Source organism: Schistosoma haematobium, chromosome ZW (assembly GCF_000699445.3).
Source record: "Schistosoma haematobium chromosome ZW, whole genome shotgun sequence".
NCBI classification, from domain to species: Eukaryota; Metazoa; Platyhelminthes; class Trematoda; order Strigeidida; family Schistosomatidae; genus Schistosoma; species Schistosoma haematobium.
Window position 1 is genome coordinate 40,974,873 of NC_067195.1, and position 288,358 is coordinate 41,263,230.

Below are 288,358 nucleotides of genomic sequence, written 5' to 3' on the forward strand. Positions count from 1 at the left end.
AAACTTGAAGAACTACTACAACTATCATCATAAAGGTACAAGTATTTACAAACAATTTTCTACGCAAGATACTCAATGTCCATTATTGGTCGGATACCATCAGCAACAGTCTACTGTGGGAGAGAACAAACCAACATCCAGCTGAGGAGGAAATTATGAAAAGACTTTGGAAGTGGATAGAACATACATTACGGGAAACATCAATCTGCATCACGAGGCATGCCCTAACTTGGAATGCTGAAGGAAAACAGAAAAGTGGAAAACCAAAGAACACATTGTGTTAGAAATTGAAAGCGGATATCAAATGAATGAATAACAATTGGAAAGAACTGGAAAGGATTGCCGAGAACAGAGTTAGAGGGAGAATGCTTATAGGCTGCCTAACTTCCTAAATGAGGGGTAATATGCGTAAGTAAGTAATACTGAAAACATAGGGTTTTTATTATTATATAAAGCTAAATATTCAGTAATTTGTTTTAAATGACCGGCTAGTTTAATATCAGTTATCTCATACACCTGTAGGAAACTGAATGTCAAGAGTTTAGACCATTTACCTGCAATTTATCACGAAGTCAGAACGGTCGGTAGCACGGTTATTTTAGGTTTTCTCTAGTGGTTGGATGTTTTCAATGTAGCTAACTACACGCATCAAATAACAGGATAAAGTTTCATGATACATTTAGGAGTTATTTTTTCTGATAGAATGTTTAGCAATATAACCTGTATTCACAACACAAGCTGATATAAGTTTTTGACTTTATTCACTTTTATATCAAAAGTATCTTCGACATACTCTCAAACTATTATCAAGGACCACATGCTTTGCTTAAAACTTTATGGGTGCTGAAAAGATATCTTCTCATATTTATCGAATATCTGTATTCAGTGATTCCAATGCGATATCTTAAAAATTGACATAAGACGGTCTGTAGCAGAGTGGAGGGTCACACGCTTTTTAAAATGTGTTCATATATAGGAATTATTGCTTATTCTTTGGTCCATACTAGAATCATTTGTATTCAGACGACATCAAGCTTTGAAGAAGCCACCTTCAATAGTATCGAAAATCAGTGTATTCAAGTATATTAAATAACATTAATAACATAATGGATTCCACTAATCATACAACATGAAAGCATATATTAATTGTCATTTTTAAGGTCACCGAATCATTTGCTCAAATCCTCATCAATATTTCATCCTGTAGGTCAAAATAAAAATTGTTTGCTGTCAAAATTAGTAGATAAATAAGAGTTGAAACTCGCGATCGATTGAGATAGTCACTATAATATCAGTGATAATGATGTCGTTTAAAGATAATAATTTTCAAACAATAATGAAAAAATTTGATGAGTTCATATGAAAGGTTATTATCAGAATAATGGTAGTGCCAGTTTTTGTTAAATGGTTGTTGCTTCACTTTAAGTGTTTGATCTCATATGTCTACAGAAATTATAAATTATGATTGATAATTCTTGACTCTGTAGTAAATACGGTAGTATGTATGTTGGTAATATTATGAAGTAATCTGAGTTGAAATTAATATAGATTACATTTTCATTTCTAAAGATACTTATTACTGAATTTCTCGCTTGTGGGTAATTAATTTTGTTGCTTATGTAAGGTTTTTGTTTTTTACACAAAAGAAAGGGATAAAGTGACAAAACTACTTATGGATTCCGTAAAACAATAAGTTTCAAAATTGGTTTCTTTAGTAAATAATTGAAAAAGTACTTTTCCTAATTACGTAATAGCACAGAGTTCTGTTGGCAATAAAATAAATATAAAAGGGAAATCAAGTTCACATTGAATTGTATTCTGCATACATTGCAGTATTAACTTAAAAGAAAGCATTTTAGGAAAGAATACAGCGTACAACATTATCGAGGTTACTTAAACACTTATCTACATGTTTGAATTTTAATGTTTTTCTGAATATTTTTGCAATAATACTAACAGTTAGCGTTTTCCTCAAATATAAACTGATGTACTGGAGATTATTAACGTTACTAGGTCAGTTAAACAAAATATTAATGTCCAAGGATAATAAAAATTCATGAATTCATCATCGTCTTGTCTATCAGAAAATATATCATATGTGTTCATCATACTTAGACTCGATTAGATATGTATTTTTCCGAAGATTGAACAGAAGTTCTTTAACTGATCGCATTAAATGAACTATAGATCTACATCTGTAATTACCTACATTTTTGTATCTAATTAAATATATCCGTATATCAGAACATGGAAATTTTTTAAATGAACAAGCAAAAGGGTGCACAACGTCGAAGGAAGACACAAAACAAAACTAATAACGTAAACGTGTTACTAAGCTTCATTGCAATCAACAAATCACTTGAGGCTATGAATGTCTAACCAATATAAAACCAACCAATCATACATTAACTTAGCGATTAAATGATATCATTCATTACATTTTCCCCTTTAAGCAAGTTATATTTATATGCTGTATAGAATATACAGGAAAACATTCCAATGATAAAGAAGTAACTGAATTATACCTATTTTAAATTAAATCAAGATAATGTGGTTTGTTTGGGACAGGGTCATGTGAACTCATCACTATTGAATTAACTCCAGTTGAATCGATGAAAACACATTTTTTCAACAAATACTGGAGAATATAACATGGAGAATATAATTTTACTATTTCACACCCGACCGATTGTTCCAAGAGTACAAATCGCTTTCTTCTCATAAAAATAATATTCCTACCCATTATAATGATATAGGACTAGACGCACTAATTTAAATCACATACCAGATCCACCTTCACAAGTGATCCTACTATGGATACCCACTTTTTTGCTGGACTTACAAAATTTAAACTAGATGCAGGAAAGTTACGTCGTGATGATGATTTTTCAGACAGGTTTAGTCATACGTTTACTTCTTTATTATTGATTATTTTTACACTTATCATATCGGCTCGTCAGTATATTGGTAAACCAATCGCCTGTTGGGTGCCAACGGAATTTACACGCGCTCAAGAAGAATATGCTGAATCAGTATGTTGGGTAACAAGCACATATTTTATATCTACTCAGGATATTAATATTCCCGAAAATATATCAGAACGTGAAAATAGAAAAATTCATTATTATCAATGGGTTCCATTTATTCTAATGATACAAGCATTTTTATTTAATTTGCCATGTTTAATATGGAGATTATTTAATTGGCAGTCTGGAATTCATGTAAGTAATCGTCTTGTCTGGTAAAAGTATCTTTTCATATTGAAATTTCCATCAGAAAATGTTAAGATTACAGAGATCTGAATTTGCATTAATTTACAAATGAAGTGTTAACGTATAACTTGTTACTTAAAGCTAAAAAAATGTTCTGTTAATATAAACACTTTGACACTTCTTAACAAATCGCTAAAATAGCAAGTCATTACATACGAAACAGATATCTCTAATAGTTGGTTAGTGTGTAGATCAAGCCATTAAATAAAATAGCTGTATAGTATCCGCTGATTTTTATTTGTTTTACTACCAATGTAATAGTTTGTTTTTTCGAATGAGACAATGGTGAAACGTTTACTCGATAATCCGCCGTTGGTATTTTTGCAATATCTATTGATAACTCAAGTTAGTACTTGGTGTTTTTGCGAAATATCTAATTTGACAAAAGAAAGATAATAATGATTTTCGTAATACAGATTATGATTAACATGTCACATAAAAACATGCCAATGTTTCTTATACTCCAGCAATCACTTACTAGGATGAGCTGAAATACTAATGAGCTGTTTTTTGAGTACCTGAGTCAGACAGTTTTAAAAATACTTATGAGATTTAATTGTAGATGAAAACATAATCATTTCAAAATTACTTTGTTTTTATCTAAAATGGAACAAATTCTTAAGAAAATCAGGTTCATGTAACCAAAATGTTGTAAGCATATAAGGAGTTTCTGAAAATGAAATGTTATCCATAAAACTTAGTTGGTGAAACGAAGTTAACAAAACTCGTTACATATAAAGTGATAACCCAACAAAGCAACGTTTTGTTACCATTTAAATACTGAGCTGTTAGGTACGAGGTTCTTTACAAAGAATGTTCATTGCTCTTCAAAATTTCAAGTGGTAATGTTCGAATAGTAGTTTCGACCAATACACATCAGCACAGAAATCAATTCCTGAAACTAATGAAAATTTCAAAACTGTTTACAGCTTTGTGTTTGTTTTATTTCTACAATTTTTACCTCATCATTATTCCAGCAGCTCAGTAAAATGGCGGTTTCATTGTTGTTCTTGAATTTGTGAACTTAGGGGAGACTAACAGATTACAGAAAACAAACTTGCTTATTGAAAACTATCTTAAATATTTATATAAATTATTCTCGTGGTAGAATATTGATTCAGAATTGTTAATTGATCAGAAAGACCTAGTTCAAACTAAAAACATATGTAGTTAAGCTGAAGCTAATAATAATGTCTCCGATGAGTCAGTCGACAAAGGGAGCTCAACAAATAATGAACTAACTGTATAATAGTAAGATATATATATATGCATTTTTGCATTTTTGAGCACTGAATCAACAATGCCTGTCATTTAGCCTGTAGTCATTATGAACTGTATACCATAGGTATTTTGTTTGTAATGATACAAAGGGTAAATATTTGGCTTTGTTTTATTGTTTTCTGATCGTCCAACCACGAAATCTTCGAGCTATGAGGTTGAATCCGATCACCTTTCTGTTTGTCTGACCATAATATTTCTCATGAAATACGCAACTTTCATTCATATTCTTGATTAGGAAAGAAGACGTTAATAAGTCTTCAAAACTTTCAAAGCATATAATTAACAAGATATTAGGATATTAAGATATTTATAGTTGAAGATGTTGTGAATACCCCTAGAAAAAGGATCAGAATGCTAGAGAGGTCCGTTTACATTGCTATTATACCTTAATATACCTCGATTAGTTATATTTATGTCGCAAGTAGTAAGTTGACTATCAGAGGACTTGTAGTTGAAATAATCTCATCACTTATATTTAGTGGTCTTGGAGAGTTCTGCAAAATAAGGAAATAGATTTATTTAGCTCAAAAAACAAATGTGTATTCTAGCTCCTATTTATTTTACGTAAACATAGGTAGACTAGATGACTGAAATATGGTATGTTCTTTTCAAAAGCAATATCAGTTCGGCTTAAAAAATAAAGATCACAGAATAACGAATTTTAAAGTCTTAAAATTTCTGCTTAGAAGGCTGAATAACTTCGCAATATTATGTAGCGGTAAGTTGTAATAAAGGTTATTTTTAAGGAGAATTACCGGGTGTCATGAATTCAGATGAGAGTTTCATAGACAAAGATATAACCCCTGGCAGAATTCTGTGGATTGGGGTCATTCAATATTCATAATGAATAGCCTCTGTTGCACATAAGACCATGAAACCATTGCTGTCGATAACTTTCCTTTTTCGGTTTGAAAACGAAATCCCTTCACAGCTCATTATAGAGTAACGTTTTAAGATTTTTCTGTTTCATTGTTATTCTATACGCTTAGTTCTTATTCAACGTTTCTCGGAGTTCTGTTTCGTAGACAACATTCGTCCTCACTTGACCAGGTTAACACATTTTCGTTTGATAAAATTACGGATTTACTTTCCTAATTACAAAACAATCCTATAAATGTTGATGGCATATTTTAGAAACTAAGTGATTTGTTTGAATTTTTATTCTATGCACATATGCTTAACAAACTCAGTCGAAATGTTGGTAAACCAATATATTCTAAAGCTAATACTAATAAAAGTGTCATTTTTAGATATTTCGATGAGACGGATACTTATATAGGTGAAATACATGCTTGATGAAATATTTAAACCTGCGTGTTACCATATTTTATTATCTTTATTTTCATGAGTATTGACGAAATCCTTTTAACATCTAAGGTATTTCAGTATGAAGAAAATTTTGAGATATGCTGAATATCAAGACTATCTAATTAATCTTAGTGTATATCTACATATACTTACTTCATTACAAGAACAAATACCTAATGCAGTAGTAAATATCAAATCTGACATACAATTTTAAATGACGCCGTTGACATTATAGCATAAATACACAGGAGTATTGTTTCCTTTTTTTCATGAATAATTAATGTTGCTTGACAGTTTAAATGAAATAACACTGATTTTATTCCATGTTCTATAATTATGAAAATTAAACTTTTCGTGAAGTTACTTCAAGGAGAAACCAACGAAACAATTGTAATAAAATAAGTTATATGTTATCAGGATAATCCAATATTATTATCATCAGATTATTTCACCATTTCATATAGACGTACATAGACCTAGTTTCTAAGCAATAAATGAGACGAATATGAATCAGTTTTGTTTAAAAAAACCATTTCAACAAGTTGATGAGGTTAGTAGAATAACATTTACTTAAAAGGTTGCTTTAAAAGTTAATCAATTAATTTCATCTTATAGCTATATTAGTCAATAATATATGCAACATAGGTTCTTGTAGAAGTTTTATGTTGTTTTAAAGATCATATTAAGCTAAAAGAATCTCTCAGAAAAAATGTTAATTGCAAGTAGCTTAATCTCTGCCAGAAATACACGTAAAAATACTAAGGAAAGTCAATTAACGGTATTGTATGTAAAGAGAAACATGAATTCTTTATTATTATAACATAGTATAATGAAATACAACTACTATTTGTTTCTTTATATAATAGAAGGAATAAACAAGATATTTTTTGTTGTTCTTTCCATTCTTATTCTTAATTATAGTGTATAAATAAAAAAGGTTATCGAAAGCTGTGATCTTTAGATAATACAAATTGATAATATCCAACAACAAATGGAATTCAAATATTTTTATGTTCACCTTTTTGAAATTTATTTAAGCTGTTTTAATACTTGGATTCAATGTAGACTTATGTTGAAATTTGGTTTTCTAGATATTCACTCATTTATAGATGTGATTGTGAGCCAGTTATTAACTGGTACCACATGATGTGAATAAAAGATTACGATGAAATGTAAATTATAACAAATGCTTACTTCTAAAAATAAGTATCTATGCATGAGTGGTGAAAGATTCACTTTGTACTGTTAGCGTCGCCTCATTAGTCTAATGAGGAATTATGTATTAAATGAAAAATCTATGAAACTGTATATTGGTATGCCGCTATTCAAAATTATGAAGAGACCGGTAACTGTGCGTAATTTCTTTTTCTTTTGAAAACTTCAGCTTGCTTTTCTAATAATTCTGAATTTCAGAATGGGTTTTGTGGAGAGTTTTAGAAATTTCACAGGTTGAAATCATGAGTCAGTTGAAGCTATTTCACCATTTGAATAGTCAAATCTATCAAAATCAGATATTATAAATAGAAAAGATAATTTACCGTATCTATGCGAGCCATGTGAATGTGGTAGATAAATGGATGGTTCCATCAATGTCCTCATTTGCCAAGGGATTTTATTTACACTAAACCGTTAGTATTTTATTCAATATATATTAATAGTTCATTCTCTAATACACAGTAACCAACTCAAAATATAATATTATGGCTAGTAACATATTTCAAACTTATCAAATTTTCCCAGATTTTTAGACAAATAAAATAAAGTCAGTTTTATCAGTGGAAAACTATTTGAGAAACGTTAAGCTTTTTTAGTTTTGAAGTTTTTTTTGTTCGGATTGAATAACCTTTAGATTTATATCGATATTAAGCCAAATAAAACTTTTCTACATAAAACGGAAACATCAATACATGCACATATATATACACAAAATCAAGGGTACGGTATTAAACATACAAACAAGTAAAGTAAAAAAAATATGGAGATAAAACATGACATGTTCTATCTTTTAACCTAAATTTTGATCTGGTTGTTACTGTACTGTGGTAATACTTTCAAGGTTGATGATACTTCATGGAGAGCTTCTTTAAGGATATGCCCATCCATATAAACTTTGGAATATTTTTTCTTAGTATGAATAATTCAGTTTTAAGACTGTTAGGTCAAGGTTTTTTTTTACTAGAATTAACAACGTGTTTGAGTGACATAACCTTATAACAAATACCACGCTTGTTAATTTCAGGCTTCAGAAATGGAGTGTATGAATAAAACTACTTTAACGTTAAATTACCAATATAATATACACTTTTCATATTATTGGCATGATTTCATAGATATGATTGGGTGTGTCGATCAAAAGTTAGACTACGAAACTTAATTTCAAATCATGTCTTTGAATTCCATCCAGATCAAAATAACTAATATTGTAGGTGCACTGATTATGTACACTATTCGTTGGTTATGTAGAGATCCATTTCACGTTATTTGGTTCCAAATAATGACCGAATTCTAACAAGTCAATTTAATAGCCTATCCGATAAACTTAGTAATACGGTAATTTTATATACTATGTTGTGGTTAGAAATCTCTAAGAAGGCTTTTCTTGACTGTTGTTACCAATCTAGGATGATGAACACTCAATTTAGACTAAAATGCTTATGATTAACAGGTAGGATGCCATAATGTAGTGAATTTATGCCAAGGACACTATGTATTTCAATACTACACTTGTTTTAATAAAGTGTTGTGTGAAATCGTTAGTACTAAGCAGAAGAACAAAATACGAATTTATTTTTCAGTCCTGTTGGCTGGTTGATTATATTTTATCAATGGAATGAAACCATAGGTTCCGTAATCGTTCTGTATGTCTATTTCTCCAGATTAGGGAAACTTTCATACATCAGAAAGTGTTCTGGCTTTTCTTTGAAGTAAGTTTTCGAAGAGAGCTCATTCGAACTACTTCATTAACGATCAAATCTCTCCTGTAAACTTTCCATATAAGTACAGCTATAAATCGTTTGAAAAAACAGCAGGTTTGGTAAATTTTTGACTTTCAGTTAGCTAAATGTATAACAGTAAGAATTTATTCATCATATTATAACAAACTTATGATAATGATGTTTACAACTTAGTTATAAGTAGCTGTCGTTCTTTTATGATAAATGTTTTGATAATAAATAACATCTCGTTTTTTACTTCATTAATAACTTGATAATTGTTTAGAATATCTGATGTTGAGCTACCACTCAAATATAAATGAACCAATGACTTCACCTTCTAACAAGTCCGTTTAGTTTTATTTGTCACCTTTCCTTTTGTGAAGCTGATTTTGATCAATTTGAAAGTTTGAGCTCCATGTTGTAATCGGTTGATGCTTATTGCTAACAGTTCTGAAATGGAGACAATGGTCAGTGCTCTTTAGTTTTTCAACGACTAAGTATCTTACGACCTCTTGATGGAATCTGTCCAGCTTTGTCGATGATTGTTTGGTGGTTAAGTATGGCTTAGTCAGTCATCCTAGTTTAAAATTCTGAAATATTTCAATACCACAACTTCAAAAATACATAAATTGATTTTAGATGGTGAACTTACATTAGATAAATACCTAATCCAATAATTTTTAATTCTCCTGATAATTGTTAAATAAGAGTCGTGTTTAAACGGTTAGCTTATTCATGCAATTACGTCATCTTATGATTTTAAGTAACAATCTCATGTAGTTGCATCAAATCCAGTCGTGAGGTAACAAAATATAGACCTCCGGAAAAATTACTAAACGAGACTACACCCTTGATGTTTTCGCCTCGTACTTTTGTAGTTACTTGAAAATCGTTGTTTAGGGAAAGGATATTTTTAAGAAACATTGTGCAAATTATGGTTGAATTAACTGACTGAATTGGCAAACGAACAAAATTTATTATTTTTAATTCAAGTGACAAATTGACATTAGGACTTAGGTAATACAGATAAAACTTTGTCTTTATATTTTGTGATGTCGTGAGTAAAACTGAAAATACCGCTTTAAAAATCCACCATCATTTACCTAGAAATAATGAAAAAGCTATGTGAATAAACAGATTCTTAGCGTAAATTTAAAAAAAGGATGTGGTGTAAAGAATAAAAATGTTAAAAACGGCTAAAGAATTGAATAAGTCATCATTTGTCCATTCGAAGAAATAAGTTATCAAATGTGTTTGAATTGCATGACTCAGTTTAATCATAACAGTATGTATTTAGTTTATCATATTTCTTACATTATTCATAGAACTACAAGTGATTTACTTGTTAAGATGTTTTCACAAAAAAGTAATTCATTTGGTATTGTTTACTTGAACTTTACCATTGATATTTAGGAATGCAATTGACGAGTCTCTTATTGGCACATGTACAGACTGTGCGTATTGTCTCCATATTGCTTTAATTCACAAGCATTATATGCACAAATAGATGATGGCTAGCAGTGGAATCCAGGGCGCACGCTTCGTCCTATTTGGCACTCGTCAGCTGGATGTACTTACATCGCAGAGTTGACGTTTATTCTAGGACTCGAATGCTAGTGCACTAAGGCAGTATCAAAGAAATCCGCACAGGATGCACGCATGCTAATGAGGGACTGATCGATTGCAGTTTTAGACATCGATGAAAAGATTTAAGTAAACATTGCAAAATCAATTGGCTATCACGACTCAGTAGCTAAGTGGATAAAGTGATGAACATCAACTCTTGGATTCAGGTGCATCCAGCTTATGAGTCCCAAATAGGACGAAACTCACGTCCTGGATTCCACCGCTAATCACTATCCATCTTTGGTTAAAAAATAATTGACAGAAACAACACACCGAATGAATAACAAACAACTTCATTGATTGCTAATGAAGACATACTCCTTCTGTTGCAACTTACTTACTTACGCCTGTTACTCCTAATGGAACATAGGCCGCCGACCAGCATTCTTCAGCCCACTCTGTCCTGGGCCTTCTTTTCTAGTTCCATCCAATTCTTGTTCATTTTTCTCATGTCTGTCTCCATTTCCCGGCGTAATGTGTTCTTTGGTCTTCCGCTCTTCCTTCGGCCTTGGAGATTACAAGTGAGGGCTCGATTTGTAACGCAGTTGGGTGCTTTCCTCAATGTGTGTCCTATCCACTTCCAGCGCTTCTTCCTAATTCCTTCCTCAACTGGGGTCTGGTTTGTTCTTTCCCACAGTTGGTTGCTGCTAATAGTGTCCGGCCAACGGATCCGAAGTATTTTGCATAGACAACTGTTTATAAACACTTGTATCTCACGAATGATGGCTTACGTAGTTCTCCAGGTTTCCACTCCATACAGTAGAACTGTCCTGACATTTGTGTTGGAAATTCTGACTGTGGTGTTAGTTGACAACTATTTTGAGTTCCAGATGTTCTTCAGTTGTAAATATCCTGCTCTTGCTTTGCCGATCCGCGCCTCCACATCTGCATCAGATCCACGCTGTTTATCAATGATGCTGACCAGATATATAAAGCTTTTTACATCTTCCAAATCTTCGTCAATTGTGACTGGATTGGTGGATGCTGTGTTGTATCGGAGAATCTTGCTTTTCCCTTTGTGTATATTGAGACCTACTGCTGCTGAGGCTGCTGCTATACTGGTCGTCTTCTCCTGCATTTGTTGTTGGGATTGCGATAGGAGGGCCAGATAATCTGCGAAGTCTAGATCGTCCAGCTGCATCCTAGATGTCCACTGTATCCCGCGTTTCCCTTCACATGTTGACGTCTTCATGATACAGTCGATCACCAGGAGAAAGAGAAAGGGTGAGAGTAAGCAACCTTGCCTAACACCGGTCTTCTCTTCGAACGACTTTGTCAACTGTCCTCCATGCGCAATTTTTCAGTTTAATCCATCATAGGAATTCTGTATGATATTGACTATCTTCTGGGGCACGCCGTAGTATCGAAGATACTTCCATAGTGTTGTTCTGTTCACGCTATCAAATGCTTTTTCGTAGTCAATGAAGTCGATGTAGAGTGATGAATTCCATTCAATTGATTGTTCCACAATGATCCGTAGGGTTGCGATTTGGTCTGTACACGATCTATCCTTACGGAATCCTGCCTGTTGGTCTCGAAGTTGGGCGTCTACACAGTCCTTCATCCTGTTTAACAATACCCCGTTGAAGACTTTTCCCGGTATTGAGAGAAGAGTGATGCCCCTGTAGTTATCACTCTTGCTTAGATAGTCTTTCTTCGGTATTTTGATCAGAAGTCCTTCTTTCCAGTCTGTTAGTACTTGTTCCTCATCCCAAATCTTATTGAAGAGAATATGGAGTATCCTTGCAGTTACCGCTACGTCTGCTTTTAGTGCCTCCGCTGGGATGTTGTCTGGCCCTGCTGCTTTGCCACTCTTGATTTGTCTGATGGCCATGCTGATTTCTTCAATTGTTGGTGGGCCAACATTGATTGGGAGGTCTGTGGGTGCTGCTTCGATGTTGGGTGGGTTCAGTGGAGATGGTCGATTCAAGAGTTGTTTGAAGTGTTCTACCTACCTGTCTTGTTGCTCTTCAATGTTGGTGATTACCTTGCCTTCCTTGCTTTTCACTGGTCGTTCTGGTTTGCGGCGATTTCCAGAGAGTTTCTTTGTTATGTCATACATTTGTCTCATGTCTCCTTCTCTTGCAGCCTTTTCCGCCGTCATTGCTAAATCTTCCACATATTTACGTTTGTCAGTTCTGATGCTCCTCTTCACTTGCTTGTTTACTTCTGTGTATTCAGCTTGTGCCTTGGCTTTTTCTGCTCTTGTTCGACTGGTACTGATTGCTGCCTTCTTGTTCCTCCTTTCTTGAATCTTATCCAATGTATCAACAGTGACCCATTCCTTGTGGTGGTGCTTCTTGTGACCCAGAACCTCATGACATGTTGAAGTGATTGCCTCTTTGATCCCCTTCCAGTTGCTCTCCATAGTAGTTCCTTCTCCATCGAGCAGATCATGAAAGGCCTGAAACTTATTGCTGAGGACTATCTTGAATTTGTTGAGTTTGTCAGTGTCCTGAAGAAAGGCCGTATTGAACATTTGTGATATTGTCCGCCCCACTGTCCAGTGCTTCTTGAGTTTCAATTTCATCTTGGCGACCAGCAAGTGATGATCTGATGCTCCTCTCTTGGTTCGCACGTCCTCCATTGTCCTCCTGAACTTGTTGTTGATGAAAATATGGTCGATTTGGTTTTGCGTGGTGTTATCCGGTGAAGTCCATGTGATTTTTCGAACGCGTTCATGTGGGAATATGGTGCCGCCTATGACCAGTTTATTGAAGGCACATAGGTTTGCAAATCTCTCACCATTTTCGTTACTTTCTCTCAGTCCGTGTCGTCCCATGATGTCTTCATATCCAGTGTTGTTCGTTCCAACCTTGTCGTTGAAATCTCCCATCAGAATGGTCAGGTCCTTTGTTGGGGACTTCTCGACTATTGACTGCAGCTTATTGTAGAATTGATCTTTAGCGTCTTCATTGTAGTCGTTGGTAGGCTCATAGCATTGGATGATGTTCATTGAAATGCCCTCTCTTCATGTTTTGTAGGAGGCTTTGATGATCCTCGGTCCATGAGATTCCCATCCTATAAGTGCATTTTGTGCTTGTCTGGACAGCATCAATGGAACTCCTTGTGTATGTGGTGCATTTTCTTCTTCATGGCCGGAGTATAACAGGAGCTCTCCTGAAGTTAATCGTTGTTGTCCAACTTGCGTCCAATATGTTTCACTCATCCCAAGCACCTCCAGATTGTATCACCTCATTTCTGCAGCAATTTGGAAGGCTCTCCCGGTGTCCCACATTGTACGAACATTCCATGTACCTAAATAAATGTTTGCTCTGGTTGTCAGAAGGGGCATCGGCCTCGTGACTACCGAAGGAACTAGTCTTTCATCATGTGGCGTCATAGTTCTTCTAAATGAAGACCTTCTGACTCCCAGGGCAGAGTTTAAAAGGTTTGAATAATTTTTTCTGGTTAGCGTTTTTTTAGCGAGTTAGTTTTCTACGAGATGGGGTCGCTAACCCCATGCCCAACTCTCATTCTTTATCCGGGCTTGGAACCTGCAGTAGCCCCTTTGGAGGGACTCCAGGCGGAGTTTTCTGTTGCAAGTTAAGTGGAAATCAATTAATAAGCATCTGATATGTTTTATAGAATTTTAAAAATATAACTCTCGACCAATACTCGGATGTTTAAGACCAGTGTTTTTAGGCTGAGTAATTAAGAAGCATCATTAAGACGAAATAGTACTGAATTCTATGTTAAATGAAATCTTGAAGTAGATCTGATAATAAACATACGGATGTTTTCCTTATAAAGTTTCCTTTAGGTTTATGACCTAACACGCGTTCATGTATTGCTGTCTAAACTCGTCTATAAGAAACGCTATAAATATGTTATGTTTCTTCCCAACTATTTACGAGTTGAACTACTATAAATCTTCTGGTAGCTGAGTGTGTAATGTGTTTATATCATTCATAGAATTTAATAATCATTTTTATTAAAACAAAAAATAAGCTCTTAAAGAGTAATATATTTCGAGCTCACAAATTCATTACATATTTATTAATGGAAATAAAATGAATAGATGATATTTTTGTGGCAAATCAATATCTAGTTGCCAAGTCATTAATTTACTTATTGTTTCAATAAAGTTTTACATAGCCTTAAAGTAAAAATGAATTAGAATTTTAAAATTTAATAAATGTTTATTATGGTTGCCGCTGATTAACCAAATCAAATCATTGTTGAATTAACATCATTCACCTTAATCAATCACTTAGGATATCAGCTACTATTAAAAATGACTAAAACTTCTATTTATAATTACGAAGTTGACTAAATGAATATTGAATAATTTAGTTAAAGCTTTTTATAGACAAGTAAATCAAAAGAATAACTGATTAATTTATTAATGTATAATTAGTTTGTTACTTGTCTTTGATTCATTTTATTTCATGGGGTTTGTCATGATTTTAATAAGTTATTATGAAAACCTAATCAATTTGTTATTTCTATGTAGATCTTTGTTACAGGAGGAAAAAAAATAATTTCCTGTTTACCTCATTTTACAATCAAAATATTGTTTAATATGATTAATCTGATCAACAATAATCAACGAGTTTTATCTATATCTACTTGTCTATGGGTACGTTATTAATTTGAAGCTATCTAATGTTAAGCAAAGAAACTAATAAATTATACATTTGACAGTCATAATATTAATAATAATAATAATAATAAATAATTAACTGATAATAAGATTTTATAGAATTCCCAAGAGTTGTGTTGCTTAATCAAAACAGTGTAAAGTTGAATTAAATAAAAGTTTCCTTTATGTGAATTCGTCAAACTTAGTAACTAAAAATATGTTGTGATTCAATCAAACTGATCCGTTAATATGTAACAACTGAAAGACAAAAGTGATTAGTAAACTATGATAAGAATTCTGTGTGTATAGTTAATATTGATGCGTATCTGTGGAAATGTATTGTACTGAACATTTATCATGTTTCCCCACTTACACTCCAATGCTTAATGAACAATTATACAAACATTTTTAAGTATTCAAATTACTGATATCGATGTATTTAAGTTAATGTAAAATTATACATTTATGTATTCAGGGATTCGAACTGTAAGTTCACTGATACTTCATAACCAAATGAGAGAAAAAAAACGCTCAGTTATCAAATGAATTACATATCAAGAAGTACGTTAGATTTTGTTGCTTACTGATGAAGGACATTTAAAGCTTCCGTTGTATGCAAGATTTTAATCATCAATCATTGGAAGTAGGTTAAAATTAGAATATATCGTTTAAATGTTTCATAGTATGTTCCTTTTTCAGTAATTAGTTACACATTGATTTATGTTCAACATAGGCTTTGAACTGTCATTTGGTTAAGATGTTCAGTAGAAGTTCCTGACGAATCTAATTGTCGAGATCCCCTTGTTTTGCCAGAAAATATGTCATATGCATCGAATAAAAATTAAGAACCTGGTGCAGTTTTGTTGGACGCTCATAAACATAGTGATCCACTACCTACTAGTGATGTTCCCCATAAATTTGATCACAAGACATAACACACAGAACATGTTGAACTTATGCACTTCACTTGAAAGATTACCTACCGATAATAATAATAAAACACTTGATACATGGAAGAGTAAATATATGTTTCCATGGCTTAATGGGATTATTTTAACAGAATCATCAACATAAATTGTATAGAGTTTTTAATGTAAAGTTTATCGTCTTCAAATGGTTATAATTTATCAGTTATGTAACTATCTTAATCAAACTAATTGATGCAATGAAATATACAGACAATTAACCAAAGTGTATAGCAAGATATTTGAATTGTAATACAACCATGTTTAATTATTTGATTATATGACATTCTGTTTCATTTAAGTAGTATATTTATAAAGATTATTAACCATGTAATCTTTGCTATTTACATAATCCTTGTTCATGTCTCCTATTAAGCAGTATGTCTGAAATTAACCGGTTTGTTTTTGAATGCATAAACGCAATGTTGTTCATATTTTTGCTTGTAAATCTACAATTTATGTTTGAACAGATTAACATTTTACTTGATTTTAACTGAAGAAAATCTTGTCATATGATTAACATGATCTTGTTTTTCCCATAAGAACGTTACATCAACACCAAGTTAAAAACTGGATGATGATTCACTTAGCATTTCATGTTAAATTTTCTACTAACGTTTTGTTATTAACGGCAATGAAGCTCACACATATGGGTAACTTTGGGACAAATTTGAGGAATGTGAATTATATTAAAATGTATGTTAATTAATGCTTGTTAAACAAAGAATATAGAAAGAGAAAGATAGTAAACGTTTGTGTTTAATCAGTTTTATCGTCAACAGACATTGAAATGTCAAACATTTAAAAACCGAATACAACAGAAGTGTAATAAGTCGTAGTCTGCTAATTTTAATTAATGAAAGTGTTATAAGACATTTTAAATATATCTTCGTTATTTGTAACTAAGTGCTTACTTCATGTGCTCTAAATAAATAAGTCCATTTCCAAAATAGCAAAATGATCATATTTTTATTGACAAATTAGTTAACTGTAATTATTTTCTAGACCGGATGTTTTCCAATCCTTAAACTATTTACTAAGTTTTTCAAGTCACTCCATTTTAAACTGCCATGATTGGATTTGTATAGGCACATTCAGACTTAAATATAGAATTAGAAATAATTTTCTATATAGGAATCACTTTCTGTATTTTTGAAAGCTCCACATTTTTATATTTCAATGGAATTGGAAATGTTCAGTGAGTTCCTTATTCGCCAATTTTAAATAGATAGTGAAGAGGTTTTTAAAATGGAGCCTTGATGAATTTAACGAAATAATTATGAACCTGTGTCTAAACAACAAATCTAAAATGCCTTTATACATAACTAATGATTGCTCAAAGTTTCGGTTTTACATTTCTTCCACTCAGAATGTGTTGAATACATCATCACATAGTTTGTCTCATTGTTTATTTGCCACTGTTCGACAGTAAGTTGGGGATACATTTATATCTGAGGCATTGTTGCTATGCGGATTTCCATGTCCTTGGTAATTGTGAGTGCCTATAATCTTACAAGCTGAAACTAAATATAGTTGATCATGCGAAATAGCAACTGAAAATTATTTGCTCTAATAAATCCGTTACTGTTTCTCCCCTTCGGGAGAACATCAATCTAGGTTTACAAGTTACAACTAGGACTGACAATACTATTTGCTGTATACCAAGATACATTATATCGATTGTTGTCACTTTTCTTCTTGAAGTACCTACTATTTGAGTACCATAGTCAAAAGAGATTCTAAAATAGCGATCAAGAATTATGAAATCTGTATCTCTGACCGATTATCATCCAATTAGATTTGAACTGAAATATTGAAAACTTTTATCAGTAAGAACATTCCTTTTAACTATTGTACGACAATTTCGTAAGGAAACCACATCATACATTATAACTAATTAATATATATGAAATATCATTGATAGGGAAATAATTTATTTCAAAAGTTTGATACACTGATTGTGACAGTATGGGTTAGACTTTTCAGTAGGGAAGTTGAGTTCTATACTTCATGTTATGTCGAAAAGTAAACCTCTTACCTAAACAGTAAAAAAAGGTATATAATAAATTAAACGGTAACATTAATTTTGCGGAAACATCGATTAATGTGATAGCTACGAACAATCATTAAAAAAAGAGCTCTGTGAAAACATTATGCATACAAAAGCAAAGAAAAAACAGTTACCACCTACATTATATATCAATTTCATAAATTCTAACTTCCATACATGGGCAAATTACGAAAGCGTATTTAATCAATATTAATTCGTAGCAGGTATCTAAACTTGTTAAATAAACTACTGGATAAAATAAACGTTCCTTTGAAGTATGTTTATCATTTAAATTTTAATTTAAGCATGTAACTGATATATCTGGTCATCCTTCTATTTTTATCGAAATACTATTCAACTTTCTGCATGAATAATTCACTTGTGACAAGATGTCTATTAATATCAACCAAAAATACGTCCCATAATCGTCTGAATTGTATTGTGTGAGGCCTGAACAACAACAAAACATTCATCCCACTTGTATAATAATTGATGATTTCCTCAAAATGATGTGTTAATTTTGTGAATGAAAACATTGACGCTCATGAATTTGAAGTGCCTATTTTAAAATTGATCTGCCTAGTAATAATTCTTCATTAACAAGAAAATGACAAATACATGAATAAGAAGAAGAACAATTCAAAGTGAATTCGTAAAACAAAATCAATAAGATTGTTTTTCTCACTTTTATTTCTGTTTTTCTTTTCTTTTACCAGAATTTTCTTTCCTGACTTGATATACATGAAATTGTATTGTTTTATTTATTGGATAATTTAATTATCTGGAGCAAAACAGAAAATAAAGTTGTTTTATTATTATTACATTAATTCATTACATTTATAATATCTATTAATTGTACTGATTTAGATCTCAAACGGATGAGAAATTTAGAAATGTATCAAAGAGATTCAATATTTTCAGTTTATCGACTGGAATAACATATTTTATAAAATGAGCTTAGACAGTGAATTGTTGAAACTATTCTGAAATACAATATTCTTTCTAATCCAAGAAAAGTTCTTTTCTTTAATTCATTTTTCTCAATATACTGTACTTTACGACGTGCATTTAGTTTGAACTTTCAATACTGTTATTTATCATTTATGAGTAGTTTAATATAGGTCAAAATATAATCTTCATTTGTCCTCGATTCATATAATTTTAAGATACTTGTGGTATTTATACTATAGGAAACTTATCAGATGGGTACGAATATGCTAATGAAGATTTTTTAAATATTAGTAGCCCGTTTCTTACATTTTGTCCTAGCATGTTGTGGAAATTACCTTGTGAATCAAGGCGAAGAAATTACATGCGGTTTTATTTAATAGCTTTTAACTGCACTGTTCTATCAACGCCGTTAATATCGACGACACCAAGTTTTCATCCAGGCTTTCATCTCGTAATATAAACTTCACTTATCCATTTCGTCCTTCTGTAGTGTCTTAATGATGCAAAAGTGTACAATTTTGTTTACTTGATGGTTGGTATGAGTCGTTAATGATATTATAATATTACTATGTAAATCAACAGAGTGAACCAATTGCTTTTTAGAAAGGGTTAGTTTGTTATTTGTTCTAATAAATGCCAATATTAAAGTTCTTATTACGATAAGTATAGATCTTTACATTTTGCCGTCTTGTTAGCATCTAGCAAAATGAATGGTTCGTGGAGATTATTGTAACGAATTTCTTATTCTACATATGTGGAGAATTAATTGAACTTTGGACTTATTTGAGACATTTACTGTTCCATTTAACGTAAAAATTAAAATTTTATTATATTAATGAATGGCTTTTTGATAAAAGCAAAATATACCTTCCTTTGTACGTTTAACAATAAGGGTACTTTAAAATGCATATAATTCACAACCTCAAAAAGTAATACTATTCTAGACAGATTTTCCTAAATACTAAACTCAAGTGTACTTGTATTTTATAATGCAAAGTAAGTCCCTTAGGAAAGTTTTATTGACTTGGTATTAAAATTCAAATAATAAAGAAATAATTTGAAGATAATTTGCTAGAACTTCGTAAATGTGGATATTCTTGTGTATTCAACAAATATGTTAGGCTAATCAAAAGAACATTTGTACAGTAGCTCCCGCTAAATATCGTCTCGTAAGTGAACAATAAGTTCCACGATTACGCGTTTTAGTGAAAAAAAGTAACATTTGATCAGTATCAAGATGACACTAAATGTAAAAGACTGGTCTTTAAACTGACCATAATGTAATAAATGGTTATATGAAGGTTAACAAATTTCTTGCTTAATACACATTAAGTTAAACGAAAATCATAGGTTCTGTACACAAACTTCAGTTTTAATCACGTTATACTGATACACTAAAACGTACATTTATTTATGTAGTTAATTCAAGTTTAATAATGTGTATCAATATTTAATGTTTTACTCAAAGTTGGTTTGGTTACGCTTCTGAAAACGTTTTAAGTTGATGAAAATATTGCCAGGATTTGGCAACAATGTTATGTTTCACCTTATTACAAGAAGTTACAGAGCTTATTAACAAATGGATTAGGGCACTTGAACAAAACATTTTGTTCTCCTGTAACTTCATTTACTGGACTTCTTGAGTTCCAGGATTTCAAAGCTCAGAATTTACTATTTGTATGTTCATTTTGCTTCGTTGACACTTGCAAATGAACTTGATTTGATTGCAATATAAAGTTGTTGAAAATTAATTATCTCACAGAATGTTTTTACTGCTATTTATCATTTCTCATCCAATAAATAGGCATATATCTAAGATTTTTACATCAAGCGTGCTATTATGACCTTCAAAGATAGCAATTTTAACGAAAATCGATGCTGTAAATTGAAGGTATTTTAAAAGATCAAAAATACCGACTTTTTATCACCAAGTTAGTTACATACGAAACAGAATAATTCACCACCTTTCGAACCAACGTTCGTAAATCATCTAATTTTCGGCAAAACTAAGTTGCTGTTACAAAATTAAGGATAAATAAGGAAGTTGAAGAAATACCTGTATTAATAAAATTAATCGTCCAAAGTAAAACAAGAACGCGCTCATTTTGACTAAAATATGAAATACATCAAGAGGTACACCACAGACATATCGAATAATCAAGACAACGAGAGATATCATTGCGAAAGTGATTTTAATCTTTGTCTTCTGGAAAGATATTCGAGAAGCAATCAATATTTAAATACTTTCACACTTAGTGACTTTAAAATTTATTTGCCTAAAGTGGTTAAAAGCTAATATGCTTTTCTATGTTTCCAAATGTATGGGAATACTAAGGCCACAAAACTTCTCTCACTCTGACTGAGAACTAATGCGTCGTACTATTGCATACTCAATGATCTTAGCATTTAGTCGTTTAGTAAGTAATAGGCTACATATGCGTTTTAGTGTTGCATTTAAAAGTTAAGCTTCTGTATTATCGCAAAAATAGCATTGGTGTAGCAACTAACGTGCAATTGAGCTTGTTCCCACTTCACTCAGTCAAGCCCTTTTGTTAACTTATTTAGCGGACAACGTCATCCGTACAATAACAGCTTATTGTACCTTTATTATTGTTGTGCTTGTGTGAAATATGTATGCTTGAACATTGCTTACCGCCTACGCATATATTCATTCGGCTAGCTTCATTAATAACTGATTAATTGATTCGATGATTCATTCATTTTTCTACATATATACATGTAATTTAACACACTACACTATAGGTTTGCTGACTCAAACACCGACTCAAACAACCGGTAACGGTTACGAGGGTGAATGGTCAACGAAGCACAGCCACTACATAGACAAATAAAATACATTTTTCATTCAACAATTTCTAATACTGAGAATGGTATATGATATTTCGATAACCACGAATAATGTATCTAATCAATTTTTTAATACTTACACAAGATTTTAAATATCTTTGCATCATACTGAAATAAAATAATCAGCAAAAATATGTTTCCATTAGTTTAATTTATTCAGTTTATCGTTAAGAGTATGATGTTTTGTAATGTAAATGTTAACTTACGGACATAAAGTTAAACAGACGTTTACAGTAGATTACACATAAAGCTACAAGTTTCCAAAAGTATTGCGTAGCACTTAATTTATATTGATAAAAAGAAATTTTATAAAGTAAAATAAAATTAACTTTATATCTTGATCATGAATGTTCTAATCATATTTGGATAATTTGACCTGTTATTCCGGAAGATCAAATATTATTTGAACGTAAGTGAATCTGATGAAGGAGGCATTAACAGGTGTAAGTGTTGTTAGTTCTTACACAATAACTTAATAACTAATGTTAATGTCATTTGCTTACCTTAACATCTAGCAAAATATTCTGCGTCACTGAAGTAGTTTGTATGTGTTTATTTTAGTGTTGATAACTTATTTTCAAGAGATCAGGTCAGTGGTATATCTACTTATTTGGGTTATCACTGCGTGCAATTTTACACAGTTAACAAACTTCAAATTTCATTTCTTTACTGCATTCATATTATTCAATACTTTTATAGGTTAATAATTTTCTGACATTTTTTAAGATGTTGATTTCTCTTCGTTTATCCTATATCCTGACCCGAATTGATAAAATCAATGTTATTTCTTCAAGAGATATTTCCATTTTAACCATTTGTTATTACCTAAATAAGTTATCATAGATTTGCCCATAAAAAGGTGATTATTTGCTTATGTTTTTAACAATGTATATTATTAATTTCATAGATTCCTTCTGAAAAGCTATTATAACCATACAGTACGGTTTCGGTAAAAAAAATCTTCCATCCTAAAAGAAAATAAGAAAATCCAGGAGTGAATTGTCATTAAGTTACACATTTACATAAATGTAATGCAATTGGTAAACTATAGTATTATTGCACATTAGGATAAATTTATTGAAAAATAAGTTAATTTGAAACAAAAAAGATAAGTCACTTGATGTCATTGCACAATTCAGTAGCTATCAGGCCTCAGTGGCCAAGTGAGTAACGTGATGGCGTTTGAAGCGTATGGTACTGGGTTCGTGTCCCGAAATGAACATCAACTCTTAGATGCAGATACACCCAGCTGACGAATCCCAAGTAGGTCCCAAGTAGATTCCACTGCTAGTCATTATCCATCTTTGCTTAAAAAAGGATAATATTTCTGCTCCGTTACAAAGATATCTTGATAGTTGATTAAAATCGGATTCGGAAAGCTTGTTTGGCTTTTGCCAACTTACGTCACCTATGGCGAAGGCGAGATATCCGTCTATCAATAAAAGGACGAGTATACTGCGCGGCAGTCCGTTCCGTCTTACTTTACGGCTGCGAAACATGGCCTTTAAGAGTAGAAGACACTTGTAAGCTATTAGCATTTGACCACAGATGCCTTAGAAATATTGCTGGCGTCTGCTGTGATCACCGGGTAAGTAATAGTGAGGTTAGACGCAGGGTATTAGGATATGATGGTAAATCAGTCGATGAGGTTATGAATCTTCATCGACTGAGATGGTTGGGTCACATGTTGCGTATGCCTGAACACCGATTACCACGACGTGCAATGCTATCCGGTATTGGAAATGGTTGGAAGAAAGTTAGGGGCGGCCAAACCAAAACGTGGAATCAGTGCTTGGAATCACTAACTTCTAGTCTGAGCCATGTTGGTAGATGCAGACTACTTGGTTGGGGTCCGCGTGACTATCGTAACCAATGGTTGGAGACTCTTGGTGACATGGCTCAGAATCGATCACAATGGCGTAGGTGTATATACTCTTTGTCTTTCCTTAAAATATGAGATTAAAATCGCTTCATACTTTTCTTCCTACGAAGTAATTCTTTCTTCCTGTACTATATCCTTATATGCAATCTTTCTTTTATATATTACTACCGTTGAATTGACTACTATGAATTTGGTGTTCATCTTGTTGTGCTAATGAGGTATGGCAACTTGGACCGATGCATATGTGTGCCTGGTTCTATGTTGTAGCTGACTGACTGAGTTGGTTAAAATGTAGTTGTGTTTGAATTGCTAAAAGATTTAGTGGAAATTATTTTAGTGAAATTAAATCATACTTTGTCAGATAACATAACATAAATCAGTGTAGCTGAATATAGATTTTGCAAGAATAAAATACCACAACTTGTCTATTACTATTATATATATTACAGATGTTACGTAAAGGTATAAATCAAATATCAGTTCACATTTGATTTTATTTAGTTATACATGTATACATACAAAACTTGCGGGTATTATTAACACTCATTTTTTACACTTTGGTTTATATGTTTCAATTAAGTGGTGACAAATATGATTCGCTAAACAATAGCAAATATTAGGAATTATGTTTACTGAACGTGATCTAATTGAAAACACTTTATCATAGTTATCTATGTTTCAAAAACGGAATTAACTTGAAACGTTACTCATAATGATTTCCTTTTGTCTATCAATGTAAATTAGCGAAAAAAAACTTTTAGCCTCATTCATCATCATAGTTACGAACATTAATTCATGGACATATACAAATGTATCAAACGTTGACTGCATGCACAGTTTAATAATTATATTTTTTCAGTAGATGATTGTCAGTAGTAAGTAGTTAAATTTTCATCTTTCAAAATAATTTAGTCTGATTTCTGTCAAATCAAGATGTTTCTATTAATTAATTATATAAGCTTTCTAAAAATAATTGAATGGAAACTATGTTGCGTAATTAATATTGCACGTCAACGTGATATATGATTATTATGAAGATATATATATATATATATATATATATATATATATATATATATGAGAGAATAAAATATAATATAATTAAGTAGTCTCAGGAATATCCATCAGTTGACGTTTTAAATATAAGCTTACACAATGTTCAGTTGAATAAATGTAAACGACATTCTTATTCACTTTCTCATAGGATCGTTCAGCGTTTCAACTTTTTTGTTTGTATATATTCTGATCTGTCGACAAAAAGTCTGCATCTCAAATATAAAATATTTTCACTACAATGTAAAGTCATTCAATATATATAAATCATTGGTGGTTAAATATTAAGTACACTGTGAAATGCACGATTTATTCCATTCCATTATATGACGATCAATATCTATTTCAATACGAAGATCTCTGATATTTGAATACCTTTATTAGAGCAAATGTCCATAAATGTTTTCATTCGTATTGATCATTATCAATAAATTTTCGGACGATATTCATTATCGGTTTTTGACAGGTGAAAATGTGTTTTTCATCTATCATTAGAAAGTTAATGTTCATGAGTCAGTTGTAGCTTTGCAACCGAATTATATTCTTGGAGTGATAATTTTTCCAAAATTACTATGTTAATAACTAACTACGATTTTACATATCACTGAAAACGATTCATTTCTTTGATTTGTTCTTCAATAAAATTAATTAATAATAATCATAACTTATTTTATCCTCAATTGAACTGGAAATCATTTGAATTTAATTTATAATGATGTACGAAAAATAAGAAATAATAAAACTGAAACACATAAACTCCATATTGCATACAGAAGCATAGTAGACTAAATGATAATTAGAAGTTATAAGAAAATCCTTTGCTTTCGAAATATGATTTTCCTGTTACATTTAGGTTTAAAAAGTGAGAAATTTATTTAGGCGAAATAATTAAATGTTTTAGATAGAGGTTATGTAATCCTTTCTTTTTGAAGCTGTGTTTATTCTATGATAATATTGTGTTGAAATTAGCTGCGAATTTCAATAGTTTGAAAATTCGTACTTTATTGGATCATCTAGCGACATCTAGAATACAGTACTTATTTCCAATAGGATGGATATACATCTATATCTGGTGTTCGAGTAAATGGTCTAAGATCTGATTTTCATTAAGAGACAAAATTTATCCTCATTTTCGTATAACGTAATAAATATTTAAGGTTATCAGTTCTAATAAATGTTTCATCAAAAGTCCATTTTAAAATCAATATGAGACCAGTTCAAGGAAATGAGTATATTCAAGATTACATAGGGTATGATTTCACCGGATGAGAAATTTTTCAAAAAATTTTCTCCTTAATCTATATCCAACAAAAATTTGAGACACAAATAAACAATCACTTAGGGGGAAAAGTGAATAAAATGGCAATTTTAATATGTAAAACGTTTTACTATCACATCATTGTAAATTTTACTGGAGTATGAGATTTCAGATTTTGGGTGGATTCGTTTATTAATTCCTCTGAACTGCTTTTTTTAAAAATTCAATCATTCTAGAAACAACTACTTCCAAAATCAAAATTATAATGTTAATTATTTGTCAAGCAGAAGTTATTAGTTTTATATATTCTTTCTTATCTACCAAACATTTACATTGTTTAATATGAAAAATGGAACAAAACATTGCATTAATTGATAAGTTTAGTGAATTAAATGTATCATTGATAATCAATTTCTTGGGCTTAAATTTCCTCTTTTCTTCAAACTGAGTAGTATATATGCTTTGAACTTATGAGTATCACATAGTGTCTTGATCAGAAGATTACTAACAAATATCACATAATATGCCTTACCTGTCACCTTCGTTTACATAGCACATTGTTGTTCTTAGAAATAAGTATTGACCTTTAAAACAATCATGTGGGGAAAAGTTTACTGCAAAATATCAGTTTTGTTATGTTTTGCATAACTTCAAATATTTTTCTTATCTAGCATTTTATCCGAAAAAGCCTGGTCAATACTTTTTCTGTTGTAATCCGGATGTTTTGATCGCCTGGGTTCGAATCCCGCGCACAGAGTCACGAGTACTCACGGATGAGGAGTTCTATACTAGTATTTCCATGTCTTCAATGGTCTTCTACATTGATTGGTTCATGATTTCAATTGTATTCAAAAAAGCCTTACCTAACTCATCACTGAACCATTACAAAATTACGCAGATATTTTCAAGCGCCAGTAGTAACACATCTAGAAAAGAATTATTTCTATCAACAAGTAAAGGTATATCCCATGTGACGATTTATCACCGCCTAAATGGCCAAGAACACCTACAAAACTATCTAAGAAAAGAAATATGCAATCGTTTCATGTTTGAGCAAAATAAAAGATAAACAGTCGAAATGGAATATATATATATATATATATATAATTTGTTGTGTAGTCCTCTCGATTTCTGAAACTAGGTTTCATTTAAGTCATATTAAGTTTTTGCATCCTGACTGAATAAAATGATTTGGAGTTTATTTAACGTTTCATATTATCTATTACTCATAAAATTATACATGTTTACCAAAATAGCTAATCATTCCGTTAACACAGCTTCATTAATCCTCTCAATATCAAACATTTCATTGGTCGTCAGAGTTAGTATATTCATATTAGATTAATAAAACACAGTGATTTAGTGAAATTATTGACAAAAATGAAATAATCAAACGGTATTTATTTTTTAAGACAAACAGTTACAGAAAAAGTAGAACAGACGTCTTCAGCTATCAACGTAGATTGAGTAAACTCCGGGCAACTTGAATAGAAATAGGTATGGGCAAAAGTTCCTAATTGAAATAACAAAGGCCAGAATTTTTTTACAAGTTTGATTGAGTTCTGAATTATAATGAACCTGGTATCTGCGAAAAAATAATCAAGCGCTTGAACGTTATCATTATAGATTTTACCCATTCATGTCTTGCAGTATTATTGTGCAATTTATAGCTAATAGTCAATTTATCTAAGTAAATGAAGTTGATTTTTCCGTAAGCTTATCATTTGTCTTTTTTCTTTCATTAAAAATACAGGCAACTAATTTGCGATTATTGTTTAACATACCCAATATCCTTAGTGATGAGACAAGACCGCTCACCCTTCAAAAAGGGTTGTGCATTGATTTTCGTAAAGGCAAGTTAGTAAACGCATTAATGTATTTACTGTTAAATGTTTATGTCTTAGACATAATTACAGTTTGATGTCAATATTTAAAGATTATTCGACAAATTGTTAAAAATAAAATTATTATTCTTATTGAAGATGCATGTAAAGAGGCAGTATCATCTACATAGAAATGTGAACCCGACAGATCTATCTGACAATGTTTTCCAAACCAAATAGATTAAAAAAGTGCAGAACAAAGACGCTGGTTACACAGCGCAAATCGTTTTAAGTTCCTTAAACCAAACTTTACATTTGTTAAATGGTTAATGAATGCCAAAACCCGCGATTATACCATCAGAATCCCAACCCTGGTTTGTCTGATAGGGATACTAGAGTGACTTGAATAAAAAATCTTGTCAAATTCTTGTAACATACGAAAATGTTCATCTATGTGAATTGTAACTAGGGCACTCAAAATATCTTTACTATGACACTGAAAATCTTCCTGATTACTAAGAATTTACCGAAAAGTACCCGAAATGTAAGTAGTTAAGCATTTACTGATTTATTCTTGATTTATTATATTTAACATATTTGGTTTTTGAAGCATTGACATTATTATATTATTCGGTAGTGAACTTTTATAAACGTTAGTAAAATTGAACAGGGTGTTTTGACTAATATATGTCAAGAGTAATGGAACTTTAAAGTATTTAACTTTGTTTTTAGTGTTAGTTCATATGACATTCTAGTTTGGTAATGTACAGTAAATTCTGAAACACATAACTAATTAAAGCAACAAAATATTTTTTCATGGTCATTTGTTTCATCTTAAGTTCTAATGATAACTTGATGAAATATATCCTTCTAATTCAATGTATCACGTAAGATGGTAAATGATAGAAAGGTTAACAATTTAAACTAAGTATAATTTATTTGTGTTATCGTTTACTTTTTTTTTGAATTTTAATTCAGACTTTGACCAAATTTTTTTTTGAAAAAAATTAAAACCTTCAAGTAAATAGTTTCGAAATTAAAGATCAGATTTGGACACAATGTGATTAGATAGAATCAGTGATCATTTTACTCGTTAATGTTTAGATTGTTGACTTTATTTCTTAGTTTAATTATAAAGTTTTCATTCTGAACATATTGAAAGGTTGCTGTAGTATTTTTTTCGAAATTATACCCACTCAGTATCTAGATGTTATTTTCTTGAATAAGTATTCTTATTGCATGGACGTTGATTAGTTAGCTGTGACAAACATTTTGAAAATGTCAATATATTCGAACTTAAATAAAACGAACTTTCTATGTGTTTCGTTTCATGTTGAATTTATACATAGTCAATTACACTTAAAGAATCTGTATTAAAAACTACCTTCTTTTCAGTCAATTACATAGATTTACAAGGCACTTTTTAAAAGATACTTATATTACTGATCCAAAGTAAATTAAGAATACAATCTTTCAGTATGAAGTGTTTTAACTTCAATAGTTTTTATAGTTGTGAAGTAGAACATCCATCAACACTTATAAATCGCAAATAGTTGATCTAAGCTGCTAACCAATCTTTCACTAATGACTCCCTAAATTGATGTAAACTTCAATCTCAAAAGAACATATATCGTTTAACTAATCCGACAAGTGAAAATTAGATGAATGAGTTGTAGAATATTGATAAATTTGAAAATATAACTTAAAAGGAACTTACTACAATCAAATAAATTTATTCAAAAATAAACATTCAGTTGAATGACCCAATTGTCTTATAAAAAGTAGAATAATATACATAAAGAACTACTTCAGGTTGTTCAAGCGACAGTAATAATCAGCGTATATATTTCAATTTAAATTATGAAATAAATAAATGAATATTGTTTTAATGTGAAGTGAACCGTTTTATAGCATTAAACAGCTTGATATGATTTCAAGTCCTTAGATGAGTCTATTCTACTACTGATTTGTTATAAAGTCTTAATCTTAGTTATGTACAAGTGGCTATTTTATCTGATAAATATAATACGGATAACAGTTAATATAACCTGATTAATTAACTTATCGAAAATAAAGTCGACTAGTTTAAGGTATTACATAAGTGAAGTATTATGTCAAGAATTCATTTGTGAATATGGTTATCTATCAAAATATTTATTAAGGGATCAAATGTAGCAAATTTCATTCGATCATTTTGTTTTCTAACATTCAAATCTTGATGATATTTTCATTACAAATAAGATTCCTAAGTAATAACTTATTATGTTTAAAATATCATATGCATTAGATATTTAAGTTTAAGATTACGGTATTTTGATAAGTGTTTCTTTTACAACTACGAAAATGATGCTAAAAAGTAGGGAGGATGCAGGAATATATCACTGATGATCACTATCACTTACATAATTAGACAGTTAAAAAAAATTTATATTAAGCTAAATGTATAAATAATATTTTAATTAGAAGTATATGCTGGCTGATATTCAGGTTAGAATGTTCACGCGAAATTCCTTTACTAGTCAATGCATAGGTCACTCTGAATAGTTAGTTAGAAAATTGATAAATAAAACTTTATTTTATGTGTTGGGGTTTGTGGAGATTGTAGTATTTTAACAAATGAATTCACGAGTCGATCTAAGCTAGACCTTCACTGAAAACCTGGAAGCACTGTGTAGCCGTTCGGTTTTAATATGGGACTCCTCAACAGTGCGCATCCACGATGCCGCATATGAGGCTCCATCTCGGGCGCGAACGATTAACCTCTAGACCACTGGGCCAGCATTGAATGAATGTCTAGCTTAGATGAACTCGTGAACCCAACTATTTCATATCTATTTAAATTTTTGTCGAGGAGTTATATATATATATATAATCGGTTTTCCGTGCCTGAAATAATTTAGAATTTACTTTTTGTAAATTTGTAAAAAGTTTTGGTTTTAACTAAAGTACTACTTCCACTGCTTCTCTGCATCTTAAAGGAACTTCTGACTTTTTGTTGATGTGTCAGACGATTTGTAATTACCAATCCCTATGAATAAGTACCACTTCAATCTTTTGGTCTTTTAATATTTCCAAACCAATTTGAATTCTACTATTCACCTGCCTCTTATTTCTTGATTAGCATACGGGCATGCCACTGCATTGAATACAGTGTCTGAGATACATGCAAGCTTCTTGTTCAATTATCTGGTCATGATGGTTTCTCTCTGTCTAGGGATATAATATATACTAACCACGACTAATCTAATTTTAGTCGAAATATCAACACTTGTATAATCCAATCAATTTTATGTTGAATTAAAGTCATTCTATGTTTTTAGCGACAAAAGTAATAACAAAACCATTGATAATCCTTCAGGATATATTGAATAAGGTTAAGCGCATTTTTATGTTTACCACGAATGATAAAAAAACTTCTATTGTAAAAATAATGCAAGTAAACTAAGAAGACAAGCGATCTGAGTCTACAATGATAATAAGCTACGTTTTATGGGAACTAGATATTTTGAAAGATGGGCTTTAAGATAACAATCATCAGAGCAATGCAGGATTGAAAGTTATAGTATATTAATTATAATAAATATTTAACAATAAAAATGTTAAACCGAAGATCTCTGTTTGTAACTTTATTCGGTTCATGGTACAAAGCAGATTCTGTTCTTATGTTAAATTTTGGGTATCATCCTACAATCGAATTATTTGATCTCAGAGCCGGTCTTTGACAAGCATAATAATATAAGGAGTTTTCTATTAGAAGATCATTTGCACCATTGACTGAAAAGACTCAAATCAGATCAAAACGATTATCTGATCCTCTATGCTTTCAAAACATTATATAGCCGACTTCAATCTATGGTCATATTCAGTAATTTTTTTAATTACCGACTGAATCAAGAATATTCAGTTTTTCTAAGTAAATATGATTCAGGTATAATCAGAATTTTAATTTATTATATTGAAAATATAAGCTGGAATTTATCGTGACAAAATAAAGATCATATTGATATTAAAATCTCTAATTACTGTTCATCAACCAGACTTTCAGTCGAACATATAAACTGACTGTACATTTATTGTTGCCTTTGAAAAAATGATAAAGTTTAATCATGCGATAAGAACGCTAGATTTCTTTGTTTATAACTCTTTGAGATATATATTTCAGTACTGTTTAACATCTTATAGATGTACAACAAGAAATAAACGAAAGGGGAAGTTATTTTAACATCCAAAATCAATTCTAGATTATAAAAAAATAGCAAACATAAATTAAAAAACTAATTTTTGAACGAAGAATATACTTTTCGATAAATTCTCTTCAGGTTCTATAATTATATATCCAGATTAATAATGCAAAAAGTGGCCAGGTTAAGGGTAAAGTGCATCATTTAAAGTTATAGTATGTGAATTTATGATAGGGCAGTACACATACTTCCTTAGCTTTTTACCTCTATAGTACAAAAAAACCTGGTCAAAACTCTTATTTACGGAATGAAGATATAGTTGAGGAAGAGTTAAACGCCTTATGTAGTATTGTTAGAGAGATCAGATACCTTGGAATGTTTATAAACAAATATATGATCATGAAGGTAAGAATAGGCAAAATATGGCGAATAAGTAATCCCTGTTCTTGCACCTACAATTCAGAGGGGATGCTACTGAAGAAATGCTAATTCAGAGATTACACAGAACAATCCAAAAATCATTCAACGCAAGAGAGAACTACAATTAAGGTTTCCTCCGCGCGCAATTGTCAAAAGATGAATTTCCTAAAATGACCACCTGATTTTGTATTCATCACTTTGACTGATTTTATGGAATATGTTATATTGTTGGAGGTTCTAGGAATTTACATTTCCATGCTCGCGAACACCTAGCATTTAGTGCAAACTCGTCATATTGCCAATATAAACCAATCCTTCTAAATTACTTATCGGGTCAGTAATATTTTGCCAAAGCTTGACAGACTTAAAGTCCTTCAGACGGCTGAAGCAGTAGCCATTCACATTGAGAAACCGGAGCTATGTGCACAAAAAAATATCTTCAACCGCTTCTCATTCCCTGGCCAACTTCAAGGCTAATTAATCAATGGTAATCTTAGCTATTATATGATCTAATTTGACCATTGTACTTACAACCATTCGTAGTCGAATGTAATTGCTTCAGTTATCTTCATTCATATATCTTTGTTATTATTATTATTGGCTGAACACAATTAATAATCTCTCTAATACGTGATTCATTCGCATCGCATTAACCCCACCTTATTATGTCTCACTAATAATTTTTTACACAATATAGTCTTCCACTAAGCATTTGATTGAATTGTAATGGCACTATTATATCTCTCACCCTATCTGACCCATATTTATTCTGATCATGGATCTTAAATTTTCACTTAACCTGTAAGCTGATTCAAGTTAAAATTCCATATGATCATTTGCTAGTTTTTGTTTAACAATTCTAAATTCACATACTATAACTTTAAACGACGCAATTCGCCCTAAACCTGGGCATTTATAGGATTGTTAATTTAGGCAAATAATTGTAGAACATGAAGAGAATTTCTTAAAAATAAATGATAAGGATTTTAAACAATTAAAATGTGAATTCATAAGAACGTCAGAATAGTTATTTGACTATACTTTCATTAGTCTATATAATTTTCGTCCAATAATACAGTTTGCATTTTATGATTTATTGTTCATACATTAAGCTTCTGAATACTATGTTCCTTATTATTTCAACTTATCTTTAAACAGAATGAAAACATTACAACTTTATCCATTGATAAACTTTAATTCTAAATGAAATATTTAGGTTGTTAACAGTGTTTTCAGCTCTCAATAGTTCATGTGTCCAATGTTAGTAATTATTAAGTTATATTATTTTGAATGAGAATGTTTAGGGCGTAATTGATTTAGACAGAAATACAATTTGTTTTTATATAAGACCTCGGAAGACTTTAATTGACAGTCACTTGTCCTATCAAATAAAATATACATACAATAGTTGTTTTTCTTCAAGACAATGCACTGAAATGGGAAGAACTGCTTGATATTTAAATTGAATGAATTATTATTGATTTTCTGCCAAAAATTTACTTACATTTTTTTCTTCTAAAGACTTGATAATTAAAATAAAAAATGGCAGATAAGGGTTCTGTTTACTTCTACAAAACAAAAATAAATAAATAAATTAATTAATTAATTATAAATTGGTCTCATCATACTTGAAATCGATGAGCAATATATTGTCCTCTAAAATCAACACTGCATAAGTCTAAATTCAATTGAAAATCAAATATACAGTTTCATTCAGTTTTATAAGAGAAATAAGGTTTCAACAAACATTTGATGAATTCAGTTGTATTCAGACAATACTATTATGCGAGTTTTTTGAATATTTTTTTTTCAGATCATACTGCATCTAGATTATAAGACGATCGCAGAATATGACTAGATTTGCTTGCACTGATGATGTATACAAAAGATACTACTAATGTCTTATAAACCATAAGATATTGCCAGTGAATTATTAGATGCCCGTTGACTGCATTTTCGATGAAGTTGTTACGAATTGAGATTTCGCACGTATCTCCTGACAAAAACCTCAGAAAGTTTGAGTTTATTTTGACGATTAGTATTGATCTTACTGTACGTTTATAAACACAAGTTGAATCCGATTGAGTTTTCGTGAGACTTTATCATTTACTAACCATTCAAACGAAATTTCAATTGTTATTTTGAAGTTTTATATTTTGCTCCAGATTGCTTATTAGTACTTATACGATTTAGCTAAATTGTCAGAATTAGTAATGACTTTTTCTGCTTTTTCTTGTTTTGATTAAAGTTTCCCCAACTACGAGTCGCACACATGTTTTATGTGTACTTTTAAATCAAAAAACCTCCTAAATGATAATCGATGACCAGAAACGGTATTTTTTCAAGGTTTTTAGTATTTATTGATGATTATCTGTTTGATTCCTTATATTGTAACATAATCAATAATTGAATAAGTTTGCGACACATAGGCAAATATTTAATTATTTGTTTCTTAACTTCCCAAATCCTCTCAAATAATAAACAAAGCGATAACAGAAAAACTTGCACAAACCCTATAAGCACTGAAACAAATTCCTATTGGTATTACTTGAACGAATTTCAAACATGACATACAATGTTGGCCTAATTTAGTCTATAGCGAAATTAAGGGCATTTGGATATTAATAGAACAAGTACTTGGTTCAACAGATGCTGCAGAAACTATTTATATTATCAAATATTTACTACAGCTAATTTGACTATCGTCATATATATTTGAAGAACATAAATAAACATTATAGGTTTTTAAGCTTGATAACTATATTTTTCCACATCCATATATTATTACAAGCACTACTTGTTATTAATGACAGTTACTTTCTACAAGTGTATAACATTTGTATTCATGAAGGCTTTTTGGTAAGAGTCGAATTGTAGTAATTAAAGGCTTCCGGCATAAAATTAGGACACCTTATAGTTGAACAATAATAAGTTGGAATGGGGTGTTGAACATGGTTTTCTTTTTGTAAATAATATCGTCACACTGAGTAACGGAAACTATTCATTTTGTACTCATTTTAAAAATTATACCTTGTTTATTTACTTTATTTATAAGAGGGTTTGAAAGGAACGGATAAATCATGAGGATAAGACACTTGTCTACCTTCGATTTCCGGTGCCCATGCACCTCGCGTTCATTCAATGAAAGAAAGCTACATATAAAAGCATGACTTTCATCGGAGATTTTATTACAATCTCAGATTTTCACATTATTTGCTTTGGCAAACCGACTAGTTCGTATACACTACAGTAGTTAGTTAATAGAAGCCACGTTCAGATAGCTTCGAATTACTAGAATACAATCCCTAGGGAAAATAAAATCCTTACATTCATCCCTTATCCGCTGAATTAACGGAAACGTGCTCAGAAATGTTGGATATTTCACCTTTATTGAATAAGTAAAAAAGTAATTATTCTTAAATGGAATCATATTCAGTCTGGAAAGTTTCCCACAAATTGTATTATTACAATATCCTAGATATTCCTTAGAGGAATAAAATGTACCGATAATTTCTGGCAACGTCGATAGGCAATAACAATAAGCAAATTTATATAGAATCAATTAATAAAAGTACAGCATGAATAATTAAGTATTCATGACATATCAAAGTCATACATTTGAGAACCGTATTGGTTACATAATTCGATGAAAAACAATCTTTGATCACAGGTACTAATCTTTTAGCTTATAGATAAATTTTGAACTTGGAAACTAAGTAGTATTGTTTTCAAACTTTCTGGAACAAGAATAAAAGCTTTACAGTTAAGTAAGCTTAGGTATACAAAAATGAAAAAAGAACATATATTAAGAACACACTAACATCAGCTTAAAACTAAGTATTTGATAATCTCAGTCTTATAGAAAAAATAGGACACCCATCATGAAACACCACGATTAATAGACGTTACTGAATTCAAAACCAACTATGTGGAACTACAGTGTCATACTGTCACTTTTCCAAATATAAGTGCTATTAATAAATGTAATAAAGTGAATTAGACATTTAAATTCATTGCATGAACTAATGAAGTCGGTAAAACAATAAAGAAATATTATCAGTATGTTTTCACATCATTATAATACACTGGACAATTTTTTAACAAATAACATGGATTATTATCAGTTGAAGATATGAAACATTTGTTGTTCCGGAAATAACATAAACTTATGGTGTTTAAGCTTGCATTTATGCTCAAACAATTATCATCTTTGTCACTGTTGTCTGTAAACTAAATTACCATTTAAAGCTAACGGAAAATGATGTCAAATATCGGAACAGTATATTATAATAAGAAAAGATGGATAGTGGCTAGCAGTGGGATCCAGGACGCACGCTTCGTTCTATTTGAGACTTGTCAGCTGGAGTGAAGATCAACTTTGGGATTCAGGCACATCTTTATAGCTGACGAGTCCCAAATGCGATGAAACACTCATCCTGGATTCCAGTGCTAGCCACTGTCCATCTTTGCTTATAAAGCTTGTGACAAAATCGAGGTGCACATATGCCAACAAGAGAATGATCTATTACAGTCCCGAGAATCAATGGGAAGATACAAGCAAACAACACCAAGTGAGTATATTATAATGTTCAGAAACTTTAGATAAATCAAAAACCAGTTATTTCACAGTACTTTATATACGTTACTCACTTATACCAATAATATACCAATAATAATAATCTTGATATTTGTATATTTTTATGGACGAAGTTAATTGTCTATGCAATAGATTTCAAGACATTTCTTATTTATTTGATGGAGAATGTGTAGCAGAATTACTGCAAGTACCTTGAGAATTTCATTAACTTCATACTAAATGTAAATTTTATGAGTTTTGTTTATCTATGTCACGAACTGACCGATAATGATCCTTATATTTCCTTTAGTCTTCGTACCGAATGCGTTAGTTCCGAATTTTATGCTTCATTTTGCTAAGAATATAACTAATTCAAAACAAACTTTCAATCAACATTTTACTTTCATTTCAATTGTATTTTAAACAAATATTTGAAAAAACATCTCAAAAATGAGAGTAGTGATAACATGTACTATTGCTGTAATGATAAAAAGCGATTGTTCGTATTCAATTATTGATCACTAGTCGTATCAATTTGATCTATTAAAAGAATTTTTCAATTTTTTATCACAAAATTCACAGTAAATGGCATCCGACACACGTTTCATTTCCTAATAGCCTAGTTTGAGAACTTTAGTAGTTCAGCTGTTATTTGCTAATTTGATCTATGTTTATATTGTTTGTATGTATGCCACTTCAAGATTTGTACTAATCGTCAAAACTGTGAAAAGAAAATGGAAACAATAAATAGTTAGTTTACAGTAGCTAAAGAAATCCTCCGTTGAAATGTGTAGATTGAATTATGTAGCTATGAAAAAAACTAAAATGTATGTAGTATCGGAAAGGATTTTGTGGGTATTATAGTAATTTAATAGTTGAAATCATGAGTCACTTGAAGCTAGACCACCATGGAAAACGTGGATGCGCTGAACGGCCGTTTCGTCCTATTGTGGGACTCCTCGGCGTTGAGAATCCACGATTCCGCCCCACAGGATTCAGACTCAGGACCTATTGGTCTCGTGTGCGAACGCTTAACCTCTCACGAGGTGAGAACAGAACGTGTCTGTAAACTGCTGAAAAGTCCTACAATAGGACAAAACGGCCGTCCAATACTTCGAGGTTTTCCATGATGATTTAGCTTCAATCAACTCATGATCTCAACTATTAAATTGTATTTACTGTTTGGATGCTAAAAAATATCTCAAAATAATGGAACTGTGGTAAATCGAATTAAATAAATTCTTTAAATACATTTATGTGAATTTCAATCATAAATTTAATTGAAGTTTAGACATATTTGTTTGGTTTTACAGTTTGCTTAAATGTAAATAAATTGTTTACATTACTAGTGTATACAGAACTGTTTATTTCTCTCTACTAATTTATGATTTGTTGGACAACTGTTCAAATTTTCTTAAAATATAGAAATAGATTTAAGTTATTGTTTAAGAATAAATGACAATTTAATGAGACAGAAGTGATCTTCAAAAAAAATCCAGTGTTTCATGGAATGATAAATGTATAATGTTTATTATTTGTTATCTAAGTTGTGTATATAAATTTTGATGTACAGCTTTGTAGAGAGTGACATATTTTTACAAGCTCTTAGTTACACTACTGTTATGATTCATAATCACGATTTATTTAAGGAGATTAATATTTATAATTTTACTTACTACTAGGTAACTTAAATAAGTAATTATCAAGAGATTCTGACAACTGGTAGAATAATATTCTAGGTAATTGATTTTTTGTCGACTAAATGTATATATGTTTTGTTACAGAGCAAAAACAAAACCAAACATCAGATTTTTAAAATAATGTCAGTGTTCATAAGGGAACTAGTTCATTTAATGGAAAATTATATTGTTTTGTCTTTTGTAAAATAACTATAAAATTATATTTGGACTTTGTTATAACAGAAATATAAAACAGTTATTTGTTGATACTTCCATCGATTAAAGAACTAGTCTGTAGAAGGTAGTTAGATATTACTATATTTTGTGACAGGATATAGAAACTCTAGATCTAGATCCATGTTTGTATAAGTTTGAGAATGAACGTATTTTCACTACGTTATAAAAGATATAATATTAATTAATGTCATTTTTCTTAAATTTAAAATTTTATTCTACTGATCAATCGTTCTGGTTGACAACTCCTCAAAACTGACATGAACTAACTCAATGTGTTTTTAAATCTAAGTAAATAGAAATATCAAAATGAAAGTTCCGTACAATTTTTGAACAAAAACGTTTCTATATTCTTTCAGCTGTAATATCAATATCGAACAGTAATAAATGCCAATTAGTCTTTTAATCAAATTCAATAATAAATCATTAGGCAATTCCCAATGTACAGAATAAATAAAAATAAGCCGTTCGCAGAAACACCACATAGGGTCTATAATATTAAAATCACTATCTTTTTTTCCTTCCCTATGAGAAAACATTGAATACAAGTTAGAATTGTCAGTAATTCCCAACAACGGTGGTTTCGCTCTATTCATTCTTTAAAAGAACACAACGTTGGATGAACAATTATTAGATGGGTAGCAGTTAAATAACCCTCAGAGAAAATGCATATTAGACCAAACGTGAAAGGACTATTAATAAAACTATGTACAGTAAAAGAAATATTGAGTATTTATCTAGAAATGCAGATAAAATGTTTAAATTACATCTTGTCATGAGATTGCCTTAAATATTACTGATCAAAAGATTTTACTTTTCTGTCTATTGGCTTAATTTAATTTTATCAGTGATGTTTGTTGACATTTTTTCATTTACATTCGGAATCTTTATTTTTTACACTCCATTAATACAAAATCATTTTTGAATTAGTAATCATCCCCCCGAAGAAAAACATTATTTGTGGCCTATTAAAACAGATCACTGACTTTTTAGATTAACGAAATATATTATAACGATGAATGCAAATCTTTCAGATTGTAGACGGATAACTATGTAGGAAATCGGATTTTTCCATTACTCTATGTCTATGTTTAGCAAAGATCGAAAAAGATTACGTAAACTAATTGTATGGTGTTCAACAATAAAGAAATGATTTAAGACTATATTTCAAATCACAACACATAGTCTAAATGAAAACATGATTAGAAGAATTTCTTTTCTGTAGCTCTTCTAGAGTTACTGCCGGTCCCAAGCCCGGGTAAAGGAGGAGGGTTGGGCATGAGGTTAGCGTCCCCATCCCGTAGAAAAATAACTCGCTAAAGAACGCTAACCAGAAACAAATAATTCATTCCATTTAAACTCTGCCCTGAAAGTTAGAAGGTCTTCATTTAGAAGAACTATGACGCTTCATGGTGAAAGCCGAGTTCCTTCGGAAGCCACGAGGCCGATGCCTCTTCTAACAACCAGAGCAACAATTTTTATAGGTACATGGAACGTCCGAACAATGTGGGAGACCGGGAAGACCAGTCAGATAGCAACAACTTAGCAGTACTGAGAATCAGCGAAACCCACTGGACCCAAGCTGGACAACAAAGGCTAAATACGGGAGAGATGCTACTATACTCCGGTCATGAAGAGGGAAATGTTCCACACACTCAGGGAGTCGCTCTTATGCTGTCCAAAGTAGCACGAAATGCACTTGTAGGATGGGAATCCCACGGATCCAGAATCATCAAAGCATCATTCAAAACAAAGAAGGAGAGGATCACAATGAATATTATCCAATGTTATGCACCCACCAATGATACCAACGACGACATTAAAGATCAATTCTACGAGCGGCTGCAGTCAATCGTAGAGAAATGCCCAAGAAAGGACCTCACCATTCTAATGGGGGATCTAAATGCCAAAGCTGGAATAGACAACACTGGATATGAAGAGATCATGGGACGACATGGACTGGGTGAGAGAAACGAAAATGGGGAATGATTTGCAAATCTATGTGCATTCAACAAATTGGTCATAGGGTGAACAATATTTCCACACAAGCGTATACACAAGGCTACGTGGATCTCACCGGACCACACTACAGAGAACCAGATAGATCATATTTACATCAACAAAAAATTCCGAAGGACAAAGGAAGATGTGAGAACCAGGAGAGATGCTGACGTAGCTGCAGATCACCACCTAGTTGTGGCCAATTTAAAACTGAAGTTAAAAAAGAACTGGACAAGTGGACAAACAGTACTACAAAGGTTCAATACAGCCTTCCTTCGAGATACTGACAGACTCAATGAATTCAAGATAGCTCTCAACAACAGGTTCCAAGCCTTACAAGATCTACTGAAGGAAGAAGAAACTAGTATGGAGGACAACTGGAAAGGCATCAAAGAAGCATTAACTTCAACGTGTCAAGAGGTTCTGGGCCTAAAGAAACACCATCATAAGGCGTGAATCTCTAAAGAAACTCTGGACAAGATCAAAGAAAGGAAGAACAAGAAGGCAGCAATTAACAACAACCGAACACGAGCAGAGAAAGTCCAAGCACAAGCTGAATACATAGAAGCAAACAAGCAAGTGAAGAGGAGCACTAGAGCCGACAAGAAGAAATACGTAAAGACGGTGGAAAAAGCTGCTAGAGAAGGAAATATGAAACAGCTTTACGATACAACGAAGAAACTATCAGGGAAATACAGTAAACCAGAGAGACCGGTTAAGGAGAAAGAAGGCAAGCCAATCACTGAAATTCAACAACAGAGGAACAGATGGGTAGAATACTTCGAGGAACTACTGAATAGGCCGGCTCCAATTAATCCACCGGACATCGAAGCAGCACACACAGATCGTCCTATAGATGTCAATCCACCAACGACGGGATAAATCAAAATTGCCATCATACGAATCAAGAGCGGGAAAGCAGCAGGATTCGACAACATACCAGCTGAAGCACTGAAGTCAGACATGAAAGTAACTACAAACATGCTTTACCTTCTATTAAGAAAGATTTGGGAGGAGGAGCAAGTGCCGATGGACTGGAAAGAAGGACACCTCATCAAGATTCCAAAGAATGGAGATCTGAGCAAATGTGAAAACTACAGAGGCATTACACTACTGTCAATACCAGGGAAGGTCTTTAACAGAGTGTTGCTGAACCGGATGAAAGACGCAGTAGACGCTCAACTTCGAGATCAACAAGCTGGATTCCGTAAGGATCGATCGTGCACAGATCAAATTGCAACACTACGGATCATCGTCGAACAATCAGTTGAGTGGAACACATCACTATACATCAACTTCATTGATTATGAAAAGGCATTCGACAGTGTAGATAGGAGGACATTATGGAAACTTCTTCGACACTACGGAGTTCCTGAGAAGATTGTCAATCTTATCCGGAACTCAAACGGTGGACTACAATGCAAGGTCGTGCATGAAGGACAGCTGACAGATGCATTTTAAGTAAGGGCCGCAGTCAGACAAGGCTGTTTACTCTCTCCCTTCCTTTTTCTTCTGGTGGTCGACTGGATTATGAGGACCTCGACATCTAAGGAAAATCACGGAATACAATGGACAGCTCAGAATCAATTAGACGATTCGGACTTCGCAGATGACCTAGCCCTCCTATCACATACACACGAACAGATGAAGATGAAGACAGCCAGTGTAGCAGCAGTCTCTGCATCAGTAGGCCTCAGCATACTCAAAGGGAAACCCAAGGTCCTCAAATTCAAAGCGGAGAACAGCAATCCAATCACTCTCGATGGCGAAACTCTGGAAGATGTAGAATCCTTCACATACCTGGGAAGCATCATCGATGAACAAGAAGGCTCAGATGCAGACGTAAAGGCAAGGATTGGCAAAGCAAGGGTCACATTCCTTCAGTTGAAATACATATGGAACTCAAAACAACTTTCAACCAACATCAAAGCCAAAATCTTCAATACCAACGTCAAGGCAGTTCTACTGTATGAAGCAGAAACTTGGAGAACTACAAGAACAACCATCAAGAAGGTACATTATTTATAAAAAGCTGTCTTTTCAAGATACTCAACATCCATTGGCCGGATACCATCAGCAACAGCCGTTTTGTGGGAGAGAACAAATCAGCTTCCAGCTGAAGAGGGAATTAGGAAAGGACGATGGAAATGGATAGGACATACACTACGCAAATCGTCAAACTGCATCACGAGACAAGCCGTAACTTGGGATCCTGTAGGGGAGCGGTAAAGAGGAAGGCCAAAGAACACATTACGTCGGATAATAGAAGCAGATATGAAAAGGATGAATAACAAATGGAGAGCTGGAAAGGATTGCCCAGGACAGGGTTGGATGGCGAATGCTGGTGAGCGGCCTATGCTCCTTCACGAGGAGTAACAGGCGTAAGTAAGTAAGAAATAACTAAAACAATTAACAATTTGCATTGTATGCTTGTAGATACATTCACCACTAAAATGTGTCGAAATTCAGATATAGTCTCTTTAAATACTTCATTTTCACAACTCTTAATGTTGCTTTCCAATCTGTGCTAATTTTATAAGTTATTCATATTTGAAATTTGTACTATATTTCATAATATATCTTATAACTCCAACCAATCCACGGAATTGCGTCACCGTACACCATTGTCTTCAGTGAGCTGTTATCTCGCAACAGACCTGGTTGAACTCCATTTGTAACAGCCTCTCATTAGAACTCCAGGAAATGCCTCTTGAAGTCAGTCACTAATGAGCAGATGATTATTATCAGAAAAAGTTTTATGGAGATTTTAACTTCAACTAACTCATGATTTCAACAAATGAAACTTCTAAAATCTCCACAAAGCCCCGTCCGATATCTTATAACTAACAGATTCTTGTTTAAAACCCTGTTTAGAAAAAAACACCTGTACTCTTCAAATTATCAGAACATGAAATATAATATTAACATAGCTGACTACTATGTAATTGTGATATCACAACAGTAAATAGCTTACAAGTATAAATCATTTCAATATTTAGCTCTTCAAACGTTTGTTGTTTTTCTTCTCTTATTGAATTATTTCATGTTTTGTATACATATACATAATATCAAACAGTAAATATTAATGTGAATGTCATCAATGTAAAATATAAATAACGATATTCAAGATCTTTAGATAGAATAATAAAAGTTATGAAAGCGTTGATGATTTAACGTAACTCCTATCTCGCACGTCAGTGTTTCTTTTTTCCTCGTAAATATTTCTTTTATTTATTGATTTGTCAACAAATTCTTTTTCTAAATTTTCACTGAAAATATTCAAGTTCAATCATAATAAACCAGATGATTGCGTGATTAGTTAGTGGTAATTAAAAAACAAGTGATATGTCAAGTAATATCTTACATTCATGCTACGAGAGTGTAGACAAGTGTGCTTTATACACAAACATTTATTCTTATTGGCATCTGCCAATGTGTAGGAAATCATTTAATAAGATATATTTTTTTCTTTTTAAAAATAATCTCCATTTAGTGGCCTTAATTCAATGCAAGGCTAATTGAATTAATAAGACTGAATATTATATTGAATTATCGTCTTTCGTCGTAGTTTCAGATAGCATCCACTTAAACGTGAAAACTATTTTCAACTTATTGAAACATACAGTTGTACTTCCTGATTAGTTATGCAACGTATTCAATTTGAAATAAAAGAAACATTTAATTTGTTGTCAGATGAATTCTGAATGCTAAAATAAACATTAGGTTTTAGAACACTTGTTAATAAAAATGTCTCTTCAACTTTCAGAATATATATGAATGATATATACATTACCAACACTTGATAAGTGAACCAATCCAATAATCCATTTTTAAGTAATTTGGACAACACTACTTTCACTTATCAGTGTTGGAAGATGTAATGTTGCTATCAATAGTGATTAAACGACATATTTTGTGAAATGGTTATGATTAAAATACAATTTAGATGTATAGAAGAATTACTGGCTTACCTGAGTGTAATATGCAGTGTATGCTTATGAAAATGATAATAATGCGGTTTATACAAATTTTGAAGACGGTGTTTATTATGAACAAAATGTTTCCATATTTTGAGTTTAATATAACTTTCAACTCTCAAACCCTTTCTTTGATACAGTAGCATATTAAAATATTTCCACACCTGATAATAAATGTCTTAAATCAGTGAAAAACCACAGTATTAGGTAAGTGGATGGCCATCACTTGAATACTTTGACATATCAACTTCTGTCAGGAATCTATCTTGTTAACTAGAACAACATATATAATAGGATAATATTGTTTTTAATTACATCTTCCTCAGGATAATATAAAATAACATTCATGTATACATATTTATGACATATTTTCAAACACTCAACGCAGTTCATGAGTTCGCAACGAAATCTCTAACAAAACAAATCACAACAATTAAGAAGTGGAAATTAATTTCAAAATATTAGGTCCACAGCATAGGAATTATGTCAAAAGCTGACACAATAAGCTTGTTTAAATAGTCCGTCTACCCAGGAAACTTTGATAAAAAATGTGACAGATGTGGCATTTCAAATGTATTCAGGTTTATTTGAGCTAATGGCATAGTTGTCAACACAATCCTTTTCACAATATTCATTAGGATTCTACTGCGAAAAATGACTGACTATCAGCACTAAAAATGATTTTCATTTCAATAAATGTATAAAATAGAAAAAAAATGACCAGTCTTTGGGATCTCTATTTCAATATCTATAATATTGTCATAAACTAAATATTTTGTTTAACAATAAGTAAGACTCTATTACTCGTAATTGATTCATGTATATCCTGAAGTGCTAAAATTAAATGATTCCTTTTTTCGTATAATCCATATTAGTCTGATTTATAACTAAAAAGAAATAAACTTTTCCTGAGCACTAAAAAAAGAAAAAGAAAAACACAAACAAAATCGATCAATAGAAAAGAGAGAGGGAAAGCGAGAGAGGAGAACAAGTGCAATAAACTTATTGTGTTTGTTTCTTTCGGTCAATTAACTTTTTTAATTACTTAAGTTAATTAGACCGCAAAAGTTTCAAATAAATTTCATATAACGATAATAATAATAATAAGTAAATAAAATCCATTGCATTCTTCTGTACATAACGACTATTACTGACTTCTGTTGTTTGTTTTTTGTTTTTCAATATAAAAGAGGGATAAAGAAACTAGTTAACTACTGCATGGTTAAATAAGATAAACTGTATAGTGTTTTTACTTATTATTTTGAATGTCATATAGACAATTAACTTCTTAGTTGTATAAGGTAGATATAATTGAAATCGTTACTTGATATATTATCTGTGAGTAATAGCTAATTGTAAACAAAATAGATTTCTTTTTTTCATTACTTGAATTACCCATTATTCACGTATTGAACAATTGAATGTCACCATCCTTACGTAATTTATTATCCTCCAACATCTGTAATCCAACCTATAAAATAACTGAACAATTTATTTCTTTGTTTAATTCACTATAGTGTTTTAAGATACCTTTTTAAGGTTGTCTTTTTACAGTTTAATACAATTTTCATTAATGAGAGGGATAATCAATAAGTGAAAAACTTGAATAATTTTACAGAAAATAAATTTGATAATTTGTTATCTACCATTTTCTAAGTGAACAATACCGATGGTGATTCCATGGTTCATTTAGTTGAGGTTCAAAGTATCACAGGTATATATGTTCACTCAATAGACCAAATGAGTTTCAACTTATTTTGGTATTTATCTTCACTACATACAATATATACTAATAATAGTCTTTATTATACAGACAATAGTAAACCATAGTTGTTTAGTGTATGTTATTTTGATCATATTTGAGATTTATCAACATGAATACACATATCTGCTCTTATAATACAAAGAGATAATAGCAAATTTTCTGTTGGCTATCTTACAAACGTAAAACTTATGGAAAGTGACTTGTACCAATGAATAAGAAAATCAAATACACAGGTGATCTGGTGGAACAGCATAATGTGTAATTGACCGCCAGGAATTATGTATCACATTTCAAAACCATATTTTATACAAATTCCTAATCATCCCTATCAAAAAGAAAGATGGTTTCGGTTGTTGAATATGGTACGTTTTACAATTCGATTATCACTCTCATAGACACATAACATATGTCAGTTGAAAAGTAAAGAAAAATGTGACCAACAAGTGCATCTGGAGTACTGGATTGCCAAACCTAATTGGTCTTTGTACATGTTCTGATAATTTAAATGAACCTGACCCCACTATAATTCATGACAAATAACATGTTTTATTACTGCTGAGTGTATTTAAACTTATTAGATTTATTTCCTCTGATAATTCAGTATGCACGAACAGTTATAAATCTCAAATAATTGAAAAAAAGATTTTTCAGCCTCAGGTAGTTTGTTTTACGTTATGGTCAGCTACAGTTTATGTAACGTAAAAAACATAATGTATATTAGTAATGCACTAGTGTTTTAAAGCTTGCTGTATTGGATGAAATAATTACTTTTCCCACTTTTTAAGACTTTACCACATCAAATTCAATACTTGAAACCTGATTAAGCTTGAACTTTACTTGCCATAATAACGTTGATAGAACGAATTGTTCATTTCAATACAATAAAGTTATTCCTGTAAAACTAAATCTGTCTAATCGACAAGTGCTCACTCTACGACTGTGCTACAGAATATATCGTACTGATTAAACGACTCCTTTACATGTTTAACTAGGAAATATATATGAATTAAAATGAAATTAAAACCATCATTATGGCAATATAATAATATTAGATGAGAGTAATGGTGATCCTATTGAAGAAGTTCAATGCTACATCTTCCCCTCCCTCGCAGTATGAAGTATTTTACACAACCCTCAATCGCCTATCACAATTTATAAAACCAAGCAATTAGGAAATATTTAGTCAGTAGTATAGAAAGACTATATTGTTATTTTTGCAAAACATTATCAAGCAACCTTTTTCCATATTTTATTGTTGTGCTTACTTTTATCGTTACCTTTAGAACACCGTTACATAGATCCACACAGAGGAAATGTACAAACAGAATACCGACGAACTTTGATATCTCATGTCAAATTTGACCTTGGTAAAATAACTAAAATAAGGATTCAGTGCAGTCTTTTTTTCACAGAATGAATTATCTTGGCATTACTGTAGTAATATTTCAAGTAACCATACTTTTGTGATTTGCACATTAATTATCATCGTTATCATTATGAAGTAATATGCTTCTACGTTCACACAGTTGTCAAAATACCAGTTGATTGAGATGTAGTCTACGGTATATCCAATCTTGTAAATCAATAATCTGATATATATATATAACAAAACAATAATATTAGCATATTAAAAGCTTTAGATTAGAAAAAACTAGTATCCCCAAATGGTCACATAAAACTTGTCACAATTGCTCTTCCAAAATTTTGTTTTATTTAAATGAACAAAATAATAAATAAGATAAACCACAATAACCTTAGTGTAAAACAGCTAATGATATTTCATTCAGTACATTTTAATTGTCTAGGGAGTAGTTAATATGCATATATAACTTGCAAACATTTATGATAATCGTTATAAAAATAAAATACAACAACAATCTCTAATCAGTCAATTTAAGCCAATTTAATCTGTTAGAATGTACCATTAGGTCAGCTTTATTTGGAATGTTTCTGAGAAATTTTATTATTATTATCATTATATATGAGAATATGGAAATAAATGAATTCTGTGTATATGACTTATTTGTATTTTCTTTTGAGAGAAGATTTGATTCTGACAAGTTCATTTTTAGGATAGTTTAGTTTAATATTTCTTTCCTCTAAGTTAATCAACTTATGTACTTATATAGGTCATTAGAAATTAGGGATTAATTATTCTTATAAACGTAATGGATTTATCTATTTTAAATGGTTTTTTTGTTTTAGCAAGTAAGAATAACTATAATTATTAATATGGAAGGTATATAATTTATATCTCATAGAAACAAAGGACAATTCACTTAGAAATAAGTTTTCTTAAACACTATTTATCGCATCAATAAAATAAGAAACAATTTCTCCTTTCTAATCTAACTGTTTCCTGTGATTTTATGTTCATTTAGAGAGTTAAAAAAAAGCAGCTTAAACATTAATGTTAATGTGATTTGTATATTTCTGATTTCTTCTTTTTATCCTGTTGTTGAGTATGAAAATATCAGTGATCTAACATTATTTACTTAAATATTTACTTCAAGGACACATCGGCACTGTTGCATCTTAAAACTCTTTACGGTGTACAATATTATTTTAAGAAGCAAACGATTTTAAATATTATCCCATAATAATATATACGAAATTGATAAATGTAAGAATCCTCCACATATAAGCGATACATAACTTTTTTTATTGATATTGCGCATGAAGTCATATACGACTTTTGAATAATGAGTTTATTCCATGTGTTTATGACCTCAAGAAGATACTGTGATAGGTTTCCTAGATTACGAACTTACTTTTACACTAAAAGCTTATAATTGACTTTAAATTTTTAATATATTGTCTTATATGTATATTCTTGAAGACCGTTGTGTAAATACCGTCGAACAATCTCCACAAAATTGCAATAATATCCAAAATACTTGTTCACAATACTTTTTGGGATTTCTTCCTCCCTCTTATTTAACGTTTTGTTTAGCATTTAACAGTACGTTAGGTATGATAACTGAGAATTACTTATAGAATATTGATAGGTGTCCGAAGTGACATCATTTTCATGTTACTTGTTTCAATGTTGGACTCACATTTATCATAACAAACAAACATTCCAGTGTCAGAATGTGATCACCTAGCTGACAGGTAAAAAGATACGGTTATCGAACACAAAAAAGATGGTAAAAGCAGGTACTAATCCAGAGCAATAAATTATCAAATTATCTTTTAATTTTGACACTGGTATTGATTAAGTTTTGGTCATGCGATGACTTGAAAGTAATAAAAGCAGTCTTTAGTCCTCCTAGACTATTTACTCAGAGTGAGAATAAAGTTACTCATATCAAAATTTTCAAAATTATTTTGACAAGAAAACAATGATTTTAAAAAGTGGTGAATTAAGTGTTCTATCTTCTTCACTGGGTAAAACAGATTTTAAGTTTGTAAAGAAAATTACCAATCACTTCAATTGTTGGTTTAGGAATTATATTTTTTTCTTATATTGAACATCGGTTACTTGTCAGTTAAAATCTGTAGATCTCTGTACACTGACTGGATGTTTCGATTTTACAACAAATAATTAAATTCAAATACTTCAATAATTAAACAATCAACAAACTGAAAATATTCTAGCGATGTTGATCATAGTCTTAGTAATCAGATTATGGTTGAATTTATATGAACAGATTAGGGTTACATTTAAATCACTCATGTGACAAAAACCAACAGCATATGGAGGAGCACCCAATTTAAAGGCCAGGAATTAAAAATGACTAACTGTCATGAGAAATGAATAACAACAGCTAGGAAAAAATCACAGCATGGAGTAAAGTGGTAAGCTAGAATGCCGCTGGACGATCTAGACTTTCCAGATGATCTGGCTCTTCTATCGCACATACAACAAATGCAGGAGAAGACGACCAGTGTAGCAGCAGCCTCAGCAGCAGGAGATCTCAACATACACAAAGAGAAAAGCGAAATTCTCCGAAACAACACAGCATGCAACAACAGCATTATACTTGACGGAGAAGATATGGAAGATGTAAAAACCTTTACATATCTGGGCAGCATCATTGATGAACACGGTCGATCTGATGCAGATGTGAAGGCGCGGATCGGAAAAGCAAGAGTAGCATATTTACAACTGACGAACATCTGGAACTCAAAACAACTGTCAACTAACACCGAATTCAGGAACCTGGATAACTATGAAAGCCATCATCCGTGTTTATTAACAGTTGTCTACGCAAAATACTTCGGATCCGTTGGCCAGACACTATTAGCAACAACCTACTGTGGGAGAGAACAAACCAGATCCCAGCGGAAGAAGAAATCAGGAAGAAGTGCTGGAAGTGGATAGGACACACATTGAGGAAAGCACCCAACTGCGTCACAAGGCAAGCACTCACATGGAATCCTCAAGGCCAAAGGAGGAGAGGAAGACCAAAGAACACATTACGCCGGGAAATGGAGACAGACATGAGAAAAATGAATAAGAATTGAATAGAACTAGAAAAGAAGGCCCAGGACAGAGTGGGTTGGAGAATGTTGGTCGGCGGCCTATGATCCATTAAGAGTAACAGGTTTAAATAAAAATTAAGTAAATAAGAAAAAAATCAAATTTTGTCCAGAAAGCAAACGTTTGACTGTAATTTTCTATAATCTGGTTATTATAGTAGTTCATAGCACATTGAATGTCCACTAAAAATTAATAATAGATGTCTTCCCGGTGTACAAATAATCTGTTCATCAATAATTTTACTAGAAATTAGAGACCAATGACTGTTTAAATTTTTTGTAACAACGAAAGTTCGAAAGTATTTTACTGGTTAAAATATAAGTAGTTCGTTATAGCTACATTTATACAGAAGTATTTGAAATTCTTTAATTTAGATCCTTTTGATATAATTGTAATCAACACTCCGTGAAGATAGTAGTATCCCTATCGTTCTTTGGCGGTTTTCACCGGTGCACTGAGCTCATAAACATATTTTATCTGACAGACTATCATAATTACCATTTAGATTATGCTTTTGTCCTCACTCGGTTGACATAAACCTTCATATTATGTATTATAACTGCTTCGGTATTCGATATATTTACTCAAATTAACCAGTGACACCATGTGGGTTTCAACTGATAAGCAGATGACTATTAGGACGTAAATCACTGTTACAATATATATCATCAATTATTTTTGTAGGACGTACGCATTTAGTTTGATTGATATTGTATGATGCGACCAAGCTGTACGTTTTAGGCGTCCACGACATGATCAAGAACCCTAACTACAAAAGGATAAGATATAGAAAAGCAATAGTTGCTCACATCTATATTTTTTAAAGGACAAATATTTTTGAAAATAATCAAGTATTTCTCGAAAACATCCTATACATCTAGATGAACAACATATAAATATATTAGAAAAATTATATCACACAGAGTCGGAACATTTTGGACTAATGAATAGATTGGGCTCCATATCATACGAAGAAAAAGATTGTTTATTAGTATAGGAACTTGTGGAGATTGTTACAAAAATGATGTGCTCAATAGTAACAAGCTTTAAAATGGTATTCCCAGGGTACTATTGAGAATCCGTGACCAGTTGAGTCTATTCCATGTCGGATGTGAGACAGTTATCCACCTCAGACAACGGGCGAAAGGTTGTGCAAGATCACTGACCGATTGAAGTTACACATTAACACCGTTGGATGTCGGCTCAGAGGTCTAGGGATAAGCATTCGCGCGTGAAACCGATGATTTTGGGTTTGAGTCCGGGTGAGTTGTCGTGGACGCGCACTGCTGAGGAGTCCCATACTAGGACGGAACGGCCGTCCAGTGCTTCCAGGTTTTCAATGGTGGCATAGAATAGTTTATTACTATTATCTTTTTAGATTTTGTTAGGTATAAAACCCATACTATCCCATAGCTCATTACATAAAAGGATAAAAGAGATGAATCTGATCTTTCTACAAGAAATGATTTATAGATAAGAAAATGTATGATGGAACGATAAACAGAAGATTTAATATACCTTGCCTTAAAATATTGAATATCACAAGAACAATAGACTAAATTAATAAAACGATTGTTTTATCAGCTATTCAATACGTTGTAATCAAAAATGAAATTTGTCAGAATGGAATTACAAAATTGCTACATTGTAAGTCAGCTAACATTATATGATCATCAGTTTATGATGAATAGTGGGGCGACTAAACTCTGTGATAATAACCTCAAACCCATAAATTAAATTATTCTTATAGTAAGTAAAGTTTTCATATCGATCGACATATGGAAAATTTTATGTGGAAGTTACATGTTCAAATAAAAGTCATTTGGTCAAATACGTGATTCTCCATATAAGGGCTAATTTTACCTGAGTATGTACATAACTATTACTTATTCACTCTAAGTTTGCATTTTATCCCCTGGTAAGTGTTTCAATAGTTCAGAGTATCAAGAACATTATTTTTGTCGATCGACTAAATAAAATTTTGTGGGCGGTATCTTTATTATTAGATCACCTAAATACATTTTTAATATGTTTTTTACAGAATAAAGTTTGAATAAATCATTTGGTTATAACTCACTCATCGGTATATATTTTAATTAATATAAATTATTAATTTATAACTTAATAAGTTAGCAAAAAGTAAAGTCACTCAATAGGAATAGGATTTTAATAAGTTGTTAAACATAAGTTAATAGTTTCTTTTGCAGAATTAAGTTCTCTTTAACATCACCAGCTATTAAGCATCAACTAAAAGGTCTCCTTACGGATAAAATTACTCAATCGTGAAGGTGGTTCATATGGTAACAGTAATTTCCTGTAATATTCAGCTTATAAAGACAACATATTCAATGCTGCTCTTATTTAACAGTAAGAAAAGATTAAAAAACATCACGACGTTATATTTAACACAAGTAACATAACACTGTAAAAGAAAGAAGCTGCTGAATTATGGATAGAAAAATCAAACATTTTAGTATTCTGTGCCTACTTCGTATAAGTTGATAGTTGGGAGGTGACACATCATCAGTAAATCGTGTTATTTTGAATGCTACAATGCTTATATAGATATTTTTGATTGACTAACTAACTACAGGTCAAGACCTAATAGTCCAATAATCAACATCTCAGAACTCAGGAAACATACAAATTTACTAGTTTGTATCTATTTAGGATATATAATGAAAACTATGGCAAAATGGAGACAAGGGAATTTTTGTATCTCTATTTTGTCGGTAAATCAATATATATATATATAATTTATTAATATGGATTAGGGTCGTGTTACTAAGCGGAATAACGTTTGCTTACATAATCATTGAATTAACGAAATGTAAATTATATGTCATTGGTTTATTTTAGTTGTTGCTTGTTAAAGATGGCTTTTTTTAGATACAAGTAGTAGAAAATGACTAATGATTTATCATTATTTCGTTCGCTGGTTTACTATTAATACGACTGATGAGTTATATCAAAGTGTTAACGTTATAACGAATACTTTTTTCGTGCTGAAAATAAAGTATTGTAACTTAACTAAGCATAGTTAGGTCCAGGAACTGAGTAGTATTATTTTTAAATATTTACCTTCCTTTTAAGCTACTATCTGTAGTTGATTGTACGTTTTATTTAACTACTTAGTACACACTCAACACTTACATACAATATCGAATTTTAAAATCAAATCTAAATAACTCTCGTTTGTTTTTGTGGATTGCATGTGTGTTTAAAATCAAATAATATAAATAATGTCACAAAAATTATTATAAGGACCCTAAGTCCTCAGAACAGTGGTATATTTACTAAAAATTAAGTTAATATTATCAATATGCCAGCAAACACATTATCTAATTTTAAAATGCTTGAACAGTCTTATCTGTGACGATCTCTTAGTTGTGCTTTAATGTTAAAATAAAACCAATAAACGATTGTTTTTAGGTACAGCATATCACAAGTAACATAAGATCAATGTGTATGCATACATAACATATCTGTATGATATTAAAGCGTTTGTTTATAGTAATTATTTTGTTTACGTTAAATATTTTCTAAACATTTAATTATTTGATACGAAACAATCTGTTTATCTAAAGTTTTCGTTTTATACAATATAAAAACCTGTTTAACAAACAATACACTTTCGAAATGAAACTAAATTCTTTTCTCAACTTAGCATATCATGCATCTTGTTAAATAATAATCACACCATATTTACTTTGTTTTAAAGGCTTGTAAAACATTTGGAGATTACACTTTGTCATATTACTTTAAGCTCTAAACATAAGTTAAGAAGAAAGAGTATATTTGTAATATCTCAGCGAATGAATTCGAAGTAAATCTAACGTTTAAGCATTTTAAAGGAAATATTCCCTTGGAAAAGCCCGATGTCTCAAATCAACTCGGTGCCTAAATACTATAAAACTATTCATTCAAATTTAAACGAAAATTCTTATATTTTATAAATATGACGTCTTTCGTAGATTTAGCGAAGTCTGACATTATTAGTTCCCAAACCATTTCACCTATATCATATTAGACTTTAATACTGATAGATAGGTCTTATAAATACAAGTCAAATGAGAATCCTATCCACGTTTGTTTGTATCAATAACACTTTGTACGTTTTAGATTATAAGTTTAAGTAAATCATACTTAAAACATTTTGAATGAACGATAACAACAAAATTCTTCAATTCATCGTTTGATTACAATTTATCAAAGCGAGAAAAGACTTAGATACAACTTCACAATTATTATTATTATTATTATTATTATTATTATTAATATTAGGATATTTTTGATAATTAATTTTTTTATTATTAATCAGTATATTCACGTTAAGTAAATAAACTATAAAGGAATATCCAGTTTTTAGAACAGTTTCAAATAAAAGTCAATTTCGGTACATTTATCTTTTATGGTTACTGGTAGATAAAATAAAAATGGACATTATTCATTGAAAACCAATAGTAATTGCTTTTGTTTTTGTTTTTGTATTTTTTATCCGAGACAAAATTAATGTAACACATTCTAGTTTATGGATTAACACCTCTTTTTTTCTTTTATATTATCATAAATAACATAAATAATAGTGACAGATAATATCATTGTACTACTGAAATATTCATTAGTTTAGTTGGCAAATTAAAAACATTCTTAATGAAAGCAAATAAATAAGTCTAGAATATAATCTTATTTTGATCATAAATTTTATCACTTAATGTAATTAATAGCAAAGGTATTTTATTATCAAAGTTACACTTGAAACTGTCCGCATATAAGTTAACATATATATATATATATATATATATATATAATTAAGGGACAAAAATGAGAAAATATATATCGTAAACCAACAGATGGACTTGCCTGTCGCACACAACTGTTGAATAGAACATGATACTTTCTCTTAACTCAAACCAATAAATAACATAAACTATTACGTTTTAATAATGTTATGCAGATACAATGAGGCATAACAGTTATCCCTCCGAATGTTTTGTATTTAGTAGTTGCTTTTCAGAACATATAGATTCAGTTTATCGATTAAATTGGTGGTAACCCATTACACCATCCGTTCCCAGTAAAAATGACAAAAAATGAGTGGTAAAGTCGCGTCCGCATTTCAAATATTTGAGTCAACATATATTATATGATTTGAAACTTTTAAGGTAGATAACATTGTTAGTAGCACATCTGACTTTTGCCACCTTCAAGGCTATAAGTTAGACAATATAATAATGATCGGTAAGCTTGAAAACCTCTTTTGAATCTTTTTTTGTGTACCAGGATCTAAATTTCGGTTACCATAATATAATTGATATTATATAATTCATGAACACAAGAACTATTTACATGTAAAGCATAATACATATTTATTTGGAATAATGTATTGAAACATGTTTTAATTCCCAAAGAAAATTAATAAAACCCTCCATTTCACATCATACATAAACATAAAGTACACACTTTCTTTTATACCAACCAACTAAAAAGAAATTTGAAATTTAAACTGATGAACATTTAAATATTAAGTGAACTGAATGATTTGCTTCCATCTAGTAAACAAAAGTAAGCATGATTAATCTTATAATAACAAACGACTAGATTCATATTTCTTATTATTAAATATCTACATGTAAATGTGAAGTGGATTATGAACATGTTACATAATAAATCACATTAAACGTTTATTTATAATTCGTGTCGTAGATAATGTGTAATTCAATAAGTCAAGAATACAACATGTAAATTTTGGTGCTTGTATTTCCTTCATTCCCAGAATAATCATTAAAATCTGTGTAGTCCTTTTTAATACATAATGAGTGAAGTATAAAACTACATTTCAAAATGTTTACATTTCATTTATTTACTTTCCTTACCCATCATAATTGTTTATAAATTCAAGTTCAGCAGATCAAACTAATAATGACTTATTCCGTTGTGTTCTTCCTTTGCACCATAATCCTGACACACAAAATCTTTTCCTGAAAGTATATTTAAATTAGTTTAATTTGTGTTAAGTTTAAGAAAGTGCATTTTACGATAAGGAAATATTTTCAGAAGAAAAAAAAAGGGAAAAAGAAAAACTATTTGCCGCAGAAGAAAGTCCCACTTTGAAAAGGATTAAGATGAAATGGCTTTAATAAAAATGAATTATTTTCATTAGCTTCTAGGGTTATGTATTATTGGAGCTAAACAATTTTAAGTAGATGAAATCTGTAACAACATTAATAGACAGAGTGTTTATTTATAATTTATATGTAGCTAGGGATAAATGTACACTGTATTTAGCATTTGATGTTAATTTGAAAACAGTTAAGGTTTGTTCTTCGGTTTTTATACTACCTAAGAAATATCTAGATCAACATGTCTACATATTTACAAACTGAGAATAACTATTGTAACTATTCTAATATAAATTTATAAACTGTACATCTTTAGTGTAAAAAAATTACTCAACCTACAAAACTTGTGTCATTACTGGGACCCCAAACCATTGAGTTGACAGTCATTTATTATTTAATCAAAATTCCAAAAAACCTTTGCCAGTAAATTCAACTATAATAGTTCAATTACAAAGAAATTTAATTGGACATTATAATAATTTACAAAATCTAAACACTATAAGAGGAATTATTGCTTGATGTGACTTGCAACCTATAGGTATTTGTGACACTAAAGAAAGTTAACTTTTAAAAATGTAAATAATAGCGGCAGAAGTGTGAAATATTTAGGCAGTAGCTCTTCTAGAGTTACTGCTGGTCCGGTAAAGGAGGATGATTGAGCTTGTGGTCGCCAACACCATCGCGTAGAAAAAAATCTTCCTAAAAAAACGACAATCAGATTGAACAAATTAAATCATCTAAACCCTGCCCTGGGAGTTGAAGGGAGGATTATCACACCTCAGGATGAGAGCTGAGATTTTTCAGATGTCAAGAAGCTGATGCCTCTTCTAAAAACTGGTAGGGAAATGTAGAAAACCTAAGAGACCGGTAAAGTACAAAGAAGACAAGACAATCACTGAGATTCAAGAACAGAGTAACAGTAGGTAGAATTCTTTGAAAAACTCCCAAATAAATCAGCTCCATTGAATCTACAGTACGTCGACGCGGCACGTACAGGTATTCTGATAGACATTGATTACTTGGATGTAAACCGATGAAAAAAATGACTTGTGAAAGACAATTATTCAGTTCATCACACTTCGCAATAATTCTCTTACTGATATCATTTTTAGCTAACAGTTATTTCAAGCATACCATTTTCCACGAAAACATAACACGAAATAGCGATAGAATCTTCTTTTATTTTCTCTGAAGCTTCCGCTGATCAAGACTCAATTTCGATTTTGACACAAGTAATTTGAATAAATAAAACTGTTTCAAATTTGTATTTTTAGTTTTTTTTCCTTTGAATTGTTCTTATCACTCGGAGATTATACTATAGGAAAAAAGAAATGAGATTATAAGAAAAAAACCGTTCTTCCATTGACTTCAAAAACAAAATGAAATTGGGAACTACTAGTTTTCTTCTCTTCCTTGCTGTTTTCCATTATCTTTATCGACAGATTTTGTTGTTTCCTTTCTTTTCTATAATTTAGTATATTTTCAATTTTGTATATATATATATATATATATATATATATATATATATATATATAGGACTAGTAAATATATAATGTTGGTTGTTAGAACACTGCTGTAAATGAATTGGATATTATTTCTCCTCATATTACCATTATTCTTATTTTCCCGGCTTCTATAACAATAAAAGCAAGAATATAAAATGAGGGTTTTTACAAAATATATATTTCAACTAGCTTTGTCACTTTTGTTAGAGAGTTATTATCAGTACTCGGTTTGATATTCAAATGAAAGCAAATAAAAGTAATCTTCTTGTATCTTTGGTTATTATATATTTATGCGATATTGTTTTTATTAATATCGATCTGCAGTTTTTTCTCGTCTATCTTCTTCAGTAACAGTTCATTAGTTTAATTACAAAATCCCAAATAAAAACTAATTTCGAATTATTACAAAAATGTTGTTTTGATAAATATAAATAAAAACTTAATTAGGTCCCCTATGTATTTCTACCATGTATATATTAAACGTGACTTATCAATAGTAAACAGTTAAAAGCCAAAAGCTTTAACTTTTTTTAGCTTGAAATGTTCAAGATGTTTATTATAGGTTACGATCACCCCTAAACGAGTAAGGTTCACCAAGAACTAACTTCTAATGAGATATTGAAAGTTCTTAAAAAAGCCACGATCCATTTAGTTTTATCATGACAACAGTAAGACAGAAGTAATATATAATATTGAGTAAGGGTCATACTATATTATGAATCAAATTAAATTTGAAACGTGGACTATATTTTAAGGCAGACTTCTAATAACATTGTGCTCGTCAAGCGACCAAACGTCCTACTTTGTGGTGAACGCTGTTGCATAACACAAATCTCGACAAAACAACTGTTTAGTTCTCATCGGTATTCAATGAATCATCAGCTGACTGCTTTCACGGTGAAAACTGTCCAAACAGAACAGGATCGTCTATTCACATAAAAGGTATAAGGTCAGGTAAAAGTATTAGGTTGTTACTGAACGTATTACAAAAAATCATTCGATAATATTCATAGCAAAAAGTCGCTAATTTGCAATAAGTATCCACTATGTGCATTAATAGTATAATATGAACACATATTTGATAGCATTTAATGTAAGCGAATGCAGAAAAACATAACTTCAAAAACTTACAGTGTCTTCGTAAGATTGGTCAAGAGGGTTTTTAAAACAATGTTGTATTTTCAAAACCCCTGTTTCCTTCAGTAGAAAACACAATAAAATATGAAATAAATATTTCACTCCTCACGTTAGACCATGCATTAAAAATAGAACTTAACACTATACACATAAAATGACAAGTTAAACTACAGTAGGAGCAAAAATCGATACATATAGACAACTGTTCCCCGCATTATTTCTTTACTGTAATGTTAATCAGTTACTCGTGAAGAATGAAAACAACTCATTACGGAACCTTATTCGACTGTTAGAAGTTTTATTTATGAAGACAGTTTTCATCACAGGATCACTGATGATCTGAGCATAATGCTGAGTTACGTTTAGTTTAAAAGTAGCTGCCAACAGCGCCAACTATCAAATGGGAAACCATTCAAATTAAGAGTATGTCAATCTGAGTTTTGATTTAATAGCCTAAACGTCGTGTTTCTGCTAGACTCATGGACCCTGTGTCCGGTTGTGTCTGAAATACTGAATATGGACTGCTTAAAAGCTTCTCATTTTCATCATTTCATCTCCTAATCAGTAGTTTACTTCCTTGAATACACTGCATTTTCTTGACATCTGGAGTGATCTCTATTGTTTTATTTATAACTTAGAAATTTATAATTATTTGTTTACCCAACTGTTTATTTTTGTCTGTATGTTAATTCCAGTGTCCTTCTATGTCTTCTTTTGCAGTTATCTAGTATAATGGAAGTAGCTTGTGAAATTGAAATGATTAAAGATCCCGAAACAAGAAAATCAAATATCACATATGTGGCAAGACACATTGAGGATGCCTTGAGTTCACAACGTGAATATCGATCCGGTTGTGGTGTGCGCTTTAAACATTGTTTAGCCAAAAGTTGCTGCTTATGGTTCGGTAAACGTTACGGAAATTATTTAATATGCTTATATCTAATTACAAAATCACTGTACATATTCAATGTGGTTGGGCAGTTTTTTTTAATGAACAAAATTTTGGGCACGAATTACACATTTTATGGTTTGGATTTACTTCGTGATATAAGTGAGGGTTATGTGTGGCAGGAATCAGGCAATTTTCCACGTATTACGCTTTGTGATTTTGAAGTACGCAAGGTGGCCAATAAACATAGGCATACTGTACAGTGTGTACTACCCATCAACATGTTTAACGAGAAAATCTTTATATTTCTATGGTTCTGGTTTATATTGGTAGCGGCTGTGAATACAAGTAGTTTTCTATATTGGTCATACAAATCAAGCTTTCGTGGAACAAGAATTCAGTTCATTAGAAAATTTTTGAAATTACGTGGAGCGCTAGAACCAGGTGATAAGAAAAGAACATTAACATTTGTTGATTCATATTTAAGACAAGACGGTGTGTTTATTTTGAGACTGACAGCACAAAACGCTGGTGAACTAGTTGCCTCTGAAATAATTGAAAAATTATGGAATATGTACAGAGCGCATCAAAATATAAGCACAACTTCAACATCTCAGCCACTTTCTTACACTTTGCCGCAACAACCTCAGCTGCCACAACATCAACCGTCACACCGATCATCACATCACCACCATCATCACCGTTCCAGTACAGCCTCAAGCACTAATAGACGTGCAAGCCGATCGCTTACTCCAGTAAGTCCTTCAGATTCATCAGAAATAAGAAGAAAACCACCTCCGAGCTATCCGGCTTACCATTTACGACCACCACCAGCTAGTCCGGCAGGAAGTCAACTTCCTCCTCCTCTTCCTCCATCCCTAAGGCCATCAGCACCACCACCTCTTCCTCCAATACTAGGAAAAACAACTAGTAGTAGCTTAGATGGTACAAGTAGCTCTATAACAAGTCATAGTCAGCCATCCACAGTAACTGAAAACACTGATCAGTTTGTAAGAATGAGATCTGTTATTTCAGGTAGTATAGGGTTTGAAACATTAAGACCAACTGAAAGTCAGTCAACAGATTTATGTACTAACACCGATATAAAGAAGAGATTACCCACTACTGGGAATAGCTCTCTCCTGGGTGTAGTTAGTGTTAGATCTATTAACTCCACACAACAACATCAGGCAAATAATCAAAGTTCACAGATCCGTAGTCAATCAGAAGAAGATCCTGGAGAATTTGTCTAATGATACATTATTTTTCCATTCATTGCTGGTATAACAAAAGACAGTAAATATTCCTTCCTAAGAATCTTTTAAACTGTGATTTATAAATACTTCTCACTGCTTCTATTCTTTTTGTACATTCAATACCTTCCATTTGCCTGTATCAACCAGCATTTACCATCAATAAAATTACTTAAAAATTGATTTTCTTAAAGACATTATCTCCACTCTGAACATTTCAACTTTCTTGCTGTTAAAAGCGCCACTGCGATCTATTTTCAAAGTCTATTCATCTTTATTCAAACATTTATCTTTACAATGCTTAGATTATTTTCGGAGTAACAATTATATAAATGGATTTAGAGTACATCTTTTCAAATTGAGACAATAGACTGAAATGTGCTTAAATTGAAAATAGAACATTTAAATTAATAAAAATATGCACCATTTGTACATGTATGTCCTTGTATATATCAATGAATATATATATAACTTTTGTAATACTCTAGTCCACTATGCCTTGCTTGAAGTAATATTATGAAAGCCTTACATTAGCACATGCATAAAATAACCAAATACGTTAGTAATCTTTTCATTTCCCTTTCTCTAAACAATATCACAATAATCAAAACTCCTAAATTCAATTAACTTAACATACATCTTTAAAATTGTGTATTATAAGTTTATTTTCGTTTTTAGTTTTAAATGAAAAGATGTTTGTGTACAGAAATGTATGAAATAAATGATAATAAATAAAATAACAATGACAGACATTCCAAAATGAAAAGAAGCGTCTGTCTCATGGTTTTTCAACCAAATTTTTCAAATCTTCTTTTGAAAATATTTAGGTTCTCGGTACTTGATCTAGACAATTAAGAATGAAGATATCTTGGTGTATTTTGTATTGTCCCCAATGTTTAAACTACTTGAAAGAAAGAAAACTGTTATGAAATAAATTTTTATATGGTCTGAATTAAAATGTATCAACTCGAACGACATTCATTCTTCGTTGATTTACACAATTAAAATGGCGTAACCATCTCATTCCGTAGACAGCTGTCAAGGATATTTTTTAAAAAGTATTTACCAATTCTAGCTCATTCGAAATCCTAACCTGTATTTACAATGAGGTTAGACATGATATACATCGAGTTGTGTAGGGATAACTTGAAAACAAGGGAGAAATAACTATTTTAGTAATATTGACCAAGGTATATCAAGTGACTGGCAAGAATATGTGCTATTTTTGACTAACTCGTATTCATTAACCACAACACAAAACAGCATTCTGATCTATGAGTTAAGTATCAAAGTAATTTGAAATTAAAACTACAGATTTTTGGCCATATTCACATAAACCACTGCCTAATGTCCCCAACTTTATTTGCCGTCGAACTCTTGCTACACTCCATATAGTACTCAAATTAACACCAGGTTGATAGATGGAATAAGAACTTACGAAATATATTTACTTGAGTTCATAAGCGAGAAAATATAGTCTGAAATTCCTATGGATTTATTCTACTAGTTTGGAAACAGTATGAGATATTTTATTACTTAAGGGGGGGAAAATAATCATCCAGTCATACTAATGTTCCTGAATTTGTCTATTTTCATAACTATTAAAATAAATTTCATCTAATCATCAGTTTGGTGAAAAAGTTAAACCTTAGAAACTGTTGGATTTTACATGAAAATTTACATAAGTTTTTTGCTCTTTATGTGACAGTTATTTCTAACTCAACGATGCGAAACTGAGTAGTGTCATTATTATTGAGGGTAGAAAGCTTATGATTTTCGATTTAACTGATGTCGCTGACTTATGCACGAAATTCGATTATTATGTTACTATGGTGTTCCGAAGCATGTCTTAAAAAGCAAATATAAAGTTGTTATGTATGTATCAAATAGTACTTAAAATGTACACATATCAATTTCAGGCTTTAAACGAAGGTCAATGTAATTAAAATTTTGAAAGAGCACGTTTGTTAGACATTTCCATAATCTGCCAAAAAAATCATAAAAATAGTTTCGTTAGTGTAATAAGAACATTTATATATTAAAATAAAAGATCAGTTAGACTACATATAACTTTTTTAACAAGTTTATGTGTGATCAGATTGTTCGAAGTGTATTGCACTAATATATCATCACATAGCTCTGATAATCTTTGTCTTCATATTACACTGTCGAAATTTATCAAAGCGACTAATTGCTCTAAAAATAGTTATTTCAGCATTGATTACAGTAGAACTGACCGTACATCAACTTACGTTTATTTAAGAAATTATTATTAGTTCGGATCCTTAACATTGTAAAGAGCAATATTTGCTTCTGTAATTGTATATATTTTGTTCGTTACTAACAATATTTACAATCGTAAAAAGGAAATAAATCATATTTCATAACCATACATTTTATCACACATTTTCCAGAAAGGAATTTCTTTTTTGAAGAAATCTTTACCCCTTGTTCGAATAAATGGAGGGTTGAACTAGGCTAAAAATGAACAAATAAAAAGATATTAGCATGTAAGAATGATTAACTTGTTCATTTATTTATATTCAATGGTGAATTGCTCATCGAAATCATTAGGTTAGTTGTTGCTGAAAAGTATTTCATAATGTAATGAGAAGACAACTATTATCGGGACTAAGTGAAATATAAGCTCAAAACACTTCAAACAGTCTGATTGCATACATAACTGAAAAGACATTTATATCCAACTCTGCTTTTCCTTTGTAAATGTTGAGATGTACTGTAATTAAGACCACCGCTAAATTAGCCGCATTTGTTTACATTTGTTTCTGTGTATGCGAAAGCGGAGAACAAATCATCCAATTATATTCAAGGTTTCTACTGTATACCATGGTTTTCTGATGTGAAGTTCTTTGTAACCCAATCAACAGAAATAGAAAGAGTAGGGTTATTTAGATTTTCCTGACTCAAGTCTTTTCAAAAAATGCATTTTGAGCTACCTCTTATAAGAGAATTTGCAGTTTATTCCGTTGTAGAAATTCCCCATGATAGTGGAAATCTTCTCAGATACTCCGTAGTGCAACACGATCGGATTCTTTCACAAAATCACCAAAGTTGGTGTATAGAGATCATTTTGAGCGCTATGAGTCTTCCATTCTATAAGTGCTTATTTGTAGGTCATCAATCGAAATTATCGTGGATATAAGGCATTTTCTTCCTTCTGATCAAAATGCAACATCATCTTTCCTGAAGTTAACCTTTTTCTAGGGTTACAGTCATAACAAAATTTAACTTTTTAAATTATTCTCTACTTAACATTTACAAGTTGAAAATAAATACTTCATTTGAAATTTCTTCTGAGTGTTCATCTTGTTGAAATGACTTTGCTACACATACTGAGCTTCTCCCACAGATAAATCCTTAACTTTCATTAAGCTAACGCTACATCTCTCATAATTAATACTTTATAATTAGATGGCAGTTATAAATCTTAATAAAAAATGTAAGGCAAGACAATATTTTGATAAGTTCAGCGTGGGAAGTGTCTTTTCGAATGTCATTTACTAAAGCTGCTTTATCCTCTGTATAGTTATTTTACGTATGGTACTCTACAGTAAAATAGAAAATTACTAAAACATTAACAAAGATAAAAAAATTTATTAAAACTTTAGTGTTGAAGTAAGGATAATAAAAGGGATACCACACAAATGAAGATGTAAAGGATAATTCTTCATTTAAAAAGTATAAACAAGCAACGAACGCGTGTTAATAAAAAACTAGAAAAATTCGAAATGAGCGCTAAGATCATAGCAAAATAAGGCTTAAACATTTGGCTAAGCGAAAACGTGTCATTTAAACTTCTGCTAGGTCCAGTTCGTTTGACTTAGTGAATCATTTGGAATGAAAAATTTAGTGGACATTCATGGTTTGAAATTCAATAATCGAACTCTTGACTGATTTGTACTCAACTTTCCATAACCGTAATGAGTAATCCTACAATATATGTTAGGAAAAAAAAACACTGTATGGAAAGGATTTTGTCGTAAATTACTGTGTACGAATGAAAAATATAAATACGATTGTATAAGTTTGACAAATGATAGTAGAAAAGAAACGCTTCTTAATTGAATTGTCTTCACTTTGGTAAACATCTATAGTGCAGGTGAATGTCAACAAGAAAGGTTAAGAACAGTACATTCTTCTTATTTCTATATAACACAAGGTATAACGTGTTTATATAAATATTGACTGATAAAGTGCGTTAGTTACTCAACGCCCAAACTTTTCGTTTCACTAATATTCAAGCCTAATTTATATTGTTATTACACCAAAGTATGAAAGTATGATTCATGACATGGAACTGTTGTTTACTATTAAAGAATAGAAAAACGCCTAATTTTTTTTTGAGAATACAGATTATCATAGTGGGTGCAGAATCTAAGCCAACTTTCTTAATGACCAAGCCACAATAGAGCAATTTTTTGCATTTTCATAAGCCAGGGTAAATGTATAACTGATAAACCTGACTTGTCATTGTTATATTCATCCATCAATCGAGAGTGAGTATAGATGGAAACTATATTGTAGTTTAATTACTGCTGTTATTGCCATAACCCATAATATAACTTAGAAAAAATAATCCTTAAACTGAAGACGTCTTAAGACAAACATAAAACTGATGAATTACCATTCTGATAGTTTATTCGCTTATATTCCACACAAGAATATGAAACCAGTAACATCCTTCATCTACGTAAAAGTAAAAGAGACTGGGTTTTCTGTACGTTAGTTACGCAGCCACTAGAGATCACGAAGATTTAAATATAAAGCATTTCCAACTTTTAAGGAAATCACTTCAAAATGAAACGTATTGCTCAGTTCTTTTTCTATATTCCATTAATCGACACACGTCACTGACGGACTTTTTTGAACAACCCCGGAAAACACTAATTTTTAGAAATACAACTGATTTTTTCCTTCACAGACTGTTAATGTTTTTAGATAGACGTTACCAGTCATTCATCAAACATACAGAAATCGAAAGTGTACAACTATAGAATGTTGCAATTTTATATTTCTTCATTACGTCCTACAACTCATACAATGGCTTTAATACAATAGAAAATAATGTATCCACAAATAGACTTAATGTATTAGTTTTGACAGGATATACCGATGACTAGTTAACATAAATCGGTCATCAGGTACTGAAACAAATGTTGATATTGTTAAAAGGGCAAGACATTTACGTAAAGCTGATGTTTTATATCAAAGACACTATAAAATGTATTTCCAGTTCTCCATGGCATCCTTCAAGATAAACTTTTCGCTGTCACAACGAGATTCATACTCCTAATGAATGGGATAAATGATCAACTATTGCTAAGAAAAACATAAATGGAATATTGCAGTAATACTTTGGGTTCGCATTTTAAGTACATGATACTACTTATTTTAACTGCAGATAAATTAAATGCAAAAACCTAAATGAGGTATATTGCTAAAAGGACGTGAGAATCAAGCAAACGCTTTGAGTTCCAATTGAAATCGACAGCTGATTTGTAGTTAGGTCTTTCATTTAATGTGTTAGATTACAGCCAATTTAGCTGGTTAGCTATTGGTTTAAATCATAAAACTACCAAATATCTTTTTGATACTGGTAATCATCAAATAATCTTAATTTTTAGAACTATAATTAAATCATTATGTACCTCTCCTAATTGTTGCAGTTTTGTTGTTTTTCTTTTTCAAGAAAACTACAAGAAAATGACATGCGTTACACATCAATAATTTGAGATTTTTCTATTCTTATAATGCTCAATATTTCGGTCGCCCAAAGTATATACGACCTCTGGGAATCATAAAGCAGACAGTATAAGAGATTTACAAAAGGTAATTTGATTTATTCATGAAAATGTATGCAGGTAGTACTAAGAAAAGTCATTTGAATGAAGTTGATTCATATTTGGCCAAATACATATCATTTATGTTCAATGTATATCAGATAATACAACTAAATATGTTACATTGAATCAATCTAAAACACTTAAATATTCGTGTCAATTATTCTTAATCTTTTAATTCTGTGAACTGGATTACCTGAATAATTATCTAAAAATGTAAGAATCGGGGTACAAAATGTTGTAGTGAAGAATAAAACATAACTGTTTAACAAGAAATCGAGCTTTATTTATTTTAAAGAGGTTTCATTACACTTTTGAGTAGATAGTGATTCGAATTCAAGGGATCATTTATATATTTCAAGTGTGTTAATGTTCTTTAAGCAGTTGTTGAATTCACTTTAAATAAAATTTATCTTTTGAAAGTGTTTATGCCTTATCTATATTTATCAATTTAGATATTAGTAGTCACACAACTGTTACTTTATTTTTGTTTTAGTAACAGGATTTGGCTGCATAGTAAATTTACAATCCAGAAATTCTAACATTTCATTAGACCTCTTAATCTGTCAAGATGAATGATTACTTAATAAGTAAACTGATGGAAAAATAAACTAGAATATCACTGTGAGTGGATTTATTCTAGAAAACCAATACCGATTCAAATGAACTAAAGTATAGATTATGTAAAGCGTTAGTAACAATGAAAGACAGGTGAACAGTTTCAAGCATGAAACAAAAACTAATGTGTAAATGTAAATACAAAATGTTCCATGATTTTTCTGTTTATCTTATCTAACGCTGATAAATAAAATATTGTATCCTCTAATGTCTTGAATATTCCTTATATCATAATGACAATGAATCCCGTGATGTCTTGTTTTTAAATCAACATGTCCTGAATTATTACTGTATGCTCCATCTTAAACTTCTGATTTCCATTGTTTATTTAAGAATCTGCTCTAATCGTTTGTTATGAAATCCTCATGGTGGACGAATAACACTTTTTCTTTCAATACTTATTTCATTCAGGCAATGGAATATAAAACATTACTCTGTGAGATTAGAGATTTTCAATTAATTTATGATATCAAAGAGCACATGACGATATTCTTCAAGAAAGAACAGTTATAGGACTTTATGTTGTTTTCTTTTTGAGTATTGAGAGTATAAAGGCAGTGCATGATAATCAGAAGTAAATTAACATTCGTCAGTTTACCAAATGGTGCTAACATGCTTTAAAATCAATGCACTGGTTATTAGAGTGAATTTGACAGAAACAAGATCAACTTATTTAAACAATGGTAAACTATGGGTGAATTATTAGACATTAGAAAACATAATCCACATAATAATACAATACGAGTGATATATTAATGCAACACAACATTGATCGGACGTGATCATTCCACAGAAAAGCTAGTCACTTGGTTTGGAGATAGTTGATTAGTTATGGTTTCAATGGGTATAAGGATATATATATATATACAGCGCTTAAATATGTTACCATACATTGTTACCGGTAAATATATCACCTAAAATAGGTCGCTAATTTTTTATAGAGGCTGTGAAGATGATATCTACTTCTACACAGAAACGCTAATACTGTTCATCAGTGACCACGTGACTAGTTAAAGCAAGTTGGGATGCAAGAAACAAGAATTATAAGCAATTGGTAAATCCAATAAACTCGAAAAAAATCCATATGGTCACACGAAGTGAACAGGAAATGTTTTGATTATATTTCCTCCTTATAGTATTTCTTTTAATTTATGATTAAGATACCAACAGCAAGCCTTCAAAAGATTGATAGAAAAATTTGTTATTATTAGTTGACGACTCGATTTTGGCAAGATAAATTACCTCTTAAACAAATAAACTATGAGTATGAATGTATAAAGCTTTTACTTTCCAATCAACAAATGTGATATTATTTACTGAGTATCAGATTTCAATGTTCAACGTTTGGTTCATTTTTTTGCAAAAAAAATTATGTGCACCAGGATTTTGGCATTCTCACCACAAATATTAGGCGAATAATGAGAAAAAACTGTCATTCCACAAGCTTTTTTTTCATTAGAAAAGAAGAAAAACTTAAAAACAATCAATCTTGCTTTTATTTCTACTGTTTAAAACATTAATGTCAACAGTTATATTTCAGTTTTTCTTTTTCCATATTTGAACCACAATAAAATGAAAGAACCATTTTGATTAATGATAGCTTATTTAATGTCATTGACGAAAATGTTTTAGCAGCATGGTTAAACTCAAGTTAGAAAAATAAGCTATCTGAATTCGAGTTATTCATCAACATTAAACAAATAAAGGCTGTAAGCATTTGGTTCATTCTTTTTTCTTTCTATTGTCAACGTTTTATGTTTCTCCTCTAAATTAATCAGTATAGAAACAAAGCTCATATAAATCGCAGCTAACAAGGTTCACCAGTTAGAAGTCATTTAGCATCTTAGAATTACTGTGTTTTATCTGTTCATACAAATAATTCTAAACGTTTTCTTGTTCTGAAAACAGGAAAATTCAGTGAATACACGAACGAAAATATCGAGCTTAAATAAACTAACTAGAGAAAAGTGTGATTGAAAACTAAGTTTCGCAAATATTGATTAGTGATCGGAAAATATTGAGGTCATGGATGGATCTAAGTTGAACAATCGTTGAAAACGTGTAAGCATTGTACGGCCGTTTCGTTCTAATGTGTTACTTTTCATTACGCATCCACGACCACACATAGTAGAAATTTTATATCCACCTTTCTTCAGTTCTGTAATATGGAGAAATTCATGTACTTGGACATCGATAATCAACTGTGTTGGTGGTTTAATTTCATTGGTGTTGCCTAGTGTTCGACTACTTAGACTTGAATGAACAATGAAAGATATTTGGCTACGGGGATGGAATTCAAACTCACCTGGAGAAACACCAATGGTTTAGTAAAATTCTACTATCTTTGAAGTGATTACGAATTCACCTAGTCTGCGAACGGAACAAAGACTCTGTCACCGAAGACAAATAAGCTAGCTATTCTGATGCGTCCCAACCCCGCTAACTAGAGAGAGAAGCCCAAGTTCGAAACGGGGAAATATATTCTACAAGAAGCCAGAAGCAAGCGCAATCCCAACAAGTCTAATCGGAAATACACTCATTTATATATTGGTTTGTACACCCATTTTCGATTAATAATCAGAATAAACCACATATATGAAAAATAATTCATACAAGAATACCGTATGATACACAGAATAAATTGTCATAGGGGAAAACAAAACAAATACTACACTGAGTGATTATCAAATTTAATTAAACGGAATTAATGTTGAATAAAAATCCTAATGAGTGAATCAATCTAATTTTGACTTTTCATTCCATCATAACAAGTTCTTAGGTATGAAGATCCTGAAAAAGTAATTACTTCACTTTATTACTCAGTTCTACCTAATTTTTCTGTACAATAAATCACGAAATCATAAATGGAACGCTGCACTCTAGTTCACTACAGAACCAAGTTTTATCATTTCCTCAATATTTGATGCAGTAGAGCATAGAGCTATGGTTCCATTTAGTATTTTAAAGCACCATCAGAAATTAAGCCAGGTTCTGGTATATTATTTAGTTCACCTTACTCCCCCCCCCACAAACATGTTTTTTTTTAATTAAATAGTCTGTTTTAATGAGGTTTCTTGGATAAAGTAATAGTAATCTAAATAATCCATCCATTCACGGCATAAAAACAAACATATTTTATTCCTTATGTACATGATCGAATAGGTGCTAATTGACAGCAATTTTTCCAAGAAACTGATACGTACATTACTTATGTCTTGTTTGCCAAATATGTTAAACTCCTGATGTACTTATTTAATACTCATGACAGGTTTAAATACTACTGATCGTGAGAAAGTGTTCTAATGGAAAGATCTGCTTCTGAATTGCGTTTCTTTAGATCAACCATTGAGAAATTATTTACCCTTAATTTACTATGGTCTAATTAATCTCATTCTTGTAAATACTTCATTAGGACTTTAGTTTTTCCAAATTTCATTTGCGCTTTGAGCTTAAGATCAACAACAACTGTTGTTTTAGTTCTCAAGTACAGAAGAGTAATTTCAAAGCATTACCAATTGATTGCAGCTTTTTATTACGAATAGTTTCAGTTATTATAAAGCACTATTAATTAGCCCATCTTATACAAGCCATAATCATTTAACAAATTTTCCTAAGCTCAGAGTAACCAACTTTAATGGCTGCTAGTGTTCATCAGCTAAGCAGACAATAAACTAGAATAGAAAGATGGCAAACACCACTTTTGATGTGTTTGTTCAATTACTGATTTTCAAATTTTTATACTAATATTTCAAAAACGAGGCTAAAATCTGTTAGTGGTTCACTTCAATTTTGTTCTAAAGATGTACACTAGCTGTTCGGAAGAAAACGTTTTTATTGTGGTTAGTAAAGTTTTCAGATACGATTTCCAACGGGATCTTGGGTGAGTAGTTGTTACGAGTCTCCAGGTAAAAATAAATTAGCTGTTTAGAACCTTTAATTTCTCAACGTTTCTGCACCTGATTCAGGAATAAACTCCACTCTAAAATTCGTTTTCTTGATCGGGACTAGTATATAAAGATTTCTTACCGTTAATTTAAGTGCGTTTATTTACTGAAACTATTTGTTTTCCACTATTAGACTTAATTTATTATGTAAATGCCAATATATAAATGAACAAATTGACAACCTGAAACAACTACTTCACCGCATATGACGAAATAAGTTGAATATTTTACTTGCCAAAATTATTCTGTCTAAATATTTATGATGAAACCAATGAAACTAGTTACTAACTTATGACCATTCGAGCATGAACTAAGAGGATTAAGTTAGGAAATAATTTCTAACAACATCTCTGTGTAATATTGGTAGTTCATTTTAAACAAATTAAAATATAAGTAATCCCAGAATTGATCAACTTTGTATAGATGAATTAAAAAGAAGAGAAAAACAACTGATGGAAAAATATATCAACAAATAATGCTCAATCAACTCACATAAACAAGTGACAGTTTAATAGAATAAGAATATTTTTTATATAATCACAGTGTAAGTGCCAACAAACCTACTTTAAAACTGTTTATTAATCTATGAAGTAAACGAAATATACCTAGTGAGACATAAAATAAGAAAGAGTGATTTAGTGAAGAGTTCCCTTTTTTGGTGAATTCATTTTCAAAACTGTACAATCACAAACGTATATATATATACTCATATTTTTTCAGGATGATAATGATTACATTAATAGTGATAATAAAATTTTGTTAAACATGGTAACAGTGAGGTAGAATAAACAAAGGTAATAAAAAAAATCATTTTTTTGGTCATGGAAACTAATAATAGTTTTGTTGTTAAGTGCTTAAATATTGATCATGAAAACAAATAGGGAAGTTATAATTGAGAACGGATGGCTCAGCATTATAAGATAACATGTTGCAAATGAAATGAAATGTAATTAGGAGGATCATAGAAACAGAAGTACATCAGTTGGAAGTTGAAGGTCTATAGATAGGATGGAAGGGGAAGCAGATGGTTGTTAAGGAAGAAAAGTACGAAGAAGAAAGGAAATAATGAGACATTAGGACCATAGTAGAAGAAGAGGTTGTACCAAGTTTTTTGGACACACAATTCTGATTTTTCCAGATGTATAGCTATTGCTTCGATAAAGTTGAGAAGATACAATATAACTGCCTTTGTTAGCCATCTACTTGAATTGTAAATGACTTTAAAAGCAGAAACCGCTTTGATTGAGTTCGTATGGTGTTAGATTATTGAGCTTGTATCTCCAATAAAGTTGTAATTTCTTAAATTTTGAAACATTAATATTCAAATTATCGAACAAAGGTGTAACTATATTTTCAAATAAACGTTTTTGTTATTGAAATAAATATAAATTAAAGACAAAGTATTGTGCAAGTATGTTCCATTTGTTTACCTACTATAATAAGTAGATATTTTTTTAAACACTTCTTATCAAAATGCATTGGGTTATTTTTTATTGTTTTTAGAAATTTACGCATAAATCATGTTTATCACAGCAATATACGTTATGAGTGAATGATCTAATCATCAATGGATTGCCCTAATACAAAGTTAAGTATATAGAACTCTTACAAAGAAATAATCGTATTAATACTGTGCTACGTCATAAAAACTAGAATAAATGAAAAGGTTTATAAGACTTAAAATGTACCGTGACACAGTGATAATTCATCTAAGACATATTTAGCTTTTTCTTTCAAATTTCTGGTAGAAATATCCCTACTGACAGTCAATTATCTGAAAGTTAAACTTTTGGTTATTTCATTCATCCCTATCTTTGGATTTTGCATAGACAAAAACTCTGAGTATCAACTGATTTATATAGACAATTTTGTGTCCCTTAGATTTTCAATCGTCATCGAGTAACCCGATTAAAATCAATTACTACTAAAAACACGCATTTTAACAAAGTGAAATATCAGAAGTAAAATAAATAAAATTATTTAAACTGTATTTGAGCAGTATATATCATGAAATGACAATGTAAATAATGTGTGTAAAGTGGAGATGATAAATTCTCAACTCAGTACTAAACAGTTAAACATGCACAAACAACCGTACTGAAAGGTTACATCGATCAATTTTGTTCTATAGTGATTACGTCCATTTAGGCGTCAAATAAATCTTGTTAGTTAAGATCATTTATTGGTAAATATAATGATGAAAAGTATTACTTATAGAATCAGTTAACATGTCCTTTCCGTTTAAGTATTAATTAAAACGCGGACGTCTCTCGATAAACTCTTTGAAGTATGTATATATTACTTTCCATATAAGAATCTCTTATTGCATATATATATTTTAAAGAAAGTTAACCGGTTGTCATAGTTACTAAAATTGAGAATAATGTGTCTAATTTGACCAAATACAACTTGATTAAGTAATTAGATATTTTTAAAAGGCGAAACTGCGCAAAACCTAGTCATATTTGTATAAATAATCATATAACGTTAGACAAAATGTTTATGAGAATATCCTAAAATGAAAATCGTGGGTAAAGTAAGAATATTTAAGCGCTTGCTTATATTATGTGGAAGGAAACCCGTAAAATGTTTTGAGGTAACTACTGTTGTTTCATAGAGCTAAATATACTACGTTTATGAAATCTCTGTCCTTATTTGAAGTGATTTACCTTTAGTGGTATTATAATTATTAAATCTCTACCAATTGATTTTCTGCACCTTCAAAAATCACTAAAGAGAAATTTTCACTATTAAACCGACCATTCGCACAGAGAAAATTTAATGAAAGATATAGATTTGTGACTGGAGGAACCTAAGTACTGGATGCGAAGTTCTATGGAAAGTGGCAAATTTTAGAGAGTATTGAAAGACAACAAGTTTTCCATAAACTTTGTCAACACATGGTTTCTATCATTGGAAATAATTTATAGCTTTGGTTTTCAACTGAACTATTACTACATGTTACCATATCAAAGCGGTGTTATAACTACTGGTAGAAAAACTTCAATGTTGAGGATAGTAAACTTACTAAAATAATGTAGGCTGTTTGTTTCAAACCTCTAACTATATTATAATAGTAATGATATTATGTTAGTTTACCCTCAGACATAATAGTCAATAACCGTTTGTTGCGATTATACTATTTTACTATTTCCATAACTTCTATAAATAGATTGGATAGCCTGTTAAACCATAACTTCAGATTTTAGTTCATAAGATGTTTTGAACAAATGTTAATTGTGAAACATTGGTAACCAAAGACATTATAAAAATACGATTACTTTTGTTAGGTTAAAATATTAATATTCAGATTAACGTAATATTTTAAACTTCAACTGTTGAGATCATGAGTCGATTGAAGCTAGACCAAATGTTCAACATGAATGCACACTTGTAAATGGACGTCAGTTCATTGAGTAGCATACCTTAAAATCAAAATAATCTTCACTAGTCACCTGTTTTAATGATAATAGCTCACTGATTAGTGAATAACATTGAGATGGACATAGTAAAGTTGTGTTAATAAACTAGGACTAGTTAATGTCAACTCCTGATGAAACCTGTCATTAGCCATTAAAATATAATTAGTCCATGCAAGTCAATATTATGAATTCATCTTCATAGTTAGAATGAATTTAACGTTATACAACAAATTAAAACATCACCATGTCAAGCACTAAGTAATGTATAAGTTGATTTTTATGACATTAACCTTAGGTTATGGGTTCTTTTGTTTCCTTAATTTAGTACCTCAGGTGATAACGGTGTAAAGAGTTAACTTTAAGTCATTATTGTTATTCTCATCTTTAAAAAACAACTGTTTGTTTTAAAAATCCTTGTCAATAACTCAGTAACGCTGCTGTCGTCAAGCCAACCATTATTTTATATTCTAGATATTTTTTTTGTATCAAACAAAATATACTCTAATGCGTCATTAAAAACGCTAAATGAGAACTAGCACTGAATATCAAGATACAAAGTTTAAATTCTCGGTCCACGGATTATTGCAACAAGCAGGATTTTCATCAGACAAAAGGACATATTGATTACCTTATTATCTAGGCTCCCTTAAGGTGTTTATAAACTGGTAAAATATTTGAAGAAATTTTACGGTAAACAAAGCTAGTTTATATGACAGGTAAATTTTATTTCGCAAATCCCAATTTTTTATAGCTAAATTATAGTATTGCCGAAAATTGAAAATTCTATGTTTTCTTTGTAAATCCAATTGACTAAATAAGAATAAATAACTCAATTTATAAATATTGATCGATAGCTTATGACAAATCGGTCTCATAGTGCAGTTCATATATTGAGTTTCTAAAGGTCATGAGTTAGGTTACCGGAGAGGTCACTGATTTGAGTTATTCGAGACCGGTACAAAACAGCTGTCCAATGCCCCTTAGTCCCCAGAGGTTGTTTAAGTAAAGCATTTCATGAATAATACGTTGTCGACTGAGTTACTGATCACACTTCATTCACTATCTTTCCAGATTGTTTACAAATAATTGCGCAAGCAAACAAGAAACAAGGAACTCTTATTTGGGGTTTTATAATAATCCCTGAATAAGCTCTTAATCTTTTATTCACTGAATTAGAAATCGTAATTCCTATCATTAAATAATTCATAAAATGATGGTTTATCATATGTGACAATCTCAATATTTATGGAAGTTGAGATTAAACTAAATAAATATGGAGACAACATGATATTTACATGAGTGGCTTTAAATGAACATGATTGTTAGTTTTAGTTGTCTAAAGTAAAGTCCAAACTACTGGCTTATCATTACCACCCTAGTGCTGTACACGCTGTTGTTCAAGATTCGACTGTTATTCAACTTTCACATAGATCAATAAAATTCCCTACCCATCTTATGGCGCATAAAAAAGACTGACTTATTGGTCAGTGCTATGAAACATAAAAGTTCGTTTATTTCCTTTTACCTAGCAGCATGATTGAACATTTGTTGAACGAAGTGGTGCAGAAACACTGTTACTATTCTAAAGTTGTAGTTTATTTCATTGTAAACTGTACGGTTTATGTGAGAGATGATTTTCAATCTTACAGCCATCCACGTTTCTTCACAACTTCAGACGTCATCTGATCCTTGAACATGTTTTAAAAAAAAGACAAATGAACAAACGTTCTTTCGGTTAAATCGCATCATTTAATACTACATTACGATATCTGGAAGTATTGTTCTACGTTTTTTATCACAAAATAGAGATACATTCATGAACAACTTGGATTCCTTAGGAATTAAAGATGAAATTCAAAATATTCCAGTAAGTAATACAAAATCGACTTTATCGCTGTTTGTTATTTAATCAACTTATATATAAAGCTGATGATAAAACGTAAGATTCTGCTATGAATCAAGTAAACTGAGCTACAATAATTATATTTACATAAAATTACTTTTGTATATCCACATTTTTGACATCAACACCTGAAGGTTTTAAATATGATACAGAAGTTGAATTATTATTTACAATATGAATAGAACAACTCGAACATCAACTACTCATTTGAATTCATAACGAAACAAAGGCTTCTGAAATAATCATCATACATATAGGATGTTCATTAATAAGAGCGCGAGTAGACACGTGAATTGTGAAACTTCAAGATGAAAAGAGAGCGGTCAGACAGGAAATATCAGTAAGGACGAGCATTATCAAGACTATCAAAAGGGCAAAAATCGAAAAGGCACTCATCGATAAATGCTATTATCAAAAGGAGAATAAAATTACTGTGTGTTTAATTTGTCCGATTTACCCTGTCCGCTTACCTCTACAAACTATCAGAAGATTACTTTTCAACGTCTAATGTAGTGTACTTTTAACAAATACAGTAAATTTTTGAGTTTAGTAATAACTTATTAATGTTATTATCCTGGTCTTTTGTTGGCTTTTTATCTCAGCATGTTTTGATCTTCCTGTTACAGTAACAAGCTCTCTGGTAGAAAGTATATAGTTAATATTTTTTTCTGGTACATTACCTACATAGAACATTTAGATTAACGTTATTATCAAAATAGGTTACCTGTTAAGAATAAGAGCCTAGAAAATGCTCCAATACTCCAGATGTTATTATCTATATATCATGCCAAAAGTGACTTCTTTTGTGACCGACAATGTTGAGATCAAACGTACTCAACACATGCCTCTCGTTGACTCAGAATCTAATGTACTTACGAGTTCTATATCAAGATGCTATAGCATTGATAATATAATGAGTGAATTAGACAGTATTTATTAACAGATAAACAATATGGGTTCAAAAGTGGAGTCACATGTAGGTTCCTCATCAATACTTGATGAGCTTAAGGAAGAAATAAAGGCTTTATTAGACTTTAAGCTACTATTGTCGAAGGACGTGGTTCCTGATGATCTTGAAGACGAAGCACCATCTGTTATCGACTTTATTGCTTGGGGAGTTCGTGAACGAATAATCCTTAGAAATAATGTGATTATCAATAACATACCTTACTAAATCGCTCTGAATTAAGTATATATTCAATACCGAGAGTGGCAAACCTTCGGTGTAGCTTGTGCTAATATATACGCTTTAACAAAGAGCACCAGAAATTCTCGTGTACTATCTTGCTTAGATTCAATTCACAGTTAGCATCTGGTCATCTGAAGGAATGCGAATGGTTAATCTGTGAACTTAAAAAGTTAATGCCAGTAACATCACAGATAAAACAACCAATTTAAGGCTTACGCAAAAGCGTACCTCAAATGAAAATAATAATGTAGGAACTACAATGAATCCTGGACCTCATCAACTGGACCCCTTCGTGCGAACAACATATCGCCTTTCGGCCAATACTATGATTTATCAATGCGGAATGCTAGATTGCCACTTGAGCATGTAGCAAACTCAGATAATGAGTGTTTACCTAACGTAAATATAGATCTTGTGCCTTCTGATCTGATATCTCCCAATATAACGGTTAGAGCATATACTCAAACGTCTAGTCTTAACGTTAAATCTCTTCGAAACTGCTTAGATTAAAAAGTCGAAACCATATGAGAAGAAAGTATATACAGAAGTATCTGATCCCAAAACCAGTATCAGAAAAATTATAAAGGCTTAACAAAAGTATGCACCTCAATACCGGGTTTGATCCCACTGGTTATGAAGTGGATATATGGACATACAGATTAAGACTGATCGGCCAACCATTGCGTAATCTCAGTCAAACCAACAAGCAATAGGTGACTTGCAAAAATCCCATTTTCTAAAATAACGAAAGATCCTGACGTTCTAATTAGCCATGACAACTTTAATGTAACCAGACCTAATATTAGATAGACTGCAAGAATAAGACGTATCCCATGGCTGCACCCAAAAAATTTATAAACTGAATCTGCAAGATATAGCTTTCCATATGGCATTCCCGATGGACAAGATGGACTACTAAGTTACGCACCATTAACTCGACCTAAACAAGCAGGTGACTTGCCTAACTTTCCACCATGTGAATTTCAGCAAATAAGTTCACCTTACCAAAATAATGATATTTTGGCTTTTGGAAACCCCTGTTCCCACTTTCACTACAAATTTCTCAAACCATAAGCCATATGATAACAAAACCAAAATATTTTCCGGTAATCTCTAAAATACATAAAATCGATAGGGACGTTCTCGGTTGTTTTACATTTTATGATTCCTTCTTTTAACTAATCGCTTATCAATGCACGTTCAATTCTAAATAAAATGTCCGCCTTAAGAACTGTAGCTTCACTGAACAAACCTTTTTTCATACTTGTAACTGAAACATGGTGTTCTTGAACAGTGTTTGATCGAGAATTAAATATTCAGAACTACCCGCTCTGTAGTTATAACTGATATACTAAACGTGGTGGTGGATGTCTTATATATGCTTTGGATTCCCCAACAACCAATAAAGTTGTAGAAAGTGTCCTGTGTAGTTTACGTGAAACCGTCTGGATGTCAGTCAACACCCTGAATCAAAGCCTGCTTCTGAGATGTATATACTGAGCTTCCAATAGTTCGGATAATGTGGATACTTTTATTATTAATGAACTTATACATGCATCTGCTCTAAATTCTAATGAGAAGTTTATAGTAGGAAACTTCAATTATACTGGAATAAACTGGAATGCTGGTAGTGATCAGTCATTCTTAGCAGTAACTAACATGCACTTCTAGCCACAGTAGGTTCGTCCAACAACAAGGCATGATAATATACTTGATCTAATATTCTAATATTCATCCCACTGTCTAAAAATGGGAACTGGAGCTCAACACGGCTAGATGTGGGTGGATATGGTTTGGTAACACTTGGTTCAACCTACACCTAACCATGAATGGTAAGGTGTTATACAAAGTGGACTCGGACTCATGTTTTGCCACAATTTTTGCTTCTTAGAACAGGTCTCGAAACAAACCTTCAAGTTTCAAAGTTTTCTTGGTTGCATAATTTATATATTCTCCAGCAATGAATTACTAATTTTAATGTACAAAGTATGTTTCCGTCCACTTTTAAAATACTCCATGTTTATTCTTAGTGTTGTTCATATGAAGGATGAATTAATGTCAGAATCCGTTCAGAGATCATATACACTTCGGATTCTGGGGAGTGATTGTACCATAAACTATAAATCCATATGCACTATACTTGAACTTGATTCTTTATGGAAGAGAAGACTTAAACTAAATCTGATTTTTTTTCAGAAATATTTAATAAATTATCTTTTGCATCAAACGAAGTAATTCAATATACAGAAGCTCCGAGTTATACAATCCATAACTCTTTGTCATTAAAAAACAATTCCATTCTGAATCTTCAATTATATTACCAGTAAATTTTTGAGACCCTGGAACAGTTTACCTCAATCTCATCCTTTGTTAACTGAACCGATGCTTACTTCTCGTAAAATGCATCAAACATGCCTACACCTGTAAATATATCTCGTTCCATAAGTGAAATGTTTAACAGTTTTCATCACTAAGCACATTAATTAAACCTCCTTACCTTCAGGTACCGTACACTAACACCGTCCCTGGTAACCTTAACTTTAACTATATCTAACCCGAACAGCATATCATAAAATAACCTGGACAATGTATTATGGTAGAACTGATTGATTTATGGTAGTAATTATTACTTTTGTTGTTCCACGCTCTCTGTTTCCGTTTTATTTTCTGTAGTTGTAAATGGTAATCATCAATCCGTTATGGCACTTGATCTGACCTCAGATACACCATTCACACACTAACAGGATGTCCACTTAAAAAGAATTAATTGTTCCTTGTTAACACCTTTCATCGATGTACTACATGTCTGGACTAATACACCTCGAATAATCTAGTATCACATATTTCCTCTACATTTTTAGAAGATATATATATCCCATCTATTTTGAAAAGTGAGGCTAAAAATCTAGTTGACCTGCTTCATAATTGATATGGCGTTTCATGCAATTTACATCTTTTCACTTACTATTGAATGTCATTTTGACATGACATTCGTAATCTGCTCATATTAAGCAATTGATCTATAAACGACGGCACAGGCTTTTTAAATTATGATAATCATGCCTGACATGACATTCATATTTTCGTTAACAAGTAGGAAATACATCAGTTGTTAATATTAGTATTTTTCTAAGAATAGAACAATGGTAACAAATGATTTTGTGAATATTCATTCCATACCTGTGGAATCTGTTAATTTGTACTTACATTTGACTGACTATTATAATGAAAAACAAGGATTAAGATAAAGTACAAAAATTGCTCCAACATAGTTTATTCTTATGATGTCATACTCTAGTCTGGAATACATGTAAATAAAAAATCTTCAGAGTAACGTTTATTCTAAATGAGACATTATTTTGAGCAATAATCTGTAATTTCATTTTTTATTGTTAGTTTAGGTGTGAGATGATCATACCTACCACTATGAGATAACAACTTACATAATAGAACTTATTTAGTTAAGTTTAGTTGTGATACCCTCACGTGGTATGACAGATAAGGTATTATCAAAAAGAATTTCCCAATCACCAAGTAGCGTCATAATTTAGTCTGTTTCAAAGGTGTCTGACAAATGTGCGGCGAATTTAACATTGAATGAGAATTAATTTCTAACAACAGCAATCAGTTTTAGAATTAAAAAGGTCATACGGGACATTCTTTATTAGATGTAATCATAGAAACACTGTCATGTATTTTGCAGGAAAACTAAATTAACCTGGTCCTGATAGAACAAACAAGCATTATGGTGCCGCACAGTTTGTCAGTGGTGTTCAAATAGAAATTCTCATTTTGTCGTTCATTAGAATGTAGACCAGGAAATAATTCTTGCTGGATTTCAAACAAAGGCACATAGGTTCATCAAGATACTAATGAGTGCACTGCTTCAACGATTCCGGATTAGGAGTTATAGGAAATATTGAAATCCTTTTCTCAGCAGCTCTAGTATCATGTAGAAGGAAATTCTCTCCTATTACAGCTATCTTATATTCAGGCAGTGGGTTTGCTATATTCAGTGAACTATGATTGGGTAAAAACTATGAAAAATGAATTGATGCTTTATGTGACAAACCAATTTGTTATGGAAATTAAAGACAAAAAGATTCGCTAACTGCTCATTGATTTAATTATAAAAATGAAATCATTTGACAATTTGTATGTTGTTTTATTTAAAATAGTTCTGACAACTTTAGATTCGAAAGAAAATTACTTGTGAATAACAACTACAGCACCATTTTCATATAGTTTCAACTTATCCTATCTTATAGTATTTACAACTCTCTCTTTCTTAATCGACAATCATGAATTTGGAGTAATAACACATTAAAAATAAACTTATTTTTATTTATTTTAATGTTTTCATAGTGCTTACCCTTTTAGAAAACAAATGAGTAAACTAGATAATAGGCAATATTGCAACAGGTTGTCTTTAGCACCAATGGATAAATTAATTGAATTCACCAGTCAACTACACCTTTATAAAACTGAAACGTATACCGTATCGTCGATGAACAAAAATTAGTTCCCGATTTCCCTGAAATCTTTCACACATTTGACATTGATGAAAAAGGAAACTTTTTTTTTTTAAAATACAGCAACTAAAATAATAAAGTAAGCTGAATAGGTGTGGTTGGATTTTTTAAAAGTATGTAGAAAAGGTTGTTTAGAATATCCAAGCTACAATTAATAAAGTGAGTAATGACTCATTCAACTACTAAAATATCCAGATTCTCTGACTCTAATAAACGGTATCCACAGTCATCAACTTTTTAACCACATTCTGTGTTTTCAACTTGAATGTCAAATAACTCAAGTACAAGCAAATTTACGATTAATTGCGAAGCAAGATTCATCCCTATATTTTTTGTGATGAACAACGGTCCTATCCTCGTCTGAAACGTTTGGAAAGTCGATTGAATTAGGACTTTTCCATTACTGGGACAGACATTCGTTAGGTTACTTCAGATGATAACATAGACTATTCATTTTATCAGTATTAGTGTTACCAAAGTCAGTCAGTAAAAATGCATCTAATCTACCGATATGTTATTGAAATACTAGATCAAACGGAAGTAATGTCACGTTTTTATTATTTTGTTGTTATTTTCAGATTTGTACCTAATAATTATCCATAGATTCACGAATTCCCCATTTTCTTACTGAATAATAACTATTAACTATATGAGTGGTGGGATTCAGGGTAAAATAATTTAGTTGACGGGACATAGACATTAGCACAAGGAGGCACAATATATATATGCGACTTACAATGAAAACGAGGTTGTGAAGAGATAAAGGAAAGTGAGTATAATAAAAGAGAACAATAGAAGTAAGTGTGAAAATGAGATGATAGTAATGACAATGATAGTAATAACAATAATAATAATGGGAGAAACAGTTCGGTTAGCAAAAATATAATCAGGGAAAATTCTTTCAGTTAAGGAAGTTACATTCTTCTTTTATGAAGAAAATAAAAGAAAATTACAGCAGGACAGCCACTGGATTTTATTCCGAGCCATATCTGATGACGTCTCTAGCCACTGTGTTGCACCATCTCTAGGACCCAAGCCAGGGTATCGTTAAGTACTAACAGATGCCAGTCCTGTACAACCTTCTATCACACCACGACACTATGTCATGCACTTACCATCTCTTCATTTTTCCAACCAGTCACAGAGTAGGCAAATAGATCACGATATATAATTCCTTGGGACGTCATTCGTGGGATGCGTCCAAACCACTGAAGTCGGCGCTTCAACATGATGACATCCTCTGAATTATCTTTGCTCTCCCCGAGCAAACGCCGTCAAACAACCGCATCGCTTACATGATGTCACTGGAAGTCACCAATTTTCCGAAGACAATGATGATCAGACAGAGAGAGTCACTTAAAATCATGAAATCGAAGAGGCTAGGTTTCATAAGCAAAAAAACAAGTCGGTCCCATCAACGCACTGAAAATCTGATTGTTTGAGGTCAGACTAACATCACGAAGGTGTCAAACATGACGCAGATTGTCATAAGCCACTCTGGCTTTCACTATATATGAATTGATCTCGTTAAAGATGCTACCACCAGCAATTACACAGTCCTGTCGTAAAAATTGAATGAGCCCTGATTTCGGGATACACAACGATTGTTGGCCTGAAATAAATATGACTGTTCTAGCATTCGGCGTAGGTTGAAGACATGATCAAAACATCCTCGACCAGAACAAAAGCTAGCCTGAACTTAACGAGATAATTTTTCCTGGTGTTTGAAAAATCTGTGAAGTATAACGGAAACCGATAGCTTGAACGCTATCGGAAGTAGAATTAACTCCGATATTTGTTGCACAGGTGACGTAAAGCTTCTCTAAAAACAGGGACGAATAATGTTCCGCTAGACGATGTTGAAACACTCTGATTGCCAGAACTTTGTAAACGACTGAGTCGGTTCCTTATTCGGGAGATCGTCATCATTATAAGAAAAGGCTGAAGGTAAGTCATCTGGACCTGGTTATTTGTATCTCACTAAGAATTGGAGTTATTTGAAGATTCCCATCTCGTTTGGTGGATCAGCCGTCACGCGTCATGTGGAGTAGGACAGTCTGATCGATGTCGCTAGGACAAAAAACCGGTTGAACTGTTTCTCGAAATACTCTGTCCAGTGCTCAAGATGTCAGTAGATGTAAATGACTGGTGCCCCGTCAGCTTCATGGATTGTTGCACTCATACCAGACTTCTAGCTGCCAGTACTTGGATGACTTAAAAGAGCCTCCAGCAGTTACCGAATGCAGCTGCTGCTCCCAACTCGTTAACATGTCACGACCACCAAGCTTGTCGGTCCCTATGCGAGCTTGCCACAGTTTCATCGCGATGCTGCAAACGACTTTGCTAGCCATTTTCATGATGTTATGCAATTGCAACCGAAGCTCATCTTTACATTTTAGTGAGTTGAAAGCTAGACTTGAACCTAGCTTGATTTGATATTTAGTTGTAACGGAAGCTAAACCAGTTTGTTGACATCCATCCGTTTATGGAGATGATCTTGTTGGCCACTGAAACGTGAGATAAGATGAGCGCAAACAAGAGTCTTGACAATTAATCCAAAAGGAGTGGCAATTTTGTACACAACCGCGTCAGCTGTAACTGGCCGCAATGTGATCAGTCTGAGTCTAGGCTTAAAATGCAGATGATGGATCAAGGTAGTACACCAGCGATAAATGTGGCAATGTTTAGTGCTAGGCAGAAATAGGTTGTAGTCTAAGAAAATTTATCAGATATGCAACGAACAAGTCCCCATCTGCCACTCAAACGACTCATCTATGTGCCTAGATGACCGACATGTGCATCCGATTCTTTGACTGGCGCTACAGTATCTGTCAGACGTTGATTCTGGTGATCGCTCAACTGGTAGCACAACTCACTCATGGTTGAATCTCAGCTGCAGTCTTCATGGGGTGGTCAGAGATTAAGATAAAGCATCGTTTCTCACACTTATTTCTTCTCATTTTGATAGAGCTTTCTAATCTGACAGCACATAACCGACTGTTAATGGAGATCCAATTGATTAGTGCTACCTCGACTCTAGTGCTTGGTGCGACAGTATCGCCAGAAAAACAAGACGAAGACGGCACAGGGTTTTTGGATGAGCGCACACGATACAAGATTTTTGAAGCGACAAATGGTCAGCGATTTTATAGTACCTCACCAAAGTCTTAGATACAGGTCTTGGATAGACAAGAGACATCAATATTGAGATTTTATGAAGATATGAACGACCATCTCTGTTGCCAGATATGTATTAGTGTGAGAACGTTGAAGGAGACCAGTTTGAATGTCATATGTGGTTCCAGAAACGCTGGTTCGAAATTTAGTAGAAGCACTCAACTTTCGACCAGTCAAAAACTTGAGATCGTTTAGATACGACAGGGTTTCCACCACAGATCAGCTGCTGTAAAGCCGAATAATAAGGCAATATACAGAATCGGGATAAGGGAATATACAAGTGACGCAATGTAATATAAGAACGAGTATTACTAAGTAGTTTTGAGTATAATTTGCGAGAACGAGAATCAAAGCGAGAATGGTTTTTGTAACTGTAGTCATCATTTAGTTTGTTCGAAGACTGGGTTACTGCTCGGGTGCCAAAACCCTATCAAGTGGTTCTCTTAGGGGATCACTTCTCGAGCCTTTGAAGTAGAGGTTCAATCCACAAAGCAATGGATAAACGTTAAGTGATGTAGTCTAATTGAAACCGGTGGCCAACAATAGGTTCATTCTCAATTTACTCCCTCGGGATCCTGGAGCATATGGTTTGGAATCAATGTTTTCCAATCATACCCGGTGGATCCTTTATATACACTAAACTGGGTAAAACGCTTTTCGGCCTCTCAATTTCGTTAACAACACGTTTACCGCGGGAAGAAGGACTTGCCTATCAGTGGTTTAGGGTTTTGAAATATAAGTGAAGTTATCACGTATAATCCTGGTGGTGTTTGTAAATAATTTACTCTTTGGTTATACACAGTTTATGTAATAACGAAGTAAAAGCTAGGAAATCCGAATAGTTATATATTCAAAATAATCGTTATTTATCCGACAAGAAACAAGATCAGATTACCAAATGAGCATTCGTTATAAGACATCGGTTAATTTCTTGAATGATTGAAAATGTTATTGTAGACACCTTAAATAAAAGTGAAAAACTCGGAATTTGTTATGCATTTTTGTAAGCAAGCAAATGTTGCCATTTCCATATCTGTTATTAATGTGTTTTTTTCTTGAATAATCAACCATTCCGAACAATCGAGATTCGGTTGTTGCTATTTGTCAAAAAAACAGTCACGAAAACCATAAAGAAAATAATTTTTGTCTTTCTTGAAGATTAATCACTGATTTAGTCCAGTTATTCATCCCACAAATAACCTTGCATCGTTACATAAATTGATATTAGCATTTTATTAACTTAGATGTTGGTCAGTTTTCTGTAAACTGAATTTATTACTTAATAATATAACAAATTTAAACAAGAACTAGAAATGAATGTCTGACCAAAAGTATATACAATATAATTAGGATTTTTGACGTGGACGGTTTTTGTATAAATTTGATTGTATTTTACTTGAGCAACTTAAGATTATTCTTACATGTGCCTCTGAAAGGTTGTATTAATTAACTATATCACTCTTGAATCAAGCGATCTAATCTGCACAAGTAACAAGATGTTTTGCCGGTGGAATGATGAGACGTCTACGCACGACGATGAATAAACACGTCCTCAGCCACTAATGTATAGCCCAAGCCTTGTACTCGGCAACAGAGTGGTGTCGATAACGTAAACATATCCTACCGCCTATCACTCACACACTACAATTCAAAGAAATATTGTAGATGAACCATACGCGCTTCTCCTTCACTCGCTTTGAACTAATGGAGAGAGGATATCCTGAGGTAACATTAAAAGATGAACTAATAACACTGATAGTAAGTTTTAGTTATGGGATTTTCCCTTCATTGATGAGGTTTATGCAAATTTTACCATATTCTGATAATGTTTCCCTATTTAAGCTTGGATTTGTGAGAATGGATCGTTAATTTTTATACTACACATCGATTAAACTGAACAAATTAAAAGGTATCATTGATTTAAATAACAAACATATCATTACTTTATCTTCGGAGAAACGACTGATATTGTTCATTATCCCTTGATTGAATTTAACTGACAAGCTTATATGAAAGATTCAGTAACGAAGAAAATAGATATGTATTTTTATTCTGTATTGCATCTTCAAATACCTATTTATTCCTTATATAGAAACACCACTAGTTTTATGTGACTTATTCAACTATCACGTGAATAAATATGAGAACGAACTGGTTATATCCATTGGTTTTTCAGTTTATAACCAAAATTTATACCGGATTTATCCTGCATGAAACATGAACATGATTATAGTGACTTCATTTACCCATTGTTCATACATAACAATGACATATAAAAAATAAACTGGATAAATAGGATGTGATAAGATATAGAATGAATTCGATCATAAACTTATTTAGATGTAACCACAATTCGGAATGATTAACATGTTTTGGTTCAGGAGATCAATTAAATTTTATTTATAGTTGATTATTCGAAGTGACGTTATAATGAAATTCTATTCATATGAATCAAAACAATTGACTTTTTGGCTTATAAATTCATTCCTCATGAATAATTGGCATTTGGAAACTACCGGTTGATAAAATCATAAAACAATAGAGCTTTTTCCATTAGTGACATGAAATGCAGAAAATTAAATGTGTATCAGAATACTTATAGTCATACACAGCATAGAACCTAACAAATAAGTGGATCGGTTCAAGTTGTCATACATCATTAGCACAGTGCGACAGATTTAAAGAAGCCGAAGTTGAAATAGCATTACTAGTATTAGAAAAAATCGGTGAGACTATAATTTTTGGACGACCTTTGAGTGATGTTACAGTGACCCAAACCCACAGTTTGCATTTATTAACATTTCTCAATTTAGTTATCAATGACTTTATGCACTGGTGCTACCCCATGATCTGACCATCCCTAGCATCTTTCCAAATTACTCCTAAACCAGGGATGTAGTCAAAAAGCATATTCGCTAAATAAATGTTTAAATTGATTGCAAATTATGTCAAGATTAGTGGTAACTATATATTTGACCACTAAAAGTCATATGATTCGGATAATACAAGTTTATACCGCAGACTTGTGGATTAACTAATACGATGTAATATTATGTAACCTAACAATTCCCTTAACAGTAGTAATGAAAAAAACGAGACTAAAAGAAGAATGATTTATAGTGTAGACAGAATGCAACATAGTCTGACAAAATAGTTCTCTTGTACAAAATGATTACATTGGTATTTGATATTCTTACAAAACGGATGGTCACTTTCGCTCATACTGTCAAACCAGAGAAGTGAAACACGCAATTAAAGCAAATAACGGACAGCGTTTGAAAATTATCTATCATAAAATTACCTTGTCTCAAAATTGTGTTGTAGGAATAATTTAAAAGCTTCCACTCCTTGCACGAGTTTCTGAGAAAAAAATTCCAAGTATTTATGAACAAGGATCTTATAGCGCAAGTGAGACGGTAACACGGATACAAATGGAATGACATACCAGCAGAGTGAAATCCTCATGTATTGGTGAGTTATCAAGAGATACGATTAAAAAAATAGTTCACGTGGTAAAAGTTTCTTAAAATTCTAAATCTGTCATTAGAAACGATACATAAAAGCAGATTTCGAAGTTAAGATTGATAAAATATTCTGAAGTAAGTCAAATAAATTCATGTTTTAGAGACAAAATACAATTGAACGCATTCGGAAGACTTGGTAAGATATCATTGATATATAATAAGAGCGGTAGTCTAAGTGTGATAATATGATTTCTCATTTATAAGCTAATGAGATTGAGGCGGAAAATTACCGAAAAAATAGGACACCTAAATGTTAAATATTTAGGCAGCAATTGATATAGGATTCAGTACTTTCATTACGGAAGTAAGGAACTCGCAAGCAATTTAAAAAATAAACTAAATATCTCAACATTCGGTACTCAATGCAATAAGCTTTGATTTCTTTTGGTACATGATGTGACGAATAATTAAAGCATCACTATAACTGTTACACCATCAGTTACAAATTTACTATAAATATTTGCAAATGAGAATAGAGTTCAAAAACTTGCATATCCAATAGTTTGACTGTAGTATCGTACATTAGTATACGACATCACTTTGGAAACATGTCCATTATTGAATGGTTTCAAACGCAAATTACTCATCATATCATAATTGGTTAGTTGACAAAACACTTCAGGTGTCAAAAATCTTATTACAAACCTTGTAACTTGAAGATATTCTATGTGTTGGTGAATAAGTTCATCAACGCTTATAAATTCCTCGTTAAATGAGAAAACTGGGAATTGGAAGAGCATAGGTATTTTATTGCTTTCGATAATGCAGAAAAGAAAAAAACAAATGAATGGAGAAAAAATTTTAATATTATAAGTAGTGTTTATATGTCGTTAAAACCTACAAAATGCATTCAAAATACGCCATAATCCTAACAATCTTTCTACTTGTTTCCCGTCAATGTTAGTAAAATGAGCATGATAACATTCTTGTACAACAATAACGAAATGAAACTAATGTTTAAGAATCCATTTTAACAGAGGACAATTTTCGAAAAAAGATGAAGTACCTAAAGGCGCATTTCGGTTCGGATGAAAAATGTTACAGTGAAAATAAGCATATAGAGTGAGTATCAACAATCTTTTCAGCAGTAAAATATAAAAGAAATCACATGGTTATGCTATAACTTATATACGCATAATTTCATCGAAAGTAAATATTAAGAGGAGAATACAGGATGTAAAAACTTTGTAATAGCATAAACCCAACATAAAAGAGTATATATATATATATATATATATATATATATATATATATATATATATATATATATATATATAAGTTAAAGAAGACCCCGCTACTGAAACCTAATTCACTATTAACAAAATATATTATGAAGTCGACAGTTATCAAGGAAATAAAGGAATTTACTTATTGAACCAACATAATACTATTTAAACGAAATAAAAATAGAATGAAGAGCAACTATTAGTATTTCTAATGGAGTGAATAAGAGAAGCATTTCATTCATAGAGGCAAAAAACCATAGACTGAGATATAAAGAATAAAAGAGAAGTCACAACAGCGAAAAATACGGGCGAAAGAGAACAAGGAGAGAGAACTGAATTTACATGAAAGTAGTGAGAACAAAAATGGAAAGTATTAAAAGGCAACAACAGTAATAAGGAATCTTGGAAAAAAACGAAAGTGTAAATATGTTGATTCCCAATAATATATCATGTTCAGAAAAACAGCACATATGAAAAATAAACAAGATGTAAAGGATATAAAGTAACTATATTTTGGGCTAAATAAAAGAGTTGAACTGCTAATTGGATAAACTATATAAACGATAATAATAACAGTAGGAATGAACAGTTAGCTGTTACATACTCATGATGACACAAACAATCATAATTTCGAGCCGCATAGTCCTGGCTACGAATATGGATATTAATTTCTTTGAAAGTTGTATTCACGTAAATAGTATAAATAAATATATGCTAAAAAATCACTTCAAAGGAGAACATATGTAAGAAAACGAGAAACCCAGATCACTGGTCAATTCAGAACAATTTGATCACAGTTTTCAAAGTGTTATGCTCATCATCCACACATTCCTCATCATCAACATTATCCATTTCAAAAATCTTAATTTGATCATTCAGTACGGTTGAATCCGATTCAATCTGACTGATGTCTTTTGTATCATGTTGTTCATTGTTATCGTAATAAATATTTGAACTGAAATTTGAGTTATTTTCTTCAATTGATTGTATGTCTTGATCTTGAAGTAAGAGGTGACTGCTGGATTTACTAGTTCCAAACATTCCATTAATAATCACAGTTTCAGCTGGGCTGGAATCAAAAAACATATTCGAATTACCAACTGGACTACATGCACATTCTGTAGCTGGGATTTTTAGTACTTCATGTGATTCAAGTTGAATAGATTTTGATTGCACTGACTGAATACATGGCAATGGATCAATAGTGAAGGATAATGACTGTCTAGGATTCGACAACCGTGAACTTGTTAAACCAAACGAAGAACAATCATCAATAATTTCACTTTCCAATTGACTCTATATAAAATAATTAGTAGGCAAAACGTAAGTACTAAAGCGGGTTACACTGAAAATATAACACCACTAATCATAATCGTTTTCTGCACGTAAGAAATAACATGTATTTTAATTATGAAAATAAAAAGATAGTTTTTGGTTGAGATCATGAATTAATTGATGTTAGACCACCGTTGGAAACCTGGAAGCACTGGACGGCCGTTTCGTCCTAGTATGGGACTCCTCAGCAGTGCGCATCCACTTAACCATTAGGCCACTGAGCCGGCATCCAATGGTGTTAGTGTCTAACATCAACCAATCCACGAAATTGCGCGGGGTGCGGGATCGTGGATGCGCACTGCTGAGGAGTCCCATACTAGGACGAAACGGCCGTCCAGTGCTTCCAGGTTTCCAACGGTGGTCTAACATCAATTAATTCATGATCTCAACCAAAAACTTAACAATCTCCACAACCCCCATACTGATAAAAAGATAGTTGTTTATTATTTTTATGACTGTAATCATAAACGGTGAACAACAGAAATTTCTTAAGTATCCTGTAAAAACTAAATATTATGAGGTAACGGCAAAACATCTAGTAGATGTTTTGAAATGCTAGTTTGCAAGTTCAAGCACTTGAGTGCGTTGTATGCTTAAACCCTGCTAAACCTAGTTAGTTTTAGGAAGTTGAATAGTAGTAGTGTTGTGCATGGCACTTACGTCTGTCTACAAAAGTAGTATGTAACACAAATCGAATGTGGAATGCCCGGCAGCAAAAGGTTGAGAAGATCGAACCGAAGAGATCGGGAAATGAAGTAACAACTAAGTCCGAAACAAATGATGGACATTTTGCGAATGAAGTACTGAACGTATGGTAATCATATTTTACCAATTAGCTCTGTAGCTTTGTATCCAAATACATTTGGTTGTTCCCACTTGTGTTGTCATTCATTATAGTAGTAGGAGTAGTAGATATCAAACAACAAAATCATAACTTAAAATCCAGGTATATTGTTCTGTACCTGATAATTAGTAAGAGTAGATTATGTATATTACTTAGGAAGCAATCATCACCAAATATCGGAAACTCTATTCTCGAATAGAATTAAGATAGTTTACAATAACACGGATAAACTTCGAAAGTGGAAACTAATGAGAACAGGTACAAAATAACTGACCAGATCCAGAGTAGGAAAGAACGGATTAAGACAGTCTATTCTTAGTTTTTTGACACTTCTACTTAACTTTATTTCAAAATCCCAGGAATCACCCAATATCATACATTTGAATCATGTAAGTATAAGTCTACAAGATTAATACTGAAAATATATGGTATTATAAACACAGATTTAAACGGAATCGCGTAATTATGGTACTGATTTCTCGACAAACTGAGCAATTTAAAACGTTAGTTGAAACAGAAAACCTCTGATAAATGTTTGACCAACTTACTAATCAATTATGTGACGCAATGAACATCAGAATGTACAACAGAAGGAAGTAGGAGCAACAGAAATCTTTATTGAGAAAAGTACCAGAAAATCGAATAATTCTACCTTGAGTTAGTTTATTTACTAAATGAGTAACCGTATGTAACTTGTCAATTATAACTAATACAGAAATATTCATCAATCAGGAACCCAGTAAAAAAATAGTACCAACAAATCATTCATTGTGCACTAGTAAACTTAAATGAAATGTTGGATGATGAGAGGCTGATGTGGTTTCATGTTAAAAAGCAATATTTTCCCACTAAATAATACAAATTACCAAAGGTATTTAATTAACTGACGTTTTAATGCATAAATAGCGGTATTCGTATCACTTATTTAAGTAATCATGGTAAATCCAATGATCGACAAAATTGGATATGAAATACGAACAAAATTATTAAATTGTTTAGCAATATACGTAAACCGTGAAAATAACTCACTTGAGTATCTCCACTACCGGCCGTAGTTGCTGATATTGTTAATAATTCTGGTATAGCTAAAGGTAAACGCAATGGACGAGTAGCAGTTGGATTGCTGATGTCATTTATAATGTCTTGTTCCTGTGTAGTTATATTAAGCAAATTATCAACTAATTCAGAATGATGTACACTGCTTGACATGGATAGGATATCTTCAGTCTCGTCTAAATCATCTGTTGTAGCTGCATCTTCAGTGCCATATAAACTAGGTGTTGGTGTACCACCTGAAAAATCTTTATCCTCATGATTATTCGTTGGAATCTCAAGACCAGACCAAAAGCATTTTGAATTTCGATAGCTATAAGCATTTAGTAAGTTATTATCATTAATAACAGTGATCTGATTGTCATAATTATTATTACTTTTCTTAGCCATTTCGTTCATAGGAATAAAATATTGTTGTGAATGTGCAAAATCATAGATTCCTTCATGTGATGAGTGATTTTTTGACCAGTTTGGCTGAAAATGCAACGACTGATTCATAACATTATTAATACAACCATTATTACTGATATTAGTAAAATGAGGGTTAGTAAAACTAACATTTACATTAGAATACCATCTATAATGAGCGGTTGAATCAGGATGATGTATCAGTCCACTAGTAGAGATCGGTGACTTGAGAAATTGTTGAGAGTGTTTTGGTTGTTTAAAATAAGGCAAAATATCATTTGATGCATTATTCATGGTATCTAATGACATACTATTCATATTGGAACCATCATTTCTACGTAAACAACCGTACTGTCCATCAGATTTATGAGATGAAGAATCCAAATAACCAGTTAAATCACTCACGACAATGTTTTCGTGAGCATGAATTTTTTTAATTAACTTCATTTGTGCTTTTGGTCTAGTGATTTGATGGATCAGTTTGTGAATCAATGGATGATTCACATCGAGTACAGTGTTTTCACGATCTCTGGTAAAACAAAATCAAAAGAGATGAATTATTGTTTGTTCCAAAAACAGACAGCTTATGAAGTGTAAAACAGTTAGTTAATCTGTGGATACAATCAGTGTAGAAAAGAGATATTCATAACCGATGGAAACAAACATAAACGATAAGTATGTGACTATTGTTACTAAATCTAGACTAACTATTAGACTTTATCCGAAAGTAATGAAACAACTAATGAGTACTTTTATTTGGCGAAATACCATTCACGTTATTGAAGTATAACTCAATTATGAATTAGAGTTGCATCATTTTACATCCATCTAGTTATGAGTTTAAGTCCGGTCACTTGTGGATTGCGCTACGTAGTCGCCTAAGCACGAATTAATGATAACCAAACCAATGGTTTTATCACAAGGGATGGTATTATTTGATTAGCATGGGTATTTAAATTAGTACTGGATTGCGATTCGGCAAAAAACTCTAAGTATCGACATTTAACACATTTTTGGCAACATCTATCAGTATTTACAATTTGCCATTCCACTAAAACATGAAAAAGAACAAAAATATTGGAATATACAAGCTAAGTAATACACTACAATATATTACAGTTAGGAGCAAAAAAATCATCCAGAAATGGTATGATTCTTTGTGTATCCACTTACTGCGACACATTAAGGAAAGGTAAGGTGAGTAGCTAATAGACCTATAGAAAAAACCCAGATGGGATCAAAAATTAAGGTAGTCGTTTTTAAAAAGCATGTTAAATGAAATACAGCAAAAGAATTGTGTACAATAAATCTGATTATACCAACAACCACTTTTAATACAGTTGGACAAAAAAATAAGTTCATTATACATTTATCATTCCACTTACTGTTTAGGAAAAATAATATTATTCAAGATATGAGCGAAAATTCTTAATTATTTTGTTTAATAAAGCATGCACTAGACAACCATGAAGAAATTTACACGAACATATTTTTTAAATATAGATATTCAAAACAGAAAAAATATATATTTTTAGTTCAGTCCAACTAATGGACTTCCCTAACCAGTTAACAGGGTTTTTTGTTTCCACATAAGTATACATACCTCCCCCCAACTTATTTGTATGTACAGAAAATAGTTCAGTTTCTTTTGACATTAGAACTGCATCTTGTAGGTAGATGTTGTACAAATATGCTGAAGAAACCGTTAAAAAAATAGGTCTACATTTTTTAGTGAATCAATTCATATATGCGTATTTTGACAAAGTAAACTATGGCCTTTGATAATATGTATTTAAAGCTGAAATCGCAAGTCAAATAATTCTTATAAACCATCTAAAACTATTTAGAACACTAAACATTCCTTCAAAGTAGTAACTAAATTTCTGTGGTTCAATCAATGATGGAATTGTATTCTGCGATAGCTTTTATGAAATCAAATCACCCAATTCTTAATCATAATTGCTGGTGGACAATTTACTGTAAATAACAATCAACAAAACTAGATGTCTGGATAACTTGGAGAAACGAATTCATTAGGAAGGCAAACTACAACTACCAAAAGCAACAACTATACTGTTGTTTTTGCCTCACTTAACAACTATGATTCAGTGTATGAAAATAAGCACAAAATGTTGTGAGATATGGAAAACTCAATATCAAACAGGTAATAAAATACATGAATTTAACATTTCTATAAAAACTTAACTATATAATGTAATACGTACAGAAAACATAGAAAATACAAACTGTTGAGTTAGTAAAAACAATTGTATTAAGAAAACATAATATTGACGATAACTTCAAATTTCTCCTAGGCGTGAGCTTTGCAAATATGGTTGTCAAGTATATATGTTAATATTATTGAATAACAATTATTGTGGTATGCAGGTAAAATTTAATAAACGCATAACTGAATGGCAGGAAAACGACCATTTTTTCTAACATTAGTTGTATCAACATTTTCCCGACATTTCTTCTGCCTAATATTTTGAAACATTAACCTTTCAGATGATAATAATTATCAACATAAATATTCTCAGTATACTGGGATGATGAAAATACTGGTTTATTACAGTGAAGAAAATGTGAAGGGGTTGCACATGATATATATATATATATATATATATATATATATATATATATATATATACTGCTTTGTAAAATAGATATGTAACTTCACATTTAAAGTGGGCTAAAATGTAAGTCTTTATTCAGTTTACATGGCACATATAAAACATTCCATGAAGGTATTTAATAAAACAAGTAACTCAATCAGAAAGGTTGCAATTAATGAACCGTCGACTGAAAAGGAAACTGATGGGCTGAGAAAAATTCTGAAAAATCCGTAAAGCATTTATACATGAAACCTGCGATTTATTTACTCTAAACACATTTACGGTGTAAATACTCAGTTGCCTTTCATACCTTTTGACTTGTTTATTATTTAAAAACTACAGATCAGCATGACATTAGAAACGGACTAAGCAGTGATGTAACTGATCTCTCTACCAAATATTGATAGGTAAATAAATTTGATCTATCCACATTTCAATAGTATCCCGGTCACCATAGAAATCAGACTTCATATAAAGCAAAGTGAACAAGAAAAGACAATAAATGAAAGACTAGTCAAGCACAAAGTCGCTGATAAAATTAAGGTTTTATTTATAATGTATAGCAAATTGTTTGTCTGTCAGTACTATACAGAATAACTCGTATGCAAAGTAAAATTTTGCGTTAACTTTGAAAAATGTTTGCTTTGTAAATGTCCCGCTGAATTTAACCATTATTTGTCACAGAACTTATTTGATACGTTCGGCGTATACTATTATACGAGTTTTGAGTTATGATTGAATAAAGTACAATAGAAAATTTATGTTTTCTATGTTTGTCTCCTGATCGGACACTGAGTTAGAATGAGCTAGGCGATTGAAGTGCGTTAAGGTCTTGGCTATGGTCATTGGTCGATGTGTCATTCGATAGATAATAGGTCACCGGTCCTACTGGGAACTATAAATGAGCTAATCAGTAATCACAGTAGAAAGACAAAGAGAACAAATAACTCCTCCCAGCCAGATCATACGAGCCCCAATACAATTCAAGAATACAAGTTCATCTCTACAAAGAGTATCATTATTTAAGATTAATGAATTTTGTCATGTTTCCTAATCTTCAAAAACTAAAAGGAGTGTAAGCTGGAAACGGCAACCACTGAGAATTTTTTTTGGATTTAAACCATAGAGAATATTGAATATCATTAGATCTTATGTAGAAAATCCATCACTATGAATCTACATCCGCAAACAACACGTAAACTTAAAAGTGAACACGTGTAACATAAAGCAAAAATATGAATACCACGTACCTTGAATGCATTAGCAGTGTGATAATACATGGATGATAAACTCGTGCCATATGCTGAATAACGTTCTGAAATGCAAAAATAGACTTGTCAATATTAGACATGGTAGCCGAATTCCTTGTAGACAAATGGTCACAGCAATAACACCATTGATTTTCTTCATTTCCAAGTCTTAACAAAGAACGAATTTTATCATGTAATTCCTGGTTTTCATCTTTATCGCATGTATTGGTACTAATATCGTCCACATTAGTAACATTGTCGCCTGAAGTCAATATTGTCCAACTGGATAACAGACGTTTAGCCGCTGAATACTTATGATAATGAGACTGCATTGCTCCTTTGTGCTGCATTAATGGATCAGACTCTAAGGAGTTTAGTTCATCAAACGATTGATCAGACCATGTTTCAGCTAGATATTTATGAAAATCACTCTCCAAATAGGTTTTTGTTAATGATATACAAGAACACTGACTTGATGTGTTATGATTGCGAGTACTTTTCTCAACAGATGGGACGTTTTGTCTAGAACAAGATCTAAGGATCCCATTTATATTAACATGAAAAAGAAAACAAATTCGGGTCAAAGATAAATCATGATGGCAAACAACAAATATATCATGAAAAATTTATATATTATTTGAAAAATGTGAGTGTCCAGTAATCATATCAGTTACATAACAAAGACCGTATGCTAATGAGAAATGAATTCAAGTTAGTGATTAAATGGAAAGAATCCCATGAATATCAACAATTTATTTTTCATTCATTGTAAATTTGATTGTTGGGCAAGTGTTTGTTAGCAAAATATGAAAATTACTTAAAATCAATATTGATTTTAACACGGACGGATATCAGATGTATTCTGGATCATTAATGAACATATGAAACCTCTAGAATTTTCACCCCGCTTTTGAAATCCATATTCGTCAGTAAGCAGTAAACATGAGAACTCATCATTTTGTCAAGTTTATTTTAATTTAGGAAAGAGAGAGTAACCATGTGATTCTATTTCAAGTCTTGGACAAAAAATATCCTTAAACGTTCAGACAATCGAATTCCAATACTGTGAAGTGAGGATTTTAAAAAGAGAGAAAGAAGTTAGGGCATAAAAGGGAAAACAATTTCAACCATTTGGAGATTATTGAAATTATATCAGTTTGAAAAAATGTAATCTACACAATAAATTAAAACATGATCTACTGGCACGCAAAATCTTTGTAAATATTAATTTAATTTTTATGTTGAAGGTTATTTCAAAAGATATTCGTTATTCATTATCACTGAATAACCTTCAGCTCATTTTCTTGATTAAATGACCTTAATTCATTTATATATGACGTTTTGAAAAATTAATGTTTGATCATTACTTTTCTATACCAAATGTTTAGAGTGAAGTTTGAGTTAATATTAAAACTTTACTCTCTCTCTCTCTCTCTACAAATAATGAATATGTTTAGATCAAATAATAAAACTGGTTTAGCCTGTCACTTATTTCCTGCCTCTAATAAAAACTAGTTCTACGTATTGATCTCACAACAACGCTACTTATCAATCAGTTTGTAATTTTAATAGACCAATATTTTAATAAATATGCAAATGCTCGATTACAGGTAGTAGAAAGGCGGTAAACGGTTGTAGTGAGTCAATCTTCTTCAATATTATTCTGGCCTATGCTTGTCCAACTAGATCACAAGATATATCATCAGTTAATTAAGACCGATCAATAAATGAGATTACAACTTGTTTTAAAAAGAAAATTTGGTTGAGCTCATGAATGACTTGATTACTAGTCCAAATTGTAGAAATTTGAAATACTAAAGACTGTTTATCATAGAAATGACGCTTATTTCTAAAATGACACCGATTTCGTTGGCAGTTAATAACATGACCTATAAGTGCGACATTTGTTGAGAATACATTAAATTGAGAACTGATAAGAATCAGAAACAAAATATAATATATTGAAACGAACAATTTGCTCAGAAATCAGATATAGCAAATCTCATTGTTTTACATCATTATCATAAGACGATATCCCATAAAAAGTATTCTTTCCGCACTAGTAATCCACTTTCACCACCTCACCTATGATAACTATTATAAATATATTACTTACTGCTTCCTATACCGGAATGTTGAAAATATGTTAAGTAAATGAGTGTGATACAACTTCAGGTATTCTGCACATCAATAATGGAGTGAGAATATAAGCAATATGAAAATAAATACGGTAGCCTTACTTCAGAGGAGATGGAAGAGTTCGAACTGTTCTTGGTGCAAAAACTGATAGAGGAAAATTTGGTAAATCAATGTGAATAAGAGACATCGGATCAATAATTGAAGGCTTCATCAGATTGGGTTCGTATCCTCCTGAATGCACAGTGCTGTGTACGATAGGCGAAACATAAACACTATTTGGATCACAAGATGTTTCAGTAACTGAATTATGAGAATCGACTGGGAAATTTGAACTGGAAACCACATTATTACAATTACTTATATTATTGTCACTATGTTCCTGCTTGCTCGAAACAGCTATGACTGTACAACGTTGTGATAATCTTTCCCGTTTAGAGGCGCAACTATCACTTCCTAATGAAAGAGATTCATCTTCATTATCTAATTCAATGAGATCACAGGATTCTTCTTCCAAATGGTTAACAGATTCTACAGTAACTGACTGAACCTCGTTTCCATGTACTGAATGCGCTGAAGAACCACAAATTTGTTTGCTTAAATTCGAAAGTATCAATTCACGGAATCGGTGACCAAGACTAGCATCACGAGTCTAGACACAATAGCAGAGGAAAAATAAAGACAAAAAACTAAGGATTGTGGTACACATATTTTAATTGATCAGTTTCTAACCTTTTCATTCATATTAAGATCATAGCGACAGTAGAAATACAAACCCTTATAGATAATAATAAGTGAATTGGTAAATAACATCATATGGTTTTATTTAGACGTTTTAGATAAAACACAATACTAATCTCGATATAACAATGAGAAGACGGAATTGATCTGAAAACTGTGATATATTTGCGCTATGAATTTCGAAAGATCTGGACATATATATTTGAAAATTACTAAAAAGTCGATTAAATGAAAGGTCAAGTAAACAAAATGAGGAGGAGTCCCATACTGGGACGAAACGGCCGTCCAGTGCTTTCAGGTTTTCAATGGTAATCTAGCCTAGATCGACTCATGAATTCAACTGTTAAAAGTGATAATAATAAATAAAGGAGAGAGAAAATTAACATAGTATGGAAAGATTAGGGAAGGGCAACCGGTCATTACTTTCTTCCCCATAGATCACAACGATATCATTCTATATAATATTGAGTTTATGTAATAAACTGAGCAATATCAAAATCCTTAACCACATGACCAACATATCATCCACATATCTCCTATACAGAGTTGCCTCGCTAATGAGTACACTCATTTTCAACATATGACGAAAATACATCGGCTGAGAGAGATCTCAAACGGCTACCGGATCAAATCATACAAACCATTTAAAAAGTAAACAGCAATAAGCGTTCTGCTTATACATAAGTTTAAACAGAATTGAAGGTAATAGTGTATACAGATGAAAGACTATGAAGACTTTTATGTTAAACACATGCATCTTGACATTATTTGTATAAGGAAGAGTGAAAAAAAATGATTGTTACCTGTAATGGGATGGTAATATTCTTTTCTGTAATACAGCAGAAAATCTGTTCACCGAATGCATTTCTTAGCAAATAACTGCATAGACCTAAGGGAACAAATAAGAAAAAACCGCAGAAGTCCACAATCAGTTTATACGTTCTGATACACAGAACAGTACTATTTTGTTTTTAATTTGTTTGATGATGATTACAATACATAACTCGTGTTTTGTTGAGAAGTCTGTAAATAAATTTCAAAATTGTCTAAAAACAAAAAGTCATTACCGAATGTCTTAGATATTAAATAGTATTCTAAAAGGCTACTGAGTCTCCACAAGTATTCACGGAATGCGGAGCATAACTTGACATATTTCATAATTTATTTGTTTATTTACCAGATCAAACAATATAACTCTGTCAGATATCTATTGGCTTGTAGTCAAACTTAATTTCACGTCGATTAAGTAGATTATCGATGTTCAAAAGAAGATATTTCGTACGCGGAATCCCAGTTACTCTAACTATTCGGAGAGCGACATTTGAAAATCACTAGGAAATTAATACCTACCAACTATTCAAAAACACGACGCAGGAAATAGAAGAAACAAAACGTTTTGTTGACATTTTTACCTAGATCGATGGAAAAATGGCAAGAGAATCAGTTTTGAGAAGAGCAAAGGTAGGAACCATTTTTCAGATTAAAAAGTTCTACAAAATTGCTCGATGAAAATGAGTAGTATAACGACATATGGCAATCCGTATGAATATTTTATCTACAGATCAGCTAAAACATATTTTCAAATAGTCGGTTATTTTCAATGTAGGACCCGTACATCAGTTCAGGCTTTTAGAATCATAAAGCATTTGCATAAGATAATTACCTCATGGATAACGACTTAACGTAATGACCATACGATCAACAGAATATAATGTATATGTCCTAGAATCTAACAGGGTAACATAAGATTGATAAATCACTTTCATAAATGATTCGAATGTTCAATAATATAAATATTCCACTATCTGAATAAGCAATAGCCAATGGTACTTCCAGTCCTGTCACTGTAGAACGATTATTGAACACATCTAAAAAGGAAGCTCCTAAAAACCAAATAGTGATGCTTTTTGGAATTCGTTCACTAATTCTCTTTGAATAGCATCAAATCCCTCAAATAAGGATTTTTTAAAACTACTTTCCAATAATAACTCTAGATAATACATATATAAACTTTAATGCGATAACAACTAACCAGTGAAATCATTTTCATCAAGTTGAAATTCTGACCACCAATCATCAATACGTCGTTCCAATAAATGTATACGAGGCAGAATCCGCAATTCATAGAAACATTTAGTTAACTCGGAGCCTAAATCAAGAGTTAACTGAATGGTGGAAGCGAAAAAAAGGGAAAACTATTAAAATCACTCCGCAGTGTTAAATTATTAGAAAAGATACAACAAAATTAATGTTGTATACTGATGCATTGTGAAATAAAATAGTGTTTTAATACTGTCAGTAAATTCCGAGTGACGACTGCAACCACTGTGGTTGATAGCCTTGAAAACTATTGGTGAGACTATGGTTTATGGACGAACCAATCAGTTATAAGATAACAGGTGTTGGATTTTGGTGCGAAATTAATTCATTCATATAGCTAAATAGTGTTTGTGAAAGACCCTAAATTTAGTTTCTAACCCTAATCATCAACTTTAAACCATAATTCTAATTCCTCGCACTGCTCTATAACCCTAATTTAGTCCTAGTAAGTGGATGTTCACAAGGTAATTTTGGAGTAGCTCAAAAGCCGTCCATAAACTATGGTCTCACCAAAATATTTACTGATGGCTCTTTTACACAATGATCCATGCCACTTAAATTTGGATCTGATTATCTGCTGAAGCCCACTATCTGTATATCATACGCGAGGACACTATTTCAAACACCTACAACTATGCTGTTAAACGACTGCTTAATCAAATTTTATATTTAAAAAATCGCATATGGCCTAATATTGTCATGCTTCAATTTTATAAATTAAAATGACAATTCACTTTCAGTAGTATCTTGAAAGATGATCAAACAAAAAAAAAAAAAAAAAAACAGAAAAATGGGCGTAATCATGGATCAAATAATTAATAATGATTGCTACGATAATTAAGATTGCATTAAAGTTTACGAAACTAATACATTTGTTGTTTAAGTGACAAACGCTTATTCATTAAATATTTAGAAGATATCAATTTCACATAGATGATGGTAGTTTGACAGTTAATTAAACAGTTAAAAACAACCCAATAGGTTAAGCAAATAAAATAATTAGTTTTACTGAACTGACTTCTTTTTTGGAAAACTCTATTTATTATCTCTATCAACACAAATATATTTTTTGCATCCAATTTATGATACAACATGAATAGAGATGGAAAATAGAATAAAGGAATGTTTTAAGCATGACAAATCAATGTTCAAAATAGATAAGGGAGTGATGAGTTATGAAAACTTAGTGAGACAGGGTGTTATACACATTGCATTTGGATTGAAGACACTAGGCATGACTCGTAGTATATGTGTAGTAAATTTAGCGATTATATAAGCAGACAAGTAAGAGAAAATGAAGTTTTTCTCCAGAATTAGTAAGAAAGCAAGTATTTTTTCCTCGCGGTTGACACTGTTCATCGAAAACATTCCTTGTGAATCGATAATTTTACTGATTACTTAAATACCATTCAAATAGGTTCATAGAAAATGTTTCAAACACTGTTGACTCTAGCTACTTGACGAACTTCTGCTTTTTCATCGGGACAATTTTTAACCCCATTATTTACGATACATGAAACAACATATCCTCCTTTTCCGTTGCTAATTCATTTCAGCTTTGCGAAAGGTATTAGTTTGGGTTCTGTGATAAATGTGTCATATGATTTTCATAAAACTTTATAAGTTATAATTAATCTATGGAAAGCTTAGATTTCTTGGATAGGCAAATATATGAGAAATATATCGTCGGAGCTAGCTTAAAGAATTAAAAACGCAAACGCTATTGAGAAGATAGTTAGTAGATAAAGAAGTTACAATATAATGCTTCGTATTAAAAACAGTGAATACTGTTTATTCCTTGACACTGATTATGAGCTATGTTAGTCAATATCTAAAAAATCATGGAAAGCAAAAGTAGGAAAACCAATGGTGGAATTTCATTAAATTTTTATGTTAATAATATAGAGCTCATTAAAACACTAATAAATACGATAGGGGGTCATATGTTCTGACTCAAATAATTACAGCCAGGTAGATACGAAAAGTAAGTAAGCTAATATCAAAAATATATTTAACTTGCTTTTAAATTTCGATCAGATAACTTTATGCGTCGAAAGAATTTCGACTTGGATTGAACTTCAAGAGCTTTGGCACGCCTATAACCAATAAGTAAACAAACAGGTAAGAAAAATAGTATTATTAAAATTTTTTGTAAACATACTATATTTGTTTTAGTTTGGACAATAAATTCATTTTCTGTACGGGGTAATATTGTAAACATTAAGTATTTACATTTTAATTAGTATTCAGGAAGTGACTACAAAATGAAATTATTTTGCTGTTTAAATACACAAAGCGTTAGCTATATTCCTTTGTATGTCTTCATTACGGAGAAAACGAACCAAAAGATTTCGAAACCGGAAAACTTTTTTTGTAAGGAATAAACGCATTTATCGTCAGTATTTGAAAGGCATTTAAACACTTTTAATGTATTTTCTTTGTTTGCCATTCAATTCAATGGTTTTAAATATATTTTATTCACTTAACACATGTGAATATTCTATGATGAATTCATTCAAGCCAATTTCTATTCAGTACAATTGAAATCTCCTTACCATTATGATTTCTGAATAGTCACAGATACAAAGAAATTATCATAACTCTTTTTTACTGTTTAATTAATGTGTTTTCATCATAATCAATGTAAAACTTAATGAATTTCAAATTATTTGTAATAACTTCATCTTGTTGATTAAAAATGTATACCGCAGTGAAGAAGTGTAATAATAATAATAATAATAATAATAATAATAATATTATTATTATTATTATTAATTTGTGCTTTGTTATTTTTTCGCATTTTTGAAACAGTATCCTAGTTACAATCAGTTATAAGGGATGCCTACATTATAGTTTATAATTAATGTAGACATTGATGAATAATTAAATAAGATGTTATGATGATCAATAAGAGTTAGCTACCATAGGTTAAACAATAACCTAGCACATTGTACAGAGTTATGGAGAAACAACAAAAGAGATTTCTTACGAAACAAAAAAAAAGAACAAATAGCCAACAATCTATTCCTCCTATCTAATTTAAGTTGATTTACATCTAAACGAAACAATTCAACTGTACACTATCTGATTACTAATAAAAAATGTTATATAATTAACGAGGAAAAGATTAACTTACCTATTATAACTCTTTTCTATTAGGTTGAGCCAACATCGAGTTTTGGTATTTAATGTATCGGCGACGGTGTTGTCCGATAACACAGATATAGGTAGAGAAGATAATGATTGTAAAAAATCGCTAGCGTAAAAAATAGATCAAATTGAAATAATCTTATCTAAATCATATGTGGATACAAGTAAGAAATATAGAATAACAAAAATTAAACGAAAAATTTGTGATGATATGAATGGATGATAAACTACTGAACTTGATATTTTCAAGAAAGCTGATGATAATAACAAACAAGAGACTAATTATGCAATTTCTACTGATTCCTAATACAGTATTTTTCACCAGACTACCGGTGCCTTGAAAACAGCTCTATACTACTGGTCACGGTTGTTTTCAGAATATTGATGTTACTCAATAAGTTATAAGAATTATTAGATTTAGTGATAATCCAAGTGTAATGTATGGTGTCGAGCGATCTTACATTATGATCTAGATGATTACATGTAACATGTTTTTGATGTAATTTTAATATATGCATTTTTTCCTTCCTAATAATGTACAGTTTAATAGGATGAAGCACCTGTTCACATATACTTATAAAGACAGGTGAACAATTGAATAAATATCTCAAATTATGAGATCTAGAAGAAACTGATTGACAGACAAACGGTTGTAGAACACTTCATGACAGGTTCACTTGATCACAAGATATCAAATATTATTTTTTTTTACCTCAAAGGTGAAAATTATTGTACCAATATGATCTGCACAATGTCCATTTTTAAGGTCAAATGTGGGTGAAAATCTATGCGAAATCCAATTCCTTGAAATGTTATAACTGATGCATCTGATATGAGTTCAGTATTAATTTTGATGGCATAAAATTTTATCCATATTATTATAAACAATAAAGATGAAATACATATGATTACTGTGATTATATATAATCAACCAATAGTTTTAAAAAAATGGTGTTAAAATGTTATTAATAGTACTTAAGTACTTAATACCTACCTTAGTATAATGAAGTCTATATTATTGTACATAGTATAACAGACACATACGTCTTGAGAATTACTAACGGATTAATAAACTTTAGCATCGATTTCCACCCTAAATGTCACATGCTACAAACTCCGACGAAAACAACTTGTATAAGTATCAAGAATAACTCCTTTGGGAAATAAATTTATACAAACAGTGTAAGTCAGTCAATGATTATTTATACCAGCGGCTAACGATGATATCTACATTTAAGCAAGATAATAAGTTAAGTTAGTTTAATGCACTAATGGCGACACTATTTATAAATACTTCCGGGAGGTGATAACCGCCCTCATACCTCTAATAGCACTCAAGACCATTGTATTCATAATTAATCTCCCTCTTCAATTCCTAGTATTCCTCTTACGTCGACTTTCAACTCTAAACTTCCTTCTTTGGCTTCCTTCTCAAGTGTCACCATGGCCAACGATCCTAGTGCTTTCGAAGATCACATTAATTTACTCTTCGGTTTATATGTTCCGAGTTATATCTGTTAGATATCGTTGCAACGATGCGATTTCCAAACATAATTCATCCAGACTACACATCTCGAAGAAATGTCATGGATAACTTGTTTCGATTATACAGATATGGACTGAACGTCAAAAACACTGTTCAGATAGTCCAACTAGTCCTTTGAGTAGTAAAAATCAATTTAATAATATTATTAATGGACCAACTATTCAGTGTGAAAGAAAACAAAGTAGTTCATAACATTAAATAGTTGATAACTGGTTGATGTAACAAAAAATGAAACCTGTGATATTCTCAGAAGGAACACATGTGTTTATGTGAGAGACTAGGATCAACTCAATCGCTTTATTTTCTGCGAATTTAAATCTTTATTCTGTTATAAGCACTGGTTTATACAAAACCTTATCTGAAATAAGTACGACGACTATGATTCATTTTTGGCAAGAGACAAAGATACCACTAATAAGTCTAAAAACTAATAAGGAAAGCATACGACGACAAACTTTTTTTTCATTAGAACTATACGACAAACCTGAAGTAGTAAACAAAATGCGCGAAGGACTACGCTCAATCATGCAAACTACAGGGCTCATTATTAACACCATGTCACACCTCAAAAGAGGTTCCCTTTATAGAAAGATCTAAACAAGTGTGCGAATTCCTCCAGTGTAGAGTTCGGAAGCAAAACACCTACGATAAAGTCATTTCACAGAGAATGTTTAAGGCGAAAAAAACGGTTATACCAATAACTATTATGCGAATATTTTTTAATTTTGTCCAATTAGCAATCGATAATTAATCGGATATATATATATATATATATATATATATATAGCGAGAGAGAAGGCGAACTGGAAAGTGTTTACTTGTGGTTATAAAAATCAACAAAAATAGGTTCACAAGCTGAAGGTAAGGGAGCAAATAAACATGTAAAAACAACAACAATGAATAGAAGATAAATAAGTCCATTTGAAAAAAAATAAAGCTAATGAGTTTATGATTCAATTGAATGCACATAAATTCGCAAATCTCTCACCATTATCGTTCCTTTCTCACAGTCAGTCCATGTCATCACGTGATATTTTCATACCCGGTGTCGTCCATTCCGACTGTAGTGTTTAGGTCTCTCAACAAGATGGTCAGATCCTTTCCTGAGCACTTCTCTATGATCGACTGCAGCTTTTCGTAACATTAATCTTTATCGTTATCATTGCTATCATTGGTGGGTGCATAACGCTGGATAACATTCACTGTGGTTCCCTCCTTCTTTGTTTTGAAGAATGTTGTAATGATCCTGCGTTCATGAGTTTCCCATCCGATAAGTGGTTTATTTGCTTCCTTGGACAGCATCAGAGTAACTCCCTCGGTGTGTTGGATAATCTCGTCTTTCACAATGAGACGTAATAATTCTACTGAATGAAGATCCTTTAACTCCAAGGGCAGATTTTAAATGATTTAATTTGTTTATTCTGGTTAGTGATTTTTTTGGCAATATTGTTTTCTACGGGATGGGGTTGTCGACCCGATGCTCAACGTACCTTCATAAATCACAGAAAATAATTCATAAACCTTATACATAGTTCTGTAGAATAAATTTCTCGGTTCTGTACATAATGAGATCCACTGTTTATGGTGCATCATGATCTTGTATTCTATGTACATAAGATCACATGAATTTTAAATTTTGAATAAGGGAAAATAAAAGATGGGTACGTGATCCTTCTGGCTTTTCGATTGATAGAATGAGAACAGGTAAAAAATTTTGTATGGGTGATTGATCACTACGTTAGAAGATATAGTTAGTGGGTGTAAATGGGAAGTTTTATAACACTTATTTATTACGAAATACGTTAAAAACACACCTTTATTTTTACCTCAAATAAATGTTGACTTAAAAATATCTGAAGATCAAGAAGCCTCGAGTAAAAGTACCTAACTCGGCTTGGTAAAAGACAAATTATACCACCTCCAAGAGTAAACTAAAACATTTTGGATATAAAATAATCTAAAGTCATGTTAGTATTGAAAGAAAATCCATTGTTCATACAGAATAAATTGTTCTTTAGTTGGACTCCTAGTACATGAAATAGCTAATCTAACTGAAAAAAACTTACAACATTCATTAAGAAATGGAAAGATATAGCACTTTTAAAACTCAATATTGAAAGTGCTTGACAAAAATTTGTTAATTCTAACATGTTATTATTAATAATTTATAGATTACGCTTACTTGTACACAGTGATAGGCTTCTTAGCCATAGATTCCATTTGGCTTTTCCATAAATTCAGTTCCAAATATTCTAATTGCACATTAAGTATAATCAAAATGTCTTCAGGTCGAGCCTGGACAAATAATCAATCATATAATTGTAAATATATAGTTATCGATCAAATAACAGAGAAAATGATGAAGCAATATATTTAACAAAAATAACTCATAAAGTGATGGAAACTATGCTCAAACGCCAAAATAATTTTGATACTGTCTATATTCTCTAACTAATAAATACAATGTATCAATTCATAGTTGTTTTTTTTTTCGAAAATTATAGACTATAATACAAAACTAGTTCATGAGCAACAATCAGTGGGAATACCCGTAATTTAATCAGTTAGGCGTTAGGAACGTAGAACCTGACAATATATTTGAGCTGTTTCAAGAAACAGCACCAAATCTGCATAGTGAAATGAAGTCAAGACAAATATGATAGTAGTAGAATTATTAACAATATTACTAGCAGTATAAGAGGATAGGCACAAACGATAAGATTGGGGAATAAATTCGTGGAATAATAAGTTCAAGTATTTTAAGACAAAGAGTGAATAAATTTGTTCCATTCAGTCTGACTCAGGGCTACTTCAGTTAAAGTCTTCAATCATAAAGTCTGCATCCACTTACACGACTCACTTCAGTAGTTAGTGACCTCATGAACCAATGCCAAGTCTGTAAATCAATTTCAACAAGGAATCTTGTATCTATAACTCAACTCTTAAACTCTCGTATAAATTGTAATGATACAGTTGATAAGAAAAAAGAATCATGTAAACTATTTTTAGTAGTAATGATATTCAACAGTAATGAGGAAAGTAAAGACCTTGACGCTTTTAGACGTATTCCTAATACCCAGTAAATTATAAAACCTATATTTAACTGTTTCTACTGTAGGGGTTTGAGTAGACTGTAAGAGATCACAGTTCATATCACTGACTGATCATAGTTAGACAGTTATTAAAAACTAAGGAGTAGTGGACAGCTGTTATGTCGTAGTATAGGACTCCTTAATGGTGTGTACTTAAGACCCCACCAGGAACCTAACCTAGGGACTTTAAGCTTCATTACGAGAGCTTAAACTTAATAGATCCGGGGTCGAATGGTCACTTCAATCAATTTGTGATAATGTATGATCATCACCCATTGCCAATGATGATATGTACCTCACACTCGACACGACTGAACTCCATCAGTCACTTATTCCTTTGGAACTACCTCTTGAAGTAAATCATGGTCGCGGATGAGTACTGCCCACAGCTCCCTAGCTTTTAATCGTTTTCTGTGTATGGTTAGTTTGTGATATAAACTATATAATAGACTAGTTATCAACGAAGTTGATCTTCTTAATCTAGTTTGACATTCATTTATAATAATTGTTTAAAAGAAATATGAGCTGCTAGAAAAAGTTACAGAACAGTTTCTTTGTTTAAATGTTGTACATTTTAGATAAACGAAATGGTTGGAACATTTTCATTTTAAAATACATATTTATCACTTTTCATTTTATTGCAACGCAACACATTTTGTTTACAAGCTAACCGTGTATAATCAGTGTTTATGATGATGGTTTACAAGACACACAGTGTTCACATAAAGAAAAATAACAAATACGATTTTAAAAATGTGATACAAATAATAGTTAATTTATAAAGCTTTGAAAACTAACCAGTAAGCAAATGCTTCGCACAGTTTTAAGATCATTAGAACGTTTTACAGAACAATTCTCTTGACATGGTATACGAGTGACTAGTTTGAACACGAAGTGAAATACGAAAGCATCCCACAAAGTATACAGTAGATATTTGGTTACGGTGAATAAAAGATGAAGTATGAACCATACAGGGCATAATATAAATGCACACAGTACACTGACTAAAAATTGCACGATCGATTTTAACAAGAATTGGTAAATAATAATCTCGAATAATGGTAGTAGACGATTAGAACCAAGAACTGAGATTTTCAAGATAAAAAATAACAAAACAAAAACATTAGATCTAAACACAATGACCGATATTTGGCATGAATGTTATAATATTACTCATAAAATGAGTTATTTGAATAACGAGTGAATTATTCATTGATGAAGTCGGATTGTAATTGCTAACAACAGAAAAAACAAAGAAGTTAAACTGGGATGAATTGACAATAATTTTATTTCTACGACAAATATTGGTAGACTGATTAATTTTATGTCACCAGCAATTCAAAACCGCTATTTTTTGTTCAGTATACGATAACTAGCAAACCCATATAAAACCGAACATTGATGAAATAAGCAACCAAAAATGAGATGATTATTCATTTAAATTATACTAGGATCTAGGCATATTAACATGCCTACAGGTTAAATCAATTGTTAATGAATACCACTGAATACTAGCGTAATTAGGATAATCAGTAACGTAATTCAAATGTCTACTTCATATTACTCATCAGTGTGGTATGAAAGAATATTGCATAAAACAAATATTCTTTAGTGAAAATATATATGAGAACAACACATTAACATACCCGGTGTGTATGCATTCCAAAACAGTAAACCAAGTAAATGTGCAAGTAATGATAGTAATGGTATCACAGGTATCGATAGCACACCGACTACTATTGAAGTGGTAGAGCATAAAATACATAGTGTAGGCCAAAATATTATTAGAACCATGGTTGTCAAGACACCACAAATTATATACGTCCAGATCCAATGAATTGGTCGTATTATATACCATCGAAAAATCCCAGTTGATAACAATTGATGGTCAAAATTTTGCCTATTTTTACGTAGTGTAGTCCACATTTGACGAAGAAAGCTGATTAAAGTATGATTATAATATGCTTTGTCATGATATACATAACCCTTTAAATTGAAGAGCAACAAACAAAAATTATTACATACCAGTCATAAATTTAGTATAGAATGCTCAGCAAAACACTTTGAAAAGTATAGAAGTATGGATCTTAACCATTGGAATCAATGTCGTAACAATGTGCAACAAGATGAAAGATAGGTTTTCAGGTGTAAACCAATCCTAACAATAGCATACAAAGTCAACTCGCATAATTTACACTATATCACAGTGAAATACAGTCATTAGGTCAGATTGTGATCTATTATTACTACCTGAGCGTGTTATGAGTCAACATGAGATTAGGGAAATAGACAAGATCATTTCCACTAGAGATATTTCGTATTACAGTCACCAAGATATAATAAACGGTAAGAGAAAATCATATTAAAAGACCAGTTAATATTTTCACCCGATATGACATTTAAAGCTTCAATCAAATATTTTGAGAAAACATCTTTTACTACTTATTGAAATATAGTAGCTTAATGAGAAATACGAAACTTTCACTGAGCAGTAAAGCCTTGATGAAGTAAGTAATCGTATAAATCACAAATAGCCCGTGAGTTAAACTTGTTAACTTACTGAATTTTTATCTACTTTGTACATGTAATAGATTGACGTCGGCTTGAACAATACCACGTAACTGACACATGATTGGAAAGGGATAATGACCTGCCAAACAAAAAACAAAAACAGCTTAGTCATCGTGATGGTTATACCAAATTTAAAAACTAGTATGTTACAAAAACGACAGTCAACATTTAAGCGTCATGATTTATAGAAGACACGATGGTAGACAGTTTTTACTATACTAAGTTATAACACTTATGCGCATACTTAAAAATAGAACTAAATGACTTTTTGCATTACGTAATACAATAACAATAGGTTAACTTAAATGGTTTGACTAACACGAAGAGTTCAAAATACTGACAAAAATAAACTGGGAAATTACAAGACAAGTGTGAAGTTACTTTATGCTTTGTTCATACTCCCCAGTGTATATACTAAAATATTACTAGTCAGGCGATGTGTTTGGTTTTGCATAAAGTCGAGGTTCTGAAGAATCCAAATATCAGGATGAAACAGAAGTCCAGTACTCATTGGTCTTCAGTTATTTTAATGTTAATTTTAATTCAAGGTGAGAGCTGTTATGAAACTAAGCAGTCAAATTAGCAACGAACAAGCTCTTACCTTGTGAGTTCGTATATAACAATTAAGTTTGTCTGACCTGAAATTCATAGTCAGTGAAATGAGATTGGTAGTCGGTACTCACATATTAGCTGATATACTGAATCCTTAATAATTTTCCAACCCATTAATTCACCTGATGTCGTCTTTTTTGAATAATTGATCACAAACATACTACTAGTTCTTATTTCAATATAATCGGTAATTGGATTCTGCAAAACCTTGTCTTCACATAGAAACAAACAAGACTCATTCATTCAATCCTATTTCGTTTCTTCATTGATTATGACTACTAAAAACTATCAACACAAATGTTGAAATATAGGGATTACACAATCGATTAATATTTAAACTTACAAAAAAGTATTGCGATGAACGGATGAGCCATGAATAAGTGCATAGAAAGAAAACAAGCCAACGCCACATAAAATGACGTGTCGAAGCTTTTAACACTAATGTAGATTGCATGACAAAATTTGATTGCGAATAATTCACCTGTATAAGATTAGAAAAATAATAATAGTAGTGATATTAACAAATATTAATGAAAAAACTAATTAATAAATAATAATAAAGTTAGTGTCAAGAATGACGATTACGAATGGAATACAGTCTCAGTGGATTTCACATTTATTAACTGGAAAAAGTACACCGTTTAAGGGATAACCAAACACGTAATTAATGAGATAAATCTTCCGAATGATGCAGTAGTAATAGCTCAACTACTTCATTTCATACCAATAGTTCAGGTGTTGAGGCAGCATTTTGTATCTGGAGAGAATCGTATCTCAAACATGCTTGGATTGTTGTTCAAGGAGGTCAGAAGGCCGTATGGAACAAAACTATATCATCTGGGTATTTTAGGTTAGCAAATGTATCTTCACGTAGAAAGTTGGTTCTTGGAAAAACAGATGATGATAGAATTGTCCTTAAAAGAATATCATTGACGAAGTTAGACCAAAAACGAAGTAAGTGGGAGATTTATATGAAAACCAAATGATTTTATTGATATCGATGAAGGTTCGCCATAAGCTCCAACTCGATCAGTGTTCAAGTAGAGAGGCAATACAGGGTTGATATATATTTTAAATATGTGTTTCATTGATAGACACACATAAAACTTGTCGATCAACGGAGTCAAATTCTACCTTAAGGTCGAGAAATACAACTATGATTAGGAGTCAGTGAAACATGCCTGTGTCCCAGAATCTGCGAGTCTATGCCTGAAACCAACTTGATTTTTTCGAGTCCGGTCTTCATGAGGCCAAGATAACTGCTGTATGATTATTGAGGATAATATATAAATCACTATTAGTCAAACTGATTCCTCTGTGGTTGTCACAAGAGGATTTCTGTCCTTAATTATAGACTGGAACGATCAGCAATTGAGACCACCTAGACGAGATGGCGTTCAGTTCCGTGGCTTTAGTCATTATCTTAGTCATTCTAACCACTGAAAGTGGACCATTATCCATCAAGACCTCTGGGGTTAGTCTGTCACTGTCTGCTGCTGTTCCTGGTTTTCTCAACCTAATTAAGGATCTAGGGACTTCTATTTACATTCGATTTAGGTTGTTTGGTAACGGTTCAGTGAAACTGTTCTTCAAAGTGTTCCACGTTTTCCGAAATAGTCTAACTCTAGAATTTTAATACCTATCACCTTGATAAAGCTGGAAAGTTGTCTGTTGTTACCAACTGTCACTGCCTTTTCCATTCCTTTTTCTTTCAGAGTGCACATTATCTTGATATCTGACAAACCACTTCTCGAGCTGTCCCTCAAAAAATATAATCTTGACTTTTCCGTCGCCAAGCTAAATTCCAAGCAGTTTACTTCCTGTGGCTTTTCTGCATACAGTAAGAACTAAACAAGTAAATACTCTCATTATCACAGTTTAATCATATACTCCAGAATCAGCGATACTCCTCTATTGAGCCTTTCCAATTACCACTGACGGCAATATGGTTTATTTGCGTCCGTCGGTGGGTGAGTTTTAGGGATCGTCATGTGGGAATGGTATCTCGAACATCTAAAATTGATGGTTGTTAAAAATAAGTGGTTGTTTGAGTATAGTTATAGCAGACGATTGCTGTTGTCTGTTTATTGAGTTGGAATACTGTAAAACATACCTGTCTTTCACCTTGATTTACATTAGCAACTTAGGTGCTAAAATGTTCTGGTACGGCTACTACGTCTGAGGGTTTGGCTTCTTGGAGGGTAGTAGAAGTCCTCCCATGAAAATTACCTTTTGCTTGATTCAAACTCCAGTCAGCATTAGAAGAGGTGAACAATAGGCAATGATGTTTTCATATCTTTCCAAGTTCTTACTATCCCGTTCAGTCGGACGGTTCATTAGTAACTGACGATTGGCATCCAGTTCAGGAGAGCCTGTTCCACGTTTAAACTCGATGTTATGTCTACACTAGCAAGGATATGAGAAGTCAGTCAGTCAGTAACGACGTGGCACCTCGAATGTATGTACATCGGTATTGGTTGTCATGCCTCGTTAGCACAAGGTGTTGGTGATAGTAATAGTATGAGTGGTGATTGGAAAGATTAGGGACAGAAGATACGATTCAAGAAAATGTAAATTTCTAAAATAAAAAGAAACTGTGAGGAATTCGGAGGCTTAGAATTTGGGGAGAGACAAAGAATGGATGCACCTGAGTCACTGAAGACTATGAGGAATGCCAGTCAAGACTCCAGACAAAAAGAGGGTAAGTCGAACCGGTTTCTGTATATTAGCTAGGTGAATCAGAGTAAATGACTACAACCGGGTCTTGAGTGTATGTCTCGGAGACAGCACACTTTGATTGCACGCAGGTTCTAGTGTTCTAGCTAAGAAAGACTGCTAGTCAACTTGACGTAAGGTTTGAATATTGAAAAGTTCAACATGTAGTTTAGAGTGCTGTTTCAACAGACCATAAATAATATTTAGTGAACTACAGTCGTTAGCATTGGAGAAACGTGGTGAAAAAGACAAAGTGATAAGAGAAGGGTCGACAGCGGAGAAACAAAGGTGAATGGATTTCGTCACAAATAAGAGGATGTGAAGGCCAGTTGCATATATGGAGGCTGTTATCTTACTCTTGTTACCCTCCCTGTGAAAGAATATATCTTCGAAAAGGATCTGAAGAGGGAACTGGATTAGTAGTGGGAGAGTGACTGCTGAGTCTAATAAACAGCTGTTTAAGGCCATTAACATACATCCTTTTTGTGAGAAATATTTGATGTATTAGCTCAATACTTTTAAAGCCTTACTGTTGATGGAAATTTGTAGGATAAGATGGAGTGTGACATTTTTAGGCTGAACTTTTCTTAACCCTTCGTTCGTAGAATTGTTGTAGATGATAGTTTACATATACTACTGTATATTGTGTGAGCAATATAATGTAACTTCATAGAGGAATTATGTGAAACAAGTTTAGGACATATTAATGACAAACTTACATGGTCAGTACTGCTCTTGGGTGGGAGTAACGGGTCTCGGTAACGATGATCAGGTGAATTTAAAATATTTGAAAAGTCTGTATTTGATGCTACAATGTTATCAGTAAAGAAGTCACCATGAGACGGGAAATTATCACCTTTATTGGTCTTGGACGTATTCATAGCAAAAGAACTGCGCGGAAATCGGTACATCAAAGGAATAACTTCAGTTGTACAATTCTGAGTTTTGTTTCTTTTGATATGTTGCTTAATTGTAGGTAGTTTATCAGGAGAATCTTTATCAGAATCATAGCTGACCAATATTGTATCTACAAGTTGATAACGACTTGATAAGCTAAAGTCCTCACGATACACATAAACATTACGAAGACAGCGTCGTGAAACTTGAAAAATGAACTCTTCATCTGGAAATCTGGCGCTTTTAAATATTTGATCGCGTAGGAAACATTCACGCTAAGAAAAATAAATCCGAAAGAGAAAAAAAGTTGTAAATAAGATAAAATAAAACACCAGTGACACACGGATATTAAATTCGATAGTAACTTTCATTATAAAAATGTTTTATTAGACCATTAGAACATTTTCGAAGAAATGACTATTAGCTTATTTGTAATGGAATGGAACATTTTTTCACTAAACAAAATCCAAGGTAAAGGCAATTGTTTGGTCCCTTCTCACACTAAAGAATTAGCACAAATTAACACCGGGTAACTAGTCTTTATTGGTAACTAACATTAAGTGGTACAAATTAAGACAACCCAGAGAAGTAGAAAAATATTCACAGTTTTTAATATCAGTGGACTGAAACGCTAACAAAAGTAACAACGCGAGTCAGACAGAAAAATGTTTAAAGACAAACACACAAGAACGTGATTTGGTCATATGATCTGGTAAAAAACTGATTTTACTTGTGATAAACAAAATCGTTAATAGATTGGATAGTGACTTCCTAACAAACGTGATGTTAAGACCACACTAATAGAATCAGACAAGTGTATCCAAAATCCAATGTTTTAGATTGAATATGAACAAAATATCATACAAAACAAGTGATACCCAGAGGGTCTAGATCCATAAAAGTTCAGACAGGTTTGCCTGTTCGAAAAGCCTACTATTATGTGATATAGTAAAAATAACAATGTTATAAAGTTATAATTACCAACCAGGCGTTCAATACCAACGACAGAATCACATAAGCAGTGAGAAAAATGATTTACAACATTGCTTTGACAGCAAACAATTAAAAAATAATGAATCAAAACATTTTGAGATGCTCACTTTGATGTAAGTGTGTAGAATTAATAGATATCCATAGAAACGTTGAATTATCATTAAACAAAAGTTTATCATGCAATATCGAAAACATTGTAAAAGTATTTACAACATGATAAAGTAAATATTACCTTCAGATTATTTCGTCAAAAATGCAAGCCGCTCATAAATTTAGTGAGGTTTTAAAGAAAATAATTGAAAAAAGCTGTAATTGTAATCTGTCCCCAAAGCATACTATGGAAAAATAACAAAGAACTAAACGAAACCTATTTGTTTCTTCTTATTAAAGAAAGTAAATATACACAAAGTGACATCAACTAATAGTTTCATCAGATTAACTTAAAATGAAGAACCGTATAATGATTTTTAGGACAATTTCTACCCCCAAAAAAAGTGATTAACAGAAATTAATAAACATCACCACTGCTTACATCTTTTAAAAATGCTAAATCACGGCCAATTAAAAAAGCATAAGATTCTAAACCATTTGAAATGCATTTCGATAAAACGTATTCATGAATGTCCAACTTATGCTCCTAGTATAAAATGTAGAAGGAATCAAAAAAATAACAATAAAAAGGGATTCAGAGAAAACAATCATATTCGTCGATTAAATAAAAAGGAATCAAATCATGCTTCATGTATGAAATGATGCTGGAAAAGGACCAATTCTCGTCATTATAAACATAATTTACACACTATTACATTTGAAACTGTTTTGAACCTGGATGACAGAGAAGCAGAGTTAACAGTATTGAGAAAAATATGCTAACTTATGTTATAATATTTATTTCACATAAAATTCCGAGAATCGGTTTCATAACAACTGGCACTGATTACCAGGGTGCTAATGCAAAATTAAAGAAACTAACTTGCATTAAACAAAATAAAACTCAATCTCAAGTGTAAATCACACCAGTAAATCAATAAAATGCGATTAACAATAAGAACAGTAACATTGTTTTGGTTTAACTCTGATAATCAAAACATACAAGTAAACGAAAAAACACATCGTGTGTGTGTTTGACGGTACGATTTGCAGAAATATTGTTGTAATATATTCAATTAGTGAGAATGTACACACGTTTACCGACTCAAAGTGACTTTAGAGCCATCTTCATATACAATAAACAAGTTTATTGAGCGTAGTTTATTTCATACATAATAGTATCATCTAAGAAAAACCAGTGAACAAAAAGCCCCGATTTTCTTTTTTAAAAGTAGTAATAACTTCAAACCATTGATAAAATAAGAAATCAGGTTTCATTTCAATTGCAGTATTTGTAAATCATCCCGATTACAACCAGAACTTAATTATATTCAAACTTAATGCTAGTCGGTGGAGTGGTGATTCAGCATGATCATGCACTGGTAGAAAGAATTATATCAATCAACTTTGAAAATTTTCATTTTCATTATTGTCACAAAGGTGGCTTTGCGATACGCTATCTCCTGTATAGGCTCAATGCTAACAACAGTTACTACGTCAAAGACTGAAAGTTCCTGAGAGGGAAAAATGATGATCAACAGATTTCCGTCTTTTATGTACATAAGTTTATATTGTTATTTTCATCATGTAAACAATTCGGCAGTATTCTATCTAACACATTTTGTACATATTTTTGAACATGAAACGACTTTTTCATAAAATCATTGAGTGAAATTATTAAGCTATTTAAAATACAAAACCTGACAGGCAAAAACATACAGTTAATACAAGGGATCATATATTGGTACATCAATTTACCTGAAGGTATTCCGCCTTTGCATAATACCACTGTTTTGAACGCCATTTAGGAATATTAAATAAAACAGGATTGTTTAATTTTAAGTTTCGTTCATACGACTGACAGTATGACAGCCAATTTTGCATAAATAGTTCTTTAGCTTCTGTCACAATTAACTTGAATTTCGCTTCTTGAATTAATGGTTCAGCTGAATCAAAACAAGAAAACGTTTTCATTATGTCACAGTGATTACGGAGTATTTAAGAAAATAAGAGAATGACAATCACACGATTCCAATATGTTGACAATTTAAACTTATATTTACAGAACATAATGTTTTATTAAGTACTTTTGACATAGCAAGATCGCTTGAAAAATCCTACCATCCCATATCCATGTGTATTAGAGTTTACTGCTATCCAGGGAAAACTGAAGGATTCAGTGATAAATGAATCATGCATAAAAAACCACGGGAATGCACATTCAAATCTTAATAATATTAATAAGAAAAACGAAGCATTCTAAAAGCAAAACACCGGAACAAATTCAAAATCATGCATTATCAGGAATCAATATAGAACGACATGTATACTTCGAAAGCGGCGATGTACATGGGTGTTAAGTGTATTAATATATAACCTATTGAGCAGAGTGCTAATCAGCAAAATCTAAGAGTCGGAAAAGATACAAATTAAAGTGTATTACCTATCCCTGGACTAATTTCATGCAACGCTTCACTTTGACGAATGGCATCAAATAGTCGTATTGCATACTGTTTCATACCATCCAGTAAAACTAACTGAAAGACAGAAAAGAAATACGAAAAAGAAAAACAATGGAATTATTAACAGAACACAACAGCAAACAAATTAGAAATTTTGATATGCCTTAAATAACTAAAAATAGTAACCAACAACAAGAATTTTAGTTACATTCCCAGCAGAAATAGGAATATTGATTAAAGAAAACGATCGTAACTAGCTAATTGGAACAAAATAGATGAAAGGAGACATGTAAATGAATTGACATCAGTTCCATACAGATCTCAGGCAACAATAGAACGGGTGATATTGAAAAATCATCAGTACACCCGGGTTCGAGTATCATTTACAGTGCAGTGTAAAGTTATACCAATTTGGGTTGGCAAATATAAACTCATAGGTACATTTGGTAGAATGAAATGGTAGAATTCAATGGATGAAAATTCTTTATAAATGTAGTAATATTGACATATGTATCTACTATCCAACATTAAGCATATCAGATTCCTAATGAATAATCTCTGAACATAAATTTTCGAGGTTGAATAAATGTGAGCAGACAAAAGATTTCCGTCAAATTAGGGCTGATAAAATCTACGTCATCCTTAATCAAATTAATAAAATTTAATTTTCCACAAATACAATACTAAATACAACTCTAAATCAGGATCTGACCATAAGACGGAGAGAGATATTTTGCACTATAGACTAAATAAACTACTAGAAACTACGAAAAAGCAAATAATTATGGTATCTGTACGATTTCGGTTCACTTTTAGAGTAAAAATAAATTATTGCTCCAAACTAACATAACGAACATCTTGCTCTTATGACATGAACCCGAAGTGCGATCTTCTCCTCTGTAAACACTAATTACACCATAAATTCCCAATTATTCTCAGAATGATTGACAGTCAACTCTTCAAATTACTAAGACTGTGGTATATTGGAACCTTAAATGCATAATAAGGCAGGAGACGAAGTACATTGTGATTGTCAGTATAGGGATTTCGAACGGTGGTCTAACATCAATCGGTTCATGATCTCAATTAAAAACTTAATGATCTCCACAACCTCTATACTGATAATTAACATGTGCTCACTAGTGAATAGCTTCGTGAGGAAATTCTCGGAGTTCTAGTGAGAAGCCGTGACCAGTGGAGCTAATCTGTGTCGGGTAGAGACGGGTATCTACCTCAGTACAATGGAAGATGGTCGCGCAATTTCGTGGATTGGTTGATGTTGAACACTAACACCATTAGATGCCGGTTCAGTGGTCCAGTAGGTCAAGCGTTCGCGCGCGAGAGTGAAGACCCTAAGATCGAATCCCGCGAGCGGGATAGTGAATACGCACTGCTGCGGAATCCCACAATGGGACGAAACGGCCGTCCAGTGCTTCCAGGTTTCCAATGGTGGTCTAACATCTATCGGTTCATGATTTCAATCAAATTACTTACTTACTTACTTACGCCTGTTACTCTTAGTGGAGCATAGGCCACCGGCCAGCATTCTCCAACCCACTCTGTCCTGGGCCTTCTTTTCTAGTTCTATTCAATTCTTGTTCATTTCTCTCATGTCTATCTCCATTTCTCGGCGTAATGTGTTCTCTGGTCTTTCTCTCCTCCGTTGGCCTTGAGGATTACATGTGAGGGCTTGTCTTGTGACGCAGTTGGGTGCTTTCCTCAATGTGTGTCCTATCCACTTCCAGCGCTTCTTCCTGATTTCTTCCTCCGCTGGGATCTGGTTTGTTCTCTCCCACAGTACCTTGTTGCTAATAGTGTCCGGCCAATGGATCCGAAGTATTTTGCGTAGACAGCTGTTAATAAACACTCGTATTTTTTGCATGATGGCTTTCGTTGTTCTCCAGGTTTCTGCCCCATACAGTAGAACTGTCTTGACATTTGTATTGAAAATCCTGACCTTGGTGTTGGTTGACAGTTGCTTTGAGTTCCAGATGTTCCTCAGTTGTAAATATACTGCTCTCGCTTTACCGATCCGCGCCTTCACGTCTGCATCGGATCCACCGTGTTCATCAGTAATGCTGCCCAGATATGTAAAGACCTTTACATCTCCCAAATCTTTCCGTCAAGTGTGATTCGATTGTTGCATGCTGTGTTGTATCGGAGAACCTTGCTCTTCCCTTTGTGTATATTGAGACCTTTTGCTGCTGAGGCTGCTGCTACACTGGTCGTCTTCTCCTGCATTTGTTGTTGCGTTTGGGATAGAAGGGCCAGATCATCTGCGAAGTCTAGATCGTCCAACTGCATCCTAGATTTCCATTGTATCCCGTGTTTCCCTTCTGATGTTGATGTCTTCATGATCCAGTCGATCACCAGGAGAAAGAGAAAGGGTGAGAGAAAGCAACCTTGCCTGACAACGGTCTTTATTTCGAACGACTTTGTCAATTGTCCTCCATGCACGATTTTGCAGTGTAATCCATCATAGGAATTCTGTATGATAGTGACTATTTTCTCAGGCACGCCGTAGTGTCGAAGAAGCTTCCATAGTGTTGTTCTGTCCACGCTATCAAATGCTTTTACGTAGTCGATGAAGTTGATGTAGAGTGATGAATTCCATTCAATTGATTGTTCCACAATGGTCCGTAGAGTTGCGATTTGGTCTGTACTTGATCTATCCTTACGGAATCCTGCCTGTTAGTCACGAAGTTGGGCGTCTACGCAGTCCTTCATCCTGTTTAACAATACCCTGTTGAAGAATTTTCCCGGTATTGAGAGAAGAGTGATGTATCAGTAGTCATCACACTTGCTGAGATCACCTTTCTTCAGTATTTTGATCAGAAGTCCTTCTTTCCAGTCTTTTGAAACTTGTTCCTCATCCCAAATCCTGCTGAAGAGAATGTGGAGTATCCTTGCAGTTGCCGCTACGTCTGCTTTCAGTGCCTCTTCTGGAATGTTGTCTGGTCCTGCTGCTTTGCCACTCTTGTTTTGTCTGATGGTCATGCTGATTTCTTCAATTGTTGGTGGGCCAACATTGATTGGGAGGTCCGTGGGTGCTGCTTCGATGTTGAGTGGGTTCAGTGGTGCTGGTCGATTCAAGAGTTCTTTGAAGTGTTCTACCCACCTGTTTTGTTGCTCTTCAATGTTGGTGATTACCTTGCCTTCTTTGCTTTTCACTGGTCGTTCTGGTTTGCGGCGATTCCCAGAGAGTTTCTTTGTCGTGTCATACAATTGTCTCATGTTTCCTTCTCTTGCAGCCTTTTCCGCCGTCATTGCTAAATCTTCCACATATTTACGTTTGTCGGTTCTGATGCTCCTCTTCATTTGTTTGTTTACTTCTGTGTATTCAGCTTGTGCCTTGGCTTTTTCTGCTCTTGTTCGGCTGGTATTGATTGCTGCCTTCTTGTTCCTTCTTTCTTGAATCTTATCCAGTGTATCAACAGTGGTCCATTCCTTGTGATGGTGCTTCTTGTGACCCAGGACCTCATGACATGTTGAAGTGATTGCCTCTTTGATCCCCTTCCAGTTGCTCTCCATAGTAGTTCCTTCTCCATTGAGTAGATCATGAAAGGCCTGGAACTTGTTGCTGAGGTCTATCTTGAATTTGTTGAGTTTGTTAGTATCCTGAAGAAAGGCCGTATTGAACTTTTGTGATATTGTCCGCCCCGTTGTCCAGTGCTTCTTGAGTTTCAATTTCATCTTGGCGACCAGCAAGTGATGATCTGATGCTATATCTCAATCAAATACATTGTGATTATTCAATCTTTGAAAGTTATAATAGCTCTACGACATGATACATAATTGAGATCATATAATTTACCGATGATCATAACAGATAAGAACAGCTTAATTCAATTAATAATTAACTAATAATTTAATCTATCTCATTTATTATATAAAGTAGAACACTGTAATAATTTCCTTAGTGAATAACACTTTCTTTTTTTTCATTGTAAGCTAACAGGATGAATCATCATAATAAGAACTGTCTTTTTCATGAATAGATAAACATAACAAATTACACGTTATTCAACTAAGTGAATTGATTTATGCTTTAATACAGTTCTTATTAATTATACACAACTTAAATGTAAATAAACACTTTATTAGACCATAATAAATAATAGACATTACAAATAACAAAATCAATTATATCCATTAGCTTCAAACAAATAACAATCCTAAATGCTTCGACAAAACTCATTTGCAAAACTATTCAGTATGCTTATAGAATGTGAATATGTAACATTAATTTCATCTCGTGATATATTTCATATACAATGTTATCTTTAATTATATTCGTTAAAAATAATTGTGTTATTATGGTTTTATAATATAACTATTATGTATAGTAATGGCGAATTGATGTAAATCAGTCTCATCTAACTATCTTGCCCTATACTAATCATTTCGAAAATATCATGAAATGACTAGCCAAACAACTACTATTGAAAACCAGGGGTAATTATCTCGTCCTAGTACGAGACACTTCAGTAAGGCTAGTAGCGAGCGTGTTAACTACAGATCGCTGATTTAACATTGAATGTAAAACATTATCATATTTTTTTATTTAAGTCGATTAGTCATGTAAACTATCTTCACAAAGTTGACATCTTATTAATAACGATTTCACTCAAGAACTATGATAGTAACGAAATACATTATCTTGTGATTATTTTGTATGATAAATAAGACTTTAAATGTCTATCCAAAAAAATCGATTACTGTGAAAACAGAATAAGGTTTTCTTTATTTATCCACTTAGTATTCTTTATTAGGTGGATAAATAAGTTAAAATTTGTACCCTAATCTGAAAGTACGTACTGGAATAAGAAATATCCATCCCATGGTTAGACATATGAACTTGAAATAACGATTGAAAATTAACGATTGTCTTACTTTATAGAGTTCTAGGAGAGCATTTCATTTTCACTGTATTTAGATAGATTTATGAATTCTTAAATATCACTGAACAGATTTAGAGTAGCATCTTTTAGATTTATACACTTTAAACAGAAACTTCTTTTGTATCAAACAGTACACTTTGTTATACAAACGAAAAGAAATAAAGAGCTGAATATCAGGAAAAAATTGAATATGATTCATGCTATATGGAGAAAATTCTCACAGTGTCTTATGTTTGCGAAATATGATAATACCTCTCCACAAACCCATAACTTTGAGCCTTAAAACTATTCCTAAGATGGCCGAATTCCGTCTACAAGAACTACCTGGATAGACAGATAGCTGAATTTTATAATTGCCACTTATTACGACAGTTTTTATTACATTATTTTACCCTTAAATTATACAATTACTCTTATATAGCCCACAGAAAATTACTTAAAATATATCGTTCCTTCCATCCATTAGAGTGTTCGACGAGGAAGATTTAATGCATTCTTGCAGTATATTTTGAGTAATCAGATTACATCTGATCTTTCTTTAAAAAAAACTAAAGACGAAAATGGAATAAAGACAAACTACATAATATTGCTAATAGGACATGCAAAGCCAAATTAACAAAATAAACCTTTTCGTTTGGATGGAATTTTGAAAGGAAACTATAAATGCAGATTCAGTATGAGAATATTAAATTTAACACATTAAATGAATCCACATTTATGTATGGCTACAGCATAAATAAAATTAAACATACGGAATACTAATAATAAACAACGACTTTAAAGACATTGTATTATGATTTATCGACTTGCTCATAGCTGATTATTGCCATTAACTACTGGTGGTTATCTGAGCTTACTGGCCTTATTCACACACAAGAATGGCAAATTACAACAGTGATATAGACCTTAACAACTGGGAAAAAAATCTCTTCAAGTGCCATAAGATTGATATGGTTGAAAGTACTTAGCCTCATTTGCAACCAACATTCACAAACTATGTGAAAATACGAACATAATTATACACCACATATATGTTCTAATATAACATTCGACTCCATTTCAGAACATGCATTTCGCAATAAAAAATACATTCCAAAGTAGAGATAGGATCTAATAACAGTGAATAAAGGTTTATTTGGAAACTTTCTATCATAAGTTTCTTTTTTCTAAAAAAACACTGCAATAAGTATAAACGAAATATAAATTATCCTGTCTGTTAGGTAAATATAACAATGAGTAATTAAAATTTCACATCCAAAGTATTCACTTGTACTTATGCCTACCTCATCAAGAAGTGATCGTGCAATCAAATAAAACGAGCTAATTTAATTTGATATATATACCAAGTTGGTTCGATTTTTGACTTGAAAAAGGCAGTAGCCAAAGAATTCTGTGTTTGATTATAATAGAGAGATAATTAAAACTAAATTGAAATTGAACTGATCTTCACGACTAATCAACGTAATAATCGTAGACTCATTGGTGGCTAACGTGGAAATGAATCTCCGAAATTGCACTAAGAAGCTATGACTAGCAGAGATAAACAACGTCGATGACACTAGATGATCGTTGCGCTTCATCACGAAATGAATAAAAGTGGGAATACGGATCACAGAATCCCATTGCTCTTAAATTAACGCGTTCACAGAAAGACCTGAGGGTTCATGGTTCAACTATTGATTGAGTTATGGATGTACACTCCACAGAATTCCCAAACCAAAACAGAATACCTCTCCAGTGGTCTCTAAATTTCAACAGTTTTCAAAATGAACTTAGTCTGTGATCCAATTCATCTAGGAATTATAATAGTAGTTATAATATGGAAATCATTATCAATTATGTTTACGTTATCATGATAATCCTTACCACTAAGATTTTTGGTGCTTATTAAAATAACAATGACAATCCCATGTTAACACTACTTACCCTTTTAACTTCAGATACTGATTTCTTTTCATCTACAGAGTAAAATTACAATAAATGACAATTCTGAGAACATTAAAATTTAACTTCATAAAACAAAATTATAAATTGACAAAGACTATTCGACAAGTAAATGGCTGTCTGGTGAAGGCGATGGAATATGACGTAGCTAAAGAAAGAATCCACAAGACTACAGGAATATACTGTGAAACAATAATTGCGAAATTGTATATAATGTCAGCTACTAGCTGATTCACAGTAGTTTGAGCATCGGATAAATGGTCCACTTTTACGTGTCTGACTTTGGTCAGTTGGCTTAGTTATAACAGGAATTTAATTATTCACGTCACCATCTTTCATAAAGGAATAAAATTTTGCGGACATTTTTGCTATCCTGAACAAATCAGCTTCTTTAAACTAGGAGAGCACAAATACACTGGTGGTAAACCTGGTTCATTGTGACCTATATAACTTTGTCTACCCTAAATTACTTTACTGCTTGAAAATGTATTTACGTTTTTACTAAACAAAGCAAAATTGATTAGTGAGAAAACAACAAAAGTGAAAGAAAAGTTTATAAAGGAATGTCTAAAAATAATATTTAACAAAAGCCATTACTGGCAGGTTAAATCGAGTGCACAATTTAAATAAATATTTCATAAATACTAAAAACAAGATAAAACAAGTAACAATAATCATGATAGGCAGAAACAAATGCGCACATAACCGTACTTCTAACGATGCTGATGAAAACAGATCGAAATTAAGTGTTGTATCTCAAACCTTTTGAAAAATTTACTATTTGTATTGAATAAAAGTTTTGTGTGAATAGCTTGAAAGTCATACGTATAAATATTTTACGAAACCAAGGTGATCGATATATCAGTAGACTTTCGAAGTAATACCTAACCGATATGAAAGCGCGGATTGCACTGATCAACAATTATGACAGCTACCCTCCCTCTTCGATTCACCGACACATTGAAATATCAAAGGATAACACGTGGGATGTGAATACAAGGAACTATTACTTAGTAAGATTAGAACCCCTTAGAAATATCTTAAACCAGATTGACACTATAGTGGGGAATCACTTGAATCAATCACGTCAATCAACCTAGTAACAAGATGCACTAACTAGCAAGATTAATTCATATCACATAGCAGCATGAATCAAAATCTGAAGAAGAGGAACTAATTCAACATTATAAACCAATAACGTCTAATTAGACCATTTCCTATCGCTAAGTAGTGATTTGGTGTTAACAAATAAGAGTTATTAAACATTGATCTAATCTTCATGTTGGGACTCAACAAGAAGGGTGGAATCATTCCGTATGTTATCGTCTAATAAGGAACATTTACAACTGGTTTTAACAATACATATACAATTTTAGTTAGCTTGATTTTTAATTAAATATCTGAAGAATAATTCACAATTATTATTTAACATCAGTTGTATAAAAAAATATTCGAGTTAACTGAAGATAAATGTGAATTGAAGCTTGCAACTTGTTTTCACATTTGTTTTTCATTTGATAAAGTCAATAACATTTTCATAACTTAACAAATAGAACTAATAACTACATTTTCTCTGAAGTCTGAAATTTTAACATTGCACTAGTCTACACCAACATTATTTAAACATCAACTGTGATGAAGTTAATTTCTTGGCTCTTTGTCTATTGTATATGAAGACAAAATAAAGCAATTTTAAATGAAAATGAATGGAGAATTGTATTTCATGTTACATGCACCTTTATTTCTGTAAACAGCAAAATATATCATGTGAGTAATTGACAGTTTTTAAGACAGAAATAAGACTTGATATAAAGTAAATTATAGTTCACATGAAATGCAAATACAAAATCTGAAGCTTAAAACTCAATTCCGATGTAAGTGTTAAAGATCGAAAAATGGAAGGTATTTTCTTGGAAATACAAACTTCAAATAAAAATAGTTTAACAGTAGTATTTTCAAATAAAGTGAAAAGAACAAGATTTTTTGGAGTAACATAAATTCACTACAGTTCAAGGCTTCTCATCAGCTACAAATGCGGCCTAAACTTCCATTGTAAAAGTATTATAAAATGTTTTCAACATCGTAGTTTAGTTCGAAACAACATGAGAAACAAGAAGAGGAAGAAAAACATTTAACATAATAGTTAAGATTAATTAGTATTCATATGTTAAAGGTGAACTCATATAAAAAAGGGGGTGAAGTTATAGACCATAATAAAGAGACTATGAATAAAAATGAATTAATGAAAATCGAGGCACCTAGTTGACATGAAATTAAGGTTAACGTCGTGAGTGAATGTCTGTGGAATTTGTCTTACTTTAAGTTATAAAGTATAATGGAGAGATAATGTAATTAACAAACATCAAAATAATGGAGCCACCTTAAAATGGTAATAAGAGGTTTATCACAACTTTATCCTGTATACAAAGGTCGGGTCGGAAGCACCTGATGGCAATGACCTCTGCGAAGCGGAGTAAAAGTATTCACTGTATTTTTGATAATATTCAACGCTTTTGTTACCATTATCAATTAAATGTTTAGTGATCTCATTTATGAATAATTCTTTCCAAAAAAACTTTCGCGGAATATAATCAGCAAATCGTGCAGATGTCCCTCTTTCAGTCTTTCTTATATACCTCCTTCCGTAAGCACATGTACATCTGTAAATACATTTGGAGTTGACCTCACAAGGGTATCGATCCACAGAGATTAGTTTAGGGACATTTGGTATTATACACTAAAAATAGTTGGGCTGCAGGAAGGCCTATTTTCAGCGCTAATTCGATTGTTTTGACGATTTTACCTGAAACCTCCCCAGCTTTCTTTAACCACAAGATAGATGAAAACAAGCTTTTTGTCAACAGTTGTTTGTTTGTAACTTTTCGCAAACATTTTTTACGCACTTCATAATAAATTTCTTTTCATGTTCAATATATCATATTTCCTGAATTTTTTCGATTAAATACAAGCTTCTACCTCTGTTAAACAGGTTTTTAATTAAACTGCGTTTGTAAGTAACAGGCAAAAATCAGTCATAATTTAGGTACTACCCCAACCGTATTTCTTTCCTGAGTATGGTCCAGTCGGTTGATTCATTGCTCCGTCGTTCTATTTCTGACGAATCTGTTAAGTATACAGTGGACTGTTGAAGTCGCAGAAGATTTCAATAAGAAATTTCGATCTCAAGAATCCATCGCTTATTTGACGCACGGAATCAAATCAGCCTATTAAAACATTTGAAAATAAATCAACAGTTAACTCCAAGTGTGCTCTAGTGTTCCCGATTCGCTTGACGCTGCTCCAAATTTTTGAAACTAATGCTAGTAAACTAATTCCATTATGAACTTAAAAAAATTTACGAAAACTGATATCTCACCCAAACTTTGTACTTGTTACTAATGTTAATTATTTTAGTCACTTTTTTATTTCTATATACCTTTAAAGTCCGATGATATTGTAATTTTATTGAAATCACGAACTGATTTAAGTTAGACAACCACTGAATATTAGGGAGCACTGGACAGGAATATTCATTGTGAGAAGCCGTGACCGATGGAGACCGACCGTATTGATTGTGAGGAAGACACTTTCTGATGATGTAAGATCGTGCAATACCGTGAACTGGAGTCAGATTTGCACAACATTGGATAACGGATAATTGGTCTAAAGGTTAGGCGTTCATAAACGAGACCGAAGGTCCTGAGGTCGAGTCCCAGTTGTGGAATTGTGGATGCGCAACGCAGAGTCCCACACTAGGACGAAACAGCTGTCCAGTGCTTCAGGGTTTCCAACGGTTGCCTAACATAGATCGGTTTGTACTGTCAATGAAATTCAGAAACTTTCACAACCCCATACTAATGGATATTATAACTGTTGTTGTAAATGATATTGTTTATTGTCCTTTTATCATTGTTTTTTCACCTTTTGTGTGAATAAATAAATATTCTATTAGTGACCCAATTTCTTAACATATTATTTCCAAGACGTGAACTCTGCATCTGGAAAATCCCAAGTGTCGTTATAATTATACAATGAATAAACAACTATTTGCTCACGTCATAAAAGTAAATGAAACCAACTTAATATAAAACCAAATCAGATAAACGGGAATAAGCATTACTGCCCCAGTTGGGATGCTCGTGAGCAAAGGGCTCACCACTTTGATTGCTCCGGCTAACCACATAAAATGACGACGGATGAAATATGTAACTTTACTTGCTTTGTAAATATTCTTGAAGTTCATCATGTCCAAATGGCAGGAGCAATAGTTGTTTAGACTAAAAACAACCAAAGCTATGCATCCAGAGGAAATGCATTCAGTCTCTTTTTTGCCATAGTTAACCTCAGGTCCAACAAAGACAATGGTCATTTTAGTTATATGATTACCCTATTTGACCAAGCTACATATATTTTCAAACCTTAAATTTCTTTTATGCAACTACTATTTTTAGTGGCACTGTTATCCCACACTTTTTTTTGTTTATTATTATTATTATTATTATTAATATTATTAGTATTAACCTTGTACACACACCGAGAATTCAATAAGGACTCACTCCACTTTACTATTTCCTAACCAGTTCATATCATTTGATATATTATGAAATATTCAAGCAAACACTTGATCTGACTTAGACACTCTTAGGTTATCAATAATTGTTCTGAATGATAACCTCACAATTTCGTTTAACCTATAAAGTTAATCAAGTTAGTATTGCATACCAGCCATTACGGAATTTTATCTACATTCATTTTGACTATTATTCTCATAATTCCAATTGACCCGTAAGGTTAGCTGAATTGACATTTCACATTAATCATTTCAATTTTCGGATAATTCAATAAGATGAGGATTGTCAAAACTGTGTGATATATCACATAGTTTCGATAAACTTCGTCTTTTTATTACATTATCCAAATTGAGAAAAAGGACTAATTGTTTTACATTTCAATATTGACATTTTTATTGTTTCTTACAAACAATTCTAAGTTCGAAAGCTGTAATTTTAAAAGATCAGTTTGCCTTAAACTTGACTATCCCCTTTGCAACATTAACTTGGACTTGTAACTAAAGAAACTAATGAGCGATTATAGAAAGGAATATCTTTGGTTAAATAAAATGGAAATTTCTAGACTTTTAGAATGAACAGATGTAAGCTTCACATATTGTTTTAGACTACGGACACAGTCAGTGGTAAAGAAAATACAAAAAAAACTTAAATACACAGCGTAAAAGACGACATATTCCTTGACTGAGGTTACTAAAACAAATACCAAATACACCCACCATCTCATGGAATCCACTGATGGGCAATTAAAAAGAGAAGTAAAGGTTAAATGATTGGAAAACAACCAGACTATATTCAGCAACAGATAACTACTACTAATCAAAAACAAGTCAGAAGTGTATAAAGAATTATCCCCTAATAATGATATACCACAATAAATTGATTAACGTGAGAACAGTTTACACAAACCCACTTCAACCGAAGAACTTGAAATCAAAGAGCACTTGAGACGTGTTAGATACTAGTTTGAAACTTTTAAAAGAGGTTAATCTCTTATATTTTTACTTGATCAAACTTACAAAATATGACATCAGGACACAAATCATGTTCGAAAACACTTATATATCCAGAATCACTTTCAAGAGTTCTACTTAAATTATTACACTAGCTAAAAGGTCTTTCAATTCATACAAAATATAAATTATTTTCATTTTTTAAGCTATAAACTGTACTCCACAAAACCATTAAATATTTGCATTACCTCTAAACTGTGAGACAGAATATTCTTTAAAATCTTGGAACCAATCTCCTCGCACTGAATTCTCCAAATCTTCAATCACATGTAAACAGCGTTCAAGCAGAACGGGATCATGAAGACGAAGATCAACTGAGACACGATTTGGTGTTAAAAATCGATACGGTAACGGAATGTTTTCTGGAATTTCCTATAGTACAAGCCAAATAAGTGAATGGAGGAAACTATAACATGCATATATGTATATAATTATTATCAAACGTTCTAAAGTTATCGCCATGATATATATATAAAACTCTTAACGGTGTCATATAATGGATCGCACTTTTACGAAAGGGAGTAAAAATAATTTTTTTAGATAAAATTAGAAAATTCATTTTTAAAGCAGAAGCTATTAGGTAGTATTGCCGAAAAAAATGGATTAACCACAAACAGACGAACGCTAAACTAAGATGGACAAATGAATCAGAACCAGTAGAGAAATTTATAGGGATGTATTCTTTCTAGTTGTACATCAGTTAACATATAGGGAATTGTTAAAATCTTTGAGGTATGGACCTCAAGACAAAATGCTTCTTAAATCTAGAGAGAATTACATCTTCGATCTATTTAGTCATTACACTACACATAATTCATCATAAGTAGACTCACTTGTAGATGAAGTACACGTGTATTTCGCCCGATGCAAGACTCGTTACTTGGTTATAGCTCCAAACTAGTGAGTCACATATTCCAAAAATATGTATGTAAGAAAAGACTAAATAAAGACAACCATACAAAGATTTCATATATCACGGTAGGAAATCTTCAGTTTTACTAAACCTAATCAACCACCTGTTTAATATCTTATTCAATATGTAAAATAACGTGCTTGTATAAAACTGAAACTGTTTACCTCATTTATTTATTTTAGAGGAACTATTCAAATCTGTTTCAAAAGTAACACATCTTCATATACACAATACACATGAATAAGGAACGGAATCGAGATTATTTAGTACATAACAGTAAACTATTCTATATTTCATAACACCGAGCAGCTATAATTTAGTATCCCGAAAGTAAAACATTCGTATGTTACACTGTTTAAGTGAGATCATGTTCCTTCAAAAAAAGGATGTTGTTTTTCCTTGAGTTTTTTTTACTGGAAACATTTTACAGCTAATCCACCTCATTTAGATTTAAGAAAACACAAAATATTTTCTTTTTCATCCGATGAAAAAAGAAATGTATACCATACAGACCACAAGCTAATTCAAGGTTCTATGATAAGTTATTTGTTATGAAAGTTTTTATTTTACTTTGGTTTGTTCGTACATCAGTGGTTTTAAAAGATTTAAAAATCAAGTACAATCAAAATCTTTACGTTAATTATTAAATGAACAAACATGTCAAGCAAAGTGGGTAATACATCATTCATTACACTTAAAGACTGGAAATAATTCTCAGGAATCATTAATGATGGTATGATATGATTCAGGCAGAAGTGTGACTGAAAGATCACCCACTGTTAGCTGTAATGATATATATCTATAGCGAAGTCCAAAATACGAATAATGGAAGATACTTCTGACACGATACTGGATTTTACGTGACTGAATAGATCGACGTCTAATGCATAACGACATTTTAACGATGAAAATCGTATATCAGTAAAGTTAGAGAAGACAAGACTTTAAAAGAGAACTTTTATGAACCAAGAAAAGACGAACAAGTGAACATCACAGTATATATGGTAAGAGACAAGATAAAATACTCAACAGAGTGAGGTGTCACGCGTGGAACACCGGGGCGCGAAAGGTCATTACTGTGCTAACCTCAACAGATGATTATAATAATAATTCATTGGATCAATGCCAAAACTAACCTATCTAATTAGTACAAAAACTGATATTTGTCGGCTGACATTTTTCTACCACAGCAGTCACAATCGTTGGTCTTGGACGGATAAGTCCTAACGAAGGAACTTAATGAAAAACCAATTAACAATGAGAAATTTCGACTCAGACCATTTGATTTGTACACCATACAAATAAAATAACTAAGATCGGTTATCTTAAATTGTAAAGATAAAAACTAAACTTCGTACTGGGGAATAATAACAATAAAATTTTCAAATGAATCCAATATGTTTTATTGTCCATATTTTGCGTTTATTTTAAGTAGTATACGAATCTGCTCAAGCATACATCAATTCAATTACTTATTCTCTTATAGTTTTGAGTGATTTCAGATGAATAGAATTATTTCAAGAGAATTTAATTCAAAATAAAAGTGAAGTATTAACAAAACGATGATGTTCATGACTTCTGTTAACCGAAAAAATCATTTACCCATTTTATTGATCGCCTAATTGACCAAATTACATAAACAAGGTTACAGGCATTCACATACACACCGGTTTTGTGCATACATGTACCATCATGACGATGACTACGACAACAATGACAACAAAGATAAAATTGACCAGTTATTTGATATAATCCCCTAGAATAGTTAAAAAGTTAGTTTTTTTTAAATTATCTAGTCATTCTCGCGAAATTTCTATCGATCAACTAATGTGGTAACAAACAACCCGATTGCTTTTTCCTGACTTTAAGACTGGAAAAACTGAACGGTAAGCCTGATCACATAATCAGCCATTAGTTAGTGTGAAATAACGAGATGAAAATTTATTTTTTGATTAAAAAGCACAAACTTAGGTTATTGCAACAGTAAGAAGACATATTCGGTATGATACAGGAAACTAGTAATATTATTTATTTACATCAATTAACTGTCCATTAATTTACATTGTGTACATGAGAATGAATTATTAAATAGCTTATAATTTAACAACAATCTCTTAAAGTTAGAACTAATGATTGCAAGAAGATAGCTTTTTACCAAAAAGATGACCATAGAATACTGAGAAAATAGACCTTGTTGAAGAATCTGATTGTTAAGAAATATCTGTTAATATCGCTATTTCTACAACTTGACAAAGTTAATAAACATTAGCAACTCACCACATGAATGCTGAAATAATGGTACTAGGTGAAATTCGAATATGGATGGGAAACAGTTCACCTATAATAATAGGTTTTGCAAGGAAATGAGATGCAAAGTAATCAGTACATTGTTAGCATTCCTGATGTAGAATCCGGTCATCCACTATGGTATACATGGACGAGTGTTTATGCTTGCTATGCCTTGAATGCACAAGCATTATCGCTTTTTATTTCACGTTGAATATCATGGTCTCTCAATGTTTCCTTCGTAAATACAAGCTGATTTCAGAAAATTTAAAATGTATGCGAATATATGAAGTCACCCGTTTTATTTAGCAATGGGAATACAACCCCTATCTTAAATATGAAAGTTTCCAGAACAAAATAAGTGCTTTTCTTAGAACAGATAGGCACATATAACCCTTATCCGGACAACAGTAATAAATAACCATTTCTGAAGTCTCATAACTTCTAGATACCCAAATTAAGTTTGCCTTTGAATAATCTATACGTGATTTTGCTTCCACCCTTATGAGCATTTCGTTCTACCAATAGTTTTCAGTCCTATGTGTATGTGATTGATCAGGTAAGCAACGTGAAGGTCAAGAAATATAATCAGATTGTCCCAACTACGTAATAAGGGCACAGAAAATATTCCAAGTCTTTATAAGTGAATTACATAGTCTGTAAAAAATGAAACAATGAACAAAAAGATTATGGAAGCGGGATTTGATAAAATTTATTGCTTTATTATCACTCAAAATTCACCACTCCGTACATAAACCAACAACCAACAGTGCGGAAATTCGTACTTTTGCTCCTAATCTGAGTTAAATCCACGAGACAAAAGTAACTATTAAGTGCAAAGGAATTTTAGGTTAAAGTATAATAGCGTTCGTTGTAATAAATGCTAATGCTTGAATAAAGGCGTTATATTACTCTGTCGCCATCAAAATTGTGAAAGGTGAATTTTTAAGCAGTTAACAATGGTCTAAAATCCACCCACTAAGTGAGCACAAATTTCTGCTGCATCATCTAAGAGTTTAGGGTTAGAACAAAATCCTGTGCGACGATTAATATACTTTCAACAAAATTCTAGATTTTGATATGGTCTTTCTACAATGCCATCATAACCATCTGAAAATATTCAGAAATTCTGAACTAAAGCTGAAATATTATCATATCAAAAACAATATTTACCTATCCCTGCTGATGTGATTAAACAATAGTAATTTAGATCAAAACATTTTAAAAAAAGTATTAGCATTATGACTCACCTCACACTTTCCAAAAGGTAATTTACTTAGATGTTCGCAGATACTCCAAAAGTCTAGTACTTTTTTCTTTTGACTAGACTATAAAAATAACAGAATTTTAAAAAACTTAGTGCTAGATATGGTATTGAGCATTAGAAATAAAGTGCCTACTAAATGATCACGTAATAAAAGTTTATGTACTCAGAACTCATACTGAAATTGTTGAATGAACACCATTTCTAGAAAGATGAATCGCAAGACAGAGCTTTAAGGCGATTTGTTAAATTAAATAAACCTGTTACTCCTTATGAATCACAGATCGCCAAGGAAAAATCTCCAACCAACTCTGTCCTGGGCTTTTATTTCTGTTTGTTGCTAAGTGCTATTCATCCTTTAGATGTTTTCTTCCAATTCCCTGCGGCATGTTCTTGATCATTTAACCTTGAGGATTCCAAGTTAAGGCTTGCAACTTGATTTCCGTAATGTACGACTTTTCAGTGCAGTCCCTCATACAAGTTCCATATAATGATGAGTTTGTTAGCATCCCAAGGGAAACTGCGTCAAACCTTTGCAGAGTTGCTTATCCAATTGTCCAGTACTTCTTCAGCTTCGAACTTAGTTCAGCCAACACCAGGTGGTTTCCAGTTAACATTTTTCAGCGAATTCCTTGTTTACGGGATGAGGTTGCTAACCCCGTGCCTAACCCTCCTCATGTACCCAGGGCTTGTGACCGGTAGTAATTCTGAAAGAAATCCAGGTGATGGTGTTCTGAAGTCATATCAGCTCCTCACATTATTTTTAACTCCATATGAATTTTTTTATTGATATAGATGTGGTCAATCTGGTTCCTCCAAGTTAGCCCTTTTTATTTGTTTTGAAAGATGTTTTAATCATCATGGAGCCATGAAATTCACATCCTATGGGCGCTGTTCGTGTTTCTTTAAACAGTATCAGTGTAAGTCCTTGTGCGTGCGAGGTATTCCTTCTTCATGACCAGAACACACAACACCTCACCCGAAACTAGCCTCTTTTGTTCAATTTGTATTAAATGTGTTTTACTTGTCCCAACCACAGCAAGGTTGTACTTTCGCATCTTTCCTTCTACTTGAGTAATTCCCCCGGTCTTCGACATTTTTCAAGCATTCAAAATGGGTGTCAGTATCGTGGCCTTTGAATCATCTCGGCTTTCACAACGCAGCGTTACAACTCTTCTATATGAAAACTCTTCAACCATTAGCGTAGAGTTTAAACGGATTAAATTATTTTTCTGATTGATGTTTTTTAGAGTGGTTCATTTTACTGGGTGAGGTTGTTAACCATGTACCTGACCCTCCTTTACTCGAGTTTGGAACCGGGTGGAGTTTATTTGTGGTGTACTGTATTTTTACAACAATTCACGATAAAAAGAGGTACCGCATGGCTTCTGAGTAACCAGTAGCTCTAGATTTATTTTTATTGTATCACATGACAAAATATCCAATATACTACTGAATATTACTCAGTCAAGTGTGATAACTACTAGTGATATGACGTGATATCGAACAAAAGAGCAAACAGAAGCTTACTTACTTACGCCTGTTACTCCTAGTGGAGCATAGGCCACCGGCCAGCATTCTCCAACCCACTCTGTCCTGGGCCTTCTTTTCTAGTTCTATTCAATTCTTGTTCATTTCTCTCATGTCTGTCTCCATTTCCCGGCGTAATGTGTTCTCTGGTCTTTCTCTCCTCCGTTGGCCTTGAGGATTACATGTGAGGGCTTGTCTTGTGACGCAGTTGGGTGCTTTCCTCAATGTGTGTCCTATCCACTTCCAGCGCTTCTTCCTGATTTCTTCCTCCGCTGGGATCTGGTTTGTTCTTTCCCATAGTAGGTTGTTGCTGATAGTGTCTGGTCAACGGATCTGAAGTATTTTGCGTAGACAGCTGTTAATAAACACTCGTATTTTCTGCATGATGGCTTTCGTTGTTCTCCAAGTTTCCGCCCCATACAGTAGAACTGTCTTGACATTTGTATTGAAAATCCTGACCTTGGTGTTGGTTGACAGTTGTTTTGAGTTCCAGACGTTCCTCAGTTGTAAATATACTGCTCTCGATTTCCCGACCCGCGCCTTCACGTCTGCATCGGATCCACCGTGTTCATCAGTAATGCTGCCCAGATATGTAAAGACCTTTACATCTTCCAAATCTTTCCGTCAAGTGTGATTCGATTGTTGCATGCTGTGCAAATAGAAACACCGATTGAAAATGCCCTACTCTTTCAACGTTAAGTCTACTGCAGTATATTTAGGTTTTATACCATTTTTACCCGTTTTTCCCATGCTGGACACAACACACAAGTATTAACGGTTTTTTTTCAATATTTTAGTGCCAGTTTATATATAGCTACCGCAGTATCTTAAGGATCTTGAGAATGTTATTTAGTAAGCTGAGAGTAATACTAGAGATCTCAGTTACCCTCAGTCAACCAATTATTTATGATTAACGAATGACCTGACACAAGTAAGCATCAGCACAGAAGTGAAATCGACAAGAAAAACAACGAAAGAGTTGAAACAATAATGGTGAAAATGATAGTAAGAAAGAAAACATAGGGAATATGGTTGGTTGATAACAGAATGTATAAATAAATATTGAAACGCAAGCTTTAGAGGAAGATAATGAGTAAATGAAATTGAGATACTGAAATCAGTCTTGACCCAAGTTGTCTGGCCTCATAATAATCCTTTCATTCAAAAACCAACGTTTAGCAGCCAAAACGTAAGACTACTGCATAGCATATCTTGCCTCTGATAGGTAAGGAAGATATCTTGCCTATCCGATAGGTGGAGTGGGCTTTTTGCATTTGTCTAGTGATTTCGTCACTCACTAGTGCACCACGGCTAATGAAACTTTTAAGATAATTTAAGTGGCTCAACGTACTCGACAATTGTACAATTTTCTTAAATTAGTTATTGACGGACATCAGTCATAAGGAATTACTCCAAATTTGGATGGAGACGCATGTAGAAACATCTTTCCATTGTTACTCAAAGTATGTAGAAGAGCTCCACTAGTAAGAACTTTCCGATTCCGATGACAATAGCTATAAGCTCTGACTCGACCAGAAGTATTCGAGTAGAGAGCCTGTACAAGTTTAATGTACTTATTCGATACGCCTTTCAATGACAGGCACTTGTGCAGAACCTAATGATCAACAAAGTCGAACTCTGCCTTAATGTCAAGAAATACAACTGTAGTACGACGTCGAAAGGTATGTCTATGTTCTAGAATCTGCTGAAGGGTAAATGTTTGGTCTATACATTCATGTACAGATGTGGACCAGTCTGGTTTTCTCAGATTCGCTTTCCAAGAGCTATAATTAGACATCGAAGTATTATTGAGGCTAATATTTTAGATATTGTATTAGTTAAACTGATTCCTCTGTGATTATCACAAGACGATTTTTGTCCTTTCTTATAAACTGGGACGACCGGCGATCAAGACCAGTCAGATGGGATCACGTCCAGTTCCAAGATTCAGTTGATCTTAGTGCTAAAACTTGACCACCATCCTTAAGAATTTAAGGGGTTAATTCATCAGGCCCTGCTGCTTTCCCTCACTTTAGATTACTTATAGCCTTTTCAACTTCACTAAGAGTTGGAAAACTTACATCAGTTTGCCATTCAGGTACTTACTTACTTACTTACACCTGTTACTCCTCGTGAAGGAGCATAGGTCGCTCACCAGCATTCTCCATCCAACCCTGTCCTGGGCAATCCTTTCCAGCTCCTTCCAGTTGTAATTCATCCTTTTCATATCTGCTTCTATTATCCGACGTAATGTGTTCTTTGGCCTTCCTCTTTTCCGCTTCCCTTCAGGATTCCAAGTTAGAGCTTGCCTCGTGATGCAGTTTGACGATTTGCGTAATGTATGTCCTATCCATTTCCATCGTCTTTTCCTAATTTCCTCTTCAGCTGGAAGTTGGTTTGTTCTCTCCCACAGAAGACTATTGCTGATGGTATCCGGCCAATGGATGTTGAGTATCTTGCGTAGACAGCTATTTATAAATACTTGTACTTTCTTGATTGTGGTTGTTGTAGTTCTCCAAGTTTCAGCTCCATACAGCAGAATTGCCTTGACGTTCGTATTGAAGATTCTCACTTTGATATTGGTTGAAAGTTGTTTTGAGTTCCATATGTTCTTCAATTGTAGGAATGCGGCCCTTGCTTTGCCAATCCTCGCCTTTACGTCTGCATCTGAACCTCCATGTCTATCGACGATGCTTCCCAGATATGTGAAGGATTCTACATCTTCCAGAGTTTCGCCATCAAGGGTGATTGGATTGCTGTTCTCCGCTTTGAATTTGAGGACCTTGGTTTTCCCTTTGTGTATGCTGAGGCCTACTGATGCAGAGACTGCTGCTACATTGGCTGTCTTTATCTGAATCTGTTCACGTGTACGTGATAGGAGGGCTAGGTCATCTGCGAAGTCCAGATCGTCTAATTGGTTCTGAGCTGTCCATTGTATTCCGTGTTTTCCTTCAGATGTCGAGGTCTTCATAATCCAGTCGACCACCAGAAGAAAGAGGAAGGGAGAGAGTAAACAGCCTTGTCTGACTCCGGTCCTTACTTGGAATGCATCTGTCAGCTGTCCTCCATGCACTACTTTGCACTGTAGTCCGTCGTATGAGTTCCGGATAAGATTGACAATCTTCTCAGGAACTCCGTAGTGTCGAAGAAGTTTCCATAATGTCCTCCTATCTACACTGTCGAATGCCTTTTCATAATCAATGAAGTTGATGTATAGTGACGAGTTCCACTCAACTGATTGTTCGACGATGATCCGTAGTGTTGCAATTTGGTCTGTGCACGACCGATCCTTTCGGAATCCAGCTTGTTGATCTCGAAGTTGGGCATCTACTGCATCCTTCATCCGGTTCAGCAACACCCTGTTGAAGACTTTTCCTGGTATTGACAGTAGTGTAATGCCTCTGTAGTTTTCACATTTGCTCAGATCTCCTTTCTTTGGAATCTTGATGAGGTGTCCTTCTTTCCAGTCCATTGGCACTTGTTCCTCCTCCCAAATCTTTTTGAATAGAGGGTAAAGCATGCTTGTGGTTACTTCGACGTCTGATTTCAGTGCTTCAGCTGGTATGTTGTCGGGTCCTGCTGCTTTCCCGTTCTTGATTTGTCTGACGGCCATTCTAATTTCTTCCGTCGTTGGTGGGTTGACATCTATACGAAGATCTGTGTGTGCTGCTTCGATGTTCGGTGGATTCATTGGAGCCGGCCTATTCAGGAGTTCCTCGAAGTATTCTACCCATCTGTTTCGCTGTTGTTGAATTTCAGTGATTGGCTTGCCTTCTTTGTCTTTGACCGGCCTCTCTGGTTTACTGTATTTCCCTGATAGTTTCTTCGTTGTATCGTAGAGCTGTTTCATATTTCCTTCTCTAGCAGCTTTTTCTGCCGTCGTTGCTAATTCTTCCACGTATTTCTTCCTGTCGGCTCTAATGCTCCTCTTCACTTGCTTGTTTGCTTCTATGTATTCAGCTTGTGCTTGGACTTTCTCTGCTCGTGTTCGGCTGTTGTTAATTGCTGTCTTCTTGTTCTTCCTTTCTTTGATCTTGTCCAGTGTTTCTATAGAGATCCATTCCTTATGATAGTGTTTCTTTAGGCCCAGAACCTCTTGACACGTTGAAGTCAATGTTTCTTTGATGCCTTTCCAGTTGTCCTCCATGGTAGTTTCTTCTTCCTTCAGTAGATCTTGAAAGGCTTGGAATCTGTTGTTGAGAGCTATCTTGAATTCATTGAGTTTGTCAGTATCTCGAAGGAAGGCTGTATTGAACCTTTGTATTGCTGTTTGTCCACTTGTCCAGTTCTTTTTTAGCTTCAGTTTCAAATTGGCTACAACTAGGTGGTGATCTGAAGCTACGTCAGCATCTCTCCTGGTTCTCACATCTTCCATTGTCCTTCGGAATTTTTTTTTGATGCAAATATGGTCTATCTGGTTCTCTGTAGTGTGGTCCGGTGAGATCCATGTAGCCTTGTGTATACGTTTGTGTGGAAATATTGTGCCTCCTATGACTAATTTGTTGAATGCACACAAATTTGCAAATCTTTCTCCATTTTCGTTCCTCTCTCCCAGTCCATGTCGTCCCATAATATCTTCATATCCAGTGTTGTCTATTCCGACTTTGGCATTTAGATCTCCCATCAGAATGGTGAGGTCCTTTCTTGAGCATTTCTCTATGATTGACTGCAGCCGCTCGTAGAATTGATCTTTAATGTCGTCGTTGCTATCATTGGTGGGTGCATAACATTGGATAATATTCATTGTGATCCTCTCCTTCTTTGTTTTGAATGATGCTTTGATGATTCTGGATCCGTGAGATTCCCATCCTACAAGTGCATTTCGTGCTACTTTGGACAGCATAAGAGCGACTCCCTGAGTGTGTGGAACATTTCCCTCTTCATGACCGGAGTATAGCAGCATCTCTCCCGTAGCTAGCCTTTGTTGTCCAGCTTGGGTCCAGTGGGTTTCGCTGATTCCCAGTACTGCCAAGTTGTATCTCCTCATTTCCGTTGCTATTTGGCTGGTCTTCCCGGTTTCCCACATTGTTCTAACGTTCCATGTACCTATAAAATTTTTTGCTCTGGTTGTTAGAAGGGGCATCGGCCTCGTGGCTTCCGAAGGAATTCGGCTTTCACCATGAAGCGTCATAATTCTTCTAAATGAAGACCTTCTAACTCCCAGGGCAGAGTTAAAATGGTTTGAATTATTTTTTCTGGTAAGCGTTTTTTTAGCGAGTTCGTTTTCTACGGGATGGGGACGCTAACCCCATGCCCAACCCTCCTCCTTTACCCGGGCTTGGGACCGGCAGTAACTCTAGAAGAGCTACAGGCGGAGTTGCCATTCAGGTAGCTTAGGGATAATGGGTAACTGAAGTGTCTGAAGGCCAGCTGAACTGTTCTTTAGAACGTTCTGTCCATTGGTCCAATCTTTTGAATTGAGGACGGAAAATAGTTCTGTCTTTTGGCAAGACAGTTTCACTATCAGCCTTATGTTTAATACCCGTTTTCTTGATAGGTCTGAACAGTGGTCTACTATTATGCATCGCTGATGCCTTTTTTCTACCCACCACTGCTCACAATCACTATGTAGGCCTTTTATCAGACTATGTCCAAGCTTCCTTCGCTTCTCATCTAGTTTGGAGCCAGATGTGATGAATGTCCGAACATCTATCAGTTTTGCAGATGCCGCTGAAATCCGCTGGTTTAAGTTAATAATAAATATCACAGCTGTTTTCACAGCTTTTTGGATATCATGCCAAGCTACCTCAGAGCGAATATCACTTCACGGTTGACGAACACTTTCTTTAGTTGTTCCTGAAATGTATTCTTAACCATTTGATAATGAAGTTGAACTCTAAGGCGAAACCGAAGAAAAAGTAACAGCGCGCGCCACACCTTTCTGAGTTCTTATTGTCGCGTTTAGTGGAACAGCGCACATGCGACAAAGAGGCACCAAATACGTATGCGCCACACAGATCTCATTTGATATGTGTGAGGGCTGTGATACTGCCCGGATGCCCAAACCGAAGCAGGGCACATGCGACTGTCTATTGGAATCCAGTTTAACTGAACCCGTTCCACTTTTGAACCAAATTCTACACCTACACCATTGAGGTCACGAGAAGTAGCAGTTGGGTCTCCAGATACTCGAAAAATGAATCTTTCCGGTTCCTTATATTGACAAGGTGAAGCCAAATGAAATGCCTTACTTGGATCCTGTATACGCATTTTCAATACGCATCATACATCGATGGCGCGAGATCCTACAGTCCAAGCTACAGAAGCCTGTTGTTCTATCTGACACAAGGTTCGAACATTAAAAACTCCAATATATAGCTTAAAGCGTGGTTTCAGGAGACCAGGAAGAACACTCTGTGAACCTGTTATAAACTCTTTCTTACGGTCATGACCCAGCTATTCCTATTGCTTAGTATTCTTGGACACCAAATCACTCGACAAGACCCCAAATCAGAACACGGTTGAACAGGAAAGAGATTACATTCCAAATAACCAGGTTGGATAGAAGTAAGATGCAAGAAAGAAGCACAATAGGGAAAACGTTAGTACATTTATAGTTGTTACATGAGAAGATTCTAGAGTATTCTCCAAGTATCGACTAGCGTTGATTGGATAAGAATTAGCCAATCAGCGTGCACCAAAGCAATCGTACATTGAGCATGCTTTAATCCAGTCTATGTCCCGCTAACAGAACCCAAATCAATAGCATTGGTGGCTCGTGCTGATTAAGATATACGAGAACGTGTTGTGACTTTATGTCCGGCTTTTTATCACGTGATTTATCCACCAATCAAAATACGAATAATACAATCTTAGCACTGTGCCAAATCAATGACGTTCGACCGGCATGAGCAGCCTAGCGTCCTTATTGGTCCTATGTCCGCTTAGCCCATCTACTTGAGTCCAGAACACCAATACCAGCTTCCACTATGCGAATCATATATTTCAGACATACTGGGTTTATATATCAAACAAACAGACCGCAACACACCATAAAATAGGAAATAACATTCGTACACAATAAAGCGAAAAAGTGGCTGTGAACGTGGGTGGTTGTTCGAGGGAACACCTTACCGCCGCCACACCTCTCTACAGTCAGTAGTACGATTCCGACCTCAGGCCTAAAGTTACTGCTTTTAGTTTTATCGTTCTTTAACCGACCTGCCTGGCATGGTGACACCTAAAGCGACACGTGTCCTAGCCAATATAACAGCTGAGTCATCATGATTGGGAAGCATGACCACCACCTCAAAGTAGCAGCTACGGTACGGTGGCAGCTACATGTATTTCCTGTACACAAACCGTAATTTTACAATTTATTGATAAATCATCAAGCTAAGTTGCTGTTTGATTGCCTTACTAGGACTGAAGTCAAGTCCCTGAGTGATCAACGAAATTAAAACCATGGCATAAAAGTAATAGATTATGATTGTTTCAACTCTTTTTTGTTCGAAGTTGAAATGATCAGTTTTCATACAGGAAATAACTATTAAGTGACGTAAAGAACAGATCTACTGCCAAATAAATTCAAAACAAATTATGAATAACTAAAATTATATACGATGCCATTAGAAAAACTAAAATCAGTATGAGAAACTCGCAGTTGCAATTAAGTCCATACTACATTTACGTACATGCCTTGAAATTCGACTCACTTTAACGGACAGCTCACATATCAGAAACCCAAGTCGTTCCTCAAGCAGCTTGAGATCTACATCACCATTATTGACTCGAGGCCAACCAAAAAAGATATCTAATGAACGAGGTAAGAAAATTACCACCATTTACGAAAAGTAAGAGCAGTTTCTGAGAAACAGCAACATAAAAATTAATACATACTATGTAGGTAAACATGAGGCTTAAAATTTACTTTCGTTCGTTTCTGATTTAATTTCCCACTACTTGTGATATTTTTGCCTATAATGGTATATCAACTGTTTTCCCTTGATGGAGTGATATGAAGTGTTGCAAACGAATATACTGTTTGAAGTAAAAGCTATACAATATATTGCTTTACCCAAGCTATGTTTCCTTACTCTTTACCTGAATTCGTTGGCCGTTCATATTATTAACCAGTTGTAAACTCAGTTCGCTTATCAAGTATTAATAAAATGAACAGAACACATGTACCAAAGTGATTCAAACGTGACAAAAAACATTGTGGTTTAGAAAACAAACACCCGCTAAATGGACAGTATTTAGGTGTCTTCCAGAGACATTTGTTCATATATATTGTCAAGCAGTTTACTGGTCATCAACACAATTTAGAGAATACAAATACGATTATGTTCATCTATTGTGAAAGTTATGAATGTGGTTAAAAACATGCGATCAAACAACTTTTAGTTAATCTTTCCCAATAAGCGAGATGACAGTTGACACAAAATCAAAAATCTTCAGTCCATACAAGGTAACCACTGCAAATGTTATATATACAAGTGTGCATTTATGCAGTGAACGAGAAAAGGCGGAGACAAAAAAATGTGTTTGAATACAAAATCCCTTAGTAAAATCTGAAAACCATACAGTAAATACTTCATCTGCAAAATGTTTAGCAATTGTTTCAGGCTTCACTGTTCCTTTATTTCCATATCAATCACACTCTGTTCTCGTTCTCTTCTCTTCAATCTTCTTAATCCTTTGGCTCCAGACATTACTACTTATATCTGTCGACATCAGTAGCACACACCACACTTACACTACTGTACACTTCCTAAAGCTCAGCATTCCAAAGTTTTAAGCAGGAGATAGTACATACGTGAGGATGTTTGATCTCTAAATTCAGAACTGCTATGAGTTTAACCCCCAAATGCTCTGGTACAGTCGAGGGTGAAAAGTCAGCTCTCCCTCTGGAAGTGCTCTAACATGTCTGCGTTTATAAAGCCAATGCTGAGGAAGTCCTACCCACTGCCTTCTCGTAGCGAGTGTCGTTTACGAAAAACGATAATAGATAATAGAGATCGAGACTTAGCTAGGCTAAAATTTATAGACGACCTTTGAGCGATGTTGAACTGACCATAAGAAACCCCAGCTACTCACTAGGGTTAAAGATTGATGTGAGGAGCCAGAGCTTAAGGTTTACGAATTAGAATTAAGGTTTTTATCACAAACTGACCAACTATAATCCCAAAACGTCATTTAGTTATATGGACGAATGAGTTTAACACTAAAATCCAAGGGCCATGATCTTACATCTAACTAGTTCACCTAAAAGTTATATTTCTGCCATATAAAGGTTCACAGAGAGAGAACTGTAGTACAAAGACGCAAACTTACCTAGCATAGAGTAGACGGAGATGCATAAATCAACCAATGATCGAGAGATGGAGAAATTCGGACTTTCAATGAAATTCATAGAAGTTACCACCACTACAGACAAAGCTTTATATAAATCCTCAAAAGAAAAGATAAGCGAAAAAAGTCGTTACTCTATTAAAATGTTTGTAAATATTTCGAGTTCCTTTCAGAAGCCAAGGAGAGATTTTCCATGCATGTACTTCACCTACAACAATGAGTTACAAAAATAGACTTGCCCGTGAATGTTGTGCAAGGCACAACGAACTGTGCGTCTGTATGGATTTCCTGTCGTTGACTTTTATTTACGACATTTAGATCTCGAAAACATACTCTGGCAGCCGCCTCACACTTTTCAACCTTGTTATCATAGAAGAGGTCCGATATATTTAAATCCTGTGTACATTCAAAAGGCCTAAGTGTGAAGAACTAACTTCGTAAGCTGCTAGAGACAAGAATGATTTAGGAAGTTGTACAGGGAAAGTCTCCCAAGTGAACAAACATTTATCAACAACCTGACATGGATTATTCATAAGAAACATACCTCTTTTAAAGATTTGATGACTTCCGTGTACTCTCCGTAACAAATTTTGTTATTTTCTTTGATGCCAGAGACAAAAGCCACTCTCTATTTATACGTAGTTTAATAATAACTCAAGTATGTGGACTTACTCCAGGTTCATTAACATTACAGTCATAAGATAAGAGAGAAGACAAATTCTCTTCGAAATTAACGTTGACCTTTTTGGTCATTAAAGAGGCAAACTAGGTATATAATGTGACCTTAAACACATAACGCCGGTAAGGATTCAAGCCAGTTGCAAGGTCAAATCACGTGCTCAGTAGTTCCAATAACTGATGTCATCATTTCAAGCTAATTTCGATTAAGTGATTTGTTTACGCCTTTTTTCGTCATTCAGCCTTAAAACAAGGTTGTTAATTGCATTGAAAGCATTCATTTTGGTCACTAGACTGCTCCAGTCTTAATAAAGTAGACAGATTTGGGCGAACTGTATATCTTAAGTACAAATGAATTAAATTATCTTATAGATCTGAGTTGTCCAATAATTTTGTCGAGGTTCTCAGCCTTTATTTGAGACACCAAATTGGTGATGCTTTGCCTCAAGATCTCACTTTTTGTTTGTATCAGATATTTTCTTTTCACAGTCGAGTGTTTGGCTCGTACCATGATAACACTCACTATTTTTACAAATTCTTAGCCATCGACACTCATGTTACCAGTGCAGCCACTATCAACCTCCTTGCTGATCAAGACCCACTGCCTCGTGGATGAGTAATGTCTCAATCGAACTGCTAAACATGCAAAGCCAGTGGGTGTTAGGCCTCCATCATCTCCATCTGGTGGGATTTAAACATGTACATATCTTGTAGAACTAATTGTACACCTACCACATGACACGTCTTTCTCCACATGGAAGAAAGCATTTGGATATCCACATTTATAAATACAGCCAACCACTGTATACATATTTGACTGGAGGAATCGAGAAACATACATAAGATAATGATCAACTGAAGTTTGCCACAAGACGGGTTTAAAGAAAACTCCAAACCATCGGGACAATTCAAGTTTAAGTAGGGCAAGTATGATTTTGATAAAATCAATTCATGAAAGCAAATTTATGTCACGAGAAGTACGAAATCATGACTTTTTAAAACGCGCCTCGAAAAATGGCTTTAAATATTTCAGGTTCTATATCGACTCATTAACACATTGTATTTAATCCGGGTTTGCTTGGATTAATACTTCATCGGTTGATTAGCCCTCATTACATAACTGCGAAAGTCACTCAGACGAGGTTCATGATTCCATTCGATGATTTCGTATTGAATTTATGGTGCTTGATAACATTTCGTAGCTTTTTCTCTACAGACCGGCTTTATATCATATCACTCTTGTCGGGTCGTAATCGAACTCACGTATGTTTATGCCTCGGTAGACGACATATTTTGGGAGGAGCATAGGATGTACACGAGGCCTTAACTAGACACTTCATTGTATAACCTTACTTACTTACTTACGCCTGTTACTCCTAGTGGAGCATAGGCCACCGGCCAGCATTCTCCAACCCACTCTGTCCTGGGCCTTCTTTTCTAGTTCTATTCAATTCTTGTTCATTTCTCTCATGTCTATCTCCATTTCTCGGCGTAATGTGTTCTCTGGTCTTTCTCTCCTCCGTTGGCCTTGAGGATTACATGTGAGGGCTTGTCTTGTGACGCAGTTGGGTGCTTTCCTCAATGTGTGTCCTATCCACTTCCAGCGCTTCTTCCTGATTTCTTCCTCCGCTGGGATCTGGTTTGTTCTTTCCCATAGTAGGTTGTTGCTGATAGTGTCTGGTCAACGGATCTGAAGTATTTTGCGTAGACAGCTGTTAATAAACACTCGTATTTTCTGCATGATGGCTTTCGTTGTTCTCCAAGTTTCCGCCCCATACAGTAGAACTGTCTTGACATTTGTATTGAAAATCCTGACCTTGGTGTTGGTTGACAGTTGCTTTGAGTTCCAGACGTTCCTCAGTTGTAAATATACTGCTCTCGCTTTACCGATCCGCGCCTTCACGTCTGCATCGGATCCACCGTGTTCATCAGTAATGCTGCCCAGATATGTAAAGACCTTTACATCTTCCAAATCTTTCCGTCAAGTGTGATTCGATTGTTGCATGCTGTGTTGTATCGGAGAACCTTGCTCTTCCCTTTGTGTATATTGAGACCTTTTGCTGCTGAGGCTGCTGCTACACTGGTCGTCTTCTCCTGCATTTGTTGTTGGGATTGCGATAGGAGGGCCAGATCATCTGCGAAGTCTAGATCGTCCAACTGCATCCTAGATTTCCATTGTATCCCGTGTTTCCCTTCTGATGTTGATGTCTTCATGATCCAGTCGATCGCCAGGAGAAAGAGAAAGGGTGAGAGAAAGCAACCTTGCCTGACAACGGTCTTTATTTCGAACGACTTTGTCAATTGTCCTCCATGCACGATTTTGCAGTGTAATCCATCATAGGAATTCTGTATGATAGTGACTATTTTCTCAGGCACGCCGTAGTGTCGAAGAAGCTTCCATAGTGTTGTTCTGTCCACGCTATCAAATGCTTTTACGTAGTCGATGAAGTTGATGTAGAGTGATGAATTCCATTCAATTGATTGTTCCACAATGGTCCGTAGAGTTGCGATTTGGTCTGTACTTGATCTATCCTTACGGAATCCTGCCTGTTAGTCACGAAGTTGGGTGTCTACGCAGTCCTTCATCCTGTTTAACAATACCCTGTTGAAGAATTTTCCCGGTATTGAGAGAAGAGTGATGTATCAGTAGTCATCACACTTGCTGAGATCACCTTTCTTCAGTATTTTGATCAGAAGTCCTTCTTTCCAGTCTTTTGAAACTTGTTCCTCATCCCAAATCCTGCTGAAGAGAATGTGGAGTATCCTTGCAGTTGCCGCTACGTCTGCTTTCAGTGCCTCTTCTGGAATGTTGTCTGGTCCTGCTGCTTTGCCACTCTTGTTTTGTCTGATGGTCATGCTGATTTCTTCAATTGTTGGTGGGCCAACATTGATTGGGAGGTCCGTGGGTGCTGCTTCGATGTTGAGTGGGTTCAGTGGTGCTGGTCGATTCAAGAGTTCTTTGAAGTGTTCTACCCACCTGCTTTGTTGCTCTTCAGTATTGATGATTACCTCACCTTCCTTGCTTTTTACTGGTCATTCTGGTTTATGGTGATTTCCAGAGAGTTTCTTTGTCGTGTCATACAATTGTCTCATGTTTCCTTCTCTTGCAGCCTTTTCCGCCGCCGTTGCTAAATCTTCCACATATTTACGTTTGTCGGTTTTGATACTCCTCTTCACTTGTTTGTTTACTTCTGTGTATTCAGCTTGTGCCTTGGCTTTTTCTGCTCTTGTTCGGCTGGTATTGATTGCTGCCTTCTTGTTCCTCCTTTCTTGAATCTTATCCAGTGTATCAACAGTGGTCCATTCCTTGTGATGTTGCTTCTTGTGACCCAGGACCTCACGACATGTTGAAGTGATTGCCTCTTTGATCCCCTTCCAGTTGCTCTCCACAGTAGTTCCTTCTCTATTGAGTAGATCATGAAAGGCCTGGAACTTGTTGCTGAGGACTATCTTGAATTTGTTTTGTTTGTTAGTATCCTGAAGAAAGGCCGTGTTGAACATTTGTGATATTGTCCGCCCCATTGTCCAGTGCTTCTTGAGTTTCAATTTCATCTTGGCGACCAGCAAGTGATGATCTGATGCTATATCAGCTCCTCTCTTGGTTCTCACGCCTTCTATCGTCCTCCTGATGCAGATATGGTCGCTTTGGTTCTGCGTAGTGTGATTCGGTGAAGTCCATGTGGTTTTGTGAATGCGTTCATGTGGGAATATGGTGCCGCTTATGACCAGTTTATTGAAGGCACATAGGTTTGCAAATCTCTCACCATTTTCGTTCCTTTCTCCCAGTCCGTGTCGTCCCATGATGTCTTCATATCCAGTGTTGTTCGTTCCAACCTTGTCGTTGAAATCTCCCATCAGAATGGTCAGGTCCTTTGTTGGGCACTTCTCGACGATTGACTGCAGCCTATTGTAGAATTGATCTCTAGCGTCTTTATTGTAGTCGTTGGTAGGCGCATAGCATCGGATGATGTTCATTGAGATACCCTCTTTCTTTGTTTTGAACGAGGCTTTGATGATCCTTGGTCCATGAGATTCCCATCCTATAAGTGCATTTTGTGCTTGTTTAGGCAGCATCAATGCAACTCCTTGTGTATGTGGAGCACTTTCTTCATCATGGCCGGAGTATAACAGAAGCTATCCTGAAGTTAGTCGTTGTTGTCCAACTTGTGTCCAATGTGTTTCACTGATCCCAAGCACCTCTAGGTTGTATCTTCTCATTTCTGCAGCAATTTGGGAGGCTCTCCCGGTGTCCCACATTGTACGAACATTCCATGTACCTAAATAAATGGTTGCTCTGGTTGTCAGAAGGGGCATCGGCTTCGTAACTTCCGAAGGAACTCGGTTTTCATCATGAGGCGTCATAGTTCTTCTAAATGAAGACCTTCTGACTCCCGGGGCGGAGTTTAAAAGGTTTGAATAATTTTTTCTGGTTAGCGTTTTTTTAGTGAGTTAGTTTTCTACGGGATGAGGACGCTAACCCCATGCCCAACCCTCCTCCTTTATCCGAGCTTGGGACCGGCAGTAGCCTCCGGAGGGACTCCAGGAGGAGTTTGTATTACCTTACATAACATGTTAATAACGTTGGATAATAATTCACGTGAATCAACCCTTTAAAAATGGCCACCTCACCTCCACTTTCCACGCAACACTGATGTTTACCATTTTTAATAGTGTTTACCACCAGCTTCGCGTTTACTGTTACGGCTTTATTATTATACGTATGTCATGTTAATTTCGTTCTCGGTTTATTTGTATACTATGCAAGTTGGAAAATATTTGAACGACCCCAAGAATTTTCCACAAGCCAAACATAAATCATCAAGTATATCTGTATTGACGCATCCATTTGTCAGACTAATATAACCCTAACTGAAATTCAAGACAACTGTCAGCGTGTGTCATAACAATGTTGTTTAGCAGCATCATTGGAGTTTACATCCGAAGTACGGTAATTACTTAACTTCGATGTTGTGCTTTATGTGTTCTACTCAAAATAAGCTTTTCAGCTCTAAACGTTAAACTTAGCAATCAACGACTATCCATTAATGCACCATGATTCACTATCAAAGAGCGTAACCCATCATACAATGCTGATTTAGCATATTTGTTTGTCGGTATATACGGAGACGCATTTATTGCGAAGCGTGTGAAGCAACACTGTGTGTTTTCAACTCACTGAAGACTCATCAACAGTATACGAGCTAATTTATAACGATTTTTAAAACCATATGCCTCTACTGTGACTTGACAATCATGCAGTATGAACGATAAAAGTGACGAAACGAATAACAAATCTCGGTTGATGAGTCGGCCGATAGTTGTCCCTCTATAGTGTTGAATTCTCTAGTTCACCTTAATTTGACGCAGATGATTACGACATGTTTTCCTGTCAATTGCTTTATTAAGTGAACAGAGAAGAACCTAGTAAGGGAAATGAAAAGTTTATCGACACAATCTTCAGTGCAAATCATCAATAACGGAAGTCGAGCAAACCCTCTGCAAACTGAAAACGTCATTGTCTAATTGACCAGAACACTAATAAAAGTTCGTGTTATCATAAACATGAGTTAGGAGCTGTACTCCACTCGGTTACAACTTACGCTCTCCCTCAAAATCAAATTTGCGACACTGACTGTTTGTCATTTTGTGAGCATTTATTTAACTGAGAACATGGGAAATCATGTCACCTCTATTTGTGGAAATTACGCTTGACCAAGCACAACAACTTGTAATCACTACATTTCAAATAAGTTGATTTTAACCTTATGCCAAACTTGATACTTAGGACTAACGTATATGCACCATCAAGCGGCATGTATGAATGTAGATAATCGTGTTATCGCATATCAAATCATTGAGTCTAGAGCAGGAGCCTCATGAATCCGCCCGTGGTTAAAGAATTACTGTTAGTTATCAGCCCGAAATTCGCTTAATTATCACTATTTTCACGTATTTAAAGAATTTTCGGTAACAATTCATATGTATTAGTAGTCGAAAAAATCTTGCCACGAGAAAATCTATCCATAACCAAATAAACCGTACTAAACTTAACAACCTAAACAGAACACCAAATGGACATCAATATAGCAGACTACTTCTCATTTCGGTTGAGTTTTCACCAGTTATCTTAAAACATCAAACATCACTATTTTTCTGGGTTATAAAAAACCCACACTACTTGCTTAGGTGCCAGTAAACAACACAATCTTCCAAATCGTATATAGACAAGGGAATCTGGTTCTTTGGGGTCATCATCATGACATAAATTCACCTCAGCTACTCATTCAATGTCACCTGGGGCTTTTTATGTGTCCAGATGTGTGTGAATGTTTATTGGTCATTTACACTCGTTTTAAGTTCAATTCGCTGTCGCTTATCAGACAACAAACACTGAGACACACTCATTAAGACTGAGTATTTGCCAGTGCTTAACTTCCTGCTTGTTGTAGATCTGTGTCAATTAACACCTTGAATAAATTATCTCAACATGTTTAATATATTTCCCCTATTACCTCCGTCGTACAATTATGGCTAGCCTAGGCATGATATGCAAAATAAACGGTGAATTTGGAGCGTATGAGATAAATCGTATTGTCGCTGTTCGTAAAGCTAATATTAAGCCATCTACATGCAGCATGTTCATCTACGGAGTATCCGCGAGTATCCGCTATGGTTCTGAGTGTTTGCTGTTTTTGATTTACACTTCGTTACACTGCTGTAAAGGTATGTGAAGACAAGTTCAATCTGATGTGTTTTCCTTTACACCAAAACACTTATTTGCATCAACGCTGTGAAGAAATTCAAGCAACGTAAAATATTTCTAACTAGTAAATCTCTAGGACCAGATGATATTCCAAATAAAGGGGGACTACGTCGATTCACATAAGACGAACCTAAATGCAGTTGTAGATCGTCCATCGTCTTCCAGTGATTTGTGCTTTAGTCATAATCTACTGATTTTTAAGATCCCCAGCATGCGATTGTGCCAAGAGCTTTTAGTCGAGATTTTAGTTATAATATGGTCGAGACTGACGGATCATTGCAGTCTTACATGAATAATGTTTAGTAATCAAAGTATTACGTGGTCACTGGTCGTAGTGTGAATAAATAATACAGCGACATCGTGCTAATACTGCGTGAAAATCAGAACATGAGCATTTAAGTGCATCAGAGTCATAATACAATGTGACAGAAATAACAGAACAAATAAAGTAATAAAATTTAGGTATAATGAGTTGTATAGCTGTTCACTTTTGAACCGTAAACTTTATCATACTATTGCTAAATTTAGATAGTTTTCCGACATGGATTTTAGTCCGGACTCTTGTAAAACTTAGTGACCTAAAAAAGAAATCATTTTAAATATCAGATTCCGCATTACTGCGGTCTAAAATTAATTATTACGTTTTGTGATGTCAGAACTAAATCAGTTTTATCGGTGAGGTGTATAATTTAAGATGGACTGGCTACTGCATGATAAGATTTATTAAATGAGGAAGTGTTGTGCTTATCCAAATAAACATCTGGAATGCCTACAAATACATTGCTTTTTAAGCAGACAATCTTTGAAGCTGAACAAACAAGTACTGAGAAGACTTGGACTAGCTGTCAAGAACTAGAAGAATATCAAAAAAGGACAAAGCGTGAACACATAGTCGAGATGTCATGGCTTGGCAATCTAGGCCTCTTGCTCATTATATGAAGTATGTTGTTCTATCGTCTTCTTTAATTAATTCTGTAACGGCAGTAGTAATGGAGTAGTAATCACTGTCACGTAGGATGGGTCGTTATAGACAGTGGCATAACATCGACGTATGATTTTATGGACTGGTAAGTCATATCGTGGCAAATACATTATACTGGCTTGAGTCTATTATGTTAGTTGCGCAGTTAGGGGCACTAAAACCGGCTAAGACCTAAATTCTACATGCTTTCATGTTTATTCTAGTTTGCAATCAATATAAAACATTTTACGCAGCGACTGTAAACTATCATTGAGAACACTCGATCCGAGGAATTTGGCGATAAGAGGTTGCAATGGCTGTCTTGCTCTCCTCACTACTTGAATGTGATGTCAGATATATCTTGACCTGACTTCAGGAGGTTTGCCTTGCCACTTATTTTTTTGTAGATACCGTCATCTTCTTTTGTGGACAGGTAGTTACTTGTTTGATTGATAACTGTAAGATGATTTTTATAAAAATTGTCTTGGTAATATTTAAAAGACTCCAAGTGTATTTGGATTTTGACTGCGCTTTCATGTGTAACACCTTTATGATCGAGGTACACCAACCCGGTTAAATCATAAGTCAGAAAACTGTCTATACGTGCAGAAGCGTCTGATCTAAACTGATTAACAGTTGCAAGGGATATGAAGCACAGCGTACCCATTCGTGAGTTGATGTGGATGTGTGACCGAGTGGCTTCAGCCAAATGTGCCCATGAAAACTAATGTGGTCAACATCAGTATTCAAAACTTATAGATATTTTTCAGGTACTCATTTACAGCTACGATTCCAAACATGCTGAAATTGTTGATCATGATAAAACCACAGCACAAAGGCTCCTGGGTAAGCATTATGATCAAACACTTTATACATTGATGCAGAAAGCCTCTCTTCCTGAAAACAAACATTTTAGGGAATACATATTCCCAAAGCTCTTTTTACTATCAAATAACTGTTTCTTCCAATCCCTCATCCCCTTATTTCGTGTTTGTCTTTACGATAAACGGCATAAAACAGCTCAATTCCACCACTATTTGGTTTCTCATATACGGTGTACGCTCGCTGCAGTTGAGTAATTTGGAAAGAAATTTTATGAAGCTGTCTTCATTTGCTGTACCCTTGTCATTTGGCGTTTCTCAACATCAGGTTTTAGTGTTATATAACTTATCATGGCATTTAAATGATTCAGCTGTCATCTTGGAATGTATTTAGAGCCAGTGCTACTGAGAATAACCAATAATACTCAACAATGATAGTGAGTTTGTACGTTTTTGACCAAATATCATAGACAAAATATGTGTACTTTGGACAACGATCCAAAAGCAATGCAAATTATGCTCACTCTAAATCTGATGTCGACGATATTCGTTACATACTTTTATTCGTCCACTCTTAGCGCCTTTATTTCACGTGAGTTTAACATGTTTTTGAGCAATCGTTGACAACAAACAAGCAAGTACTGGTAAGTAATGAGGTAAGCAAAATGTCATTTGTCTTTCCGAACACCATATTTCTCTCACCATTTTCTAAATCTTTACATTATGGTAGACTTTTTAGTTCTTTCGAATGACTTATCTATTAAAAAGAATTTAGTTCAGGCAATCACCCGATAGTTTTTACATCAAAATGACTTAACTTCATCAGTCTCAAAGATTACCTGTCATGCTACACGTTCTTTTCTCCTTTCTTCATTTTTTTTCAGCACAGTTGTGACGCACCACTAAAAACACAAAAGTGGTGCGTATGACTTTGTCCTACACCTTAATGAATACCTCCTATAATTCGGAAAAATTTATGCTTATTTTCACTGGAAGCTTATTAAGTTTGTCACCTGGAAAATACTGTCGTAAATTTACGAAAAATACTTTGAAAATGACGTTTTTAACTGAACAGTTATAAGTTTACGGCTATATTTCTCGCTATCAATAACTCTGGACTTCACTTGCATTGATTCCCTAAAGTCAGTTTTTCGTCCTAACGCAGACCCTGCAAAGCGCCAAATTCGACACTACACGTTTGAGTTTTTCTGACATAATATATATTCAAGTGCACGAAAGTGTATTCCTTTGTTTTCATGTCCGATGTGCCCTGCGGTGCATCAACCTAACCCAATAACTCATGGCCATAAATCTTTTAAAGTTTGCAACACTTAGGCCATCACTGTAAACTGGCATGTGTCGCGTAATATATCGTTATCTAACAATTAATTATTATTTAAGCCTGTATTAGTATAAGACTTTACTTGTGGAAACAGCGAATAGACTATAAGTTTACGATCGAAGTCATTCGTACCAAAACATATCTAGTGACAGAATTCTCGTTCAACTTTGCCAGTTTTAATTTGATAAAATATTTCAAACGGTACATCTGTGTAATATTCAAGAAAAGAATAATTGTAAAGACGTTTTAGCTGCTTGAAAATCAATAGGAGTAGTCGCGACAAAAGTGATCAATAATCTCACTGCAGTTGTTTGGATAACCGTTCCCAACAAGCAAGAAATCCGAACTATTCCGTAGCTTTGTAACTGATCAAACGCGACCTTATTTCCACTGAGATGTAAACACATTGCACTGAAAACTTTGCGAACCATTAAGGATAAAGATCAGTTTGACGAGAGGCTGAAATCGACCATAGCAAAGTGCCCTGGAAAAGATCTGACCATCCTGATGGGAGGCCTAAACACCAATGTTAGAATAGACAACACCGGATATGAAGATGTCATAGGACAAAATGGACTGGGAGAAAGGAACAAGAATGGTGACAAATTTGTGGATTCATGTGCAATCAACAAAATGGCTATAGGCGACACTAGTACCGCCAGAAAAAGCTTGCGTATTTCACGTCTCCTTTATTTCTATTCCCTTATTTTCTCCATTTCCTTCTTTAAACTCAATTCAATATTCTTCTCAATTACAAAGACCCCATTTATTATTATTAATATTCTACTATTATTATTCTCAATTTTTTTTTAAATATGGCAAGTATAATGCTAACATTATTGAAAATTGTGTATTATTGCATTTTCTGAAGAAACCTGAAATGGTTTCTTCACAACACTTATGTACCCATAAGATGTTTGTGAATAATAATAATAATAATAATAACTATATTGCACAACGAAGAAACTAGCAGGACAACGTAGTAAATCAGAGAGACCAGTTAAGGACAATGAAAACGGGACAATCACTGAGACTCAAGGACAGAGGAACAGCTGGGTAGAACACGTAACTGAACAGCATCATTGATGAACAAGGAGGATCTGATGCAGATATAAAGGCAAGGATTGACAAAGCAAGGGTCGCATTCCTACAATTCAAGGAAACATATGGAGCTCAAAACAACTGTCAGTCGACATCAAATTGAGAATCCTGAATACGAAAGTCAAGACAGTTCTGCTGTATGGAGCTGAGACGTGGAGAACTTCTACGACCATCATCAAAATGCACAAGTATTTCAAAAGAATTGTCTACTCGAGATACTCAATATCCATTGACCGGATGCCACCAGCAACAACCTACTGTGGGAGAGTATATATAAACTGCCGGTTGAAGGGGAAACTAGGAGAAGATGTTGTGAGTGGATGAAACATGTATTGAGGAAATCACCAATGTGCATCATGGAGCAAGCATTAACTTGGAATGCTGAGGGGAAAAGGAGAAGAGGGAGACCGAAGAACATGTTGGGTCGGGAATCGGGAAGAGACATGAAAAGGATGAATATCGGCTGTGAACAACTGGAAAGGATTACCTATGACAGAGTTTGATGGAGAATCGTGATGAGCGACCCATGCTTTTCAATGAGGGGTAATGGGCGTAAGTTATTTAATAACTTGATTGCAATAATTACCTTGCTGCGTTCAGTGTCATTACATTTGAGCCCCATCAAAGCTTATTAGCATACGTTACCAAGTCATAAAGCATTTGACTATTGGGTCGTTTTTGCCTTTAATAATAGCCATGTGGTTTCCATAGATAATCGTGATCTTCGGTACACATATGTGTCCTTTTATTTCTAACCTTGTTTGTGTCTGTTGCTGATTGTTTTCTCCAGTGTCTCTGTTACATAAATTGCAATATTTTTGAGCCACATTATCGTCTATAATAAGTAGTGTAGGCGAAATATCACGTTTGCTTTTTCCTCTTTGCTTCGGTTTTCTGGTTTCTCATTTCAATGTTTGTCTACATAAACACCTGTATGAATCATACCAATCTAACTTTATCCGTGCTTGGCTGCTTATTACCGTCAATCCATAAACGTAGTTAGCTCAGAGGTAGTACACGAAATAAAATGGAATATATTTGTCCACGGTGTTTTATATTCGTTCTTCAGAACCAGAGTCAGATTAACGATCAACTAAAATCATCCCGGTTTTTTCTTGCAAACCTTCTGCAATTCTGTTCGTAGACCTCAGATATGTTTTCTTGCGACGCAGCACCTCTTAGCACATGACCTTAGCGTTGTTGGCTGAAGGACTGGACACTACTACTCGTGGTCGAGAGCGAACCAAGATCTATGGCCCATAGGGTCTTTGATTGATATGGAATCAATAAATATATATTGTCGTATAAGCTATACATTTTCTTGAGGAATTTGAACTGATGAATAAACCTTCGGAACAACTGTATCTGTTCATTACAAGCACGTTTGCGCATGAGTTTGTATATATGTTTGTTAGTTTGCAAAAATTTTTTTTCTCTCTCTATATGTATGTATATATTTTTACATATATATATATATATATATATATATATATGGTATAACGATAACCCCCCGTTTTTACCCCTAAAGCATTGTTGTAAAGGTGTTAGTCTCGGCCCATTCACTTGCATATTCAGTTGACCTTATGGTTACAGATGAAATTGTTGCTATTCATCTTGCCCTTAATTCGGGTCCTTCCATATACTCCTTTATTCGTTGGTTTTCACCGATTATGTTTAGAATGTTTTAATTAACCCCTAAATTAAGTGATCGACGTATTGTTTTTTCGGGTCTGAACCATCGACCTTTTTGTTTGGCTTGCAACTTATTAATATTCCTTAAACACTTGATGACTTTGTGCTTTACTCCACAAAGTCTGTCAGCTGATAACGGTTTTAATTGATAAACCTCTATCCAAAAGAATCAGGTCTCCAGATTGTGTGGAATATACAGCTTCTTCGTCAAGTAGCATTTTTCAGCCCTTTTTAGCGACTTATTTACTTGATATGAAGGACTAATGACCTATCTGTAACTGAAGGTTTTAAAGAATTCGAACTACATCCATTAGGACGTAATATCAAAACTGTTATGTTCTACTATTTCGTAGAGAGGATTTTTAGAAACATTACCACTTGTTCAAGAGCGACCTCAGTTATTTCTTCATCTGTTTACCTGCTGCTAAAAAGCACGATCAACGTGGGAAGTTCACAAAATAAAAGTACTTCAAAATGGGTAATACGGACGGCAACAATTATAGATTGTGTTCAATTCATTATAAAAAGCCACACAATTAACTGGTCTTCAGGAATTCATCAGTATCGCATGTGATTGTTTCTGTTTCTATTACATTCTCTCCTAAGTCTAATCAAATTCTTAATGAAACTAAGGTAAAATAGATTTCATGTGAAAATTTACAACACTAATAATGAGCGAAGATTTGTACGGAAGAAGAGAACACGGTTTGTTTTGTCTGCAATGACTTAAGGGGTTTGCTGACACCAGAAAATGCCGGGAACATCAGAAACTCCTTCAAGGCTAATCACGTGCAACTGACAACAAGCAATTCAAAATTTCTAAGCGTTTAAGTCATTATGTTTGAAAAAGAGGTGGGCAACCATCTAAATTATATCACGGTGGCAGCAAACGGTTACTATTTGGCCTGGATTACTCAAATGCAGTCGACAGGCCATTTAATTTTGTTAGTATCTGTATGGAACATGTAGGAGCTAGCCATAAAATGATTTGACATGTGTCCGACCCTATTAACTATTCTAATGTAACACATTACAAAGTATTTGTCTTTCGCTGAGTTGATTTTATGCGCTTCTCCATTTTTAATCACATTTGAGACATAAATAACTAGCCACCGATGCAAAACCGTCCAGCGAAGTCTGAAAAAAGAGCTCAGGTGAATAGAAATCACATATTTTAACAAAAGAGATATGAACGTCCATAAAAAACTCAGGTGTTTGTTGTATTCGTCACGGATTTAAACCAAGAAGGCACAGTATTCAACCCGAATATCGGCACCGTGTAACTTGATACAGCTGCAACAGCAGCTAAACCACCAACTATGTTCAATGGGACCCCGGCCAATAACTATAAAATGGAAAGTATGGAACATATTCAGACAAACAATTTACGAAATCTCTCATCATCTGGCAAAACAGACGAAATGTTTGGTGAAACCAAACATCACATGTAATCAACTTTACTAGTTGTTCAGTTGTGTCAATTAAATATCTGGATTAACTCCACTCTCGTTCGCAATTTTGATCTCGCATTCGGCAGCCAATGTCACAGTATGCACGTTAAGTCACGGGTTTTCGCGCACATGTAACATATTGTCGTGGACTTTTTGTGTCGTTATTTATCAGCTATTAGCAGCCTTTTTTCCATCACACGTAAATTTTCGTAATGCTTGTGCTTGCAACATAGTTTTTATTCTAATTTATTAGCAGTTTGACTTATTTCTTGCTCACCACTTAAGTAAATCTGTAGTTAGCGTAATATGGTTATTTGTAACAATACAAAGTCAAACAAATAAAATTCTCCATTTTTCCAGTCAAAAAATAGATCACAGATTGACTTTTCATGAAAATAAGCCGTAAAAGCCATTACATATGGTTCACCTTCTTGATTATGGTGACTTTGAGCATAGATGTCCGTAGTTGTTTATAAAATGTAAGTGGAAGCAATTAAGCATAAACCTAATTATGAACATTGTATAACTTGTTTGTACTTAGCCGTAAAAAGTTATATCCATTATAGGTAGCGTTGTTTTGTACTGAAGTGGCATATCATTATGTAACATATCAGAGAAAAATTAGGTAGGACTCTAATTTATGGACGAGCCAATCAGAAGCGTCTAGGGAATTTCAAGGTCACGGCGCTAAGTTCAGTGCGAGATGCTCACATTCGATCGTTTTACAGCAGATTTTAGAGAATAGGTGATCGTTGAGAGACTACAGCAGATGGGACTATTAAGAAGTTCCTGTGTCTGTGACTGCGGCAATTAAATGACCGCAGCACGGTGTGCAGACTCGCGATGACATTGTATTTCGTTGTACTATATGTTGTAGAAAAAAATCTGCTCGAACTGGCACTTTTTTTGCCCGGTCACGGCTAAGGCTAAGACAAACCATGATAATCGTTGCAAATTGGATCATAAAGTCTCCAGTAACATTAGCTGCGGCTATACCGATGATTGGAAAGCGTATAGATGCCTCTCGAGACTTGGTTTTGTGCATCATGTGGTGGTGCACAAACGTCATTTCTTTGATCCAACGACGGGGGGTCCATACAAACAACATTGAGGGCATGTGGTCTAGGCTGAAGTATTTTTTAAGACCCTACCACGGCTCCAGAGGACGATTATTATGGAGTCATATGGACGAGTTCTTATACCGCATGCACTATGATTTCAAAACTTCTGAACCTATATCAAACCTCAACAAGTTCTTAAATAATGTAAAAGAAGAATATCCATTGTAATTCATCACTTTTTTATTATATACTTTCACTTCATACTAACTCTCTTCTGATTGGCTAATGTCCTCAAGGTCACCTAAAAATTCGTTCAAAGGTCGTCCATAAAGTAGAGTTTCACCAAAAATTATGTGAGTAACAATTGACGTTGATATTCTTTTCTAGCGGCTTTCTGAACGTATACAGGAACAGGGTATAACACCACATTAAATAGGCACAAAATCTTCATAAGTAAAACGACGCGTGCTTATTTTGAACAAGGTAACTAAACCATGTCATACTTAATACTGATTGATGATGTGTCTGTTATAGGGTTGACGAATAAGTTTCTGTAAACAGAATCAGCAATGGCAGACCGAAATATGAACAAGGTTATAATGCATATAGTTGAGTAACATCGAAATTGTGCTTATCAATTTTTCTTGCTAATACCAAATGTCTAGAGGAAATACTACAAGGGTTAGAAACTGAAGAGCGCTGTTTACATGAAGTTCCCAGTGCTTGTTACGACACAGATTTGAATCAAATAAAAACTGTTAATGAGTTAATTCATGAATTCCTACTGTATTACAGACTGACTCATCCGAATTCATGCAGAGAACGTGGCAAAAAGTGAATGAATTGCTATTTACACTATCATAATGCATGAGTGAGTGCATCTGATTGTCTTTCATTTTTGCTGGCTTAGATAAGAGATGTAAAGTTTTCTACTACGAAAATGCCACTCTGCTACGCTACAGACGTGTCAAGCGTAGTTCAGTCAGTCATGATTGGAGAAAAATTACAGCATGATAAAGGGTGCGCCTCCGAATAATTCCATGGTAGAAGCTATTTCTGGATATCTACAGCTGAGTGACGAAATAAAGAAAACATAATCACAATTGCTGATTACCACACACTTAGCTGACGTGACAACCTAGTGTTTATCCCCAGCCGAAGATCTGCGTAAAGTGACTTAATTCTAAATCCCTAGCTTAGTTACAAAACTATTTACAACTGCCTGACGATCTTGATGTCTTTTTTTAAAAACAGCACATTGAATCGAATTTGTTTGTGCGAGTTTAGTCGAAGTTTAAAATTGTCTGTATGGTATCGTAACTCATATTAGAATTTCAGAAATAAACTTGGCAAGTAGAAAGTCATCAATGTTTAAAGTTCAATAATGATTTTTACATCGAAAAGCTAAACATACCATGTGTTTAACCCGAACCCTTCCTTTGGCAAAAACAATAGTGTTAGGAGGTGTAGCAGCAGGAAGTGCGAATGAATAGGAAGTTGCAACAGTTACAGGGAACGCTAACAAAAAGGGATGAATCGCAAGTCCCTCGCACTGCAATAAATAATTTTTTGTATTGGAAAAACTGTAGTTGTTAAGATATCGATAAAGCGAACACGAGTTGTGAAAAAATGAACGAGATTGAACCTCTACAGTATTACAAACTGCAAGGATTAATATAGGTCAATAGACCTCCTATCCTTATTACTGAAGACTGACTGTAGGAATCTACAGATCATCTGGTCCAGCTGTTCTGCAGTTTGAGCAGTCTGACAATTATGATATTAGTTGGAAAAGATAGCCTAGAAGATTGCTCTTTAAAAATTAAAATACTCACTTGCTGTAATTCGTAATGTGGACAATGAAGTATTTTTAATTTTCCATAAAATACTAAATTTAGTGTTATGAAATACTATACATTGCCTAGAATGTTTCGAAATATGGTTTTAAATAAACTTTTTAAGTATATTTCAGAATGAACTTTCAATTTTGGAATTTATAACTGCTCAGCAGAACAAAAAGCCATTTCTTTATGATATGACAGTCATTTGAGATAAAATGTGACGAGACAGGTCCTAATCTTTAACAGGTTAACGTCATGATCACAACTATTGCGATTACACATAATACTCACTCGTTATGCATTGATATTTTACATGGTCAAATGTGGACAAAAATGTATCTCATTGAGCAACTCGATGCAAAACTAAAAACAAATTCCCCTTTCTCGTGATTTTTAGTGATGTATTGATTAACCTTCTTCTAAAAGTTAAAAAGCGATCTGTTTTGCATTTATTACATTCAGTGTTGGTCAGCATAATGTTCAAGGTTTGATGTCTTGTTGCATTAGCAACTAATCATCCAGGTGCATGTGTGTGACAATCTATAAACAACATTCCCTATTACTTTTGGCTTTAGATGACAGAAAATTGTTCACTGATTCACCCAAACGAAATAGCCAGAATAATAGTTTTATGAAAACATAGCTTTGACTATGCAATAGATAAATGCATGATAACACTAACATTTAGTAGTATTCAGGCCCACTCAACTAATCACTTTTATCACGAGTAATTCATCGTTTCGAATTATATTGTCAACCAGTACCAAGTAAAAACCATAACTATTGAAAGTAAATATCATGTCCTTTGAAAAGAAACGTCTAAGACAATATATGACTACTAATGGGTCTTGTTTAATATCATAAAGTTTACATTTCCATCATCTATCATAAGTGGAATTTGATGTTCTATCTCGCGACAATCCCGGCCTAAAAACTCATGGAAAGTTTCGATGTTGCACTCAGTAGTGTAATGTTTTGTTAACTGTTTGTGACGACGTTCTTTTGTAAAAAATAAAAATAATATAGCCAATTCTGTTAGACTACTTAGAACTTTAACATATAACAGAAATGTTTGTGAAATGAGTTCAATGCTACGACGAAGGAAAACTGCAAACCTGTTCTAGATGCAGAGTAAATAATAATGGCCGAAACTGATCCTGTTCGTCATAGTATAATAATTAATTACGGCACTTAATTAATTACCAAAAAGTGACAGAAAACTGATTGAAAAGGTATGGTAAAGATTCCATTCATCAAATAAGCAAAAACCCACTGACTGACTTACTAAACCATAAATAATGGGTAAAATAATTGAAGCTGTAGCTGAATTGGATGTGAACTCAGTCATCGCTGCTGCTGTAAGTGTACAGACTATACTTAAAATCGTAAATGGAATGTATTTCAGATGCATACTAAGATATTCTCCAATTACATTCGTCAAACCAGAAGCCTAAATAAATACGGAAATAGGATAATGTGTTTATATCATGATATGTAGTATGGTAACGTGCTAAGACATTTAAAATGGGTTACAAGAAAACAAAATTTTCAGGCTCAAAGGCTTGTAGATGTTCAGCCTAGCTTTTAATCTGAGCTGGTCGATTTTATGCAGAACCATAGGAAACAAAAATGTAATCCAGATAATGGCTGCTTCTTTGCTGACTAAATAATACCAAGAAAACATATCTATTCATCATTACAACTGACCTGCATTACAGTTGCCAGCGCGAATCCTCCTCCGACCACCACAATTACACCCCACGGGAACTTCACCAATGCTACTTTCCAGGGAAGAAGGACACGGGTTATTTCTGGGTCTGGCTCTTGAACACAAAACCAAGATAAAATTTTAGTTTTCTCACTTAACTGTTTTTCATAAACTTTTGGCTGTTATTTGACCTCTATCTGATACATGAAGAATTCTAATAAATTTGTGATAACTTGGAAATGATACAAGTCAAATGACCAGTAATCCTATTTCTAACAGTAATTTTTAAAAATTGAGGCTGCTTCCTGTCACCAACTAATATGCTAATAACGCTAAATAGACACAATTTTTTAAACTTTCAGTTACAATTTATCACTACAAGAAGTTATTTTACAGTTCTTTGATTCAAAATAACAAGAAAATCAATATATCTCAGTACACAGTGGGATTATTTCGGTTGTCTAATATGCATACTAAAAAGAGATCATAGACGTTTTTTTAACTCCAATCGTTATAACTGAGTCTACTTCATTGGATAGTTACAGTAACGTCACGCTATTATGAGACTTCCTAGTTTCTTTCTTCATGAATCATTGGGATAATCGAATTACCATTTTAATTATCGCTTAAAATATTACTGAAATAACGTCTGAACCACAAAAGTTTTCATTAAAATGTGTTCAAGTCCTAGTCGTAAATATTATCAATATTCACTAACCAAATAAGTTGTTGCCCCCAGATTCAGTACTATCAAGAAACGAATTCAGAAAAAGAATATATTGTAAGGTTTACTAATTAAATGATTGTGGGTATAAGTGGAATCGAAGTAAAATGTTTGCTGGTTGCATCTACTCAGAATGAATTACTGGTTCTGTATGCACAAGAAGACATCATTTTAATCTCTTCAACTAAAGAAGCATCGCAAAAACCTCGTTTTTGAGCCTAAGCATGCTGATATGTCAAAGGTAGTTTGTACTTATCATGATGTGAAAAATGTTAGAACATTTCAATGTACGTAGCCTTGTTTAACTACTCTCAGATTCCCAACACATGACCAAAATGTTGTTATCATGTTTTCATTTGTTTAGAAAAAACTGTATGTGTAAAGAATTACAGGTTCCAGTGTAGGTTGGTTCGCATAACTACTTGTTTACACACTAATAAAATGAACAATGTAAATTCAACAGTACTCACCAGTTTTAGTTTTGTAACAGTGTTTCCAGTGTTTCCAAAGCTTAATTGGATTAGATGCTGGTAAGATCGTTGTTATGATAGCCATTAAGATAGCTGGGGTGCTGTCTGTTATGTATTTTCTTGTAAACAAATCGCAGACAGACAGAAACCATTATTAATTCGTCATCATTTATTCAACTTGTATATGAAGTTCAAGTTTAATTAATCACGCTTACGATATATCGAATACAATTTTCAAATCAACGATTAGCACATACATTTTGATATAAATTCATGAAGAATTGTTAATTTAAGTCTTGTACTTCATAGATTCTCTGATAGAAGTATAAATAATAACCAGAAATTTCAATATTTCCGTCTTATGAATGTTATCAATATATCTGCTTGATTATTATTAAGAACACAACACCTGGGTACAAAAACTAGATTTTCAGTGCTCTGTCATTCACAACCCTTGCAAAATCCAGGATTTTCTATTTATCCAGTCTTAACTATTTTTCAAAACTTGATAAAACTATTTTGTCAGTCATAACTATTATGTATTTACTTGTTTGATCTTATTAATCATTAACCAAGAGTACTACTAAAATATTCTGCGTATAGGACAAATAATGATTTCAGTTTGTAGTTTTTAGTTAGACATACATAATTCAAAACAGGTAGAAAGATTATACAACTTCTTAAAGTTTTATGAGAGCAACTAACACTCACTGAGATGTAAACACATTGCACTGAAAACTTTGCGAACCATTAAGGACAAAGATCAGTTTGACGAGAGGCTGAAATCGACCATAGCAAAGTGCCCTGGAAAAGATCTGACCATCCTGATGGGAGGCCTAAACACCAATGTTAGAATAGACAACACCGGATATGAAGATGTCATAGGACAAAATGGACTGGGAGAAAGGAACAAGAATGGTGACAAATTTGTGGATTCATGTGCAATCAACAAAATGGCTATAGGCGACACTAGTACCGCCAGAAAATGCTTCAGGAGAAGGAATTATGAAACAACTATATTGCACAACGAAGAAACTAGCAGGACAACGTAGTAAATCAGAGAGACCAGTTAAGGACAATGAAAACGGGACAATCACTGAGACTCAAGGACAGAGGAACAGCTGGGTAGAACACGTAACTGAACAGCATCATTGATGAACAAGGAGGATCTGATGCAGATATAAAGGCAAGGATTGACAAAGCAAGGGTCGCATTCCTACAATTCAAGGAAACATATGGAGCTCAAAACAACTGTCAGTCGACATCAAATTGAGAATCCTGAATACGAAAGTCAAGACAGTTCTGCTGTATGGAGCTGAGACGTGGAGAACTTCTACGACCATCATCAAAATGCACAAGTATTTCAAAAGAATTGTCTACTCGAGATACTCAATATCCATTGACCGGATGCCACCAGCAACAACCTACTGTGGGAGAGTATATATAAACTGCCGGTTGAAGGGGAAACTAGGAGAAGATGTTGTGAGTGGATGAAACATGTATTGAGGAAATCACCAATGTGCATCATGGAGCAAGCATTAACTTGGAATGCTGAGGGGAAAAGGAGAAGAGGGAGACCGAAGAACATGTTGGGTCGGGAATCGGGAAGAGACATGAAAAGGATGAATATCGGCTGTGAACAACTGGAAAGGATTACCTATGACAGAGTTTGATGGAGAATCGTGATGAGCGACCCATGCTTCTCCACGAGGGTAAACTGTCGTAAGCTAGTGATTATCGATCAGTTTGTGTACATTTGGCAGATCGAAAGGGCGAATGCCAGCATGAAAACTAGACGAACACCTAACATAACGTAAATTCAATAGGCTCAATGATTTTTGGTTCTCAATATGTATGATAGTGTTCATACTTATGATATTTGATAATGCCATTTCCAATCCTGCCGTAATTCCCGGCATTTAATGTCTAGTATGTTTGACTGCATTCAAAATATTTGATGCAAGTTGTAATAAAATCATACTACTATCCTGCTATTAAGTTACTACAGCTTCTCTGTCCTGTTATTTCAAATGATCATGTCAACCAGAATAGCTTCATGATTATGGAAAACAATGGTTTATCAAAGCCCCTTACTACTTAATTAAAATTATTAAACAAAGCCAAGTGTAATGAGATTGGTTGCGCTAGATCATTCAATGTGCTGACCTTTTCGGAAATCCAAAGACGGAAAATGATGATTAACAACTCCCAGAGTAGACAGACGACACAGAAAGAATAACATGTGCAGCTGAATTTCGTTTGTTTTAGTTAAATCTGCACTTTAACAGGAAGGAGAAGAAGGGAGATAAACATGATGATAATGCAATTTCGTAAAATGTGACATGACCTGGCTTACAAATAGCAGACTTTTTCTGTGTTTATACGTCTACAATTTAATCTTTAGACTCCTCAATTGTACTTGAGCAAAATCGTTTAGCTGCTAATATAGCTAGTCCTTAGTTGGGTTCGGAGTATAACGGATTTAAACTCAAAGAAAGGTAATAAAAGATGCATTTTCTCTTGAAGTTGTTTGTTACTTCGTACACATTCTCTAGTAAATTCGTAGACGAAACACCAATGTTAGAAAGCCAACCGCTTATTAATGATTCATCTCAAGTTCTTAGTTTAAAACAAGGTACATTTTTACTGTTACAGAGATGTATTGTTACCATCCGTTCAGTAAACATGTGCTTGTAAGTATTTGACGTGAGCGTAAAGTAAGTGAACCTAAGACAAATTAAGTTTTCCTACATTTGTGTACATTCAGTTTAATTGTCTAATTTGAATATTAATTCGAAACTGTTAAAGACTGTAATTTGAAGTTGGGGATTAACGCCGTAAAATGCCGGCTCAGCAGTCTAGAGGTCAAGCATTTGACGCGAAACTGAAGATCCTGGGTTCGGGTCCCGCGTGCGGGATAGTGGATGCGCACCGTTGAGGAGTCTCATACTAGGACGAAACAGCTGTCCAGTGCTTCCAGGTTATCAGTGGGGGTCAAACATTGATCAGTTTATGATCTCAATTAAAAATGCAATTTTAATTGGTGCATATGATTTAGTGATTGTGATCATATTGTATAGACTGGAGATTGCTAAAGGCTATTGACACCTCCAGTGTCAGAGGACTCAGCCATGTAATCGGTTACTAGTAGTAATAAGTAGTTTCCTATAATTCTAGATCTTTGTTTTTGAAATACAGTATAATAAAACTTATTTCAGCAAAGAAATAAGAGAAACTCACGATGTTTTAGGATCAGAGGGGTCAACAAAAAGCTTTCCCCATCCTGATGACCCAATATTTCGCGTCATCCATAGTGTTGTGAGCAATAAGAAAAGACCTCCAGACAGTACTTCACAATATCTAGTACAAAAAAGCAAAACTTTTAATTTTCAACTATTTAAAATATTGTCCAGAAAAAGAACAAAACAAATAGACCAAGTTGTAGAACACTTTTAAATCCCTGATGAGCAATTTGACATTCCGAGAGTACTCCATTACTACTTTTTTCGACGATATCATTCTCTGAAGCTGTATAATTGTATATATATAAAATATTGTCAAACTTACACAAGTATCAGGCGTTATAGTCAGTGAAAATGAAGTGGTGTTGTATTATATAACCAAAATTATGAAAAGATTTCATGCATTGAAGATAATAATTTATAAATGAAAGAGTATTATTTCAACCAGATCAAAGTTATCGAAAGTTCTCAAGTAGTGAATAAAATGGGTTTTGCATCATATAGCACAGTAATAAAAAATATCAAGAACTGAAGTTGCGTAATTGTTTTGGAATAATAACAAAAGATGTCTATTTTACTAAGTAGTAGAAGAGTAAGATTCGGGTGAGTGCTAAGACAATGAAAAAATGAGAGACTAAACATAATCTTTTAGTGAACAGAGATCAGGTTTAAAATGATAAATTGCTACAGCCTCGACTGTCTGAAAATTCATGGTCCAAACCATTTTTGAACTAGTTCTTCTCACTTCGTAGTTGATTTCGGACGTCGATTATTGTGATTGGATGTGATAAGATTTGACCATGTGTTCAAGTATTGAGACATTGATCGATTTAAATTATCCTTAGACAGTCATACAGGATAGTGCCAGGATATTCGCTTGCCAAGTCCACGCTTTGTTCATCCAAAGTAACTTCTTCTACAAGAACTAAAAAATGATAAATGGACATTGAGGTGGCCAAAATCGGTGGTTTGTCCTTTACACTTCCTTGAATGAGTTTCATGCTAAAGAAAACATCTCGCAGCTTTGCTGAATAAAACGTCCTTTTCAGAAATCTAGATAGTCTGGTCTTTGATATCTCAATATACACGTCTCCCTTGAATTTAACGTTTAGCAATAAAACTTAGGAACTATGAGAGTGCATTCAAATTGAGTTTTTGCTTCTAGATTACTATCAATGAACATTGAAGCGAAGCTACTTTGCAGAAGTGTTCTTCGGATCATATTTTGCTCATCATCAAATGTATCTTCAGCGCATAATCTTCTGGGTCTTGATGATAGAGAATGTATTAAATTTATATTTCTACTCAGTGACACACAACTTTAGAAGTTTTTGTACTTTCCATTCCAGGTCTGCTTTCCATATATCAATCGTTGAAAAGATCCATCTGATCTTAATTTTATTAGAACATTAATAAACTGGAATTCTGCATTCGACTCCGCTTCTATTGCGAACTTAATCAAATGGTGACGATCAATTAATTCTCGCTGTATTTCATTATGGTCACTGTTTTCGTCATAGATGTGATATAAGTATCACTCATATATCTTTTGCAAAAAAATATTATCGGTTGTTGCTTGAACGATAGTGTTAATGTTGGCCATAAAACGGTCTGCGATAAGACGACAAAATGGAGATCCCATCGTGGTACCACTTTTTTGTTGATAGATATCATCGTTAAATTTAAATTACATGTTAAAAGTGCGGTTTAGAAGTAGTTCTTTTAGGAAATGTTTTCGTGTCCTGACGTTCAAGTTGTTAAGGTCAATATGATCGCATCAGAAACAAATAGTTTGTGTGAACGGAATATTTGTGAATAGAGGAGTAACATCTAATAATACTATTTTAGTCCCCGATACATTAAAGGTGGTTATTGAGTTCAAGAAAATATTGAGTTATCGTTAACTATTTTTTAAGCTGGAAGTTTTATTCGTCATAATGAATAAAGTTATGCTGTCAAATTATTTGTTTGTAAACGTCTCTGATTTCTTAGTTGTTTCATTCTTTTTTAGTTAAACATAGCACATTTAGTAAAACACATACTTCAACACGTTAGAAGAGTTTGAATGTTCAGTTTTACCAATGTTTATATCATTAATAAATGACTTTTATAGTCATTAATCTCTTTTATTTGAACTAACAGACAATGTTGAAGACTATTGCCCTCCTCGAAAAACGTAAAGTGTATGAGAAGAATTAATTTTATATTGACTACTTTTGAATTCTTGTTGATAACTTAAAAATGGCGTCGACCTTTAGGACTGATCAAACTTTTTCTATACGAGAATTTTAATTCTCAGAATCTTCAGACTGTTCACTTGCTCAGATTGTCGTTAAATACTTCCTAATGATTCTTTACAGTTTGGCCCGATGAACTTAATTTTAGTCTTTAAATTAGTTAGGTGTTTGTTCACTGTTCATCGTCAAAGTTTCAGGATGACTGAAATACAAGTTCACATTACAATATGCATTTATTCATCAATTAACTTGCTTGATCGATCCAAGTTTCTGTTGTTCTGCTTCTAATATTTGGGCTAACCGTTCTTTCTTTCTTTTCGACTGCTTAAACGTACACAAACTTCTAGAAAAAAAGTGAACAAAAAGTAGTGTATTGACACATTTAAAGACTTCACATATTTATCTAACTAGATTGCAGCTGACGCAAAATAGGTGGATTTCGAAAAAATCTGTGAAGTGTAATTTGAAAGTGTTTTTAGTTGATTAATTTAATGATTCAACTGTAGTAATAAATTTACCAATCATGTAGAGATGTACATCTGTTCTCCGAATATGTTGGTGAGAAAATTTAGTGTTTATTCCATTGAAGTTCTAAAGTTTGGATTAGGCGAAGAACATAGTGTAAACAAAAGAAAATTATATATATGCTCTAAATTTGCTTTCTGGTTTATTTCCTAATGAAAAAGTGAAATGTTCTTGTATTGACTAAAACATATTCTAGTCAGTGGAAAAAACTACTATCATTTTTCCTTTAACGACTTCCGTACAAAAAGACTCGTAAATTTTGTGTTGTTGAATGGTTCAAATTACAACCTACAACAAATAGACGTCTATAATCGTTGAAAAGATCAAAGATGTTATTATGGTCTTAATCATCTATTGAGCTTTAAATTCTGATGTCTTAAGTAATTAAAGCCTCGTGAAAATGTATAAATCTTTCTAAGTTCAAAATACTGGGTACATTAGGTAAATATGGAGTACTCACAAAGATGGAATCTCTAAAATCTATTTGGAAACACGTTAAGAATAATTTGTAGACATAAAACTCAGAACTAGTTAAAAAGACATGACTTCTTTTGAGTGATTTCGTTTCAATCAAAATAATTGAGAAGAAATAACTGGATTAAAATATTTTTTTAAATAGAATGTCAGTGATGAGTTAAATCAGGTCGATCAAGTAGCTGGAAAACCATTTTTCTGGCGTATAATTCACAAATATAGAGTTTTGAAAAACTGAACACACATAAGGGTTGTGAGTATGGATATCGTTGAGTTTCATTGAAGTCACGAATTTATCTAACCTCCACAACTTTTGAAAACCTTGCATGAGTTAATTGACGTAAGACTTGTTCACGATTGGATATATAATCAGTGATCTAGAGGTTAAACGTTCACTAGCGGGACCGAAACTCTTGAGTTCAATCCGCCGTTGAGGGTCATGGATCAGTAGTGATAAAAAGTTACATAATAGGTCGCTAAGGCCGTTTAGTGTTTTCAGTTTTTCAATAACTATACAAAATAGATCGATTCGTAAATTCAACAAAATATTTGTATGTTTAAATATTTCCCAGTAGGGTCCCTCAAATATCCTCGTCCAAGATTCTATGACTTATTAACATTTAGTATGCAGCCTCTTCACATAATAACCAAATGCAATAAACTGTAGGCTAACATGAATTTGTGATGGCTAAACGGTACTTACTTACGCCAGCTTACCCTCGTGGAGAAGCATGGGTCGCTCATCACGATTCTCCATCAAACTCTGTCATAGATAATCCTTTCCAGTTGTTCACAGCCGATATTCATCCTTTTCATGTCTCTTCCCGATTCCCGACCCAACATGTTCTTCGGTCTCCCTCTTCTCCTTTTCCCCTCAGCATTCCAAGTTAATGCTTGCTCCATGATGCACATTGGTGATTTCCTCAATACATGTTTCATCCACTCACAACATCTTCTCCTAGTTTCCCCTTCAACCGGCAGTTTATATATACTCTCCCACAGTAGGTTGTTGCTGGTGGCATCCGGTCAATGGATATTGAGTATCTCGAGTAGACAATTCTTTTGAAATACTTGTGCATTTTGATGATGGTCGTAGAAGTTCTCCACGTCTCAGCTCCATACAGCAGAACTGTCTTGACTTTCGTATTCAGGATTCTCAATTTGATGTCGACTGACAGTTGTTTTGAGCTCCATATGTTTCCTTGAATTGTAGGAATGCGACCCTTGCTTTGTCAATCCTTGCCTTTATATCTGCATCAGATCCTCCTTGTTCATCAATGATGCTGTTCAGTTACGTGTTCTACCCAGCTGTTCCTCTGTCCTTGAGTCTCAGTGATTGTCCCGTTTTCATTGTCCTTAACTGGTCTCTCTGATTTACTACGTTGTCCTGCTAGTTTCTTCGTTGTGCAATATAGTTGTTTCATAATTCCTTCTCCTGAAGCTTTTTCTGACTTCGTTGCTAGTGCCGCCTGTCAAACGCTTTCTAATAGTCAAGAAAGGTGATGTATATTGGAAGATCCTATTCACTTAATCGTTCAGTGATCATATATAGCGTCTCGATTTGGTCAGTGGACGACCGATCCTAACGGAATCTGGTCTGCTGGTCTCGAAGTTGGGCGTCTACTGAATTTTAATCTGGTTCAGGGATGCTTTTTCAAAAACGTTTTCTGGTACTGATAATAATGTGGCGCCTCTACATTTCTAACACTTACTCAGATCACCTTTTTTTGATATCTTGATGAGGTGTCGTTTATTCCAGTCTGTCCGTACTTGTTCCTCCTCCCAAATCTTCCTGAATAGAAAGTGGAGCATCCTTGATGCTACTTCTATTTTTGACGTTTATGCTTCAGGTGGCACGCTGTCGAATCTTTCTGTTTTCTCTTTCTTGATTTGTCTGATGGCTATCCTGATCTCTTAGATTGTTGGTGGAGTGACACATATAAGAATGTCGTTGTGTACTGCTTCGATGTCTAATGAGTTCAGTGAGACTGGTTAAACTTATAAGCATAACACTATAATATAAATAGCTTCATTTCTTACTTTGGACCGAAGAACAAAATGATAAGCCAAATCCAGACGAACAGGAACATGAAAGCTGAAAGCGGAAGTGCGTAAGCCATCCAAGTACCGAAATTCAAACCAGTTGAATCACCATATCGACTGATTCAAGTAGCAAGTTGAAAAGTATAAATAAGTTGATAATTTAAACTAATGACCATGATAAATGACATTTATAAGACATATAAACATAATTTCTACCAGCTAATATTTTCGAAAATTATTCCAAAAAGCATGATTTTTGATTTAGTACTCGCCTTACCCATAGCTTTTATCAGAAGAGATATTTCAATCATACATCTGAGCTTATAAGAAGTTTTGTGTTTTGTTTCCACAAGTAGTTACGCAAATATTTCGGTTTTCATTTGGATGGATAGTTAAATAATAATTAGATGTCCAGTATAACTTCATTCTTGTTAAATAAGTTTCAAAAACTAATACCTGATGTAATGTAATTGATTCACTGATTTCGATTTCTGCTGTGGTGATACTACTATAGTAATCACTCAATGGTCATATAAATACCCATTCTAGTGAAGTATTTGCTATCCGGAATCTTTACTTTATGTGAATACTTTATAAGCAGTACGGTAGCCGACATGCAGATATTAGCTAATAAACTCTAAATTTGGGAAGAAACACCCAGAGCACATGAAACAACAAAATATTTTAAGGCATTTCGGTAAAATAAAAATTTGTTGGAGGAGTGTAGGAAGATAACATGGAAAACTATTGAACTCCCCGAAGCTTAAGTTATAAAGTTTATTTCATCCGCGAACGGCTATCCCGTTATTTGTAAGTAAAAGGCATGTAAATAAATGATAGTCAAAAGAGAAAAATTATTTCCCGTATATTAAGTGATATCGTTAGCAACGATCATAATTATATGAAGTGTATCTACATATAGCTTGATTTACAAAAAGAGTTAATGAGGATGTAAATTTCATGAATATGGAGTTGGAAAATAAGTTTTACTGCAAAATATCTACAATACGAAACTAGTTTATGGGATCATCTTTAAAACTGTAAAAAAAAAGTTTGAAAAAAATCATATCAGTGAAATATACTCGATAGTAATTTAACTATTGACTAAAAAAATTAAGAAAATAATTGTCGAAATCTTACCTTAAGGTAGTTCCTTGAAGAATGGAGTTAGGTGGAGTACCTATGATTGTTGCCACACCGCCAATTGAAGATGCATAAGCAATACTGAGACTAAATCCAATACTCATTCGTTTCAATTTCGACTGTTCATTTGAAACTTTAGGTGTTGCAACAGAATTATCATTTTGTACACAGTTGGTATTAGATACCTGAGAATCTTGTCCATTACCAATTTCAGGCTTCACTGAACTCAAAGTTGATTCATTACTGGATAAAGGAAGTATAATTTAGATAAATTTCATCTCCTCAGCCAACTATTACAAAATGAAAGATTTGAAATATAACTAAATGTTATTCTGAAATTAAAATAAGCCTAATAAAGTGATGATCCAGATGTGTCAGCAAATTAGACCGATAAGTATACATAAGAATATAGTAAAATTCTGCAAATTAATCAAAAACAGACAGATAACGGATGTAAACTGGGGTGAAATTTTGATTCTGTTAATGAGATATTTCTTAATACAGTGTTGATTTTTGATTTATGGACAAAGTACAACACTAACCAGTAGTGATAAGTGCAATGTAGCAATTGTTTTTGTAATTTGTGAAATACGTGTGATTGGTGGTAATTAATACCAGTATCTGGAGGCTGTCAGCAAAAACGCTGGAAGCTTTTAGAAGCAAATCAACCTAGTTTAAAAAGGTTTTCAGACAGTAGTTCTAGAGCCTACTGGAAGATTTAAGCATTTGAAAGGATATGATAAATTTTCAACAAAACACTTTGTCACCATAGTTTTCCCGCGTCAACGAAAATAAGTTCACTTGATAGGTAATACCACATTTTGTCAAAGAAACCGTGTGTTTAAGTCTGCTGATTAATATACCAAACGGTTGTTAACTACTAGTGAATATCGTTCCTGTTCAGTTCGCATGAGGAAAATAGACGGGCATATATTATAATTTCTCATTACTTGAATTTATTGCACTTCGGGTATAGAGGCAAAGTAATGGTGATTTTTCTTATCTTCACAAAACCTGTCGGCAACTTCATGACGTCATTTATCTACTTAGTCTCACCGTTATTGATGGATTACAGTACGGAACAACTAACTTGAACGACCGAGTTGTTTAGTTTAGCGGTATTTTACATCACACATTTACAAATTTTCTAGCTGTTTGCCCATCTATACATGACACTTCGGATAGTAAACTTAATTTAAGAGTGCAGATTCCTCACTTTTTTAAAATATACATGAAATTAATCATTTGTTTCTTGTAAAACAGTTTGTCAATTAACATAGCGCTAGTACGCAAGCGAAATAATTATCGGTTTATTATGAGACAATTTGTCCAATATACCATAGAAGGTACTATGTGATAAAAACTACAAGGTGAATATGAGATTTTTGCAACTGATTTTAAAGTAAAATTGGATACAGATCAACTTGGAAGTTACACTGGTACATTTACTAATGAATACATTTTTATTCTAATAATTAATTTAATCAAATAATCAGTGTAAGATTATATATCAGGCTCACGAAACCAGCAAGCGAAAAACTCAGTATTCAGTAGAATATACATTTTTAATGGCATGGTTTGCCTCCATACTTATTCACAATTTTTTGAAATACTTTAAGCTCGAATTGATGAAGGTATAAAATGATTTACCTGTCATTATGTTCTTCTTCATCTGCTTCATCTGTAAATGATCAAGTTTATAAATAGTATAATTAGAAAGTTAAATAAGCAAAATGTAAGTGCTTTGTGTATTAAAAGCATTTTGTGAATTTAAAACTTCCGGATGATTTATTGTTTTTTGTGAGATTTTTCGGTGTACTGTATTCCATAAAAAGCTATCAGTAGAAAAAATGTTTGCAGTCAGTTCACTGATACTGTTTCAGAGTTTTTATAGTCCTCTCACTTTCGCAAAGGAATCTTCTGTTTCTCAGTCTGTGGGATGTCGGAATTAAGTGACTGAATTATTATTTTGTGATTAATTTTAGGCAAATGATCATAATTGATGGTTCTAATTAAACAATTCTTAAATGTCCTGGTATGGCCGAGACTGAGGAGAGTCAACTCCCCCTCTCAAAATCCTCTCAAATGGATGCGTGTATACAGCCATTGCTAGGGGCGTCCTACTCACTGCCTTCTCGCGGCGATAGTATTGTATACGAAATTGAAAGGACGAAAAGCGAATGTCCGGCGCTTTAACCGGGTTGGTGGATATGGGGGATACACCTAGAGGAATTGGAAAACCCTAATTCCAAACCAGTGGTACACATGGGCTCCAGGATCCTGAAGGAACAAATGGCGTATGAACCAATTGTTGGTCACCGACTACCATGGGACTGAATCTCCTTACGATGCTCCACAGCCTTGTGGACCAGACCTTTAGGTCAAAGGCTCCGGTTGTGGCCCTCTAAGGTAAGCACCTGCTTCGGTCTGGCTACCCGGGCAATATCACAGCCTAAACATAAATCAAGTGACTTGTGTGGTGCATATGTATTCGGTTCTCCTTTGTACCAATATTCATGTTCAAATAAATAATAAATAATAAAACTCAAAAACAGACTTCCGGTAATTAACCCAAAGCATGTCGAAACGTAAGTGGCGAATATGAAATAGATGCATACGATATCATATGATTTTATGGAAATATATTTGTTAGATATCTCATGTTTCATTGCTTATTGTGTAAATCAGTTAACGTGCATTTTATCTATTATAATAAACGTACTATAACCATGCAAAAAGTAAATGAAGGAAAAAGTAGCTTAACTGAATATTTCAACCACAAATTCACATACTTTTTCCGTTGTGCTGTCACTTTTCTTTGCGTTTAGTGTTTTAAAGCAGAGCCTCTCATAGGTTTCAGAAACTCAAGAAAGTTATCATAACAACTCCTTATTTAAATCATTGTGAGTATCCAATCAATAATGTGAATTAACTTGTATAAGTAGATAGATTAACCTGAAATGCTCTCTGAATCCTTGTGACTCTTTGGATGTATGTGCTGATTTTAAATTGGTATTTAATGTTTATTCAGCTCTAAGTCTATTATTCTACTCTTCTTTACTAAAAGAATAGTCACTATAGTTTAATCCGTAAACTAATCTGATTAATTATTAATAGAATTCAATGACGTAGGTTTTACTAAACTTTTTTTAGGACTAGTTCTCCCTATTCCGTAAATACAAGGAGTAAACTAAATAGAAAAACTAGAATCTGCAACAACGTTCATGCTTATAACCTCAAGTTCATGCAAGAAATATGAATTTGGCCAGTAGATTTAAACATGATAAAGATTACAAGATAGAAAAAACGCCTAATTAAAACTAAGACATCTTATGAAAATATTTAAGCTAAAATTGTATGGTTTTAAAATTCAAACTTCTGTTGTGACCACTAGCTGTAATGATTACTACGTGTTCGAGCGAACTAATTAATCTGTTGATACCATGTAAGCTTAAGAATCGGTATTTCATGTGAACCATTGGTTGCTAAAATTAGATATTTTGACCTGAGAAATATTTTTAAGTTCAAAATTCGTTACTAATGATGATCAGGCTTTTATGTATAATTTACAATTAGACTTATCAAAGCTAGCCATATGTTTTCATTAATTTAAGATACTAGATGATGAGCTTTGTCCAAGCCAAGCTGGTTGCATTTTCACCAGTAATGTTTCATATTGTACTTTAAAAATGTTGATTAAAGTTTTCTTCTAGATTGACTGCTTAATTTTAACTGTAATAATAAATCTTCATGGAACCCTCTATAGAGCATAAAATAATCATTGTTAATTGACGGAAATGACGCCTTTCTCCACAAAAGATATTATTCATCCTGTAAATATCCACATGAATATATATTTCGATTTTATTATCGTTCACCCATGAATCTCCTTACTGACTATAAGTTATTCGCACTTTTTTATAAACCACCGTCGCTTTGTGGCCTCTGTCCAGTTAGTTTCTTACGAAAACATTTTTATTTAATAAGTTGATCTAACAAATAGAAATTAAAGGCTGAGCTCATTATGTCAAGGTGAAATGATAGCCCATTTCTTTTAATATGGTCTAATATAGATTGTAAGAAAGATTTAATAAATAATTTCCATTACCAACTTTCATTAAATCAGTCAATAGTGGATCCAAAATTGTTATCATCATGGCTGTAGTAGCAGTATTGCTCATCCACATGGACAGAAACCAGCTGGGTAACATAAAGCCGAGCATAAGCCTGCAAAATGGTAAATCATCATCAACCAAACATGTAACTAGTGATTCTTTCAGGAAATAAATGTAAATGGTAAGCTAAAACAATAACATTTTAATTGACATTGGGAAAATTCAAACAAATCTTCCATGTTATTGATATCACAAACCGATCGAACTCGTACAAAAACTGAAAAAACTGGAAGCACTGAATGACCATTTCGGCCTGTTATGTGAATCTTCCGGAATGCACATTCTCGACCTCGGAAGCGATAGTCGAACTCAGGACCTCCCGTCTCATGAGTGAACATTTAACTAATAGACCACTGATCCTATCTTGGATGGTGTACAAGTTTAACTTTCATTAATCGAAAAATTCCTTACAACCATTTTCGATTGTCTTCGGTGGGTAACGTCTTCATATGCGACACGACACACTTTTTACGATGGAAGATGGTTGTACAATATCTTGGATTGATGGAAGTCTAACTTGTACACAATTCAAGATAAAATCAGTAGTCTATTGGTTAAGTATTCACTCATGAGACCGAAGGTCCTGAGTTCGATTATCGCTTCCGAGGTCGAGAATGTGCATTCCGGAAGATTCACATAACAGGCCGAAATGGTCATTCAGTGCTTCCAGTTTTTTCAGTTTTTGTACGAGTTCGATCGGTTTGTGATGTCGATAAAATTCAAAAATCCCCTCAACTCTATGCTAAACATCTTATATTGTCGAAGATTTTATACTTGAGCTCATCTAAGCCTCATTGTGAAGGTAGTGAGAACTGTTCAACAGAAATTCTGGTTCCTTAGGATACTAATAAAATATATGGCTTCCGTTTACTGATCGGGGTTGTGGTAGCAAAGTGATACATGTTTAGTCAAAATTAGTTCTTAAAAACTCTACTTACTACATGAGGCAAGATTTATAAACCAAAATGCATCCTTGAATATATGAATTTAGTACATGTCAGAAGTAAATTCAAGATAATATTTGAATTTTATCAACATTATTCCCTGGATACCATTATTTTAAACAATCAACTATCCTCTCATCAGGCAATTCATTTAACTTAATAATGATATTGATAGTAAGATTTATTCCTTTTAATAATTCTAACAGACACCATTGGACTCAACAACTACACCACATTTCATAGATACACTCTCAGTTACATTTCCGAAAAACAAACAATTAAAATATCACTAAAACTTGGTTAACCATGTCAACAATATGAAAACATGTATGACTCCTACTTATTATTAACCTTCGTTATCTAGTTCAGATATCTGAACTGTACAAATACTGTATTCTTGAAAAGATTCAAATGATATCTTTTTGTTCAACAGATTTGTTCAGTTACTAATTATATTCTTTTAACTTGACTGATTTTCTATGTTTTTAAATCTGCTTAAATATCTTAAAAGATGCTCTTTCAAACACATATCATTCAAATATACAAGTGAGTAACTTCATGCTTATCTAAACTTGACTGATACAAAATATGTTCATATTTTTGTAATAATACAACACAGTCCGCTGGACTGTAAGTCACGCGTCAGTTATCTGACAAAGTTTAAACTTCTAATAATAAGCAAATGTATTCAATTCAATTAACATACATTTTTGGATCACTTCCTACAAGTTTTAAAAATGAAATTGCTATTCTCTTGTGAACATAATTATTTTCTATTGCACACGCCATCATTAAACCCCCGAAAAACAGCATGTTTGTATCCTTGAAAATTTTTTAAGAAATCCAAAGGAAAGTTTATATTACATAAAAGGAATTTTAAATGGGGACTAAAAATCTTTAGAAATTTTAATTGTTATATGCAACAATTTATTTATTATTTATTATAATTTTAACACATAGATATTGGTACAAGGAGGTACCAAATACATATGCGCCACACAAATCCCATTTGATTTGTGAGAGGGCTGTGATACTGCCCGGGTGTCCAAACCGAAGCAGGTGGTTCTCTTCGGGGGCCACGCCCGGAGCCTTCGACCTGAAGGTATGATCCACAAGGCAGTGGAGCATCGTAAGGAGATGCGGTCCTATGGTAGCCGGTGACCAACGATTGGTTCATACGCCATTTGTTCCCGAAGGATACTGGAGCCCATGTGCACCATTGGTTTGGAATCCGGTTAAAGCGCCGGACATTCGCTTTTCGTCCTCTCATTTTCGTGAACATCCCCGCCACGAGAAGGCAATGAGTAGGACTTGCCTGGAAGAGGCTACATATGCGTGGCCATGTGAGAGTATTTCGAGAGGGAGAGGGGACTCTCCCCACTCTCGGCCGTACCGGGGCATTTGGGGGCTTTTTTTTGAAATAGGAACAATGACGGGGCGGATTTGCATGCATATATCATACGATTCTCTTTGAACCTAGCACAAAAAATTAGCATCATGCACTGTCCCAACATATTCTGGAAGTAGAAACGTTTGAAGTAAAACGACTCGTCCAGAATCGTAGAACACTGTGACAGGACAGGGTACGCAAAATCTAATTTATCATAAAAACAAAAACTTTTAAGTTCTGAATGCTATCATGTTATTTTCTCTTAAATTAAGCCTCAGTATCAAGTAGGATTATCAGAACTCCTATATTTCTTATCAAGACACCAGTTAACAGTAGAAAATAGCATCAACTTTCGTGATTTTTAAGAATTATAGTTAATAAAACTTACTCTTGTATAAGATGGAGAAATAGTTGATGCCGGTGCTATTCCAAGTAGTGGTCCAAACACCAGTGGGATTAGAGCAGTCACATAAATCGGTATGATTTCAGTCACCCATAAACCAGACATAAGAAGTAAAACATAGCCTCCTCTTGCTGGCTTTAAAATAAATAAGGGCAATAAGCTAAACATTCAATGATATTGTATGATTAAAAAATGATTTATTAGAAACAGCATAAGAGAAACAGCACGTAAATATCTAGTTACACAAATCAGCGCTATGTATACCGCATTTATTTTCTCCTTAAAAGAAATTAGCTGCGATATTTCATAGACAAATTTGTTTCATATTAGTTTTAACGCCTAGTCAAAGAACTTCACTTTGACGAAAATGTTTTGTATGATATACTTTCTAAGGGACCTTAATTAAGAAGCTTGCAAAATAACGTCTAACTATCCCAAAGAGCATGACAAATTCAGAATACTCATTTATACAGAGATCACTTAATATTTGAGAAAACATTAATAGGAATTTATTAAAAAATCAGCCGGCCAAAAGGTGATTTGTTTTCTTACTGAACTTCTAGTATTTGACAAATAATTCGCATTTAAAACTTATGGAATATTCAGAACGTTCTAGTCAGTTATTTTTAAAGACCATAGACTTTATACTAAGTTTCCTCAAATTTATGGTTCTTTAAAAAAATAATAATCATTACAAGCAGCTTCAGTTACTAAATGTTATAGCTTTAGTTCTTTACTGAGTTAAAATATTCAATTATTATACAGTAGTATTGCAAATCTATTCACATACAATAATACTTGATCAATCACCATAGTTCTTACCTTACCAGGTACCATAATTGGAAGTAACGTTAACAGCCCAGCATATAAAAAGCAGAGAACCACATTTCGGAATGCTAAAATTGTAATCCATAAATTTCTGTACATCCCCGGAAGCTCCATTTCAGGTGAATAGATTGTTTTAATGTATGGGGTGAGTCACGAAATAATTGATCTGAACACTCTTTCACCGCTAACCGTGAAAATTTGGCAATCTATTATATGGAATTAATTATGTGCTAAAATTAAAGTACAGGCTACATATTGAATCTATCTGTAAATCATCAGGATAATTCTAATGAAAATTATCACTTAAATTAGTAAAATGTGACTGTATAGGAAATAAAAGGAATTTCTAAATCACTTGCCTAACAGTAATAATTTAATAATTTCATTTTCTACAAATGAATGGTTACATTTAGAGTTAGTGGTCAAACATCGAGCATCATTTAAATTTGTTTATATAAGTGAAATTATTCAAAACACTGAGCTATGAAGTACATTCAGTGAAAAGTATGAAAACTGATGACTTCAGATTCACCATTATTCTAATAAGTCATTCTTATTTTTGTACATTAAAAGACTATGAATGTTCCGATTAACACTTACATGAAATCATGTGTAATGGTAAGTTTATTGATACAAGAATGTTACTAAATTTCAAGACTGATTATAAACACTCATATTTCGCACAAAACTTTTAAATAACATATTTTAATCATTAAAAATTTCGTCACTCATATTGAAGTTTCAATTATATACAAGTGCATATTATAAATGAGTCATAATTATTGCGTTACATTTTTATTTATATTTGAAGTTCAAATTGACGGATTTCGAAAAATCCCTATTAATAAATATTTAATTACAAGGTGTCTGTTAATTATAGTTGGTTGGTTGGTATTTATTGTATACGTTAGTCATTTTTCTTTATTTATAAATTACTAGCTAAATGTGATTGTAATGGTTCTATTGTTTTGTTTTGTTTTCATAATGTAAGACACTTCGAAGTAATAACCGGGTAATAAATGTATGTTAAGTTTAAACTTGTGGTCCCGTTAAACAGGTTATTGTGAATTCATTTAGTTAAATTTAATTGTATACAAAATAGTGAAATTAAATTTCAGAATTAGTCATTTATTATCAGAAGAATTAAATCTACATTATATAAATAACTGACGTACAAAAGACAGTAAGATAGCAAAGTTTTACAAATTAGTTCCCATCAATCTAAATTCAACGTTTATTTATATAAATGTAAGTTTTAACTTTGAAGATAACCAGCTATCTTCATTCATTTTACAGTGACTCACTCCATTGCTACAACATATTTTAGGAAACTTATGAAGTGACATTAAATGTGAGATAGAATCTCCTAGTAAACAAAAAAATGGTCCAACTTCCAATTGGGGATTTTCAAGACTGTAATTACAACATTGTTAAAGTGATAAGTGAGTTCTAGTAACAATAAAGCTATAGTCCCTATCATATTTGAGATTATGATTGTGATTTGCAACAACATTTTAGGATAAAAAATGTTATTAAATAAAATGTTATACTCATTGATAAAAAGCCAGATAAACTTTGATGTAAATCTGGATAGTTTAGTGAACAGTTTTTAAATGTATCCACTTAAGTTGTATGAAAGTAAGGATATAATGATTCCACAATGACTGTGATACTCTTAAACTGCCAAAGCATTTTAGTGCTATTCAACAGTGAGATATTATTAGAATACTAGTTTACCATATTTAGCTATTGCTATATTGGCGGTTGGAAACACGAGTAGATCTAAACTGGATCACCAATGAAGACCTAGGAGGACTGGCCGTCCGTTTTGTTATAGCATGGGACTCGTCGGCAGTACTCATTCACGATCCCGACAGCACGACTCGAACCTAACACCGGTCTCGCGCGTGAAATCTTAACCTCTAGACCACTGAGCCGGAATCCAACGGTGTTGATGTCCATAATATTGCTCAATCCTTCATCCATTTCCGGAGGTGGATGATTGTCTCACACCCGACACAGATTGAGCTCCACTGGTCAGGACTTCTCACTAGAACTCCAGGAATTACATCATAAAGCTAATCACTAGTAAGCACATGAAGTATGAAGCGTTTGTGAAAATTGTAGTATTTTCACAGTTGAAATTACCAATCGAACTAAGGCAGACTACCACTGAAAACCTGGAGGCATTGGACGACCGTTTCTTCCTAGTATAGGGAGCCTCGAGTGCAGATCAACTCGTGATTTCAACTGTGAAAATACTACCATTTTCACAAATCCTCATACTGATATCATTTGTTACATATTAAAAAATATGAGCCATATTACAAAAATATAGTTTGTAGAGAAGTTGGTTACATTTATTGCCATATAGTGATAAGTGGAGAGATTTTATGTTTTATTTTAAATGTTGTAGATTTGCAGATTCGACGATCCGATATGTTAGAGTACGAACTTTAGTCTTTATTTTATCTCCTTGTAAAAAATCGATCGCCAGTGAAATTCAGTTTATTCACCACAATACAGTTTAATCAAATTACTTGAACATTACATATGACACGATATGAAAGAAGAACAATTACCATAGAAGTAATAAGTAATACTCAGATGAATAATGAGGTATATGTAAATATAATAACGTAATACATTAATCTACATATGATGAGCATGGATACGCCTGTTTCATAATATTATATTGCTAATTATCAGTATATGTTAAGGTTAATAAAATAATAATTGGATGGGGGCTAGCATTGTAATCCAGGACGCGTATTTCATCTTATATGGGACTCGTCAGCTGGATGTACCTGAATTTCAGAGTTGGTGTTCACTCTAGCACTCGAATCCAATACCGTTCAGTTCAGACGCCATCGCGTTATCCACCTGATTACTGAGTTCTTATAGCCACTGCCAGCCACTATCGATCTTTGCTTACAAAGCTTGTGACTTAAGACAATGTCAAGACAGTCTTCACAGGATGCACATATTCCAACAAGTGACTGGTCAATTGTCATTATAAATAACAGTGGGAAAATACAAGTAAACAATACCAAGTAAATTTAACTAATAAATGTATTTAAAAATACCTGGAGCATGAATAAAAAATTGACCGCTCGGAGTAGAAATGTTGAAACATTTGAAATAGTGATACATATATACATATTTATATTCGTAAATGACATTGGCATGTGAATTTTTAATAATGATTGTATATGAATGAATGTTGACATACTGTACATAACTATAACTAAAGTATATCTATGTATCGTATACAAAGATTTATTTAAAAGTCTAATTTATTCAATTAGCCTGTAATTTGAATTTTGTTTATAAAATATTTTTAAATTATAAACAGAAAATTTAAATTATAGTTTGATTTTTAAAACAAAGATTGAGTTATTAACACAAAAACAAAACGTGTCTTGAAGATGTCAAATTAATTATTTGTAATTAATATTCTGTTCTTTAAAATTAGATTGAGGGTTTGTGGGGATTGATTTTATTTAAATGTGTCTCATCATGTATTAACTCAATACAAAAAAACAATTAATGAGATTTTTGAAGTGTCTATACGACCATGAAACTGAATCTGAAATATACAGCTCTCTCGTAGTGCATAACATGTTTTTCATTATCGGTCTCTAAGTTCAGTGCTTCAGGTTTTCAGTTTTAATTAGCTTGTAATAAAACATATCTATCGAAATAATCATGTGATAAGTTTCATATCATGACGGTTAGTTCTATGCCCTATACCTGCACATTAGAACTTCGAGTAATTCTTGTTAAAGCTAGCGATTAGTGGATACCTATTTGGACATATTAGATAGATAGTTTGTGTTACTTATCAGCCATGTGCTATAGGTAATTCGAATTAGTATAAGGGAAATTTGTATGATTTAGATTAGTTCAACGAAATTAATGACTACATGCCGGCTCAGTGGTCTAGTTGGTTAAGCGCTCGCGCGCGAGCCTGATAGGTCATGGGTTCGAATCTCGCGGGGTGCGGGGTCGTGGATGAGCACTGCTGAGGAGTCCCATACTAGGGCGAAACGGCCGTCCAGTGCTTCTAGGTTTTCCATGGTGGTCTAGCTTCAATTGACTCATGATTTCAATCTGTGAAATTTCTAAAATCTCCACAAACCCCTTCTGATAAAAAATTAATTATTTATGGTTAGCGTTTGTAGAATCTTTATAATGAGGTTGTCGTTCAATAATCATAACAGTCCTATCGATCGAAGTGACAAAAATAGATAATAAATAATCGATGTGTAGTGCATCAGAAACTATGAGCGCTTATTACTTTATTATATTTATGTATAAAGATGAGACTATTTGATTAGATGATCTAGCCATGTAAATGAATGCCCTTAAAGTGAGGGAATGATTGCTGTTAGGTTAATTCCTTTAAAAAAGCTATTTTAAATCTAAGTGCAAATCTATTAAACGGTAATGTAAAAAGTTTCCCGTTATGACGAAATGAAAAGTCAAAATATGATTGATTTACTCAATACGATTTTTTGTTCAATATTAATTCCGTTTTAATTTAATGTGATGATTACCTAATGTAGTATTTGTTTTGTTTTCCTTATGACATTTTATTCTACATAACATACGATATTCTTGTATTCAATGGACATGAACTACTCTCAGCATATGATTTGTTATAACGATGTATTTTTCATATATATGTGATTTTATTATAAATATTAATTAAAAATGGGTGTATGAATCAATATATAAATGTGTATTTCGGACTAGACATGTCGTGGTTGTTCGTGCTTCTGGCTGCTTGTTGAATATATTTCGCTCTTCCAAACTTGGACTTTTTCTCTCTAGTTAGCTGAGCTGGGACGCGTCAGAATAGCTAGCTTATTGATCTTTGGTCACAGAGTCTTTGTTCCGTCCTCAGATTAGGTGAACTTGTAATCGCTTCAAACACAGCATTTCCAAATTAAAAAGCTGATTCTCTTTGTTTAACTGAAATATAAAATTATATTAAATAAATTTATATATTTGTAATATCCCAATGAGTAGAAAAATCAAATTTTCCGACGTTTAGTGATTCAGTGTAAGCCACTTTCTCGAAGAATAATAATTTATCTACTTACTGGGATATTACAAATATATTAATTTCTTTATAACAATCTAACCAATACTCAATTTATTTGAAATTATCAAGTCAAAGCTTGGTAATGATACATGAAATTGTATTATCCTCATCGTCTAATCATCTTTAAATATACAAAATTTGAGATTGATTAAATATTCTATTTATAATCTACATCCACAAACAGAAAAGGTATATGATATCAGTTAAATTAATTATAGAAGAATAAGATGGACACGTTACATTTCAATATGTTCTCCACAAGTGCTTGTACTTGTGTAGAACCAGAATTAGGCGACTTTTAACACACTTATTGAAATAAAGTATTTTCTAAGTTAATCTAAATACCTCTTATATATTTATAAATTAACGATTTTTTTACAGCTGATCTTGAAATACCTATCTTAGAAAGTGAGTGATGCAACGACACTTTATTTCGGGTGTTTCGACATGTATAATAAAGAAGGCATTTGAGATCAATACTTTACAAAACACTAACTAGAGCTCTTCATGGCGGTGTTCAATTTACCATAGAACATGAAGAAAATATAGCTGTGCAACAGAAGGTACACAGTATAAATCCTTGTTCATTTTATTGGAAGTGTATAAGACGTGGTTTGTACCAGAACTCGAATAATATTTTTTTAATCAGTTGCAAAAATATTATTTTATAGAGCAGAGAAAACATGAAGCACAGGTAAACTGAAAAATATTAATGAACTTTAGGGATTGTCTATACAATAATCATTCATATTCATCTCAAATTTATAGCTAATGATTTAATCTCACCCACTTAGTCTTTTACTACCTAACACAATAAAGTGTAGTCAATTTATTCTATTCATACTACTGTTTTTCTGGAATTCATAAAGTGAATTATGTGTCTAAAACGTCACTGTAGTCCATAGTAATTTTTCAACCACAGATAAATTTGATATGAATATAAATTAATGTGCTATAAAAACATTTACATCCGTATATTGATAACTGGACAGAATGATCATGATTGCTAAACGTTAACAGATGGAATAGTGATTGACTAATTCTAATTAATTGGAAGTTTTTATGAATGATTGTTTAAAAAAGTTATTGTATTCAGTACCATCTTATTATCCAAAGTATTAAAATAGCCAAATAAACATAATTGAAGTTAGATATCAACACCGTTGGATGCCGGCTCAGTGGTCTAGTGGTTAAGCGCTTGCGCGCGAGACTGATAGGTCCTCGGTCCGAATCTCGCAAGGCGAGATCGTGGATGCTCATTGCTGAGAAATCCTAGAACAGAACGAAATGGCCGTACAGTGCTTCGAGGTTTCCCAAGGTGATCTGCCTTCAATTGACTCAAGATCTTAACCATTAAAATTACTATAATATCCAAAAACCCCTTCTGATACTAAACAGAAAAATGTAAAAAAGTGCAAATTACTAGGTCAGAATTTCGTGGTTTGCTGAATCAATTTTTAAATTGCAAATGAAATAGGTGTAATAGAGTGATTTACTACAAAAATGTTAAAAGTAGCCTGCCATGTGGTCATTAATATGTCAAATGGCTAAGATTAATGATGGATGAACAGTGTTGTCGATAGTTGATTACCTACCAAAATTTTGGTTTGACCAGAGATTTATAACAAAAACACCTCCCGGATTTAAATATTTTTCAGTTTTGGTTCAATAGTCGAAAAATTTAATAAATTATATTTACTATACCTAATCAATTCATAAAGTTATAATTGCCATTTGTGATGTACGGAGCAATATATAAACGTAGTGTTCTGTAAATCTTTAATTTTTAATCTTTAAGGGATTTAATATTAATTTCTTGTAAGTTAACTAATGCAGATACCCAATTCGGATCTTACTGAGACAGTAGTTAGATGTTATGAACATATGGTTGATTTATCAAACAATCTTTGACAGAAGAGTACGCATTGTTTAAAATAAGGTATTGGTTATTCAGTATAACAAAAGTCAGTCATCAGTCCACTGCATCGGTTATTCACTTACGTATCATATTTACTTTAGTATAAGTGAATAACACGTGACATAAATTCTTTTACAATTTATTTATAATAATTTTTTTAGTCACAAGTTAAAAATTTCCTAACCAACCAGAAAAAGGAAATTAATGATTTATGTTATATATAAAGGACATCCTCACGGTAACTTATAAGAATAATCTTATTAATAGTAAATGTACTGATCTCTCTGATATATCATGATGCATTTTGGACTAACTCAACGTGAACTACTTCAGTATACACAGACTACACAGCCGAATGTTTTGAAACCTGGAGTCATAGACGAAGTAGTGAACGTGTTATTGAAACACTATAAAGTGAGTGTAAATTAGTAAATCAGACTCATATTTCTTTATAATCATTTCCTATAATATTTCATTAGGCTTGAAAAAAGGAATTATATCGTTTATTTTCCTTCTTATTTTCAACCAACACGAGTTATTTTATAGTCAGTATACAATATTTCTATTCTTACTTAGTAGTGCTGATTTATTATAATTTAAATCAGACCAAAGTAGGTTATTTGTTTTATGTTTAACTCCGTATATTGAGATCTTGACTACATTACAGCTAGGCTATAATCTTGTGGAATAAAAATAATTATCAATAAAAATCAAGGTTTAAGTTACTTGTACATAAGAATTTCAACAAGGTCTTAAACTTTATCCTAATGACTTAAAATTGTTTCATTACTATTCCTTAAATATCATCCTGAATGATAACTTCAAATATACGGGACCAAAACAGTCCGTGAAGTCGTCTTCTGTGTTTGCATTACGTTATATCAGTTTTCTTTATAAAGAATAAAGAGGATTTTTTTTCTATAAATTTTTACTAAATAAACTGTCACACAAACACATACTTAACATTTTTTCCAGTGCTTGCTACATTTATATTCACTCGAGGTAAATTTCGTAACATCACATGCTACTTAGACTAATCAATATTATTCAACGCAACTAAGCTTTTAAATTGGGGACTGTGTATGATTTTCAACTTTGTGGGTATTTAAAAACTACTTGTTTTCTACATTGATTTATTTTAACGGTTGTGTAAGGATGACTTAAGTTTCTTTTTAGTCTAACGTAATTGGTTTCATACAAAATCTAACAACTGATCGGTTTGCTAAACCAGACTTTTTCTACTATTATGTCTTAGACATACTTTATTGATTGTGTTGCAAATTTACAACAACTTTTTTCGTCATAAAATCAGTGTACTGTAACTACTTAAAATTAGTTGATAGTGTTGTATCTAGATAAATTAAGCTCGCAAAATAGTTTCTCAGTCGAGTTACCCAATCAAGCCGATAATTGAATGCTTAATAAAAATGTTAAGCGTAAATTGCTTAAATATAAAATAGCTTATTTTCAATGGTGAACATCATCTCTCTCTTGTCGTTATTTAAAGACTTGAAATTTTTATTACTCAGAAAATGCTTAGACTCATAATTATTCATGTATACTATGAAAATAACGTTGTAAATTGAGAAAAATTATTTATATAACATGTATATCAACACACCTTTAACCGTATATTATTTTTTTGGAAATGTTCAACCTGACTGATTTTCGTAACTTTTTCTAAATTACGTTAATACTAAATTCTTCTGTAAATCAATAAACCAACGTTATTACAGACTTTAAAAGATTTTTTCAGAAGATAGGAAAACTTTTCTTCTTCCCCCAGTAATATGGAAGCCGTGAAAGTTACAAGTCACAATAAATCAATAAGTCTCCAAACGTTGTCATAGTAACTAACACTAGTAAAAAGCAACACAATTCTGGTCTCACTTATCGGTTCAACAGTAATCCCATAATTTTGTAATGATCAGGACTGAATTAACAATATACACATGATATATTTTCCTTAGTTCAAATATATTTTTGGAAACTGTATTCGTGGGTTTATATTATTAACAAACATTTACTCAAACTTGCAACTTCCATTTCAAACTTTGATTCAGTTGTTTCCTTGTAAACTTTACTGCAGAAAACGAAAATGTTTTTATATTATTAATTAATTTTATGATTATGGTAAAATATTGCATATGTGAACTTCATGAAAACTAATAATTTTCGGATTACGTTTTTAGTTGATCCTTGATCGTATCAGGAATTACAAACTGTTTTTAATAGAAGAAAGCAAAACAAAAATATGTATATACTGATCGCACACTAGTGAGCGAATAATATTGACAAGTTAGGACCAATTAGATGTTTTACGAATATTCAGTTTGAAGATTCCCTATATTTGTGAAATCGGTGTTTAATACAACAAACTTTATTATCTATATGATCTATTTTAAACAATCAAAGAAAATTTTTTAAAATTTTCAAATAATGGGTCGAACTAATATACACGTTTAATTTAAAACGTACCTCTACGAGCTCAATCAACCTTAATATCACTAACACTTTAATGTCATTTTATTAACGTATTAGTGTGTATAGTTGTGACCAAGGGAATAAATAATTCAGAAGTAACTGTAATTAGAAAAGTTCGATTCTTATTTTTCCAACTCTGTTTAAGTCGAAATAATGGATACTTTTTTTCTACTAATTTTTCATGTGGTTGATATAAAAATTTACGAGGTTAAACCTCGGAGTTGACATTCCTGACAATTTGAGAATGTACTCTTAAATATTTCATCCTGGACGTTTTATTATTAGCAAGCTATAACAACCAACTCTAATATAATCAACAATATTTTATTTTATAGAAATGTGAAGATGAACGAATCCACAGTTTAGCTGAAGTCGAACGTAAACGTATGCAAAATCTGGAAGCAGAAACTGAACTAAAACAGATACATTTATGTTTAAAGAGAGAACCTAAATGTCAGACTAAGAAACTGACCAGGAAAACTGTCAAACCATCCATAGATTGGATGGAAACCCAGAAACCTGGGATGCATCCCCCACCCGATTCAAACAAATGCAAAGTGAGTTTGGGTGAAATATTTTTATTTAAACGTTTAACTGAACATAAAAAACTATTTAGAAATAGTAAAGATGTATTTCCTTTACATTTTTTACGTATGTTAATTCTGTTCCTACGTTAGAAAATTCTTAAAAAGATACCTAGAACATTTCAACCATCACTCTACCTTGATGGTAACGAACTGTTGTATAAACGGAAAGTCAGTTTATAGTCTAGGTCAGTGCTAATAAAAAAGTATCACAAACAGTAATAGTGGTTAATTAAAAACGATACCTAACGTATAAGTCTGATATTAGCACTTCGGAAATCACTGATCAGTCTTTTGGGATAGCTGGTTATATAAAAATTGTTTAGAATGAACAATTAGAAAACTGATGGTTCTACATGGAATATTTTGCATATTCATGTGTTATAATAAACAGAAAACAACGGAATTTTCTGCCAGAGTGTTAGTAATTGTTTTACAGAAATACAGATAGAGACTTAGCTATTAAATGATTAAAATCTTATAATGGAATTATATCTCTTCGCTTATACACACTTGAATAAATTGAATGAACTAAAATCAGCAACTAGATCAGACTTACGTTACTACCTTCTACGTTGTATTTAGAACTGACTCAGTCGTAGAACGAAAGCAATTAAACAAATGTCATTGAAAGATTAAAATTTGTTGCTGGACCACTAATATTAAAACTAATATTCACAGTTCTCACTGAACAATTTAAATTTTAATAAAAGACAAAGAAAATAAACAACCTGATAGTTCGATGTTATATAATATATTATGATAATGTTTGTTTTCGATAACTGATAGCGTTTATAAAATCACGTCGTTAAAAGTGTTAACAACTTATTTTATGAATAAGTTTGAATAAAGGTCAAACGTATTAAATTTCCAGAACTTCATCAAACACACTAATGAAACAATCAACAATTGTAAATGATGAGTTATTGATCAAGAAAGTGTATATATCTTCCTTTAATTCGATCATTCTAACACTATCCGTTTTTTCAACTGACTCGTATTAAGGAAGAGGATAGTTGGGAAACGTCAAGCTATGACCGAGCTATGAAGTCAATAATTTAAGTCACATGACCTCTTTTTTAAATATCTCAACTCTGTGCAAGTCACAAAGTAGTTTTGACTTTGAATGTTTTGAAATTTTTTCCCTAGTAACATATGTCATTTGAGTACTTAAATAGGAAGATAAAACATTGATTTTCTCAAGTACACTCTATATAAAATATAGTCATGTGACGTATGCACTTTTTCGTTAGTTTCTTGAAATTTATTATAAAGAAACAATTAAAAAATTTCCATTATTATATTTTATTAGTAATAACCCAAACATCTGATCACTAATTAAGTTAAAATGGATACTATAGTTACCTAAAAGTACAGAAGATGAATTTCAAGCAAATGGAATGGGAACTTTAGGTAAAGTACGATAACAATCATTTTATTGTTTAATCAAGTATATTAAGGAAGTGTGCTAAAACGTTGAGTCTATTTCAGTAGAAAACAGGAATTATAAAACACATAACTCCAGACTTTCCTAAATATATCCGTTATTTACCGATTTAAATCTAAGCTCGGTTCTATGTTGTTTTCAAATAAATGTGGCGGAGAAACCGAAAGAATTCACTAAAATGTTATAAAGACTATGACTTCAGATATATATGTATATATTCCGTATCATGATTCTATTTTCGGTATGCTGCTTCATCAATGACCGTATACGTTTGTGATGATTCCACTTATGATTTGCGTGAAAACGAGATTATTAAGCATATTTCTATGTGTGATAAAACAACCTTGTTTTAGATGTTATTCGGTGCAACCAACCAATTTTTGAATTTAAGTATGCTTAAAAATCTTAAAATACAATAAACTCATAACTGTTAACTTTACAGTCACCCATATTCAGTACACAAACCTGTTTCTTACGAGCTAAAACGTAGAGTACATAAAGTCGACCATTTTGTATTTTGATTTCATTCGGTTGAACGTTTGTTTACCTAGTTAATCCTATTAAAATATAAAATAACCCTGAATATTCGTGTTTATGTATAAAGTTAAGTAGGTAAAAAGTTTGAATCACTGGATATTTATACTGATATATTGTTACTTGACGACACTTTGAAGGAACTTAAGTAGGAAAATCCAAAAGAGCTACCCAATGAGTTAGATGTATTTTCCGGTGAACTATAAAAGTTCATGCTTTCTTGAGTATTGCAAAGTACTGGTGAACAAAGTTTCAACCACTTATTTTTAAGTCTGATGATTCGTATCTGTTATGAGTACTCTTACTTTAACTAGTAAATGAATGGTCATATTATTAAATTTCACTTGAAATTATGAACTGAGTCAAATACCGAAATACATTCTATGACCTCGTCATTTTCATCAAAGTTGCTGCCGATTTTGTTTGGTCATGTTCCTTCCAAAAGAATTATTAAAGAATTAGACATCTATTTATATTTTTACCATACCTAAGCCATGATCAACGAGAAAAGCAAACATTTACCACCAGTAATATGATATTCTTTTAGGAACCTGAACAAAATTGTTTATTCTTTTGTTTTTTTAACATAAAAGAATGAATATTACATAGTAAGTATGTCTGTTAGAAATGAGTCAAAATAGAACTCAGCAATTTAGTTTGACATGTTAGTTAAAGGACGTAGTATATTAATAATGTAAATGGTCTACACGCATCAAATTAGTGTTTAATAAACATCAACTGCCGTCAATTAGCTGTATTTAAATTTGACTTCTGACTACATGTATGATTGCAGTTTTAGCACAGTGTTTAAATCAGTGTTTGATGAGTAAATAAATCATCACTGAGCCAAATTAGTCTTGTTCTGTCGTAACAGATAGCAAGTAGTAGTTTTTCAGCAATCGCGGCAAATATCAATATCTCTACTAATACCAGTTCTTCATCAATATTCAGTAGTATCCCACACTATGACAACATTTATAGACATTTTAAACAATTTGGATTACAATAAGTATAAAAGTTCTAGAAGAGTTAAACTTATTAACTATAAGAATTCGTATAAAATCAACGTCTCCATTTTTTTAATATTTCCTTAAAGAAAATAAAAGATGATGATCTATTAGCTAAGGCAGAAACCGATATTTACAACCAAACAGATAATGATCCAAAAAACAGATATACTGATGTAAACCATTCAAATCGGCTAAAAGAATTAGATCCAGATGCATGCTTACATTTACCTCTTGGTTTGGTAAGAAATCCTACTCCAAGAACAAAGAAGTTTTTATCATCCGAGGTACGTTATTCTTAAATTGATGATTCATATTTATTATTAAGCCATCTATATTGTGTTTTTAAACTAGTTAAGTATATGTTTATATTTAAATTAGTTTACCTGAACTAGTAGTAATATTTATTGTACATATACTTTATAGATAAACTTACTAATTCTTTAATAAGCAATCCAGTTTGGTGATGAAGTGATCTTTAAAATGGTCACATTAATCTATTACGCATAGTTTTATAAATGTAAACCAGAACACTTTTTATTGATTTAATAACATTTGTGTGAGACGTAACACCTCATTTTTGAATCCTTACTTTTTTTCTCAAAAACATTAAATTATGTTTGTTTAACTTTTATTTAAATTTCAAAAATCTTCTAGACCAATGAATCACTTTATGCTACGGCGAATCAAATAGTTTATTCATCATCTGATGATCAAGCACAGAAACGCTGACAAGGAAAGGGAGCAACAATTTAATTCAGTTGATAGAATGTTGTTTAATGAATATTTTTCTAAAGAAAACAATGAATATTTACAAGAAGCGCTTTGTTGATGTTTATTGTTTCTTCAGAAATTATAAATTTTGATTACCATTGTAAAATTTTCTATTTTCAATCATGTTATCGGTAATCAGTTAAGTTAAAAAAAGTGTTTATTTCACTCCAGTTTTAACATTACTCTGCTTTTTAATGATTCAATAGTTTGTATTCCAGCAAGTAAAAGTCACATCATAAACAGTTTTAAGTGAATTTTAATTAATTAAATTAAACTTTTAGACATTATTAACATTCTTTGTCGGGAGTCATTAAAATGGTACATATTATATATAGTCACTCTCACAGATCATAGAAGTATACATTAAGTTAGTAGAAAAACTAAACTACAAATATCAAGAAAGGATCAGTCAATATCATTATTAGTAAGGGTTTGAATTATTCTGTTGTTAATATCCACAACTGAGCTTTGGTTAGTCATTGTTAGCATAAGTAAATCCTGTAATGAATATCTTAAGTCCTTTTGAACAGATGAGGTGTAGCTAACAGTGGAATCCAGAATGCAAATTACTGCCTGTTTAGAACTAGTCAGACGGATTTATCTCCACTTACACATTGATTTCCCCATTAGGACATTAGTACATCCAGCTGACAAGTCCTGAATAAATCAAAACACATGTCTTGAATTCCACTGCCAGTCACAATTCATTTATTCTGAAGTATCCGTTGATGTTTGACATTGGGCTTCATAGAGACATTCAAGGAAAAATACGCCATTCATGGAGTATATGTTTCCCATAATGTTGTTAAGTCGCAACTATAAAATAACAATCCAGTGTTGGGTGGTTGCAAGTAAAATTAAATATATTTTTATGCTAATCATAGCTGGTCATGATGGCTTATATTAGTTTGGGTAAAACTGATACCTTCCGCATGATTTAAAACCACTTCATTAAAGGTCACATACAGAGATGTTACCACTAAGCTATTCATGCTGTGACTGACCTTTGGAAGGACTAAGACATTTACTCTGGCTTACCATTGAGTAAAAATTGACATATTACTTATCTAGTTCATACTCATGATTGATAGGAGTAAGGATATCAGCCTTATAAGAGATCTATCACTATATGACCGTGTCACTGGTAAGGCCTCTGCATGTGACATTGGACAGTATTGATTCGAATCATGCTGAAGGCGTTTGTTTTCTAAAAAATACGTATTAGTAAATAGTACCTTCTATTAATAACCAATAGAATCCATTTAATACAGTTGACAAGCGTGATGTTACCAATCATTACAAGTAATGATAACATTTGTTTTGCGAACGTCTCATGGCAGTTTTTAACTACAACTTGTAAGTGGGAGATAAATTCTTGAAAATAGCAGAGCTAGCCTATCCTGAATTTAAAAAAATGCGTTATAGTTACTAACGTACATAACATTAAATTCTTGTCAATGCGAAAAAAATTGTGACTGATTGATCACCGAGAGGTGACTAATTTAATGTTTGTTTGGGTCTTTAGAGCTGATTCAGTTCTGTCGATCAAGTTGCAATAATGTCAATAGTCAAAGTTACTCAACGTAAAACTCGCGATGCTGAGACTAGTAGTTAATTATTCAAACTGTAAATAATACCAACTATCTACTAAATGCGTACGTTTATAATGAGATCTTAATTAATTTCTAAGTATTTGAGTTAGAGTCATTTAAATGGAGTTTTATTCTCTCAGTTCGATGGTGTGGTCGTGGAGCTTTCGTCGTTCTTCTGAACAGAATCATCAACACAAACTTCGCGTAGAAGCGAAGTGTTTGAATTTCTCAACATATGACCCACAGCTTATCCTGTAGACCTCGATGTTGATTGGTTATTGTTGACCATTAATCTGTCATTGTTTACTACTTTATTTTGATGATATCTCCCATTGATTTTCCTCTTGTTCCTATATTTGTCCATGAGTTTTCTGATTGGTTGATAGATCGAATCGACCTCAATGTGCTTGTTGATTGCTGATTGACCTGAATGTCAAGCTTCTAAAAATTCCCTGGTGTTTTTAAAGTTCCCTCTATGCAAGATCGCAACATTTTTCCAGTCAAATGTGTGTTCATAGTTGTTCACATGCGTTGATATAAGCGAGAATATGTCACGGCACTTGACCACTAAATGATACTAGTGCAGGCAAAGATGAAAGAAGTGTTCACTTTGTCCGATGTAGTGTTTTTCACAGTCGGAACAATTTATTTTGTAGATGATTCTCGGTTTTTCTTCTTTATCACTTTGTCGTTTGCTTTGCAGAGAATTGACTGATTTGTGGTACATTTATTCCAATTGGCTTCAATAATCTTGTTGTAATTTCTGAAGTCTTTTATATATCGTAGGATGATCTGTTTCTTGTTTCTGTACTTGATTTTGTTTTTGCCGATACGTTGGGTTGATGTTTTTTGATGAAGTTGATTGGGTAACCGTTCTTTTGAAAGATTGTCTTTAGATATTTTTCTTCATTTTCCGCGCTAAATAAAATGTATTTAACAGCGCACTTGTTATAAAAACGGAATGGTCACGTGTAGAAATTTATAATTTACTATGAATTAAAGTTGTCTCCTTGTAAGGTAAATTGAATTTTGTTATTATCAAATAATCACATACTTTGGGGTTACTGTTTCTTAACCAACAGAGAACTGCCTCAATTTGCTCTCAATTATAAAACATAATAGCGATAAATTATTCTTAATATATTCCCTTAGACCTTCTTACAATTTCTCAGAACACAAAAGGGGATTGAAACCTTTCAATAGAGCTCGCATCTATGTCTGACGTAATTCTCAGATCAATTTTTTATCACCAATCTAACTCCAGTTTCAAACTCTTCTTGAATACTCAGTCTTTAATCAGTTCACTGAAACATCTGAAAAATTCATCCAGGTAATAATGCATTACTAACTACTCAGGTTAATTTAGACGATATGTAAAATTGTTTTAGATTTTGACGTTAGTTGTCAATTTTAGAAGTTTCGTTCTGCCTTACCTGTTTGTGAGGCATAAAAGCGTAAAACAAGTAACATCCTTTGCAAATTATCTGTGGCTTGAAATTGCTCGCTTCTGCTTTATTCAGTATCATATGAACGGATTCTTTTTTGCTCTGTTTGATTCACGACCGATCATAAGCAAACGCTCGACACACTTTAATGAATCTCAAACCGCCATTCGAGAACGAACCGAAAATTATAATAAGACGAACAGGTCACAAATTTTATGAAATTAATTGTTTACTCATATAGTTTATGTCCTATTCTTCATATCACGATTCCTTTTCCAGCATCTGTCTCAATTTCATTAGTTAATATCAAACCTTTGTCCGTAATTCCCACTATAATTACAGAAAAGTCAAGTGAAAGCAGAATGTTGTTGATTTATTCACGTCCATTTTCAATCTACGTGATGAGAATAACAAAAATACTGTCATATCTTTTACTAGTTGGTAGCAAACATTTAATTTTTTGTTCAACGTACTAAATATTCTAATAAAATTACTACCTATGATCACGCTAAGACGAAAATATCTTGTTGAAATACTTCAAGCCAACTCTTCATTTATGTATTTGAACTATTGTTTTCTCGAGTTAATTTACCTACGTTTTGTTGGCGAATATGTGCACTGATTTATGTAACAGGCTTACTTACTTACACCTATTGCCCTTCGTGGGACATAAGCTACCATACGAGGGTTCACCAACGAACTCTATGCTGGGCACTCTTTTCCAGTTACTTCCAAATGCTATTCACCCTTTCGATGTCTCCCTCCAATTCTCGAAGTTAATTTAATGTGTTTATATCACATAAACTATACGTAGTTCATTGGAATTTCTTAATTTTACTCAGCTTTGTAGCACCATAAACAATAGCAAATCAAGTATGTCATTTGGCAATCTTCGGAAATTTCAATATAGTTTTGATAATTAAAATGAATGTAATGTTTTTTTCAGTTGGTTCTTATTTTGACCAGAGCACTTATCGATAGATTTGATAATTTAAAAAAACAACATATCTTAGTGTTCACATAGATCAAATCAGTTCTCATTGAATCATGCACCTAAGACTCAATGGTTTCGATTTCTAACTTCAATCCATGAAAGTTCAAACCTGTTCGATGCTGTGCAAACAATGTTTTTATAGATAGTAGTTATGCATTGACATCCAGCTCACAGTGTTTCATACCACAATTATTCGAACAAATGGATTGTTCAATATATTAATAATGATAGATTTTAAGTAATGATAGGAAGTTATGTTATTTTCGTACCACGCGTTCAATTAATTCTAAACGCTAGTTCTGTGGATACATATTTTCTAATTAGTTAATTTTAATTTTCGGAAATTTATTTGGCTATAGATATAGTTGAAACCTCAATTGGAATGAAAACATGTGGGTGTTTCAAGAAAAATCTCATAGATAACGCTACGTGAACTTCTAGCAACTAGTTTATCATGTCTCAAAATAAGTCGTATAATTTTTAGTAAATGGTATATAACCGACCCACTTTTTCACAAACATGAATGTGAAGAAATTATTACGAACTCATATGAGAAATAAAAAATGTTACAGAGAAAAGAATAGTTTATTTCTCATAGGAAACATTTTAGAATGTACTTTGTATGGCGCAAAAGATCAAGCATTCTTCAAAGTAATTGTTACATGGGAAGTATCGAAATAATCGCCGTTCCCATTCGAAAAAATATTGTTTAGAGTGGATTGTACAGTCATCAATTTTAAAAACAACACAAAAAGATGAATTTAAAAATCCAATCTGGGGCATTATTATTTATAAACATGATATAACTAATGCAGTTAACATTCGTCTGGTTTATTTATTTACATGCTTTTAGCATCGCATGAAGCTTGTAATTAATGAAATGAGACTTTCATATATCAGTCAAGCTAGACAACTTTTATTATTGCAAGTGATCACATGATGTATGCTAATTTCATTTTTAGTTGGAATAATAAAATATCTCATAAAATGGAACTACAGGTTGGATAATGTAGTACAGACCCAGTGTTCAGGATTTAATAATCTTGATAAGAAATATATCGATTATTAATAAATTGAACAATGGAAACTATAAACAGTCTTAAGATCTGTCTTTGTATAAACAAAAGTACGACAAATTGTACATCAGTACCCACAAACCTTAAGAGTTTTCAACATTTTTTAAAATTTTACTTAAACAGCTGACTTATTACCACCTTCAAATCAGTACTCGAGATCACGTGATGTAAGAATTTAATAGCTTTGTTTGTGACCTAATGGCAGTTCAGTATTATTTAAAGATAAAAGCGATGGCGGCAACGATAAACGTCATAATCCTTACTACCAATATGCTTAAACTGTCTTCCAAGCCAGTTCGTATAACATTAACTACTCCTACACGTCAACTGAGACAGTAGAGAGAAGGCATAAATATTGATTAAATGCTTTACTCCAAGCTTAGTTTGTGTACCCAACGAAAACCTTAACAATTGATTCAATTCAGCGTTGATTGAACAACACGCTTCCTGGAATTTCCGAGCCGCTAGAGTCTTCGACGAAGGATATTTTCGGATTTCTCAAACAAAAAGTAATCTCACATCTCATTTTATTAATTAATTCCCAGATTAGTTAATGATTGAACGCCTTTCATGTATATTCCAGATTTAACTTATCTTATTGATGTTGAATCATCTTGCAAACCTCATTGTTTTTCACTTTATACCTTCTGTTGATCTATACTGTATATTAACAGAATTTACTAATTTGAACCTTAATAATTCTTTCTATTTACACTGTATCGAAGTCTCTGATAATAATTCTCAAATCGATTTTATCCACAAGTATACATAAATGCTTTTCGATTTCGTTTCGCTAAGCAAACTGTCTTCACAAATGCTTAATACTTGTGATGACAGTAGTACTTATTATTTCAGGTTCGTTGGAAGACAATCAGGATATAATAGTGATACATTAATACTTGATTTGCAGTAAATTTTAATAAAAACAATATATAATATGTAAAAGTAAAAAATGATTGAGATTTCCAGGTATATTACAAGCTTTAAGAAAACTTTATCCGTACAAAAACAGTGAAATTAACTACAGCTCACACTAATAGACATCAACGGCTTGACGTTCGTTTCGTTCTTTGGTCGTTATATGAAACACGAATATTATGGAAAATTGTTTGATACACAATGGTTCTTCTACAAACTTCAAGTGTTGTTTGCTTGTAAACAAAATATTTCAAAAATCAACTACTCTTTATAAGCATATTTACTGCTTATTACTCAATCTAGATATGGCACATTACTTATATTTTTATAAGGACAATGAACTATAAAAAGCAACGAACAACTATCAACTCTACAGATTTATTTGGTAGTTCTTGAGGTCAGTTACAGTAGTGTCAATAAAATATGAAATCTGTCCTTTCTTGATAATGTTATCATTAGGTAATCACGTAACTCGATTACAAAAAAGTTTAAATCATGATTTACCTAGACAATATCCTATAGAAAAAGGGTTTATTTCAGGTATGAGACAAAAATCAAATTAACAGACATGATATTTCACTACATTTTAGGATGAGTCCCATAAACCAAGATTTTTTTCGTGTAACAGTACACTTATGTGTTGATTTTAAAAACTGCCCAAAATAACTATTTTAAATTCCGAAAATACTCCATACATTCAACCTGTTCAGATCAGTAAAATAATATTGTCTGTCGCGATGTGATTTGTGATAATTTGGGATTTCTTATAATAAACGAAGGACGTTTATTTCTTTTTATTTATAATGCATCTACCTTGAGGGTACAACATGTAATCTTGTTAATTCATTAATTTAAACACATAAACATTGGTACAAGGAGGCACCAAAAAGATTTGCTACACAAATCATCCAATTTGTGTAGGGGCTGGAATACTGCCCGGGCGCGCAAACCGAGGCAGGTGGTTTTCACAGGGGGGACACTCCCGAAGCCTTAGAACAAAAGGTCTAATCCACAAGGCAGTGAAGCAACATTAGGTGATGCAGTCCCATGGTAGCCGGTGGTTGATAATTGGTCCATACGTCATTAGATCCTCAGGACCCTGGAGCCCCTGTGCACCACTGGTTTGGAATCAGGGTTTTCCAACTCCCTCTGGATCTACCAACCCACTTGAGGCGCCAGACATCCGCTTTTCGTTCTCGATCTCGTAAACGACACCCATAACGAGAAGACAGTGAGTAGGACTACCCTGGCAGAGGCTGTATACGTGTAGCCACGTGAGTTAGCTCAGAAGGCTACTTCAAAAGACTTTTGATAATTGACGAGACGTAACTGCGATGAACTCCTTCGAGAATCCTTACTTGTCACACGTGGTCTCATGACCGATAAAATGAGCTGTTACTTTCATTTCAAAGAAACTTTAATTTGTGTTTCAAGGCATGGATAGAGCAAAAATGTACTCGTAATCAATAATCAAAACTATACTAAATTTAGTATTACGACGTCTTCATACTATTTCGGGATATTTGAACTCAGATTCGTGCATATATCCATCTTTGAATTCTTGAATGTCCATATTAACAATAGTTTGGAGTTTTAAAAAAGTGATTGAAAACTGAGAGATTCAATAAAGGTTTAATGGTTTTATTGGACTAGAAGAATTTAATATGCCAAGTCTCATACTAGGACTACAGATTTCAGTAAATGTTATTACATAGAAACTAAATAAAAGATAAGCTATACTATTTTAATGAACAAGCACATAATAGGGACAATCGAATGTATTTGAATAAAAAATCACAGAATTTCTTAGTAAAATCTGAGGACCATACAGCAAATACTTCATTTGCAAAATATCAAACAATCGTCTCCGACTTCATTTCCTTTCGTTTCCATACCAATCATTTTCTGTTCTCGTCTCCTTTTCTTCGATCTTCTTAACCTTTTGCAGCCAGGTATTTCACTTTCGAGTGATGACACATACTACTTATATTTATCGACATCAGTAGCACACACTACAATATGATTAGTTGTACAAAGATTTCAACAATCCCAGGGTCAATACATGACCTAACAGACAACTAGTTTATTATTTTGATGAACGAGTTATCCTGAGGTGAATGTATTTACACAATGTAGACTGCTAGTAGATAAAACTAAGTAATTATTAGCTACTATTTATATTGGAAAATTCGGGAATAGTAGCCCAAAGTATAAAAAATTCATCAATATTTCATAGTTTGTCGAGAACGTCAATACAATTGTTTTTTAATAACGGTGTTTCATATGTTCGTTTCCATGATATAAAATGTGTCAAAATAACTTACACAATTAAGACCACACAATAACAATTCCAACATTTATTTTACTTCATATACATATATACCTCATAACACAGCGATACATTAACCTGAATGAACACATGATTATTTTTTAAGGAAAAAAAACAGTGATAAATATACTTTTTGTTATATCCCAATAAGTGACAAAATTGTATTTCTGACGTTCCGTGACTTAATGCAGGCTAATTCTTCAGACTAAATATTTATTTATCATTAACTTTCTACCCAACGCTCAACTTATTTGAAACTATCAGGCCCAACCTTGCTAGTGAAAAAGACAGTGTTTGCATTTCCTGGGAAATAAACAATAACAAAGCTTTAAGGAGCTTCATCAGAAGAATTATTATGATTATTATCTTCGTACTCCAAGCCAACTGTACGAATATCAATCATATCTAACACTTGTCTAAGAGTAGCAGAGAACGTTTCCGCTGCTGAACGTACGATTCCACCAATACTACCAGAAGCAGTTTCATTGACTGTTGGTGTACCAGAAGGACCACGAAGAGCCAATTCAGCATTTATAGAGCTTGAGGGTAAGAATGATGATAGAAGACCGTTGAGAAATCCACTTCCAGCCATAGTTTCACGAACGCGACGTCTATATGAAATTTATCAAAAATATTTAGCTTTAGGAAAATAAAAATCCCTAATAGGCATTTTCATTTAAGAAAACCACTTCGTCAACAGTATCACAGATAAACAGTAAAACAATAAACAAATCCTAAAATAAAAATCAACCGTAAAGTTAATAGTGTCCGACAGTAAAAAAAAAAGGCAAACACTTGAAAACGTAGATCAAACAAACCAAATAACTATAAGCATGATATCTTTTGACTAACCTTTCTTCCTCTGGATCGTAAATATTGATAGAACTTCTGGGTGGAAGAGGATCAAATGTATAGATAGGTGAACTTGTTAAATTCTAAACGAAAAAAAGCATTTAGCAAAGGAACAGAGGTTTCTACTAAGCGCCAAAAAACCAAATACATAAGTAAAATTATATATATTAATATCGTTTTGTAATACACTCTTATTTTGTAATTTCTTCACAGTATTCGTATTTGCACATGAACTGTCGAAAAAGCTGTATTGTGTATGCCTCGACATTTGTTACATTGATATTTATACTCCTAAAATGTCTAGGTAAGATTTTAGCGGATTTGACCAGTGAAGTGGTGGTTTGGCTGTTTAAGAAGTCGACTTTACACGAATAGACTGCAAATTTGAACCCTGAACATTTACTTCAATTTCGGTAGCAAGGTAGTATTATTAAGTCTCATATCTCAAGTACATTCCAAAGCTAATTATTCAATTCTATATTTAGCCGATAATGTAGTAAAGGTCAACATTAACCAGCAATTGATACAGTCGGTTAAATTAGTTAAGTAACCTGGGTTGTGAAACAAATCATGTACATACTGACATTTAAAATGAAGTTCAGAATAATTGAAGTTACTTGCGCATTAAATCATACATCAAATACAGTATTTTTTGGAACTAGAAGCATTTTTCATCATGCTTGTAAGAAATTACAAAAGACAATAATCGTAGTAAATATTGAAAATGGTTATATTGCACACAACATGCTCAAAAGAAATGTGAGTAAAACTCATAGGTATAGTGATGACTGATACTAGCTAATTGAATCGAAGTATCACCGTAACAAGTGGATCTAAACCGAATAAATTTCAATTAAACACTTACTAAACTGCCAATAACTCTTGACTAAACCGCAAGCTGTTGAGAAGGTAAAAGAAGATAGAAAGTTCGTTTCCAAATCTAAGCGATAATAGTACCGGAAAAAGTATATGGGTGTTTGTAGAATTTCTTGTTTTGCGAATCCACTTATGGAGCTTGGTTTAATGGTACACACGTGGCTTAAAATTAGAAATAACAATCATTTTAAGAATTCCTTTTTAACCTGACTTTTGTCAGATTTTCTGGAAATATTGCACCTACGAACAGATATTCTGTTTCATAAAAGACTTTAAACCCTGTAGTTATCGTACCGTTATTGGAACATTCGTATGACATTATCACATATCCACAACCCGAAATACAAGGCAACTAATGCTACATATTAATGCTAATATATTACATACCACACGATTACCTCACGAAATCATAACTTCAAAACTTCTAACAAACTGGAAGCTAATGGATTATATGCTAGTTTTGGAAATATCAATAGTAGGATTCGAAAGTGCTAGTCGTAAGAGTAACGTATTTACCAGAATCTTAGGGTCTTGTCTTTTGATTTATAATTAAAAAGAGACATCAATGGCATACTATATTTTTCACAATGAAAATATCTATCATGTATCTTATTTAATATTTGCATCAACAATATTAAGTATTAGCGAAACATTTTATAACTGTTGTTTTTGTTAAACTTTTATGGAAAATTTTATTTAATTGGTACATCACTAACTCGGGGTAAAATGGGTGGAGCTTCAGAAACTTCGGACAAAATCAGGTGCCTCAAAATCTTCGGTGGGAAAACAGGATAAAGAGTTTTTCGTCTAAATGAACAAAGAAGAACAAAGATTACATGGGTTCATTAGTGTAATCAGGTTATTTTGTGAATTATCTACGTAAAACTTGGGGAATAGGCTTGATACTAAATACAAATGTTTAGCAAATTTTCTTAAACTAGTTTTTTTCTTGAGAGTTTTAGTTAGGTCATAGGTTGTAGTTATCTGTAACATTCGCAATCAAACTGATGTGTTCAACGCTTTCGTCCATTTTTCTTTTCATTCAGTGTGTGACCGTTAACTTTTATTATATTCGTACGTTTCATCCAGCATGTTGAGCTATGCTGCACTAACATATTCATAGCAGACAGTTACGAATAACTCCAGACGCTTGACATGGAGGGAATAGGAAAAATCTTACTCTGATCTTCAGTATTCATTGACTAAACGAACAGAAAAATGACTGAAAGTACTTGATTCAATATGTGTATTGAACATTGAAACGTTGAGGATAACTTCAGTTGACTTATATCAAATAACTGTGTATAAGGTTACGTGCTCGGTTTTGTACGATATATTTTATTTGGAAGCACGTAATAATTACTTGGCTGATAAAAAACGAATGTAGACCCCAGTTTGAACAAGTTATTCTGTGGTAAAAAGTGAAACGACGGTAACGAATTGAGCCAATTTCATCAGCTTAAGGTGAACAGTATAATATGGTAGAAATATCTTTGAATTAATAAAATTAACATCCTAAGTTGTGAGTGACAACGAACATGTCATGGTCTATGATAATCTCCTACCATTCTAGCTGAATTGAGCGGAATAGCGTGTTGAGTTCTCATCTTAGTGGTTAAGTATTTAGATTATAAAGCATCAGAAACCGAATAATACGAATTGCTTCAGTTGGTAATTTCAGCAGTTACTACTATCCAGGCCGTAAATATACAAGTATTTGTAAGACACTTTATTCAAAACTCATTAGTTACCATGTTTATATTCATTGGTACTTTAATTTTGGTCTACTTGGATCATTAAGATTCGCATAACATTTGCACTTTGTAATAAAACTATCTATCCATAACCAATTTGGCTCACATAATTTTATTATTCATTTATTTGAACACATAAATATTGGTACAAAGGGGCACCGAATACATATGCACCACACAAGTCACTTGATTTGTGTGTAGACTGTGATATTGCTCGGGTGCCCAGACCGAAGCAGGTGGTTTTCTTAGGGGGGCACACAGAGAGCCTTCGATCTAAAGGTCTGGTCCATAAGGCAATGGAGCAACGTCAAGAGATGCAATTCCATGGTAGTCAGTGACCAATAATTAGTTCCTTCAGGATACTGGAGCCCATGTGTACTATTGGTTTGGAATCAAGGTTTTTTAACTCCCCTAGGTGGATCCTACATATCCACTAATAGGTTATTGTTCTTACACATCATGTCTGAGATGAATGTATCCGCTCAAGGAAAACAACAAACATAAACCAAAGCATGAGTCTCACACTCCACCCTAACCCATAAAGTGTGACCACTTATTTGAAGATCAGTGAACAGAGGTTACGACTTTTAATCACGAGGTATGAACTTTGCTCCGCTAACCTCAGTTTGGGAAAAACAATGGTGGCAGTACCCTTTATATGAATCTGACTTAAAATTAAGTGGAATAAGTTGGCAGTGGTCGTTAAAAAATATTAACTATTGCAAACCCTAATACGGATATTAATAAAGCATTACCAAGACACCCAAATACTTCGAAATCCATGATCTCTTTGTTTATTTCTTGTTGAATTTATGTTGTAATGGTATCAGTAAGTATACTTGAAGAATATGGATTATATATATATATGGAGAGAGAGATTTTCGGTATTGTCATCTAACGTCATGAAATGATCACTGCGTATACTCAAAAAACAATGAACAACTCAGTCAATTCGTGTGATATCAACTTAAATGTTTCGTTTCCTGTCCTAGTAAGCGGGATTTTTATAGACAGCTGATGTACACACAGATTCAACTTACTACCGTTGTGAAAGTTTATAGCGTTTTAATCTGAGTAAATGTATTTCCTTCTTTGTTAAAGATAAAGTTTTGCTGTTATCATGTTGAATACTAGAAAACCTTCCGTTTATCTGTTACGTTAAGGAATGCGAAAAACACGACTCAGTAAAACTTTTTGTATCTTTACTGATGTCACGCTAAAAAGATTATATACATGTTTGATGCCACAAACAATTGTTATTAATTACCCTAACATAGTTGGAACGGTGAAAAGTTATATAAAAAAGTAACAAAATTGCATGGCATGGAAGATATATGGGGATGGTAATTAAAATTAATATAATTAAAGCAAATATTACTAAAATAGTTATCACCTTTTGGAATATTCAGAAAGACGTGGATCAATAGTGTTAGACTCAGAAAGATGCAATTGTTTAGGTTCAACCAAATTTAAAACAGTCGCAATATTTTTTTCCAGCCACGGAAGGACGTTGGGTGAGGACCAAAGAGGATGCATGCGAGCGACATATAGACTTAGTAAACAACCAAGACTATCTGATTCACTTATAAAAATAAAACGAAACAAGAAAGTACGATATTCAGTAATAAAAACTCTCAACAACACTACATCAATATTAATGTAACGAGGTAGGACCACGTTGGATTCATCGAATTCCTTCGGACTTAATTTAGTCAGTCGTAACCCAGAGCCTGGTACGTGGTAGTCTTAGCGATCTAGGATCGTGACCGCAGAACCCAAGGGACAACTGCTTGAGGCTAGTTGCTCACGATCTTTAAATGGAAAGTTTTTTATGTGTAAGCTACGCACTTCAAAACGCCATGCCACCGGAGACGGACACCCGTAGGATAAGGTGTGACATTTTTAGGGTTGAATTTTTCCAACTCCTTCCTTCCGTTGTGAGGAGGTAGATGGTTGTCTGTGGAAGCATCTCACCGCTGTCATACTCTTCTAAAGTCAGCAGTACGACTTCACCCTTAGGCCTAAAGTTGCCGCTTTTAGTCTTACCGTTCTTCAACCGACCTACCTGGCATGGTGAGACCTAAAGCGACATGTGTTTCAGCCAATATAACACAGCTGAGTCATCACTATAGGCAATCACGACCACCACATCAAGGAGCAGCTACGGTCGGGGAACTTGAATGTTCAGAAATGTAATCACTTAAAATACGATACCAGAAATATTCTCATGTACTATTCAAAACAAATGTAGATGCAGGTAATTAAGAATATATCGTTTATAACCGAATCAGACATATGAAGCTTGTTATTTATTGATGACGCCAAAAATTACTGAATATGCGATAGCTGACTAAATTGTAATAGTTACATATTTCACATTTTAAGATCAAAACGAACGTCCATATGGCGTTATTCCTCACAAAACTGATACTTCATCTTTAAGTTGGAACCGAAATAGAAGGCTCCTAAAATATGGCAAGACGCTTATGATGGAGATTCCTTAAAGTATATATGGATACTAAGTTAATAATCGTAACATAGTTGAAAAATGATCAGATACAGCACTACATAATGAGACTGTAGTTATAGGCTAAAAATATTGCGGAGAATAGTTAATAATAAGACAACTTTTACGTTGTCTAAATTGCATTCTAAGAATTTACTTAATGAACTGATGATGTACCAAACGCTGAATGGTGAGGCAGTAAGCAGTTAGTAATATATATATACATGGTTTTGATTAGAAATTCTAACCAAAAAGGTGTATAGGAAATATCGTGTGAGTGATGCTTACATTACTTGCAAAACACTTGATTAACTAATAATGGTTATCAATTAGATAAGGGGTTACGAAATTATTAACAATGTATCAATGTATTATCAATCAAACGTACCTCAATAGAACTTCTCTTCCAAAAAGGATAGATTTTTCAAGATTTGTAATACCCCCGATACTTGTATGTTTAAGTAAGCGCGACACAAATCCGGGAAACATGACTAAAGCATCTTGCAACTAAAAGGTACAAATGTATGCAGCTAAAATTGATTACTTAAAAGACACAGAAACGATATTCGTTTTATCAGATTAACTAATGTTCGTAACGGAAAAAATCACTGTATACAGAAGTGAGTTGATGCAACAAATCATGAAACAAAAGCATGGAATATTAACAAGTAGGACCAACTAGTTTACAACTTTTCATCAAAATTCATAGGACATTGGAAAAAGCTTCATGAACACTGGAGCGACGACACAAAGTGAATCCCGGATAGCAAATTGAACCATATTCATCATTAGTCCACAAATTACTAACTACTGACTTCAGAAAAAAGGTCTATTTTAGTTTTCAGTGAAGCTTGTAATGAGCTCAACAACGAAACTTACTTCCAATTGCATAGCTATAGAAAACTTTAGATTGATAAATACACTGAGTACTAATAAATCAAATTGTTTGTGCCATTCTTGCATTTCTTATAAAATGAGAAACCATTCACTAACCTAATCCAAACTTAGAATGATGCATTGGAAGTTACGAAAAAATGTAAACCAATAATTGGTAGCGAACAAAGTTTTGAGCTAGATAAGACATAAAAAGTGTGTGATCAAACCGTTAACTTATCTCAACATATGGTTTCAGTGATGCCAATCGACACAATTTGAATAATATGAATAGCTTCATATCAGTTCTTTCAATTCAAACTTTTAAATAACGATGGAACCTTACACAAATACTAATATGGTGATAAATCTTAAACGAAGACAAACTTAAAGTATTAATATACCTAAAAAATGTCATTGAATATTTTAAACATATCCACAAGAATTATGAAATAGCTAATCGAATTGTTTACCCAAAATCCTAATAAATGAGTAGTCAGTAGATAAAAGTGGCAATCTTGAAGCAATAATTCATAACTCTGTCACAAAATATGTTCCAAAAAAGGATATTGACCAACTAACAATATACCACTATTAATATGAAGATAAGACTTTTTGCTGTGAATTGATTAGATTGACGGTTTTTTGACAGAATAAACTAAGTAATTTATTTAAAATAATTGCTATGAACGAATGAGAGGTAAAACATAGTAAAAATGTTTTAAAGAAACTATTCAAGCTCATTTTTGAAGGCAAACATAATACGGAGAAGCTAAGACAAATTAAATTTATAATTAATCAACTAATACATTAAGAAACCTGCATATCAATGTAAATCAAACATACACACTTACAGATTCATCCACACTCATCTTGTTTTTATCACATTTCTCTGGATCTTCACCAATCAACTTACGAGCCAATGGTATAGATAAACCAAAATTGGGAAGCAAGTACAAGTTGCGCGAACCCTTTAAGTAGGTAGTAGAAACGTTGGACAAGGTTTAATTTCTTCAAAAATAAACATTGGGTTGCAATTTTTAAATCATTTAAATTCAAATTTCTAGCCCTATGTAATTAAAAATCCGCAAGACAATGCACAGTAAATTTCGAATAATTAAGTGAACGACATGATTCAGGATAGTAAATTACAAATAATTCTTTATCTGTACGCCATATAGAATATACCAATTAATACAGAATAGATATGTTTCAGGCACCATTTTTTACTGACAATGATTGCTCACAAATTTTTCAAGTTAAGGGTGTATTCGGTTACCTAATAAAACTTAGCTGAAAGAGTAGTTTGAAAACTAGCAAGACAACCTAGAATCCATAATAATATTACCTAATTATTACCTCGTCAGAGAACACAAATACAAAAACTTGATGAAACTATGACGGTAGTGAATTAGAAGTTCAAATCAAACCTACAAACATGAAGAAGATTCAAGCGTGAAAAATGTAGGTCACATATAAGATCAGCACTTAAGTACACTGGATAGAACAAAGCTTATTGATAGGCGGACTGCAATAAAATAATTGATACTCAGAAGTTGTTGTCTGAAATATACATCAAATGGTTTAAGTGAAACTCACAAGCAAAACTACAGGAAAGTGGAAAAAACTTGGAAAATGATCAGAATTTTGATGTCAGTTAGAGTATTAAGCAACACAGTCGTATGTCTACCCTTCATTACAAGATAATGAGTAAATACGTGTACAAAAACGCGGTAAACACTGGGTCAACTTAAATAACACATAACAATCAACAAGCTCTACCATCTTAACTAGAGAGAAACGAATTCAAATAAACTTTCTAAAAATGTACCTTAAGCCATTCTGTAGACGGTGATATGCAATAAGTACCTTTAAAAATGTAGACTGAAGCTGTCACTGTTTTCTGAGTTACAATGGCAGGACGTTTTGAGCATTAATTACAATAATTTTTTGATAAATAATGAAATATGCGAGAATGTCAACCGACCGCTAAACTAGCTTGATGAAATGAAACCCCGAAAATGTGTCTTGATATTTGTTATCATCAGTTTTCTATGAAAACATGAGTATTCATCTAGCTTTTTTTGCTAATCCCAGTTCTTTAAATATGCTCCCGAAGATTTAATAGAGGTGAGATTTGTGTACAACGGATATCATCTCGTGATTATAACAACAACTACTGAAGACATACAACATAGTTATGTGATCAAACATTAGAAAGTGAGATTGATTAGTATCAGTTTATTATCAACCTTCATAAATAAGAAGTGTATTACAAGTCATGGAAATGCAAACATCTATTACGAGATTTAGAAAAGCCCTTTCTGAAACTCACAGTTGATGGTAGAGTAAGAAACAACTGGAAAATTTGTTTATCTAAGTAGGTGTAACTGATTGTGACAATAGTAATCTCCACACAACAAAAACCATGTCACAGGTTAGCAGGCTTCATCTCTGAAGCTATTAAAGGCAGTTATCTGGTGTTCGAGAGCTGAAAGTACAAAGCTTTAAGTCATGTAGTTCTGCTTCATGTTCACTTGATCTCTGCATCACATAGACGCTGTGCTACTGGTATTTATGCCGCAGTTTTTTAACAGTGATGCATGCAAGAATTAAGGTTATCTACATCTGTCTTGTGCAACTGATATTTTTGTACTGATAACTTTTTTCATTCTTTCGATCTTCAGAGCTATGCATCATGTCTAGGGTATATTTTTATGTTCACTAGATACAGACTGCTTTTTAAATAATAGTAGTAGGCATAAAAACAAATCAAAACTACTAGCAATAATCAAAAGTGAAAAATGTCCTAACAAAATAAGCTTATCATTTTGGAACTTACATTTAGGCTATCATATAAATCAATTAGGAAACTATATTGCCTGGAGTAAATAGCATAACGATCTATCATGAGTAGGACTGTCAAAGGATCATCTTCATAATCAAGACTACAATACAAAACGAATTAATTTATGTCATTTCACAATCTATAGGCTGATATATTACAAAATTTAATAATTTCATTGGTCAAAACTGTAACAAGAAAATTTACAGAAAATTTTGTACACAGAACTTTTTCATAAAAACTAAATCATTGTTACTTTTATCATGTTTTGATATAAAGTGTACAAACTTAAACCAATGCATTATTGTACAAAACCTTAATCCTTTTTCCGTCTATTTGTACGGAAAATAACCGATAAAACACTTCACTTCAATCAGCAATCGTATAATAATTTCGTTACGACAGTCCATATCATTAACTCTAAGGATGTTGTTCAGATGATAAAATATAAATGGTTGAATAATTTCGCAACCAACATGAGCAAGCTACTTGTTGACCAAGCACCACAACAGGCATTTAAATTACTGCACTACATCTTATGGATTGGGAATGATTTCTTGTTGACTTCAGTAAGATCGTCTTGGACCACATCCATGACCGGAAAGCAAACCAAAATGTTTCTTTTATACTTAGATGCAAGCCAAATACGTTATAATTTTCAGACGTCACTAAGGTCAAATAAGTATAAAATACAGTGACCTCTCAATCTTAGGAAGCAGTGATATTTGGGTTCACTATAAGAGAGACAAAGGTGAAGTTATATACATTCCAATACACAGAAAATTACTCTATGCTTGTAAAGCTACATAAAATATCTAAAGTAATATTAGGTATATAGAAAGCTTTAATGAACATAAAAGGTTCCAGATAGTCTATGTAGTAACAAATCTGTTACCAAGTAAATTATTCTTTATCTATGCCGAAAATATGATCATACTGCTACTTTGAATTATTTAAACAAGCTGGGATTTTCAATTCATGATCGCTAAAACGTTCTAGTTGAATGAACCTAACTAATTTACTAGGTACAGATTCGTAGACTTGGCTTCCAGCTACACACTAAGTATGAGGGCTGACTGCCAAAGAAAAAAAATGAAGGGGGTGGAATTGGGTTTGAACCTGAGAATTGATGGTCAAAAGTTACAGATTGAATACTTATGAATAAAAGTCTAGCGGTACAATCGGATGTTTTTAGGACGATTAAATTACAAAAATACAATGTATTGGGGAAAAGTCAACTGTAAGATAGTACATTGACTATATATTGACTGAATCCTAGTGCATTCCAAGTGTTCCGACCAAAAAAGCAAGTTAGATAGCCACGTATGATAAAAGTCGATGAGTTCACATGGTCACAGAAGCAAGATGTCACCACACCAGTCACTTACTCAACCTAGCTCACAACTATTGTCTTCATAGAGAAGCTAAACGGATCGTTGATAATCTGTGCTGACATTTTAACGGATCTTCAGAACATTATCACTATCCTCTTTTAGTAAAGGATGACCTATTTAAAATTCCTAACGGTAGATTTTATTTCGTAAGACTTGACAAAGAAAACTTATACTGACTGGAAGATATTGCTTCACAATACCAGTCAGTCAGCTACAACGTAGGACCAGGCACATATATGTATCAGTCTTACTGACTATAAAGGTACACCATCCAGCTCAGAGAACAAAACTCCACCAAAATCATCCACCTGAGCTACAAATCTTCTCCACCATCTCAAAATCATATGAGGGTACACTATGGTGTATCCAGGATACCCAAATGAAAACTGCAGCTGATGGACACTATTTAATCTGATATTCCGAGTATATTATTCTCTTGATGGTTTCAAAAATCGCCGTTAGACCTTCGTAGTAAAGTGAAAGCAGTAATACAATAGATTTTCGACAATAGGTTCAGGCCCCGCCATTAAGTATCAATTTTTTAAGGCAGTGAAAAAACTAAATTTTATTTTCTACCCCTGTAAACGCCGACTGGACGCTAAAAGCTTGGGCTACTCAACAAATGACAGGACCTAAAGATATGTTTTCATTTAGATCCTTTCTCAGATACAAGTCAGCTCTCATGCCATCTTTTCACTACATTGTTCACTGAACTACCTGCTTGGGAAGGATGTACCATGGGACTGGATTAAAGAATAAGAACCAGATACTTTCAAGTCGACTACAGTTATAATATTAATCCTGGTTATTTTGCTTGATATCTTCAGTCTACTGACACACGAAGAGACTCAAGTACCACGAACATTTGAACCAGATTTACGAGCAAGGTGGGACAGACGCTGGAGGAAGACGGCATACTTTTGGGTGAACCCAAAGTAGTTTGCAATGATTTAGGAAGGGATATTGGAGATAATAAATCCCCGAATACAGCGCATCAGAAAGAAATCAATTGTAATGTCTTACATTGATTTAGGGTGATTTCCTTTCATTTGACTTCTGTTCAGTATAAGATTTAATTGTATTAATTTTGTGTGACAATTTTGTTAACTAATAATCACTAAACCCTATTGAGTGTGAATTATTTTTCAGTCATTATTAAATAAAACTCCCAAACAAGATTTGTCTTCTGCAATAGCCAGGGCTAGAGTTGTGGCATCCCGTTAACGAAATGTAGTTAAGAGCTACCGCTTTTATCACAATTATATTTAGTATATGCCTTAAAGGGATGTTTCTTACACTTCAAACCAAGCAATTGTAAGAAAAACACAAGTATTTCGATTTATTTCTGTGTAGTAGTATAAGTGAATTTTCTATGTTATTCATGTTCATTGCTCTCGCTCGCTCGCTTGCCTGCTTGCCTTTCGGCACAACTCTTCTATGCCTGTTTAACGCATCTGTAATTTTGGATACCTGTGTGTGGTCCCGTAATAAACGTAATCAACACTTTGTATTCGCCTTCTGATTAATATACCGTTGGGGCGTTATATAGGACGGTTATCAAGACGAACTGTATACGAATTTTAAGGATTATATCGAATACCGACCACCAGAAAATCATTGTGAAATTCGGAGCTCATAAACCACTTCAAATAGGCGTAGATACACAAAAGTACATAAAATCCGAGTATAAAATAATCACTACTCCATTAGCTGACATATGACAAGTATTATTGCAGATTACTATATCAGGCATAGAAACTGATTACATGTAAAACAAAGTTAAATAAGGATGATGTTGGTGAACGAACATCACTTATAGTGAATAAGAATTCCATGTTCTGTAGGCTACCAAATAAATCCCTAGGAAAACTGATTTTAAAGCAGTTCGGAATTTCGAATACTTCCCATGTTGATTAAAGCGAAAATTATTCCATAGTTATATGGACTCTTGATGTATGTTCAAGCAGAAAGTACAAATATGTTTCACAGCTGTGTTTTATTTCTAGGAAAAAAATAACACAATTCTCAATAAGACTATTCCTTTCATTTTAAGTATTATTCAACAACCATATGCAGCTTTTCACAACGGAAATGTGAAATTAAAACAAATTTGGGTACACTCGATCGATATGCCTGTTTAATCACCGAAACAGCTCTTGAACAGTTAAAATGTGCCTTGATTTAACCTGCATATTAAAGCTGTCTCAATAATAATTAATTAAAAAGCATCAAATGACATTGCAAATAGATATTTTCTTAATCAATTAGCGAACTACGAAGTACTTACCTTAACAATAATTTGCAATATTCCAGTGCACTTCGATGACAGCCCCGTTCACTAATTTTCAAGATATAGCGGAAAAGTGCTACAAACAAACCACTTTAGTATCAAGAACAGAATAATCACCAGCAAAACTCACCGATTGACTTGACGCTTAAAGTCTAGACGACAAGAACCGTTGAATGGATTAAAGGATGGATGGAAAGCTGATTGAAAAGCATGGAGTGCGCGTTCTAAAAAATGACATTATTTAACTAATTTAACTTCGCTCACCCAGAAGATCAGTACCTACAGTCGTATCTTCCTGGTGCATCATTATTTCGCTCAACTGTAGTAAAGAATCTATGTGATAAGGATTTTCATATAATATACTCTGTGGAGAAACTTATAATATAAAATTTATTCTTACACTCAAATTATTTGGATTCATGGATTCTAAAGCATTGTAAAATGACCTCTGGATATTTTGATATTCTTTACTGTGTACGAAAGTATATGAACCACAACCCAAAGGTTCCATACTCAAGCCAATTCGAACAGTAGGTGGCCAAGTGGACTTTATCGATACAAGCATACCACGTTTGACGCGACTTCGTTTTCTTCGTAAATATGTTTCGGACCCACCGATAACTTCTGACCCAAACAAACGACTAAGTTCTCCAACATGATCTAGCATCTTGATATTTACTTTTAGCAAATCTATCACTTGTTTATTTTGATCAGCAATCCCTGGGTCATTTGGAAGTTTTATATTACCTAATTGGTAGGTTATTCCAGTTTTCTGAGGAAAACACGGAATATCATAAAAAGCAACTTACGTCCTTTTGCTTATTTTTTTTCTTTCTCCGCTTTTTGGATTTAAAAGATTCACAATGATCCTGAGGATTGTCATCAGAGGAAGGAATAGTTATCAACTGTGAGGGAAAACAATTACTGAACTAATATGGTAACTGATATGACTGAAAAGCTCACTTCGGAGAAAACAGAACCTCCGGTGATGGGATCGTCATTATCACTAAAATTATTATTGTCATCAAGCGAATTTTCAGAATCTTTCTTCAGTTTACGTAATACCCGGGAAGACATTACGATCAAATAACAAAAGAACTAGAGGTAAAAGTAGCAGTAAAAAGATAAATCAGACATATATATAAAAGGAATTTTGACTGCCTAGCAAAAGTAACTATGTAACTGATATGATGGGAAGAAAAATCAATTTTCGATTGATTTACTCATTGTGAGTTTTATTCAACATTACATCCATTTTGATTCAATGTGATGATTATTAAATGTAATATTTGTTTTCTTTTCTCGTATGATATTTTATTCTGTATAATATACGATATTCTTTTATTCCATTGACACGAACTATAATCAGTCTGTGATTTGTTATAACTCTAAGTATTTTTCATATGTTTGATTTCATCCTAATTATTAATCAAAAATGGGTGTAAAATCAATATATAAACCAGTGTATTTTAGACTATTTTGATCATCGTCGTCATCGTGTTTTGGGGCTAATAAATCTTTACTTATACCAGTCTTGTGTTCTTACTTCGCAACGTGGGAATTGCAGGGGTCCCTCGTTCCGAGTATATGTGATCAGCACTTTTTTCGGCACAACAATTGCGACGACCGAACATAACAGTAACCACAAACTATCCAACCATATTAATTGCTTGTATTTGGATACTCAATAAAGTAACTGAATTTCCTCCTACAGTCACTCCAGCTATACCTTATGGCTTGTTTCTGAATAGCCCAGTTTGGAGTCCAGAATCATGTAAGAGTTTGGTGGACTTACCTTGAATACAAAGATGGCTTTTAACATCTCAAAGGCCTGTGACAAATCCAAACAATGGAAATTAAGTTGATAGTAATCCTTTTTAACAAATGATGTGAATGAGTCATCTAGATTCATCCGACCCGACCGTTGCTGCTACCTTGACGTGGTGGTCGGGCTTGCCTATCGTGATAAACCAATCGAGCTATACTGGCTAGAACAATCGTTCCTCAAGGTCCTACCATGCCAAATAGGTCGGTTGAAGAACGGTAAGACTAAAAGAAGCGAACCCAAGTTCCGAAGGCGAAGCCATACTGCTGACTGTACAGATGTGTGATAGCAGTAAGGTGTTTCCTTCAGACAACCAGCATAACAGCGATGCTGCCTTCCTTTAAGAGGATGTGGGGTTAGAAAACGTCCACCCTAAAAATGCACAGCTCGCCTTATCCCACAAATTTCCGTCTCCGGTGATAATGTCTCAATAAGTATCGAACTAGCACAAAAAACCGTGTGTAACCAGCCTCAAGCAGTTGTCCTTTGGGCACTGCGGTCACGCTCTCAGGTCACTATGACCACCTCTAACACAATTTCCTTTTCAGGTACCTCCAGAAGAACCCTTACAGAGTGTGAGCAACCGGGAAGTGATAACCGCCCTCATACCTCTAACAGAACACAAGATCACTGTATTCATAATCAACCTCTCTCTTCAATTCCTATTACTCCTCCTATATCGACTTTCAACTCTAAACTTCCTCTTTTGGCTTCCTCCTCAAGTGTCACCATAGCCAACGATTCTAGTGCGCAAAACACTGTCCCACGTCTACTGAGACCTCGCTTCAAACTACACATTGGAGCCTTCAACGTACGCACTCTATGTCAAACCATTCACCAGGCCTCCTTGGCTAAAACCCTAGAATCTCCTACCATTGATGTATGCTGTGTCTCCGAAACACAAATACAGGATCCCAGTGTGGTCATTCACTTGACCTTACATCGACAAAAAGGGAAAGCCGATGAGATACACCCTACGTGTATCTGGCGACCAGATGGCTAATTCTCGTGGACTGGTGTGTGTAGGCATAGCACTAAGCATGAGGGCGGAACAAGCACTACTAGTGTGGATCCCCGTTAACAGTCGTCTATGTGCTGTTCGGCTAAACGGCTCCGTAAGAACTCGGAAGGACAGGGACACACATCGTTACCTTTTCGTCATTTCTGCCTATCCTCTCACCGACTGCAGCACGGATGAAATAAAAGATGAATTTTACAGAAAGCTCTCTGAACTTCTTCAGAAAGCTAGACGTTCAGACATAGTACTCGTAGAAGGTGACTTCAATGCCCAGATAGGTAGCACAAACCAAAAGGAAAGACATTTAGGTGGGTATTTTGATATTCCGGCTCAGGGAACAGATAATGGTGATCATCTGCTGCAACTGTGCTCAGATAATCGTTTATTATTAGCAAACACGAATTTCAACCATAAGGAGAGACATCGTCTAACATGGCGACCCCCTACACCAAATCAACGATGGACTTAAATAGACCATACGGCCATCAGTCATCGTTGCAGAAGCTCGATAGAAGACTGCCACTAGTTCAAGAGTACATGTTTGGACTCTGATCATGCTCTAATACGAGCACGCATCTGCTTGCGCCTCACTGGACCCAGAGAAACCACATTAAGAATACCCATTAGAGTCAAACTCAGTGACAAGGAAGCCAAAAGATTTCAGGAACAACTAAGGTCACACTTAGGTAGTTCTGAAAACGAGGCTGACCCAGATGTTGCTTGGAAAGACACGGACAGCTGTGGAAACAGAAACGACATCTATTAGTGATTCAAACCGAAGGGTTACGAAAAATCAATGGATTTCTACTAAGTCTATTGCATTGACAGATTCTCGTAAACTCATCCCATCAGGCCCCGAACACGATGAAGGGCGAAAACAAATCACATCTAGGTTAACCAAAGTGGACTGGCGGGTATAGGTATAGCACTACGTACGAGAGCAGACCAAGAACGATCGTGAGCAGTGACGGGCAACGAAAGTAAAAGAGATTGAAAAGGCGGCGGCTATACGGAACACAAGACAGCTTTTCAGACTAGTAAAAGAAACTGGAATTAGTAAGTCAAGTGTAAGTGAGAACATCTCGGAAAAAGACGACACTCTTATCTGCTCCCAGTCCAGACGTTTAGAACGATGGGCGGAACAATCTAAGGAGCAGTTCAGCTAAACTTCAGCTACTCTACAACTACCCACCATTCCCAGACAGTGTGAATGGAACATTGAAGTAGGTCTCCCAAATCTAGCTGAAGTTCAAAAGGCTATAGTTAATCTGGAATGAGGAAGGGCAGCTGGTCCAGATGGATTGGCTCTAGAGGTCTTTAAGTACGGTGGTCCAGTTTTGGTGATTAAGTTGACTAATATTTTAGCTAAAATCTGGGGGTTGGACGTTATCCCATCTGACTGGTCACAATCACTGATCGTCCCAATATATAAGAGAGGGTTAAAATCATCCTGTGACAACCATAGAAGGATTAGTATGACTAACATAACATCTAAAATACTAGCGTCAATAATTGTCGGTCGCCTAACTAAGACTCGTGAACTGCAAACATGAGAAAATCAGGCTGGCTTCAGACCTGGTCGTGCCTGCATCAACCACATATTCACCATTCGTCAAGTTCTAGAACACAGACAGTGTATGTCATTGAAAGACGTACCTCAGAAGTACATAAACCTTGTGAAGGCTCTTTACTCGAACACTACTAGTCGAGTCAGAGCTTATGGCAGACTGTCATCTGCTTTCGCAACCTCAAGTGGTGTCCGTCAAGGCTGTTCAATTTCTCCATTTTTGTTTAACTTCATCATAGACCTACTGATGGAAATAACGTTCTCGTCGACTGAATTTTTGGGAATTGATCTCCTACCATGAGGTCAGCTTATCGACTTAGAATACGCAAATGACATAGTCCTGTTTGGTCAAAACGCTGATCAAATGCAGAGTCTTTTGGTAGCACTGAGCAACTCTATACCGGAATGTTAGGGATGCGCTTCTCTCCCTCTAAATGCAAGTTGTCGCTTCAGGACTGGCCTGCGTCAACACCTGAACTGCAAATAGGGAGTAAAGTAGTCCGACGCATCGACAACTTCACTTATCTTGGAAGCCTGATCAGCCTTAATGGGTTGGTATGACGAAATCTTTGTACGGATTCAAAAAGCTCGTTTGGCTTTTGCCAGCTTACGTCACCTATGGCGAAGGCGAGATATCCGTCAACCAATAAAGGGACGAATATACTGCGCAGGAGTTCGTTCTGTTCTACTTCACGGCTGCGAAACATGGCGTTCGAGAGTATAAGATACTCGTAAGCTACTAGTATTTGACTACATATAAATTAGAAATATTGCTCGCATCTATTGGGGTCACTAGGTAAGCAATAGTGAGGTTAGACGCAGGGTATCAGGGAATGGTGGTAAATCAGTTGATAATGTTGTGAATCTTTATCGACTGAGATGAATGGGCCACGTGTTACGTATGTCTGAACACCGATTACCACGACGCGCAATGATAACCGGCGTTGGGGATGGTTGGAAGAAAGTCAGGGGTGGCCAAACCAAAACGAGACATTAGTGCTTGGAATCACTGACTTCTAGTCTTAGCCATGCTGGTAGACGCAGACTACCTGGTTGGGGTCCGCGTGACCATTGTAACCAGTGGTTGGGGACTCTGGGTGACATGGCTCAGAATCGACAATGCTTCAGGTGTATACACTATTAGTCTTCCCTTAAATTATGAGATTAAAATTGTTCTATATCTTTTATTCTACAAACCAACTCCTTCTCCCTGTACTATATACTTATATGCTATCTTTTTTAATATATTACTACTACTTCTATGAATTCGGTGTTCATATTGTTGTGCTAATGAGGTATGGCAACTTGGACCGATGCATATGTGCCTGATCCTACGTTGTAGCTGACTGACTGATTAATCGGAGTGTTAAAAATTTAGTTTGGGTGATAGCCCATTCGTCAATGCAGACTGACAGCTTAATATTGAAAGATTTATAAGACTAAAACTGATAAGCCGGAGTGATACGAATTATATGTGAAGCTGAATGAATGAACCTTCCGCTATAAGGAGGGAAAGAACCTATCAGACGGGAAACAGTCTTATTTCTTACTTTTACTTGACAGGTTACAAGATTGAGCCTCAACTAAATATAGAAGCATACGGTTAAAGGCCGTGTTTACGTCTTTGACGAACGTTTTAGTGAAGCTAGAATTACAGGATCTAACACGAAATTATAGAACCGACAGATTTATCTTTCATGGTATACTGATAACTAATGGTACTCCTTTTTACGGAAACCATAGAAAATTAGAGTACCGAAAGGAACCATTTTCGTTCCACTCGACAGTCGTTTAACTTATCACTTTAGAACGTCAACGCATGCAAACTTCTACTCTCTGGTTGAACAAAAAAACTAGCGTTATTAAAAGTGGATGTTAGTATGAGGAGCGTTCTGCAAAACGATAGCGATAACAATCAGCATTATTGCACGAAAATTTACAAAGCTAACTGTTACAGGAACCAACGGACCATAATAAGTTATTAAACCAGTCACAGTTAACTTCGAAGTAGCAGTTGTCAAATTCTTACGAGTCTTGTGGTCACTCGTGAAGCCTTAGAAAACCCGAGAACTTATCTCGATAAAAATAGGATGAACATCAGACAATATTTGGAATGAGGCCTCTAACAACAATAAAAGGCTGGAGCATCTTAACTTATCTCCAGTTTATTACTGAAGGTTAAGAAGTGGATCTATATGAGCTTTCTGTATAGTGAATGGTGATTCAATAATGCTGCCTGATGCTTCTTTTATCTGGGATTAATGAGCAGATAAAACAATATCAAAGCCTTGAAAACTAAGATTTAGTTCATGGTCAGGGGGGTTCTCATCGGACTGGGACTACCTGTTGGCATTATTCGATTGTATTTCTAAGCAAGGTTTGGTCAAATAATAAGCGATTATAAGGATCCAACTTTTTCCTTTATTAATGTGATCGGTTCACGAATGAGTATAGGGAAAAAGCTTCCGAGCGCATTGTACAAAACCGTTGAGATTTCTGTGCAAATCAGCTTATGTATTTTGTTACTATGGTCAGAGAGGCTTAGTACAGATTCGTATGCGTATTTTCTAAAAATATATCCGTTTTATATTGTTCGCAACCCACTTTACAAAACCGCCAACTAGTTGATCAAACTGATTTATAAAAACCCATTTCTAGACTTTGGAAAACTAATCTACGTTGGACGGATTTATGAGGATTCTGATAACTTAACCTCGGTATTAATACCTGAATAAACTAATCCACTTTAAACAACGAAATGAACATAAGTATTAATACTGCAGATAAATACTACATATATTTATACATTTGACTTCCAAGAAAAGAGAAGGAGAAACTAGATTCACGAAGTACGCACTACGACACATACCAAACATACCGAATAAGTAGCGTCAAGCGAAAATATGTTGCCACGACTGGTTTTCAATCACATGTTCAATACTGATGTATTGGACTAGTGTAAAATGATTTCTTTTTGCTCTCTTCTTACTGCTAAAATGCTGCTCCAGTTCCCGGGTAGCATTCGATATTGAGGGATGTTCTAGATACTTGGCTTCACTAGATTTTGAATGGTTCAAATGGTTGTGGACGGAATAGAAGAAGCTTTCGCTTAACAGGCCTCCGTGTCTAGTAGCAGGGGATCACCAAATCCTCCAGGCAAGAACCTAGGTATATCAACAACAAAAAAGGAAAAAGAAATTGGTTAATCATAGTATGATGCTGTCCTTGGTCCTTAAATATAGGTCAAGTTGCCTCTTGAAGGACTCCAGAGAGGTCGCTCGGACTAGTTCGGCCGGCAGCGAATTCCAGCTTTTGACAACTCTTAAGGAGTAGAAGTTGTGTCTACATTCCGTCTTGCTATGTTGTGTTTCCAGTTTCTGGGTGTTACCCCTTAGGTTATTGTTCGAACTAAGCTTAAGTAGGTTTTTAAGAGGATGTCCAGAAGTGTTAAGAATACTATAAGCCATTAATAAATCATCTCTAAGACGCCTATACTCTAATGGGTAAAGGTCTAGTGAATGGAGGCGCTCTTCGTCAGGCTTAAATTTGAGTCCTCGAACTGATTTCGTGGCTCGCCGTTGGATACGCTCCAAAGTGTCCTTATCCTTTTGGAGTGAGGGGGGAGTACTATCTTTCCATACTCTAAATGGGGACGGATGAAACTATTGAAGATTATATGGAAAGTTCGTCCGTCAAACTGTCCAAAGATGCGCTTCAACGTTACCAGTGCAAGGTTCTCTCGGAAGGCATTTTTGTCACAGTTAGCGTAAGACTTTAAATCGTGGGGCACCAGGACTCCTAAATCTTTTTCGACTTGGGATACTACTAGAGAGGAGTTACCCAAGTTATAACTGTAATTTGCGACATGTTGCAGATGGGCTACTTTACACTTTGAAGTGTTAAAGGTAATTCCGTTACCGTCTGCCCAACTTTGAAGTCGAGTCAGATCCTCCTGAAGTGCCAGTATATCGTCTTGGATGCGTATCTCTCCCCAAAGTTTCGCGTCACCGGCAAAAAGTAATGTCTGACGTTACGTGTTGAGGAATATCATTCATGTAGTCAGCAGGTTGATTATACAATATTAACTCTTCCTGAAACCATGCTGTTGGACTGGGAAGAAATTTAAGGACAGTAAATATTCATTCATACCACCGCATATCAGGGACTCCATGAATTTTGAAGGTATTGAGAGAAGAGCTACCAGTCGGTAACTCGAAGGTTCGCTGTGTCGACCTCCTTTGAAAATTGGTGTGATGTGAGCCAGCTTCCAATTTTCCGGTAGTTTGCCTCGGCTTAGCGAGTGTGAGAACATCACGCTAAGCGGCGTTGCCAGGATTGAGGCTTCTTCCCTCAGTATGGCAGAATGGACCATATCCGGGCCAGAAGTATCTAGTCTTAAGTGCTGCAGTTCCCGGAACACCAAGTCAGCGCTTAGGTCCCTTTCGGAAAGTCCTGTGGAATTGCAGATGAAACTGTCATCAGTAAAGTTGATGTTGGTCGGTTGAAATGTCTGAGAGTAATGTGCCGCCAGAAGGTTAGCGGCGTCGCCATCATTGTTGGTCGGGCCGTTAAGACCTAGCAGTTGAGAAACTCCAGTTTTGGCTTGACGAAGAGAGGCTGCATAACGGAATAAGCTTTTCGGATTAGAGACAATTTTGTCCATAAGCTTTATCCGGTACTGAAGCCTGTCTTCTCTTATGGCCTTCGTGCATATGTTCCTTACATGTTTGTATTGCCTGCATACCCCGTGGCTATCAGTTCGAAGAGTGCGGTTCCTGATGATTGTGGGTTGCTGATAGCTTTGGGGGACCGTTCGAGGAACTGAATGATCTGTAGTACATATGAGCGTGTGCAGTAAGAAGTCCCAATGAGCATCCACATCGATTTGAGGGTGAACATCCCAACCCACCTATTGTAGATAGTCCTGTAGAGCTGACACATTCAACCGTTTGAAATTCCAGCGCAAATTTTTAGGGGGATATCATGGCTCAGTTTTGCTGACGAAACTGAAAGGATTGACAGGTTGGCAACTAGGAATTATCCGTTTGTAAATACACAGTCAAAGCGCGATAGTGTCTGACTGTTTCTCCAACGAGTTGCCGACTTTACATTTTCGTATAATCCCAAGTCCTCAATGAGGTTGAAGAACCGAGCTCCAGTTGAGTTTTCACCTCCAATATACGTATGTTTCGCGAAGTTGACTCTAGAGAGATTGAATTCCCCCAGAATCAGGATATGAGTGAAACTTAGACGGGTAGAGCGGGATAGTCCTTCCAGCATATGACTGTCATATTCGATGTCGGCAGTGGGCTTCCTATATATGACTCCGACTAGACACCTCGAAGTAGTAGACAACCTTACAGAGCAACATATGGATTCCTCAAGATTGTTAAACTCGAGGTTGTGAACTTGGTATACCTCCAAGCAAGATCGTATGTACACAGCTACTCCACCCCCAATTCCTGATTTTCTGTCGTTGCGGAACAAAGACATCCCAGGTACTGCTAACTCCTGTTCGTTAGTCCGATGGTTTCATCTGGTTTTGTGTATCATGATATCTGTGTTTCGACGATCTATCACATTACCAGTCAGTAGGGTGGCTGAAGTCAGTGTGATAAACAATTCACGTAAATATTCAAATGCACAATAATCAGGTAAAGGTGATCCAATGCTCAATATCTTTACCATGAGTTTGTGCAGATCAGTTGACTTCTTTTCTCTCGCTTCTTGTCGTTTCAGTAGAGTTCCTGGTAGTTGGTAATGTTAGATGGGTGTTGGTGTAGTCTCGATTGCACCAATTCTAGTCAACTTGGTAGTTACTTATGGGTTCATATTTTTTAAGTCGAGTTTCAGAGTAGTAGGTTTTCTCGATACCAGCAGCTATCACATTGGCAGTTGGCAGGTTCGTTAGTTACAGTGTGAAAAAGAATAAGGTCTTAATTCGAGTGCCAAGGGAAGACTGTGGATACAAATAACTCCCAAGAATAAGAAGTTCTGTAAGTCTTCGACACTGATGCTGACCTCATTCATTTCACAAGAAACACCTAAGTGTAGACACTCGGTCACACATCCTCACCACGCCACGAGTGAGTACTCTGAGCTACACACTCCTCGCAATTGTGAGTCAGCTTAGACCAATGGGTTCTCGACATGTCGATGGCTTTCCAAACATATATTCGAAACCTTTCGTTTCTGAACTTTGGTTTGATATGCTTCGATTACAAAGATGTTGCGTGTAAAGGCGTTGTCAAGCTCTGAATGCCTGTGACGTCTTTAGTGGCGAGACCAATGTAATCTGGTACACGAAACAATAAAGTGTGTTTCTGTTCCTTGTCGGAGCATCAAATATAACTATTTTATTTTTATTTTTACACATAGTGGTATTGTTCTTATGTTCTTGGATGCTCTTTCCTCGACCGTTTGTATATCGTGATGGGATAGCAGTCCGAGTTATTCAGGATTAAGACTCTTTTGCCTGCCACCTTTCATCTCATGTCATTCTGGCCCGACAATATAGAAGTCTGGCTCTCTTATACAGAACGAGCACGGTATAACAGATCCACGTGCACAACTCCTCACAGTAGTGAAGGCATTGTCGAGAAATTTTAACAGATACGTCACACTTATGTTCACTAGTGATGTTTCAAAAGCTAACGAAACTTAAAAAGGCTATACTTAAACGTGGAAACCTAGCCGACCGATAAAGGTTAGACCAACTTTTCTACATCGAGCTGTAATATGGCTCAGTAACAGAAATTTCGCTGCATATTCAGGAACTTACTTCTCAACAAACCTTTGAAGGGGGCCTTTTTAGACAACTTTTCCTGTATAACCTTCACCAAAATGTGCAGGCAGTCCTTGTCTCATTTCAAAACGAATCTGTAGATGGACTGGCTGCATCAGGCAACTGGATTGTTGAAATCACCAGAACTCCCAACGCCGAGGCTTATTCTGTCAAAGAAAGCCCCGAATAGCACAAAATCATATTACATAAATCTGCAATGCTCTCATTCGCTATCTTAACATTCATCATAATCGTAGATGCCCTCAAACTCTTCGAAGAAGCTCGATGCGAAAATGACCTGTCTCCAGACCACTAAAGACGGCTAGTCCTGATTGGTATTGGTACCACAATAAATATGGTAAGTCATCTGGAGACTGCATGAAACCCTTCAGATCCCCAAACTGCAAACACTTCGACATGAAAAGTCAAGTCGTCACGTGTTAATGGCAACTGTAGCCAGCGGACACAGCTGTTTGTTGGACATCGTCTTTATGATGACGAAAATTCACCATCTCTTTTATAATAGCGCAGATGTCAGCATTCTTCCTGCTAATTTTAACAACTGTCTGTATGAACCGGTCGTCACCTTAAAAGGCGGCAGATAAATTTTAATAAATTGATGATTTTTAAATAGCTCGTGTGTTGTGTGCGAGATTTTTGTTGCTGTTAATAAATTTACATTTTGAATAATTTTTCTTTTTGATTTCTTGTTTCGGGAGTCAGTGGAGGGTTGAACTCATATTCTTTTATTCTCACAATCTGATCGTAAGCCTACCAACAGTGAAGGCTGAACTTAGTAACGCTTATTACCAGGTTCATTTGTTCCATAATGCTGTCCGACCTTTGACCGTCCCCCTTAATTTTTCCTCCAGTACTCATTTTTTACATCACTTACTTTCCGCATGTTAGTCTGACGATATATTTTGTGGTACTCAGACATTTAACAGTCCGGAGCTAGATCACAAAGTTATGTTTTTCCGGTCCAGGCTTTTGCTGAGTTAGTGGAAGTGAAAAACTCAACGAGTAGCACCCAAAAATACTGTCATTGGAGTTGGCACATTATTATGGCCGAGAATTCTTTCATTTAGACAAATAAAACTCCATTTGTTAATTAGCTAGTACTTCTCAGTAGTTAAACGTGATTTCTCTGTCGATTGAAATATTAGGGCGACGCAAACAAGTGCATCGGGGCTGTCGTTTAACACTGAAGAAGTACAGGCTCCTCAACTAGTTATACTGAGGATACTGGTCCTTATATCCAATATACAAATCTTAAGATGGTTGAAGTACAAATACTTGAAAAATTTGTAACCTCAAACACTGTCAAGGCCAAACAAATCATGTGATCAAATCAAGAGTTTATTTGCTATAATTGTAAATTCACCGACATAATTTTTTACCAAGACTAAACGAGCAAACGGACTACGAAACTTCAGTATTTTGGTACCAAACCTCATTGAGGAAAATCAGTTGTCCTTTAATCAATGTTATTTTTACCTTGAATGATCATTACTCCCGGTCGAATTTTGACAGACGAAATACCGAGGCACAATGTTGATAACATTCCGTATAGATGTAGTTAGATTCTGCAGAACCTGACCATTCAAGCGCTTTATGTGAAGTATTATTAGATCGCTGTCAGTTATGTTTACAAATGATGTTTACAAAAAATTCCATCAACAGGTCAGGCAAGATAACGTGACAGAAAGATGGTGGTGATATGGCGTCTAGGTATTAAACACAGTTATCTAATTAGAATACTCAGTAAGTTTGTAGCTATTACAAATGAACTAAAATAAGAAAAAAAAAATTAATATTGTTGAATAATCTCATCGTGTCTAAGCATAAAGGGTCTGAGACGAATAAAGTATTTTGCCCCACAGACATATGTAGTCTAATATCATCACCCTCGCCATCATGTGTGCATATCAGTAGAATTTACCGTCGCTCCACTTGTTCACCTACGACCCGAAGTGTCTTCAGTCCCCAATAATGCGAGGTCATTAATAAGTGAGCGGGATCTTGTAAATTTCGAACCTGAAATCAGTAAGATGTTCATCTGTTTCGAACAAATGTAAATACAGTGTTTCAAAAAAGAAATACTAAGTATGAAACAAGACGTTCAGAACGGAAGCTGTTCGTGGATGAAAAACTGTGATCATTGAGTGGTTCCGATGTAAGGATCTAGCCTCAGTGTGTTGCAATACCAACTTTAATGTGGTAACATGGTTTAACATAGCCTATCCTAAATGTAGTTCCTTGGGGTCTTTGAGCATATGTTCACTTCTATGTTGTAATGCGAGGCAGATCTGTATATTTAGCAAACTCTGACTAATCTGAGTTGTTTTCATATTTCAATCATTCATCGTCGACGTAATCGGAAGATCAAGCAAATGTTTTCGATGTTTTCCTGCACAAGGATTAGGAGGGACTTTCATATCAGTTTGCTAAACCTCGTTTGTTTTGCCTTGGCCCAGATCTCATGCTTTACTTTCATGTATTTATTTTTCAAGACCAAGTTGTCCGTTTTAAATGAGCTTGGAAAGAATTGCTTTTATCTGGTGTTTTGTTCTATTTATTACTTTCTACTTTGTTACGGTGTTGACGTATTCGTTTAAAGCATTGTTCACACTTAATCAGTGTGTTTAGTTGAATATATATCTCTGATTTTACGCTGAGTGATGTCTTTTACATAACTAGGCATCGAATATCTCCCTCTTCTGTTAAGAGCATTCTTTTGGTAGAAAAATAATCATTAAGTTTGAGCTATGTTTTTTATAGTAAAGACAATTATTAGGAAGGTTTCTCGAAACTTCTTTTGTTATGAATAATATATCACATCCATGTTGCGTAGATGACTAAAAGAGCCCAACCTGAAAATTATAGGACATCAATAAAGCCGATTGACTCATTCAAAAAATGACTATTTTCGACGCGCTAACGGGTTGGCATTTGAAGTAAAAAGAATAACCACGAAAAAATAATAAAAACGATGATGTTACTGATTCCCTATGCTGACTATTCATAAAAGGAAGTTCGGTAACTAAAAACATTTACTGTCATTGAAAAGTAAGACCACTCACCTTGTGAGTAAAGTCACAAACGATCGCTCAACCTTAGAGCAAATTCAGCCGGTTTTTCCTGACTTTCAGGTACCTATTGATTGTACAGACTCGGTTTAACATTATTGAGGTATTGCACAGTCTCTCTCTCTATATATATATATAATACTGGAACTCCAAAAGTCCTGGATATATTTGTTTCATCCTGTGCAATTTTAAGATAGACTACAATTTGTAAAATCGTTTTCCAGGTCTTTCGTCCACTGAGACCATTTCTTTTTCGAATCACCTGCTTATTGGTTTGCTGGAATATTACATTTGAGTTTCTATTTGTCTATAAAAAACTTCCTGACTATCTCCATTACATATTTACTGAAATTTAGACATCTAATCCTCTTTGTATGCGAATATCTCAGTTTGATTGAACGCATGTGTGCTTCTCAATCTTTATTTACTATCTCATTATTGTGAACAAACAAAGTCAATAACGTCATCTGTGTAACGGTTAGCACATAAAATGCACATGGTTTCGCACACGTTTACTCACTCACCCTCTGGTTCGCTTTCCAATCGCGTGAATATGGATTTCCCCAATCAATAACAGTACACGCTTTTCCCAATAACTGGTCTTCTGTCTTCCGAAGTAAATTATCGGTGATACCAAGAGAAATAGCTCCCAATGAAACATACTGTTAGCGGGCCAACACATCCTGGAGTCTAAAAAAGGAGTAACTTCTACAAGTGTCCACAAACTGCCTAATTCTCAGTTTATTTAAAATTATGGAACCTGATTCTGGTAATGGTACTTTCTAAAGTAGTTATGAATTCAACAATTTTCCTTAGAAGTTAACAAGATCTGTTTCGCCATCAATCGACATCTGTGAAATGTCCAAGAAAATTTATTTTGCCAGACAGCTCACGTTGAGTCTATTGTCCGGTTTTATGTAACTCATAAATCCACATTTTGAATTATGTAAAAGGGTATCACCAATCGGCACACATGTAAGATCCACTCGTTATCATGGGACGATGTTTTTGTTATTTGTTATTATTATCTGTTAGCTTCAGTCCAGGAAAGAGCATAATAAATTTTAGACTTTAAGCTAAAAGCGGATAATCGTAATCCACGTACAATAGGTTTTTCCCCAAAATAAAAAACGCTTATTTTTAATTCACATATTTCCAAAACAATAGATATGAAATCTAATAAGTGAATAAACGTAGTAGTGGTAAAGGTATATAGAGTGCTATACATGGCTTGGAAATGGAAGTACCTTTGTCCGTATTGTGCATTTCAGAGCGAAACCCCGATATAGCATAATAGCTAGCTTAAGGTATTCCCGTGGAACTGTCTGTGTTATTGTTGCAGTCGTTATACGTTTCGGATGGTAAATTACTGTACCAAGTGATAAGATGACAGTAATGTCAAGTACTTGAGTTATTAATGAGCGTGAACCAGAATACTGTTTTTATGTGGAAGGATTTTGATGTGAAAAATTGCTTAGGGTTGAAACACACGACCATCAGTAACATTGTTTTTTACAAACAGGTTACTTCCTGGTTCGTAACCGTAGTTTATGCGCTGTGAACTGCTATCAAACTAGTTGACTACGCAGTTCACTGCTACAACGTACTGTAAAAATCGAAAAGCCCCGATTTGTACTCTGCACTCTAGGAGCCATGTTGGAAGAAGAAAAATGATGTTGCCGCTTTGGTGGTTGTGGCAGTAGTTTATAAAACGAAATATTACGAAAGTGCTGGAGACCATTAGTGATAATCCTTGTAAGTCCACGAACGCATGTTAGCTTACGTGTTACACATAAACTGGATATATTTTATAACTTGCATGCAAGTAAATTGAAGTATATAACGTACACGCCACCTATCTGGGAGACTTCAAATATCAAGTGGTCGCCTTGTGGCGAATGTCTGAAGGTCGCTTAAATAAAATTACAAGCTAGCTTTATTTCTTACTACAAAGTCATTTGAAAGCTGAGAAAGTACAAGTTATCCTAAAAACAGACTTTTAAGCGTGAAGAACTAAACAAAAAAGTTGTTTTATATAGGTTTCATCATGCTCATTAGTTTCTTCGAGACTTTATTTGTTTTAAATTTACAAAGTATCATAATGAGACCTTGCATTTTTGTCAAACATATAAAATAGTCCTGGTGTTTGCGCTTTTGAATAAACAATTTTTCATTCACACGCGTGTATTGCATGTTTTAAGGCAAATGCATTGGATAGGATGTTAAGTGCTTTGGTGCTATAATGTTGTGTTTATTTATTTTTACATTTTTACAGACCACACAAGATAATTCTTCCAATTTAAATCTCAGTAGATACTTTGCGTGAAGAGGGTATCGCTGTAGATATGAAGCTTTTCAGAAAAGCTACGAATTTAATATTGAAAGCTTATAGACGATATCCGTACAATGATGTTTTGGTCGTTCGTCAAACTCATCTGTGTACATTCAAATCACCATTCAACATCATACAATGTTTTGTTAGGCCCGATGGTTTTTTAGATCCATCAACGTACTTAGTTTCATCTAGAAAGCCAATGTACAAAGCAGTTATTTTTGATAAAGATGGAACTATTATTTGCTTTAACTCAATGTGGATGCCTTGGGCACGGACTATTGCAAAAAAGTACTGTCACTATATAAATACCTATTTATCTGCCCCAATGATAAAGCATTTCTAGTGACATTGCTCGGGATATAGGTTTCGAGATATTGACTACTCTTGGGTGCTGCCCAAAAACTCACATTATCAATCCAGGTTTAAATTTTTTTCATTTTAATTCTGACCTTTTTAAAGGTGTTTTAGCTGAAGGTACTGAAGAACAAATAATAATCGCTCTGACAAACTTGTTAGTTTCTCACGGCATTACAAAAAGCATGGCTCAGTCCATTGTGTCTAAGCATGTAAAAGCATTATCACTTTCACCTGAGCACGTTGTTCAGTTGACTGATATGAAAAGCATGTTAACTACTTTGAGACAGCACTCAATCAAGACCGCTATTTGCACATCCGACAGTCGCAAAGGTAAGTCGATCCTGTAACAGGAGATATTTACTGTTTTGATGGTGAGTAAATCACTGTATAATTGGAGATACAAGAACAAGAGCAAGTAATTTTAGCATGTTGGTCATGGTTTGGTGTAGTAGTGAACACTTGAATATCTTTCGTAGTGTAGGCATATCAACACAATTTATGACAAAGATCTTAAAATATTTGAACATTGAAAGCAATATCGTTCTGACAAGCCCTTAGATTTCAGTCCCAAGTCTCAGCTATTTCATGATAACGTTACCAACAAAGATAAATGTAGAGTAAGGGAAATAAAAATTACTAACAAAATAGTGGCAAGACTTTAGAATAATGATATTGGTGAGCTATTTATTAGCTTTTCAACAATTGAAAAAGTTTTGTATCTGAACGTTGCACACGTTTGATACAGAATACAACAATTGTTAAAATTAGGTTTGCTGAAAACAGTCATCGACCAGGATTTGAGTTTCTTAGTCGAAATTGTGAATACACGATATTTCAGTCATTTCAAACGTTAAAGGCTTTTGGCAGTATAAATTAAAGGGAACTAAACCGTTTACATGAATCATAGCGGAAAATTAAAAAGGCTAAAAACCAAGTAAATAACACTTTTCTTAGCAATATTTGGCTGTATTAAAAAGAAATAATAAATTTGATAGTTCTTGACTTTCAAGAGTAAAATAAAACAATGTATTACTAGACCGTCAATTAAGTTTTATGTGTAATTTAAATTGGAAGAAACTAATGTGGTTTACTTTTAAATAATTGTAGGGACAGTACAAGCTCTGGCAGTTTTAGATGTTTTACATCTATTAGATGTTATTGTGTGCGGTGATGACCCTGGTAGACTTCCGAAACCGCATCCAGATAACGCGGAATTCATATGTAAGGAACTCCATGTGTCACCTGAAGAAACAGTTATGATAGGAGATACCTCGACGGACATTGCTTTTGCAAAAGTAAGTTATGGTTTGAAAACAAGTCAGTTTTACGTGTTGAGCAATATTATAAATTGCAACTCAGGAAATTCAGGTGAGAATGATCGGCTTCTAACATTTTTAATCAATTTTTGTCTGAAATGGTTTAATTTCAAAAAACGTAAGCAGTATACTCTTTGCATTATTTTTGTGGTTCTAGTTTTTTAACAATACAAATTTGTTCTGTTTGTAGATGAGCAAAATTTGTTATTACAGGATTAATTAACATTCAATAAAAAGTGAAAAAGCTCTTATAAAACCAAGTCCTAAACGTTTGTTAGTTAGCTCCTAGAAGGATAAAAGGTGTCACTATTATATTAAACTCACAAACGCTAGTCTTAGAACAACTGTTGTACGAATTGAGCAGGCAGATAATAAACCTATCTGAACTTCTTAGCATAACTCATGTACCTTTCACAGTATAATACATCATTCTTAATAAATACTTCAAAGTATTTGAGGTATGATAGTTCCCTTTTTACATTTTACTCAAAGAATGCTAATCTAGGTTTATGTATTGGTGTTCTTAGTGGAATCGGTCAACAAAATGGTTTGGAGGAAACCTGGCTTAAGCATTCTGAAATTGAGGGTAAAAGTAATTTAAACGAGGTTAAATCATACCATTCAAAACCTAAGTTACATATCGTGCCATCTGTGGGTCATATATTGCCAATCGTGTTGCCTGATCTTAATCTACCAATCAGACAAATTTTGCTCGGTAACAACGTGTTACATCAAAAGCTGTCAAATCAAAAGTTTAAACTGGTTATTATTGACAAAGATGGGAGTTTTATCAATGTACATCCCCGTTGGGCTGAATGGTGTGAGAAAGTCTACATAAGGTAAGTCATTGTTTCTGGTATTTTATATAAATTCTGAGGTACTCTTGAGATAGAAAGGGTTTTTATTGTTTATTTTGCCATCAAAACACTGGGACTAACATTATCATATCTTTATAGTTAGTGATATAAACATGAACTCCACAGGAAATTAAATGTATGTTATGCTTTTGTTATATTATGTCTACTATTTTTACGAGATATAACCATCAAATAAGTCAAACTGTTATCATGTTTCAGGCTGTCTGATACTGGATAATTAGTGGTGGTCATTGAACAGTTTTCAATCTGGTTATCTCAAGATTTACAAGTTGGTTTCTAAAATGCACCCAGAACTCATATATCGTTACATTTCATTTTATGCTCAAAGTCAGATAATTGTGCGGGATTATGGAATAAACATAATGAACACTGATATTGTAATAAGTAACATACTTGTACGCAATAAAAAACTGAATCTCCAGTGATTGTGCCAAACTTTGTTTAGAATTCGAAACTTTGTACTTATTTAAAAGGTTAGGTAACAATCTTTGTAGTGTTAAATTTACTCAGGTTTGGTTTTGTAAGAGTTGAGTTTCGAATATAAGTTTAATGAAGTCAGTTTGCCGTTACACTATTTTTTTCAAACAAACTAAAAATATTTAGGCTTAATTTTAAGAAAAATCGAGGAATATATTTACCATGGGCAATTTATTGGCTAAAGTAGTTTCAAGGTGCTATAAAAGTTTTAATTTGGACACTTTCTATCCTGATTTTTACGGTAAAATGTCATTATTTTCGTATGGACATTTAGGTTGCAATAGAAAAACAACACCATTTTGATAGTTATTATGACAAAATAGATGTAAAACTCTCATAATCTATAGTGAAGTTAAAATTTAGCAAATAATCAGCTAAGAAGTGGTAGGCAGAATATCCAAGTTTCATGCAAACTCCATGCGGATCTTTTTACATGTAGAACAAATGTAAATTTCTGGAAACAAACGGTCGTTTTTTGATGCCCATTACAGCAACCCATCCACAACAAACTATTTTGTTTTCACCACTAAAAGTTCCGTGTCAGAATGAAATGGCTGTTTTATGCTATTTGGTTCTAAGTGGACCCGAAAATAAGGTCAGTCTTCGACAACTACTTCCTTTAAATTAGAATTACACGTTCACAAGTTTTTGTGGAGTATGACCGCTGTACGTTTCTAAACATCATAAACCAGATAGTGTAGGATATTAAAATATCCGCACATTTGTTTGAGTGTTTTAGTTATTCTTAGTGAGGTTTTAGTGCACTAAGTGCTTTTTCTTCTTATTCATGACCTGTTAGTTCAGGCTAAGCGTATTGTTTCCACAAGCCCTCAAAAATTAGACATTCACATTCTATGTTTATTAGGGTACCCACTTTTGTTTAATATTAGAAAAAGTGCTAATTCGAAGCCGGCTTTAATTTACGACCTAATGTCCGGCCATTTGTTATTGTTTAAGGTTTCGCACGTCCTGTTAAACGCGTAATTTGATTGTGCACGTGTTTGTTGAAATTACTTATACTTGTTGGTCAAATTGGTTGTATTGGCAACAAATAATATTTATTTCACATGATTGTGTCAGGGGGGATTTTCTGTCATCAAATAGATTGATATTAAAAATAGTTTTAATCTAACATATCTAACTGTTGTGTTGACTATCAGATATTATTTGAATATGGTTTAAATCTAGTAAAATTTAATTACATTACATTCACCCGACTCTTAGAGGTTTGTTTTTGACTGTAATTAGTATTTTGGTGTCATAAAAGTTATCAAATATTATTAATTTTAATATCTCATGTGATATCATACTTTCACATCACGTACAGTTGAAATACAATTTTAGCTTTATGAGCAAAACAAAAATTCCCACTCGGACATTTAGTAATAGTTTAGTGAATAAGAACACAGGTGGGGACAATCAATGTATTTCTTGCAAAATTACAGAGTCCTTTCATCAATTGTAAAAACCATGCGTTCAATACTTCATTTACAAAAGCTCCACCAATTGTCTCAAACTTCATCGTTTTTCCATTGCCACAAGAATTACTCCCTGTCCTCGTTCTCTTCGATTTGATCGTCTCAACAATCTGCTTGCAGGTTTTCTACTTTCGATCGTTGTTGCATACTGCTTATTTCTGTTGACATAAGTAACACGCACCACAATGGTAGAATTGATTAAGAATCAATAAATATTAAAATTATGTAGGAACACTAGCGTTATCGAAAATCTTAGAAAATTTGTGAGTGTTGACTTACTCTCTTTTAAATGCTCTACGTAGATAGGTCAGGTAGGGGAAGGGGCTTTACGAACTTCTTTCGAGTACAAAGATAAGACTTCTGGATGTGGATTACTGCGAATTGAAGGTGTTTAGAAGACGAGCCAGTGAACATAATAAACCATTTTTGTTAATGAAGCTTAGAAAAGATACTTCATGGTCTTCTTAGCTCCCCTTACTTTAGATAATTCATATGTATTTTTCTGCTGCTGGATGAAAAATTCCTGCTGACCTATCAAGATTTTAGACAAGTATATTACCTATTTAAAATTGGTTTACCGTAACTCAATTCTCTAGGAGGTTAATTGCTTTTATCCTGTGAGTATTTTGGAGCAACTTCGTTTGGTGACTACTAATTCAGTTTCACAAGATAGTGTGACCTAACCGGATAACATTTAGTTTGTCTCTATGGCTTTGAGATTTCATTTGAACGCTATGGTTTTAAATACTAATTTGTTACAACCATTCACAGTAAGTAATTTCAGTTAAATTTAACCCATAGATTTCTCCTTCCCGAATATGTTAATGCAGCGGTTCTTAGTTAAAATCTTTTGTAGAATAAGCTTTCTGTTTCTCTGAACCCCTTTTTCTTTTTCTTCTGGGATTTAAGGCATTTTAAGTTCATCAAAGCTAAACAATGAACAGCAACCCTAACAAGTTTCTTTAAAAAATCGTTTTCACTGTTTGTTTCCTAATTAGTTAATGTTAGTAACCTGAAAACATTTTACTCCTAACATCTTACAGATTATCGGAAAAAACGTCTCCTGATCTGGCATGTACATTTTTGAACATACTGGGTTACTCTTCTGAGACGCGAAAAATAGCTAATGGTATTTTAGCTGAAGGATCCACGGTGTTTATTGAAGAGTGCCTGCGGTATTTGCTCATACTAAAAGGTTACGGAGTCAAAGAGTCTGACCAGATAGTAAACCAGGTAAGCCATGGTTGCCAAATATATTTTTTTACATGTAAGGTAGAAGATTACAACAAAATAACTATTGATGTTAGGTTTCGAACTTGTATCCTAAATCAAAACAAAATGTTTTAAAATTATGTTCCAATATGACTTACATATTCATAAGTTTACTATGTGAAACAATTACGTCTCACTAGTTGACAAAATTTCACCAAAGATACAAGATACCAGTTCGGCTTCTATCACATTGCACCATCTGAGGCCCAGGTCAGATTTTAGTTTATCTATTAAAAAGTATCCGTTATACATAGGTATTCTGTGCATTACCCAGTATGTCTCACGTACGTTGAAGCGACAAAGTAAATAATGCTAGAAATAATCGTCAGACACTAGATAAATGTATCACACTTGGAAATAAAGTTATGGGTTTTTGTCGAATGAGGTGCCAGGGATTCATGTTCTTAAACCTATCAACCACTTAATACAGCGAGCTATGATGGCTCAGGATAGGAGAAGACTGGTGGGTCTGAAACAAAAGTAGGGAATCACCTCACAAAGTCACTGACTGTTGTGTTGCGGTTTATCAGAAGGTTCACTCTTGCTAGTTAAGATCATTGTTGGAACTGTAGCTAGCAGGTGGTGTCCGAGAGTAAAGTTTATCAAAATTGTTAGCAAGAGCCTGGATGAATCCATTCTTCATCCATTGTTTAGAATTCCCTCGTACCCCCTGTCCTTAGACTTCGTCAGTTCTAGTGTGGATATATTCATTAAGTCAGCTTTTTGAACTATAAGCGACATTTTCATTTCTGATGCTTTTAGATTTAACTAAATGATTTCATTTCATCATAATTATAAAGGTGTAGTGAACAGAAACGATTCATGTTTTCACCAGGTCCTGCATCGTTTCTAGAAGGTTTATATATCAGCGGATATTTTTAAATGATCAGAACTTTTTCTAGTAAAATACATTTAGAATTTATGAAATGTTTTCGTCTGCATGTCATTAAAAGATACCCATAGGCATGAATAAATTTATTTTTTCCCGTCAGCCTGTTTCTCAGTTATGCAATTCCATTAATCTTAATGAGTTATTTAAATGTAGATGTAGAAACTGAAAGGGAGTTTTTGAAGATCACCATTATAAGTAGCTATCTTCAATATGTGCTGTGTATTTTACAAATTCTGTCATAATTATTACTATTATTTTAAATACTTTGCGTTCCTCCAATTTTCCATCTTTGTTTTAATGTGCGTTGTGGCAATCTGGCTTGTGCCTGGTTAGCTATGTTTCTGACTTACTTAGTAACTGAGGCGAATTTCACAGCATTTTTCAGGAGGACCAACTACTTAGAGTACTCAGACGAACAACAGAAGTTATTCGAACTGTTATCCTTCTATAAAAGGTTGCTATAAAGGTACTGTGCTACTACTTCTAGAGTAATGACCATCCTTCGAAAAAACCAAATGGCATATTTTTTTCGGTTGTTTCAGTGGGACCTAGACTTCAAAAATGAAAAAACTGAACTCGACATAGAGCACTATGTAGGAACTTTGGAGTCTACCAAAATGGTTGACCAATAGTTAAACTTACGTTTTTTGAGATTCGTTAAGGCCATTTCCACCACACACTTAAAACAAGCTGTGTCTTCTGAAGGAAATAGCTATTAGTCTTCCATTTCTTTGGTAACCTAATCCTCAACCTTTCCTCGTACATAGTTGCATCATATTTTAATTTAGCTCTCCTGTTGCTCAAAATAATGTTACTGAGAAATGTAGCGATTTGTGAAATTCAAGCATCGTTTACTATAGTTTAGTTAATTTGTTTTATATGTAAGTTGTTGTTCATTTTCTTTCAATTTACGTGTTATATAATTTTAGATATGGATATGTCCAAGCTCTATACCAGGTATAACTATATCTGATACAGTTGAAACAGTTAAGAAACTTAGGGAAATCGGTCTACAAGTAGCTATAAATAGTTCAGACAGCCGAAAAGCCTGCGACAATTTCTTGTTAAACCTAAAATTGCATGACTACATAAATATCATAGTGTCGGCTGAGGATGCCGGTTGTCACCCAAAACCTTTACCACATACTGTGCTTCAAATCATTGACAAAGTTGGAGTAAGAGATTTTTCTTTTATTATTTTAGATTTTGTTTAAATCATTTAAGACCCATCACTCAATGTTTTCGCATGTCAGAGTTTTATTGATATTTCTATCAGTATCGTTCGTCTGGTAGTGAAACAGGGAATTTATAGAAATTGTTTGAAGTTGGTGTTATCCGTGACCACCATAAATGAATCTCAACTGTTAGACAGAGTCATATTTTATTTACTTTAATTCATATCTTTTGTGATCGTAAGTGAAAGTCATTATTATTAGATGTTGATTTTGCTTTATAAAAGTATTTTAATAAGTTGGTCAGCTTAAAGATGGTGACAGCTCGCACACTCCCTTCCAGGGTCAAACATACCATCTATGAATTCACACGTTTGTGTGAATAGCCTGGTGTTTTGGAGATTCGAAATAAAGTTATTAACTAGAATAGTGATCGCACTATGAAAGAGTAACTTTTGTGAGGATAAATTATGTATAAACGTATAATATAATAGCTTTGGAAAGAAGTTGATATAGTGTTCTAAATGATAAGTGGTTTAGGAAGAAGAATTTTCGAAGTCAGCAGACTTTACATAATGTGCAGTTAATTCACTTGAAATTTCTTAAATTTAAATGTCCTCAACTACAATAAGAAATTAAATCTCACTGTGTGATAAACAAAACATTTCCCTAAACATTAATTTACGCTGATCACGGCCTGTCAAACTATCAAATTGATTGTTTGAGATTGGTTATTTATTGTCACTGATCATACATGGCATAAAAACAAAACAGATTGATGGTACTTTTTTACATGTTCTGCCTTCACTGTGTTTTCAACCATTTGAATGCTCATTAGTATATTGAAGACACTTCTTCTTCTTGTAGTGTAAACCTGAAGAAACAGTCACTGTCGGTGATACACCTGCAGACTTAATGTCCGGTCGGTTGGCTAAGGTTGGCCTTACTGTTGGACTGTTATCTGGATTTTCATCGGCAACCGATCTAATCTCCTATTCAGACCTAATTTTACCAAACTTATCTCATCTCCCTAATATATTCATTGATTAAAGGTAGTTTGAAGGAAGAAATAAAACAATCCATAAAAGGATGGTACAAAATCAACAAATTCATTGTGTCATATTTTTTTAAGTTATGAATACTTCTTAGAAACTTTATTCAATTCTGATTTCATTTCCTTTGTACTTTATACCACAAAAGATGTAAGCTTATTTTATAATTCCTTCTTCCAAAATATCTTCCTTGAAATTTTTTTAATGACAGTAATAACCATTTTTCAATTATTTCCGATGACGGTTGTTATGGATAATTTAGATATCAAGTTGATTGATGCTAATAAAAGCATTTTACCTAAAATTCCTTTTTGTGAATTCGAATGATATGTTTGGCAGATTGTCTGTTGAAACTCAACATTTCTTAGTGTTTTTTTATTAACTTCCATCATGCAATGCTCACTCGTTTCCATTATTCATTAACATAAGAGATCAGATATACTGACTGGGTAGTTGATATGAAGCTTTAAGAATAATCACTTGCCAGTAACTTGGATACAGTCCATGTTTATGACGTAATGATGAAGAGAAGTTGAAAACCTGTTAAATTTTCTGTCTTATATTCTAGTCTATAGATTTCCTGACTAACATCTAAGGAAACAATGACCCAAATCCTGATTCAGCCTAGGTGTTTTGACAAGTCAGTCATTTAACAAGTGATTTTTAGAAAACGTTGCTAATAATGATTCAATAAAAAATCCAAGAAAATACTTAGCTTATCTAAACCTAAAACGATTAATAGTTCACCGGTCGTTTAAATGTACAAAAATCAACAGAACTTCAAGTCTCATTATTTCTAGACAACTCTCATACAAAGTAAATTAAGCAATCACTGGCACGAATATATCCCTATAGATTGAACTGAATTAAGACCGTTCTAGCAGTACCACATTGGTTTAGTTGTTTAATTATTACTATGTTCTAGATGATAAAGTTAACAACTCACGATTTCCTAAACTCAAACTAGTTATTATTTATTACTTTCTGATGTTTTACATGAGTTGTTGCATGCATCTTTTAGCCAATATACAATAATTATACACTCTATTTATTGGTGAGTACCTACTTCTAGCAAATATTTGTATTTTATTGGGTTTCTTAGAGCTCTAAACTTGAAATGAAATATAATGTGAAAGGATTTAGTTATTTAATAATTCTATAGGTGCTTTAATATGATATTCAACTAAGAAAAAATGCTAATTTTGAATAGACCACTAACCACTAAATAATAAGACGAATAAATTCTTTATTTCTTTTGTTAATATGAATTATCCAGGAGATCTTGAATCAATCGAAACTCACTTAATCTACTACATGATAGTACTTTGTAAGGTAACGCTTTTAATGTAAATGAGAATGTGATATGTTATTTAGTTTGTTCAACCAATATATGAATATTATTTATAGATTCTTACTCTATGAGCTTTAATGTTATCTCATTTAATATCTTACTATAATGTACTTTAATTAGGAGTATTATTTTGTTACACATATTTCACAAACAGATGTAGGATTTATTTAACGATTCGTTATATGACGGTGTGTACTTTATCTCATATGATTTAATTATACCCAACAATCTATCACAGAACTTTCTTAGAACAAACAGATTTAACTACTCAATAGAAAAATGCTTATTCCCCCCAACTGACGAATAATTTTAATAAGAGTATGCTTTCTGTTTTCTTGACTGTAGATAATTGTTTTTGCTCTTCATGAATTACTTAAATTCAGTGCAGGGACAAGGATATTATCTAAAATATTATGGACTTATAAAGCACCAATATTATCACAAACATATCACAAAACGTCTGTTTAAGACATCGTGTAGCGTATCTAATCATAAAACGCCGATAGCAAAATCCAATGACTTTAGGAATTCCTATGAATACATTATAATTGGAGCTGGTTCAGCTGGATGTGTTTTGGCCAATCGTTTAAGTTTACCACATCCTAAAACAAAAAATTCTAGTAAAGTTCTGGTTCTAGAAGCTGGTCCTACAGATGTTGGAATTTCCAGATGGACAATTAAGATGCCAGCTGCTCTTATGTACAATCTTTATCACGATAAGTAAGCCATTTTGTTAGTTCGGTTTGTCAGTTTCCCATGAATAATAAGTTTTGTGATGCCTGTATGTTTATAAAACATTTTATTCATTTGTTTACAATGTTTGAACTGAGTTGCTTTCAGGTTCAAAAAATATAACAATGTATTACAAATAATTTAGTGAAAGAATTTTCACAATTCATGTTACGTCTCCATAGAAATTAAAGTGCTTTGAACTGTTGATTCATTATGTTCTCAAGAGATAACCGCAAGTCGTTTCTATAGATGCTTTGATTGCACCAAAGTCCCAAATAAATATTGTTATTGTCAGTGACGTAACTGAGGTAATCTTCGATAGCTGTTTTATAATCATTTTGGTCGGAGGTTTGGTGGAATCCTTGAATAAAAGGTATAGATTTTTCTTATGGTTCGGGGAAACTTTAATATGTCTAGTTTGAGTAAGAAATAGTGGGAAAGTATGCTAGACTATAAAATACCGGGTCTCGATCATTTGAACATTGTTATAGTTACAAATATAAGCATTGGTTTTAGTTTTCTATTTGTACATATTAGTAAGAACGATTAAGTGATCACTTTCCATGTTGTATTTAAAAATATCAGTTATCCCGTCTACTTTACCTACATTCAGAGATACATATTATACGACATTATTTTGAAATTGCGCATTATATCACTGCGGAAAAAAAGGTTAATGAATTATTCATCAGGTAAATGCACTTCATATTTATACTAAAAGTATGATGAATATAAAGTTCGAGCTTGAGTTCGTGGATTGCCAATGCCTCAGCGTTGCATAAAATATTGGCTCGACACCCTTTCAATCCAATTCCTTTAACTCAAAGGAAGTAGGTCGAAGGGGTGTCGAATCAATATTTTATGCACTGCTGAGGGATTGGCAATCCACGTTTGATACATATCTTTAATTCTGTCAACTGGAGTGTCTAAAATAGGTTAACTATCATCATTTTACAAGAAAATCATAATCAGTTTTACTTTATAATTATACTTTTATAGTTTATATTCTTACCCTCAATTATAAATCATACTTTAATTTGACATGAAACTCGTGACCACTCTTGAACATAGGCATGAAGTCGAATGATACCTAACTAATCGTAGAATCTAAAACGGTATTTTATGATGTGCGAGTTAGAACCACTAAATTAATTCAACTAAACAGTTATAGTTCTCCGTAAAAAATGCATAAATGCTACCTTTTTGTAGTTGGTACAACTTTTGTCAGCCTGATCAAATGAATTATCAGATTTATTCGTCGTCCCCATTTTTTAAATAGCAATTTTACACTTACAAGGTCGTGGGGAGTGCTATTCATCATATATTTAATCCAAAGACGAAAGCTGTAGGATATACATTAAGATGAAATCACAGAGATATGCTGATATAATTCAAGTCAATGTAGGTCATATAGACCGAATAATTTAATTATTCGGTTAACTGAATGATTAGATGTGAAACAGATTAGAGATCACGTTCCGATTTGGGTCGATTGGGTTAAGTAAATCAATAAAATGTGATTGTTCTATTTATTTATTATGTGATCGTTGAGTAAGAAACTGATAGGACTACGTCACACAATCTACTCTGATAACTACTCTCATTTCCATCAAAAATTACCTTCCTATTAAGTTATCAAACTTTTTGACAAATCTTCTTGTTCATTCAGAAACAATGACTTGAGTTCAAATCATCCTACTTTAAAATAAGATTCACTCCAGTAACCTCTTATTTACGGGTCCGCAACTTCATTTTCGCTTCAATATTTATCTGTTATTTTATCGCTTAAGATAATCAACTAGTCTTTTATATGGATATATGTTGTCGACTTTGAAAGTAAATGAAATCAGATTATGATAAATAAATTATCATTTTGTTCTATCGTTTACCTTCCATCAGTATGTTAACAAGGTGAAAAGTATTGAACTCATTATGCCGCATACTTTCCGCGTCCTACATTTATTCGGAAAATCTGTATCAAGATTTTAAGTACACCAACTGAATAATTTAAGAAAAAACTGGCTAATATCACAAAAAGTATGTTTTAAACAAATGGTGTTGTACCCATAGTCTAGTTTTTTGCTAGAATTTATGACGTGATAGAAAAAAATTGGATAGTGATTTGTATATTGTCTATTTATAATATAAAGTATGTTATTAGGAATATATTCACTTCATTTTAACTATAGTGTTCATTATATGGTCTGATAATCATGATAATATTAATATTATTATAAACACTCAAATGTAATTATTCGTCACCAACCCCAAACAAAACATGTTTGAAAATTTAGTTATTACTGAACGAATCACGTCCATACTCTGAACAGAAATCACGTAATAGGCTGAATGTTTTACATAATTTTCGTAGTGATTATAGCAATAATAATGACGTGCATCAGTCACTGGTGTATTTATATGCATATCTATTTGTTGTTACTTTTTTCACACTACTATCTATGTGCTTGTCAGTTCACTAATGATATAAACTATCCTGTTATATACAAAATACATATCAGTTTAAAGTACACAATCGACAATAAAAGTATCATTGGATACGGTTATGATAAAATTTCTAAATGTCAGTTAAGTAGTTTATAGACCTATATTTGCATTGATAGTATTTCAGTTATTTAACCATTCTTTTGAAAAATAGACTAAAACTATCAGAGCTTCTAAGCTACTAAAGAATACGGTGGGCAGAAAATTTACATACGAATTAATACAGGAGCTAGTAATAAGTCAATCATTTAGATAAAAAGTGTATATAAATAATAAAACAGTTTGTTGAAACTAATTTTTAATAACCAGTGTGATTTAAAAATACGTCAATAAAAAGGTCACCATTTGGTCACTGCCTTTGTAAGTATAAGGGTTAATCCAGACCACAGACGCTGGATTTGATCTCATGGTGCGGAGTAGTGGATGTGCACTGCTGTGAAGTTCCATGCCAGGAAGAAACGGTTGTTTAGTACTTCCAGGTTTCCACTAACAGTCTAGCTAAAATCAGTTCGTAATCTAGACTGTAAAAATTCTACAATTTTCGCGAATCCCCTTACACTAATAAAAGTACATTAGCCAGGTTTATTGAATTATAGTTAATAAAAACGTTACTTTGGTTACCAGATGCCTAAACCAAACAAGAAGCAATCTGTGTTTAGATTTCGTGCTGTGGTGATTGTAGATACAACCATTAAAGTCACTGATTATTAAAATAAAATCACCTCATGCTGAGGTGTATGCTACTTATGTCGATAGACATAAGTAGTATATAACACCAATCAAAAGTGGGGTGCCTGGCAGCAGAAAGTTTGGACGATCAAATCGAAGAGGACGAGAACAGAGAGTAATTTTCATGGCAATGGAAAAACGATGAGGTTTGAGACAACTGATGGAGGATTCGCATATGAAGTATTGAACGTATGATTTTCACAATTGATGAAAGGACTTTGTAATTTTGTATACAGTACACTGGTTGCTCGCACATGAGTGTTCATTTATTACAGTACCATAAAGATAGTTTCATTAATAAAAGTGAATGATTATGAGGAGGTTTGGATGGTCTTGTCGTTTCATCTTGACAGCGATTCAGATACTGTCGTTAGAATATAAAACATCAAAGCCTAATATAAATCAAGTAAGCAAATTGCAATATTCCTGAGAGTTGACTTAGCAGTTTCTGTAGTAAGTAGTTTTGAAACATCAAGTTTAGGCAGAATTTATTCCATAATAACTCCAACAGTGCTGAAAAATAAAATTGTAATAAAGCGTAAAGCTATTATTTCGATAAGTTGTACAGCATTGACACTATGAGAAATTTCATGTTTATATGTATGTACTGATTTCTTTTGATAACATTTATACCCTGTGTGCAAGTTCAGAAGCGATGAGAGCTTACAAGCTATAGACCATTGTATTCAGAGAAAAATAATACCTAGATTTATTGTAGTTATTCATTGTCAGATGAAAATACGTGATCTTTATTCACAGTGATAGGGTCCGTATGCAAATTGTTTGATAAAATCGATTCAATATATATGTGATTTAAAATTATTCTTTGCATCAGTTACTAGAATTGCGTACAAAAATACCGTTGGCCAAGTAAGTATCGTGAAATGCTCAGGCAGAAATGAAAAATAGTTATAAGATCATTCAGGCCTGAATACTATAGGCAGATATTGTTTGAAAAAAGGATTTTTACAACGAACAGTGCTTACAACTTTTAAGTTAATGATATAAAGTTTAGCGTCTGTACGATTCATTACATAAAGACAGAATCGGGTTTTTAAACATATGTGCTGTTTGAAGCGATTACGAGTTCACTTAATCTGATAACGGAATGAAGACTCTATGACACAATGACAGAAAGTGAGCTATTCTGACGCGTCCCAGTCCCACTAACTAGAGGGAGAAGTCCAAGTCTGAAATGGGGAAGTATATTCCGCAAGCAACCATAAGCACAAGCAATAACAACAGGCACAAATCAAACGTATATATACAGCACAAAATTGTCCTTGAGAAGCGTTACAAAATAGCATGCGAAAAGATACAACGAACCAATGACGTTTAAGGTTCTCCCAAGTGGGAAATACAAATATAAAGGTGAAAATGAGCGCGTTTGGCTCGAAAACAAGAAATTCGGATTTTTAAAATAAAATTACAAAAATAAGGTATTTATCAAGTGAGTTCTCGGGATCTGACATCCCCAACAATATGATTACTGATTTTTAATGAATGATAATTGTTTGGATTCTAGATACTTATTTTGTCTTGTGAGAACTAAAAGAGATATACGTAGTCAGATTATTTGGACTGTCACATCAATACTATTATAAAAGATAGCTCTGTCCATATCAAGACTCGAACCTCCGGGATAAATATAATTGACCTGGCGCTTTGTTAGACAAATTTGTTGTCCACTAATGAACGACACCTACACTTTAGTTCGCTTGCGCTACTTACAGTTCTACATCTTGCTTGAGTTTCAAGAATAATAAAATGAAGTTTAAGTATAAACTATCAGTTAACGACTAGAAAATTACAAAAAAATTACAGGTTCACATCTTATGATTCGCAGTACATGTTATTATCAGTTAACACCCTTATAAAACATACAGCTTAATACACTGTAAATAATTTAATGACCAACTTTTCTTTGTTTCCTTGTAAAAGTATCATTCTTAATACACAGTTTTTGAAAAATAGGTGGTTCTGTGGTGTTTTATCGTTGTTAGTTGCTTTCACTCCCGGAAAGTTATATTCTGATGCATGTTTAATGACTTAATTGCGTTCATGGATTTTTCTCATACGATATTATTTATAGATACAATTGGTATTATCACACTGTTCCTCAAAGACATATGAACGACCGTACTATGTACTGGCCCCGAGGTCGTGTTCTTGGTGGAAGTTCATCTTTAAATGCCATGGTCTATATTCGAGGTCATCCGTTAGATTATGATAGGTGGGAATTGGAGGGTGCTGATGGTAATTAAACGATACTTTTTAAAATTAATATTCTAATGATAAATTGTTATTGGATTCAATCTATAAAAATATTTTGATCAGTTACTCCGTTCATTGTTTAAGTCAAATTCTCTTTGGACCTGAAGCTAAAAGTTTCAACACTGTGCTTTGTATTCACTTGGTATTGTTTTTGCTTGAATCTTCCCATCAAGGTTTAAGACTGCAATTGATCAGTCTATTATTGGCATACGTGCCTACTGTGCCTATTGCCTCGATATTGCCCCAATTCACAAGCTTTATAAGTAAAGACGGATAGTGGTTAGCAGTGGAATTTAGGACGCCTTGTATCTTTTACAACAACCAGATTGCTATACACGGTTTACTTTAACAGTTGGAAGACCAGTAGTCATACTGTGGAGAATATAGTAGAATTTGTATGTTTTGGCATTAAGTCTAACCTCTGATGAATGACGTTGAAAAAGATATATGTACAAACTTTTAAGATTAAGTGTCCATGAAAAATTTCGCAGTTATTCTTCAAAGAATACCGACATACGTATGAGCTGTATTTCACAGATCTTAGGACTTGACAAAGTAATTAACTACACATTATTTACATAAATTTCGTATGTTCTGAATCTACCCTCTGTCAAGCATTTATTTGTTTTGCATGTTGTATACACACAGTATTTCTCGCTTTGAGTTTGTAAATCAGATATCCTGGTATAACTTGATTGCCTTCTCTTCTCCATATTTTTTTTTCATTATGACTATTTATAAACATTATTTAACGGTCTCCAAATGACACGTGTTTTTAAATTAAAATCTAGTTATTAAAATAATTCGTGTAAGTTGTATGTTTTTTTTCACTACTTGATAGTAGCTTACATTGAATATGTGAAACATTGTCTTTGAATCAAAGTAAAAGAATGAGAAATATGTATTTCAGGAGGTGTACTATATTCACCGGTGGTGCATTATGGATGAGCGAAGAAAATTTATTTGGTTTCAGATCTAAGCTAGAATTTCTACAAATACAAAGTTTCAAAAATGAACGGAAGTTCTAGGTATTCACTGTTTTCCCGCCTGATGATGTAGGCTTTTCTCCAAACGTTTAAATGATGAAAACAAGGACGTTTGTACTGAAAAATTGTCAAAATATCAATCTTTTATTTATGGAAATCTTTCTCATATAGGTTGGAATTATGCAAACTGCTTGCCATATTTTCGCAAAGCTCAGACTCATGAACTCAATGGGAACCAATATAGAGGTTCTAATGGTCCATTATATGTATCCAGAGCCAAAACTAATCACCCATTACATTCAGCCTGGATTGAAGCAGGCAAACAGGCTGGTTATCCGTTTACTGATGATGTAAATGGGTATCAACAAGTAAGACTAATGTTTCGACACTTATATTTCAGACCTTTGCCGATTGATTACTATGACCTTCGAGACATAGTGATGATGTTATGCTTTTGGCTATTAAGGCTTTTGAAGCGTGATCTGTTTTAAGTTACTTTAATTATGTACCATAAGTGGCTCGACAGTCATTCGAGAACTCAATTCCCATGAGTGGCTAACTTTGTGAAGAATAGCCTAAGCTCAAATAAAAGGCAACGAATCATGGAATTCATCCATACTTTGGTATCGAATATTGATCTTGCGAGATCGAAGACCAAATAAACTTTAGAAATGTAAACCACTGGATCCCGTTCTAGTGATCTGAAGTTATCATGCTTACTTTGGGACTAAATGGTTCTATGTTTGATTATGTGCAGGAACACCCTTGGTGGTTTGTTTATTTGGGAATAGAAAGTTGTTCACTGATCCGTATCTTTCATTGTCCATCTACCAAATGTCAGTCAACAATGATAACAACGTCAACCTTTTGTTTTGACTAACATCACTGAGTAATTCTTTAATTTACTTTATATTCAGGTAGATCAATTTAATCATTAAGTTCATCATAGAATAGAATTAGAAATCTTTCAGAGTTTTATCCAAAAACCCATTGTTTATGGGAATAGTAGTAAAACGTCTTTCATAGATTAAAACACAAGTAAATGTTATTTTGGAAAGTTTTCCATCACTGCTCATGATAAATGGAAAGTACATCACAAACATGTTTATAGTCGAATTGCCTTCAAAATATTACAGGATCTCAACTCGGAATCATTTTAAGTATAATAGTGTAGTAGTTCATGTCACTAATAATTTGTACTAATAGCCACACTACTATTATCTGGTCTAGTAGTATTCTACGTTTTAGACTAATTTGTGACGACTGGATACAAAAAATTGTATTTTTGATTTTTTGTTTTAATGTCGAAGAATTAGCGATTTACTTGGAATATAAACACTTAAGTCAAAAATAAACAAATATATTAATGCTACAGAGTGCTGCTCAATCATTTGCTTAAAATGAATTTCGAATATAAGTTTGAATATGGCTTTTGTATGGATCATAAAGTTTTGTGATTTATTTAACTTCAGAATTAATGTATATCCGCTAACTGTATCAACATAACTGTGGCGTTTTGTCACAGGGCATAAATGATACCGAAACCAAAGGTCGAAATTTTGATTTCAATTACGTTTAAGAAATTTGACACTTGGTGACGAAAATTTAACTGCTAAGTGGTATATATACAAATATTTATATTCCTTTATATTTATTATTGTCTATAACTTAATTTATTTTTATATTTAAATGCTTATAAATGGATTTTGACGCAATAATTTTTAAGGAGGGCATGGGCTACTTTGATATGACTATTAAAAACGGTGAAAGGTGTTCAGCTTCCACAGCTTATTTACATCCAGCTATGAAGTCTAGTTCTAACTTAACTGTTGAAACAAATGCACTAGTCACGCAAATACTTTTTGAAAATAAAAGGGCGGTCGGTGTAAAATACAGTAAAAACGGCCAAGTTCATGAGGTAAGAATGTCTTCCTAAAAGTTTAGTTTGAATTATTCATGTTAATTTACTTTTTATAATGTGCGATAATTATCTGCCCCTATAGAATGAGCTGCAATACAATAGAATTACGAATGATGATAAATTTACAGAGATGTGAGCACTTTAGTGTCAACAAGTTGTTTCCCCAATTCAATTTTCTTGTATTATTGATCTCTTTCTCTAATGTGTCAGCGTCTGTTTGTGTTGCCTGGTATATATAAACTATTTTTGTAAGTCCATAAATATGGGTAGTTTACATTCGCTACTTCTCGCTTACTCATCTTTCTGAAGTATGACAGATTTTTTTGTCTGTTTATCTATATTACACAACCTTAGAAATTCTTCATTGAGCCTGAGAAAAAATTATATCATATCTACAACGTAAGTTCAAAAATTCAGCATAATTTTGCCTTTGCCATTATCCTTTAGTCAGGAATTATATTATGGTTAACTGCCACTAACTATTAAGGTGATTCAGTTTGGAGCCTTAAGAAGGAATTTACTTTTTAAAATACAAGCATTTACCACTTAAAATGTGATTGATAAAAATAGATTATAACGTCAAAATCATTAGAGATTTCGATATGTAGCATAAAGTAACTCTACTTGGTATTGGAATTATCACAATGTACTGGAAGCAACCTAAAATTGTTAATTTCTTCTTTATACTATTTCAACTCTCAGCTAGTTAATTATTTGTCTAAACATCATCCTTCACTTAATACTAAAGTTTCATTTATTCTAACTAAAGACACCCAGGTTTCGTTTTATTTTTATTTGTTTCAAATTCAAAAGGCTAGAGCAGAATCTGAAGTGATCTTATCAGGAGGAGCTATAAACTCACCACACTTACTAATGTTATCGGGGATTGGTAATGTAGATTATTTACGCTCGATTGGAATAGATGCTTGGCATCATTTACCAGGTGTCGGACAAAATTTACAAGATCATTTAGAATTATACGTACAGCAGGCTTGTAAAAAGGTATTTAATAATATCATAATTAAGTTGTTTATTCGGATTGCATACATCAGTGAAAATAGATTTACAATAATAACCATTTCTTTTGATGCACACAATTCCATGAAAACACAGGTATTCATGTGTGTTCATAATTCACGTAATCCGGTGACTGATATCAACATTAAAGCATATGTGGCTGTCGTGAAACTTTGGTTAGCAATTTATGAAGGACAATGGTGAAATGTAACAGAAATGTTTCATCCTATTTGTAACTAACTTGAATATTAATAAGTCGAACTAATAGCTTCCTGTAACGGAAGAAGACTGTTATCATGAGTCCTATTTCTTCCTTGTCAACTTTTCAAACTTGCCTAGTCATTATGTCTTAGCCATTAGCATAATATACTTCACCATACATGCGAGAAAACCATACCACATTGTGTTGTATGCTAGCGAGATAGAAAAAAGACCATAAATACAGTGGGTATTTAGTGATTTCCAAATGTTATTGTAACCCGTTAGACAATACCATGTTTAAATGGTAATCACCTGTTATTTTGCAGGGTATTAGTCAGTACTTTATTTTAGTAAGCCGTACTATGAAAACAGTTTTGCTCTGACAACTTTAATTTCCAAGCTGCCATAACATGATAAAGTAATATACAAGGACATAACCAATCCATAAATTCAAATAAAACATTTTCACTGTTATACCAGCGTTGTTTTCTCTCAACTTCTCAGATATTTCTGAAATAATCTAGATAGAAGGGAGCTTATCCTAAGTGGCACACAGTCAGGAAAGTTTAATCTAGCTGGTTGGGGTAACCGTTTATTTGTGAAGTATAAATTGTTACTGTATACTGATGTTTTGAAGGATGGACTTTTCTTATTCTTTTATGGCTTACAACAATGTATGTTTTTCACATGTATATTCAAGTGATGTTTCATATTCATTTTAATAGTTTTATTGCTCTATTGAAGATTTGTATCAGTTTTTGTATAAAGTTTGTTAAATTTTTTCCATGTACTTTTGTGCGTCATTTAAGATGTAGTTTGAATATTAGAATAATTGTATTTATTTATTTTGTAAAGAAGGACAAATTGATATTGGATTTCTCTTAAGGATAATAAATGAATTCATCCTGTAGGTATTCAGAGAAAGTAAAATATGTAGACTCTAAAATTAAGGGTTTATTGTTCGTTACCGATGCACGAAGAAAACTGCATACTAGTTCGCCAATGACGTCAAAATGTGTTATGTCTTTTGCCGTAAACAAAATAATTTAAACCTGATTAAGAATATATTATTTCTTTGTTTAAATTTGAATAAAGTAGTAAATAAACAACTTTTCATAAAATAAGCTCTGAATTTCTCGTTAACAGTTTCTGGTTTTTTGCATAGCCAATAACGCTTTACAATGCTCAGTGGAAATATCCACATATTATGGTTGGGATCGGTTTAAAATGGATATTATTCCGTCGGGGCTGGGCGGCGACAACTCATTTAGAAAGTGGTGGTTTCGTAAGAACAGAAGCAAATATTTCTCACCCTAACATTCAGTTTCATTTTCTCCCATCGACAATACATGATCATGGACGTAAAATGGGTGGTCAGCATGCATTTCAGGTAAGGATCTCACGCTCCCATTTTATTCTTGTAGTTGCTAGTTTTCGTGTGAACGGGCTAAAAATAGGAAACTCCAATAAATACTGTATATGACATCATTCTAAGTGAATTAAAAATGTAAAGCTTGGTCACAAAACTGAGCGATTATTGCTAGATATCTAAATTAAATCGAAGCTAGTATAACATATGGATCAATGTGATCTTTTAAGAAAGCACTGTTCTCTATCTATTAACAGGCCATATTTAAGACTACTTTGAAAGTAATAAATCTAATCTTTGTATTATCACGTTTTACCTTTTGATAGAAATCGACACAAGCATCTTACGTACAGTTAGTTCAAGATAAAAGCTTCACACTGGTAATAATTAATGTTTAAAGTGTGACTAGAATATAATTACAACAACATAGGAAAACTAGGTGGGTCATTGTCATCCTTGTCATCCTTGTGGTTTTTCTAGTGACCTCATAAAATTACTAAAATAGTGTTATGAAATGTCCATCTTGTTTGCCGTTTTTATAAAAACACCATGCGCTCATTCTGTTTTCAATGATCACGTATGTACATTGTAAGAAAATAAATAGTAATAAAGCCAGAGTAAATCTGTCTATCAAACTACTCTAAAATTTTGTTAATTAAATGCTGATATTGCTCAACAAGTAATACCAATCTGTGTTTGGAGTTTTTAGTTATTGTCGTTTGAAATCGATTACAGTAATATGAGTTCATTCATTTTTCATTCGTTAGCCTTGAACAACGTATCATCTCTCAACTTTCGTTTGTTGTGTCATGTCACTTATTTCAACATTTGTGATCCACCATTGTTGGTTTTTAAAAGTTTGTATGTCAATTGATCTTTTTCGAGCTTGTTTCTTGTTCAGCATTCTGACACAATGATACCTGTAGTTCATTCACTTTTAATTTAGATTCAATAAAGTCTATACTATTCATTGCTTCCATATATATATATATATATATATATATATATATATATATACTGGTTATGCTTAGTCACATAATATATTTGATAACTTCATTTCGCTTGCTGTATTCGCCTCAGATAGTACATACAAAATGAAATAATGAGCTTACTTCAATTCCAACGTAAATTAGGTATTCAATTATATTAAAAGTAAGTAGAACTAGTAGTGTTAAGCAACTGAATTAATAACTTGACTTAATATTGTACATAACTGTTCGGCTTGAAGTAAAGCTTTTCTGAAAATTAAAACATGCCTTATAAAACCTATCTTCAAAGTTAATAAACAGAAATGAATAATAAACTAAAATTCAATATAAAATTTTACAATATCATCGAGTACTTAACACATTTCTGCAACTGGAACTTTATCGAACAAATTAATGTAGTATTTTTGATCAACATTAATAACATTATATAGGTGCATGTTGGACCAATGAGGTCAAGAAGTCGCGGCCAAATTTTATTGTCTCCTGCAAGTCTAGGTTTTGCTCCAAAAATAGACCCAAATTATTTAGCCTGTGAAACTGATCGAGCTGAAATGCGAGCAGCCATTCGTTTGTCACGCGAAATATTTGCTCAGCCTGCATTAGCGAAAGAATTCGCAGGCAAAGAACTGGCTCCAGGTGAGGATAAAGTATCAAATTCTCAACTGGATGAATTTGTACGTTCTTTTGGTGATAGCGCATACCATCCTTCTTGCACTTGCCGTATGGGTAAAAATCCTGATGGTCGTAAAGCTGTAAGTGATGATGAAATACACAATGGTTATTTGGGTAATGGTAGAATAGAGGCAGCAGTTACTCAATCAAACTGTAAAGTGTGGGGCATTGACAATCTTCGTATTGTTGATGCAAGTATAATGCCATCAATTGTTTCAGGCAATTTAAATGCACCTGTCATAATGATGGCTGAAAAAGCTGCAGATATTATTGTCAGTTCTCGAGATGGTGTTTCAGTTGTTTTGCCAGCTGATTCAAATCCCTCCTATTGGAAACCAGAGCATCCTGGTAAACAACGTGATGGTGTTCCACTTGTATCTCATCATTTGATTTAACTAATATGAAGATAAAAAAAATTGAGAAAATCTATCCAGTATATTAACTCCCTCGTTTTAGACATACTATTTATAAAGCACACATTATCACACTCCCAATAATAGTTGCTTTCAAATAAATGCCTTACTTGTTTTTTTTTCTTTTTTTGTCAAAGACTTCTAAAGCTCTTGATAATAGCAGTTTTTTTAAAAATTACATTTCCGTATTGAAAGTGCTTATATTGAAATTACAGGAAATCCCATTGAATTAGATTTTTCCAAATATCCACATTCTATTTTATTTTATTTTTGTTCCGTTTGGTTAACTTAATAACAGTTTTTATGATAATTGCAATTTCATATAACAGAATGGTAATAAATAAAGTGATAATTTAACTATATATATTGTTTTCTACGGATAAAGCTCTAAATTGAAACATCCAAAATTGCCATAAAGAGATTTACATGGAAAAATCATTTTTTAGATTAATACTCATGATATTAATAGATTTATGTTAATAATCAAATTGAACTTTGGCAAGTATCTACATATCTTTTGCAGCTAAGTGAATGGATATTATTAACTTTTACTACAGAGTTTAGTACTTCTTGAAGATGAATCACATAGACGCATTAACCTAATGATATCTAACGATATAAAGTGCAGGATGATATCTTTTAATTCCAAAAGTATTAGTAATTTTTCAATATATTTTGATATCAGTCTTAATTCTAATCCTTCTTTTGAAATGTAATTCAAAATCACCTACGTTAAGTGAACTCCGATGAAAACTAATTTCATTCTCCGACAGAAATTGTATTATGATTGATAGTGAAATACGTCAAGGCTTGATTATTGTATAAAAGGAAACTTTGGTTTATTGCTAGAAGCTTCAAAAGGTTGAAATGTACTGCCTATTAAAAATTAATTTAAGATCATTTCTTCCTAGATGTTTACAGTCACCAGACACGTTTCATCAGCCTAAATTGGATACTGAATTTTCATAGATATTCCTAATCGAACATTGTGTCAGAAGAAAATTGTTACTAACCATTAAAACTCAGGAGAATGTATCATAAGTGGAAATGTACAATCAATGTATGACAATGTTTAGTAAGCAATCATCAAACTGTCCTTATGATTCCGTCTCATGTAGGAAAGACACTACCAAAATTCATGAATGATGACATTTTTTTGTTGTTGTGGTAAACAGACGTTTTTTAATTATTAGTATAACTAATCAGTACTAGGTATATGTTGTCGAAATTGGGAACAGACTTCAGTAACACTTACTGTCTTCAATATTTTTCAAAAGTAAAATATGACTTGGTCAGTCTTCTACAACTAATATTATGCTAATTTATCCAAATAATCATTCTTGTAAAAACAAGAAAAGGCTTTCAGTGGTTGAAATCATGAGTCAATCGGAGCTAGACCACCGTATAAAATCTGGAAGCACTGGACGGCCGTTTCGTCCGATTATGGTACTCCCCAGCAGTGTGCTTTCATTTGTGCTTTTATTCTAAGATTACGGTGGGTTAAGTATTTTCATAACATAACCAAGATTTACTTACAATTCCTGTTAAGATTAGTTATTTTATATTACATCACCAGTAAAAATTGTTACTTCATTAAAATCAGTTCGCTTCAAGAAGTCAAGTCCATTGGACAGTTTAGGAAGAAATCAAAGAGTCAAACAGTAAAAATGATCACCATTTAACACTTAACACAAGATTAATTTAAAGCACCAAACCAAACACTAGTGATTAAGTTGTTTGGTTTACTTTTGATGGGAAAAATGTGATATTTGTCATTCTAAGACGCTCATGACGTTGCTGAGCAGCGTTTTTGTGTATCTGTGTTCTTCAAATGCTACTAATGAATGAAAGCTCTGAAATTCCTAGGTTTATGACTGATACCATGTGTATTCAGTTAATAACTTTAAACTTTAAAGTAATTTTGTCTCTGGCTATGAATTTCACATATCTTAAGTTTAAGTTTAACGAATGCTCTAAAAATTTCTCAGTCGAAATGGTTTATAAACCACATCTTTTCAAATAATATACATTTATATTTCATTATAACCTTTTCTTAACACTAACCTGACCGCTCCTGTAAATTGGCGTCCATACTGTAATTTTTTTTCGGCATAAAGAATATTTATACTGTTGAAGAGAAACTAAATGTGCTACGTAATACTCTAACGAAAAACGGATACCCTGCAATGTTCGTAAACTAGTACTTCTTCATAAAGATCATAATAAGATACATTAGATCCGTAAATCATAACCAGATATTTATAAGCCCACAGTTTAGAGGAAAGAGACCTAACATAACGGTATTTCAGAGATCATTCGAAATAACTCTAAGAACGTTTGGTTCAGGAACGCTACAATTAGTGATTATCACTCATTTGATGGTAACATAGGGTGAAAATGAAGTAGCTATATTGGTTTTTCATATCTATCAATTCAACGTCTGTAGATCGATTCGACTGGTGTTGTAAGAATCAACATTTCCTTTAAAAATACAAGTTAAGGGAAGAAATATTTTCCTATTGATTTGACGTCAAGGCTCTAGACTATTACATAAGTTTGTAATTGTGTGAACTGAGTACCAAATATATAGTGGTGGATTAATTAATTAGTAACTCAACCGATTTAAAAATAAAAATGAAACGAAATTATGTAATCGGTTGATTACTGGAACTAGTTACGTAGGAGTATAAATAGGAAATGTTTAAGATTGAAATTAAGCAGTTGAATATAACTGTTTCGTGCTCTTTAAGAACATATTACAAAGAAAACTAGTCAAATTAATGAAACAGATTTCTCAAGAATAAGACTAGAAGTTAAAATACAAAAAACAGAAATAATTAAAGGAGAGTAAGCGTATTTAATCGGAATGGCTAGATTAATAATGAGGCTGAACAAATACCTATTCATAAATATTAAGCTTATTCATATGTGTTTCTAGGACTTCTACTGAACGTACAAGACGAATTCTGGAGGCATAGTTGAAGTTTTTCGCGACTCTGTACATGGCTTTAAAAGTTGACTTAGTGTCGATGAGGTAACAGTGCCTACTGGATCAGTCAAAATAGCACTCTTCATAGTTTCCTTTCGTTCTCTGATTAACTATGGGGGGGTGATACTCAAAAATATGATGCTGTATTTACTGGGTTGCACTCTTAATGGAACTGGCTCCACAGAAGCAGTTGATTTGGTAAATGTACTTGAAGCCAGAGGGACTGGTCAATTTATCCTTGTATCTTGAATTCAATATTAGCTGGCTGAAGAGAAAAAGACATAATCTTACTTCACTGGGATGTCATTTTTATGCGTTTTTTATATCTCGTATTACCCGTTAACTGATTATATCATCTTTAAACCGGAACTTCAGGAATAAAAGTGTTTCTAGTGATATTGTTGACTATATTTTGGACTTTTTATTTATGTATGTTTAGTTAGGAACTTTGACACATACAATTCTTTACTAAGTAAATAATGTAAAAGTTTTAGGTTTCTTTTTGAATGCATCATCAAAGTAAATAGTTTTCGCTCTGTGAACCCGACATTCTATTAAACTTCTTTAATAATAATGTATTGAGAATGAAGAGTTCATGATATTTTTTAGTGTCTTAGTAAGAATATTTAATGCATTAACAAACACAAAATTCAGTAAGGTAGGAACTCTCAGTATCACTTGACTTAGATGCGGATTCAAGTACACAAGATAAACTCCTTTTTTTATTAATTACAAACTCTAACAAAGCTATTATACTAACAATCATAAAGTCAATTTTTGTATTTTTAAAGTATCTCAAAATTGTCTATTTATATCAATGTCTGTCAACATAAGTAGTATGCAACATCAATCGGAAGTGCAAAACTTGGCAGCATAAGACTAAAAAGATGGAGTTGAAGAGCATATAAAGGAAAAGAGAAACGAATTGTGGAATGAAAGAATCATACAGAATATGAAGAACAATTGATGGAAGTTTGCAAATGAAATATTCAGTATAAAGCTCTCATATCTTGCCAAGAGATTCTGTATTCAAATACAATCAGATGTTACCACCTAAGTCTTCGTTCACAGTAGTACTGTTAGTAAAATTTATGATAAGGTTATAAATTCATTTAGTTAGATTTCGTTCAGGAACGAATGCAAATATCTATACATTCTCCTAGGAATATTCAATGAATATATCATTCTGTGTGGAAATCAGGCAACTTGAGATGATTGATGTAAAATGATGTAAAGAAGTTTTATAATATTCGAACCCATAAAGATCGATTTTGAACAAATTTGAATAGTTAGTAGAACACTCTTTTTTTCCGACATTTGCTATAGTCAACGTAACATCTTTTGAGACATATTTCAGTATTTTTATAAAGTAAAGATTATGTTTTTGAAAACCATACGAAATTAAATACTCAAAATAAATATACGTTTCAAAAGTGAAACAACTGTTTGATATGAATCACATACTGGAAACATCATTAGTTTAACGCCAAAGAGTTGGTTTTGTTTCTAAACTATATGAACCTCCACATATCATCCACCGACATGACAATATTTGACGACACAATATCTAACATATACACTGGAAGAAGAATTCAAAGAATATCATCAAGTCATTCAGATTTTACAGTTATAAATCCATAAGTATTGAGTTACACTAAATAGTTGCTGTGATCGCGATATTATGATATCACCTGAAAACTAGCAAAGCAATAACAGGATGAAGCTAAACTATTCCTATGGGCCCCAGCACTGCTACTTAGAGGTAGACCAGACTTAAGACAAATTTGAGTGATCGTTGAAACCAGTTTAAGATTAATAGGCATAACATAAAGATTATATTGATTAAGGAGCATGGAGAGACCAACCAAAACCTCATACTGGATGAGAATTTAATAATTAATAGACCAGATAAAGGATCAGGTTTCATAACTCGAAGCAAAATTAATTACACAAGTTAGTTGGATCTTCAGATGAATGATGAATCCAGATTCAAAACGAGGGCAAATTAAGACATCAACTGAAAAGACTGAAATTAAGATGCGTATACTGGGGAAGATATTCGAGTTGCATATTCAAATGTTTAACAAGTATAGAAATTAAAACATTTAGGGCTTCCCATTTTAACTCAAAGTGTTTTCCCTAGAAAAATTGATTCAAAAAAGTGTATAATGAAAAGATATCACCAAGCGATACAAAAGACTGACAAACGAAATGTTATTAACATGGAAGTATAATTTCACAAATTAAAGGAGTTTATTTCACCATGACTACAAAGGTTTCGGTATATGACTAGTCATGATAAATATCGTTTTCGTCATAGTATGCAAATCTGGAATGCATGTACTTCTGGTTCTATTATTTTATCATGTTAGCCAATTCACAATTTGAATTATCCAGTTAATTCGCAAGAAATAAATGTAAGTATTTCAAGTATATATTAGGGTATCAAACAACTAAACTCATTTAAATAAGGCAACCCATTTTCTAAGATGAAGCACTACACAGTCTTAAATCTTGAGTAATTTACCAGCAGAACAATATGTTTTGTCTTGGCTTCAGATCTGATATCTAAACTCTGGAAACTTAAACAAACTTTAATCTGGAAATTTAAGTAATAAGCAAACGCGGAAAGTTCCTTTAAATCTTAATTGTTGTTTGAAATTTAAATACACGAGTCAAGATAATCGTTACCAAGAGTGATTTTTTTTGGTAGAAACGAAATTATCTCCTCGTCTATAATCAACAACAATACAGACACGTTTCAACTCCTCATGCGTGCCAAGTTATATGAAACTATTTTTTATTTCCACTAATGTCTGTTGCTTAAAAGAAGTATACACGTCTTTCCAAATAAAACTGATTTTTTAAAGTCTCTGTTTTAAGAAATATTTTATGTTCATCAGCACTAATATTTTAGCTGAAGAGATTTTCCTGAATAAATTTAAAATTAAACTGATCTACTCTGATCAATTTGTGTATGACTTATCAAACAAATTTTAACGATAACTAGAAGTTGACTACTGAAGGTTTTTATGTAAATAAATGGTTGAGTATAATACCACAACTGAGTGCTTCTTAAAATGACATTGAGAAAGTTTCTCACTCTTTTCAGCTCATCAGAAAACAATGTATATGAACGAATGATTTTTAATGTAAAGTGGAACTTACAAATTACGTAATGCTTTCAGGTCTTTTTGTCGTGAATTCGAAAAACATCCAATAAATACAATTATTTACTTGACAATACAGTGTCCTGATTAGGGACCCTTTATGTATTTGTAAAAGATGTTAGATAAACAAACTAATGTCAAATTAAAATGAGAAAGCTCTTCTGCTTGAATTCCTACTGCAACAAATATAGTAAAAGAATATGACTCTATCTAGTAGTTATTCACATTCATTCTCGGCTATTACATTAAATTCGCAGATGAGTGTTTCCTATAACAATATAAAGTTATTATTATTATGAATAAGGACTGCCGATTTAAAATTAGTTATAGCATGATTTATGATCAACCTTTCGAGTTTGATATATGACCCATAACGTTGAAATCTCTTTTTTCACCTTGATTAGATCTTTTTTAAACTTCAAGTTAACAGTTATGGCATTGGTTTATATAATTAAATGGAAGTACATTAAATTATCAAATTAACTCACAGAATGCTGTAAATCTCTCCTGAATAAAGTTTATTGTTTATAAAGATAAGCACAAAATGTAGTCTTATCCAGTAATATAAGAACACCACTCAATGTTAAAGTTAAATAATTGCTTTCCATAGCACTTTGGGATATATTTTTGTTAATTAGCTTATTTATGGTTATCAACCTGTCACAAAACAATATCTTACACATATGCAAACTACTCTGCTAACCTAAATTATTACCTTGATTTCAGACAAATCTAGTTCCGTTGTTTCAAAGTTTCAAATACTAGTGAGGATCTATCAGTAGGATAATTCTACCATTCTTCATGGAACATAATAGTTAAGTATCCAACATTATATTATTCGTTTTACGACTGAAAAGTGAATTTGTTTATAACAATCTCTAACAGTTTAATTTTAATAAACAAAATGTTTGATTATGAAAGCTAAGCTAAGTAATCAGTAAACGCACTTTGAATAATATACACAATCAGTAACAGTATTAAAGTATTGTGTCATTCTTTCAAGTTGATAAACAAATATTTAAGATGAAGAGAATTTGCACGTAGTCTTATTTTGTAAAAGATTTCAATCTACCATTTGACTGAATTTTTTAAATAAAAATAACTGACTACCTCTTAACAAGACTCCTATCTAAATGTAAAGTTGAATATTAATAAAATCTGGGAACTCCGTACTAATGCATTATTTAATATGGAATGCATAATTGATCTCGCTGCTTGATACAAGTAAACAAGCTATGCAGTTAGAGCATGTTACTACAATAATGTCTTTTACTACAAAAATCAGTTGAACAAAATGTAAATAAACGATAGTATTGCATGTGAAAATAATGCTGCTTTCCAAAAAGGTATTTCATTATAAAAGTTAGAATAGCAATCTATCACTGCTTTACAGACAAAAGATAACAACAGCATTCACAAAGATCTGAATAATCATTTCTTTCCTCATTTTTTTCTCTTCACAATTTTTGTCCTCATTCTGCTGGTTAATTTCAATATTTCTTCTGTGATTGCGTAACTGTTACTAATATTAGAGTTCCTATAATACGTTCTCTCAGTTCTATTTTTATTAATCCCTAATCCAAATATTTTATTTTGCTCATTTATTAATTAATACTTTAGGATATTTATTACATAATTTATTCAATTCTGTAATTGCTTTGTTAATCATTAATCACTATCATGAATATTAGGATTTATGGGATTATTATCTAACAAACCATCTCTTAACTTGTACATATTATTATCAATATTAAACATATGTATAGTTATGAAAAATTATTTGAAAAGCAAATGTCTCTTTGCTTTATTTGTCTTTTAGAATCTTTTAAAAGAAATGAAAGTTTTAGTTTATTGGAATCAGAATAAGTGCAGTTTTTTTATTGATTCATCCATTTATTTTCCGTTAATTGATCTTGAACTTTATTTGATTGTTTGGTTGAAACAAAAAAATTGTCAAGATATTTGGATGGGCTTTTAAATTAAAACTATTGTATACAATAACAGAATTACAGTGCAATGTAATTTTGTGATCGATTACACATGCGCGCGCACACACACACACAGTCGAATATGAAGTTATCAGCGATCGAATTTTCAAATATCTGAATATGAATTTCGGTTAATATAAGTGCATTAGAAAGCTGTTTTATTGTCAGTAGACGGAGTTTAACTCCTCACTTGAAACATGTTATTCAATAGTAAGCTTTATTTGTGACAATCAAATAGTAAAAACATTAGTCCTCAAAATTTAAATAAATGTTAGTGGATGTGCTTACTTTTTAGCAACATTCCCTATGTCTCAATAGTTACAGTCAACTGTTCAGATCTGTGGTACGCTGAATGATAGCAGAACTAATAAAGAACAATTTAATAAAAAAATTGTTAAAGTTTACAATTTATAAAATAGAATAGTGACATCAACGAGCCATTGATCAGACTGACCAATGTTCTAAAACATTAATTCAAATTTTGAAATGAAGTCAACAGAACTTTCACGTAAAGTGAAGTTATTATTTAGTTTGCTTGATCAAAATGATTTTGGATTTTGCTCATGTTAATGCTTCTCATAATCCATACTTTTATAAATTTTGTAAAAAGTGATTTTTTCTTTTGCAAAAGTTTCACTTTGCTCTGATTATTCTAGTTTAAAAACTCATTATAAGTGAATATCGTTAGTGTTAGAATATCTAACTGTATTCAGCTTCAAGACAACTTAGATTTGGTTCTACTTTTCTTTAAAACTATAATAATAAGTTAAAAAGAAGTTTTAGAGTTTGTTTATTTCAACTAACTTAAATACATTTTTAAATAAAAGAATATTTAAGTGGTGCTTTATTATGAACAATAATTATGTCACACAAACAATTTTTTTGGACAAAATGTCATTTAATATGTCACTATACCCTCGTCTACAATATATGATAAGGTAGGATGGAATCGTATAGGAATGATTCTGACTCTAGTCTTTCATAATAAAGTACAATTTACTTTGTTACGTATAATTTAATTTTCCTTCATTAAATGAATACAGTACAAAAAGACTTATTACATTTAGTGATGAATAACAAAATGAGTGTTAAACAACTAAAGGCATTTGGTTGTTCAAGTGAATGTTAGATGATGGAACTAAAATTCACAGATTTTTGAGGATACTAAAGACCAGCAAAATGTCGATTTATTTGAAGAATTATTAAGTGAGTATGGAATAGTATATATTTGACGACTACCAATATTCCATGTTCCACCTAAGTAGATTTCAGATAAACGTTTTTTTATAAATATCTAAATGACAATGAAACGCATAATGTACTCTTACTTGCACTAGTAACTACATGAATATTCTTGTAAAATGGACATGTGTCTACAAAGCAATACGCAGAGACTTCAATTTTATTTAAAATGTTGAATTAGTCATCATTGTAATTTTTAAATTATTAGCATGGTTAGTGTCTTAAAAGAAATGTTTATTAAATTTTTCCTCTTTAATTTAGCTCTAGACTTCAGTCAGCGGAAACCTATGTCATTCAGAAATTGTTCATTCAAATTTGTTTTTCGTCTTATTTAGCAGCTTAGCAGATTATTTTTCCTAATGTATTTCATTATTATATGCTATGGATCCATTTATATCATAATAGTGAATCATATAGTTAAGCTGTTTGCATTAGGGATGTGTTAACAAATCCTATGAATTCTGATGCTTCAACTAAACCCCAAGGAGTTTATTAAGTCTATGCATGAATAGTAATTTAAGTTTTCCTATTTATTATCTGAAGCTGTTTCAGCTATTATGTGAACTTACGTGGTAATAATACTCTGAATATATTTCTTTAATTCTATTGAATGAAATTTTAAGAACTGCGACTCTTTCTGTTGTTTTGGTACTTTGAATGCATCTTGAAATTTCTGAAAAGTGATAATATAGATAGCTTAAAAATACTTTTAATACAACTCATAAATGATCAGGTTGGGAACTTCTAGGGCGCTTGTTAGATTTCATCATACAATGAATATGTCAGCTAAAACTCACCAGTAATAGTGTATAATTGACTCAACTGAAGACGACAACGAAGATTATGATATCCGACACGATTATTTAGAATTAATACAACCTATGCAATATTTGAAAATTCTGAATTCGATCCCTGGTAGAATCATACGTGTGTAGTAATAAGCATTTAGATGTAGAAGCAGCTATCCAGTACTTTTTGGTTTTTGTTAGTTTTCTAACCGGCGCTACTCCATGATGAAAACCATCTTCAAAACAAACATTTCTGTCTTATTAAAAACTAAATCTTTTCTGTTTACTTTCTTGTTCACATCATTTTACAAACGGAGGTATATAAAAGACAACCCAAAGACAGCATAGTAATAACCAAAAAGCTGAATTCTTAATTTATCAGAATCGGCTAATATAAGAACATAACATTTAGATGTAAACTAAGCAAGTCGTAGGATTTAAACAGGTTTTGTAAACGAGCTTTGTATTATATTTTGAGCATACGTTTATTAATAGTTTACACTGATAGTATCTTTTTTCATCAGTTTCATAACTTCTTACGAGTCATTTATCGAAGTTGTTTTATGTATGACATTCGAAATATAAATAACTGTCAAAGAAGAATAAACAATAATTACTGGTTAACTTCAATCATTTTTTCTAGCTTCTAGTGAATTGACAGTATTTGCTCTTGATTTATGAACACTTCAAATTATCTTAAACTGCCCTTGCTTACCATTTTCTTCAAAATCTTCTAAAAGTGTTTGTGATCAGCGTTTTCGCGTTCTTGAAAAAGGAACACTTTTGTGTCTACGTGTTTAATATATACGTTTTGAAAACTTCACGAATGATATTGAAACGACGTGAAGTTTTCAGTCTTTAATTGTATTGTGAAACTGTGTAATGTAAAAATAAATTGTTTTCATACAGTGGTACATTAGTCTCTTTTAAGAAAATATATATTCGTAGGCACTAGTTAAGATGAATGAATCAAGTCTACTGTAAAAAAATATTAGAAATCCACTTCTTGTTGTGTCCCAAATATCTAAAATAACAATCTATCGTTCTGCTTCATACAATAACTCAGTTTTTAAATAATACACCTCATGTATTAATCAAACTAAAGGTAAGATTCATAAGCAAAGATTGATAGTAGCTAGCAACCAAATTCATGACCCGGGTTTCATTCTATCTGAGACTGGTCCACTAGATGTGCCTGCGTCCTAGTGTTGATGTTCACCTTGGAACTCGAACACAGTACTGTGGATAACGCGATGGCGTTCGAAACGAACGGCATTGGGTTCGAATCATAGAGTGAACATCAACTCAGAGATGCAAGTATATTCACCAGACGAGTACCAAATAGGACACAGAGCGCGTCATGGATTCCACTGCTAGCCACTATCCATCTTTGTTTATAATGCTTGTGACCTAAGGGAATATCGAGGCCATACTCACAGGGTGCACGAATGTCAATAAGAGACTGATCAATTTCAGTCCTAAACATCAATAGGAATATTCAAGCAAACAACACTAAACGAATTTAGACGTAAGATTTATTTTTTACTGTCTTTTATACCTGTTTTTGTTCAACTTGGAAGTTCTTTTGCTCATATTCTGCCTGTATATATAACAGTCAGTTTTATGGCATAATAGTCTGTAAAACCACATCAAAAGCAACTGTATGATATTTAATTGCTGATGGCACCTAATTGAATACATGTTATTAAGATGCAAATAAAAAAGTGTGTCATTGATATAAATAAATTAATATATTTGTAATATCCCGATGAGTAGAAAGACTAAATTTCTTGACTCAGTGTAAGCCACTTCTTCAGAGAATAAATGACCAAATCATAATTAATCCAAGTTCAAATAGTACAACGGAACAACAAGAATGTAATGTGATCAATCAAAAATAGGTCGGAAAGTATGTCACTGAAGAAAATTTTGCTTTATCCTAGAGTATATAGATATATGTATATTTTTAGATTAAGCATTATTTAATAGTTTTATATTATAATATATCATAATGACTACCTCTCTGTGCCTACAAATCAAATTAAATATCTATACTTGATCAAATCCACATATCTCTCTTCGTGTCGAAACGGATTCAATCAATTCCTTCAGCAAACTTCACACAACAACCCCGAGATCTAGGCGTTTTTATACACTTTTTCCCTGTAATTTAGCAATACAACAAAAGTAAATATATTCTAGTTAAAGTTTACTTTGTGAATGAAACGTTTGGGTGATCAAAATGAGTGAAGTAGTAACTTACCTTCAGTACTAATCCATAAATCTAAATCAAAATGATTTCGCGAAACTATAACTCGAAATAAATTTTCTTTATATTGACTCAGATCTGATAAGGATTTCTGAAACTCGCTAAATATGATAATCTGAGTCTTTTGTCATAGTTATTCAAGCGACACATGTTTTTTAGCTGTATCACCTAATATTTCTCGTATGCAGCATAAAAAACATAGAACTATATGGAGTTTTACTTTACAAATCTAACGATTGTCCTATAATTAGTAAGGCTAAGTAAAGGGATATGCTTATCTAAAAAACATTCATTGCAGTAAAGTTTTAAAAGAAGTGTATTAAGTTACTTAGCGAACTATCAGCCTCGTTTTGCTCATATTTCTATATATGTGTATAGGCATACTCTGAATAGAAGGGGTAAGTTGTCAAACGTGGTGTGGCATTTATTGGCAGATTGGATTAGTCTATTTATTAAATTAGATTATGACTGATTGACCTAGAAATTAATTTTGTTTATTTAATAAATATACTTCCTAATTTTGTTTAACCATATACGAATCCCATTTTTTTGTTTTAAGGTTATCTATTTTTGTTGATATTGTAGTAAACCATTTTTGTATCCACATGGGGAAGTCTCAGAAGTTATTATTATTAAATTGGGAGTATGAGAACTGTCAACTTGAATACATGCAATTATAACAATGTACCGAATCGTAGTAATAAGATTAGAAACTGATTATCAGTGTACCATTAAAATAAATGGTTGTCAGTTGTAAAGCAAATTGACATGAGGTAACAGATTGTATATATTTTTTACTCTGTAAGGGACATTCCCTATTAAAAATAGTTCTAATGTATCAGAATACAAATAGAATGATCACTAGAATAGTGGTTTTTGCACTTACTGCATGATATAAATCGATGCAGTAGATTTTTTCTTCTGAATACAAACGTTGTGTATTAAAACAAATTTACTGGGCTGCGAAAAGTCCTACTTAATTTCCTGGAAAGCGGTATCTGATGTTTTAAGGATACCGGTATTCAGTAATTGAAATTCTAAAATGACCTGAATCAATGCACTGCAAGCATTGATCATAATATTATACTAATATTTTTATAATATAGTAAATACTAAAAGCAAAGTACATCATAAACCGTAATGTTTAGAACCAAGAGTTGCATGTTGCCACAATACTGGTTTTAAATATTGCCTACTGTATTTCATTTAAACTGTTATTGAATTACTACCCACTCTCTGTCACTAGTTTACTTAACTAAATCAAATTCATGAAATAATTACGTTAACATGGACTAATCTTTATTATTTACTGTGCAGAATGTACACAAAGTACTTATACTGTTTCCTACTATTTTCCCTTTCATACACATTTTTTATAATATCAAAATGTCTCAGTCTACTTATAAGACTGTTTACTTTTAGGTAACCGTATGCCACGTAATAATCATAAGTTAGAAAGCTCTAGATATAGTGTAGTGCTCATCCTTCTCCAGAAGAGGTGGAAAACTGTAGTGTAGATAGCTTTCATCAATATATGAAACATGTTTGCTGCGATATTTTAAAAATCATCGGGTCAATTCAGTACAGATAATAGTTATGCAAATATATCTAGTTACGAATAAGTTAAAAGATAGCTAGGATTGTTTTGAATATTGATACATTTTAATAAGTATACTAGACCAAAGAAGGCATACTATACATGCAACCAGTTTACAAATGTGTAAAGAAAATAATTCTGTAAAATTTTGGAAAGAAAATCACATAATTTTCAAATACTGAATTTACTTATCCAAAATATGTTTCCAGTCAGTATGAATAACGTCTCATGTTGGATGTAGGAAGTAAAGTGTTCTTATGAAACGTTTCACCTACAGAAACCCTGATCAGTTGCAGTTAATGCAGTGCACATCCATTTTAATTTTTTATAACACAATAGTTATCACAGATTTACTTATAAAAAATGTAAATGCTGAATTTCCCTATTATGTAGCCATCAAAATGTAATCACACAACCAGTTCCCAAATCCACAATAAAAGCAGTGGTTTTTGGTGATTAATAATTCAGGGCGGAATGAAATGACAGTTTGTGGTAACCGACTTAAAAAATCATTGTTCATAAAAGCTAAAATGAATAGAAATATTTTGTGAAGATATTTATAAATTGTATTTTGCTCTTTTTATATTACTGAAGAATCTTACTTTTTTTCCAGCATTTGGATAATGGCTAAAGATTTTTTATTTTCCGTTTTGACATTTACAAGCATCAACACAATTTTACCTTAACATATACAGTAGATAATAGTGTCACATTCTTGTATTGCTCGGTGACCATTCTAAACTGTTGCATTTGCTTACTTTTCATCCTCCATTTTAAAATTTTAATATCCTGTCAAGTGTGGTGTAAAATGTAAGTTAAGAGTATGCACAAAGGTTACAAATAATCAGTAAAAAATATGAGTTTTTAATAAACGTCTATAGAATGAAAAAGATTGTCAAGTTGTGTAACATTTTATTCTTATGTCATCATTTTTCTTACGCCCTTATGGTTTAATGTGAAATTTATTCTTACTTAGATTTATAACCATTACTGTGCTCAGTTTTCATTACCTATCACCATTTTGATTTTTGAAAAAATGGTTGAAAGCCTAATTATATCTATTTGTTAATCATAACAAATTTATAAAGTAAGATCTATATATTTGCTTCAAGGTAAGACATCGTACAGCTCAAGTTCTGATTAAACCTCTGAATTATTAATGTTATGTTTTTATTTTGTTGACAGCTTATTTATAACTATATATATGCCTTAGAAAAACGGATCAGCACTTATCCAAAAAGACGGATCGCATTTTTAAGATTTCGTTACGTTCATTGTCTATACTTATTTATTGTAGCTCTTCTAGGGCTACTGTCGGTCTCATGCCCGTGTAAAGGAGGAAGATTAGGCATAGGGTTAGCAACCTCATTCTGTAGAAAACAATGTTGCTAAAAAACGCTAAAGTAAACGTAAACAAATTCATTACCTTTATACCAGTATAATTATCTGATTCCATAAATAGCGATAAAACTTAATTAGAAATTAGTTAAAAGTTGACTATTGTTATCAATAAAGAGTTGAATAAAAAATAATCAATTATTACAAACTGTGAATTGTGTAACCGTTACTTATTTTAGATTCAGTACATCTGAAGAAAAGTATATTTTTGATTGAAATCATGAATCGTGGTTGTATAGCGACTCACGTGCAAATGGGTTTATTCTCATTTAACTCAGTTAAGCCCTTTCGCTAACTTATTTAGCGGACAAAGCCATCCGCACTATAACAATTTATTGTACCCTTATTATTATTTTGTGCTCGTATGAAATACGCATGCTTGAATATTGCTTACGGCCTACGCATTTATTCACTCTGCTAGTCTCACTACTAACCGCTTATTTGATTCGATTACTCATTAATTTCACATGCTATATATATGTCCACGTTATTCATATGGCTGACTCTGCTTTCTCGCTCGCTTGACTGTACTCGATTACTTACATTCGCTCAGTCGCTCACTTGCCTGTTTGCCGTTCGATACAACTCTTAATGCTCGTTTAATGCATCTGTAAATTTTGGACATCTGTGTGTGTGGTTTCGAAATAAACGTAATCAACGCTTCGTATTCGCCTTCTGAATAATATACCGTTGGGGTTAAATAGGACGGTTATCAAGACGAATTGTATACGAAGTTTAAGGGATATATCGAATACCGACCACCACAGATGTTCAACCTTCACTGAAAACCTGAAAGCATTGGACGGCCGTTTCATTTTGGTACTGGACTCCTCAGCAGTGTGTATCCACGATCCTGCGCACGGGATTTTAACCCGAAACCGTTGGTCTCGCTTGTAAACGCTTAACTTTTAGACCAATGAGCCGGCATACAACGGCGTTAGCGTTTAATTCCAACCAACACACGAAATTGCGCGACCATCAGTTGACATAATCCATCGATCACTCAGAATGTTTCCATAATTAATCAAACACTATATACGGCAAAGCTTTTCACATCGTGATCTAAAACTGGATAATTTAACACTTTCTATGCGTTCATTCAGTTCAGATTCATTTGGTATTGTTTACTTGAATATTCCTATTGATGTTTAGGACTGGAATTGATCAGTCTCTTATTGACATTCGTGCACCCTGTGAGTATGGCCTCGATATTCCCTTAGGTCACAAGCATTATAAACAAAGATGGATAGTGGCTAGCAGTGGAATCCATGACGCGCTCTGTGTCCTATTTGGTACTCGTCTGGTGAATATACTTGCATCTCTGAGTTGATGTTCACTCTATGATTCGAACCCAATGCCGTTCGTTTCGAACGCCATCGCGTTATCCACAGTACTGTGTTCGAGTTCCAAGGTGAACATCAACACTAGGACGCAGGCACATCTAGTGGACCAGTCTCAGATAGAATGAAACCCGGGTCATGAATTTGGTTGCTAGCTACTATCAATCTTTGCTTATGAATCTTACCTTTAGTTTGTTTAATACATGGGGTGTATTATCCACTTAGCTACTGATCAATCGCAATCTTGAACACCAATGGTAAGATTCAAGTAAACAATACCAAGTGAGTTTAAACTTCACCCATTGCACAAGCAAGTGGCTATCAGGTCTAAGTTGCTAAGTGGATAACGCTATTACGTTTGAAGGGAACGGTACTGTGTTCGAGTCACAGAGTGAACATCAACTCTGCGATGCAGGTGCATCCATCTGACGGATCCCGAATAGGACAAATCGCGCGTCCTGCATTCTTCTGCTAGCCGCTAGCCATCTTTGCCTATCATTCAATTTAGGTATTTTAGTTTTTCTAATGAAAATTTCAATAACTACTATGGATTTTAATTGTTAACCGTTGAAGTTGATGAGTTCGCAAGTAAACTACAGTTTTCCCATTCTCTTGTTGAAATATCCTTAGTAAATAATTCTGAAGATTACTGTAGTCAAAATAATAACTCTGATTTTGTAAATTCGAAAGAATTTATCAACAAATCTGTGACAATTATCATATGTTATCATAATATGACAAGTAAATTCGGCTATTCTAATGTTATGTCCAAACTTATGGATATCTTTTTTTAAAAAGAAACGCCCAATAACCTAATTAACTTATTGATCGGTACTTGTTTCAGTTGTGTCACATCCCGATTATGTTCGTCGTCAGTAAATATTTGAAAGCTTAAGAACTTATTTTGTAATGAAAAGTAAAAACAAACCTAAATGTCAGTTTCAGTACATAAATGGCACACTGTTACCAGATAGGAAATAACCCCAGTAACAGTAATACATATCTTTTTTTATTTTATAGATTAACTATCGCATTCATGCCCAATGCTTACAGAATTTTCCTATCGATATTATCATGAAATTATAACTAGGATTGTAAAAATGTCGAAAAAAACACATTTGTCAGTTTTGCACTTGTCATATTCCATTACAACCCATTCTAAACATTCATTTTGTAATTTTACAGTGTAGATTTTTTGACATCATGTTAAAAGTATGACGTTTTATGAAAGTAACTTTCTTTTAAGACTATGATTGTCTGTCTGTTACAATGAGATAACTTTTTTTTATTATCTACATACAGCAATACACTAAGCGTTGGTACATACAATCTTGGACTTAATGCAAAAGTATGTAGAGTTTAAAATACCTGCAAATCATGAACAAAGTTGTCAAGACGAAATGATTGTCAAAAAAAATTCAACAAGCTATAACCTAAAAAGAAGAGGAGTATTAATTTTTCACAAAGCGATAGTATAATTGAAATAGTATAGTCATTCTGTTTGAAGAACATAAAGCAAAACCTTTACTAAGGCATATTAAAACTTTTTAAACCTAGAGAAAGTATACGCAGTGATATGATGAGTATATTTCACTTGGCATTTAAATAGAAAATGTCGGCTGTATTAATATTAATTCCATAAATGTAGTATAGTTACCTATTTTTCCCCTATATATATATTCCCATTTTGGAGAGTGTTTCAGACTACTGTTAATTTATTCTTATAAAACATCTAAATAAAGGATTTAACAAACTTAGCATTCATGGCATCTATTGATGTAAACTTTTTATCTTGAACTAAGTGAATATACCTTGCTTAGAGTTTTAAAAAAAAAACACAATTCGGTTTCATCTTTCTTTTTTTCTTAAAACGTTAATAGTAACAGACTAATCTTTTAAAAATTTAAGCCGTTTATAACTGTAAATGTCACCCTCGATTTTAACTCATCACTTTCTTTTTTTAACTGTTTGAAAAAAATATACATCCACATATTTTGTCCCTCTATACTGAATGTAATGTACAGAAATGTCGATCGGTAAATTTCTAACATGAATAAAGTGTTATAATCTATTCATAAATGTCGCTAAAATATTTTTATCAACTTAATAAAAGTGAACACTTTTTTCTCTTTGTTGAGGCTGAAATTAAATATAAGTTTAGAAATATTTTGACCACTGCGGTAAGCAAGACCATTCATCAACCGGTCTGTCTGTCGATCTCTCCCTTTTTATATATATTCACAAATACGTGGTTTCTGTGTAACTTCAGAAAGAACTACTGGTTCAACGTCTCATGTGAAATTTGATAGAAAATTAAACTTAACCTACTTTTGAAATGTAGATGTTAGAGGCTTAGTATTTTTTGTGTAACGTTTCATTTGTTGATCTGGATTTCATATGTATACAACATTTCGCTTTCTTGCTTTTTGAATAATTTAGCGTTAAGTTCTATTTCAAACAAAAAAATCTTTTCGTATTATTAGATACTAAAAGTGTGAACATTGGTGTTACTGTGTGGTTTAATACTCTGATCGTAGACAGTATTTGATATCAACTATGCATTTTAGAATGGAAAAATATACGTCCATGACCAACTTCTATTGGTAGGCAATTGCTTACAGATTACAACGTTTGACTATAACAATAAAAAAGTATGGTTACATATTGAATTTTATTACCTTATTTCCAAATCCTTGAGGATTAAGAAATATTTTTTAAATTTATTTTGAGCTTCATAATTATTTACCTACCTCCATATGTCTATTATTGGGTGTTCCTTTTTACAAACTGTTTTGTATTGATAGTAAAACAAGGAAGTCTTCTATAGTTTGAACTTACAAGCACAAATTAATGATTACATTCCACATTTCTGAACGTATAGTATTTATGAATGATACTAGCAGTATGTTTTAAAATGATGATTTCGGATTTGTCTCGTGTTTTCAACTACATCGTTGGATATCGTTAAAGAAAAATTCTGTTGCTTTAAACTAACTGTCATCCAAAATTTTCTTGCTTATGTCAAGATTTCATAGCATGTGAAATTCAAATGCCAATTACAAAAGCTATGCGTTTTCATTTGTATCTCATTTAGAAAACGTACATTAGTACATTGGACAGTTATTTCATCCTAAAATGGAACTCCTCAGCTATGCCTATCCATGACGCTACAGGGACTTAACACAAGCACTGTCTCGTGTCCATCTTAAAGACCATTCAGCAGGCATCCAATGGTATACATTTTTGATTTCGATCAATACGTCATAATGAGCAACTAACTAAGATCGTTTCGCGATTTGAACGCCAAAAGAATATTCACAAGCTTTGAAGTATACAGATGTGAGAAAATTATTGCTGTGATCAGGCGATAATTTGATGTTTTAGTTTTGACAGTTTTCATATATAAATACTCGTAAAATGAGGGTTGAATAATTACCATTTTAGTAGCCATTTTATGACCAAATTGAAACCGAAATAAAATGAGAAAACATTTGTCAAGAGGCAGTATAACTGATATAGAATAAGTAGCCGAAATGACAAACGAGAAAGATCAAGTGTTTTCGAGCAATGAAGAAATAACAATCATACCTATCTGATAACCCTTAATTTCAGTCACTTCTCTTAATACGAAACTGCTTTCCAGTAACAAATCGTATTTGCAACTAAGCAGATACAAATACTTTCGTTCATCACTAATAAAGCTGCCAGACGACTTCAGAATTACTAATTAGTTATAATTGCACATATTCTGTGAAGCATCTGGGTTCCATTAATTATCTTATAGTCTGCGATGCAATAGTTGTGTGTCCTAATCTATAAGATATTGCATTAATTGTCGCACAGTCTGCGATACAGCTAGAAATAATAGTTTCTTTGAAATGCAATTCCATATTTGCTGAACAGAGATACAATTCCTATAGTGATAACCTAAGCTTTTTTAGTGTCACTAATGCGAATTTCTCCCCTCTCAAATGCAAATTATTTTACATCAGTAGAAAAGAGCGGTTTTTATGATCCAAACAAAACCTTAGATAAGTTAATTTATCATGTTACAGAAATTCGGGTTTTAAACATAGTAAGACATTTAAATTGCTCTCAAATAACAAATTTACACATTACAAATATTTTGAAATAATGGTTACACGATCTAATTTCAAAATCAATTCAACAAATTCAACAAAATTTCATCACGCAAACAGATCCCAATTCTTATTTGGTCATCAATTTATCAAAACTTTAATACTTAAGCTTTTATGGGAACAATCCTGTATCCTTTAATTTAAGAGTGAATTAATAAAGAAATTATATTTCCGTTGCAACAACAAACCTTAACAACTACATTTCAATGGGTTGTCACTAAGAATTTGATATTGAAATTAAAAATGTATGTAGTAACTACACTATCTCTCAACTTATTATAATCTGGGTCGTTTATCTTTCCTTTTGTATGTAAGACACGAGTTACATACGATCCATGATCCCTAACATCAATGTTTCTTATTAGATATAAAATCATGAGATTAATAATTAGATACAACAAAAACAATTTTTGAATAACCAATTACTTTTTACTTATTAAATTAAATAACAACTGTAGTTTCTATTAGCAACGTCAATAAAATCAAGATAATTATACTGAAACGATGAAAACAACATGATTTAGCTATCAACCGCTTTTGATAAACAAATAATAAAATTCAATTAAAGCGTTTGAGTAATAGTCAAACATGATGTTTATGAGTTAATAATAAGGAAACGAGAAAAACTTTGGGGTAAACATTATAATTAGCATAATCTTATATCATAATTAAATTGTTTACAATTTTTGTAAGATACGTTACCTCAATTAAAGAAATTGAACGAATATATTTAAAGCATCACAGTAAAAAAACTGAATTGTGTTAGATAAATGGAATTGCATATATATTTTGTAGATCACTCAGGAAAGGAACTTAAGTTGGATTTCATGTAGACACGAGTTTGTGAAAACAAAGTGATGTCACATGCAATTCATTGGAGTTGATAACTTTCCTTTTACAGTGTCAGATAAGCCTTCAAAATATACCATCTATGATTTAGTCAAGTTTTGGCATTAAACGTATGGTACAATGATTATTCTCGATCAAAAAATACATAAAAACGCGAACCTAAAAGTATATAAGGCGGAATGCTCCTAACCTTGATTAACTTACTATAGAATTATATTTATTTAGGCTAACAAATCTGTTTGATTAGTTATTTGATGGAGAATATGAGAAATAACCGATTCCTCGTTAGTAATAACTGCATTGTTTCAAGATCAGTAAAAAAAATGAAATGGGTTGAAAAGCATCAATTTACAAAATTTTATCTGGTGATGTAACTTTAAAAAAAATCGTTTTTTTATCGTGATTTATCTACACTATGTTTTGTGACTGTTCGGTTGAAAACGATAACCAAGACGGAAAATTTTATCACGACTATTATACTTAGGAGAGTATATTTCAAGTCATTTATGCAGTGACATTTTGTGTATCTTGTTATGACTAGCCAATTTCGATCGACATGTGAAAGCTTAGATTTTTATGGAAATTAACTGGTTTCCTTTATTTTTCTTGCTGAGATTAAATAATGTAAACGTCTATTCTTGACTGAAACGTGAATTGATGAAGTTGATGTGTAGTTTGATTTTATTTCCTTCAGTCACTAATCACCATAAAGTATAAACTATCCAAGACTTTTATTTACGGATAATTTGAAAATTATTTCGCAAAGTTATTTTCTGTGATAGTTTCTGTCATATTGATGTAAACATTTTTTTAATAAAAGAAATAGATGCACTATACTTGGTCAACCAGCTGATGTGTTTTTGTTCAAAATAGAGGTACTGTACAGATATAACCGTATAATCTAGAGGAAAATTAAAAAAAACCGAGGACACTCCATATCAACTTTATTTAAACTTGACAGTCGCAAGTAATCTTCAATCACAGACTTCTCGCAGTCACTGTGAACTAAGAAATCTCTTGTTTGTTTTGTGAAGTTTAGGGGATCAACATTGTGTGAGAATACCAAACTGCGATTTAATGTCTGTCTATTGTTCCATTGGTCTCTGCAGCTAATTTGTTTTAGTCGAGATCAAACAAGTACTACTGATCGCAAAAGTTTTAGATCATTTGATCAAAGCTTCTACTTTATATCATTCCCTTTATAAAAAGGATAATTCGTAAAATTATTCTTCATTTAAAAATTAATTTTTCATACTATTTAACGAAATACCATATATATATATATAATGACATGAATACAGACACTGAAACGCTAATGATAACGCATTCCTAATTTTATGTTTTATTATTTTTGAAAATATTCGATTTTATGTCCGATCTGCATTGTTCATAATAAAAAGAAAAACATTTGTATTTCCCTACGAAAACTGGTATCCAGATGATATGTCCGTGACAGTACTAACATCACCTACACAGTATAGTATTCCAATTTCTCATTTTAATGTTAGATTTATTTATATATAACATTGTATGATTCTATTTATCGTTTCTTCACAACATTAAAGTTTGAGATGGATATCACAAACTGACCTAAGTTTGACATTCATGAAAAATGAGGAAACACTGGAGACATCTAAAGATGAAATAGCTGTCTAGTGCCTTGAGATTATCAACAGATGTAAAACTTATCCCCAATCGTTATACCCATAATATTTAATAATTTGTACAAACCTATATGCTGATTAAAGTTTATTGTAAGCATGCTATTACTACTAAGTATAAATTCACACCATCAACAACTGAGAAAAGTTTTATTTACAAAATGCAACTATGACACTTCAATATTATGAACAGTGAAGTATCGTGTTACTGATGAAAATTCGTTGTAAATAGACTCAACAAAAACAAGTAGTCTTGAGTGACAAAATAATTTAGTTGCTACTTTCAAATATCCCTTTTATAAATGACATTCGAAAATCTAGAAATTTGCTTTCCTTTCATTTCAGATGTTGGTTTTCATAGTTTATTTAACTGTCACTTAATTAGACACTCTTATATAATCCAACGAACTGGAGTGACAGAGTCATTATTGAAATAATGACAAGATAATATCCCATAATAAAAATTTATCACACCCAGATTATTCTTATTTTGTCCAACCTTGTTATATAATTTTAAGTGTTATAAAGTACCTCTCGAAAGTATAAATTGGAAAAAGATTATTCTCACGAGCTTTACTAAATTTCAATGTTCTTAACTAATGATTCATATAGGTCACTTTTAGTCTTCTTCTTTATGCATTATGAACAACCGAATTAGAACGGATGTTGTTGTTAAAATGAAGATAATATGAAATGACAGCTTAAGTGACTCTTTTAAGTTATATTTATCATAACTGGTTCGATCCACAAATATATAACAACAAAACATTCTGAATATTAATTCATGCTATCTGATTGTAAATATCTATGGACTGGAATAGTTTGTTTATGTCTGCTAA

General features: G+C 33.1%; 6 protein-coding genes across 8 annotated transcripts; 3 read left to right on the forward strand and 3 right to left on the reverse strand.

Moving 5' to 3' along the window:
* The first annotated feature begins 2,474 nt into the window (after positions 1-2,474).
* Positions 2,475-62,860, forward strand: INX3_1 (Innexin inx3). The gene is made up of 2 exons (XM_051211395.1): positions 2,475-3,221; positions 60,662-62,860. Exons 1-2 carry the CDS (start codon positions 2,814-2,816, stop codon positions 62,081-62,083), a joined length of 1,830 nt encoding a protein of 609 aa, XP_051071450.1. The 5' UTR covers positions 2,475-2,813; the 3' UTR covers positions 62,084-62,860.
* Positions 62,861-89,848: 26,988 nt separating this feature from the next.
* On the reverse strand, positions 89,849-150,645 carry MS3_00003567 (uncharacterized protein). The gene is made up of 27 exons (XM_051211396.1): positions 150,475-150,645; positions 150,347-150,430; positions 150,237-150,317; positions 150,042-150,198; positions 149,937-150,010; positions 149,785-149,902; positions 148,164-148,261; positions 138,965-139,042; positions 134,704-134,887; positions 128,917-128,948; positions 122,071-125,866; positions 121,386-121,573; positions 120,070-120,174; positions 118,367-118,819; positions 115,276-115,413; positions 114,310-114,399; positions 113,396-113,735; positions 112,548-112,834; positions 109,646-110,952; positions 107,098-107,217; positions 105,982-106,057; positions 103,894-104,026; positions 102,665-102,750; positions 101,225-101,772; positions 98,045-99,518; positions 94,688-95,648; positions 89,849-92,775 (listed from the first exon to the last, which is right to left on the reverse strand). The coding sequence occupies exons 11-19, from the start codon at positions 122,144-122,146 to the stop codon at positions 110,836-110,838; spliced, it is 1,794 nt and encodes a 597-aa protein (XP_051071451.1). The 5' UTR covers positions 122,147-125,866; positions 128,917-128,948; positions 134,704-134,887; positions 138,965-139,042; positions 148,164-148,261; positions 149,785-149,902; positions 149,937-150,010; positions 150,042-150,198; positions 150,237-150,317; positions 150,347-150,430; positions 150,475-150,645; the 3' UTR covers positions 89,849-92,775; positions 94,688-95,648; positions 98,045-99,518; positions 101,225-101,772; positions 102,665-102,750; positions 103,894-104,026; positions 105,982-106,057; positions 107,098-107,217; positions 109,646-110,835.
* Positions 150,646-164,315: 13,670 nt separating this feature from the next.
* Positions 164,316-188,049, reverse strand: MS3_00010386 (uncharacterized protein). The gene is made up of 14 exons (XM_051218755.1): positions 187,814-188,049; positions 186,977-187,126; positions 185,905-186,020; positions 184,188-184,306; positions 181,730-181,760; positions 180,077-180,322; positions 178,934-179,053; positions 176,148-176,237; positions 173,656-173,775; positions 170,416-170,534; positions 169,221-169,336; positions 168,799-168,963; positions 167,087-167,224; positions 164,316-164,505 (listed from the first exon to the last, which is right to left on the reverse strand). The coding sequence occupies exons 1-14, from the start codon at positions 187,931-187,933 to the stop codon at positions 164,368-164,370; spliced, it is 1,788 nt and encodes a 595-aa protein (XP_051071452.1). The 5' UTR covers positions 187,934-188,049; the 3' UTR covers positions 164,316-164,367.
* Positions 188,050-191,241: 3,192 nt separating this feature from the next.
* MS3_00003569 (uncharacterized protein) lies at positions 191,242-202,758 on the forward strand. The gene is made up of 5 exons (XM_051211397.1): positions 191,242-193,492; positions 195,009-195,261; positions 197,667-197,888; positions 200,993-201,190; positions 201,561-202,758. Exons 2-5 carry the CDS (start codon positions 195,142-195,144, stop codon positions 201,633-201,635), a joined length of 615 nt encoding a protein of 204 aa, XP_051071453.1. The 5' UTR covers positions 191,242-193,492; positions 195,009-195,141; the 3' UTR covers positions 201,636-202,758.
* A 1,184-nt stretch (positions 202,759-203,942) lies between these two features.
* TCF25_3 (Transcription factor 25) lies at positions 203,943-230,740 on the reverse strand (the record flags this gene model as incomplete). Of its 3 annotated transcripts, none has more annotated exons than XM_051211398.1 (14): positions 203,943-210,642; positions 210,884-210,966; positions 212,476-212,566; positions 214,907-215,095; positions 216,408-216,526; positions 217,747-217,863; positions 219,735-219,840; positions 223,419-223,511; positions 223,552-223,645; positions 223,686-223,785; positions 223,822-224,193; positions 224,231-224,350; positions 224,385-224,519; positions 230,710-230,740. In XM_051211398.1, the coding sequence occupies 13 exons, from the start codon at positions 224,496-224,498 to the stop codon at positions 210,360-210,362; spliced, it is 1,881 nt and encodes a 626-aa protein (XP_051071454.1). The 3 variants fall into 3 exon arrangements, with proteins under 3 accessions (XP_051071454.1, XP_035588798.1, XP_051071455.1); XM_035733134.2 differs by lacking the exon at positions 230,710-230,740 and adding an exon at positions 224,671-224,676 and having other exon boundaries at positions 210,360-210,642; XM_051211399.1 differs by lacking the exons at positions 203,943-210,642; positions 210,884-210,966; positions 212,476-212,566; ... (3 more) ...; positions 219,735-219,840; positions 230,710-230,740 and having other exon boundaries at positions 222,002-223,785; positions 223,822-223,891; positions 223,935-224,081; positions 224,119-224,193; positions 224,385-224,606.
* Positions 230,741-239,801: 9,061 nt separating this feature from the next.
* Positions 239,802-264,711, forward strand: MS3_00003572 (uncharacterized protein). Its single transcript, XM_051211400.1, has 15 exons — positions 239,802-240,327; positions 240,374-240,459; positions 240,499-240,726; positions 241,504-241,691; positions 242,205-242,551; positions 245,589-245,778; positions 247,639-247,884; positions 248,749-250,265; positions 250,630-251,004; positions 256,340-256,503; positions 257,679-257,875; positions 259,234-259,425; positions 260,242-260,430; positions 261,812-262,036; positions 263,436-264,711. The coding sequence occupies exons 9-15, from the start codon at positions 250,649-250,651 to the stop codon at positions 264,069-264,071; spliced, it is 1,959 nt and encodes a 652-aa protein (XP_051071456.1). The 5' UTR covers positions 239,802-240,327; positions 240,374-240,459; positions 240,499-240,726; positions 241,504-241,691; positions 242,205-242,551; positions 245,589-245,778; positions 247,639-247,884; positions 248,749-250,265; positions 250,630-250,648; the 3' UTR covers positions 264,072-264,711.
* Positions 264,712-288,358: the final 23,647 nt, after the last annotated feature.

Coding starts and splice junctions, on each gene's coding strand:
- MS3_00003567 (XM_051211396.1), bottom strand. CDS start 122,146: ATGAAACAGTATGCAATACGACTATTTGATGCCATTCGTCAAAGTGAA. Junction 113,736..114,309: donor ACAAAGTAGATAAAAATTCA/GTAAGTTAACAA, acceptor TTCAATTTAAAG/GGTTATGTATATCATGACAA. Junction 110,953..112,547: donor TGCGAAGCATTTGCTTACTG/GTTAGTTTTCAA, acceptor TTATTTGTCCAG/GCTCGACCTGAAGACATTTT.
- INX3_1 (XM_051211395.1), top strand. CDS start 2,814: ATGGATACCCACTTTTTTGCTGGACTTACAAAATTTAAACTAGATGCA. Junction 3,222..60,661: donor ATTGGCAGTCTGGAATTCAT/GTAAGTAATCGT, acceptor CTTCTTTTGCAG/TTATCTAGTATAATGGAAGT.
- MS3_00003572 (XM_051211400.1), top strand. CDS start 250,649: ATGAATTACTTAAATTCAGTGCAGGGACAAGGATATTATCTAAAATAT. Junction 251,005..256,339: donor TACAATCTTTATCACGATAA/GTAAGCCATTTT, acceptor TATTATTTATAG/ATACAATTGGTATTATCACA. Junction 262,037..263,435: donor GTGGTCAGCATGCATTTCAG/GTAAGGATCTCA, acceptor AACATTATATAG/GTGCATGTTGGACCAATGAG.
- MS3_00003569 (XM_051211397.1), top strand. CDS start 195,142: ATGATGCATTTTGGACTAACTCAACGTGAACTACTTCAGTATACACAG. Junction 197,889..200,992: donor CCGATTCAAACAAATGCAAA/GTGAGTTTGGGT, acceptor ATTTCCTTAAAG/AAAATAAAAGATGATGATCT. Junction 201,191..201,560: donor AGAAGTTTTTATCATCCGAG/GTACGTTATTCT, acceptor AAAATCTTCTAG/ACCAATGAATCACTTTATGC.
- MS3_00010386 (XM_051218755.1), bottom strand. CDS start 187,933: ATGGAGCTTCCGGGGATGTACAGAAATTTATGGATTACAATTTTAGCA. Junction 187,127..187,813: donor CAATTATGGTACCTGGTAAG/GTAAGAACTATG, acceptor TTTATTTTAAAG/CCAGCAAGAGGAGGCTATGT. Junction 176,238..178,933: donor ATTTTGTTCTTCGGTCCAAA/GTAAGAAATGAA, acceptor CTTTTTTTCTAG/AAGTTTGTGTACGTTTAAGC.